The 287,192-nt window shown below is 41.1% G+C and overlaps 6 protein-coding genes, 2 long non-coding RNA genes and 1 other non-coding gene across 27 annotated transcripts; 4 read left to right on the forward strand and 5 right to left on the reverse strand.

Annotated features, from left to right (window-relative positions):
* Positions 1-311: 311 nt before the first annotated feature.
* On the reverse strand, positions 312-12,709 carry PGK1 (phosphoglycerate kinase 1). The gene is made up of 11 exons (XM_005015196.5): positions 12,541-12,709; positions 10,358-10,408; positions 9,119-9,274; positions 8,854-8,998; positions 7,006-7,109; positions 6,153-6,272; positions 4,167-4,281; positions 3,713-3,892; positions 2,832-3,009; positions 2,479-2,577; positions 312-798 (listed from the first exon to the last, which is right to left on the reverse strand). Exons 1-11 carry the CDS (start codon positions 12,603-12,605, stop codon positions 758-760), a joined length of 1,254 nt encoding a protein of 417 aa, XP_005015253.2. The 5' UTR covers positions 12,606-12,709; the 3' UTR covers positions 312-757.
* A 5,224-nt stretch (positions 12,710-17,933) lies between these two features.
* On the reverse strand, positions 17,934-48,980 carry ATP7A (ATPase copper transporting alpha). Of its 3 annotated transcripts, none has more exons than XM_027465056.3 (23): positions 48,856-48,980; positions 41,905-42,041; positions 38,384-38,873; positions 36,902-37,639; positions 35,516-35,722; positions 34,325-34,488; positions 30,656-30,817; positions 29,953-30,029; positions 29,531-29,756; positions 28,870-29,103; positions 28,313-28,404; positions 27,803-27,930; positions 27,463-27,617; positions 27,023-27,157; positions 26,009-26,203; positions 25,657-25,839; positions 25,280-25,493; positions 24,464-24,610; positions 24,094-24,236; positions 23,559-23,762; positions 22,874-22,991; positions 22,237-22,339; positions 17,934-21,414 (listed from the first exon to the last, which is right to left on the reverse strand). In XM_027465056.3, exons 2-23 carry the CDS (start codon positions 42,010-42,012, stop codon positions 21,138-21,140), a joined length of 4,500 nt encoding a protein of 1,499 aa, XP_027320857.1. In that variant the 5' UTR covers positions 42,013-42,041; positions 48,856-48,980; the 3' UTR covers positions 17,934-21,137. The 3 variants fall into 3 exon arrangements, with proteins under 3 accessions (XP_027320857.1, XP_005015252.1, XP_071899094.1); XM_005015195.6 differs by lacking the exon at positions 48,856-48,980 and adding an exon at positions 48,610-48,732; XM_072042993.1 differs by lacking the exon at positions 48,856-48,980 and adding an exon at positions 43,592-43,610.
* Positions 48,981-49,109: 129 nt separating this feature from the next.
* Positions 49,110-51,417, reverse strand: COX7B (cytochrome c oxidase subunit 7B). Its single transcript, XM_027465058.3, has 3 exons — positions 51,257-51,417; positions 49,910-50,034; positions 49,110-49,294 (listed from the first exon to the last, which is right to left on the reverse strand). The coding sequence occupies exons 1-3, from the start codon at positions 51,291-51,293 to the stop codon at positions 49,220-49,222; spliced, it is 237 nt and encodes a 78-aa protein (XP_027320859.1). The 5' UTR covers positions 51,294-51,417; the 3' UTR covers positions 49,110-49,219.
* Positions 51,418-51,648: 231 nt separating this feature from the next.
* TRNAL-CAA (transfer RNA leucine (anticodon CAA)) lies at positions 51,649-51,760 on the forward strand. The gene is made up of 2 exons: positions 51,649-51,686; positions 51,715-51,760. It is a non-coding gene; the product is annotated as a tRNA-Leu (tRNA).
* A 1,003-nt stretch (positions 51,761-52,763) lies between these two features.
* On the forward strand, positions 52,764-66,397 carry MAGT1 (magnesium transporter 1). 3 transcript variants are annotated; one of them, XR_005268251.2, is made up of 11 exons: positions 52,764-52,913; positions 53,709-53,878; positions 54,727-54,844; positions 56,174-56,314; positions 56,944-57,084; positions 57,394-57,483; positions 59,894-59,980; positions 61,311-61,329; positions 61,424-61,517; positions 62,930-63,020; positions 64,701-66,397. XR_005268251.2 is itself a non-coding variant. In XM_027465161.3 (10 exons), exons 1-10 carry the CDS (start codon positions 52,782-52,784, stop codon positions 64,714-64,716), a joined length of 1,038 nt encoding a protein of 345 aa, XP_027320962.2. In that variant the 5' UTR covers positions 52,764-52,781; the 3' UTR covers positions 64,717-66,397. The 3 variants fall into 3 exon arrangements, 2 of the variants coding, with proteins under 2 accessions (XP_027320962.2, XP_027320963.2); XM_027465161.3 differs by lacking the exon at positions 61,311-61,329 and having other exon boundaries at positions 59,894-59,957; positions 61,443-61,517; XM_027465162.3 differs by lacking the exons at positions 61,311-61,329; positions 62,930-63,020; positions 64,701-66,397 and having other exon boundaries at positions 61,424-61,444.
* Positions 66,398-70,683: 4,286 nt separating this feature from the next.
* ATRX (ATRX chromatin remodeler) lies at positions 70,684-162,486 on the forward strand. Of its 14 annotated transcripts, none has more exons than XM_027464961.3 (37): positions 70,723-70,931; positions 75,734-75,907; positions 80,897-81,009; positions 82,718-82,849; positions 84,088-84,143; positions 85,485-85,537; positions 87,181-87,305; positions 88,573-88,692; positions 92,192-92,301; positions 94,375-94,442; positions 95,927-98,844; positions 102,134-102,212; positions 108,632-108,762; positions 109,300-109,482; positions 110,470-110,563; positions 111,114-111,222; positions 111,874-112,053; positions 112,441-112,582; positions 113,714-113,823; positions 125,081-125,227; positions 125,429-125,606; positions 132,929-133,066; positions 134,013-134,188; positions 136,229-136,346; positions 139,786-139,916; positions 140,213-140,301; positions 140,503-140,675; positions 142,899-143,052; positions 143,338-143,441; positions 145,479-145,587; positions 146,612-146,789; positions 148,287-148,481; positions 155,523-155,672; positions 156,888-157,013; positions 157,962-158,057; positions 158,574-158,702; positions 159,539-162,486. In XM_027464961.3, exons 4-37 carry the CDS (start codon positions 82,831-82,833, stop codon positions 159,815-159,817), a joined length of 7,167 nt encoding a protein of 2,388 aa, XP_027320762.1. In that variant the 5' UTR covers positions 70,723-70,931; positions 75,734-75,907; positions 80,897-81,009; positions 82,718-82,830; the 3' UTR covers positions 159,818-162,486. The 14 variants fall into 14 exon arrangements, with proteins under 14 accessions (XP_027320760.1, XP_027320761.1, XP_027320762.1 ...); XM_027464962.3 differs by having other exon boundaries at positions 82,721-82,849; XM_027464967.3 differs by lacking the exon at positions 82,718-82,849 and having other exon boundaries at positions 70,724-70,931.
* A 5,009-nt stretch (positions 162,487-167,495) lies between these two features.
* On the reverse strand, positions 167,496-178,734 carry FGF16 (fibroblast growth factor 16). Its single transcript, XM_027464974.3, has 3 exons — positions 178,345-178,734; positions 172,237-172,340; positions 167,496-168,533 (listed from the first exon to the last, which is right to left on the reverse strand). The coding sequence occupies exons 1-3, from the start codon at positions 178,616-178,618 to the stop codon at positions 168,288-168,290; spliced, it is 624 nt and encodes a 207-aa protein (XP_027320775.1). The 5' UTR covers positions 178,619-178,734; the 3' UTR covers positions 167,496-168,287.
* On the reverse strand, positions 173,192-178,119 carry LOC119717840 (uncharacterized). Its single transcript, XR_011811674.1, has 2 exons — positions 177,623-178,119; positions 173,192-176,755 (listed from the first exon to the last, which is right to left on the reverse strand). It is a non-coding gene; the product is annotated as an uncharacterized lncRNA (long non-coding RNA).
* Positions 178,313-205,116, forward strand: LOC119717839 (uncharacterized). 2 transcript variants are annotated; one of them, XR_011811673.1, is made up of 4 exons: positions 178,313-178,453; positions 180,473-180,554; positions 202,635-202,784; positions 204,453-205,116. It is a non-coding gene; the product is annotated as an uncharacterized lncRNA (long non-coding RNA). The 2 variants fall into 2 exon arrangements; XR_005268171.2 differs by lacking the exons at positions 202,635-202,784; positions 204,453-205,116 and adding exons at positions 186,043-186,114; positions 186,436-190,007.
* The last annotated feature ends 82,076 nt before the right edge of the window (positions 205,117-287,192 follow it).

Here is a 287,192-nt window from a genome sequence, read left to right on the forward strand (position 1 = left end):
GTTCTCTGGAGAGAACCACGCTTAAAAAAAAAAGTGCAAATTTAACTATTATTGCACATTCAAAAATTCATCTTTCTTACTTGATGGTATGAAAGTTTTGACGTAACAGTGTATCTGCAACAACCTCCTTACTAACAAAGTTCACTTTGTTGATGACTGGATGATTACAAATCCATAGATAAAAACAAAAGGATATTTACAAATACTGCAATTAACACAAAAAGAAAAGAGATCTGACTCCTGACGCTTAGGACAAAAGGTATTGTAACATAACCTGTTCCAAAAAATGTGAAAGAAGGACCACATACAAGTTGTTGGCATTTTAAATATCTTTATTCAGCAGCTATTACAATCAGCCTCCAAAAAACTGGAGTCCCCTCTTGTTTCTGAACTGTGGCAAGTGATGAAAATGCCTGCTAGGAACATTGAAGAAGCTACACAGTGCACTCCTTTCTGAGAAACAGACATGGCTACTAGGGTTTAATCTCTTTGAAAAGGCAAAATATAAATATATACACTCTAAATCCACAACAATGGTTTAAACGCACTACATTAATTCAAGTGGGATAAGAGTGGACAAATCCACATCATGTAAACTGCAGTCACATCGTCTCTCTCCTGTCTTCTCCTCCAACCCTGCCCAGTTTCGGTTTACATTCTGTGATCTGCCTATCGCAGAGATGAAATACAGAAGCGCTGAAGTGTTGAATCTCAGGGGCTGTGCACGGGACCAGGAGCTGGGGTGATACACCGTTCTCTACACGTTGCTCAAGGCATCCACGCCAGGAAGAACTTTACCTGTTAGGGGAAAAAAAATCCCAATAAAGTTAAGGACCCTCCAACTGTACTTTGCTTTAAGCTTACAACTGCAACATTTACACAGATAAAAAAACAAACTAGAGGTTAAAGATGGCTCTACGTGCATTCCCGTTGATATCTGTGGCTATGAAGGCATATGGGTTACATTTAAACTGCTCCATGCAGCAAATACATTTTGGGGCTGTGGTGAGTATCCAGAGCACAGCTGCACTCGTGTGTCAGCAGCAGATTAACGGCCCACAGTTGTCAATGCTCAATTAACAATAATGCTGAGTTTCTATCCAAGTTCCTGCTAGGGGCAGATCCAAACACCTAAGATATTTTTCCATGCAGCTTGATGGCAAACAGATTTTTTGATCGGACCTAGGGAGTTGCTGCATACTTTCTTCAATCCCTAATGGCATGTAAAGAGTATTTTGGAGCGTGTTGTGGAAATTTTAAGAATGAATTAAGAAAAAGGAACAGAGCCTGCTATAAGACTTGAGTCTTTTCTTGGGATTGAAACACCCAGGTCCAGATATCTGCACACCTCATTCCAACGGAGGGGAGTAAGGAACACGCTCCTTTTTGGGTACAGGGGCCCCACATTTTTTTTTATATATATATATATATATTTTTTTTTTTTTTTTTTTTTAAGTGCAACGCTTTTGAAAGCATCTTCTTAGCTTATTGTCCTACTTTAATAATGAAGGCAGAGCTTTCTGCTCCCCCCCAACCTACCTTCAACTGCACAAGCTGTGTGGCAGCACTGAATTTTAACACTGTTCACAACCAACCAACTATTTTTTCTTTTTTAAATAATCTTCAGAGGCTTTTCTAATTAGCTAGACTTCCGTTACATTTAAAAGATCACACACACAAACCCACATTTTGGGCCAAAACTTAGACAACTTTGTCCTTCCGAATAAATCAGTTGCACAGTTTCATTCTAGCCATCTGCATTCTTTCCCTTTCCCATCACTCCCTAGGCAACAGAAACAAAAGCTCTGTCTCACACAGAACTGCTGGAAACCAACAGCTGCAATGCAGTTTATTGCAGTTTCTCTTCTACAGAGAAGCTGACAGCATTAGATAATTTACACATATTGGGAAACAGCTAATTACCAGAGGAAATAAAAACTCATTTAGAGTACAAAGCGACTCATTAGAAGAATCCTGTAAATTCTCACCATTTTGGATTCCGAGTATTCTTGTGCAGATTTGTGAAGTGATCACTAGAGGGCTCCCCAAAACCAGGAGATTTTAAACAATGCTCCCAAAAGGAAGCTTGTAAACCATAATTCCGGACTATTCTGATGAGATTTCCCCAACAGAAACTGGAAACTATGAACAGCCTGGTTAACGTGTCTCAGGGAATCATCTATAAATAAAGAGCCCACTCTCGAGGCTGTTTTACTTTCTATTCCAGCATTTTTGCTGCCTGGGAGTGGCAGTCTATGCTATTTGCAGGAATACTCCATTTTCTTTCCTCTTCCTCTAGGAGGAAGACAAAAAGAGCTATAAGGATCTCATTGCTCTCATTGTTCAAAAGCTACCTGCAACTCCACTTGGTGAAACAGAGAAGACATGCACCCTGTTGTTGTGCTTTTTTGACTATCAAAGCAAGGCAGAGCACCCAGAACTGCCCGATTTGATCAAACAAGAGAAAAGAACAATTACCCTCCAGCAGTTCCAGGCTGGCGCCACCTCCAGTGCTGACATGGCTAACTTTATCCTCAGTATTCCACTTGGCGCAGCAAGTAGCTGTATCCCCACCACCTGTAGCACAAGAAAATGCAATGAGACAGAAGAAATTAAGATTTTCTTCAGCTTAAGGCACAAAAGCCTTGCTGCAGGCTGGTTCTGTTCCCAGATCCTCAGTACATACAGCAATTTTTAAAGTCACATCTGCACACTGAAGGAAAACTGAAAGCATTATGAAGAGAAACAATTTGACCACATTTTTAATGTGGTGCTAGGAGACAAACCTCCTTGTCACATTTAGAAAAGCAAGAACGCGTGCAACTCCTTACCAATAATGGTGATGCAGCCCTTGCCAGTGACTTCCACCACTTTGTCCATCAGAGCTTTGGTTCCTTTGGAAAACTTGTCCCACTCGAAGACACCCACGGGACCGTTCCACACTATTTGCTTGGCCCTTCCCACAACTTCAACAAACTTCTTCACGCTTTCAGGGCCACAGTCCAAGCCCTAAAACAAACAAGAGAATTCAGATATACCTCCTGCCAAGCCTCAGCTTAAATCACCAATGCCTTTTTGGTGGGATCCTCAAAAGCTCCCCCCCTTTTCATTAAGGGTCCAAGCTAACAACCCTGCTATTCACACCACATGTCAAACACCTGACAAGTCCAAAGCCTATAGCCACAGGCCTTGTAGGGCTTGATGGTGCTGTTTTCATGGCATCAAACTTGCCACTGACTTAGATATAGCAGACCAGACATGAAGCGAGAGTTTCTCTGTATGGACTGAATGCTAAGGAACAAAGCGACTTGCCAGCAGCTGCTGCTGCAGGATGGAGCCTGGAGTGGTATTTGTATTCCTAGTATGAAGAACTCATTTTTAAAATCAATGTCAGAAGCATAAAGTCTTAGTTAGAAGCTTTTGCCAACTAATTAAATTCGAGTCAAATAAAAGGGACTCCTCCTGCATTCAGATCTGAAGGTTTTAGAGGATTTTTGCTGTTTTAATCCAAATCTCTACAAAAGCTATTTTACACTTAAAAAAATCAGGACAAGCCACAGGGCTTTCTTTTTATTAAGCCCAAGAACTCCACGCAGCTAGGCTGCCTTCAGAAACAATAGCAATGGATCTCAATTACTCTTTTTATTCCTTTAAGGCATGCCTTTCCCACCCCAGTGCTCCCTGTTATTCTCCCTAGCCCATCGAAACCTACCATCCAGCCAGCAGGAATGCCCGAAGCCACCGTGGCTTCCCCAGTCTGTGCATGCTCATCGAATTTGTCTGCAGTGATGAAGTCAACAGGTAGAGTAATCTTCACACCGTTCTTCTCTGCCTTGGCCATCAGGTCCTTGACAATTTTTGATCCCTCTTCATCAAACAAAGAGTTGCCAATCTGCAGAAGTTATTTGGAAAAAATGAAAGGCATTTGTTTAGCTGCTGGTTGGGACAGCAAAGCACAGCAGCAGTCAGGCCACACCATTCAGCAGTTCTGGGAAGTTTTCTTAGAGCACTAAGACACATTCTGCAATCCAATTTTTGCAAGCTGATTGTCAAGCAACTTCTGAGTGCTCCCTGCTCTTGCGGGGAGCTGACATACCTCGTTTCCAATCCCACCATATATACTGACCATATTTTTTTTCCTAGGAGCAGACTTGTTCTTTTCATACCTGCATGTTGTTGAGCACTTTAAGGAAGGTGAATGCCATTCCACCACCGATGATCATCTCATTGACCTTATCCAACATGTTATTGATCAGCTGGATCTTATCCTGAACTTTCGCTCTGGTGAAGGAGAGAAGGAAAGAGAATGAACAGTGCAGTCACTGCCCAGAATTCTCAGACAGACTTCACTCTATCTTGAACTAAGCAGGAAGCCTCACCAAAGACTTCTTGGATAAGAGTTTGAAGCAGAACTATCCAACTGCTAGTCAGTACTGGCAATTCTCTGATACCTCAAGGTTTTTCTGAGAGAATGGTTTAACAGAAAAGTTATGGGGAACGGGCAGAAATGGAATTTGGGAAATCAGCAGGTCAGTATTAAACAGCAACTTACAAGAACATTATTAGCCCTCTGTTTTTCACCTACTGAAATATAAAATTAATTAGGCACTTTAAAGGCTGGTTCCCCTGACTGCCCATCCAAGCAGAGCAGAGATCAGATCTCAGACCTCCACCACTCACAACCATGGCCTGACCCCAGATCCACTGCACCAGCTTCCATACGCCCAGCTCCTGTAACCAGCCCGGGCCCAGCACCCCATCACGCTCGTAGCCCCAGCATCCCACCATCTGGGATAACAATGCCAAAATTACTTCATATGGGAATGGCAGGAAGTAACAGTAAATAGACAAATCTTTCACCCTCCCCCTCTACGCCCCGTGTGGTTGTTACTTAAAGAGCTTCATAAAGACCCTAGAAAATTACCTAGGCTGACACTCCAGAGACTTGCATTGGTATCTGTATGGCTATGCCCTGCTTCAAGACGTTAGATAAGACCCTTTCCTTTTCTTCCTTCAGTTACCTTATCTCTAAAACAGTGATAATGATACAGATCTCATTAATGAAATGCTTTCAGACCTCATCTGAATAAATAGGCAGTGCCTCTACAATTCCAGCCTCAGTGATTGCAGAGAGCTCTGGTGCAAACCAGCCACCAGCCTCGAGGTAAATTAAGATTTTTGTTTCTTTCTTCTATGCACATCCTACTCCTGGCACTGAAATTACTTTCCTGCACGTGGTCTTTCTTTGCCAACACATTTTATTTCCACCTCCTTAGTACAGTTGTTCTCAGTACAGATTCCTGGTCCAGTTTCGTTACAGATAAGCAATAGCCAGCCTGCAGCTGAACCACACAGCCTGCAAGTGTGGGTCACCTGCAGCTCTAAATCTTGGAAGGGTGCTAATAAAAAGAAAGCACTGCTCATTATAATCAAGATCACAGAAAAAGTATAAAATGAGAACTGAGTACTACTTCTTGCAGAGAATGTTTTTGGGTTCAAAGAACAGGAATAAGCCACATAATTTTATCAGCACGGGGACGTTGCCATGTCCAAGCTCTGTGTCACTGTATTTTATGACGTATTTTAATTCACCTGACAAACTGAAACACTTCCATAGAAGTGTGCATGTGACAAAAACTGGCAGCAATGAGAATTTATTTCTACACACAAGCAGTCATTTGCTTTTGCACCTTTGATTCTCTTTGCACGCTAGCTGCTGGTGGAGAACGGAGACCCAGGCAACTACAGTAGGCCACGGTTGCATAATGACCGACCGTGTCAACTTACACAGCGCTGAGCTTGCAGGATGCTTGTACTCTGAACCACAGAGGAAAGGTCACTGACAACATTTCAGGGCCAGCACGTGTGTCAGTTCTGGGTCAGCCGCCCAGCGAGCTGCCCTGGGCTGTCTCAGGGGGATGCGAGAGGCCACGAGGTATGAGCAGAACCCAACAGTATCACCACAGGCCTGGACGGGGTAAGGTAGCTCCCACTTAACCCACATCTTACAGAGATCTCAAGAATTATCTGCAAATCTGAACTGCAGGTACAGCTCAAAGGAAAGCACTTGTTTGAAGCAAGCCAAAACAACCCTTCAGTTATGATAGAGGTGGTGAAGAGGAATAATAAGTTGGTATGCTCTTGAGTCTTACCCTCCCAGAATTGCTAAGAAGGGTCTCTCTGGGCTCTCAAGGGCCTTCGCAAAATAATCCAGTTCTTTCTTCATCAGGAATCCTGCAGCCTTCTGAGGAAGATTGACACCTACCATAGAACTGTAGAATGAAGATAAGAGTGAGGAAAGGAAAAATGTTCTATCAGTGAAGGTCCAAACATCCATGTGTCTCACAGCACTAAAATTCTTTAGTCAGCTACAGCAAGGAACGCAGCTCCTACCTGCATGGAAACAAACATGGGGATTTTCTTTTCCTGGTTTGATAAGCCAGCTGTAAAGTTGACTTTCCAGCATTGCTTTTGCACAGCCTTTTTGCTATGTGATATGTTTATAGCATCAATTAGTAACCCAAAGCGATGAGGGACAAAAGCGTAGGAGGAACAGACACGTCTTCCTCCAGTAACGCTGATTAGGAAATCGAGCTCCGAGATGAGCACTGCAGAGTCTCAAACACATATATCTAACCATGCTCCATGAGAATAACCCATCTGGAGCTATTCATCTTCAGGAAAATAAGTCTGCTGGAATTGCAGGACAATTAATAAGAGTCCTAAGCAAGTAATTTTGTATCTTCAAAGCCTAAAATGTTAATTCAAGTCCTAAGAGCTTCAGCTGTTGCCTGTTCTCAGAGGTAAGCATTAGATAGCATATGCTATAGAGAACTGTCTTCACTAAATATGTCACTCAGGAATAAACACAGCAGAACAATAATGGGATAAGCTCCAAAATAAGTTAGTTTTAACTAAGGGCTTTTAACTGTGTGTATTTTTAACTGGGAGCAAACCTCGGCATCATTCTGCAGTTCTGCCTGTGGACAGAAAAGGGATACATACCTGTGAGCGCGATGGGCAGTTCCAAAAGCATCGTTAACATAAACATCTCCCAGTTTAGAAAGAGAGGCTCTGAAAGCATCCACTTTCGCAGAATCAGCCTTGATCTAAAGGGAAAAAATGACAAGCTTGTGCTATTCAAGTCACAGAGTAGATACTGAAGCTGAAGTCAAATTCAGCAATTAATAAGCAATTGATTCATAACCCCAAAGCAAAGAAAAATCAGCTGGAGAAATTCATCTGTTTATCCTGGGGGTCACTGCATTTCATATGCTCTTTTCCAGTCCAGCAGAAGCCACAAAAACGTTTAAATGGTTTAAACTCCACTTTAATCCCTCCGAGCCTGCTCCTACATCCCTGAGAACTGTTCCCATTGCAGGATCTTGGTACACCAACAAGGTAGGAACGAGCTGCACCACAACCAACCTCTTGGTCTGCTAACAGATCTCCGTTTGTGGGGCGATCCCAGGTAACACAGGAAGGGTGTGCAGAGACAAGGTGCTAATGAGATAAAAGCAAACTTGCTCATGCCCAACTACTGACCAGAGAAAGCATGGTATCTAAGCTCCTGAGGGATTCATTTAGTGTCTGCTCTGAGGATTAACTTATAAATAGCCCGCACACCACTACAGGCCACAGCCGTAACAGCCAGCAAAGGAAAGCTGGGGACAGGTTGAGCGGGCAGTGGGCAAAACCAGAAGCGTTTCTGCTGAGAGACTTTCTCCACCCTCCAAGTCCTCACGGGATGGCTCAAGTTGTTCCATTTTCCTTCCCACCTTGAGAAAAACAGCAGAGCTCTCTAACAGCGACTGCTCAGAGCAAGTTCACTGCCACTTGCTGTTAAAGAACCTCCTGGACTGGCAGTTGGGCGATCCCTGACTGACTGCCTTACTGCTTTATCAGCTCCCCCCCGAGCGAGGGCTCTGCTGCTGCCTCTGCTAGCACACAGCTCTAATCCTAATTCAGGGACGATGGCAGCAAGGCACTCTAAGACAGGCCAGACGGGTTCAGCACAGCTTTGGGGGCCCTTTTATTCACACAGCCTAGCCAAAGGGACTACACAGACTCTAAAATAATGCTGTCAACTCCTCCTTCACTTGCTAAATGTCCTGGCTTTACACGAAGACATGAAGTGCTCCGATCAAATCCCGGAACATCTGGAAGCTGAACGCAGAGGCTCTGAATGAAGGAATCCCCTACCACCTGATCTGCCTTGGAAAGACCCCTCTCAAGCACCAGCTAACAACCCACGTCTTGCACTGCATCTCCATTCCCACAGCACTGACTTTCACCTGGTAAGATGAGAAGCTGGTCTGCCAGCTGCAGCTCTCCTGTCGTGCCCAACTGCTTTGCATGCTTCTGTACACATACAAGCGCATAAAATCAGTTCCCAAAGCCAATTTAATTCTCATCCCACTCTTCCCCCAGCCACCACATTGGCTTTCAGTGGCACGAGGCTGTGGTAATTCCAGACCAGCTCAATTTCTCATTGTCACCTGGAGCTGCAAAGGCTCACTGGTTCTCTGGGCCATTTTCCTAAGCGCCAGGAGTCCTGTGTCAGCCCCTAAAGGGCAGCGCACGATGTCAGCATTCCCCTCCACGCACCAAATCTGTGAGGAGCCAAGGCCTGCAGAAAGTCACCGGGTCACCATGGCTAAGAAAAGCAGCTGTCTGGAGCAAGCCTTCTTCATGACCTTCAAGAAAATGTCAGAGGTGCAAGGCAGCCTGGCTCTCGACGGCTGCTCTGAGAGCAGGCAGGCTTCTAACGGGTTTGACAATCTCAGCACTGCAGAACACGTAAGCATCAGTTTAAAGCATTAGGCACACACAAAACTAGACTTGATGCTTCACCTTGTTCCCAGAAGCATCCTTCCCCTTCCCTTCTTCTTCTACGTGGAAGCGGAGGTTCTCCAGCAGGATGATGGAGCCAGTTGCAGGATTAGCACAGGCCTTCTCCACATCAGGACCAACACAGTCCTTCAGGAAAGTCACCTCTCTGCAAACAGAAGACACACACCCCGTCACCCTACAAGCGACTCTTCCTTTCTGAAAGGAGAGCACCCAGGTCCACGCACAGGGCGGGCCTGACGTGCACTGAGCTGCTCTTCTACTTCACCTGCCCATGAGCGCTTTAAGCTCCACAGCGACCGGGGCCAAGGAGAACTTGTCGGGCATGGGGACACCGTCGGGGCGACCCAGGTGACTCATCAAGACCACGGACTTGGCTCCATGGTCCAGGCAGTGCTTGATGGTAGGAACGGCCGCCTTGATTCTGTAGGGACAAGGAAAAAGCTAGTGAAAAAGGATTCAAGGAGTGTTTGCTATAGAAGCAGGCTGTCCGAGCACTTACACAAGAGCCCCTCAAGGGGAGGGAAGTTGTCCCTCAAAAAGGGACAGAGAAAGCACAAGAGCTTGGCAGAATGATTGTTTAACTGTCATTAATGGTTCCACACTGCTCAGCCTCCCCCTCACAGACAGCAGGGCACTGCCACCAGGACCCCCTAAAAGGGACACTGGGCTTCAAAACTTAAGTCTAGGATAAACACCTCGAAGCCTAATCACACCCCACAGAGGGCATCTTTCCCTGCAGAGCTAACTCAGCCTATTTCTTTCCCAAGGACTGTGACAATCCCCAAAGCACAGCCATCACACACCATGCATCAGCTAAGTTCTCTGTCCCGGCATGTTTTCACGTGTTCTACTGTTATCTTCTGCAAGATGTAGGAGAGAAAAGTACAATTTATCTTGTCATCCAAATTCTGCTGATTGTTTGTAGCTATGAAATGCCAGGAAACATCTGAACATAACCAGGCTTCCTTATTTAGCGATCCTGAGCCAAAAAAAGGGATGACCAGTGGTGAACAAAACTGGCACCCGCCCACAAACGCTGGAGAAGCTAAATGAGACATCTGGTATCGTTGCTCCTAAACCCTGTGTCTCTGCACGCTGCTTGAGTGTGTTAATGTTAGACAAGTGAACACAGCCCCAGGGTAAGGAGCCAGGACATCTTCTGGTGCTACCATCAAGAACAGCAAACACAGCTGAACAAACGCGTGGTTGTGACACAGCCATAATGCTGCAACCGTGTTTAAGGAATGAAGTTTCAGGATCTGTACAGTTCAGTCTTGTTTTCTACATGCTTTCCACAGCAGCTACAGTGAGAGTAAGCTAGTAGCAACTCTCGTAGTAACTACAGTTTGCAAATAGCTGCAGGAGTTTTAACTATCAGCTGTCAGACCTTCTCTGAGACACCTAATACTCAGCGATTAGGCAGGGACAGCTTAACCACAGCAGCACTGCAGGTACTGCTAAGAGAACCAGGCCTCAAATCAAAAAACAGAAATCAAAGGCTCACCTTTGGTTGTTGGTTATTTTGTGATCCTTCATTGGAACATTGAAGTCAACCCTAAAAAAAAGCAGAAAAAGTTTAAATACTTAAAAGTTGTTTTTACAAAAAGCAAGGTAACCTGCAGGAAGGGAGCTGCCTAGAAAAGCAATGTTGCAGTTAAGGTTAGGGTAAGATTTTTAGCTGTCTTGTGCATTTCAAATCGGTATCTTCTCAGCCGTTTGTGCTTGTGATGAATACAACTGGAGAAAAACATCAGGTTGTGTGACTTTATGAAGCTACACTGTCAATCCAACCCAACTCTCGTGGCCGTAGGAGTGATGATGCTGAAACAGAAAACAAAGCTGGGATTGAACAAGCTCCTGCTTGATTTTTCCATTTTTAAAGCCATGCTCCCAGATCACTGCCTAGCAGGTTCCAAGGGAAAGGAAGCAAATAATGAAAGGCAACACCGTGCTCTCCAAAGAGGCTTCTGAAATACCCAGCTGGACTACTATGGCAGGGAAGCAAGCTCACAGAAGCTGCCCAATTACTGCTTACAGCTCTGAGCTTCTGCTCTCAGCAGCTCTGATCTCTCCAGAGCCGAATACTGCAGCTACCACATGCCCGTGGGAAGACCTGACTAGATCCAAGGGTCGCTTCCCTCACACACCAGAGGAAGGGATGGCAGGGAGGAATTTTATCAGTTTCTCTAGCACACCTTGTGCCCACGTGGTGACCAGCTGCAGCAGGAGGCTGTTTCGTAACAGCCACGGGCAGAAATTACTCACCCAGCCGCCTTCCTCCTCCCTGTCTCGCTCAGAGAAAGCGTGGCCACGGCGTGACCATGGATGAGCAAGATCTTTTTCTTCCGGGGAGGAAGGGAGCGTCTAACTGACTGTAACAGCGCATCAGAATGAGGAATGTGAAGTGCTCTGTTCACCTTTATCCTCCATCACTCCACGTCTATACACACAACACTGAAATTCTGGAAGTTGCTCGAGTTTCCTTGTAGCCTGCTCAGCACTAGAACCATATGGGAAGGCTGGCAAAAGCTGCCAGCAAAGCAGGAGTAACTGAGCGGAAAAAATTGAACTGGCAGCCCATGGTACAGTGGACTAATTCCATAAAGGCGACAGGAAAGCATCATCATCGTGCTGCTTTTCTGAAACTGGGGGAATAAGAGAACAGTTTGCTTTACAGAGCCATCAGAGCTACAAAAGACCAGGCTCACCCTTTCTCCCCACCACAGATATGGCCAGTGAAGTCTGAGCTCTCCCTGAACCTTTTCTCTTCCCCAGTCCTAACATCTACCTTGTTCTGCCTTGGGCACTAGGCCTGGAAGGTAACGTCATAAACATACCAAAAGTACGATGAACATGAAGAGAAAGAAGAAGGGTATCGATTTTAGTAGCACTGAGAGCACGTGGCGACTTTAGGGGGAGATGAGGTGCAGGCAGGAAACTCACGAATTAGCACCAACTGCTGCTTCACTCTGCCTTTGCAGCCAGGCACGGGCCTGCAGGCGGGTTATGCCCATTATCTGCGCCCCCACAAGCTGGCTAACCCATCCCCTGATTAAAAAAAAAAAAAAAGTATGTTGTTATAGAGATAAAGGTCTTTTTTTTTGTACCAGATTTAGGAAACACGTGCAAATCCCAAGCTAGCTTCTCGCTATGGGAGCTGATTTTTAGCCACCTAACTTTGAGGGAACTACATCAAAATAAGACAAGAGAGATAAAATAACGAGACGGGGGATGCAAGCTGCAGCCTCCTCACCACACAGGGCGGCTGATACAAACGGGTGGCAGTAAGGTGACCTTGGAGAAAGAAACCCAGGGTTAGAGGAACTCCATACCTCACCTGCCAGCACCTGGCTGCCGTTCCGCCCAGGCTTTGAGCACAGCCGCAGTTTTACAGCCAATTCCTGCCTCAGGAAGCAGGGGATGCCTGCAGCCCGGCCCCCGGCCCGAGGAGCAGAGCCATTCCCGGCTGTGCTCTCACCTTACCCTCACTCATTTCATCTCTGCGCTAAAGGAAGGGGAGCTGAGGGAGAGATTCTTCTGGAAGGGCCTTTTCTGGAGCCCTCTCCCACAAGGAGCCCACAGCAGCGGGTGCACCCCCCCCCACACACACACACACAGCCCCCTGACGGCGCTGAGAGCCACGGGCAGGGCCTGGGGAGAGCCGCTCCCCCCCGCCCAGCTCCTCACCTCATAACAACCCTCTTCCCCTTCACGTCCACCTTATCCAGGGTGAGTTTGTTGGAAAGAGACATGGCTGCAGCCGCTGCGATCCGCACCCTCCGCCTGCCACCCGCCTTCTGAGGCGCTGCCCGGCCCGCCCCGCCGGCCTCACGCTCGGCCCGCCCCTGCCCGCGCCCCATTGGGCCGCGCCGCCCGCCGCGCGCTCCCATTGGACGAGCCGCCCGCCCGTCAGCCGAGCCGTTCAGCCCCGCCGTCAGGCCTGGCTGCGGCAGGGCCTGGTCACGTCCCGCACGGAGCCGGCGGGGGCGGGGCCGCCTGGGGGCAGCCCAGGCCGCCGCTATGGGGCCGCTATGGGGCCGCTATGGGGCCGCTATGGGGCCGTTGGGGTGTGGGGCCGCTCTGCCCCCGCTCCCCTCAGCCTCACAGCTCCCGCTGCCATCCGTGAGGCTGTAAAAAGCTCGATCCTGAAATCCCCCCTTAGGATGGAGAAGGGCAGGCACGCACATCGCCTCAGTTTGTCCATACGTGGCTGCAAATCCTATGGTCAGGGTTTATATTAAATACAGCTGGTGCTGGTCTTGATATTTGCTAAAAGTTAAGCTGGAATCACGGAATCATTAGGGCTGGAAAAGCCCTCCAAGATCACCTGGTCCAACCATCCCCTACCACCAGTGTCACCCACTAAGCCATGTCCCCGAGCACCAACCTCTCCTTGAACACCCCCAGGGACGCTGGCGCCACCACCTCCCTGGGCAACCCGTCCCTACACCGAACCACACTTTCTAACAGAAATTTCTCCTCATTTCCAACCTGAACCTCTCCTGGCACAACTTGAGGCCATTCCCTCCAGTCCTATCACTAGCTGCTGATCCTATCACTATTCCTGACACAAACCGGGATGCCGCTGGCCTTCTCCCACTGCCCAAATAAAAAAATATCAGCATCAAATCCTAAACTGGTGGTGAACACAGCCTTCTCAGAGCCTGGAGTTGCTTTCCCCTGTAAATGGAGTCATTCAGTAGTACAAGAGTTTCTTTTAAAAAGCTTGCGTGCCATCTCCTCGAGGTAAAAAAGGCTGGAGGAGAAATGTCACGGAGCACGGCAGGCAGCCGGTAACCCGAGCACCCAGAGTAACACAAGATGCCCGGCACTCACACACCAGGGCTGCTCGAGGAGAGGGGACAGGGGGACACGCACTAATCCGCAGTCAGTAGAAGGTGCTCAGGACTACACAAGTCATTCTGAATTAATTCATAAATAATCAAATTGTAAAAATACCTGAGATACAGGAACTTGCGGGGTACTGCCCATGCACTTCCAGTCCTACGAGGTCGGGCATAATCAAACCCCCAAAGGGTTTATATTTAAAAATAACCAGCAACATGCCACTCAATAGGAATAACTCCACAGAAGAATATATGCATATAACAGGCTAGTACTGTGATATGTCTTTAATAATTCAAAATTGGAAGCTTAGTACAGCTTTAGGGATCTATAATTTGGGGCATAACAGCAGCCTTAGTTTGTAAGGTGTACTCAGGTTTTATGTTTGCTTGTTTTTTCTCTGGTTTTTAAGAAGAAGGTAGGAGAAGAGAGAGAAAGTCACACAAGAATGTGGGAGTGACAGAATATAATTTAAAATATAAAGAAAGGAAAAGTACTGCAGACACGTGTTGGAGACTCAAAGCTCATTTCCACGTTTGAGTCACCTTTCTGTCCTTCCTGCCTGTTGTGAAATATCTCGAATATACTGCAAATATTTAAAGAAAAAAAGCCCATGCAAACAGTTCAAAACCTGCACTTTTACATTAACCAATACAACAAAGACAGGAGGGCAAAGGACTGATAAATGAAGAAAAAAACCCTGGTATTAGACTGTGACCACCTAGGAACTAATTTCTAGAAATACAAAACAGAGGCTGTACTTTAGACTGACACAGCCATCATCTGCATGATCCTGCCTGTTCTGCCTGGCAAAAAGGAATAAGACTGTGGCAAGTTTAGACAGATCACAGATCACGGGCTTTGGTACACTGGCCTACATATTTATATTAAATAAACTGAAGGGTTGTGGCTTGGAGACCAATAATCTGCATCTTCATCTGGATCACATGATCCAGTCTTCAAAAACTTCCTGCTTTTATAACTGCTGTCTGCATTCTAAGTTTCTACTTAAAAACAAGCTTTGGCACAGTCTACAAAGTGTTTTGTTCTTTTTTTTTGATTTTTTTTTTGTTCCCCCCCGCTTGCAGTAGTGCAATATTCAAAAGCATATATATTTTTAAAGAATGTGATGATGGTATTTTTGTTTTTCTCTATCTCTCTGTCCTTGAAATGGAAGATGAAAGGAGACAGAAAAAAAAAAAAACAGAAAATCCTTCCTTTCTAAATAATACTGGCTTTCAAACATTAAGCTTGGTTTCAGCCTAGGTTTTAGACATGAAGCATCACAGAAGAAATGTGAAGAAAGATCACTTATACTGAAAGGCTTTTACACGTGTAGCGTGTAGCTTGCTTTGTGGTTTTAACCTTCAATACCAGTTTAATAACATTATTTATTTATTTAAGTTTTGAAACCTCTTTAATTGATTTAAAGCAGAATTTCTTGGATTCTCAATGCTGATGGTGTCTGGGCATGTATTTTTATGTACAACCTAAATAACAGACATACTGCCCTCATCAATCTTAACTACACGTTTATCTATTTTAATTCAACCAGCTGCTATCTTTTGCTCTAGACCATTACTACTAAACAAAACAACAACAGCAACAAAAAAAACACAACAACAAAAAGTGTGTGTGTGTAACAAATGAGTTTAACTTAGCAGTCACTAAATAAAAAGACAAATCCCCAGTTACATCCTTCCCCATAGGCTTGTCACTGACCACAGTGGACGAACATAACCAAACCCAGTGACCCAGCAGCCAGAATAAAGCAGCAGCAGCAGGAGCCTCCCAGGCTCTTGCCCAAGCCCAGGAAGTGATCCGAGCACCCATGCTTTTTCCGAAGCAGATGCAGTTTCCCGACTTTTTAAGAAACAGGGCCCTCTAGGGGAAGGTGGGCGAGAGCTCACTGGGAAATGATCTGCCAATACCTCGCCGGGCTTTCCGCATTCCTGCATGGGACAATGACGAGCTCTTTGTGGCACTCAGCGAGGAACGCTTCCTAAACACATTAATTAAAAAAAAAGGGGTGGTGGGAAGAACATATTTAAAGAATATTTATCCATATTGAAAGTACCTAAGCAGGGGTTAATAAAAAAATCTATGCAGGAACTGTGTGCTGGTAAAATGGACCATCAAACCTGAAAATATGATGTTTCAGGCAGCAGCTGCATAGGATCCGGAATTTACCAGTGGACTCCCCGACGATGGCAGACTGCCAAAGTACAGTATTTCTGCACATCTCTGTAATGCCAAACAACAAAGCTTTAGAAGAATATTACTCCTAGTGTTATTTACTATATATTTTTTCCCATCAGAGCTCTACAAACCGATATTTGTTCCACTGATTTCATACAGGGTAAAACAAAACAACATTTGATCCAAATAAATTGCCTGTTTTCCATAAAGCAGTAATCCTGAATATCGGGATTTTCCTTACCACTCGCTCCCCATGGTGGCAGCAAGCACCTGCAGGTGTGAGGCAGGTAAGAAGCTGCTGTAGCAAACTGCTGTAGGAGCTAATTTAAAACTTAATTGTCCAAGATATTTAGTGCTTACAGAGACATGGGGCAATGTGGATATATGGTTGTAGGTGAGTTCAAATTTTGCAGCAGGTGTAAAGGGTGATTTTACTGATGTGATCCTCTTATGGTGATACTGTAGCTAGGGTGGTCTGTACAGTGAAGCTGGACTGGCTCATGAGAATGAGATTGTTTCTGTGGGATTGGAAAGATTAAGATTTTCCAGACTTCAAGACACAATTTCACCAATATAGTTTATGTTATTCCCTTTTGGCTTTGTCTGTAAAACCTCCTGAATGACAAAAAGTGGTAGAAAAATGTTTGATCTTACCCTACATGCAGTTGAGATATGTTTTATACCTTGGGAGACTGGCTGTGGCTTTAGTCAAACTCTCCCACACTAGTGATGTGGTGTTGTATCCATCCTGGGCACAGGGACAGAAGCCTGAGGATGCGGACTGAGGTGCTTTTGATCCACTTCACTAGACAATTTGCTGCAAAACGGCAGCTGGACATAAGTGCCAAAGAAAGTGGCCTGGTTAATCTTTTCTTAAAATGCATAAATAAATTCAGCCATAGCTAAAAAAAAAAGGTTGTTCAAATTGAAACAGGAAAATTCACATACTCTCTTACCCAAAATAACTGAAGATGTAAATAAAACAGACCTAAATGTTTTGGTTGCTATTTCTGTGCAACAAGCATGTATTTTCAAAACCACAGGGGTGAAAAACCTGGAGGCTTCCACACCTGCCGGAGCGTATTAGGCCAACAAGAGCCAGTCCAAGGTGACTAAATTACAGTGTTGGATCTTAACTGAAAGCAAAATTTTCAGTCATGGAAAGACTTGGATTCAAACTCAGCTTTCTACATGACAACAGACCCAGCAGAGACAAAGACTGATTATGCCTAAATTTAGTGGTCAATGGACGTGTCTGTACAGCACAAGGGATCTCTTACATCTTGCTCCTTTAGGCTAGAAGTACCATCTTACGGCCCCTTCCCACTCTGTTCCCCAGTGCTGCAGGATCTGCCCACCAAACCTCCTGTCTCCATGTGAGACCAGCTCAATGCGAGGCAAAGATGAATTGGGGTCCCATGAAGAGTGGCATTTATGGGACTCTGGCCCGAGTGATCCAGAAAACCAAAACAGAACTCCCCTTCCAGCAATACAATAAAAACAGCACCACAAAACTCGAAAACTTCATGACCTCCAGCAATCTTCTAAACTCATCCACTCTGATTCTGTAGTAAGGCGACACTCTTTATGAGAGGATTATTCCACAGTTTCCCAACTTTCACTAATACCACTTGCCAACAGCCCTACTCTTTCATGTAGGCTGGGCATGTTGCTCAAGGTCATGCAGTTTAGTAGAGCTGTAAAATATATATAGAAAACACCAATCCTTACCTTTTTGCCAAATAAGCAAAAAAAGACATTGTTTCACCTTTCCAGTTTCAGAGGGAGCTCTTACTGGGTGAAGATTAAATGCATGCAACATGCAAAGGCTGCTTTTGAAATCCTGATGCTGTACATGCCCATTTCAACCTGCTTAAGGGCAATCCAGCAGCATCATGCCCCAGAGGTGCCATGTGTTGCCTTTTAAATTGGACAGGGTGTAAGGAATGGGAAGAAATTCTGCACAGCTAGCAGTAGAATCTATAAAGTCAGCACAAAAAATATTTTGAAGAGATCACAGAACATGATTTAAAAAGTCTTTGGATGCTACATTTTTATTACATAGTTTATAATTGTCATTATGATGATAGAGGCACAGTTAATAGAAAGTGCAAGACTACATTTTTTTTTCCAGATACAAAGAAATGTAACAGCACTAAATTAACATTCTATAACAACGTTCATTTCTCCATTTCTCATACCAAAAAAAGGAATTAAAAATCTTAAGTTTAAAGCATTTGGATGGAACTTCTGTTTTAAACAATATTTGTAATAAATAAAATTGTTTACTTGGTTCATTGTGTTTTGTCAGCTTCACATTCTTCATTTAAAATTTCAAGTGTCTACACTTTTAAAAGTCTATTGGCAAGATTCAAAGAGCAATTTTTAAAGCCTTGAGCATATGTACTGTTTCTCCCTTTTTAAATAAAGTACAGGTTTTATAAATAGCTAGTTATAGAAAACAATAACATAGACAAGTAATACATAATTTCATTTGTAACTATGCTTCCAAGTGATATTTTCAATTCTCGAATCCAAACAGTCTCCAACAGGAATAAGATACTTACATATTAAAACATTTATATTTAGGAAAACATTTACCTTTCACATGATTTCACTTGTACTGTACAAACTGAAAAATACTTTGGTTTTTCACTGTAAAGCACCTTATAAAATATTTTAATCACCTGACAAACATTCCATAAGTCAATACTACACATTTGGGGGAAGAGGGGCAGGGCTGGACAGAACCTATTTTCAAAACCTAGACTCTGAATTCCTTAATCAGCTATACAGCACTCAAATGCACTGTGTACTAAACTCAGGTTCAGAAGACATTTCCAGACAGATTTTCCTAAAGGGAAAAACTGGACTGAAAGGGACTTTCTGGGCCAGTAAGTCCTGACCAGTGCTGCTGCAGGTATGACTTCATATGAGCCTTTCAGAAACTCCAGAGCAATTTGGTTTCCACTCATACTATCTCTAAAAATTAATTTGGAAAGAATTTAGTAAACCTTCATGCTGCTTTATCTATCAAGCAGGAATATAACGTTGTATTACTACTCTGTTTCCTGCAATAAGAACATGATGTCTGTCACTTATATTCCACATGTACCATAGCCAGGGGCTAGCCCAGCTCCTGCAGTAGCGAAACTCCCATCTGAGAGCATGTCAAGATCTGCCTTGTGTCTCCACTGCATGGTTAAGATGACCAATTATCAGCAAAACCCAGACAAAAAGAAATGCAAATCACTTCTTTTGTTTCATCTAGAGAATCTTGCCAAGAACAACACTGAGAGTGAGCAAGGATTAACAACAAAAACAAAATCTTTGGAAACAGTTTACATGGTCTTGAAGCACTAAAAGCTGTTTGACAGCATTCTGCTGGTTTTCAGGTAATTATCCACTTCGTAAGAAACAGCTTTGTGAGAAACTGCCTTCTTGCTGAAAACTGAGAAAAACATCTCATGGAATGGCTTTGCAGTAACGCATCTCAGCATTTCTTAACATAACATACACATTGAATCTAATTAAAATTAAAACATATTCACTTAGAGATACTAAGAACCTTATTCTGCAACAGAAATACTTTGTTTCTTACACCAGTGGCAGCAACAATTGCAAATTATGTTGTTCTCACTGCAATTTAAGAAGTATACGGATTCACTAACAACATAATCCACAGTACAACTTTGCTGCTTTCATACACTGGTACTTTTCCTGGTAGTTAAAAAATAGTAAAAAAAAAACCACCCTACTTATGACTTCCTACATGCACGATCTATGCACTGACAACAGACTTCAAGTTAAAAACGAGACTATTACAGAGATCTGTCATTCTGCATTGGGCATTTCTGCTCTAAAAGCACTATTGGGAATTACATGTTTACACCATTAATTGCATTTTATTGTTTTGTTAAACGTTATGGAACCTAGTAATTGTTTTAGATTGCTGTCTCAGCACAGGATTTAAAGAACAAGATTTATTAAGTAACAAACAGGTAGCTAGCTACTGGGTGACGAACACCAACTCTATTTCTCATTGAGAATTTTTTAATATTCAAGATTTAATGATCAAAACCTGCATTTTGAGATTTCAGTTCTGTAACAAATGAAGTTGGTCTTAATTCACAAAGCCTGAATCTGAATATCCCAAACTAAGGAGGTTTGGATCCATGAGTGGGCTGGGGAGCACTCCTGGCCCACTATCTCTACAGGCAACTGGTATCAGTGCAGTATGTGACAGATAACGAACTCTTTGATGATGGTAGATATCCAGAGATTGAATTGTAAGTATTTTAAGGGTAGTCTGTGTGACACCAAACTATTCTGGCTCATTTGGGGAGTGCTAGTTGATACTGGAAGCAAGCACTAACTACATTGCTGCCTTTGTAAAAGCTAAATATTTCAGCTAATAGCACATCACGTTCATATACTTTGATGATGATAGAGTTTTGGGCTTAGAGGTTGAGAAAGAGCAAGCATCAACCCATTCAGCCTTCAAGCACACAATCTTAGGAGGAGTGTACTGGAACAGGGATGTATAGGAGTTAAACATGGGTACAATGTTAAGATTGAAACCCCAAATCTCAGTCATCTGTCTAACAGAAATCCAGATCATGGACAGTGAGATGTTACGATGCTAGGAGTGTGAAAAGCTGGAACCAGACGTTTACAAGAAGACTGGCATTGAGAGGAACCATTCCCAGTACAAGGCGGGCTACAGATACAAGAGCAATCCTTGAAGTTTTTAAGGCACATCTATCTGCAAACACAACTTTCAGTATTTCACAGATGTGGGAGTTTATAATTTTTTTAAACACAGTACTAAACTTGGCTATGCATAAAGAAGCCTGTTACAAGGCTGGGAAATGCATTTCTGGTTCCTTAGTCTCCTTAATTGTATCTTGACATTCCGCCAAAAAAAGCAAACTTCATGGAATGATAACACAGCTCTGTTCACAAGCATTAACAGCTTCTACTCCTTTTTTTTTTTTTTTTTTGTTAAGTCTAACTAAAAAAAATAAAAAGGATACTGGAAGGTCACTAACAAACCCATTTTCTACATTAAGGAAGAAATACCTGTATAGATCAAACCCCATAAACCTAGAAAATAATTGGTAACGACCTCCAGAAGTGATCACTGCTTGCACAGACTTGTAGACAGTTGCTAAGGTTGTTTTGGTTATTCTTCCATTTTGTTTCTTCTGCCTTTTTTTGAGGGCATGTGTGCAATTCTTTCATAACGTTGTGTCATCATCTTCTCCAAAATCTCCCACCAACAATGAATGCTTATCTGGTTCATTAAGAACTATGCTGTTCACTGAACGCTTGTCTGAAAAGAGAGAATTTATGGAGGCTCTGCTGTAATTGATGATGCGATCCATTAAGCTCAGTTTACGAGAGTTTGTGCCGGTCTCATCAATTCCGATATGGACACTGATTTCTGATGGGCTCTTGTGCTTCATTTGGCCACGGGCCCGGAACTCGAGTTTCTCAGAACTTGGTTTCTGGTACCTACAGGAAGGGGGGGAAAAAAAAAAAGAAAAGCTGACAATGTGTCTCAGGATGAAGTCAAGTACGCTAAAATATGGAAAGAGGCGAGCCTTTAAGTGCTATAATCACGCACAAGCCAGAGACATTTGTAATATGAGCCACTATACAGTGATTGAAGTCTCAGGCTTTGTGAGTCTCCCATACAACCAGAAGCTGATTCTGTGCTTTTGAGCCAGGATGCAGAAGAACAGGTAAAGCAGACAGGTATCACTCAGCATCTAACTGCTTTAGTGGCACTGAACATCTGCAAAACATGTAACAGCAAAGTGTATCTGCTAACATTTACCAGGTATTCTGCTCCGCTTCCTCTGAAACCAAGTGTGTTAAGTGGACAGCAAAAGCTACCATTCCTACCTCATTGCTACACTGCTCCTATCTGTGAAGTAAGGAAACAAATTCTTCACTGAGAAATGCAGCTTGGTTTATCACCAGTCCTCAGCGCTTGTGCAGTGTACAGCTGCATTGTCTCAGAAGCCTCACTTTTCAGCATGTTCAGACAAGATTTCTCAGAAATATACAAAGGGCACTAAGGAATTTGAAATTCTGAACACACTTTTGAGTTCTATGTTTCTCTTAATTTTTAAATACTACCTTCTGAAATATTATGGGCTGACTACTCTTCCCAAGCAAGAATCAACCACTGCCAAGCACAGACTTGCCCAAATTGTTTTCCAAAAAGTTTCAATATCTGTCACAGCCTCACACTCAATTTCTGCCACTTAAAGGGAAAGACCTGAGCTTCAAATCCAAGTTACAAATAACAAATAAGTTTTTCATACTCACATCTTCAACAGCAAAGAAGAAAGCACAACAGAGACAGAAGACGCAGCCATTGCTGCAGATCCCATCCAAGGTTGCAAAACCAGACCAATGGGCAGGAACACACCTAGAAAAAGAAAATAATGAGTTTAGAGCAGGAACACAGCATTCTTCATATATGAATCCAACGCCTTATGTAAAAACACAAAACTTCATGAGGGCTTTCTAATTTAGTTCTATTTCTATTACGTTAGTAAATGATTTTAGTCTAGTATTAAATAACAAACATTCAATGCAAATATTTATGTCCTATCTCACACAGAACCCACATGTGAATGCAGCTGACCATGTCACTTACACATCTGAAATTCAGAGGCAGGCATGTCTTGCCAGCCTTGCAGTAAACTGCTTGTTTGTGGGATCAAGTTCATTTAATAAACAGTTTATCTTACAGTCATTTTGATGTGCTGAGCATATCCACAGCAGCTGTAATGTGGGAGATGAGAGTGCACAAATTGCCTGCAGAGGTTACAGTGGTATAAGAGCTCTGCTCTTAACATCCATCAGAAATAAAGAAAATGGTGCTCTTCCATACAACAGTAAATCCACGTGATCTACCAGCTAAGCACAGTTTTATTACCACAGGAAAATGTTCACATACCAGCAGCTATGGGAACTCCAATGAGATTATAAATTAGAGCAAAGACAAAGTTGATCCGAATCCTTTTGACAGTCTTCCTTGATAAATCTATACTCGCTACCACATCCATTAAGTCATCCTGGAAGTTAATGTTTATAGGAGAAGTCAGAGATAGAAAACATACACATAATGTCACCATACCCCCATTTTAAAGCTAACTACCAGACACTGGACATAACAGACTACATGCAATAAGTATTCTGTAAGTTGCTCTATTTCATCTGCATAGAGCTCATACAATGAGCACCAGCCTCGTTTCAGATGCCACCACAACCCAAACAATGTATACAGCGCTATCTGTAGGGTACAGTCTAGACAACACAGCTTCTGTCGAGGTATTGTTGATACACAGGAAGAAGTGACTGTAACCTTACAGATACTCTGATATGTTCCTTAAATATGATTTATGTTTGCCATAGGTCATCTCATTTTTTCTTCCTTTGCCAACTCTCGAATTTGGATTACCCCTGAATTTGTAGGAGCAAGAACATGGGGAAAGCTTCCTTTACAGGTCAAGTACCACTACTAAACAAGCAAGACAAAGACAATCTCCAGTTGTTCTGGCTTATGAAGGTACTACACCTCAGCAATAGTCTGAATCACTCAAGACATCACCTCATTTTCATGAAACATTCTTCTTTCTTACCTTAATTAGAACCACATCAGCTGCCTCGATGGCTACATCAGTACCCGTGCCAATAGCAATTCCCACATTAGCCATAGCAAGTGCAGGAGAGTCATTGATACCATCTCCAACCATGGCCACCCGTTTTCCTTCATCTTGTAGCTGTTTCACTTTGGCTACTTTGTGGGAGGGAAGAACCTCTGCAAACACTTTGGAGATGCCAACCTATGGGGAGGGGTAGAGAGAGAGAACACAGGAGTAGCTTTCCTACTAGCTATCGAAGTTTCTGCTTCTAATAATGCAATTATGAAAGCCAAAACCCATGTTATGCTTGAGTCAAAAGACCAAACCCTAATATGAAAACAGCTCTGATTTCAACGTTGACACTGCACCTATTCAAAAAGGCTTTAGTTACCCTCTAATTCTGAGTTTTATGTCAGCATTTTTCATCATAGACCAGTTCTAGACTAGCCACAAACATTATCAACATGACAACATCCTTTCTGTAATTGGGTTGTGGCAAGCTTCAAACCCAAACACACGCAGAACAGCTTACCTGAGAGGCAATAGATCGTGCTGTCTTGCTGTTGTCACCAGTCATTAGAACAACTTCTAATCCCATACTTTTCAAAGTGTAGACTGCCAGCTCAGCTTCTGGTTTCACAGTATCAGCAATAGCTATCAAGCCACAAAGCACTCCTAAAAACACAAAGCAGGAGTTAGTAGTAAATACTCTGTTCATTTCTTTTGGGGGAAGGAGAAGGTGACATTTTCTCCTGTAAGACAGTGTAACAAAGCTTTAGCACTTCATCTCTCTCCATTCCATTAGTCTACTTCAGGCGTAACTGCTAAGGCATTGGTACTTACCAGTTTCTATTTAAGTGGTGACAAGTCACCTCTGAATGAAGAGACAGCAATGAACTTACCATCGACAGCTGTAAGAACTGCCGTGCGACCTTTCCTCTCATGCTCTATCATGGCTTTATCAACTTCGTTTTTAACAAGAAGTCCATTTCTATTCATCCATTCCCGGTTCCCAATAAGAACAGAGTATTTTTGAGAAGTCACTGTAGCTGAAGGAAGAACAAGTCTTATCATCATATAGATAACTAGCAAGTTAATTATCCAGCTAATCCCATCCTGCTCTCTCGGTATGCACTGAAATATCATTAAAGAGCCTAATCAATATTGAGAGAGATTTTCTTTTTTGCCAAGCCAATCTTTTCATGTGTTCATGAACAGAACTGTACTGACATTTCTTCAGTAACAGGTAGTTACCACTTCAGTAGACCAAGAATCACAGGTCAAGGGACAGTAAAAGACAAAGTCCCTTTATCAGTGCCTTTAATCTAACATCCTAATATAGTTGAAAGATCTAATAGTGAACTACTCTTGACTGAAAACCAGTCAAATGTGTAAACATACATAATTTTGGCTAGCAAATAGTGACTTGGGATGAAGCAAAATAGAGAGCTAAGAGAAAGCTCCTATACAGTTTTTCAGCTCCACATTTAACAATTTCCAATTGTATTTATACCAACTGAATGTTTTTAACCAAATGTTCCAAGTGATGCGTGAGCATGAAATAAATAAATGACCGCCTCTATTTCATATGTGCCTTGATGCAAGCCCAGTTCTACAGGGCTGAAAAAAATGCTCTCATTTTTAAGGATCCTGATTAAAACCAAAAGCCTAAGTCCATCTTGCTATCCATTTTATTCTGTAAAGTGGAGTTAGCTTACTTGGTAAATCAGCATCGATAATCAAAGCAGGCTGCATTGATTCCTCCACATTTTCCTCAAGTTTCACAAGTGTCACATTTTTAGCATTGTTTTCTTCAACCATTTTATTTTTCCTGTAGAGCAGTGCTTCAATATTGGTGACTTTACAGCTAATGCCACAGCCTGGAACTACCTGAAAATCTGTACATGTCCCAAGGGTTTCTGAGTCCAGTTCCTAAAAAAAGCGATAGCAAAAAGAAGAGTGAAGTGGCCTCAAAATTTTCCAGCTTTCCATTTGAATACATCGATTACTTTCTAAACGATGCCAGTCTATTCAGACATATTAAATAATGCAGAAGTTCTTCTGTAATACAAATGTCTTTTCCTACACAATTTACCTTTTTGCAGTACTTTGTTATTGCTACTCCAAGAGGATGTTCGCTGTTACTCTCTGCAGTTCCCACGATGGCCAGCATTTTATTATGTGGCATCCGGTTACTCTCTACTAGGTATTTCACACGCATCACTTCTGGAGTCCCATGAGTAATTGTACCGGTTTTGTCAAATACAACCACCTTTACCTGCAGGAAACCAGGAAGATTTCATTCAACGAACAAAGCTTTAATGTAGATTTTCCTCAGAGTACCCCACTTTTAACCCAGCTTACGAACATGCCACTCACAAACATGCAATGATCTGCTCAGACAGGAATTAGCAAGGGTTCTTGTAAAATTAACCCACATTTCTTACCTTATGGGCCATCTCTAACGGTTCTCCTCCTTTGATCAGTATGCCATTCTGGGCTCCTACACCAGTACCAACCATCACAGCTGTTGGCGTGGCTAACCCCAGGGAACAGGGGCACGCAATACACAGGACTGTGATAGAGGCTTGGAAAGCAAAGCGGATTATCACTTCTGCTGCAGAAATGCTCTTATTGTAACCCTAGTGACAGAAATTCATGTTAGTGATGAAATAAAACAAGGAGAACAAGGAATTCAACTACACGTTGCCTTTGATGTAAAAAAAAGAAATGCAAACATGCAAATTAAAGAATTAGAATTAAAAAGTAAAGCATAGGAAAAATATGCCAAAGCTAAGATTAATGACAAAATTAACAACCAGTGACTAAATTGTGCTCTATACTGCATATACCCATGGTTTGTTTTATTATAGGACTTCTCCTTATATAGGGTACTACACTCTATGTCATATGCAAAAGCAAAGATATGAAGATTGCTCTCCTGCAACTAGTAAATTCTAACCAGAAATACTAGTCCACCAAGAAACCTGAGATCTAAGCAACCACAAAGTACAAATTAAGATTTTGATCCTCCTCTGGCATCTGTAAAATATATGAATTTCACTGATTTCAAAGATGAATTTACACAAAATTATACTAAGAAAAATAGAACAAGAATTGGAATTTGTGACAGCATTTGTGAAAGCATTTCTTTTCTCAACAGAGAAGGAATGGAAATCGGGAAATTTCAAGGGTTAGTTTTTTTTTCTTTTCTGTTTTTCTTTTTTAAAACTAACTTTCACGAGTCAATTAATTACTGCAAACTCTCTTTAAATAGAAATGTCAGAATGGTTCTGTAGTGTAATATATAGCTGAAAAATATAATAATTTCATATGGGTTATTCTCCCCCCAGGCAACTGCCTGCAAGAATAATCCAAAAATGGAGCTGTTGCAACCTAATACATTTGCAGACTAATTATTTCTGAAATATTTCAGAAGGTGTTTAACGAGATTTACTTACCATAAAGTATTTTTCTACTATTTCGAAATCCACAAATCCAATTATAATCCAGGCAAAAAGGGTAACCACAGAAACAGCCACAATAAAAGGCACAAAGTAGCCACTAAGTTTGTCTGCAAATTGCTGAATAGGAGCCTACGAAGAAGAAACAAGTGTCAGCTTCAGCAACGTCACACTTACTCTCTTCTACGCCTTCAGACATAGATATAATCACACCTTCTGTTTTCAGCACATTTGGCATACCACACTTTATAATTACATTTTACTCAGTAAGATGAAGAGATTTGGAACAGTGGACCATATCAAAGTCCTTGTTCAGCAAAAGAACTTCATTATGTTGAGATCTGGATTGCAGCTGCAATCTTAACCACTTTGCAAATTATTTGGTACACTGATGCCAGTAAGACGAGACTCAAATGCTTAAGTTCATAGTACTCTACCTTTGAGGTCTGGGCCTCCTCCACGAGTTTAACAATCTGTGAAAGAGTTGTATCAGCTCCAACATGGGTTGCCGAAATCAGCAGTGATCCATTCTGATTAATAGAACCTGCAATAACTGTATTGCCAGGTTTTTTAGTCACAGGCATCGCTTCACCTAAGGAAAAGTCAACAACAGATGCTGAAGGAGCTTTTTTGCTGATGTTTTTTATTATAACAACTACCAACTCCTAACATACAGGTAAAAAAAAAATAAAAGAACATCAGTTTCAACTTCTCTTCAGATTTATTTAAAAGAAAAGAAGAACATGTTTATACTTGCAAAAAAAAACGCAGGCTTACCTGTGATAAGAGATTCATCTACCATTGAGTGTCCTTCAATAACACGACCATCCACTGGGAATTTGCCTCCTGGCACCACTTTGACAATGTCACCTCGCTGAACCAGTTCAACATCAACTTGCTCTTCACTAGAGTTTTAAACAAGAGATTGTTAACCAACCTTACCCAGGCAAAAACAGTTGTCACTATACGCAAAGCATAATCCCATCAGTTAACATTGTTAACTTATGCAAAGGCCATTTCAAAGAGCATGGAGCTTATATTTTTATTTACTTCCCAGATGAGAAAATCTACTTCGTTCCTTATCTTAGCAAAAATTAGCACGATTCCAATAAAACAAATTGGAATAGGATTAATTTTTTCCAATTTTAACATTTACATCTTACGTATCTGCCAGCAAAATCTGAAGTTATTTTCTTCATTGTTCTACAGACTGATAACATTTGTATGTGAACTACTAATATTAACAGAAAAGGAACATCAGAAAAAGCAAATGACAAAGTAAGATACCTTAAGAGAACGTTATCAGGGCCCAAGGTAACAATAGTTGCTTCAGTAGCTTGTAATGAAATTAGTCTAGCCAGTGCTTCTGATGTTTTACCCTAGAATAAGAAATTCCTTATTTTTCTGACTATGGTATTGGAAAAAAAATCACAGGGTATATGACAACCAGATACGTTGTGATTTACTTTGTTAAGAAAATACTTCCTGCAAACAGATTTATATTAAGTCATTTCATATTTTTACTACTTCAGTTATTGTAGATGATTTTATAATAAATAAGGTCAGAAGAATCTAAGAAAACTTTTTCATCTGATTTTTAAAATATAAAACATTCAGAAACAATACTGAATTGTTTAGTATACTAGTATACTAATTTAGTATACTAGTTTAGTATACTTATAGCTTGCAAATATGATGCTTTCAATTCAGTGAAGATGTCAAGAAGATACCTAGTTTACTAAACCTATTTTACTATATTTTACCAGCGCAACCTATCTGAAATAAAATTTCCACCGCTACACTCATTTTGACCAACACATTACAGGTATTTTTATTTTCCTTACCTTTGCAACATGCTCTAGCCACCGGCCCAATGAGATGAACGCAAGCAGCATGGGAGGTGTGTCAAAGAAAGTCACGGGGTTTACTTTTGCTTTTTCAGCCATTGCAACTAGAAGAATAACAAATGAGTAGACGAACGCAATGGAGGTTGCCAGAACAATGAGCACATCCATGTTTGCGGTTTTGTGCTTCAGTGCTTTGTATGCCTGTATATAGAAGTGCCAGCCTCCAAATATCTGTAACAGCAACAGTACCAGTTATACATTATGTGCGCTCTTAACAGACAGCAGCAGTTTTTCCCTGAGAGGAAGACATCCCTTTTTTTTTTTTGTCATTTGCATTCTCCATCACCTAGTGAAGTCCTAGCTGTAGGCAAGAGCTGTATCTTTACCTCAGTATTCTTAGGTCACCTCACCATGCTCACCAGCTAGAGCTAGGCAAGCTGCCTCCGATGCTCTGACTGCACAGCACCTACACATTGACTGACCTGCCCAAAGCAGTACCTAGCACCGCATGTTTTCAGCGGCAGTGTCAGCGTCTAACAGCCTCAAAAACAATTTGAAGCAGCAGATTTACAGTCACTTGCCAAATTTAATTTCTTTGTTGTCTTCCACTTTGATTGTCTAACCCCACCAAACTGAGAGCTGCCATGTTCTCGCTTACCTGTACAGGGACACAGAGTATAAATGACAGAAAATTCATAACAGACAATCCTGGCAGAAGCTGGCGTTCCAGGAACATAGAGGAGTGAATGGCCTCCATTTCCTCATCACTCATGTTGTGGTGTGCGCGAGCCTCCGAGAGTTGACTGTCCTTGACCATCATGTAAATCATCATCACCATGACAGGAATACAGAAAGCCAGGCTCACAAAAAAAGCCCTTCTCCACCTCAGGTTTTAAAAAAAAAATATTACTTGTTTTGCAGGTAAGTGCTGAGTAATATTTTAGCTAGCAAGTCTGCACAAACTAACAAAAAAAACCGGATAAGTTTTACTATTGATTAAAAGACAAAACATTAAAAAGAGTAACCAAAAAAGTTTACAAGATGCTTATATAGAAACTAAATATGTTCAGGAATACTTACTGCCTTATTTCCCGTTTATGATCTAGGTGACTAGCAGATCTATCTTTTTTGACTAAAGTAGTCGCGAAACCTAAATCCTACAGGAGGAAAAAGAAAAAAAGAAAAAAAGAACAAAAATTAAAAGAGAACAGTCACTTTGTAAAGACAACTTGCACTCCTATAAATTTATGGACAGATTACTGATTTTGCCAGCCTTGCAATTGATTTGTTTTATTACCATTCCTGATACAATTGCTTTTCTCTCTGCACAAGTTAACGCACAAAGTAATAGTCTGATGTAGAAGTCAACTTTTCTAGAACATTCAAAAGGTGCTCAAAAATGCAGCTTTCCAAAATGGTTAATCCTGAAGCACAGAAGTATAAAAATTGAGGGAGAATGCCAAGAAAGTTCTGTCATCTTTCCTTTGCTACAGTACTCAAGGATGGGCTTTACTTTTTGGCAACCTGTAGATTTATCTTCAATTCTACCATAGCCTAGCTTTCCCAGTCTCTCTTTAAACACTTGGACAAAGTCACTACAGATCCTTGCTTCTCAGCCAGAACACACACATTATCTGCAGAACCCTGCACTGAGAGCAAGATAATGATGGATGAGACAATTTTTTTTTCCCTGTAATAGTCTTCTTCCCTTCTGCTGTGGGGTATGTAACGGTTCAAAGGACACTGCATATTTTATTTGACTTGTTGCCTTCATGAAACTTACCTTTATCACTTGTATCACGTCTCGAGGACCTATAATCTCAGGATCGTATTTGATGTGTGCTTTGTTGGTTGCAAGAGCTACTGAGCAGTATAAAACACCATTAGTCTTCATGAGGGTAGATTCTATTTTGTGCACACAAGAAGCAGATGCCATTCCTCCCACCTGTAAAATAAAGATTCCCTGTCGTTATCGAAACCAAAGATTAATATATCATATTAATCTATCATTGGGTTCTTTGACCACGGGAAGGTCTATGCTACGCCGGGCCTGATGGCACCGAATGGGATGGGCCTCTCTCAGAGAGGGGTAAGGATCTTTGGTCAGGAGTTGGCAGGGCTGATAGATAGGGCTTTAAACTAGAGTCGAAGGGGGAAGGGGCTAAAACCAGGCACGCCAGTGAAGACCTAAGTACGCTAGAATCAGAGGGGTTGTGTGCCAGTGAGGTCCTTCGGTTAGATCCACAAGGTGCTGAGTGTAAGGAGATGCACCTGAAATGCTTCTACACGAACGCACGCAGTATGAGGAATAAAATGGATGAGCTAGAAGTCCTGGCCCAGTCCCGCAACTACGACATCATCGGCATAAGCGAAACCTGGTGGGATGAGTCCTGTGACTGGGGTGTTGCGATAGATGGTTACAGGCTCTTCACGAGGGACAGGCAGGGTAGGCGAGGTGGTGGGGTGGCGATGTATGTGAAGCAGGGGCTGGACTGTGTGGAACTCCAGGTCGGCGATGGCAAAGTTGAGAGCCTCTGGGTAAGGATCAAGGGACGAACGAATAAAGGGGATCTCGTTGTGGGAGTCTATTACAGACCGCCTGGCCAGGACGATAGCGCCGATAAATTATTCTTTACAGAACTAAGAGAGGCCTCGAGATTAACTCCCCTTGTCCTTATGGGGGACTTCAACTTGCCAGACGTTAACTGGGAGTGCCACACAGCTGACACGAGCAAGTCCAGGAGGTTCATGAAGCACCTAGATGATAACTTCTTGGTGCAGGTGCTAACGGAGCCAACTAGGAAAGGAGCCCTCCTTGACCTGTTGCTGGAAAACAGAGAGGGTCTGGTGGGAGATGTGGTGATTGGTGGCCGCCTCGGTCATAGCGACCATGAAGTGGTTGAGTTCAAAATTTACGGTGACAGAAGGAAAAGTGCCACCAAAACCTCATCCCTAGATATGGGGAAGGCGGACTTCAGGCTGCTCGGGGAACTAGTCAGCAAGGTCCCCTGGGAAGCTGCTCTTGAAGGCCTTGATGTCCACCAGTGCTGGTCATTCTTTAAGTGATGCCTCCTAGAAGCACAAGAACAGGCAATTCCTAAATACCGCAAGTCAGGCAGGCGCGGCAGGAGGCCGGCGTGGCTGAACAGGAACATTCTTACGGAGATTAGGCGGAAACAGAGAGTGTTTCACTACTGGAAGGAGGGCCGGGTGACATGGAAAGAATACAGGGATGCTGTTCGTGTTTGTAGGAAGAAAATTCGTGTGGCTAAAGCACACCTAGAGTTGAAGCTGGCTGTGTCTGTGAGAGAAAATAAAAAGGTTTTTTTTAGATATGTGAATGGAAAAAGGAGAACTAAAGAATACATAGGGCCGCTCCTTGATAGGGAAGGTCTTCTCACAGACGATGATATAGGCAAAGCAGAGACGCTTAACGCCTTCTTTGCCTCTGTCTTCAATGCCGATGATGGGCTTTGGGACCCAGGGTGCCCTGAGCTGGAGGACCGGGACGGTGAGGAGGACAAACTCCCAACCGACCCTGAACGTGTGTGGGATTTGCTACTCCACCTGGATCCCTACAAGTCCATGGGTCCGGATGGGATTCATCCCCAGGTGCTGAAAGAGCTGGCAGACATCATCGCGGAACCTCTCTCAATTATTTTTCAACGATCCTGGGATTCTGGAGAGGTCCCGGTAGACTGGAAGCTGGCAAATGTTGTGCCGATTTTCAAGAAGGGTCAGAAAGAAGACCCTAGCAATTACAGGCCTGTCAGTCTCACGTCAGTGCCTGGTAAAATCATGGAGAAGATGGTTCTCGAACTTATTGAGGTGCACCTGGGGGACAAAGCAGTCATTGGTCCCAGCCAGCATGGGTTTGTGAAGGGCAGGTCCTGCCTAACTAACCTGATTTCCTTTTATGATAAGATCATCCGTATGGTGGACCAAGGGAAACCAGCGGATGTGATTTTTTTGGACTTCAGCAAGGCTTTTGACACGGTTTCCCATAGGATCCTACTGGACAAAATGTCCAGCATACAGCTAAATAAAAACATCATACGATGGGTGAGCAATTGGCTAACAGGCAGGGCCCAAAGGGTTATGGTGAATGGCGCTGTGTCAGGCTGGCGAGCGGTCACTAGTGGGGTCCCTCAAGGCTCCATTTTAGGGCCGGTACTTTTCAATATTTTTATAAACGATCTGGATGTAGGAATAGAAGGTATTTTGAGCAAGTTTGCCGATGACACCAAACTTGGAGGAGTTGTGGACTCGAATGAGGGTGGAAAGGCCTTGCAGAGGGATCTGGATAGGTTGGAGAGCTGGGCGATCGCCAACCGCATGAAGTTCAATAAGAGCAAGTGCCGGGTCCTGCACCTGGGACGGGGAAACCCTGGCTGCACGTACAGACTGGGCGATGAGACGCTGGAGATCGGCCTAGAAGAGAGGGATCTGGGGGTCGTGGTAACGACATATTCAGCAAGTTGAATATGAGCCAGCAGTGTGCCCTGGCAGCCAGGAGGGCCAACCATGTCCTGGGGTGCATCAAGCACGGCATCGCTAGTAGGTCGAGGGAGGTGATTGTCCCGCTCTACTCTGCGCTGGTGCGGCCCCACCTCGAGTACTGTGTGCAGTTCTGGGCACCACAGTATAAAAAGGACATGAAACTGTTGGAGAGTGTCCAGAGGAGGGCTACGAAGATGGTGAAAGGCCTGGAGGGGAAGACGTACGAGGAACAGCTGAGGGCACTGGGCCTGTTCAGCCTGGAGAAGAGGAGGCTGAGGGGAGACCTCATCGCAGTCTACAACTTCCTCGTAAGGGGGTGTCGAGAGGCAGGAGACCTTTTCTCCATTAACACTAGCGACAGGACCCGCGGGAACGGGGTTAAGCTGAAGCAGGGGAAGTTTAGGCTTGACATCAGGAGGAAGTTCTTCACAGAGAGAGTGGTTGCACACTGGAACAGGCTCCCCAGGGAAGTGGTCACTGCACCGAGCCTGTCTGAATTTAAGAAGAGATTGGACTGTGCACTTAGTCACATGGTCTGAACTTTTGGGTAGACCTGTGCGGTGTCAAGAGTTGGACTTGATGATCCTTAAGGGTCCCTTCCAACTCAGGATATTCTATGATTCTATGATTCTATATGAAATGGGAAAAGAAAGCGTGCTTATGACCATCCCGAGCTACTTATTGCCTATGGTTAGGGTCTGAAGCAGTGGGACGGAGCTCACTTGTGAAGGATCAAAGCCCTACAGCGGAAGCATGGCGCAGAACACAACGTTTTAAGCTCTGCTGAACCTCTGCTGTCTCTTCATGCTGAGAGCTGGAACACTAAGCTAGAGTCTGCTCCAAAAAAAAAAATAAAGAAAAAATCACAGAAAATCCTGCCATATGCAGAATAATCCCCCGAAAGCAAGTCCAATAGATAAAGACAGGTGGTTGTTTTTAATTACTAGCTTACAACAAGATCCAGAATTCCATCTCCTTCACCAGAGTTTTCCATCACAGTAGCTCCAAATCCCAGTTCTCGTATGAGCTCTGCGATAGCCGAAGGCTGTATGACAGCAGGATTATACCTCACTTCTGCCTTTCCTGCCATTAGCGCAACAAGTATTGAATGTATTCCTAGAAAACAAAATGCACAAATAGCAGTTGATGTTTAAGAAAAACACTTAATGACAATGTGACAGCACAATAGCAGTGCAATGATACTGAGAAACCTACCACATTATAGGCACATACAAACAAAAACAAGCATTTTTGGGAGATGTATAAGCAGTGTAACAAAGGCTTGGGAGCACAAGCATGAAGAATTAATATATTACTCCAGGAGAAAAACATGCAATTCACGTTTACCCTTCTGTCTAATTACAAACATTCAATTTACTTTGTATGAAAAGATGACCATTTTGACTTTAAAAAACACTTCTAAAATACACTCTGGCATACTATTTTGATTTAATTCTAGAATTTCTAAAAACCCTTTAAGAACTTGAGTGAACGTGTTTCAGAAAGGGCAGATCTAACAATATGCAATCCTACTGTACACTGAGTTAAAAGGAAAGTACAAAAAGCTTTTAGAATGAAGAAATAAAACTCCAGGTTAACTTGGAATATGTTCATCTTCATTATAATAATTAAACACAGTCTATAATTATAACTCTTCATTATAGTTATGCAATTATTTGTTCCTGCAAATAAAATCATCCCTCTGACAGAAATATAGACATCATTGTCCTGACCTGTGGAGCTGAAGTTACCTTACATCTCTTTAATCCATACTAATACTGTCATTCTCCAATAGCTGTTTCTGATACAGACGTACACTTCTGCAGAGCTGGAAACCTGGGCAAATCACTCCAGTTGAAGAGATTTAGTTTAGTTTCATGAGGATACCTATTTGATCTCTATATGTTCTCTTCAGAGAACCTCAACTCCTGCTTTTGCAAGGGCAGTCTCCAACAAAGCAGCAAGAATTATTCTCTTTTCATCCTGCAAACCAACTACAAGTCAACTATGTTCTCCCTCGTGAAGTACCAGCAATGGCACTTCTCTTAACAACCCACTAATTAAAAACAGTGCACATAAGCTAGATGGATTCTCTAAAAGAAAAGCTCAGAAATTTAACAGGTTACACTGACATATATCTTACCATCTTCTCTTCTCAAATTCCTCTCAATGTTGGCTACACACGAAGCACACGTCATTCCTGTGACTTGGACATAGCACTTGGATATGCTCTTTGCCTCTTGTTTAGCAGCATGGTTTGGTGACGGTTTGGAGGTAGGCTCAGTTCTGAGAGATGCCAACTGCTCTTCGGGTGAGGGTTGAGTTACCCCCACAGGGAGTTCCGTCTTCGCTGAAGAAGAGATTGAAATTCATGACACCACGAATAGACACTGCAATGAGCTATGACCTGGCATTAATACACGTTGCTGTAAATTTGCAGACCAAGAAGCAGTAACTGTACGTGCCTTATTAAGGCTCTCGAGCACAGGAGTAAGTCTGCTTTCTTTTGCTTATTGAAGCAACAATGGTTAGGCCTCTGATGAACTTCCTATCTATTGTTACGATTTTTCTTTTCCTCATTATATTCATCTGTCCTACTGTACATCCTCTGTCCTCTTTGGCAGGTCACAAGCTAAGCCTCTGCCTTGCAACCTTAGTTTTACATGCAAATTTATTGACTTTACCTGGGGTACAAAATAAATGAATGTTTTGCAAGCAAATTCAATGTTTTTGACCTTTGAGAAGGGACCTCAAGCCCCAGAGAGCTGCTTCTTCCAGCAATTCAGGACAAGCTATGTGTAGGCAGGAACAGTATGAAAGGGATTAAATACAAGCACCTGACTTCACTGCTTCAGTTATTGACATAAAATATTTCACCTGCTGTATTAAATTTAATCTTAGCAAATAAGAAATGGAGCCTCTGCAATCCCTTGAGAAGCCTCTTTACATTAACGTCCATCTGCATTTTCTCTGTAAATATTCTGGACATCACAATCTAGCCATCTGTTCCCATTGCACAATTACTTTCAGTGTACCAGACATCATGTAAGCATAATTTTAACCTCCTCAGTGATATCCACACTCTACAGATTCTTGTCACTCCTCAGCCATGCCCAAGTCTGGCTAAACAACCCCTCAGTTACTTCACACAAGTTAAATCTCTAGTAGATTGCTGCCCTGAAGTTTCTTTAGCAGCGAATTATCATTCTTAGCAACTATCAAAGCTCCGTTTACTTTCTACATTCATTCCATAAACATTAAACAGTGGCAAATTGAAGCACCGTTTGAATATCAATACTTACTGGATGTATTTGCATTTCCAGATATCTCAGCACTTTTCAATTAACCTAACATCTTAAAGGAAGTGCTACAGCTTTACTTAACTATCTCCTTGACAGTGAAAATATAAAGCTTCTCTTGACATGCAGGAAGCATAATGTGTAAACTGATAAATCTCATCTTGGGTGGTACCAAATCTCAAACAGAATTGCATAATCTTTTTAAGCTTAAAAGTTTAATACGTCATTACCTGATAAAGATGCATCAAATCCCATATCCTCTATTGAGGATCGCAAGTCTTCTGGGCTTGTTTGCAGAGGGTCATATTCTATAGTCCCGTTACTATTTGCCAGAGAGACATTAATGGATTTTACACCTGCCTTTTGGGATATGACTCCCTCAATAGACTGCACGCAAGAATTACAAGTCATTCCCTCAATATTTATCACAACAACTTGAGTAAGCGGCTGCGTAGCATCCTTCAAAGCTGTATGAGACTTCAGTGGAGATGCCAGTGCAGAGAGAAGCGCTGCATGTTCATATTGGTCAGGAAGGCTGACTTTAAACGTCTCTGGAGACACCGCCTCTATGGCTTTTCTCAGCTCCTCTACGCTAATTAAGTTTGGGTTATAGTTTACAATGGCAGATTTCTTCTCTAATGAAACAACTATATTTGTTACCGACGGGAGTGCTGATATGGTACTCTGAATATTGAAGACACACGAGCTGCAGTGCATGCCATCAATTTTGAAGACAACGGTCTTCGTATCATTCACATTCTTGGAGTTTTCTTTCAGTGATGTTGTCTCAGAGCCTTTGGTCTGAGTATTCTTCAACCTTTCCAGGTCAATAGCACTGAGTTTGAGGGGCCTAGGCTGCTTTTTGAAAGATGCTGTGAAGCCCACAGCTTCAATTTGACATTTTATCTCTTCTGCTGTAATTAGATGAGGCTGATACACAACAACAGCTTCCTGATTGTCCAAGGACACTGAAAATTAAAAGCAAAAATAAGTGTGCATTGCTGCCCTAGGTATAACAAGGATGTTGCCCTAAGAACAACAGATCTTGTCACAGACTTCCAAGAATGCTTCAAACACTCAGAAACTTAACTGTAGTGGAAGAGAGGTTTAAGTGGCTTGGGAAAATCTCAGTGCAATTTAGTGCAACCATTTATTGTCTAGACAATACAGCAGTTCTCAAATACTTTTTTTCTCAATTTTTGCTCTTTTCCCAGGACTTTCACAAACAACATTACTGTTTCTTACTAAATACATCCTTTTATCCAGGGCCTATTGCATTATGTTCATGTTAAAGCTATTTACATAGATAATTTTGTAATTCATTTTGGATACAATCATATATATAGCAATATTAATTTTTAATTGAAAAGAAAATATGAACTAACATTGATTACAATACAAAGAGACACCTGGTATTAGAGACTTCTAAAACTGAAAAGTGAAGTTATGGAACTCTACTACTCCAACCTCCCTACAAAAATACAAAAAAAAAACCAAAAACACACACACAAAAAAAAACAAAGCAATCGCTGAATGCTGTCACACATGTAACAGCAAGAACCTCACCACAGGTTGAGCCTCCTTCTTTACTGCTAGCCCAAATTAAACATTTAACTTCATATCAGGTACCACAAAGAGTAACTGTTGTATTAAACTAATACAAATCCGAAGCATCTCCAGATTTCCAGGAGAGGAAATATGTAAGTTTTTACCTTTAATCCGCTGAACTCCTTGCAATTTGCCAACCTTCCCTTCAATAGTGCTGGTGCAGGAATGACAAGTCATCCCCTCCACTTTCAGGCGCAACAAAACGCTACTTGCTTGAGACCAGCTGGAATCTTCACATGTTCCTGTAGTCAGTTCTGGTGCTGAAATATTTAAGTCTACTCCTGGGACCATCTGGATAATCTGCTTGCCATTTATAACGGAAGAAAGGAAAGTCACCACTGCAGATTTTTGATCAGAGGACATTTTAACATCCAGGATACCTTTGTTCTTCAGTAGTGTACTACGAATCTCTTTAGATGTTAGAGCTGACTGAGCAGGAATAGTAAGAAAAATAGTGTCAGGTAAAACAGGTTGTGGGTCTGAACCAGCTGATGTAGCATCAAACCCCATGTCATATATTGCTTCCTGTAGTGTTGCTGGAGTCTGTAGCTTTGAGTCATAAATAATGACGGCATTTTTATCCTCTAGAGATACCTTGCAAGGAAAAAAAAAAAAAGAACAAACCAATTGAGCAAACTGCAATATTAAGACACAGGAAGTAAAACCCTGTATGGGATTATGAATAGCTTTTATTTGCAGACGTTCACAATACTTTTCCAGTATTGTTTGTAGCATTTTACATGACAACCTACTTTGAAGAGTAAGGCCATACCAATGGCCACCATACAGTAACTTCTCATCTGTGGAACAACACGGCTAGACAAAACACAGAATTGTTTTTCCCAAAAAAAAGTTTCAGAATCCTTTACAAAGAGTCTGTCTGGTCTTTTTTTTTTTTTTTTTTTTTTTTTAGACTTATGATATCCAGACAGCATTAATGCATTTTATGGGAAAGAAGAAAACAAAATAAGAACCTTCCAGAGCCAAACTCTCTTGAATTGAGTTAGTCAGTGTAATTCAATCAAAAGCAAAAGAGCCCACAGAAAAAAAATTCTAATCACTTGTACAATTTTGCAGTTAGAAGTAATCACCCTCAGGCTACAAGGATGGAAGAAAATACTCTTTGAAAAATCCCACATACTTAAGTAGCAGTGAAAGGAGTCCAATAATTCTTGGCATCCTAGGCACAGGCTATTACCTTGCTATGAGGAATAAAGCGCAGCAGACTGAACAGAGCTAGATTCAGTTTTGAAATTAGATGCATGACAAACATCAATGGAAGCTGTTTTTCCTCTCTGTATGTTTTCATGACCCAGAGACTTCCTGACTTAGTACTAACCTTTCACATTTGACGGTACAAATATCCTCAATTTAATTTGCTCCCAACTGATGCTACATCAAACACAATTACTGCAGTTTCCAAAAGCGAAAGCCAATGCCTGCCAGAGGCCCTACACATTATCATTCAATTTTATCTTTACTTTGGGCGAAGCTACAACCTAAAGACCACAGCTGTGATTAAATTACACCAGTTAAATGTTTTTAAGAACCACCTTTCTTCATTTCTGTCCCAATTATTAGCCTCAGCAGAATTAGGAACATGGACATTTACTGGTTTCATTACCGTTGGCAGCAAAATAACCTAAATGCAGATCTGTTTGTCCGTATTGGCCATCCAACATTCATCTCTCCTGCTGACCTAACTCATAAGAGCTAAACAAAACCCTAAGCTGAAGTTCTGATGCTGCAACATGGATAATTACTAATATAATCTCTTGAAATGTATTACTGTGCTATTTTACTCAGACTAAGGTTTTCTAACGTATTTTCTTGTCAAGAGTAGTTTTAGAAATGTCATTCAGATTTGGGATGTTATTTACCTTAGAATACAGAAAGAAACTATTGAGGGTTTTATATTTACAAAACTGTTTAATTCTTTATGTAAAAAGCACATGTTCTACATGTTAAATTAAGAATCTCTCCTCTTACTGTCTCAAGTCATCTGCATATCTTCAGAAATCAGATGAAACAAAAATGCAAGATTGTAGAAATTACATCTTTTGCTAGAATAATTTGGGGAAGTAAGGGAAGAAGACTTCTGAAGCCAAGGTTATTTGAGGGCATTGCTTTATAAGCCAATTTTAATCTTTGTTTCACCTTGTGTTTGCCAATACCTAGAGATTTGTGTGACATTCCCACAGGACAGAAGTCGTTAGAGTGGAATCCCTGTTTTAAGAGCCCATTCAGTGACCCAAGGGTCTGGTGTCAGAGAACAGCCCCATTATTAAAGCCCCATTAAACTTGAAGATGAAAAACAACATGTCAATACTGCTGTTGTTCACCAAAGTTTCTGTGAGCATACACGAACTCCTGCTTCACGCAAAGGAAAGCGTACTAAGTGGTGTACCTCTGTCTTTGTGCAGAATGGTTAACCACAACAAACCCTCTGAAGTAAGCTCCAGGCAACAATCACATGCCCCCCAAATAAGATACTGTTCCTGATTCTGGGAAGGACAGATTTCATCTCTGGCATATCTACTAAAATGGAAACAACTTTTGAAGAGACCAGGAAAATATTTTCTGTAGAGTAAAACTCAACTACTACAGAATGATACAGCAAGATTTCACAATCTATATACCCAGTAATTAAGCATGGCAATTTTCTGCAGCCATGATTGTTAGGACTACTCCTTCTTACACAAATTAGGTCATAAGACTAAAAGCAATCTCCCAGATTATAAATTGTTTTCATTATGAAAACTGCCACAGACTGATGTATTTTTTAGAACCAGTTGGCTCACCCTGGAATATTCTAAAATCCACCATTTTGCTCATGATAGAAAAAAAGATTAATGACATTGATACCTCCTCTACATCAAGAAAGCACTAAAAAAAAAAAGGCTAACATCAATGCAAATTAAGGACAAAACAAGTAGCTCTGTCAAAAGTTCAAGACTATGGCTCTGCTGCTCTCTCATTCCTTCAATAGGCAGCACAAAAGGAAGGGAACTTCTCATGCCTGAAGGGGATAGCCCTGGCCTACCTGCTACCTTTATTCCATTACTACCGCAAAACAGCAGCACTCTTCATGGTGGCCAACCAACTCACCATTAATTGGACACCTCAGGCCCACAAATGCTTTTGAAGCTGTGCAATGACTTGTGTATACTGTCAGCGTAAAAGAAAAAGCCTGGAGGTTTGAGAGCAAAATACTGATACTTATTGAATTTAAGGGAGAAGTACAAACTGTTTTTTAAAATGAGTATAAATTCTAGGGTGTTTTCTTCATTGTATTTAAGATAATCCTGCCCTGATTATTATTATTTTATTTTTACTTTTCTCATTACTTCATAACACTGAATTAAGCATGGAAATTCACAGTATTGAACTGAGGCAGAAATTGACTTAAGGAGTAACAGGTGACAACTCAGCTCCCACTGCAGTGCAATAAGCACTTGTTTTTCTCTTGCTTGTACTAGAAATACAGTAGAACATCTCAAAGATCACTTTCCCATTAAATGTACAGGTTACAGTATTCCCACATACTTTCCCCCATTGGTACACACTTTACCATGGTTTCTCACACAAGAACAATACTTTAAAACAAGCGGGTAGTGCTACTTACTTTAATGTTGTGGACACCATTCCTCTTCCCGACGTGCTGCTCAATGGCCTGAACGCAGGAATGGCACGTCATGCCCTCCACGCCGATGACTATGGATCTTGCCTCCATTGTGAAATCCTACTCAAGTCTTCTCATTTCTGTTGGCCAAAAAAGAATTAGAGCTTTTTTTTCCCCTTCAAATAACTTCAAAGATAAAAATCAAAACAATATGCAGCACTTTAACAGATGATGTACGCTAGTAGATACCAAAACCTGATCAAAATCTGATGCTGAGCACAACTGAACAGGAAGGAGACACTTCGCTACTTGCTCCCGTGTATCCTCAAAGAGAAAATTATTCAGACATTCATAATTCGCTTTGTATTACAATCAAGATCCTTTAATCACACGCAGCAAGCTGTGACTCAGTGGTGTGTGACCCAACTGCTGGGAGAAGCAAGCAAGGAGGAGACACCAGCCCTTGGAACGTCAGAATGATCGAGGAGGGCACGGAAAGCTTGGTGACAGATGCCTGCCGTGTTTGTCCACGTCTGTATCTCTTTGTCATCACCCTGTGCTAGTGAGAACAAGGAATGCTGGAACTGGTCCTACGGAGTGAATCCAGCTTTTCCCAAATCTCATTCAGTAAAGTCTAATTTCTGCTCCTCTGCAGATTATCATGCTTATTCTGACTTGTAAAAACAAGAACAGAAAAATGACTAAATCTAAATGAAATTAATCTGCAGAAATAATGGTTGCTGCAAATGAGTTCGTTTGTCCAATGCATAAAGTAAGTAACAGAGAAGGAAAGAGGGCAAAGAAGAGATTAAGACTTTTTTCATCTTTGAAAATTTGCATTATTTTTTCCATTGTACGGGAGGTTTATGGCTGGGAAAATAATCAGTCAGCTGCTTAGTGTTTGGCTGCAGTGAAAGCAACACCAAATTCTGATGACTAACTCAACAGCCAGAGTTAAACACGTGCTTAACTGGTTTATTCCCCTGCGGACTTGTCTGGGAAACTAGATTACACTAAGTACGAGCAGCATTTAATAAAATTAATTTGCTCTCTCTCTGGTGGCATTTCATGACTGCTCACTGCTATAGAAGGTCTGAAAGTTTTTGGTTTTGCTCTAAGACACTAGAAAACCATACATGAATAGTGCAATGGTTCATTATAGAAGCAGGTTGACCTCACTGATGTTTAAAACCTCACAAACTAAATGCTGAAGCTTTACCAAGAAGACAGCACAACCCTTTGAATTACAGCGAATTTTCTGACAGGTAAAGTATGTTTGTTTGTTTATTTGTTTTTTCTTTACATGCACATTCTATGCAAAATGCCAGGAACACATTGCAAAATTGTCAGCCACCACGTGGGAAAACTTAACCATAATTACTAGGTCAAAACAAAATTAATTATGCAAACATCGTAAAAGATAGCACTTAATTTTTCCCCCCTAATGCATCCCATAAAACTCTCAAACGACCAAGTAAGGAACCGGAACTCCAGTATGACCCCTCACGTCCTGTTGGGCAACAGGAGCCTTGCTCAAGAACTACACAGTAAAGCACAAGAAAATAGGAATTAGCGTACATTAATCAGAGAATCATTAAGGTTGGAAAAGCCCTCCACGATCATGCGGTCCAACCATGCCCCTACCACCACTGTCACCCACTAGACCATGTCCCTGAGCACCACGTCCAACCTGGTAAGAGCAGCTGGCAGGCAGGAACGTTTGGCAAGCACGGAGAAAACCTCGCAGTCACAGGACTCCGCACACCTTGGCGAGCTGCTTTGTAGGTGAAGTCCCTGCTCCGGACACATCCTACAACAGCAAGGCTCCACCCTTCCAGCCACAGCACGGGGAAGCTGGGAAGCAGAAGGGCTGCATGCGGAACTGGAGACCGGGGGCAGCTGGGGACGAGCATCCCAAAGCTGCTTCCCACGGCAGCTTGCTGCGTTAGAGGCATCCCATCACATCACAGCAGGACGCAGCAACTCGTGCTACGAGAGGCACTGCAGGGATATCCCTACCCGAGGAGGTGGTACAGATCTCACGGCTTGCCTAACTTGGCAGAGCTGGGATCTTAGCAGCACAGGAATGTTTATCCATAATTATTTACACACCTACAGAAACGCAGCAGGGTCACGGAGCAAACAAGGAGCTGGGAATCGGGGGAGCAGTGTGGGTTAAGGGCTTCATGTGGCCAGCCCTTTCCCAGGCTCATCTGCATACTCTGAGGCACAAGATCTTTTTTAAGAAGACTGTAAAGCTCACTAAAAGACGTGCTTTCATTTCATCACATGGCCCTCACTGACACTTCAGCTCTTCCACAAGGAAGGCTCAGTCCACTGAGCAAACAAGGGCGTAATTGTAATTCCAGGCAGCAATGAATCTTCCCAAAAGGCTAAAGTACAGGTGGAGTGTCCAGAAAGTACTTGACTTGCAGAGTGTTTTGTGAGCACAGCAACCAGAGAGCTGAGACGCCCTGTCCTGTCATCTGGCACAGATGGGACAGGTTCCACACGGTCAGTGCCACCAGTTCCTGCACAGCCTCATGTTTTCCCATCGAAAAGACAGCACGTGGAAAGGGAAATAAAGAGTCCTGCTGCCTCCCTGGCCTCATCTAACTGACTAACGTTTGAAACACGACTTCAGATATGATGGATGGTATTTACGGAAGTAAAAGAAAATAATTTGATTGCGGTAATTCAGGACCTGAATAAGCATGTTAGGCCCATAAAGCATGTTAAAACCCTATTATGTCAATAAAATTTCATATGCATGTTTTGTATAGACACAATCTTTCCTTTAAAATAAAGCACAATCTGCTTGCGTTTGAATTTAAATAATAAATCAAAACCAACCGAGCTTCATTCCCTTCACTGCCCCAGGGAGGGTTTTTGGCGTGTTTGGTTGGGCTTTTTCAAGTCTGCTCTCCCAGGACCAACGACCAGGGCCCCATGGCATTAAGCACCGCACAAAAGTGGCAGAGAAAATCCTCTCCTGGAGGGAACCGCGACTCAAACACGCACAAGGCTTAAAGGCTTAAGAGGAAAATCACTTTCCCCTCTTCAAGACCCCGTAGTGCCAGGACTGAATCCAAAACTTCTGTCACAGAATTTATCTGTTGGATCAAACTCCCTCTCTTCCTTTTGTTCTCCAGCTTATCATTAGGAAACACTGCTGGAGCTACAAGATATATGCGTAAGCTCTCTACTGGGGGGGGGGGGGGGGGGGAAGGCCTATCAGACAAACAGGGATTTTGATTTGCTTTGTTGCAATACAAAAATCCCCAGGACAACAGCAAGTTAAACTGACAAGCTAACACATTCTTCCACGTGCCGGTATTCCATTTGGTTCCATTCATTTCTAATATCCTATCTCCCCTTTGAGTGCTTCCTGTAGAAATACTTTGGCTGAAACTTAAAGGAAATAGTTTTGTCAAAATTCCCTCCTTCCGACACCATTAACTCAAGATAAATTCACGACTAACCAGCCTGAAAACTTCACTACACCAGTAAGTTATGGCTATCTGCAGACAAGCAACATAAATATTGACAATACAAACCTCCTTCTCCTTAAATGCATTAATATTTACCAAGTCAACAAGAAAATGGATGCAGAAGTCAAACGATCTCGTGACAGCGTGTAGCACTCTTTGTGAGCTACAGCAGTACTGTGAACACAACTTCCCATTTCCTTACCCTTGCTACAGTGTGTGTGTGTGTGTGTGTGTGTGAGTATATATGTGTGTATATGTATATATACACACACATTCACTCAAAAGAAATTCAAGGTAGAAGGGACAATTATGGTTTGGTAGCGCGTGGCTGAAACAACCAACAAACCAAATGCTTTCTAAAAAGCCTTCTAGTTGCCTATATCTATCTTATATGCTGATAGAAGATCCTCATCACTACCCAACAGCAAGGCAGATGGCGTCCCCAATGAACCATTGATAAGGGCAAAACCAAAAAGAGGTTAGCAGCATCTACTGGCTGCTCTAGGAGGTGGCCTATGACCTCCTACGTCCCTGCAATGTAAAAATGACTTGTTTTCTACCCAAAACAGAGCCTCTCTCTCCCCGAGACCTCTCCATACTGCACAAACTTGTCTCTCCTAGAGGACGTCCTGTATAACTTGCACCTTCGCTGGGGACCAAGCCAATCTGCATTTGTAGGTATTATATGGCTGAACTTTTACTACCCCTAATTGACTTTCTACTAGCTCTAATTGCTGCTGCTATTAATTAGTGTTATAGTCTTAATATCTACTACACATCTATTTGCATCCTTGTAATATCTGTAATTGCTTATTACCTGTCTGTATATTCACCTTACTGATCATTGTATTTGCTAGTGCTGGCTGGTGCTAATCTGTAATAAGCAGAAACCTTGAGAAAATAAACCTTCTGTGCCTTTGTGCATCACAGAATCCTGTAAGCCCACTCCTGAGATCCCTGCAGACCCACAGGCCAGGTAACCCTTTGGGTCATGACAGTCACAGACACATTTTTGGGGTGAGATGCATAGATCACCCCTGGTTTATAGAGAAGTGACGGCTACATTCTCGACCAGGGCATTGCTCCACCTGTAGAGCATCTCGATCACCACTTAGGGATCTGGCAGTGCAGCCAAGCAGCAGGAAGACCCCTGTGCACACACCCAGTCTAACAGCTCCATATTCAGAACACAAGGAAACAAGGCTTCAGCTACTGCTCTTCTGGAATACCATCTGAAGTTCATCTCAGCCTTGGCTTTCACCACGCTTTGTGAAAGCAGCTGTCAGCTTACTGTATTCTCCAGTGCACTATTTACAGCTCAACACCTTTAGAAACTCCCCTTTTAGCTGTTTTAATCCTTTCAGTACTCTTTCACCTGTGTTTTGCAGCACACAAACCAGCAGTACTTCCTTGCAGCTGTATTAACACCCTCAATGAAGCACCAGAGCCCTAGAAATACTGGGGCTCTGCAGTAGCAAAGAACCAAGCACTGTACGTTACCCAGCGCGGCAGCACCCAGCGACAGCACAGGCAGTGCGCAAGGATAGCTAAAACCTAAAGGATCTTTGGAAAGGAAGCCAAGTGCTTGCAGGGACAATTTGAGGCTTAACGCTGGGGTTGCCTGTGTTAAAATAACAACTTCTTCCAAGGGAAAGGAAAATTAAACAGTGATTAGACTCAGGGCAACTGAGAAACTCGGATTCACATCAACAGGTCATTTGCTTGGACGTGCTAACAGCAGTCTTGAAGCATAATAAGTCTAGGTAAAGTCAAAGTTGTCAGTCATAACATCATGCTACCAAAAAAAAGGTAAGTGGTACAGCTACTGCAATGCTAGAACCCCAGACTCTCATCTTATACCCCAAAAATGTTTAAGAGCTTCTAGTATCTGAGCTAACCCAGGCACCTCAGTGTAACAACGCACTCACCATGCACCACAAACATGCTTCATGTCTCTTCTAGGATCAGTACGGATACATAACAGAAATACTGTGTGCTTCTCCAAGTGCACAGCCTTAGTTTTCATCAAAGTTTTCCATACATATTTTGAATTTAGAGCTGCTGCTGAAAGATGTCAGCAAAAGCTAGTTTACCAAACAAATGGAATTTGCCTCTCGCCTCCAAACAAACAGAATCTGTCAAATCTAACTCAGGACTGTACTAAATTTCCAAATGGCTAAGTCCTACTTTATAGCTTTCTTTTTGACAGCAAAAAGAAAGATTCCTAATTACATTTAGCAGAAGACAGGTACCCATCCCTAAGGGTCTCCAAAAACATGAAAAAAAATAACAAAGGACAGCAGAAAGAGGCCAAAGTTTACAACCCCGCTGAGCTTATGAAAATACTGGTTACAGGTGGTCTGGTCTGCTAGACAAGAATGGGGTTCTGCTACTTTCACAGGCAAATAGTCACTTTTGAGAGTACGGCCCCATACGTGAGGCTTTATCAGAGGAGAAACTGTCCGCCTGTAATAAACATCCCGCACAGACTCCGAGGCTCTGAGCAGGCTGCAATTTGTGCTGCTCAAGACTTTAGCAACTCCTGCTGGCTCAGCAGACTCTGGAAATTGCCCCGAGGAACTTTATTTCTATATGCGACAGATGAAAAAAAAAAAAAAGACAAACAGAGCATGAATTAAAAAACCCTTCCATTAGGTTCTAACGAGAATTTTATAATACTTGAGACAAACTCTTCACAAATCCTTTCACTTCTTCCTGTCCTTCCACTCGCTCTTCAGAGCAGCTTTCCGGAGGACCCGGGAGTTCCCGGGAAGGGCTGCAACAAGCGTCAGGAGGAAAACCTCATCACCTCACCCCCGGGTGTACGAGGGCAGCTGAGGCTCCTGGCTCCTGCCTCAGAAGGCGGAACCCGCCGTGCAAGCGAAAATCAGAATAAAAGCAGCGGGTGGCACGGCGTGCCGGCTCCTAGCGCCCTGCCCAGCACCGGGGGGGGGCAGCAAGGGCCGGGCCGCCCCTCCTGAGGGGAACACAGCGCGGCTCCGGGCTGGGGGTGCCCACAGCGCATCTCCCTGCGCCCGCCTGCCTTGTAGGGTATCTCCTGGTCTGTTCACACCCCCAGCCGCAGCCTGGCAGCTGTAGGAAGCGTTTTGGGGCGTTATTTGGGGCGTTACAGCCCCGCACTGACGGGACCTGAAGGCAGCGCAGGGGGCAGGGGGGCTGTGGGGAAGCCGCGCTCGCCGCGCCTCAGCGGTGTTACCTCGCTCCGAAACCCCACAGGCGACGCTCTGCCCTCCCCGGGGCTGTTCACACCGCGTTTTTACTGGCAAAAAACGGGGAAAACAGCGGAAAAACCGCCCGCGGGCACAGAGCGCCGGCGCGGCAAGGCGCAACGCCTCCACTTAAACACCGCGGGGGGGAAGGGGAGGGGAAAAACTATAGACAAGAGGAAAAAAAGGAGCGGGGAAGAGACCCTGGGGGCTGCAGGGGCTCGGCGGTTACTCACGGTTCCTCCCGGTTCGCCGCCCGCCGCCTCAGCGCCCTGACGGGGAGCAGCGCCGCAGCCCCTCCCCCTCCCTCCCTCCCCGCCTGAGGCGCGGGCGCGCCCCGCCCCTTGCCCCCCGCGTCACGTGGCGGGGGAGGCGCCGCTGTCACGTGGCCGCGGCTCAATGCGGAAGTGGGGGGGGAACGGGACCGGGATGGCGGCGGAGAACGGGAGGGGAAGGCAGAGAGAGGCAGGAGGCGAGGCAGGAGACAGGAGGGTTTCCAGGGATGTTTATTAGGGCAGGAACGCCGCCACACCGGCGGGACTCGGGGAATAAACGCCGGCAGGACCGCAGGGAGAGCTCGGAGCGGCTGGTTGCCAGTTGTCACTCCCTCCATTCCTTCGGAGTGATCCTGCCCACAGGGGACAGGCCCCACTCGATGCCCGCCTGCGTGAACACCTGCGGGAGGATAAACCCAAATGTGAACGCTGAAAGCGGGGAGACGTGCCACTACAGCGCTATTTCTGGTGTTTTCCATTTAGATTTCCTGTATCAGAACACCTCACTCACCTTTCAATAAAGCGGAATGTATTTATATTGAGCATGACTTAAATAGTTCAGTTTTCTCTTTCAAAGTATCTAACTATAGATAGATATTTCTATATAAAAATATCCACGTATATAAAACATACAAAATACCTAGATATAAATAGATTAATCTGGGATGTCAAGCCACATCACTAAAATGGATTTCTTACACATCACCCATACCGTTACTTGCACCATAACCTACACGTTCTGCCAAGACCCCTGCCTGAATAGCTCAGACAATGACATAACAAACACTCGCTTCTGCTCTGTTTGAAACATCATTGAATAGCCTGATATTGAAACTTGTGTAAGAATTCAAAATAAAAACAATGAAATAATAAAACTTTCATATCACATTACTACTCACTCAAAAAAACCTCCAAAATTCTGATCACTTGCAGTATTTGTAACAAGTAAGCCCTTCTGAGAATAGCTTGGAAGTTTACAGCTATATCACAACAAAATGGTGAAAAAAAGACTTACATAACCCCAGACAGTAGCAAAAACTGCAGCTCCACCGAGCAGTACCAGGTTTCCATACTTGTCATGGAAGTTTGGCTCATGTTTGTGATGAGCCTGCCTTACTGCAGTATGCTGGACACGGCGAGCTAAGGGAAGTTAAATTAAAAATACACAAGTCAACTAAAACGTAGGTACAAACCATTCACAATCATTGTCTCCCATCAACAGAAAGGCAAAAAAGTAAGGAAATAGAATAATCTTCAGAGCTTTGCAACGATTGTAATGTCTGCATATACAGGAAGTCTTGCATTTCGTTTCAGCTCTCCCAGTTTGTCTCTAGAAATATATCTCTGAAGTCTGCTTCTGGTAATAAATCCTTTAAGTTAGTTTTTTCATTTACATTTTCTCTAGACCCTCGAGGTATAAGTTCAACTACAGTTTTGACTATTTCTTTAAGAATGTAATTTTAGTACATAAATGTTTATTTTCAGTATATACATTTGAGATTTATGTTTATATTTCCAGTACATGTACTTCATATAAGCATTTTCAGGATGAATCCTACCATCAAATGAAGCATCAGAGATGGTTAACACCTCTCATTCTCTTTAAGATTCTTGAAGGGAGGTGAAGAAGGAAGTGGAAATACCTGGAGGACTTTGCATGATGTAAATAATAGAGGATTAAATAAAGAGAATCTCTCCATATGACAGATTGGATGATGGATGTAAGCGTACAATATAAATGGTACTCTTATTTAAGAGAAGACAGACTCAAGTATCAAACCACCAGCTTAAAAGAAGTGAGCCCACACAAGCACAAGTTTTGTGTTGTTTTTTTTTTTAAACTGACAAAAGAATCCCAAACATCGACTGAGAGAAACACACCTAAGCACGTTTGTTTGGACTGAGCACATCATAGTGCTGATGCACCAGGCCTGCAGCTGAGGGGACTGGCTGTAACGCTAGCGATTCCAGCACTGCAGAGGTTATTTAGCCCTTGAGTTTAAGCATTTAGCACTGACAGTGCTCTGCAACCTCACTACACGGATTACAAGACCTTTATGCGCCTTTAGTTATTATTAAGGAGGAAAAAACACTGAGAAAGGGAACCCAAGGTCAGCTCCAGTAAACAACTACGAGGTAGAAAACAGAGGAAGAAGCAAAAAAAATAAAAGCAGCAGAGGACAAAGGGCTGAGAGCTGCCCGCAGCCCCTCACCGGCCCTCAGGGACCCTCCCTCATGGGAAAGCAAGCCCGGGGACAGCTCAGGACCACCCCTGCCAGGGGCAGCAGGAAACCACAGAGCCCCACCGAGGAACCGGCCGCCCCCAGGCGCTGCCACAGCCCCACCGCCGCCCCCCGCTTACCGGCGAGGCTCAGAGCGGCCCTGGCCACGGGGAACATGGTGCGGGACAGCGGCCGGCGGGACGCCGCTACCCTTGGGGAGCCCTGAAAAACAAAATGGCCGCGCCGGAAGTTCCGCCCTCGCGCCGCGCCGCCGAGCGGAGCACGCTGGGTAATGTAGTTCTCCCGGGGGAGGCGGGGGGGAGGCGGAGGGGAGGCTCCTCCCGGCTGCCGGCGCTCGGAGCGCTGTAGCCGCGGCGGAGGTTTCTCTGGAGGATCTTCTCGGGGTTCTGCTCCGCTGTACGGGTTCAGAAGCGCTGTTTCAAGAAGAAACGGAAGGAACAGAACGGGCAGGGAGCAGGCGCAGCCGTGACGGAGGCGCTAAGAGGCCCCGCGCGGCCGCTGTTGCCGCAGTGTCAGGATGGCCGAGTGGTCTAAGGCGCCAGACTCAAGGCTCCCGCCTTCCCGCCGCGGCTGGGTATTCTGGTCTCCGTATGGAGGCGTGGGTTCGAATCCCACTTCTGACACCACTTTTTTTTTTTTTTTTTCTTTCTGTCCAACTCCACGAATTTTAATCCCTGAAAGACCTAAAAAGCTAAGGGGGAAGGTTTTTAGCGTAAAAAAAAAAAGCATTTGACTCGCTGCGCCAGGGCGGCGTTCTGTGTTACTGACCCCCCCCCGGGCACACACACAGAGCGTGAATACGGGAGGCGTTGGAGACCCCGTTTCTCCAAGTGCCTACTTACTAATTTCACCCCCCATTTTTCACACACACTGGCCAGCGACGTGCGTGCGGTTATAAAATTAAAGAAAACCTGCGGAAGCCCTAAAGCTCCTCTTAGTTTCATTCAGCCTGGAGCAAAGGAGGCTCAGGGGCGACCTTATCGCTCTCTACAGGTACCTTAAAGGAGGCTGTAGTGAGGTGGGGGTTGGCCTGTTCTCCCATGTGCCTGGTGACAGGACGAGGGGGAATGGGCTAAAGTTGCACCAGGGGAGGTTTAGGTTGGATCTTAGGAAGAATTTCTTTACTGAAAGGGTTGTGAGGCGCTGGAACAGGCTGCCCAGGGAGGTGGTGGAGTCACCATCCCTCGAAGTCTTCAAAAGATGTTTAGATGTAGAGCTTAGGGATATGGTTTAGTGGAGACTGTTAGTGTTAGGTTAGAGGTTGGACTCGGTGATCTTGAGGTCTCTTCCAACCTAGAAATTCTGTGATTCTGTGATTCTGCATTTCTTTTGTGGGTTTTTTGAGGGAGAGGGGGACAGCTACGGGTGGAACACCAACCGCACGCTGTGGCAGGGAGACGCTTTGTGGCGTTTAACGAGGGAGACGCGGGGGCTGTCGGCAGCCTCACGACAGGGCACGGCGATACCCTCAGGGGGCGCCGCCGCCATGTCGCGACACGCCCCGCCCCTCAGCGCTCCGCGCCCGCCCGCCCGCCAATCACACTCCTCCAGCTTGCTCCCTTCCTATTGGCCCACCGCGGCCGTACTGACAGCGGCGCCAGCGAATCGAAACCCGGCGGCTGACAAGGGCAGGCGCTGCAGCCAATGGGAAGCGGCTGGGCGGGGCTGAGCCGGCGGTGGCAGCGAGGGGCAGCCATGGCGGCACTGGCCGTGCTGGCGCTGCTGCTGCTGGCGGCCTGCGGCGGGCAGCGCGCGGCGGGGCAGAAGCGGAAGGAGGTGAGGGGGGGGGGGGAGCCCCTGAGGGGAGCCCCTGAGGGGTTGAGGGCTCACTTAGGGCTTATTTAGGGTTTAGTTAACAGTTTCTGGTTGTAGTCGCGAAGATACTGCTTATTTCTCTATGCTTCTTAGGGTTTCCTGTATGTCTGTGCTTTAAGGCAGCGAAGGGTAGTCGGTTATTTACCAAAGCGTGTTTATTCCTGAGAGGGCTCGCAAGGAGTGCAGATATAGCTACTGGGAAATGCTTGGTTTCTGTTAATTATGCTTCTCGTATGATATTATAACGCTCTTTGCCTTTTTTTAAAGGAGAATGTGCTGTGCACTCATGAGTTCTGCAAGCGTGTACAGAATCATTTTTTTTCCTTTTATCTACCCTGGAAATCAATCGTTGAGCTCCCGTCCATAGTCCTTACAGCACTAGCGCTTGCTCCACTTCATGAGTTTTGAAATCTTCCCCGGGTGTGATGCTTTGTATCAAATAAATACCAACAGGGCTGGGTTTGGGGCGCTTTGTGTGGCTGAAATAAATCTTATCGTTAGTGTGAGAAAGTCCCAAGCTGACAGCCACATCGGTGCGTGAAGTAAATGAACATCATTAGCGTGAGGCTCAGGAGGCTCTGTGAAAGCCTTTGAGTCTCTTTATGAAGCATCCTGTCACGCAGTCAGTATTCGTAATGAAAAATGTGCAGCAGTTTGTTACAGCGAAAATACGAACCTTCAGGTCTGTGATGTGAGAGATTGGAGGAAATAAAACACACAAAACCCTCAACAATATTTCTCTGGCTTTGTTTTCAGATGGTATTATCAGAAAAAGTGAACCAGCTGATGGAGTGGGCTAGTAAGAGATCTGTAATCCGAATGAACGGAGACAAGTTTCGACGCTTTGTGAAGGCGCCACCCAGAAATTACTCTGTGATCGTGATGTTCACTGCTCTTCAGCCTCACAGACAATGTGTCGTGTGCAAGTATGGGCTTAACTCATAATCTTGAACTTGAAAGTCATCATATGCTTTGTAGGACATTAAATTTAACAAGAGGGTAAAACTTTCAGGTACACAGGAGGAAGATACTAACGCCCATTATAGGAGGGTTATCTTTGAAGTTGTTGCTGGGAATATGTGTGTTATGAGTGTGGGAAAACAGTATAGTCCTTAATGATTTATTCTCCTCTTAAAATAATTGATGTTATGCAGAGAAAATACTCTCATTGGTAGGCTTCTGGAGAGAGGGTGGAAACTCAACTTTCCTGGTGTGAGCTGCTGAGGACATGTTTTCAGGATTACTGCTGGCCTTGCAGTCTAAAAGTTGCTGTTAATTAACATTGATTGATGTTTTTTTGTTTACACTAATAATATTCCAGATCCTTAAATATATAAAGGCCTTCTTATATTAAGCTGAGGATGGCAAGGTTCAAATAGATATCAGAAGATAACTTTTTTACCATACTAATTAGTTTGCCATTCTCTGGCACAGAAAAGTGGGTGTGCTTGTGTTGTTTCAGTGCTCCAAGGTTTAGCAAACTGTGATCTACTGGGTTACATTTCTGTTTTCCATGGTTAGCACTGCTTCTTGTTATGAACACAATGACACTTGCACTTTATCTTTACATTAAAAAAAAACACAAGTGCATATGCTTTGAATGTTAGATGAATGACCTCAATTTTTCTTTTGTTAAACATAAGAAAACAAATGTGGAGGAATGGGTGGGATGGTTCTATTAAGGGGATGGATGGCTACAGGCCTTAAAACTGTTCTGTAACTTGTGTTTTGAGCTAACACATGATACAGCCTCTCACTTTGTGTGTTTTTACAGGCAGGCTGATGAGGAATACCAGATTCTGGCAAATTCCTGGCGATACTCCAGTGCATTTACCAATAAGATTTTTTTTGCTATGGTCGATTTTGATGAAGGCTCAGATGTGTTTCAGATGGTAAAGTTATTTCTTTTTTATCTCTTAATGTTATTTTTAGCTCATGCGTTGGAGAATGAGAGTAAAATCATACAAAATGTATTAGAATGACTAAAGCTGTGTAATATTACAGTGACTACACTGAAAAGTTAAAAGCCACCTCTCTGATACAGAAGAAAATTGAAGAGCAGAGGGCAGTAGTATTTTTGGCAGTAGTATTAACAGCGTTGACAAATGTGGAATAGGTGTAAGGAGTGTATTAGCTTATGTGACTCTTCTCTGGGTCTGTCTCCTGTAATAACTTGCAGTGTCATTTTTAATGGAATTTCTCAGAATACAGCAAGAAGTAAGATAGAAAACACTGAATTACTTAGGACTGGATATAAAAATTTGGATAACTAGGGGGTGATTGATCAGGCTTTCAGAACTGACTTCTTTTGCTCTTCTACTGAGATTATATAACAAGATTTAAAAAGAAAATAAAACAACAATTGCAAACATGCATGGAATGATAGAATTAATAACTAATCAGTTTTGCAAATTGTAACTTTTTTTTTTAAGGAGATGCTTGCCTCAGTATTTAAAAGTTACCTAATTTAGGTGATGGTACTTTGTAACGTGGAAGTTTTAGAAAGTAGACATGGAATTTTTTAACATTCTTGTTAGATTTTTTTCCCCAGAGTGAATTAGTTTTTGATGAAACACTAAGCTATGGCCTTCACATATTATTGGATGTATTCTTATTTTGTAGTTTCCTCACTGAATAGTAGTATTTATAGAAGAAACATTAAAATAAAAACTGAAATGCTATGGTCAAAACAGTGTTGGGGAAGGGTCTTCATTAGGAAAAGATGATGGAACATCATTTTAAAAACAACTATTTCTGTTTTTTTACTGTAGTCTCCTACTAACTGGATTGGATCTTTTGAGATGCTAGCTAAAGATTGGAGTACTAATGAAGAAATGTCGATCATTTGAGAAAGTATGCTCAATTTAAAAAAAAAAAAAAAGTAAACCCTTGTTTTCCCCAAAGGCATCCAGGACACCTAGTGGTAGAGATCAAAAAAGTTGCTTCTAATGCTTAAGAGAGGAAATGGCATGGAACCTATGGAAACTTACAGGAGCTTATTGATTACTGTCTTAGATCAAATTCTTGCCTGTTCTGTTTTTATGAGGTCTAGAAGTGTGAGTTGCTGTGTGCTGTATACTTTCTTAAAGTCACTGTGAAATACGTTTATTGAATAGTTGTTCTTTCTGATTGACTTGGTGACTGTCTGCAGTTGAAATGGAAGCGTGTTGTGAAGTAGACCTTTCATGGTGCTGTGTCTTCTGTGAATTTTCTAAATACAGCTAAACATGAATTCTGCTCCAACCTTCATTAATTTTCCTGCTAAAGGGAAGCCTAAACGAGGTGACACGTACGAACTTCAGGTGCGCGGCTTTGCAGCTGAGCAGCTTGCTCGTTGGGTGGCTGACAGGACTGATGTCAATGTAAGTGCGTGTGTTACACATGTATACTAAGCCTTTACCCACCAACAGCTCTGCAGCACTCACTTATTACATGTTCTGGGTACAAAATACCCAGAATATGAAGTAATTGTGTTTGGTTGATAACTCTACTCTTAGATACTCCAAATGGCTCTTGTCTATATAATCTTCTATCCCTGTAAGTGTGCAAGGCCAGGTTGGACGGGGCTTTGGGCAGCTTGGTCTAGTGGAACTTGTCACTGCCTGTGGCAAGGGTATTGGAACTGGGTGGTCTTTAAGGTCCCTTCCAATCTCTGTGATTCTGTGATGCTACATCTTAAAGCTTCCTTACCCCATTCCGATATTTTGTGTAATCCTCTGTTTAATAACACGGTAAAACTCAGCTCCTTCCTTCCTCCCTTTTCTGCTCCTGTTAAAGGAAAACAGTCTTTCAAGTAGTAGGTAAGGTAACGGTGCATAAACCAGTAAAAGGAGAAGAAGCTTTACCTACTTCTTTAGTCAGAATTATTATACACAAAGTTGTGGGGATGTTCTTTGTGTTCATATTTTTTTCCCACTCTGATGTGTTTTTTGTTAGGAGTAAGGATATAATATGTTATGCAGTTGAGGTAAAATAACGGATCTTTGTGTAGATTCGTGTGATAAGGCCACCAAACTATGCTGGACCGTTGATGTTAGGACTGCTGCTGGCTGTCATTGGAGGCCTTGTGTATTTGCGTGGAAGCAATCTGGATTTTCTGTACAACAAAACTGGCTGGGCATTTGCTGCTTTGGTGAGTAATTCTAGCTCTTCTCTGCCTGTTGTTATGAGTTTCATAGCAATTCAAATCTTTCAAAGCTATTGTATTTAAAGAAGCTTAAACATGCTAGAAGAAATCGAGGTGCATTTAGCTTCTCTTTTTAGTAGTCTGATACTATAATTTGATCTCATTCTTTTCAGCTCAGTTAATGCTTGATTACCTGCTTTTAATACTAGTAAGAGATAGGATGATGCTTAGCTTAAGTACTACTTACTATGAAAGGAAAAGGAAATTGGGTGAAAAAAAAACCTTACAGATGATTGTTTCTTTTTTCCTTTTCAGTGTTTTGTGTTAGCAATGACGTCAGGCCAGATGTGGAACCACATTAGGGGGCCACCCTATGCTCATAAGAACCCCCATACAGGACAAGTGGTAAGTCTCTTTTCTTTTTCTACTTTTCTGCATTTTTATTATATTTCTACTGATTAAATTCGATACTAAAAGAGGCAAGTCAGAAAGAAGCCAAGAATAGAATCTGCATTCTTACTAAGTCAATGAGGCTAACCTGTCCTGCCGTAAGGCAACTTAGCTTCAGATTTGCTTCAGAGAAGATCTGCCTTCTCTTAAAATATACCCATGAGAGAGGGGTTTTGTAAGCAATTTGCAGCTCAAGTTACTTTGCAGATAAGCAATCACAAAATACCAATCTTCATCCAAAATCAAATAATCTGTTGTGTCATTGCCATATGATAATGGTTATCTCCAATTCCATCTTGAGAGGAAGGTGATTACTACAATTTTTAGTTCAGTGACTGATTAATTATATAAGACTGGTGTTATCAGTTCTGTGATGTTTGAAGGATAAGGACAAACACTGTCTAGGTTTTTTTTAGCTATATTGCTTTCTGTGTTCAGCAATAAGCTGTTTGGGAGCTAGATAAAGAATAAGCAATTCTTAATTGGGCTGGAAGTATGGTGATTAATTTACTGTCTAACAATACACTCCACTTCATGTTGGAAACAGGTTTAAGTGCTTTCCATGCAGTAAAGCATTAGTCATTATATGGATGGTGGTCTGCAGAAAACAGGACATCCTGGTTCACAAGTGTTGCCTTGGAGTATATTTTTGTTGTTTTAATACCCAGAGATTTTGGGGACTTTCTGTGGAGACTTTGATTATTCTAGTGACTGCAGGAAGCTAAGAAGATACTTAAATAATGCTCTAGGGTAAAGAGGATAGCATACAGAGTCACCAAAACTGTTTGCTAACAAGATGTTTGGGATAGGTGTTTTCCACCTGCTTCAGAACCTAAGATAAGCATTTATTTCATCTTTCCTGTTTTTCTCTATCTTCCCCCAATGTATAAAGGTGTATATATATTTAACAAAAAAGCAGTAAGTCTTGGAAGCAGGATGATGAGAATGCTTTTTCTTAGTTTCTGAAGGTAGGTTATTTTAAATGACTTGATCTCTTCCATCTCTTACCATTCCTGTTTGTTTCCGTTTTCTTTGCAGCATTTATTTACCTGTGATATTGCTCTCTCCTGTCTTGAATATAATATACATACATACATATATATACACAAGAAGAAGAGAAATCATTCTAAATCACTAAATGCAAAATAAAAGTGTCTGTTAGGTCTTACATGCTCAGCAGTGCTATTGTTGAACTTGGAGATTTCATGTATTTTATGGTCTTCTCTAGCTCATACACCTGTGTAACGACTTCATATAAAACATCTTGCTTTGAGATTCTCAAGGTAAATTAATGTCTACTGATCTTAGACTCATGAAATCTTGTTATTGGGGAAAAATCAGTTTTAGCATGTTTTGATATGCACTGCCCTGCACATAATACAGAAGGAGATGCACTGTAAGAGTAGTCTGTATGTACCAAGAGCATTGTCTCTCAGGGCACATATAATGTATTGGCTCTTCTTGTGCAGTTTACTGGGAATTAATTTAGTGAGATGTCCTTTCATGCCTGCTTAGGTAGGTCAGGCCCTCTGTATTCTTCCACTAAAAGTCAATCTGCTTATGAAATGTGTTTTTCTACTTGGATATTACATCGCAATCATAGTGAAGCAGAGCTTCCCGTAAGGGATTGAACATCAGCAGTCTTTAACTTCCACAAATTTTGAACTTTCTGTTCAGTTGGCAGACTTGTAACGAAGAAAAAACAAACCTGTCTGAGACAGCTTAGAGTAGAAGTTCTCATCTTTGAAATGTTTTCTTGGAAGCATTTCTCCTTTTTGTTTTGTATTACTACTTCTGTTTACCTTATTCCTAACCATTTTTAATCTTAATACAAAAGCTGAAGAGTAAAGCTTCAAGGATGTTGGTAGTGATGTTCCTTTTGCTGTGACGCCATGAAAAAATTTCAAATGTTGGGCACCAGAGCCAAGTGAGTAGGGTTCATGTGCAAATTGAAGAGACTGTCCCAAAACTGAGAAGCAGTGTATGTATGTAGAATAAGGATCCAAGTCAGGGTATGGCTCAGACTTGGAAGGCAGCGGATGCTTTGGGCATTACTGTGCTGTTTTGCCCTGTCAAACAGGCAATCTGGATCGTGAAGGGTGTAGCTGCACTTCTGGTGTTATAATCTGTACGGTACTTTGGGCCGTTGACACGCAATAGTAGAAGGATTTCTGATGCTGCTGCAAAATAAGTTGGTGAACAGCTAATAACGTAAATTGGTATACAACAGATTCACACTACAACTTCTTTCCTGTCTCTTGACAGAGACACTGCAAAACCCAGTTCCCAGCTTTATAGCTGTTGTTAATTGTTTCAAAGTTGACTCCAGCCTTTCTAAAATTCAATTGCTCTTTGTCTCTTGCAGAGCTATATCCATGGAAGCAGCCAAGCCCAATTTGTTGCAGAAACGCACATTGTTCTTCTGTTTAGTATCCTTCTTCCTGAGATGCAAGTTGGTGGTGACAATTTTTCTGTTAGCTTATGCTGCTGCCTCTTTTATGAGAGCATTTTGTCAAGGCTCGTATCTGTCACCTAATGCTGAGCAGAAGCTTGTAGAGCCTTTCTGTGTTGACAGCTACGCCTTTCTAATGACAGTGATCTTTAAGCTGAATAGAAAAACATTTACTGCTTTCTCTCTAACTTCTGCCTTGCTCAGTGACCAAACTGGATAACATTAAAAATGTGGATCCTAGTGGCATTATACATGTAGGGTTCTTCAGGCTAGTCCCTGTTCTTTTCTGCATGTCTTGTCTCTTCAGTCTCACTTACTTCTTGCTTTGGTGTTGAATTCTTTCCTTTGTTACTGGTGTTTCTTCTTTAATTTCTTCGCTTACCTTCTCTGTTTTTAATTTTAGCTCTTTTTAATGCTAACAAGTCAGGATTTTTCCATGCTGGTATTAAGCCATCAGAGAGGCAAGCAGAATCTTGCTGGCTGGGTTTTTTCATTTCTCGCTTGTATAAAAATGTTTCTTTTGAGTGTCAGTAGTACTCTGAAATCCAGCGTTCTTCTGCTTGCACATGCATGTCTTTGATCCATCATCTGTACCTAGAATCATCTCTGAATCAAACCCTTCTTCCTTCTCTTGTCACCTGCATCAGCCTGTGCCTTATTTTATCTTTTGTTTAATACTGTTCTTTGGCCTTGCAGCTCCGAATTGTCTACATCTCATGGTACACAAGCATACATATGTGCAGACTTACTACAGACACATCAACTGGCTTCTCACTTAAACTGTCTCGTTTCAAAACTTCTTTCAAAGTACCTGTCCTCTTCAGTGCTCTGCTGTGGTTAACAAGTTCCTTCTGTTGCAAGAGCAAGGTTCTTTAACTGAGTGACTTCAGTTGCTTTCTTCCTTTTCTCTTAAATCTTAATATCCAAATTTCAGCAAGAGATGCATTTTTCCTCTCTAATTCATCAATATAAAGTAAGCAATTGATGTTTAAGTACGCTGGTGCTTATGCTGGGGGAAGTTTTCAACTCTGTATGCTTTATCAAAGATTTTTTTTATTATTACTACTGAAAAACTCCGTTTAGAAGGGGTCTTAAGTTTCTTCTAATTGAAGAATTAGAAAAGACTGAAATGTTTCTACTTGAAAGTCACCACATTGGATCAAACATTGCATGCATTTTATTTATTCTATTAGCTGAGTAAAGATAGCAGAAGATATATCCCTGTATCTTCCAGTTTGTACTTGAAGCTTTCTGTATATTTTCTCTTAAATGTTGTCAATTATTGAGTAACTTTCAACTTGCTTCCTCCCCCCGACCTGTTGTTGTCCAGAAAGCCTTCAATTTTTCCAGTGAGTGTTAATTTCCCAGGTATGGGGTGGGAGTTAACACAGGAAACGAGGAGTGAGTGTGTTGTATTAAGTCTAGCGTATTTTGTTGATTTAGCCTTAAACAGTGTCCGTAGATGGTGGTGTTACTTTAGGAATGGTTCTCCTCCATGAAGCTGCTACTTCTGACCTGGATGTGGGGAAAAGAAAAAGTGAGTACAACTACTTGTCTTTCTATCGAGAATTGTTAGATGCCATAAAGATTTCTGATACGATATTTAATAAAAGTGCATTTACACTGTGGGGTTTTTATTGTGAATATCAGCTCATTTTTTGATTTTTTTTAAAGAATATTTTCCTGTCAGTTTCCGGCAAACAATGTTGTTTGGGGTCTTCAACCTTGCAGTTATCACAACAAGAATTATTTCTAGTTTAGATTCCATGGATCTATCTTTTTCCTTTTCCACTGCTATTAATTAGATGTATTTAATTTGAAAGTGCAGGCAGGTCCCATACAAGTCGTATATCTGAGGCCCAAGACCTTTTTTTTTTTTTTTTTCTTTTGCTGCTGTTTGCAGCAGAAGCAGCAGCAGTAGTTTGAGTTCTTCCCAGATTTCATTGGTACGCTTGGACTTCTGGTGGGAGAGAAGTTGAACACCTCTGCTTTACTCCAAGAATGCGTACCATAGCATGCATGTGTGCATATACATTCCACCTTTAAGTACAAGTGAGTCCTTGGTTATTTCACCAGCATTTGGAGCTGTTCAGCAAAATTCAAAGCAATCTGGGGAGAAAGGAAGATGTAAAGATGCCTCTCGCCATTTTGTTAGTAAGGGAGGGAAGAAGGGACTGATTTTTTTTTCTCTTAAACTGCTGGTATAAAATTGACTTAGAGTAGGAATTTGAAAGAAAATTAATGCTGATATATTTCATAGAAGTGTTCAGGTTGGGAAAGACCTCTAAGATCATCTAGTTCAACTTTTTAACCTGGTATTGAAAGCCACCACTAAATCATGCCAAGTTCTACATCTACACGTTTCTTGAAAACCTCCAGGGATGGTGACTCAACCTCTTCCCTGTTCTATTCGAATGCCCTATAAGCCTTTCAGTAAAGAAATTCCTCCTAATATCCAACATAAACCTCCCCTGGTGCAACTCGAGGCCATTTCCCTGTGTCTTTATCACTTGGTGCTCGGGAAAAGAGCCCAATCCCCACCTCGCTCCAACCTCCTTTAAGGTAATTGTAAAGTACAGTAATTGTAAAGTACAGTCTCCTCATAAGACTCTCTTTTCTAAACCCTTCACCAGCTTCGTTGTGCTTTGGATATGCTCCAGCACTTGATGTCCTTCTTGTAGTGAGGAACTCCAAACAGAACACAGTATTTGAGGTGCAGCCTCACCAGAGCCCAGTACAGAGGGAAAATCGCTTCCCTACTCCTGGTGGCCACTCTATTTCTGGTACAAGCCAGGACTGTTGGCCTTCTGCCTCCTCCTAAGGGATTATAATAAAGGCCTCATCTAACCAAACTTGTAAATATTGCAGAAAGCTTTTAAAAACCCCAGTCACTATGGTGTTTTTGGAGAGAGCTGTCACTGCCATAATCTTACTTTGTGTCTCTTGCAGTCATGTGTATAGCTGGGATTGGCTTGGTGGTGCTGTTCTTCAGTTGGCTGCTCTCTGTCTTCAGGTCGAAATACCACGGATACCCGTACAGGTACAGCTTTGCTGCTGCTTCGGTTGTTCTTCTCGTGTGCATTGCAGTGCAGCTACACATCACTGCAGTCTGCTTTGTAGAGAATGGAGAAAATAAAAATACTGGCATAAAGATTAAGAAAAAATAATAGAAGTTTTTACCTGGATTTATGAATGAATCTGTTCCTGTGGGCTGGTATTTCCTTGTCTGGTAATGTTAATGTAAGTCAGAAGGGAGAAGGAAGCAAAGCACTTTTTTTTTTTTCTGACATCCAGTTTGGTGGGAAATACTCTTTAAAAAGTGCTCCACTTGCTTCTCAAACAGTAGCAATATTGGCTGATACAATGACCAGCAACACAATATTTGGTGGATAACAGTTTTCAGTCTGGCCAGAGCCAGGATTGCAGTACTTTCCTTTTCATGCCACTATGGTTTACAAAGTATTTCTATTCTCATAGTGATATTTAAAGCTGCCAGTATTCCAGGACTGCTTCTATGAGGAGTCTAGCACTCTTCATTGAGTGGTTTATTTATTTATTGATAGATACAGGTGTATTGGGTGTTTTTACCAGTTTTTTTTTTTTTTTTTTTTTTTTTTTTTTTTTTTTGTAGGAATCTGTACATTTCAGGGGCCAGCTTCTAACCGTCTCGGCTTCTGCCAAGAGTTTAATGTTTCTGCAAAGCTAATCCTAGTTTCCATAGGCAAACATGGTCCTGTTTCTCTGAGAAGTTGTCATGGCAGGTTACCTTGTGGGTATATGCAGAGAGCATTGGTGGGTTCATAGGAGTCTGTAATACACAAGGACATGGAAAATGTATTTTCACAAGATTTTTACTTATTACAGATTAACACCAATCACCATGAGCAATCTCATCTGGATTAGATTCAAGCAGTGAGGTTCAGGCAGTTGCTAAAATCAAAATCATTTTCCTCATTATTTATTTTCAGTTTCAGTATTTCTTCAGTGATCTTGCTGTCTGAGACTGGGAGTGTACGTTTTGGCTGTAGCCGTGGTGAAGCCAGAGGTCTGAAGTTAGTTTATTAATTCCTGAAATTATTGGCTGTTATCATAACTGTGAGGTTCAAGGGCAGCTGCTCTAACTCACTGTGAAACATCTCGTGCTCTTGTCTAACAGCCCTTAGCCAAGTGCATACGGTTGCAGTGTGTGTTGCCAGCCCAATATTTTCATGCCGATACTGAAATTCTCCTCAAAAAGCCTTTTGTACTTCTCGATCTTCTTCTGTTGACTCCTCAGAAGCATCCATGATGTGTATTAAGGAATCCTCTGAATCCACTGTTGCAATCTCTTTATATCCACAGGCTGGGTAACTGCTTAGGCAGAAGTCAGATCATTTGCTTTTGTTAATATCTCATTAATAAAATGTGTTAGTCACTTCTGTAAGACCAGAAGAAAGCTGAGTTTCTTCCTTGTTGAATAACTGATTGGCCTTTATTCTGTTCTGTGCTGTGGTCTTACGTACTACTTCTAAGTCTGTGGAAGGCACAGTGTGGTTGCTCTGGCTTTAGAGGTACTAGAAGGCTTGCTTTTAAGTGGTTTTCTCCACAGCCATTTATATCTTAGCTGCAGCAGGCCCAGTTCCTTGTTCTGATTTTCTAGGTATGTGTGAAAGCTAAATAGAATGTTGTATAGCTTTGGTTCTTATAGAATTAATAAGCATTCTTTTTTTTCCCCCTGCAGTTTCCTAATGAGTTAAAGGATTCCAGAATGTAACATCAGAAAGGCGGTGGCTCTGAAATTGTGTGGGATGGAAGGGAAGAGCTCAATATGTATGGTTCATGCTACCTCTCTTTACACTGAATGAGATAGTTAAACACTGAACCAAAGACAACGTGTAGTGCCTTAAATAAAACAAGCAATGTGCTCTGAAGGACAGAGTATTAAGATGCAATCTCTCTCATAAGCTTTACATCTTCTGAAACAACTTTGAATCTAACGAAGTTCTGAACTTTGTGTTTAGAACTACCGTGTTTCCTTAGACTAACCAGAAACAGTACTTTACATTCAGTTGGATAATCTGTTTTCCATGGTTTTCTTCCCCTCAAATACTGACTTCTTATTCACATGTAACAGGTGATGGTAGCTTTTCTGTCATGCCTTTTCATGGTTGATGAGACCTCCTCATGTACCTGCATCTCTCTTCCTTCTGTCTGTGTTCAACTCTCGGAGCATACTGCAGGTTCTGTTATGGTATGTGCGTGTCCTGGAGCTGGATCTGAATGCTGAGAAGAGCACGGAACTGCTGTATGACACAAGAGATCGTTTCACAGATGAAGGAAGAATTCTTCATGTAGAAATGACTCATTAAAACTTAAATTAACATTTCACAGGGTGATCTACTAATGAGTTTTATAGTTGATATTCAGGACTGGAAAAACAAAACAAACAAACAAAAAAAAATAGGTGTATTTATTTGTTTTCCCCCCACTAAATTACGAAAATATGATAAACTCTGCCGTTCTTGATTTGATTGAAGTCTCTACTTGTTATATAGAAACTTGTTTAATTATTAATTAAAAACTTTCTTTGCCAAATACTGAAACTACATCAGTTAGCTTGTAAGCACTGGCTTAGAGCTGAAAAAATGTTCCCATAGCAATCCATGCTTCCCTGCCCCACCACCCCCCTCAAAAAAAGAAAAAAGAAAAAAAAGCTGATTACAAAGTTAACTGATTATCTGTCACGTGAATTACAGGTTGCTAACTGGCTTTAAAGTTACTGCTCAAACCACCTGGTGTCAGATTTTGGTCACTATTTAAGCTCTTGCATTCTCTGTTTCCTCCAAGTTTTGTTTCAGCCTTATGTACTAGGGAGGATGTGGGAGTGGGCAGAGCTATCTAATTCCAGGATAAATATTGTTACTCCAGGGAAGATTTGTTAGCCTTACAGTTGAAGGGATGTGCTTTTTGCTCTCTCATCTCACAAAGGTGCTTTGTCTTGAGGATTCTCGAATAGAAGACCTTGTGCCTCAGCTCCTGCTGTTGTGTAATTCAGCATCTGTACTACAGGAAATCTGTGGCCTATTTCAGTAATACTTCCTCTTGTAGACTATGGTGGCCTTGGAGGTTTCTTGTCAGAGGAAAATGTTTTCTGCTTCTGCCTCTCTGCTGTCTCAAGGGGTTACAGGATTTGGCCACTTTAGATTTAAGCTCAAAAAGGACGATATTGTTCAAAGTAGAATGTTTTTCTTATGCAATTTTGCTAAATTAACACAGAGCTCAAGTGCCTTAACTTTGCTAATTTAGTTGTTTGACATTTCAACTCGTTGGTGAGATGCATTTTTTTGATGCCATACAGAATGCAAAGGCTTAGTGGAATGGATAAAATGTGTGCTTGGCTGGATTTTGGACAACTTTCAATAAATTTTTTTAATCTAATTGATGCTTCTCCGTCTCTTTAATTTCATCATAGAACAAAAAACAGCATCCATTTTCTTCTGTTGTTTCAATGTGTTAATAAGTGTTTGTATATAGTAAATAACCTGAATATGGCTGGGTAGACTGGGTTAACAGTGCGCTGTATTATATTATGGTGTTTATGCAGGAAACTGCAGCCCAAAGCGACATTACTAGAGGTCTTTGCGTGTAGTCAACTAACGCCAGAAAGGTTGCGTGTTTTTTCACTTGGCTTTGAGAGCTGTCCTGAGGTAAGTCTTGGCTTCCTGGAGTCCTAGGCAGATAATGTTTGCAGAGGTGGAATCTAATGAGCACTGTGGATTTGCCTGGAACGATTCTGGGATGCTGTAGCTGTTGTTTGCTTTGCTGTCCTTTTGGTATTTCGAGGGTGCTTCCAAGAAACCTTTAGGTTGGCTGGTCCTACTTCAGTTATTAGCTGTGCGGACAAAAGTGATTTACAACCTCATTGTAAAGAAGCAATGTTATTTTCTTAGACTTTCAGATTTTTATTTTTTTTTTTGATGTGATGTGTCTTGTATTCTATTTCTCTAAAAAACATTCAATCATATATGGAACAACTTTAAACAGTTGTGCATCACGTTGCTGGATGGTGCGGACATGTAGGACTTCATGTAAGGTGGTATACCTGTTCAGAGTTTTATGGATTTTCTTCTATTCCCATGTTGATGTATGAAATTAAAACAATGCTTACTTTGTCCCAACATTTTTTCTGCTCTCTAAGCTGAAGATGAAGCTCAAGGAGAAGGGGACAGGTGTGATAGGTGAGCAGAGGATGATTGAGTGCTTCCACAAACCTGTAGCAGATGTAGAGAGCGTTCAGTCCTAGAAATAAACTATTTGGCTTGCACAGCAGCTGAGGCAAAAGCTATATTTGGGACACGGTGATTATTTTGGCCCATCAGCACATGCATCTCTCCTGACTGGCTGGTGTAACACATTTCTAGACCAGTAGAACAAAGGTGGAAGAAGCAATGCATTAGAAAACAGAAATGCAAAACTGGGTGTTTGAGGCCATCTCCTCTACCAAGTGAGGCATTAAACAGCTCAGAAATAACCAAGAGCTCACATTTTAGAGAACATTTATTATAATAAAAGCAGAAAATGGTATAGTCTGTATTTTCAAATGGACTGTGCAGTTTTGTTAATGCGGCTGGCCATGAAGATTGCTTTTTCTGCTTTTGAGAAGATGCTGTGGTGTATTTTGTAGCATTTTGGGACCAGCTAAAATTAAAGCAGTTTTCTGACAAAGTAAGCCCAAAGCAAGTGAGTAAATCAAATTGGATTAATCTAGATAATGTATTTTGTTAATCCATGGATTACTGGAAGCTCCTGTTTTAAAACCACACTAGTGTTCAGAGATCATCTTGGTAGTGGTGCCTGATAACCATTCCTCCAACCTGGCCTTTTACAAAGGAGCTTCCGAAGCGTGTGCCCTTCAGGGGCATGACTGTCTACGGTCCTACAATAAGAAGGAAAATACGCTGAGCTTTGTGTGCTGTGCATGGTGTGGTGCTCATCATCCCACGGCTGATGCTGTCTGCATGGCTGGATGGATATAAGCAATCACATGATTGCGGCATGCATTGAAACACGAGTGTAAGAATGCGTTAAACCTTCTGGCAGGTAACGGGATAGCCGTCCGTGTTTGGGGATTACGAGATGATGGCTGCCTGGAGGCTTTAGAAGTTTCCTAGCCACAACTATTGGACTTCTTCCCAATTCTGAGCTTAGTTAAAAGGTGTAAAAGTAAGTGTGACAGGACACTTTTATCGGTGGTCTCTATTCCTGACAAATCAAAGTAGGGTTTTTTAGAAGTACTGAAGAAGGTCAATTCTTCTACCTCCCAAATGCTTAGGAACATCCAGAGAAAACTGGGTGTCTGAATTTCACAGGCTTGTTTGGATATGCTGCTCTATCATATTATGCTAGATCATCTTGTATACGAACTGTGGGAAGAGAAGAATAATTTGTGGTTCTACATGGTTTATTAGCTATGGTTTCTGATAGTGCATTTTAAAAACTAACAGGTCTTTACCCCAAAATCATGTGCTGAATGTGTGCATGTGGTTTTTAAGAGGTTAGAATTTAATCTGCTGTGAGAAATTAATTCCCACAAATGATTTGGAAAAGTACTGGCACTTGGTTTCTCCATTGTACCCTGATATTTACTGCTTTCTCATGTTGAAAAGCTTCAACTATTGAATACAAACTACTACTGAATTGGTTGCACACCATCACTTTGAACTTTATTAATGGGAAAAGAATAACAGCAAAAGAAAGAACAAACTCAGGCTCTTGAGTAAGCAGTCATTTGTTTTCATTTCTTATCATGCTTATTCTCTAATGAATAGAGAATGAGTTTTATTGCACGTTATCTGTATTATTCAAAAGCTCAGATCTTGAGCATTCCTATAAAACAAATTCAAACAGTGTCACGCTGTTCTCCATGAATTGTGCTACTTTTATCATGGAGAAGAATCTGAAAAAAGTGTATACGTAGTTCCTATTTCTAGGTCAAGAGCACATACGGTTAAAATATTCTCTTGTCAGTTGGTAAGTATACACATCTTTCAGCCGTTTCTCCGTAAAAGTAGGCTAATATCTACTTAAGAAAACTAATTACTACTATTGTGACAGAAATCGGCGATGAGGCTCAACAGCGGTGCTTGGTTTCTCTTGCTAGCTAAGCTCTGAATCTTTATTCCTCCAAGTACATGGGAGCAGCAGTGCCTATTAGAGCCTCTGGGGAAGTGGTCCTCTGTGCGAGGCAGTCTTCAATGTAGGCATGCTAGCTGTGCAGAATGGTTTTTAGAGATGCACACAATATTTATCCACATCTGCATTTTGTTGTTTTCCTGCAACCTGTTTTTTGACAACTTGATAGCATCAGAATTTATCTTTTGGGGTAGTTGTTGGGAGATTCGTACTTTATCTGGCCCTTGTTTCACACTACGGTTTCCTTGCAATGTGCATGTTTTGGTACAAGTTAGGAATTCAAGGCAAATTTATTTTTAACCTGCTTCTTAAATACCTCCTGCCATCTCCCAAGGATATAGATGTATTTACCACTCTAGTGTTGTTTCTGTGTAGTTGTAAATCAATAGCCTGCCATAAAGAAGGCTGAATCCCTTGAAAGTAAGCGTTTTGTCTTATTTTAATCACACAATTGAGATATTGATGCAGAGCTAAGAATAGGTAATGCTTCCAGTTTAATCTGCTGGGTGGCTAAAAATTACGATGGCTTTTGGCATTTTTCTTGAGTGAATTTGTAGGAGTCAGAGTTAACGCTGACTTGTTTTTCCTTCTGAGACTTGGATTAAAAGGCAAGCGATGCTTTGGTCTTTTAGAATGGCAGTATTGACTGCGAGATAGCTTTTGGTACCAAAAGCTATTATTAAGTCTGCTGTTTGGCATTAATAAAAATCAGCAAATACGGGGTGCAGTTCTTGGGTAAAAAGCGAAGTTTTAAAGCAAATTCTAGACCAGTTTGTAGAATTTCACTGGGATTTACAGGCTTGTATGTCTGAGAGGTCTGCGAATGCTATTTATTCTATTGCCATTGCCTTTTAGAATAAAATACGTACTAAAGAGAAGTTATGCTTCAGGTGACAAGGCTTCCCTTAAGATTTTTCCCTCACTTTGCACATTGCAATATGAAACGAGGCGAAACTTTTCATTATTTCTGGAGGGGGAAAAGAAAAAAAGCTCTGGGAGCTGGTTATCTCTGTAAGAGCTGACTGATTGCCACACGTCTGTACTTCTGAGCCCTACAGGACGTGGTAGGGGTGCGCCCTTCTGTTTTGGGCAGGCGGGGAGATGAATTCACGTGGAAGCTGCAGCCAGGGGACAACTCAGGGCTGACACGAGGCAGCAGCGGGCTCCCTTGGGTGCTGTTTGACACCTCCAGCCTGGATCCCCTCAGCATGGCGCCCGCTGCCCATAGCGTGCTGCCTTCGTGCTGTGCTTGGAGAACAAGATGGGCGCCCCCAGCTGCTGCTGGCCCCGTGTGAGGGCCGGGGGGGTCCTTGGGGTGCTCGGTCCCCGCTGCTGCCCCCCCTGCGGCCGCGGGCAGGGCCCCAGCCCCGGGCCGCCCCCGCCGCCCCCTGCCGGCCGCCCTCGTCAGTGCACCCTGTTTGCAAATGACGTCACGCCCCTCCCCGCATGACGTCAGCCCCCCCCCTCCGGTGATGTCAGCCTCCCCTCCGCCAATCAGCGCGGGGAAGCCGGGAGCGTGACGTGAGCGACCCTAGCAACAGCCCCCTCCGCCGCCGCCCAATTGGAAAATCGCTGGGGGCGGCAAGGAGCCAATGGGAGGCGGCGAAAGGGGAAGGCGGCAGGAGGCAGGTCTCCCTCAGCCTCCCTCCGACAAGATGGCGGCGGGGCTGGCGATGGCGGCCCTAACGGCTTTGTCTGCTTCCAGCGCCTGAGCCCGGGCCCGGCCCGGCCCGGCCGCCCCGAGCAGCGGCGGCGGAGACATGACCGCGGAGCCCATGAGGTACGGCCGCCGCCCGCCCGCCGCCGCCGCGGCGACAAAACGGCCGCGAGGGGATCGAGGAGGACGCGGGGAGGGGGGGGGAGGAGGGAGGGAACCCGCGCCTCGCTCCCGCCTCACGCGCGGCCCTCGGCGGCGGCGCCACCGCCCGGCCCGGCCCGGGGCTCGGCGGCTCCTCGGCCCGCCTGGGGCGGGGCTGCGCTCGGCACGGCCCGGCCCGGGGCTGGCGGAGGCCGGGCAGGGGGAGGGGATGGCGGCGGGGGGCCGGGGGAGGGGGCGGCGGCGGCGGCGGCGGGGAGCGGCCCCTCAGGCGGCGGGGCGCTGCCTCAGGCGGCTCGCCCCCCTCCCCCCGGCCGCTGGGGCTGCCCCCTCACGGCGCCTCAGCCTCTCCCGGGCTCCTCACGCCGCGCACAGCCCCCAGGCCGCCGTTGGCGAGGGGCTGCGCGAAGTCCGGCGGCCGCCCGAGCCCCTGTGGGAGGGAGGCGCCATGTTACAGCGGGACGGAGCGCGCTTTGTGTGCCTCAGGGGGCTCCGCGCCTCGCTGACAGCCGCACGCGTGTGCGGGGCGGCCGGGGAGGCACAGGTTTGTACACAGGTTTGTACACAGGGGGTGTTGCGCCGTGTGTGGCTGCCGTGTGGTAGCGGTAGGGCGAGCATCACGCAGCCCGGGTACGGAAACTCGGGTAAACTTTCCCCTCCCTGTGTATTTGTGCATCCTCGCCCGTCTCGGACCTGAGCAGCTCACAACCACCGTTTAGTTTCAGCCAAAACTTAGGGGCCAAAACAGTAGTGCTTTGCTCTTGGGTACAACTTGGTTTTACAGCCTTACAACTTCAGAGGACATTACATATGTGGACTTAACAGAAAACGTTTACAAGGCGATCATCATCGTTGCTGGTGTTGATCACGTGCTAGGTGCGATTCATAAGCATTACAAATACGCGTTATGTGGTGCACGACTCCCCAACAGCTAAGTTTGCTCAGCATGTTGTCTTCATTTTGTAAGACAGGGATTGCCCATCTCTCCCTCTCCTTATTACTCCTCTTCCTACCCTGTGTTCTTAAAGTACTTTGACAGCTTAAACCAGTTTTGTGTTGGATCAATTATTTTATGTGTAGACTGAAATACTGGTTGACGGATTTTGCTTCTTTCATCTCCAAGTCTTGAAGAATCAAGGGTAGAGCTTGATTTCTCCGTAGCAAAAAGAACTTGCCTAATTACTGACATCTTTACAGTCATAATTAGTGTTGCATGTTCTGAAAAACACTCTTCCATTTGGACCTCTCTGCTTTTTCCTTTATCATAGCTGTTGTATTTTTTCCCCGTTTTCCCATATTCTGTTTTGTCTTCCTTCTTTATCAACTTCTTGTTCCTGGTCTACATCATGAATGTGTTATACTTAACTCTTTCCGTGTTCTTAGACTGTCATTAGCACAAGAACTGGCATGAATGCTAAGAGGCTGCTTTATTTTATGCTTCAGTGGAATTAAGAGGATACAGAAGCTCGTACCTTTTCCACTCAATTTTTCAGATGACCTGCAGACAGAAAGGTAAATGGGATCGTTGCAGTGTTTCATTTGTAACCTCAAAGATCAAAAAGTACGTATGAGGTCAATTTGAGATTGAATCTGTCCCACACAGTAAGTGGGCCCTGACAAACTACTCAGTAGTAGTCTGGCATTGTATTTTTTGGTGCTCCAGAGGTTTTTTTTGGTGCTCCAGAGTTTTTTTTTTTTTTTTTTTCTGTTCATGAACTCAGTTCTCAGTCCAAATGTTTTTGGTAATCCTTATCCCACATGGAGCTCATCTTGAAGAGTGTAAAAACAGTTCTGTGTTAGAAAGTAGGGAAGATGTTGTTGGGTGCCATAGGGTTTGTGAGCTGATGAACACATTGCAAGGGCTTTTTCTTATTTATGTCAATTCAAGTTCTAATAATACTGGAATTGGAGAGAATGAGAGGGAAAAGAAAAGCACCATGAAGGAGTCCTTGATATGGTAATGTCTTGATGGAGAAGCAAAGGTGTTCTTCTGCCTTTTGTTCACACGCAGACATACACGGGTGCACAGACATACTTCTTTGCTCCCATTTTTAGCAAGGCCTTGCACACGCGCACATACTTTGCTCCCATTTCCAGCGAGACCTGTTGGCCTGGCAGCTGCTGCGTCGCTGTCAACCTGCACAGTATCCCTGTGTGTTCGTTTCAGCTTCTGCTATCTGCTTGTTTAAGATGTGTGCAGAAACACAGCTAGGGGATTGTTGGTGGAATTGTGTAGAGGATGCGCAGGCAGTAGAGTTTTTGAAAATCTCCCATTACTTCTGGAAGACTTTTCCTGTTTAAAAGTAAAGTAATTGTTCTCTACTAGTTCACTGATTCTGGAGCATCAAGTTACAACATAGGAAATAACCTTACTTAATTATAAGAACCTAGGAATCTTCTGCATCCAAATGAGAAGTTTGGAATGCTGAAAAACATGACGAGAATTGGAGTAACTGACTAAGAAACATAAAAATTCCTGCTTCTGTAAACGTTGATGAAGATATTTGGACCACAGTTGTATATGAAACTTGATTTTATTTTATTTTTTTTAAGAGTGGAGGAATTTTTGTCATAGTGACCTGACCTGTTCCTACCATTTCGGAGATCATACCGTATAAGCACAACAATAGAAAAAGAAGAAATTTTGGATCTTACTCTCGCTTGGACTGTTGAGGAGGAAGCGTAGTGATACCAAGTAATAAGCTGGTAAAATAAACTTCATGTCAACTTTTTTTTATGCATCGGGCTTTCCAACTTGCAGCTTTTAAGTTTTTGGGTCGCTTGAATGTCTTTGTCCCAAGTGCCTGTCACTACAGGTTGTATGAGGGGTCCTACTGAATGCCACAGTAATCTAACAGGAAGGAAGTCCGGAGTAATCATCCTCCTTCTCTGAAGGTGCATAGAAGCTAGCAGTCTTCCACACAGCCCTGTGAAATGGGCGTAAGCAGATCCGTTGCTCTTCAAGAATCAAAACGTTAGGCTGGCTGTCATCTTCTCTCCAAGATGCCCAGAGCCAATGTGTTCACACTGCTGAAATGAAATTGAAATCCCTCTGAAGGAGATTCCTCCTGCAGGGGCCGTGTTGTTTCTGTTTCAGCATAGCTCCATCTCCTAGGGTTTTGTGAACTTTATCTTGTGGTCTGTGTAGGGGTTGACTGAAGGTACCTTCATTCTTTGTGGAATAATTTGCCGTGGTACAGGGATACCTTGACACTGTTGTAACATGAAATTCCCGTTTTCATTACAGACGAGGATAAGATTCCACGTGCACTCGCGGCCTCTGCCGGAAGGGAGGAAGAGCTGGTGCTTTTGGCTTGCATGTAACTCGCCAAAAAGAAAATGTCAAAACATAAAATAATACAAATGTGTTGTGTTCTCCAGAAAAAAAAAAATGCCTGCGACAAATGCTGGGATCACTAGATATGCCTCGTATAAACAGGGAAGCCTAGGGATAGTGCTGAACCTCAGGAAGTCATGTTTCGTATCACTGGAGTTGGTGCCCGTAGGTGGTGTGGAAGTACGAGTTGGTTCATGGATAGGTCACTGCACCTTGTTCTGGTGGTGAGTCAGGAGGGAAAAGATGAAATTGACAAAAAGTCAGTGGCGAATACCATGGAAGGTTTTATATTGACTTCCAGAGATGGTAGGTAAAGCTCTCTAATTTAGTAAAGAGAGAGTACTAAGCTGTCATAATTAGTTATAACAACTAGCCCCAGGCAGTTGTCGTGCAAGACGGATGACGGATTGATGGATGTTGTTTTTTAATTATTATTTTTAAAGAAAAGGAGTGAAACTGAAAATCAAGACCTTGATTTCCCAGGTTGTTGCCAAGTGTCAACTTCAGTGCAGTTTAGGCAGTTTATTTGTCTGAAAGCTGCACAATTGTAGGAATTCGTCTCAACACATCCAACAGTAGAAGTCTTGTTGGGTGGAAGCGAAACAAAAACTTTGGCAATAAATTCAGCATTGTTAGTGGGGCAAACTGAGATGACTGTTACCTTGGAAAATAAAAAGCTTGCATTTCAGGAAGATGATAACCCTTAAAACCTGATAACAAACCCAATGGGGAGTATCTGGAAGACTTTAAGGAACACACTTTATTTCTTATAGTTTGTAATGAATAAGGTCTCGTTGAGAGTCTTTGACAAATTCCAGAAAATGGAAGACAACTGAAACAAAGGAGAAGGCAATTCTAGAATTAGAGGGAAGTGATGTCATGGGATGGAGCCCTTCTTCTCCTTTAAATGAAACGTACTAACACTTTTTTAGCAGTACTTTGTCTTGTAGGTTAAGTATATGCTAGCTTCAGCTTTCTTTCCTGAATTAATGTATGAAGGTACTCAGTTTGCCATGATTTTTGTCTCATAAAGATGAAAACACAGTATTTAGGTTTTCAAAGGGTGGACTTCAGTCAGTGGTTTTAAGTTGGCAGACTGTTTTGCCATGGAAGTTACAGACTTCCATATAGCAGTCAAGCCCACTAACAAAGGAGGTGTGTGTGTGTGTATTTAAAAAAAACAAACTTCACTTTTCACTGAAGCGTGGTAACTCAGCCAAATCATGTTAAGGTTGTTTGGGTACCGTCTAAAGAAAAAGAAATTGTGTAATTTTCCTTGAATGTGATAAAGGGTCTCTTAGTGACTTCGAACCATTCCCCTTGTGTGTCTGGAGAGAACTAATTCTGTTTACTTGTCTGAGCCTGTTGTGTTGTGCTGACACTCCAGAGTTATTTCATCCACATCATCAAGTGTCTTGAACTCTGCTAGGTATCACTTGATTAAGCCCCTGTGGATCAGAGTCAGTTCTAACCCAAATAAGAGGGAACCTGCGTTAATGAAGCCTTCAGAACAGAAGCTGTGCGTTCAGTGACGTGCTGGTGGCCGCCTCTCCTCTCAGTCAGAGCTGCAGTGTTCAGCTATCTCCGGGCTGTGTTCGATCCAGTAAGTGCAGCGTGGCACGGTTCTGTCTGACCGCAGGGGAACTCGTTTGCTGTGAGAAAGGCCAAACGCTGGAATTGGTTATCAAGAGGTTGTGCAGTTTCCACCTGGAGGTGTCCAGAGCCCGGCTGGACGTGGGCAGCCTGCTGGTGGGGCGTGGGGCTAGCAGATCTCCAGAGCTCCCTCCCAGCCTAGAGGTTGCTGTGCTCCTTTGTCTCCCTTACCTGAGCAGCTCTAGCCTAGCACGGCAGCTCAAGTTCATGTACTGCTGCCACTGAAGTTCATAAATCTCAGTTGCCTGCGCTTGCAGAGACGTTTGTACAATGAGCGGTGATTAGGGAAATGAATTCAGCAGAAGGAACAGCTACTTCTAATCTGGGTTGGTTTCAGCATGTGGATCACCCCGATTGTTGTGCTGCAGTGGAGGAGGAAGGAGAGAAGTGAGCGTGGCACCACGCATTTGTGGGCAGGCGTTGAGGGTTTGTGTCCTTGGGCGGTGGGGCCGGGTCATGTCAGCCTGAACACACGGCGAGAACCCTGGCTGTGAAGCTGCACTCGTTTTGGTGTGGCTGGTGTATCGAAATGAGTATTTTGCAAAATAGTCATCTGATTTAAGCTATGCTGTATCATTTTGCTTTGCTCTTGGAAAACCATTGCTGAGTTTAAAAACAACACCACAAAACCCAATAAAAGCTAATAGTGCTTTATGGCCCTGCCCTTGTAAAACACATGCTTGTGTTCAAGTGACACAATAGGCTGTTTTATTTTCTGGTTATGTATTTTCTCTGAGAGAAGTAGGCTTTTTTATGGCACTTCAGGTGTGTTCACTCCTTTTCTGATTAGGGAGCAGCTTCTTTTGTAGATTTTTGTCATCTTTCTCCTTCTCCAGCAGTTTTGAGCCATTTCATTCCTGTGTGTTCAGCCACAATGGTGATGTGCTTTTGTTTGAAACTGCTGTACAGCCTCTGCCCTTGTAACTGAAATCACGGTGTTGGGGCAAGTCTAACACCTCTCCTTTCCTTCAGGAAAATCTTTTATGAAGGTCTGCAGGTGACAGAATGGTGGCCTGATTACATTCAGACTTAGGCAGTAGGACAGCAAATGACACTTTTTAGGGCGGGAAAGGGATACCTCCTAACAGTTTAGGATCTGGATGTTTAATGAAATGCATTGATTTCAGCTTTCTTTATGGTAAAGCAGATATTTTTAAAGGTGACCCTGTCAGTAATGCTTTAGGATTAGGAAAGGTTAGGAAAAATGGGTTCTGGTCTCCGTGAGAGCCTTAGATGCATCTCTACTAGCATTTGACATCAGAAGTGCTTTCAGTTGCGTTGGGACAGCAGCACCAAACCTTACTGTGTCCTAACACGCAGTCTGTTTTGCCTTTTCTCTTGCTGTTGTCTTAATTAAAACATGCAGACTTCTGCTGTGGGTTGTGTAGTTGTCCTTCACAGACCGTACTGTTTGAAGGAGAGGATGCTAGTCTGCAGTTCAGGGGTTTGAAAGAACATCTGGTTTTAATTTTCTGTATTTTTTAAGGATTGTTTAGTTTTGTCCGCTTAATAGTTGTTGCTCTGCAGCATTTCCTTTCAGCTTCCAAAGTGAAAAGTAATTGGGATTTCACTTGAAGCAACTGTAAAGATGGATTAAAAAACTTGTGCCCTTGAACTACTTTTAGGGTGTAAACAAAGATTTCAGATGAGTGCTGAGTTTAAGGCAGTTGAGAACTCTCAAAGGAAAAAATCTGCAAGACGTATTTGTAAACAAACTGAGATAGATACGAAGCTGGGAAGGCTCCTGGACTGCTGACTGCCAGAGCCATTTGAAATTCAGATGAGCAGCACTTAGGCTAAAAGTTGGTGGGATGCTGTGGAAGAATGGGGAATTCATTTGCTGAAAGGAAAATATTTTTAAAACGTTCTTCTGGATCTTGACAGTAGATGGGGCATTTCCCACCTCTGCTTTCAGGGTGCCTGAGGAGAGCAGACAGAAAATGAATGCACTAACAAGTTGTGTGATGGGGTAAGCGTAGGGGGACGGCGGGTGACAGCCACATGGAATGGGGTGTGTGTCTTGGTTAGCTTGACGAGGATACCACGCTTCCACCTCTTCCCCATGCCCCCACCTCTTTTTTCTTCTCTGCTCTTCTGCTCATTTGGAGCATCATTCAGCCTCCTGACGCAGACTTTGTTCTCCCACTGAGGGCCAGGCCTGTGCTGGTTAAGCATACAGCACCCGCTCGGAGCTTAGGTAAGAAAGTGTGCTCTTGCACGGTAACTTCTCAAGGTCACAAATCCAGTTCATGGCCAAACCAATAATAGTAGGACACCTCTCCTTTCGTTCCTGTTCTAATTAGGCTGAGCAGTGTTGAAATAGCTCTAGAGTGGTGGTGAAGCTGTTTCTTTATGTGTGAGCCTGGAAGCTCGAGGAAAAAGCGTAGGCACAGTTGATTCACGGTAGAGGGAGACTGCTCCCCTTAGTGCTCCTGAGGTGCTTTGAAGTTTTTAGGCTCCTGTGTATTTTTTTAGTACCCATTTTAACTGTTGGGATGAATCTATTGTGTCAATTTATGATAATACATTACAAGGAATAAGGATTTTGTGCGAAAGCATTGCCCTAAATCACAATTTCTTTGTGTTGAAGTATATTAAGTGTAAGGCCTTTACTTAAATTTGACCTATTACTGCTAATACAGGCTTATGGTACAAAATGCTGAATAATCTAGAGGAAAAGCAAGCTGAGGAGGCTTCTTAGTATTAGTTCGTAGATTTTTTGGTGTGTCAGCACGAATGTTTTTGCTCGGAAAACAATACTTGTAGGCTAGTTAGGATAAGAGACAATAGCTGGCTGCTGATCATGTTCCAAGTTGTTGGTCATGAAGATGCATGCACAGTGTTCCGAGTGTTTTATGTTGAGAAAAATAGTATAACTTGGCTATAGTTCTCATTTTCTAAGATGTTATTACCAAAACAAGTTATTTATAAACTAAAAGAGCACATGCTTTATAAACTGTATTCCACGTTTTTTTTGTTTTTTTTTTTTATTAGTGCCAAGGACTAACTTTGTTTTGCCTTTCTTTATATGCATTAATTCTTCACCTAGAAAGACAATAAAATTTCTTTACGTGCTTCTATTGTCAAGTAATCCTGAGCAACTCTTCCATTTTTTAAAACTTCCTGTGGACAAATCACCATTTAAGCTCCTTTCTGAAGAGCATGCAGTCTCTGAAAGCTGAAGCGTGCGTACCACTGTCATCTTCTGCAGTGTTTTCCAGGTGTGCCCTCCATCTGTGACAAGAAGGGAAGCACAGGTCCCAGGGCTGGCAGTTGTGTAGCAGTGTCAATCTGGTAGTAAGAGCCAAAGACTTTTAGACAGACGGAGAGACCAATTTTAAGATGCACTTAAGAATAACCCAGGCTTTGGTACTGTCTTTCAGAGTTGCATGAGCGATTGATGGCACATAGTCCAAAATTACAGTCTCAAAAGAAAACTGTCCTCATTCACAAAAATCTTCTCATGACAAAATGCAATTTTGTTTTGAGTCCTTCAGAAAATCATTTTAAACGATTCTTTTTTTTAAGATGGATGCCTAATGCTGTTGTACAGACAGTTACTTTTCACTGTTTTAAGTAGTTACTTGAATTAATATGATGATGCCCTCTACATGTTGCTCAAGGGATCTCTCACCTGCATGCTTATTTTTTATGAAATGGGTGATTTTCCTTAGCAGTAGGAGTTAATTTGAGAGTCAGGAGTTAATAAATTTATTGATGGGTTCAGAAAAACAGTAGAGATGCTAAAGGTGAGAGGATTGAGTTTCTGATAAATATTCAAAAGATCCCACAAACTGTAGAACGGCGACAGAAAATCTTATTTCCTCGTACTATCAGAAGACTGTTTTGGAAATAATGAGGAGATTAGAAAACAGTGAAGAGAAGCCTCTGTCCTTTAACTGGGTTAACTTATGAAGCAGATAGTGCAGCTCAGCAGTTTGGGAAGCCGTATCTAATAGCAGATAAGGGATGATGACTCAGACATATCGGCTGGCAGATTTCGGAGAATTGATAGCGGTTGGGAGGGAAGCAGAGCCAAGCAGCCGAGAGTGGTGACTTCTGATAGCGGTGGTCTGGGGGCTGGCTGCCCTTGGCCCTGCTCTGGTACTTGCTGTTAGAAAAACAGACTTGTCTCGGGAGGTTGTAGAAGCTGTGGGTGGAAAAAAATAAGCACCATGAAATGTGAGGGAATAAAGTGCTCTTCATGAGGAAACATAGGGGAAAAGTGGGGCCTTTTTACTACAAATAATTTACTACAAATACTACTTTTACTCTCTACTGAGTAGAGATACATGGCTACTGGTTCCTGGTATCTGAAACTGCCTCGCGAGCATTCCCAGGGTAGTACACTGTATAAATTAATTACGAATACTGGTACACAAAGATCATGGCATGATCTGATCGTACCTGGTTGCTTTTAAGCAGAACTAATACAGGATACAGTGTGTGTGTGTAAATGTGTGAGGTTGATTTATTATAAGGTTAGTGTAAGCATGTAGATTCGTGACACTTAGTGTACCTGTTATTTACATTGTAGATTAAAAAAAAAAAAAAAAGCTGTTATTTGTAGAGTTTTATATCCCCGGAGGTTATTACTTTTTAAATAATGAAGTCAACATTTTATTTTTTTTACCTGTTCAGCTTCATACCACCTCAGATTCTCCTTTAAAATATATTTCTTGTTTCTGTGAACATGTCCTTAGTACTTTGTCAAAAAGGCTGCACCTATGTGTTGTTGGTTTTTTTAAACACAATGTTCAATAAAACTACGTCTTTTTTTAATTTTCTTTGATATTCCCCTTGTGGAACCAAATGTTTGGGTGATAATTGTGTTTCTCCTGTAGGTATGTATTAATTGGGACTCCCCTTTTCTTCTTTCAGGCTTGCTGACTAGCGTAAGATCTGTAGCTAACTTCAAGTTCTACTTGTGTTTTGACAGTGAAAGCAAGTTGAATACATTGGTGCAGAAACTCCATGACTTCTTGGCTCACTCATCGGAAGAATCTGAGGACGCAAATTCTCCTCCAGCGTTATCTAAAAACAAAACCATAGGTAAAAAGACACTTTTGTTTTCAGTTTGAACATACACATGATTCTGAAGTCAAAGAGCTTTGTGTTGTGATTTCATTATATCACACTTTGCTGGGGCAATTATGCCAAGTCCTAATGTGATTTAATCAAGTGGCGACATCTTGATAAATACATCTAGCCTTTGATGCAATATTTCTTTCAGTTATGAATGTTTTCTCACTGTGAATAGAGCTGATACTGGTGGTGTATTCTGCCTTCTGTGAAACCTGAGAAAGCAAACATGCATGTGTTTGCTGTGGTAGGGATTCCATGGTCAGTTTTCCTCAAGGTTTAAGGGCAGTATTTTATTTCTTCTGCTGAAGTAAAGCTTTTGTCATCCATCTAGTTGAGGAAGAAGTTCTTAAGGTTATGCTTCTGTAATTACTTAAAAACTACTTCTACATTTAATCTGGAAGCATTAGAAAACAAACAAAAAAAACCAACAGAGTGCTGTAGTATGTCAGATTTGGTGTTAGAAATTTTTACTTCCTAGTTGGAAATCAGTAACAAATTGTAAACATTTTATTTTGGTTACAGTCATTAAAAAAGTGAAACTATTTCATAACAGTACCAAGTACAGTTTGTTTCCAAATTTAACTGGGACTGGGTACAGGTATACAACTTTTCAGACTCTGCTGTTCCATGAGCTAAAAATTGTGCTGAAATGATAGGGTACAGGAGAATGCGAGTGTGTTGGCTGTGCTGTGGAGTTTATTTTCAAACTGTTGTCACAAGTAATAAACCCGTGTGTGCGGCTTTTCATTCAGTGTTTCATCTTGAGAGTCTACTGCCATGTGGTGCTATCTGCCTTGTGTCAACGTCCGATTAAATGTTAACACTGGAGAAAGTATCCCATGAATAACTTCTTAAACAGAATAATAAATTAAACTGGTGGAGATGTACATATTTCCAAGTGAGATTTAGCTGTGGAGCATATTGTTTTGAAAGAAATCTGCCTTTATCCGCTGTGGTTATGAAGTAAAATTTGGATACTTGCCTCAAAATACAAATTTACTTTGAGACAGAGGTACGCTGACTAATTAAAAGCAGACATGCCTCAGTGTTGTTTTTGAGATTTTATTCTTTAAAAAGAGAACATATTAAAGTTGAAAAGTCAAGAATTAAATATTAGGAAATGCCAGAATTAACTGTGCAAAGTTACTTCCCCTCCCAGCTTTCTGTGCATAATTTTAATATCTCTAGGAACTACACTTTTTATATATAAATATATATGTTTTACCACAGAATGCCTATTCAGCGTAAATACTGGACAAGATTGGGGCCAAATCAGTTGTTTATAGTCAGGGATCTCATAGTGTTCCAGAATTTGGAGGATATATGACTTATTAACTGGGGTGTTGTAAGGAGGGAAGTGATGATGAAGATGAAGATGGTTAGCTGTGGCTCGAGGAAGCTGGAGCATGTCCTTGCCACGCACACAGGTCAATTGAACACAGCTCAATTGAAATATGAAACGGTTGCTCGTTGAGCACTTGATCTTGTGCACTGCTGTGGAGTTAACTGTACCGTGATGCTTAGGTTGTAGGAGTGATAAGTGAAATTACATTGATAAGACCCTGATTCTGGCTTTTCTTAATTTTTGAGCACTTGATTTTACAGCCTTAATAATGTTTCTTTATCCTCTCTGCATTCGAATCGGATGTCTCCCTCTACATTGCGTGGGTGCCAGCAGGAGGATCACTGAGAGCGTAGGAGAGACTGAGTTCCTGCTCTTGTTTCAAGTGACCGGCCCTGGAGCAGCAGTCACAGGGGAAATCCTGTGCTCCCCTAGCCCTGGAGTGGATGGAGCATGTGCAGTTTGGTCAGCGCTAGGAGCTGGGAGGGGATGCAGCATGCTCGGTCATAATGCGGGGATGGCGCATGTAGAAGCTGAGATGAGGGAGCATGTTCAGTTGCTTTCGGGAACAGCGCATGGGCAGCCAGAAGGCAGAATCCGCAGGCTTTATCTACCAGAATGGAAGAAACCTGTACTAAGCATATACAAACTGTGTTATCTTCAATAGATTCAGTACTTGGGCAAAACTGGTCAAAAGTAGAAGTGAGGCAGGGTCCCATCTCCAAAGGAAATGGAACCCTTCTGCCAGATTTCAGGTTCTTCCCTCAAAATGGGGGAAAGCCATTACTATTCCATACAGGAGATTTTATGTATTGAAAGGGGGTGGGGGCAGAAGCTTTTTTTGTCTGTTTTGATTCCCCTCTCCAGCTTTGCATGCAGAAATGGCCGGATAATTTAGGATAAATTGTTTGGGTACATTTTAGCCAAAGTCAAATACTCAGCATGAAATTTTCCATTTATTTATTTAATATAAAATACTATAGTTTTATTTTTCCCCCAAGAGTAAAGGATCAGGAAATAGTAAGTTGCAATACCAGCAGTCTCATTCTATTATCACAAAAGGTAACGATACTCATCCTGTAATTACACTATCACTATACTTGCATGTTTTTTAGTAGTGCATCTATTAAAATAGTGCTATTGCTATGTTTTTGAGCAACTGTGTATGAGTATCGTTAAACCACTGAACTAGAAACTCCCCTCCATCACTAGGACAGGTGGATGGAACAGGTAGTCATAAGTTACCTGTCTTTAGGCTTTATATTCCAAAGGTACTAAGATCAAGAAATGAGAATTCTCTATCATACAGATTTTTTTGTGCAGTTCCATGATCCTAGACTTAAGATGGTGTTTTTAATGTCAAAACATGTAAGAAAAATACTTAACTTCTTAGAGTTAAAAAAAAAATAAATACACTGACTCTATTATCCTTGCGTATACAGCTGCACTCTCATTTCTTCAGCAATGGGAAGGCTCTCTTTCAGCACAGCAGCAACTTAAAAAACTGAAAGTAATTCCTGTATGGTTTCTGTGAGATTTATGCCATGCAGTCAGCTGTGTTTTGCTGTTGTGCAAAGTTCTGTGAAAGTTACACAGTCATCTGTACTTACACCGATGAAATATAAACAATGCTATGAGATGCAATGTGAAGAACTGCTAATATTTCTTGCATTTCAGTGGATTTCTTTCCTTTATCTCTGTAGGTAAAAGTAGAGAACCTGAGAGTAGTCCAACATCAATGGAGAACAACAGAGAAGAGGTAGGAATAAAAATGCTTTTGAATTTTAGTTGTATGACTAGTACAGAATGAATGGTGTGGGTGTGTAGGGAACAGAGTTCACTTGGTTGCTGTTTACAATAAACGCTTAAAGAACGTTGTCAGAATCATATGCAGAAAACATTCTGTCTGCTGAATAGAAACTTTAGTTGTAAAATATTATAGAACGGATTTAAAAGTAAATTTAAAATTCTGAATGATGATGTGATTTAGGCATATGCAAGCCATCTTGCTTCTCCCTCATCCCCTTCTTTAAATTATTGAAATACACAGGTTTACTTGGATGATTTCTCTGTTTTTTTCTGATGTACAATAATTCCTGGGTAAAATGTCTCTAATGCACTTCAGAGAGTTAACTTATGCTTACCTAAAGCGTGCAACTGCGTTTTTGCTAGGAAACAGTGTTGTTAATTTATTCAGACTGAGTGTATTGCAAAGTGACTTCTTTTTAAAGAAATTCAGTTATTATTTTTCTCCTTAATTCTGGTCTTTGATTTGCTTGTAAAGTCTCCTATTTAATTTTTGCTTAAAGAATTGGTCTCCCTTGTTTACACTCACACCGTATTACCGAGATAACAATAGATGCTCACAGAGCTGTGTAAGCTACTGCAGCACTGAGGTGCTGTGAGGAATCCCAGTGACTTGTATAAAAAGTGAAAGTGTGCAGCAGTACGGAGACAGAGGTGTGTGTGCTCAGTGTTGTTTTACACTGTGAGGTGAGTTAGACCATTCTGTGTACTAATCGCGGAAGAGTTACCGTTGTGGTGAAGATGCACAGACTCAGAGGCCCCAGACCTGTTTGTGATTCCGAATGGTCATTGATCTGACCTGTTCTTTTCCCTGCTCCAGAAAGCTGAGAACTTACAGCACATTGGTGGGAGCTGACAATTGAAAGGGCAAAATTTCATCAGTTTCATGGAGAGAGTGCTTGAGATGTGCAGTTTCTTTCTGTGAATGTCTCAATTTAATTTACAGCAGCACTCTCTCTTAATTTCTCTCAAGATAGATGGTTAGTGAGGTTTGTGAGCATTAGATTAGTGACTTAGGGTTTGGTGACATCTATTTTAAAACATGTTTGTAAAGGAATTACGACTCCTTGGAGTCTTAAGTCTGCTTAAACTAAATCTGTGGGTTTTGGTTAACTGAACTGGCTTGACTATTGAAATTGTGTCACTTTTTATTATTGCTTCTGTTGATTCATTTTATTTTGTAAGAGCCGGAGACTTCTGAGATATTTCGGTGGTGTTTGAGTTAATGTAGGAAGCTCGTTTTGTTGACAGGTGTCATGGTCACAATGCAGTGACTTTTTTTTCTTGTTTTTAGGGCAGCAGCTCTTCAGAAAGAATGAAGTCCTCAGGATCATCACGTTCAAAAAGGTTGGTTTGGAAAAGAAAAGGAAATAAATTACTTTTAGTCATATGGAAGTATTGCCAAGTCTTTGTACTATATCAGATGCTTTTGGTGTATACCAGTATAGGTCCACTAAGTTAACAGAGTTCTGGTAAAACAAATGCCTTATAGCATATTTACAATTCCAATAGTCTTTCAAGGTCAAGAAGCTAAGATCATAAAGCTATTTTTTTATTTATTTATAATGAGACGACAAGATTATCCTGCAGCTTCGGGCTCTTCGGGACAAAGGTGCTTATACAATTACTTTACTCTTGCTCTTTCAACACATGGGATTCTCCCAAAAACATAAGCTAGGCCATACAGAAAAAAAGCTTCATGTACCTTATTAAGAGACTGTAGAATCAAAATGTGCTAATAAGTTGTCCTGTGCAGCAGTTGCCATTTGCTGCATTTCTGCATAATCCGTTTTTGCTCTTTGTTGTAAAAAAAAGTATGGAGTTAACTGTTTGCAGTTTGAGGAAGACAAACTATATGTGACCTAAATAACAGCAGGCTTATTCTAATAGAACTCCTCATTTTTACTCTCAGCTGATGCTCATTCAGGTTATGTCCTTCATGATTTGTTTTATTATTCTACTATGCTGTGTAGATAGGTGAGCTCTTCTAAGTGCACAATTTGAGCATCTTCCTTCTTACTGCTCTTAAGCAGTATATATCTCTTTTCAGTCTCATATTTATCAAAGTTTGTTTATTGTATCATATCTGCTGGAATTAAATAACACTCTTCATTCTTCCTTTTTGTATTTGGCTTGATTCTGTATTTGCAAATGTGGTTTCATATTTGATTTTAATTTCTCCCTCATCTTCTGAATGCAGTCTCCTGACAAACTTTTTTGTTTATATAATTTTGGCAGTTTTGTTTTTGCTTCCTGTCTATCGTTAAATGTAGTGTCCCTCATGCACTTACCACGCTGTGCCTGATATTGAAAAAAACAGCATCCTGCACTGACCTAAGTAGTCTTTGTTACTTTCAGTAATATCTAGGTATTACTGACAATTATTGAAATTACGCTATTTTTTTTCCCTGCCGTGACATAGTGTATTTCTTCACGTTAAGGTGTTAGTTCTGAGTTACTTTTGTGTGAAATTCTGGAGACTGATCTCTATATTCAACAGTCAGCTTTTTAATTTATTTCTGCATTTCCTATATTTCATTGCTAGTGTCTCTTCTGCCAAGCTGCTTTTTGTTCATTTGCTAATATCCGTGTGTTCTCTTCGGGCTGCCTCTTAAACTTGGAACCATGTATAACATTTCTGAGTAGACATCCACTTGGGTTTCATTCTGGCTTTTTTTTTTTTATTTATAAAAATGTGACTTCCTGTATACCTTTTTAAAAGCATGTGAAACCTTGATATGACCACAAAACCATACAGCAAATAATGTGAAACAAAAATCCTTTATTAGTGTATCTTTTGATTTTTGCATAGGAGGGAAGAGTTCCTTGTCCTAATAAGAAAATTACTGTAAAGCTTACTTACTGTAATAACTCAGAGTATCCCCCCTTGTGTTTTAAATGAATTAAAATAGAGGTTTCCCCAATTAGGTTTACCTGTATCACAGGATGTACTGTTTGTCACAGCATGTTTTTTTTTTCTGTCTGTACAGGAAACCTACAGTCGTAACAAAATATGTTGGATCAGATGATGAACAAATCTTAGATGAGACTGTAAATGAAGATAATTCAAATGAAAACTCAGAAAATGATGTTGATATGAAAAGCTTGCCTAAAGGTAGTTCATGTCTTTCTTTGTATCTGAAATCAGCAAATTAGTGAAGATTATGATGCAGCGTAAATATTTAATTAGAACGCACAAGTATTAGTAAAATACCTCTTCTAGGTCCTGTTGGCTTTTATGTATAGACATTCACATTCACGTACACGTGCACACCTCCCTGCCCCCCTGCCCGACCCCTGCACAAACACTTAGAAGAGGAAGTCCTGTTTCCAAGCACCTTTAATTTTGAACACAGCATCCTGTAATATGTGGATATACCAGGATGTGCTGATGGCTTAATTTCAGATGTCTATGGCCATGTGTACGAAACCACCATATAGCAGAGAAAATATTTCTGTTCTTGGGTAGAAGTCTCAAACTCTCACTTGCAAGTCTGACTTATTTTACTGTTCCGTCTTTGGAGGAGAAATAGATCAAAAGAAGTAAAAGTGAATGTGGGGGGAAAAATTTAATTATTAGATCTATTTTTAAGCAACCTTTTAAATAGTTGTTACTATAAGCTTTACATCCTGTTCTTAACTATAGTGTGATTTTGATTAATCTCCATTTCTTACCTCTGAAAGTTACAGGAAACATTGGAGGGACTGCTACTGTTTTACTCCATGAGTAGCAGTCATTAAAACAGTCACTTGAAAATAACTTTTTTTCAGAATGTTGGATTATTTCTAGTGTCCTCACACCAAAAGTATTAAAACTGAGCTCTAAGTAGGAAAGATGTTTTTTAATTCACATAATTTTGATTATTACTGGTCTTTGCTTAAATAAAAAGTGATTTTCTAAATTTTACTAGGATGAAAAAAGGTTTTATTCTATTGTTCTTTTATTTATTTCATGCTGAAATAAATTAAGATGAGGGAAACCGGATAGAAGGGGGAAGAGAGAGAGAAGAGTAGTTACTTTTAGGCTTCTACTAGATTTAAGTGACCCAACCCAAGCTCTTTAGTTGCAGCATTGCACTGCAAATTCCTGTACTGAAAAATTCCCAGCAGTTTGATAATCCACTTCTGCACATATCCCACCAGGACAGAGAGCATACAACTTGCTCCTCATAGCCTTTGGCTTTTGTCCTACAGTTACAAAATGGACATAGTTTGCAGTGTGTGGTGTTTAATTTTTTTGTGCTGTGAACACCTGTGCATTTGAAACTGTCAACAAATTGCACTTTTTTTTAAAGATACTATGTTGGCATTTATTTAAACAAGACTCTTGCACTTCATTTGGATGTGTAATGGTTTCCAATTTCTAAATGGAATTATTCTAGGTACAGTGGTTGTACAGCCTGAGCCAGTGCTGAATGAAGACAAAGATGATTTTAAAGGGCCTGAATTTAGAAGCAGAAATACCGTTAAAATGAAACCCGAAGCTCCCAAAAAGCGTGGAGGTAAATACAATTTAAAACATTTATTAAAACGGGTTTAAATTGCTGCTTATGACCACATTTGGTACATCTAAAAATTGTTCATATTTCTAATAAATTATCCTAAAAATACCTCCACTCTTCTGGCTTTTTGTTCATTAAGGATTCTAGCTGGCTGAAATTAGCCTCCATTGCTGCCCCTGCAATGCAGCAGTGAAAGCTAAGATTAGTTCTCATTACACTTCTTATTTTCAGTAGCTATAGGATGCATCATTAGGTACTCCATATGGACCCTTCTTGCTTTGTATTGAGAACAGTTGCTTGCTTGCAAGCAGGTGTTAATGGTTCCTTTTTTAAGGAATTATATTGGAACAGCATTGGTAAGGGAATGCTCACTGACTCACCAAGAAAATGATTGTGTTTGAGCAGGGGCACGTATAGACATAGCTACCAATCAGCGAGCTAACAAGAAAGCTGTGAAGCCTCTGAGAGAATTCAAAGGCTTTCTCTTGTCTATTTTTTTACCTTGGGGAGATTCCCCATTGGTGTGTCCTTCTAAAGATTATTTTGGAGAAGCTGCTTTGCTAGCTTAGTTTTTCATAACCTCTACTAAAACTCAGGAGAAGTTAGGTAGCTTCGAAGGATAACAAATTCCTCTCTCTCATATTTTTCCAAAACTTAAGGGGGTGAGGAGTGAGTTATTTACAAACTAGCCAATAAGAAATCAGGTATTTTCTTTTTCTTTAATACTCTTAGCAGTACCTTAGTTCACACACCAGCAGCAGTACCCAGGACCCTAACTTTTCCCATTGTGTCATTTGAGATACTCTCTTTTAAAGTCATTGTAATTTTATAAGTGTTATTTCTATCATATGTGGTTGACGAGAAGTAAAACACAACTGCGAGGAACTTTGCTTGTGCATACACAAGCATGTGTTTGATCACATTTTGAGCACTAATGCTTTCTCTAAGTTATTTGTCTTTGAAAGTTTGGTGGTATTAATGGAAGACATCCTACTTAGCATGTAGGGAAATAATTTTTACATTTGTGTTTATAACAGATGACAACAGGTCCAACTGAAATCTTCAGGGCTATAATATCAGAAAGCTAGGACTTCTGCTTGAGCTTTGTGGACTGTGTGCGCGTCCTCAGGACAATTCATAACTTGCCCTTCCAGCTTTATTTTTCTGACCCTAGAGAATTTGAGGGCCCTCATTTGTGTATGTGGACTGGTTACTCATGTGTTGGTGCATTGCAGAAGACAATTATTTTGGAAGGAATAGTAAGAGTTATAGACCATGCCTTTACCCAGGGCAAACTCAGCTGTATTTGTGTCACTGCTGGTAATCTTTGTATGATTTATTTTGAAAGCTCTCCCATATATGTGTTAAGCTCCTGTTGACTTTGAATGAAATGGAATAGGTAGCGCCTTCTCCTTTGTTGTCCCCATTTCCAGAACAGGAAGAGTAACCAGGAGAGAGTTGTGGCTACAGCCTACCTCAAGAACAGCTGGATTAGGAATGTGTCTAAAAAGTTGTGCAGAAAAGATAGTGTCGATCCATTTATTTTGCACCTGCTGCATGCAGCAGTCCTAGTTAAAGGACGTGGCCCTCTGCCTCTCTCTTGCTGCCACAGTGAGGTGCCTGGCCTGTGCACATGCAAGATCAATCATTTACGGATTTAAGCAGGCAAGCATGTAGTCCCACCTGCTTGACATCCTGAATTCTATGCACAGCATGAGTAAATAAACAAGAACAAAAAAAATTAAAAAGAAAAAAAGCCAGTGCATCTTGTTTTTTTGCAGACTGCATCTACACATTTTCATTAGGAGTTACGTGTCTTTTTTATGTTAGAAATGTCAGTAGTAACGGAACTCTCTTGCCTTTGTAGCATCCAAATGGTCTTACCCAGCACTCTTAAAAGGCATTGTGTCAGTCCTTATTTGCAACTTCTGTGTCTGCAGCATGGTTATGGTTGTGTTTTTACTAACAAACTCATAGTTAGGAATGTTTTTTTAAAAGTAGTTTCTCAGTATTAATGAATAGTTACTTCATTTCTTCGGACCTCTATCATTTGTAGTAGTAATATGGTTTACAAAGGTTTGCCTCAAAAATATCTTTTTTTTTTTTTTTTCCTAGTGCTAACTTGCAGATTTTAGGAAGAAGGCAGTATTTTATCCCCTCAAATTTGTAGAGAAGGTGGAAGTGGCTTGGGACTTGATAGTGAATAGCTTGTTCTCCCTCCATTGCTTACACCCAGTAAGGACAGTGCAGCATTTGGAACAGGCACTTGAGCTTTTGAGGTCATATGGGATGTTTTGAAAATCTACAAGCTCTGCAGTACATGTGTGATTGCATGCATTGAAGTTAAAATCAACACATTTTGCATTCATAATTTCAGACCTGGTATTTTCACTGAATTGTAAGGATGTATTAGCTGTTCTCACTGAACTGCAATCTATTTGAGATTGTGCTTCAGGAGCTAATAGTTAGTAGCTTGTATTGTGTATATGTCCACTCAGTTCCTTAACATTGTTCTGTTGGTGCTTGGTTCTTAATTCTGTGTAGTAGTTATTTTTTTATTGATAGTCTGTACTCAGACTATAACCATGAAGTTAAATATTTGAGGCAATTTCCTTGTACTACTTACTGAACGTGACAGCAAATGGCAAGTCACAGTTAAGCCTGTATCAAACCTCTGTCTACTTGATCCCAAATTAAGTTTTTGACAGCATATTAATTTAATGTATAAGCATTCTCAAATGATTTTCCTCCTTGGAAACATCATTGCTGCTGAAAAGAAAAGAGTCTCATATCTCACAGTATTAATTAGTTGGTTTAATAGCCTGGCAGAGAGCAAGCCTTCCAACCGTAAGTTCACTGCCTTTAGAAGTAGATTAACATAGATTAACATAGAGATGGTTTCTTGACCAAATGTATACGTGGCACCAGAGTGGTACAGAACTAAGAGAACAGTCAGCAAGATGTTGAGAACGTACGTATTGCAGCAAAACCGTACTTTAAAAACAAGAAGTCAAGAAGGGAACAAAACTGAAAGAGGATTTTTCAGACATTATTTAAAAGCATTACATATACCTTCTGTAATGGTTTCCAGTCTTTTTCACTGAGAAACTAAAGCTGTGTGTGAAAGAACCATCATAATACAAACCGTGTTCATAAAATTCCATTTAAAGAGTAAAAGAGGAAGGTTATACTGGATATCAGGGCTTTGAAAGATTTTTAGTGATGACTTGCATATTTAGGTGTGATCTCAGGAGATGACCAGTTAATTCAAATTGGGTCTCCCAAAGGAAAAATGTATTTTGATCCCAAGTGGAGTATAATAATTAGAGGAAAATTATTCCAATCTTTAACTGGTGAGCAGTGCAGAAACATCTCTCTGACACTGGGTGGTAAAGAACGTAACAGGCCAACATACTGTAAGAAAATGAAATAGATATACAGATTTCTTTTAAAAAATTAATAAAAAGAATTAATGTGTGGTTTATAATCCTCTCTATAGAGGAAGGACTACATGGAATTGTAAGCTGTACAGCTTGTGGGCAACAGGTGAACCATTTTCAAAAGGATTCAATCTATAGACATCCTACACTGAAAGTTCTTATTTGTAAGGTATGTGGTAAACAGTTCTACAGTTTGTACTGTTTGTTTTTGTTTGAAATGTCATATAAGTTGATTTGGGTGGGATTTTTGTGGGAGTAGTTCTTGGTTTTTAGCATAAAAACCTTTCAGTCATCAGCTGTTATAATTAAGGAAACTAAAGCAGAAAGCAACAAAAAATATTTTTGTATACCTCAGTTAAACTCATTGTGATTTCTTTGTAAGTTATTTTTACAGTTTTAAGACTAGAGTATTAGTGATGTTAAATAGTCTGTCTGAAATTTCTGCTACTTGTATTACAAGAACAAATTCGATTCTGGATCTCCTGGTAAAGCACACTGTATGTAAAACGCCATCAGAGCAACACGTAGAAAGCTAGCTTCAAAGCCATCTCAGTTTCACTGACATACAGACTCAGGACTGTCATAATTTATGGCAACCTCTGTAACGATTATCTATTCTCTAGCCCTAAGCTAACATCTGGGTCTTCAGCTACATAGCTGATGGTGGCTTCAGTTGGGTTGTAAGTTGCCAGCAATGCAAGAGATGAGGAGCAGGGGAGGAAGGAACTGGCTTTGCCTCCTGTTGCAGAGACCCACCTTTGGATTTTCAAGGAGACAGAGATCTCTCTGTTACATATCTCTGTATCTGTAGAGATTCTGTATTTATACAGATAACTCTGAAGATACAGAGATACAGATTTGTGCATATTTAGCGTTCCCCTTCTCTCCTGCTTCTTCTCCCCCAGATCCCAAATAATGTTAGGCATTCGGCTGACTTACTGTCTCAGACGTGTCCATATAGTCATATCTATAATAATATTCTGGCTCATTTCTTCTACTTATTCTGGCTTGTTTCTTTTATAAAGCGTGCTTCAGGCAAATTAGCTTTCAGGATGACTGTTTTCAATCTCCATTAGAGTCCGAACTCTTTCCAAGGCTTGAGAATCATTGATATGTAACTGTACATGTTTGTGTGATACATGCAAGTATCCAGTTCAGTTTCGAAACTTGTTTAGGTTGTTGGGTTCCCTAACAGCTCCTGACTGCGTTCTGCTAATTAATGATGTCATTTGTTGTTTCCCACAAATTTTCTGTATCTTTTCTTAATTGAACATGGCCATACGTTAATGTGTGAGAGGGGAATGGAAGTCCCTGACCTGCATATTCTGTCTTCCATGTATTCTTTCCTCCTGCTTCGGTAAAAAGCCCTAGACTTTTCAGTTTTATTTCAGAGACTGTTTTCCTTTGACTTTAAGTATACTGCCAAGAGTCTAAACATCAGCTTATATTGTTGGCTTTTCTTGGTGTTTGGGTGGTGTATAACTCTGTATTCCAGATCACTTCAGGTGGAAGTCTCTTCTGGATTCTGAATTCACTGGGTGTAAGGGCAGAATTTAGCTGATAGCTTGTATTAATCCCAGAAGTATAAGTAGACCTTCACGTTAAGGAGAACTTCCTTTAGCAATGATTGGAAAATGATTTGAAAATTTGGTTTAAAAACTTCAGCACCTGAAGCCACTGCTACTGCTAGCTGAGTGTATTATTTTCCTCTTGTTACCAGTTTTTTAATTAAAATGCTATCTGCACCTGGAAAGTGAAGCCTTCAATGTTAACATCGGGATGAATACTGAAGACCTTTTTATTTAAAATCTTACGGGATTGATGAATAAATAACATAGAGCTGAAAACTAATTTATGTAGGATTAAGTGTATCAGGGAGACATGGTTTTCTTTACTGTGTTGTTGATGTCCCTAGAATGTAGGCAGAAAATCTTTCCTAAATTTGAAGACAAACATTCAGTTCATGTTCTAGAATATGCAAATATGCAGTCATCAAACAAAAGCCTGTTACATAACTTTCAAATAAACTTGGAGCTATCTAAATAAGTGATGATTTAGGACCTGTTGTACCTATGATTCTTTTTTATTTTTAGATTAATAATAAACATTAAGGGGTAGAATGCTGAATACCTTTCAGTTGGTGCTTTTAATGGTCTGCTCCTAGTGCATGTTGAAATCATATGGCTTACTGGAGTGCATTTGAGATTGAATGAAAAATTCCTTGTTCTGTCTTTCGTTGTAGACTTGCTACAAGTATTACATGAGTGATGACATAAGCCGTGATTCAGATGGAATGGATGAACAGTGTAGGTAGGTATATAGAAACTGAATAAACACCCCCAGTTCGTGTTTTCTTTCTCTTGCATTAATGAAATTATTGAATAAAGACTAGTACAAAAGAGCTTTAATTAACAGTTGTTTCTTAACAAGAGGGTTTTTGTAAATATTTCACTGTTTCTTTTAATAACGAACAAGTGTCCTGGTTTCAGTTAGCACAGAATTAATTTTCTTCCTAGTAGCTGGTGGAATGCTGTGTTTTGGCTTAGGATGAGAAGAGTGCTGATAACACCCCGATGCTTTAATTGTTGCAGAGCAGTGCTTATACTAAGCCAAGGACATCTCAGCCTTTTGCTCTGTCCTGCCAACGGGCAGGCTGGGGGTGCAGTAAGAGCTGGGAGGGGACAGACCCAGGACAGGTGACCCAAAGTAGCCAAAGGGGTATTCCATACCATCTGACGTCATGCTAAACAATATATAGGGGTGGCTAGCTGGGGGGAGGGGGCCGGACTGCTCGGGGTTAGGCTGGGCATCGGTCAGCGGGTGGTGAGCAATTGCATTGTGCATCACTTGTTTGTACATACTATTACTTTCGTATTATCACCATTGTATCATTATTATTATTATTGTTATTATTATTTTGTTATTATTATTTTCCTGTCTTATTAAACTGTCTTTATCTCAACTCACGGGCTTCACTCTCCATTTCTCTCCCCCGTCCCAGAGAGGGAGGGGGGAGGGTGAGCGAACGGCTGCGTGGTGTTTAGCTGCCAGCCGGGTTAAACCACGACAACAAGAAAACATTTTATAAAGAAATATAGTAGTAAACACTTGCAAGACAACACATTTTTAACTAAATAGCATCTAACATACAAATACGTCAGTTCAAAGCTGGGGATAAAATATGACATTTTAAGCCTTGTGAGACACAGTAACTTTATTTTTCCAGATGCATCTCCCACTTTTGATATCAAGTATTTTTATTGTCTACCTGCTAAACATTTAAATGAGTAATCCAGTGAAAATTGTGCAGTTTGTGATGCTCGTGAGCTTTCGTATCAGTCACTTCTCAGGTCTTCGTTGAAGACCATGCAATCTATATGTAGGTGATTTTTTTTTTTTTGCTGTGTATGTGCACTAGTAATATACCAGCTAAGCCTAGAAAAAGATTTAAGCTTATTATTTTGCTCTAAAACAGAAGAGAAAGACTTTCTTAATTCTTGTAAGAAACATGTAAAATCAAATTTAATTAGTTTTGGTTTTGCGATTAAGATGGGTGCTGAAAGTGTTTGGATATTTCTGTCCCTTTCAGCTTTTTGAACTGTTGGTTGAACACTTCAATATTCTGACTTTCTAATTCAGTTAAATGCTTTCAGTCATGCTTTTCTTAATGTTTATCACCTGAATTTTTAAAGTGTAGATTCATTATCAAATAGTGAAAAATATGCAAACTTCTCAAATACATGACCTTGATTATGTGGAGATAAGACTTTCATATTTCTAATGTCTTGTTTCAGGTGGTGTGCTGAAGGTGGAAACTTGATTTGCTGTGACTTTTGCCATAACGCCTTCTGTAAAAAGTGCATTTTGCGCAACCTGGGTCGAAAGGAGCTATCAACCATACTGGATGAAAATAATCAGTGGCACTGCTATATTTGCCATCCAGAGCCTCTATTGGACTTGGTCACTGCTTGTGACAGTGTCTTTGAAAACTTGGAACAGTTACTGCAGCAAAACAAAAAAAAGATCAAGGTGGAAAGTGAAAAAAGCAAAATATACGACCACACAGTCAAATTTTCTCCAAAGAGAAATAATTCAAATTGCAACGGTGAAGAAAAAAAACTAGATGATTCATATTCAGGTTCACTGACTTACTCTTATAAAGCACTAATGGTGCCAAAAGACATGCTTAAAAAAACAAAAAAACTGGTTGAGACTACAGCAAATATGAATTCTAGCTTTGTAAGCTTTTTGAAAAAGGCTGCAGAAAATATAGAAATAAGCCCAGCTGTGCAGCTTCGTCAGCTAAAAGCTTTTAAATCAGTGCTGGGTGACATCAAAAAATGTCACCTGGCACTAGAAGAAGGTCTGAACCTGGAGATTCAAGCATTGGATATTAAAATCAAAGAGAAAAATACCAAAGAGAAAAAAACTGATGTTAGATCAGAAAAAAATGAGGTGAAGAAAGATGAAGGAAAGGAACATGTGGCATTAGAAGAGGATGACACTGTAAAGAAGAAGGAAAAAGTTGCATCAGAACAGCCCGACAATGAGCCAATGGATCAAAGTGTTCCAACAATGGAACAAACAGATAACAAACGTGCAACTGGTGAAGAGAAAAAGTCTGGCAGAAATGAAGAACCTCAGTATGAACCTAATAGTACAGAGGCTTTAGACATGGATATAGTGTCTGTTCCCTCATCCGTTCCTGAAGATATTTTTGAGACTCTAGAATCTGCCATGGAAATTCAGACTACAGCAGATGAGCAAGGCAGTGGAAATGCAGGAACAGATCATGAGACTCTAAACTCAAATACGAAATCGAACGCTCCTTTGAAAGATACCAAAAGTGGATCTAAGTTAAAAGCTTCGGCTAAGGGATCAAAGGAACTGATTGTAAAACTGACTCCAGTTTCCCTTTCGGAGTCTCAAGTTAAAGATGAAAACAGCAGTCTCGAGAAGGGAAGTAAGGATGTTGATGCAGTACCTGCAAAAGAAAACTGTGACTCTGTAAAACAAAATCATAATGCTGACAGTGAACGTTCCACAGAGAATGAAACCGTTTCACTTGCAGAGGAGTCTGATCTCAGGAGATCACCCCGTGTGAAGACCACGCCTCTGAGGCGCCAAACAGACATGAATCCTTTAACGTCAAATTCGGAAGAAGATAGCAATGACACGTGTAATGAAAAACGTAAGAGAAAATCATCAAAACAACCCAGGAGGAAAAAAGATAAAAGAAACTCTTCTGACAGTACTGTTGATGGTCCTAAGCCTAATAAGCTTTCTAAATCAAAAAAGCCAAATATAATAGATAATAGCTCAGATTCTGATGAGATGCCAGCTGTTCTTAAAGAAGTAGCTATGATGAGTCGCAGTTCTTCGGATATTGATAGCAATAGCGAAGCACTAGCAAATGATCAGAAGCCTTCAAATGTTCTGAAGAAAGAACCAGTAAAGGATGAAAATGGAAAGCGAAAAAGAAAAAGTTCCAGTTCTGGTTCAGATTTAGATGCTAAAAGGGGCAAATCTGCCAAAAATTCTGCTGCTGCAAAAAAGAAACGACAGAACTATTCAGATTCTTCAAACTATGATTCTGAGTTAGAAAAAGAGATAAAAAGCTTGAGTAAAATTGAGTCTGCAAAAAAAGCTAAGAAAAAATACTCCAGAAAAGACGACAGTTATGATTCCTCTGAGGAAGAGCAGAGGAAGAAAGTTAGCAAAAGAAAGACAAATCTGAAGAAACAGAGAGGTAAATCTGAAGGTGATGCTGCTGAAAAGTCATCCCCAGAGAAGGAGGTTAATCATTCTTCTGAAGATAAAAAAATTAGTGTGAGGTCGGATGCTAAGGAAGAGGTAAACACAGACTTAGAAGAAAAAGCTGTAAAGGGAAAACAAGATGAGTCTTCTGATGTTGAAAAGTCTTTACTGGAGAAAGAGGAGAGCTCTCCTAAAGGTGTAAAGCCAAGTGAAGTTAAGAAAAATAAGGATTTGAAGAAAAAAAAGGCACAGGAAGATTCCTCTTCAGAGAGTGCTGAGAAACATGCAAAGAAAGAACAGAATTTGGATTCTCCAAAAGAGAAATTCAAGAGCAAAAAAAGATTAGAAAGGAAAGAGAAGAAATCTGAAAATTTGAAGAAGAAAAGCTTCAAGAAAGAACATGATGATTCCTCTTCTGATGTTGAAAAGTCGTCCCCAGAGAAAGGCAGTTGCAATTCTTCTGAAAATGACAAAACTAAAAATGAAACAATGGCTAAAGAAAAGAAAAGGAGGAATTTAAGAGAGAGAGGGTCGAAAAGAGAAGTGATTGATTTGTCTTCTGATGCTGAGAAATCTCCTCTGAAAGAGGAGAGTTCTTCTGAAGATGCTGTGCGGAATAAAAAACAAAGTGAAACTAAAGAAAAGAAAAAAATAAGTCACAAAAAGAAAATCACCAAGAAAGAACAGAATGACTCATCCTCTTCTGATGAGGAGTCTTATGAAGGCAATAAGAAAAAGGTTAAAAGAGGGTCAGTGAAAGAAAGTAAAAAGAATAACTTAAAAGAGAAAAAGAAAGTGTCAAAAAAGGTTGTTGTCACTTCTTCATCCTCATCTGATAAGGAAGAAAATGATGAGCAGAATTCCACAGGTGATGGAAGCAGTGATGAGCAGAAAATTATGCCAGTGACTGAAAATTTAATGCTGTCTGCTGGCACAGGATTTTGTCAGTCATCAGGTGTGCAAAGATTTTCATTTACGCCTATTATTAGCATATGAATGGAGGAAATTGTAAGAGTTGGGTAACGTTTTGCTCATCTAGCAGTGAAAATATTCATAAGCAAGCAAACATTGAAAAGTTTGTAGCCAGTAAGGTTTTCTGATGCTGATTTTAGAAGCACCATTACAATTTATTGTGTTTGTCGCTTCTGGAGTAAAGGACATCAGGGGATATCTTTAGGAAATGGAGAGACTTGAGAAGCTATAGTCATAGTCTAATCCCAGCAGGTATTTCCTTGCCGCATGGCTTTCAAAAGCCTGTCTATTCTCTGTGGTTGCCTCCGTACAGTTCAGCAGAAGCTAGTTTTAAGCAAGTAGGTATCTGTTGAGCTGCAGTGACATTTGGTTATGCAGTAGAGATGACTCAAACTTGCGGTAATAGAGTGTACGTCTTAAAATCATGTCGATTGTTCCTGATGAGACCCATGGGGCATTAGAGCACCTGTTCACAGAAGTGTCACCAATTAATGTTTTCATAGCAGATTGAATAGTAAGAATTGTTTTTGTCCTGCCAAGATAAACTGCTTCTTCACCAATGTCTAATGTCTTTCGGAAATTAATGGAAATACAGAACTGCTGGGTTTGAGTGCTTGGCTTTACGGACCATCAAAAGGAAGGGAGTTTTCACATTGCTGGACACCACAGGTGTTTTTAGGAAATTAATTTGCAACCAAAAAAAAAAAATCTTTTTGTTGATTACAGTGACAGGGAAGATGTTTTCCACTTGCTTCTGATGATGTTTCATAGAACTTTCTATGCGTGACTTTACTGTAACTGTTGGCTCAGATACTTCCAGTCATTGGTGAAACTGCAACTAAACAACCAATAAAACTGCGATATATTTGTACAGATAGCAGAAGGGACATTGTAGAGTTTTGGCTTTCCTGGAAAACCTCTGTAGACAGACACTTCTAAGTGTTACTGCTGAGTGCAAAGGGAGTTTATTTTTGTGAGGATATTTTCTAGGGAGAGACAAATTAAAATTTCATCTGTAAGACATCATGTTCTTCTTTTCCTACCAACTTGACACCCACCCATGTCTTCATGGGGTTATGTTGCAATTTAGTTTCTGGGAAGCTGTTAATTTTTAAAGATGCAACGGTTGCATTTCATATGCTTCTTTGGATTTATGATCCTGTAAGAAAGCAAAGCTTGATTAATAGTATTTTGTGTCATTGTAGAATAATAGATGGAAAATAACTTTCTTAATCTGCACATTATACTGCCCTGTACTGAGCTTGTTTTTCAAGGTCTTCTGATGGAGTACGTTCAGTTGAATCTCTGCATATAGTACTGGGATTTTCAGGGATTTTCCTTGGCAGCTGCCAAAATGGTAATTCCCCAATGACACCACTGCTGAGGAAGATTGCAAATAATGCGAACTCTTTGCATAGTAATGGACTAACACTCCTATAGATACACAACTGGTTGTACTCTGACAGTAACCCATATGCAGCAGTTCTCAGCATCGCTGGCTCAGCAAGTAGGCTGAGGGTTAACAGCTTACAAATGAGAAGAATGAGGCGGTTATGTGGGATGACTGATGGGAGAGGCAGTCTGAGAGGGAACTGAGTGGTTTAGCCTGGAGAGTCAGTGCTAAAGCTGGGGAATCTTCACTGCTGCCTTCTGACTTCCCCAGGGGTGGTATAGAGAAGGCTGAGCCAGATGCACAGCGACAGGATGGGAGGCTAGATACAAGTGGCATGTAGCAAGGAAAATTCCGATCAGACACTCAGAAAAAGTTCTTCACGTGAAGGATGGGCAAAGCCTGAAAGCGGTTGCCTTGGCAAATTTTGGACTCCCCAACCTTGTAGGTACTCAAGGCTTGAAAAGGTCCAGAAAAGTTGGTCTTTCTTTGCAGTTAGCTCTGCTTTGAGGAGGGAGTTGGAGGGGATGATGTTCAGAGGTCTCCTCCAGCCTCGTTTGTTGTATTGTTCTATGAGAAGCCAACTTGATTATATTGCTTCATGAGGAGGCAAGCTTGCACTTATCTCAGTTGACTTCAGGTTTACTTCTGTGTTTGAACAAGCTCAAGGTGTTGAGTGAATGAGACCTAGAATGCATTTTAACCAGCAGGATATTTCTGTTTATTCAAGCCTGAGATTGAGGGACTTCTCTGATCACCTCTTAACCAGATGTCTGACAGGACCGTGTAGCACTAATTCCAGGACAAGGGTGTCTTGAAACAACTCAGAGCAAGCCTCGCTCAGCCTAGTTTTGGTCTGCTCCCGACAGGTAGAAATGCACTGTAGAAATGAACAAGGGGATCTCAGTTGATTAGGATGTTAAGGTCTCTTTTTTTTTTTTTCTGAATGCTTAATATTACTGTCCTGAAGATTTGACTGGTGTGCAGGTCAGAAAAAAGAAAGTGGGAGGGCCTGGGAGTATGCTAAAAATCGTGTGCTATCTGAATTTCTTTCATCTCAGCTAGGAAAGTGTGGAGGAATGAGGAGGTGTCATGTTGTGCTAGTCTTTCCCAGTTTGTGTTGCATTCAGTGTTGTTTGACATGCTTTCCATCTGAGATAACCATGTTGTACAACTGAGTTTTGATATTTACTGTAAGGGTAACGTGTATTTTTCAAAATAGGTCTTCACAAATACACAGCAAATGTATGTGCATTGTCTTTGAGAGAAAGGAAAAACAGGGAAGGATTATTGTTCTCAGATAATTCTTAGTAGCAGCAAGGCAGATGAGAAGTTTAGTAACTGATTCTGCATTATAGTATATATTCTATATAGATATATATATTCTTTTTAGCTTCTGTAAATTCAGTGGCAGAGCTCCTGAAATGGAGCTAGTAACTTCTTACAGTTCAGAAATGAAGTTCTGTAACTGGAGTATTCAATATTTATATGTTTTAGTGTAAAAACAATAAATAATTTCATAGTATACAATAAGGAAACAATTGCATGTTGTGTGTAGTAGCAAAAACATCGTGGACAAAGAGGCTACGTGAAAAGCTAGGTACTTGTCCTAATAAAAGTACTTATTTGTATTGTCCAGATAGCTTTTTGGTTATATAGTGAAAATGTTGTGGTGTTAACAAGCTATTTTTATATGGGAATTCTTCATCGTAGAATTATAGAATGGTTTGGGTTGAAAGGGACCATACAGATGCTCTAGTTCCAGCCTGGCTACCGTGGGATACCTTGATGGAGATAATAGTTCATGTGCTGTGTTGCTTATTGCTGCTTTCACGTGTATCAAGTGTTTTCTTATTTCTTTTGTTTCCCCTTCCTCCCCCAGGAGATGAGGGAGACCCTAAATCAAGGGCTGTTCCAATGGAGGAGGAGGAAGATGATGATGATGACGATCCTGAGAATAGGTATGATTCCATCCATAAGGACTTAAAAAAGATTATAACACACCCTAGGCGTGGGCGCAAACCGGCGCAACGGAAGAGCAAGCAGGTTGTAAAAACCAGGACTGCCTGCCTTGTAAAGACTCGCTCACAGGCTTCCCGCAAGTTTGAACAAGGGGCCAGAAAACAGAGGCCAAAATCCAGAAATGCAAAGAAAGTATTTAGAAGTGTTAGCTAACACACCTTGCATAGGGTGTGTTATAAATGCACTGCAGCACTGTCCATTTTATGTTCCCATTGAAAAACGTGGGTTTTGTGACAAGTGTTTTCATTCAGGCACGTCTAAAACCTACTTCTGACAAATGTGAATTTCAGCTAGTGAGTAGATCTGTGCAATATGCAGTGCTGAGATCTTTACAGATTGCACTTGGTTATTGCTTTTGCCTAATTTAGCTTTTTTTTATTTGAAACGTCTTTTCTCAATAAAGAGAAAACTCTGGAGAAAGCAGTATTACAAATACTTTCAGCTGTTAATTAAAATGAGTTTTTAATCCATTAAAGAAAAACTGAAGTCACTAATGTGTTAGCTAAGGACCTGATTCTACAAGCACTTGTGCGTAGGGTATCAAAGAGACTAAGTATGCATATAAATTTTTAGTCTTGCATAAGTGTTCTCAGATTTGTGGCTTATGTATCGCTTCAGTTTGAGTTCAATAAAAACAAATCTATGTAAGATATAGTTAGTTTATTAAGACATGTCATATTTTATTATTGTAGTTATCAAAATTAGCCTGGCTAGAAAATGTAAAAGCTTCATTTCCTAACGAGTGAATGCACAACATAAAGTATTGATCAGTTATGAGCTAGAGTTTGGTTTTTGATCTTATTGTAGTTAGACTAAAGAGCTGTTCAACAAATTTTTATACAGTATTTCAGAAACTGATTTTTTTTGCCATATAGCATGTATGGGACCAGCTTTGTAGCTTTGCACAATTGCTGATGGAGTCTTTTTCTGCTTCTGAGCCTTACTAGTTTAGAACACAGTATCTGTTTCACGGAGTTGTATCTTTTGGTATATGGCTGAAGTAAATTTTAAAAACACTGGTTTATATCCTTTACGGACCTCAGTTTGGCATCAAAATGGTGCTGATGATGTAGTTTCAGTCATCAAATTTAATCAATTTAACTTTTAAAGAAAGATGCTCTTTAGGGTCTTGACAGCACAGGGTCATAAGCAGAACGTGTAAGCAATGGTAATACAAGTTTTTTTTAAACGATGCTTTAATTTCAGTCCTTTTTGATTTTTTTTTTCTTTTTTTGCTTGTTTCTGAAGTGTTTCTGGTGGATAACTAAGCCAATACACTTTGTCAAAGTTCAGTGTTCACAGTACAAATGTTACTGACAGACCTTCACCATTAGTTTAAGAGTTAACCCAACTGATAATGAACAAATCAGTAATACCAAAATAGGTTCTAAAAATCAGTTTCTGTAATTTCTTTTAAAGCTGAATATTTGTTTAAGTTTATATTTAGGGAATGTTTTGACTATATATTTATGATACGGGGAGGTATTTTGTCAATAAACAGTTTTGTCAACCTTCAGACATGTTAACTGGTAACTGCAGTCTAATTTTACATTCAGCATGCGATGTACTTAGCACCAAAATCAGAGAGATAAAATGTAAAAAGATGGAACAAATTTCCAGAAGTTAAAAGTTTGTTTTTCTGTTTACTCAACACAAAGTGTTTAAATAGTTTACCTACTATTCAGATAAGTTGCCTATTTTCTTCCAGGCCAAAGAGGGTATGTAGTACCTACTGGGTATTTGTAGCGTGGGAGCTTTCATGTTTGCAAGTCTCTAGTTTAGATGTTCTGTTATTTGCATACCTTTGGATGTGCATGACATGAATATTAATAGTCTTGAAATCATTTTTGCCAAAATGCAATATCCAAGTGGGTCATAATATGACAGACAGTGCTGTATGCTTTCATCTTATGTTGTGTAATGATCTATTACTGGTCCTTCTGATCTTTTAAATGGTACTGTTTAATATGTTTGCAGTAGTTTTGTTTATTAAGAAGTAAATAGTGTATTTAATGCAGAATGCCTTTAAGTATTTGATGGATGCAATAAATTTTTGTAAAACATTTTTCTTGTCCAAGCATTTAATTTAATACAACTCTGACAGCTTGAAAATCAGACTGTTTCAACAAAGACAGTACAGTGTTTAGAAGAAGGTGTTTGGCAGTTTTGACTTTTTTAAAACATGTATGACATTCCATCCAAACATTCATCTCCCAAAATATGTTTTAAATGGATCTAAATTTTCAGTAATGTACCAGCAGCCCATTTAATGCAGGAATGCTCTAGTTGAAAGAAAGGTGGCTTTTATTAGCCACGTGATGGGGCTTTTTTTTTTTTTTTGTCCTCAAAGGCTTATTTTGGGCAACTTTATTTCTACATATAATTAGTAGGTATTTATGAACACTACGTGTGAGTTGATATCTAATTGGTAATAATAATACATCACATTCAAATAATATTTTAAACTTTTAAAAAGAAAATTACAGTGTAGCATTGTCTCATCAAGGTTCTTGACAAGCTACGAGTCCATCGTATTGGCACTCTAAAATTCATAAACAAGAATGGTGCAAATTATCCTGTGGACTTAAACTCCACGTCACGAGAGGCTGCACCTACTATTTCATTTTTGCTGAAATGTCTGAAGGGTAATTTAAGGTAGTCATGTGCTGTGAATAAGCAACTCCTAGGTAACTTCCTATTTGCCTCTTGTTTTCAAATGGTATTTTCCTTTAGTGTAAGTTAGAAAATACATGGTAACCAATTCATTTATAAACTTGTGTTTTCAGTATCGTTCTTACAAAAGTGTAGTTTATTTAAATAATTACTTATATAAAATTGAACACACATACTTTTATTCTAGAGATGGTTTATATGTCCTGGTGGGATTATAGCCCCCTTTATGGCACTGCATAAAATGTCCTTCTTACAAATCTTACATTATGTTTAGGTAAAAACAGAGTGGGTCTAGGCAACAGGATGGCAGTAGCACTGTGGCAGAAATGAATACAAAGCAGGGGTTGCTGGAGGTCGCACAGCTCTGTGCTTTTTCTTATTTAATGTTCTTTGTCGTGTTCAAATCTGGTTGGCCAAAAATATGTTCTAAATCCTTGACACGAGTAAATATTACAATATCTTTTGTTTTCTATGGGTGTCTCTGGGAGAATGGGAAGGGAGGAGTTTTCACACTACCATGACTTTATTTTTCTTGGTACTTGCAGTTTGATGTTCCTGCAAATGTTACATCAAGAACATTCCGTTTCCTTGCTTGGAAACCCGGTCACTTTAAATGGTTTTACATCTTAAAATAGAAATGTGCTATATTGTTCTGAGTGACATATTTTAACTTGAAAACAAATTCCAAGAGTTCAGTACTCAATTTCCTCTGTATCATTTAGGCCATGTGTTACATCAGTCATTTTTTCAGATGCATTTACAAGGGTTAATCTCTTTGGTTCTAATATTGCTTACGCGTTTAATTCTAATCACTTTTGTGGTTACATTAAAAGTAGGAATCTTTTAAATTCTGAACATGTCTGAACAATGTGTTACAATTTTTGCCCAACATCATACCAGCATTGAAGAGAATGCAGGTGTTTTTGCTAAGCAAACAGTTCCATTTCCATTTGGTTCAAAGGGGTTGAATCTTTATCCTAGCTAAAATTATGCATCTCAGAGTATAAAAGCATTAACTTTTTAATCAAGATTATGATAATTAATTAGAAACTAATAAACCTGCCCAGTTGGAAGAGGTCAAGATGATTGGTGGTTATGAGGATGATCAGTAGGTAAAGAGCAGCATCTTTTGTTTATGGACACTCTATTTTATGCATGTTTTTTTTTGGTGGATGATGCATTTGCAGTTAATTTTTTTCTTAAACATTTCACGGAAGTAAAGAGCAAATAAAAATGCCAATCTTCTCTTGTTAAGAACCAAAGTCGATCTTTTTTTAAAAATAAATGATTTTTTAAAGGTGACTTATATGAAAGGTAAGTATCATTATCCACATTCAAAGTTCGTTAATTTTGCTAATACAATTGAGCATGACATGAAGTTAGTCAGAGGCAGTGTTACTAGGCAGTACTTTCAGGATTTCATCTGAAAATTTTGCAATTCTTTTTAGCTTTGCTGCTTTTTATCTTCTAACCAAAAAAAAAAAAAAAAAAAAGCTTTGGTGATATTCTTGTTGGTTTTTAAATGAGAAAATTGATCAAACTGCTTCTGTCTCCATTTCCTGGAGTAGGATTCGGTGTTGATAGTTTATGTGAAAAGCTTTCTAAAAAAAGCCAACCGGTGGCATTTCAAGCAATTTCAACAGAAAGTTCTTCAAACCATTAAAAGATGGAAGAAACGTAGTCTTAATTTCTTATATACACACGTTGTGATGATTATTTTAAAAATAAAAAGGCAGTCCCTTTTCCAAATCCTCTGGAAGGACCTAATGCAAAAACTTTCAGAAGCGGATGTTACTTATCTATGGACTTCAGTAAGTGTTCATAGGGTTTACAGTGTGATCTGTTGATATATTGTAGAATTACAAGCTTACCAAGAATGTTGCATTGTAAAGTTTTAATCAACTATTTCAATTACTTCTTTGCAAGCCATTCCTACAAAAAGGAGGGGGAGGCAGAGAGGGGTGTTTTGGATGCTGGATAGTTTGTGACTCATTAAGCAATCTCAAATGGCTTTGTGCTGTTTACTAAACCATTTTACTTCCATCTTTTAATAACAACTAAGTATACATGAGCCGTAAAATCATTCCAGAGAATATTCTACTAAGCTAAAAACAGAAAATACTGTTAGAAGTGTATTTAAGGATGCCTTGGGAAAACTCCCTTTGAAGATTTTTGTTCTAGGGATGTGCTACATGTTGCAAAATGAAATACAAAATTCTTTAAAACTGATTTTATTGTCCTCCCGTAACAGTAACAACTTTAATTTTCTAATGCCTAAGAAGCTGTATTTAAGAGATTGTTGTTCCTCCAGCAGCTCCAAGTGAAGCCTTGATGGTGGCTGAGTTTCATGGGTTTGAAATGGTTGTTTGGACTGGCACAAACTTTCCCGTTGTGAACATTGTGCATGCAGTATACATTAATTCTCCTGAAAGGCAAGACAGACCAGTTCTAACTTAGGGAAAAAAAAATTATTTAACATTGATAACCACAGAATGAAAATTATAATATTTCACATGTTAATACGGGGAAGTCCTGCTTTCATTCTTTCAGGACTTTTCCCTGTGGAAGGAAGTGTTCTCAGATAAGTCCACTATTTTCCTGTGTGTTTGATACATCATTTCATATTTTCCCTTGGATGTATATTCACACAGATTTTTTTTGGTTTGGTTTTTGTTTTTTAATGTTGCAAGAGCACATAAAGAAACCATTTTTCCATAGTAACTTCTTGCATATTAGCAGAAAACATTCTTGTGCTGAGATGAATGAAACTGTGGGGAGCTGAGCAGTTTGTGGAACAGGAAATAAGATTATTATATTCCTTGAAATTCAGGTCCCCTAATGTTTGATAAATCTCTTTTGTGTCATGTATAATTAATTTTTTGCTATATTTACTGTAAGGCAAGTGCTTGTAGTTACATGAGGGATTCAGTGTGTTTTTCCCCCCCCAGGCACTTATTAGATGTTCATCTTCAGACATCATGAGTTGCATCCATTACTACAGCATCTCTTTTGCAATAGAGTTGTCCTACACGTAGTATTGTAACCCAACTGAAGGGTAATTATGTAGATGTAGGGTAATACATATGTTTTAAAACCTGTGAATTAATGCATATTGCAGCAATCCTTTGTGCTTAAAACATGCATTCCATGCTGCATTGTTTTTAAAACTAGTGCTGTTTAATGGTGTAAATTCAGTGCCCTGGGAAATGAAGGCATTTGAATCCCATTGATGTGAATCAATCAAGAACGATAACTTGACAGGGGGAAATGATTTGAGTACTAAGATTTGATCTTCACCTTCTTGTTACGATTAGAATTCACATAGGTGCCTGTCCCAGCAGAGATAACAAGAGATGAGAATGGAAAAAATAGAGCAAATAGACCATGAATACAATGAAATGTTTGTTTCTACGCTTTATAACTATCTGCAGCCTTACTGTGAAGTACTTAACTTTTAACAAGCATGATACAGATCTGCTTTCTAAAAGCAAGTTAACGCAATGTATTTATTTAACCTGAGTTTTTGCTTCTATATCCTGTCTTATCACAGTGACTTTTCATCATATGTTTTTTTGTTCAGCTTTCAAACCTTTTTGTGAAGTTCTGAATGGTATAGGATTACATTTATCGTTCATAGATTTGCTTGAACAATGGAATACATAGTTTTTTCTGTTTTACTTCAAAGAATTGCCAAGAAAATGCTTTTAGAAGAAATCAAAGCCAATCTTTCCTCTGATGAGGATGCATCTTCAGATGAAGAGTCGGATGAAGGAAAAAAGAAAACTGGAAAACAAAATGAAAACACAGCAGATGATGGTGAGCACCAAACGCATCTGGAAAAAAGTGGTGCTGTAGTGCCTGTCATAATTTCAAAGGTCACTTGAGAAATTATTAAAATGTTTTCAATTTTCAACAACAAAAACCTGATGTCGCTTTCTGGTAGACAAATAAATAAAAGACAGTGCACATGATCGTGAGGATTATCATCCCTTTTATGGTTCTGAAAGTGGTTTTTTTTGTTTGTTTGTTTTTGTTTTTGAGGGTTGTTTTTTTTAATAGTCTTATTTTATAGCCAATTAAGAAATTCTGTGGGTTTGTGAGGAATATTCTGTGAAGAACAGTAAGATATGCAAATATACAGGAGTGATTTGGCTAACAGATGTAGTCATTGCAACAGACACTTCAGTGCTCAGGCAGTGTAAAATATGGTTTGAGGGAACAACTCTATGTTGTTGTCTGTATCTTCCTGGAAAAGCAGAGAAATTAACCTAAATTAATTCTGATGTGAATTCTTGGCAAATTTAAGAAAAAAATGACCACTGTGCGTGTTGTACTGACTCTTATCTCCGACAGAAGAGAATGAAAAGGAGGAGGATAATTCCGAATCAGATTCAGAGGAAGAAGACTCAAAGAAGCCCAGATACAGACACAGACTGCTGAGGCACAAGCTGACAGTGAGTGATGGAGAATCTGGTGAAGAAAAAAAGGGGAAACCTAAAGACACAAAAGAGGGGAAACGCAGAAATAGAAGGAAAGGTACACAATCCAAATGTTTCTGTCAAAAAAGTATTTCTATAAAATAACCCCAAAGCATGTCAAAATGTAGATCTGAAAGTCTTAATTTTTAATCTCTGTATAAGCTTCCTTGTGCATTAAATCTGAATTAATTTTTCTGTTTGATAAACAGTTTTATTTAAAACGTTAAATGTGCATGCAGCAGGTTACAGCTCTTTACTACTGTATCCTTGGAATTGGATTAATCGTGTTGAGTCTTATGATATTAATCTTTAATAACAGAGTGAAACCCAGTAGGCCTCACTTGTGAAAATCAATCTTGCCTTGTATGTGATTTCTCCTTTCCTTGGATTGTTAATAGGCCCTTGTGTCACCTGCTTTAAATGTTGTGATCTTTAGCTGACACCAGATGGCACTGTGTAGGGATGCCTGCCTTAGCTTTCTCATTTTCCTTCTTGCATGCGAGAGCAAAGAATTTGTCAACCCCTAACATTTTGAGTCAGTTCTAAACTTGCTATGCCTGAAGAAACTTCAAGCCATAAACACAGTAATATAATTGCCCACCTTGTTAGTAAACTATTCGTCTGCATTATGTGTGAAGTGTGATTATAAAGTGACATCTGAAACATTTGAAAGGAAAGCTTCTATTTAACTAAAAATCATCTTTTTTTCCTAAGTTCAATGCTGTTCCCCATTATGTTCTGTCCTCTTCACTCACTGTCTCTGAAGCTTTCCAATACAATTCTGTTTGCTTATAAATCATGCTTAGATATTTTCATGCAAAAAAAACTTAGTCTTGTTGGCCTAATAGGCTATCAGGACTCAGCTTTTCTGCTCTGTACCCCTTATATTGCTGATACTGCTTCTTGGTATATTGAATGGGTCCAGTACTGTCTGAAGTGAACTTCTACAGTGCTTGTTAACCTCAAATACTTTGTATGATTAGAAAATATCATGTTGCTTCCTTTGCAATAATATTCAACATGAAATCATACTTCATTTTTAAAGTGAGCAGCGATGATTCAAATGAATCAGAGTTTCACGAATCAGCTGTTAGTGAAGAAGTCAGCGAGTCTGAAGATGAACAGCGTCCAAGAACAAGGTATAAATAAAACTTCGCTCTTCTTACCTCGTGTTCGGGTTTTGGCTTTATTTTTCAGCCCTGCTGTCTAGGCAGCGAGACAGTAAAACGTAAAGACTTGTGGTAACTTTGGAGACATTGGATCAGTCCTTAAAACCTTTAATTCTTCTTGTATATGATTTTGTTATCTGCTAATTAAATTTGCAGCAAATGTGAGAATTTTGCATTTGCACCACAGCATGTGGTACATGGCAGTTTGATAAGCCAGTAGGAAAAATGTAGCAAAACAAATAGCATTTTTGTGCCAATTATGTCATTTGGGGAATGGTGGGTTGCAGTAGCAAACTGATACTTAATGAATCTGACCTTCTTCAGAGTTGTCTGGAATAGTCTGTTATTGTGTGTGTCTGGTGAGATGAGGGGGAGGAGAGGATTTGGAAGTAAAACCCCGACTGCACAAAAGGACTATATGTTCTGTTGATTAGCAGTGTAGTTCATGTAATTTTTTTTATCATTGTTTGTCAATGAGGCAATCTATTATTATTTGTCAGTAAGACTGCCTTTATTACAGATCTGCCAAGAAAGCTGAGGCAGAAGAAAATCAGCGCAGTTACAAACAGAAAAAGAAACGGAGGCGTATAAAGGTTCAAGAGGATTCTTCAAGTGAAAACAACAACAAGGTACTGTATTGTGTTTCAAATTAATAAATGGGAAAAGCAGTTCCTGTTTTGTATGCTAATTGTTCAGGGATGTAGGTATCTCAAACAGCCCTGTACAAAGCACAGTAAAAAGTTAAAACTTTTCTCAATGTTAACTGTTAAAATTTGTAAAGTAGCACTGCTATGGGCAAAAACAACATCACATTTCTTGTTTCCTTGTTTAGCTGTTAATTTGGAAACAAAAAGCAAAACAACTTCTAAGTAAATGGAATTTTAAGAAATTAAATATAGAAGATGACACAAAGTAGGTTAAGATTTTTCTAGTAATAAGGTTTCTTTTCCTGTGTAGGGTAGGTGCTGGCTTATCTAGCGGCACTAAATCAGAAGAACAGTTCTTTACTAAGTCATTATTTGATACTATATGATAACAGTACCTTCAGTACTGCTTTTGCACAGCTGCGTTTATCTTTAATATTGCAGAATAGTTAAGGTGCCACTTCCGTTGTCATGCTGACTACCCATTTTAAAAAACAAACAAACAAAAACCAGTATCTTTTTTCCTATGAACTAAACTCTACCAGTGTGTATTGAAATTACTGAGAGCTTATCTGAAAATCAAGGATTTCATGGTCTGTGTCGTAATTCTCTTGTTAATACTTTAATTTGTAATAGAGTAATTCTGAGGATGAAGAAAACGACGATTCAAAATCTCCTGGAAAAGGCAGAAAGAAAATAAGGAAGATTATTAAAGATGATAAGCTTAGAACAGAAACACAAAATGCACTTAAAGAGGAAGAAGAAAGAAGAAAACGGATAGCAGAAAGAGAACGGGAGAGAGAGAAGTTGAGAGAGGTATGTTCTGTTTTCATTGCAACATGGTAGGAAGTTGAATTGCTGATGACATATAAGATGTCATATTTCTACCTCAGTTTAATTTGGTAAGTAATTTTTAAAGTACTTATATGTAGTCTTGTAAGCCATAAGTTTAGTTTGTAGTTTGCAGGTAACATTTTATTTAAGCCTACTGAGATATTTAAAAAGCTGTTCCAGTTGCGTATTTCTTTGCTTTTCCATGGGAAAAAGCAATCCCCCAAAGCAAGCTGATGATGCATGGTAAAGGATTAAAGGTTTCTGTTTACTTAAGTAATGACATCAGTTTTTGCTAAAGCTAGTGTTTGTCAAATGCTTGACATTATTCACTTGTAAAGTATTCCTATGATGTACTGTTTCTGCTTATAGGTGATAGAGATAGAAGATGCTTCACCTCTGAAATGTCCCATTACAACTAAGCTGGTTTTAGATGAAGATGAAGAAACAAAAGAACCATTAGTGCAGGTTCACAGGAGTATAGTTACCAGACTGAAACCACACCAAGTAGATGGTAAGAAGAGATTTAAAACTTTTTTTTTTTCTAATTTTATTTTTCTTTACACTGGCACAGTGTTATGTATGAGCTGAATTAGAATCATAAGAAAAACTCCTTGGCAGGCAAATAACTAAGCATTGTGTTTAATGTTCTATTTTGGAAGATCTGAACAAATGAGATCACGAATAAATACATAGTTCTGTTTTGCAAGCAAAGAGTCCTAGATACTTGAAGTTGGAAGAGTCTTTAGGATCATACAGCTCTCTACACTGAGGCAGAATCAAATATAAGTTAACTATCCTGCTCAGGAGAATCTGTTTGATTTTCATAGTTTTCAGTGAGAATTTAAAAATCTCACAGTATTTTCCTGGCTTTCTCATCCAGAATCTTTTTTCTGATACTTGATATGACTTGAGTGCAGCTTAATCCAACTTCTTTACGTTTTCTACTTCTAGTGCAGAAGGAGAAGAGAATGACCATTCATAGTTTTCTTCATAGCTCGTTCTGTTCTTCTAAATTCTAGAAAGTTCATAAAATATCTTTCCATTTTAGTAAGAATCTTCTGGGCTTATTTCAGCTCTTAACGGGAGGTGCCCTGAACCAGACACAGTAGTTGAATTGAAGCTTCATCTGTACTGAGTATAGCATTGTAGAATACAATTCCCCAGTAAATACATGGCTTAGAAGAAATCACCCAGCAGACCTTCATATTAACGCATGTTGTTATTAGGATTATATTTTCTCTTCCTTTTCAGCTGTCATAGTTCTTAGTTGAATTTTCTTTCTTTAAGCATAGGGATTTACATCTGATCTGTCTTGACAGAATTTCTTCTTGCAGATTACCAAGATCATTTGCCACTGCTGTTCTGTTTCCTCTATTCTGCCTGCCCCCAAGGTTGAAGCCATCTGCAGGCTGCACAGTAATACTCTTTAATCCAGTTGCCACATCTTTAGTGAAAACTGTGAATATAATTGATTTCAAGACAAAGCTCATCTCTCATGCTATCCATCTGACAGAAATTAATAAACAGTTACCCTGAGCACTGCTTTTGTAAGATTTATCATGATCTTACAGTGACCGCTCTTATCAGGTGAACTTTAATAAAATGGATGATTAATAAGTAATTTTTCAACATTTTTTTTCAGGTGTTCAGTTCATGTGGGATTGCTGTTGTGAATCTGTTAAAAAGACAAAGACATCTCCTGGTTCAGGATGCATTCTTGCTCACTGTATGGGTCTGGGGAAAACATTACAGGTAAGGAACAAAAGTCTTAGTGTTTTCTGGTCTGTAGCTTGCTCTCAAATCTGATCCAGCAAAAGGCAATTTTAATGACTTTCAGAACATAGTAAAATTTACTAGGCTGTGACTTGATGAGGGTTACTGGAGAAAAGGATTTGTAAAAAGATTTTCATAAAGAAGTTGTGTTTGGTAGTATGTAGGTGTGCAAGTTCTGATAAGCACTTGTGCTTCCTTCATTTAAAAAAATAACAATTACCTTATTTAATTTCAGATTTGATAGTCACTTAAAAACTCATATGTAATTATAAATGATGTGTAGCTCGCTCACAACCCAGAATAACAAAATGCAGCTGGTAGGAAACAGTTTCAGAAACCTCTGTTTCTAAGCCAATTTAATAACCTTAAGTAGGTTTTGTTCTTTACTGTCTTCTTCATTCTTCTTCATTCATGTGTTGCCCTATAAATTTTTTCTTTTCCTCAGTGGTTTTTGGATTTTGGATTTTTTGCATTGATAAAATAGATGTTTATCTGTTCATTGGGTTCTGTTTTTTTGTTTTATGACAGGATTTTCCTGTCTAAATTCAGATGCTTTGTGCTGTAACATAAATGGTGTTTTGTTATAATATAGACTCTTCTGGATTGGAGGAGGGGAATGCTGGTTTGTTCTCTGTTTTTTTTTTTTTTTTTTGCATTTTTTTTCCAGTAATCTGTTGTGTTTTTGTTTTTTTTTTCAGTAATCTTTTGTATTTACATTCTTATTTCTGGGTTGTTGTGCATCACAAACATATAAGACCAGGAGCTTTTATTGCCATAGCAGTAAAAAGATATGATACACTTTAAATCCTTTTTTTGCTTCTTTATTTGTTTTCTTTGGCTTTAGAGTTCTTTGCTTTCTCAGATCTTCAGGGTCAAGCCTTCAATGTCATTTCAGTGTGTCCTTTATACCACTGAAGACTGCTTCTTAAAACTCTTTAAAACAGAATACTGTCACATTTCTTTAAAAAGATTTCCGTTTTGTTACAATTGGCTTTTCTGCCTTATTGAAAGTTGCACAGTGAACAGCTTCCCATTTCTATTAAGTCTTTAAAACCTGAAGCTCAATCCTCATCTTAAAAATGTTTCTTTTGAAACTGATCACCCAAGCAGCTGTTGTAAAACAGCACTCGTAGCTCTTATTCTTGAGTCTCTTAGAAGATGCTTATGCCCTCTGTCAGCTTATTTTGACCTTCAAAAGAAAGAAAAGATACAGAACAGTTTTCTAGAATACCCCGCATCTCGGTATTCATGCTGCTACTTTTTCAGGGGAACTGGGAGTGTTGAATTCCTTTTCTTTTTGCTTGTTCCCAAGTATCTGTCTTCATGAATTTTGGCTTTGCGTTTAGCCATGTTTAGCATCACTGTGAGCAGAGAACTGGGGCAAGTTGCTTGTCTTGCTGCTGTGTTGCCCAGTCTGTTCCCAAGAATTCCTTTAGCAGAAGTCACTTGACAGAAGAACTTCTCTCTTTTATTTTGGGGAGGAGAAATGGAAAATCTAGAGAGCTCTCAAAAATAAAGGAGGATAACAGTCTTATCAGTGCTTAAAAAGGCTGAAATCTTACACCGAAAGGTGGAAAAGATGGTGCCTTTAGGTGGTGTCATCACTTGCCTTCAAAAAGGAAACTGTTTAATGCCTCTTGACCTGCAGGAAGCTGACCATTAGTGTGTATTTCCAAAAAAAAGTCTGCCATATACTCTTCGTCTAAGATCACTGCTGATAAAAAGCAGGGCTGCTGTGGACTTGTTGTCATTGGCTTCATTGATGCTGTTTCCTCACTTACGGAGAAGGGACTTACTCCCAGATCTACCAGGACAATTGGCTGGGGAAACAAGTCGTTGTGAACATTTTTGATCTTTAGCTTGAGGTGAATCATTAGAAATCTAATTTGCTACTTCTGCGGACACAGGAGATGATCAGAATTGACTTCAGCTTGGGTTCAATCAGGGCCTTCCTCCACCAGGAGCAGTCCTTAGCTGTAAAGTCGCTTGACAGGAGATCTGCCAGGTGCCTCTGGTGAGTTTGAGTCTAGCCAATGTAGCAGCCGGCACGTGTACAGCACTTCATTCCGAATTCCCTCTTCAAATGCTCCGAGTCTGGATGCACTTCAGTCGTTCCTTGGAGTGCAGTCTCTTTGGCGTGGTGATGATGGTTCTCAAAGAGGTTGTTTTCTTCCTACAGTGAGGATGGGATCCTCAAAGCGTCTGTGAGGAAATGCCATATCACTGGCCTCTTCTGTCTTGGTCAGTTGTGGTGAAAGCTTCCCCCATTGGATTGGGAAGCCCTCTCACCTGATCTGAAGGCTCCAGATCTGTTCATTCCTAGAGAGGTCAGTATACCCACGGCCTGGAATTCTGTGCTCTATGAAAGATGTCTCCACGTTTTTGTGCCACAGCTGGATTCATCCGCAGGTGACAACAGCCAGCGTTACAACCTTGGTAGTAACTTAGCAAACCAGATGCTGTATGGTGCTGTTGACAGCTGGTCTTGGACACCTTTATGTTTGGCTTATGAGGCTTGTCAGTAGTTTTTATTGGCCTTACTTGGTGATACTTGGTGTAGTCAGCACATGTGGACGCTGCTAGACCATAGGCTTGGCTTGACTTGATGTCCTCCTTTATTAGAGTCTGGAGATGTGTTCCAAAACAAAATATTTGGAGAGGTATCCCCAAATCTAGCAGGGGGTATCTGTCGTTTTTTGCTGGCGTTAGCTGTGCCTTACTGGGTCAGATGCTTCCTGCTGCTTGTGTCTTCCCTCTAATCCAGTCTTCAGGGTGGATTCTTCCATTTCTGCGTCTGCAGTTGAGCCTTCACGATTCTTCAATTCAGCAAGTGGAGTGGCATAGGAAATACCTAATCCTGCCCTCCTCTGATCTAGTTGAGATAAATTTATTTCAGACTTGCTGATCCTGAAAATCTTCTTTCATGATCAAAGAATTGCAGGATACAGTCACGGGAGCGCTTAGTTGGCTCCCTCAGATTCTTTAAATTCCTGGGATTCCTTTGTAAAGAAGTGAATCAGAGAAAGTTTAACTTTGTTTTTCTTTAGCGTTGTTTGTTTGTCTGGTTTGTTTTTTTGAGTAATACAAAGCTGTAGATGAATAAAGAAACTGCAGTCATTCCCTGGATGCCTCTACGTTCTGCTTAGGTAAAACCAGCTGCAGTCTTGATTGTGAAGCACAGCACATGGGCAGTACAGTGTGTGTGGTTTGGTTTCTTGGTTTTGTTTTTTTAGAACTCCAGCTGCAGCATGCCTCTTTGCTTTGTTGGTGGAAGCTGAGGCAGGAGACCTCACCTCTTAAAACAATCCAGAATCCCACAGAAGAGAATTTTCATACGTACCTTGAAGAGTGTATTTTTACATGCTTAATTCTGATTTACACGTTACGGTTCCTCAGGAGTTAGATCCCAGCTTTTCCTGGAGATTTGCAAAGTAGTGCAGAAGTGTAGAGCTTTTCATTGTGGCAATGGAACCCGGATTACTTTGTACATTTGTACTTGATATACTTTAAGCTTCAGTTAATAGCTTGAAATGTTTAATCCTGGAAGATATTTTTATATGTGATTGCAATCATGACACAGTGGCTGCATTGTGGCTTTTTGATAATCAAATGTTTTTCTGGATCCTGTTTGTAGCTAAATAATCTTTTCTATTTTCCCTTACATGGTTATTTGCCAATCCTCCCACTGTACTCAATAATGCCATTTGTTGTTGTCCTGGTTTCAGTTAGCACAGAATTAATTTTCTTCCTAGTAGCTGGTGGAATGCTGTGTTTTGGCTTAGGATGAGAAGAGTGCTGATAACACCCCGATGCTTTAATTGTTGCAGAGCAGTGCTTATACCAAGCCAAGGACATCTCAGCCTTTTGCTCTGTCCTGCCAACGGGCAGGCTGGGGGTGCAGTAAGAGCTGGGAGGGGACAGACCCAGGACAGGTGACCCAAACCAGCCAAAGGGGTATTCCATACCATCTGACGTCATGCTAAACAATATATAGGGGTGGCTAGCTGGGGGGAGGGGGCCGGACTGCTCGGGGTTAGGCTGGGCATTGGTCAGCGGGTGGTGAGCAATTGCATTGTGCATCACTTGTTTGTACATATTATTATTATTTTCCTATTATCACCATTGTATTATTATTGTTATTATTGTTATTATTATTTTGTTATTATTATTTTCCTGTCTTATTAAACTGTCTTTATCTCAACTCACGGGCTTCACTTTCCATTTCTCTCCCCCGTCCCAGAGAGGGAGGGGGGAGGGTGAGCGAACGGCTGCGTGGTGTTTAGCTGCTGGCCTGGTTAAACCACGACAGTCTTTTTGGCGCCCAACGTGGGGCCCGAAAGGTTGAGATAACGGCAGATCTGACCAGAGTGTGTTAAACTAAAATTGGTGTAAGGATTAGACCTGCTTAATAGTCACTTGTCATAATGCTGATTGCTTTAATCTCAACTCTGCTGCGCCTGTTTTCCAAATTGAGTATTATAGTACATTATTTTCCGTATTTGCTCTCTGTCGTGTTGTTTATCCTCTCCGGGCCCTGGTTTCAGATCATTATGGTACTGTGTGTTGTAGCAATGGCTTATGAGACGATGAAATATCTGGTCATGACTCTAACTTGTTATTTGTATTCAGTAACATCGTCGACTCTGTACTTTGGAAACTGTATCTTGGAAACTATTAGCAATTATACCTATTGTTTTTTTCCATTAGGGAGTCAATCTGTGGAGGGGAAAGGGGAGGATATTTTTTCTTACTTGCTTACTCTCCCTTTCTCCTTCACCACCCCTGTATCCTCCTGGATCACTCTGCCTTCCTCCTTCACCACCCTCTTATCCCCTGAGCTTGTCACAATAGCTCTCCAAGATATTGAATATTCTTGGGATACTCAGACCACCATAGTCTTGTTGTTCTGCCTCCTGAATGCACTTCAGATTCTGCTTAAAGTTAAACAACTACTTGGGAAGCTCATCCGGAGATCTGCCCGGAGGCAGGATAGTTGTGGGTGGCAGGGAGTATGGGTGGATATGGGCAGGCATCTAGAGCAGTTGGCACCCCCAGTGTGTTGGAAATTCACCCCTGAACAATGGCAAAATCCTCAAAAACTGGCAGAATGCTTGAAAAAAAGGTGTCATGATGCTGGCAGTTCCAAAGTAACACAAATCATTGTAACGTGCTGGGGCCTGGCTCATGCCTATCGAGCTGCCATTGATACTGCTATCAACTTAGTGACAGACCCTGCGGCCACTCCAAGCCCTGTGACAGATCCAACGGCCACTGTGACCCCTACGGTGGACTCTGCAGCCGCTCCAGTCCCAGCTCCCGCAGCCGCTCCAGTCCCAGCTCCTACCGCTGCTCCAGTCCCAGCTCCTGCAACTGCTCCAGCTCCAGCTCCTATAGCCGCTACAGCTCCGGTTCCTGCAACTGCTCCAGCTCCTGCAGCCGCTCCAGCTCCTGTGGCCGTGTCAGAGAAACGAGCTGTAGCAGTGCAAGTTGACCCTGCAGAGGGTATTCCAACCTCTGTGGCAGACCCTGTAACAAAGTCAGAGAAACGAGCAGTAGCAGTGCAAGCTGCCCCTGTAGAGAAGGTGAAAAAATGGTATAGAGATTCAGGTCGTTTAGAACGCAGAGAGTCTTCTGCCAATCCAGGTAAGGCTTCTGCCAAAACTAGGTATAGAGATGACGAAGATGACGACGACGCTGGGCCATCAAGGATTCAGGAGGAGGAAGATGAGGATGCCGAAAAATCAACAGTAACTACCCGAAGCCTAAACGAACGCGAGCTACGAGATGTGCGAAAAGATTTTGGTCGCTGTATAGGTGAGCAGCTTGTCACCTGGCTGCTCCGGTGCTGGGACTCTGGAGCCAATTGTGTGGAATTAGACGGCAGGGAAGCCAAGCGGCTGGGATCCCTTGCTCGAGACGCCGGCATTGACAAAGCAATTGCAGATGGAGCACAATCCACCAGCCTCTGGAGGCGTCTCCTCTCAGCTGTGAGGGAAAGGTATCCCTTCAAGGAAGAACTTTTATGTCTACCAGGCAAGTGGACCACTATGGAGAAGGGAATCCAGTACCTGAGGGAATTAGCTGTACGGGAAGTGATTTATGAGGATCCAGACCTCAGACAAACATCCAAAGATCCAGATGAAGTCAAGTGTACACGACCCATGTGGCGGAAGTTTGTACGGAGTGCACCATCATCATATGCCAGCTCATTGGCAATAATGGCCTGGAAAGAGGATGAGGAACCCACAGTGGATGAAGCGGCTGAACAACTCCGGCAGTACGAAGAAAGTCTCTCCTCTTCCTTACAGGCCTGCGTCTCAGCTGTAGAGAAACTTTCTGAAAAGGTTCACCAACTTGAAGAGAATCTATCTTCCTCCCCACTTGAACCAACCAGTGTCCAACGACCAAAAGAGAACACCTGGGAGAAAACACTTTCTGAAAAGTTTCACCAACTTGAAGAGAGATTATTCTCCTCTGTACCTGTACAGAGCAGTGTCTCAGCTATCAGGGGTAGGCGTTCATCTACACAAGGAAGACGATATGGTGGGTATTCACCCCGTGCCACCCTGTGGTTTTACTTACGAGACCATGGAGAGGACATGAGAAAATGGGATGGAAAATCTACCGCGACCCTAGAGGCACGGGTACGTGAGTTGCAAAAGAAAACAATCAGGAAAAAAGGATTCTCTGAAAAGTTTGCTGCTCCAACTTCCAGCAGACAGTCCTTCAAACACAGAAACGAAGAAGATTCTGACCAGGATTAGGGGGGCCCTGCCTCCAGCCAGGAGGAGGAAAGGGACAATCGAGTTTATTGGACTGTGTGGATTCGATGGCCTGGCACATCACACGCACAGAAGTATAAGGCTTTAGTAGACACCGGTGCACAATGTACTATAATGCCATCAAGCTATAAAGGACCAGAGCCCATCTATATTTGTGGAGTAACAGGGGGATCTCAGCAGTTGACTGTATTGGAGGCTGAAGTAAGTCTGACTGGGAATGAGTGGGAAAAGCACCACATTGTGACTGGCCCGGATGCTCCATGTATCCTTGGCATAGACTATCTTAGAAGAGGATATTGCAAGGACCCAAAAGGGTTCCGGTGGGCTTTTGGTATAGCTGCCTTAGAGACAGAGGGCATTAAACAATTATCTACCTTGCCTGGTCTCTCAGAGGACCCTTCTGTTGTGGGGTTGCTGAGGGTCGAAGAACAGCAAGTGCCAATCGCTACCACAACTGTGCACCGGCGGCAATATCGCACTAACCGAGACTCCCTGATCCCCATCCATAAGCTAATTCGTCAATTGGAGAGCCAAGGAGTGATCAGCAAGACTCATTCACCTTTCAATAGTCCCATATGGCCAGTGCGAAAGTCTAATGGCGAGTGGAGACTAACAGTGGACTATCGTGGCCTGAACGAAGTGACACCACCACTGAGTGCTGCAGTGCCGGACATGCTGGAACTTCAGTACGAACTTGAATCAAAGGCAGCCAAGTGGTACGCCACAATTGATATCGCTAATGCATTTTTCTCCATCCCTCTAGCAGCAGAGTGCAGGCCACAATTTGCCTTCACTTGGAGGGGAGTCCAATATACGTGGAATCGGCTGCCCCAGGGGTGGAAACACAGCCCTACCATTTGCCATGGGCTGATCCAGTCTGCGCTAGAGCAGGGGGAAGCTCCTGAACACCTGCAGTACATCGATGACATTATTGTGTGGGGTGACACAGCAGAGGAAGTTTTCGAGAAAGGGAAGAAAATAGTCCAAATCCTTCTGAAAGCCGGTTTTGCCATAAAACAAAATAAAGTCAAAGGACCTGCACGAGAGATCCGGTTTTTAGGAATAAAATGGCAAGATGGACGTCGTCAAATCCCAATGGATGTGATCAACAAAATAACAGCTATGTCTCCACCAACTAACAAAAAAGAAACACAGACTTTCCTAGGTGTTGTGGGGTTTTGGAGAATGCACATCCCAAATTACAGTCTGATTGTAAACCCGCTCTACCAAGTAACCCGTAAGAAGAATGAGTTTGAATGGGGCCCTGAACAACGACAAGCCTTTGAACAAATCAAGCAGGAAATAGTCCATGCAGTAGCCCTTGGGCCAGTTCGAACAGGACCAGATGTAAAGAATGTGCTCTACACTGCAGCCGGGGAGAATGGCCCCACCTGGAGCCTCTGGCAGAAAGAACCTGAGGAAATTCGAGGTCGGCCTCTGGGGTTTTGGAGTCGGGGATACAGAGGATCTGAGGCCCGCTATACTCCAACTGAAAAGGAGATATTGGAACATATGAAGGAGTTCGATCTGCTTCGGAGGTGGTCGGTACTGAAGCGCAGCTCCTCCTAGCACCCCGATTGCCAGTACTAGGCTGGATGTTCAAGGGAAGGGTCCCCTCTATGCATCATGCAACTGATGCTACATGGAGCAAGTGGGTTGCACTGATTACTCAGCGGGCTCGAATAGGAAACCCCAGTCGCCCAGGAATATTGGAAGTGATCATGGACTGGCCAGAAGGCAAATACTTTGGGATATCATCAGAGGAGGAGGTGGGTCGTGCTGAAGAAGCCCCGCTGTACAACCAGTTACCAGAGAATGAAAAGAAATATGCCCTGTTCACTGATGGGTCCTGTCGTATTGTGGGGAAGCATCGGAGATGGAAGGCTGCTGTATGGAGTCCTACGCGACGAGTTGCAGAAGCTGCTGAGGGAGAAGGTGAATCGAGTCAGTTTGCAGAAGTGAAAGCCATTCAGCTGGCTTTAGACATTGCTGAACGAGAAAAATGGCCAGTTCTCTATCTCTACACCGATTCATGGATGGTAGCAAATGCCCTGTGGGGATGGTTACAGCAATGGAAGCAAAACAACTGGCAGCGTAGGGGCAAACCCATCTGGGCTGCTGCATTGTGGCAAGATATTGCTGCTCGGGTAGAGAACCTGGCTGTGAAAGTACGCCACGTAGATGCTCATGTGCCCAAGAATCGGGCTACTGAAGAACATCAAAACAACCAGCAGGTAGATCAGGCTGCTAAGATTGAAGTAGCTCAGGTGGACCTGGATTGGCAGCATAAAGGTGAATTATTTATAGCCCGATGGGCCCATGACACCTCAGGCCATCAAGGTAGAGATGCAACATACAGATGGGCTCGTGATCGAGGGGTGGACTTGACCATGGACGCTATAGCACAGGTTATTCATGACTGTGAAACATGTGCTGCAATCAAGCAAGCCAAACGGTCAAAGCCTCTTTGGTATGGAGGACGGTGGCTGAAATATAAATATGGAGAGGCCTGGCAGATTGATTACATCACACTCCCTCAAACTCGCAATGGCAAGCGCCACGTACTTACAATGGTGGAAGCAACCACCGGATGGCTGGAAACATATCCGGTGCCTCATGCCACCGCCTGGAACACCATCCTGGGCCTTGAAAAGCAAGTCCTATGGCGACATGGCACCCCAGAAAGAATAGAGTCAGACAATGGGACTCACTTCCGAAACAACCTTATAGACACTTGGGCCAAAGAACATGGTATTGAATGGGTGTATCACATCCCCTATCATGCACCAGCCTCCGGGAAAGTTGAACGATACAGTGGCCTGTTAAAGACTACCTTGAAAGCAATGGGCGCTGGGACGTTCAAAAACTGGGATACGCATTTGGCAAAGGCCACCTGGTTAGTCAATACTAGGGGATCTACCAACCGAGCTGGACCTGCCCAATCAAACCTGTTACGTACTGTAGATGCGGATAAAGTTCCTGTAGTGCATGTAAAAAATATGCTGGGTAAAACAGTCTGGGCTACTCCTGCCTCAGGAAAAGGCAAACCTATTCGTGGAATTGTTTTCGCTCAGGGACCTGGATACACTTGGTGGGTGATGCAAAAGAACGGAGAGGTCCGGTGTGTACCTCAAGGAGATTTAATACTGGGTGAGAATAGCCCATGAACTGAATTGTACCATGTTAATTAGTATATTATACTGTATGTTATCACTACCATGATTACTATAGGTGACTAATTAGAATGTATGGAAAAGAGTGTAACCTGAGCATGACATAAATGGTATGGAATAAGCTCTTAATAGGACTTTCCTGATGAGTCTTCATGAGGAGTTTCTTTCTGCATCTGAACATAAGATGCTTTTGTGTTGATAGCAAAACCACTAGCAATTATTCTGGTATTGGAGCATCTAAAAACAGTTCGGTGCCCAGTGCTCAAATCTTAGTCATGCAGTTTAAAATTACTTTGATGCAGTGTATTGAATCAGGCTTGTGAGATAAAAGGTTCTGATCCAGAAAGAAATTCCTGGGAGTTGTATGGCTGTGGGTTACAGGGCAGCCTTCACCATTAAATGGCAGCATGAGAGCTGGGGCTGTTCTGGGATCTCTGGCTGCTTTGCTCCTGACTCTTTACGTATTACCTCCAGTCCTGGTTTTATTTGCTATTGCTCAAAAACAGGCAGCCCAACAGAAATACTCTTGAATGGCAGGAAAAGTTAGTTGTTTTTTTTTTCCAAGCCTCAAGAAGATATTATCACACATAGGATATACCCAGGCTGGCTTTAGGGTGATTATCAGGAAGCATTGCAATAACCTGCTTCAGAGCTCATTTGCAAGAGCAAAACCTGGGTTTGAATCCTGAAAAAAAAATAAATCCCATGCAGAATTTGCCAGTATGTTGGAAAAAAACAAACAAAAAACATCATGGAAAACATAATTTAAGACTGAAGTTCACTTTCAAGACCTTTGACACAGTTATTAAGTCCATAGAGGTGAATTTATTTAAGGTTTGGGGTTACTATTGGGGAAGGCTTACAAATTACTTTACAAATTACTTAATAGAAATTCTTAGTTTATGAAAATGGTTGATTGTAAATGTACAAAGGAGGTTTACAGTTCAACTATTCAATTAGTTCAGCTATGCAATTTTAAACTATATCACTATATGAAGGATTTAAGCAGCTGTGCAACCCAAATTAATAATCAAATGAATCATATAAAATGAAATGAATCATATAAAATGAAATAAATCAAATGAATAATCATATGAAATCAAAATACACAAGTATTGAATTTTAAGCATCAAGTTATTTAACAAACAGAAAAAGTATGTGTGATTAAGATTGCGGTTGGTAAGTTTTATATGTGAACGAATATGTACCTGTGTGTTTCTTTCCTGTCCTTCAGTGCTCGGCATTTAGTTTGGCATTTTGTTTGTTTTGTTCCTCTTGCAGGTAGTAAGTTTTCTTCACACGGTCTTGCTTTGTGACAAGCTGGATTTCCGGACGGCTCTGGTAGTGTGTCCGCTGAACACTGCCTTGAACTGGTTGAATGAGTTTGAAAAATGGCAAGAAGGTTTAGAAGATGATGAGAAATTAGAGGTATTGTAAAGCTTAAAAAGATTTCTTAAAAATGAAATAACTGAATGATTTGCATAATTGGGAAGCTCCACTACTCAAAATACAGGCTAAGGAATGCACTTTGAAAAATCGCTAGCATTAATATGCCTTAAGGTATTTAAGTTACACCACTACTTTGGAATTTTAAGAGGAACTGAAGCATGTTTTTTTCCTATTTGAAAGGTCTGTGAACTAGCAACTGTGAAACGCCCCCAAGAGAGAAGCTATATGCTCCAGCGTTGGCAAGATGAGGGAGGTGTGATGATCATAGGCTACGAGATGTATCGCAATCTTGCACAGGGCAGGAATGTGAAGAGTAGAAAACTTAAAGAAATATTTAATAAAGCTTTAGTTGATCCAGGTAAGTGGGAAATTAATGAAGGTATGCATTATAAGTAATGAATTTTTATGTTTGAGAATATGAGCTAAGTAATCACGGAAATGACAGTCTGTTGGGCAGATGATTTTAAACAGTAAGATTGGCAAGATTTATCCCAATTTTTTTTTTCCCTTTGCTGAATTACAGAGGTGGTTTTTCAGAAGCTGCACAGTGCTTTTGTAAATAGCCTGTCTGTAAGGGTGTTTTGTCCAATATGGAAATGGCCACAGGAACACATGCTGGAAACTTTTTCTCATGGGTGTTTTTTTTTGCAAGCATTGCTTTCTTTGCATGGGAATTTCAAGTGTGAATTGATGGTTACTGTAATCTGCAATTTTATTACAGCCACAAACTACTTGATCTTCGCTAGAATTCTACAGGTACAGGAGCAACTACACACAAAGAATAGTTGAAAACACATACTTCAGAAGTGTGAAGAAATGAGCATTAATTAAGTGCTAATTAGTTGATAGCAGATAAAGCACTTTTTCGTATTTTTTTCCAGTCTGTGAAATTGATGTTTGGTTTTAAGTTCAGCTGAATGGGGCAAATTTAAATAAAATGTGTATATAAGCACTTGAAAATACTGTTGATAAAAACCAATTTTATCAGGTGATCATCAAAAACAATTAAAAACTTCAGGATTAGCAAGTTTCACCAAAATGGCAAAATTTTCTTCCAAATCCTGACCTAGTAACTGATATGAGAACTACGTAAGATTATTCACAGCACAGTATGTTTTAAATACCCTATTTAAAAGATCTTTGCCATAACTTTGATATTGTACTTACAGTTGATTAAATTTGGGAATGCTGATGTGGTAGGTAAGGGAAACGATTTATCTGATTCTTGAGGTAGATGTTCTTGGGGTTTAGTTATCTGATTGGACTTTAAGTTGTGTGACTGTTAGCGTAGGGTTGATTTTATTTTATTTAAACATTCTGATTTATGTGAAATACAGCATTGGTCTGGCTTGTACCTGGTCTTGCTGACTGATTTTTGCAAACAAATGGGGAAAAAACACTTTGTGATTATTGTTACAAACTTTAAAAATTACATCAAATTCTGTGATTCTGTGATTTTCATAATGATAAGGTAAAATAGAAGTTGACTTGAGAGAAGGTGTAATTGCCTAGGGTCCTGATTGTACGCTGTAGTCATAAAAGACACTGAAAATCAAACAGCTCTGTGCGCAACCTGCCCAGGAAAGGTTGTTTCCTAGCTCTCTGTATACATATATTTCAGCAACACAGCTGAGCAAATTCAGACTCGATGATTCTTAAATAAAATAATTGCTCATTCTTGTGTTTTGTAAGCTATTGCTTAGCTTATGATGGATTGGTTTCCTTCTTAGTCTGGAAGTTTGTCAGTTCACTATTAGTATGTCTCATCTGCTGTTATTACCTCATTAATTATTACTGTGTTACCACCTCCCTGCTATTTCTGCAGGTTCCTGCTTCTTCCATTGCAGTGAAAGTGGCGTTTCCCTGATCCTGTTACAAATTGGTTCAGGAACATAAAATAAGCCAAAAGTAAACTTTCAAAAATGATTAGTTTGTATACATTTTAGTTCTCTGAATTGGCTCAGATTGAGCAGACACATAACCTGGTTGACAGAGATGGTGAAAAGAAGGAAGGTGATGCTGGTTCTTTCGGAAAGGATCTGAGCAGCAGCAACTCTAGATCTGCTTCGTCTCTCATAGAGCCGCTCCCTGACCCAAACAATTGTTCAGAGCCCTGTTCGTTTGCATACTACTGATGTGATCTCTGAGTTTATAGCCAATAATTTATTGTTGTAAAAGTCCTCTCTGTCCCCTTTCCCCTATAGTGTTGCTTTTTGAGCTTCAAAAGGGGTTAGTGTTAGCTGTTAGTGCTAACATTTAGCATATTTGTAAATGGTAACACATTTGCTGAAGACTTAAAACGCTCTTCTGATTAAGTTCCAAAACAGAATGGCGGTTTTCATTCACATTAAAAATAGCGTAGTTAACTAGAAATAAGTTGAGCCTTTTTAAAACTGTAAGTGGTTAGAGCTGAGCTTAAGTGTGGCTCATGAGTTGAATGGGCAGAAAGCACTTCTGACACTTTGCAGCTCTTGTCGAGGTTGTTTAAAATACAGCAATGAAAACCTATTTTTCATGTCAATAACTCGGAATTCTGGAATAATTTTTCTGAAAGACATGTATGTCTTGAGATTAAGATGAAAAAGGAAACAAAAAAAAAAGTTGGAGTAGTAGTTCCAAAGGAAGAATTTAGGAATTTCCAAGAAAGCATTGAAAATTGTTTCGTACTGGCCTGCTGACGGCTGATACAAGCCAAAGCTGACGAGGTGTGATAAATCCACACCTACTCCTTTTGTGGACAAATCATCGCTTTTGTAGTCTTCCGTCTTCGGGCAGGATTACAAGGTCAGTTCTCTGGTTTCTAAAATCTTTCAAGGCTGCTGATAATACTGAATTTGGTTTAAAAAAAAAGAAATGAAGAAAAATGGAAGTGAATCAAGTTATGAAGCTTGAAGCGAAGTGAAAACGTCATTTAAAAATATTGATAAAATTTGAGCAGATCAACAATGAAATTAATTTACTACATAAACTGATCTTCTTCTGAGTTGGGAAACCTCAGAATAATGACGACTAGTCAGAGATAGGAAGTAAGTAGTTTAAAGAAATACTTTGAGATAATTGAAAGCATTGCTGGGTGCTGCCATCTAGGTCAGAGAGCTGTGGCCAGACAGGTAGTAACGAAGGTGATTTTCCCTTATAAGCTGTTTGAGAGATAAAATGGATAAAATGCTACAAAATACTTTGTCTCTAGAGGCCGTGAAAGCTACCTCTGACAGTGAATAGTGCAGTTGTTTTAAAAATCAGAAATTGACTTTTCAATAAGTCTTACAATCTGGTTGTTTTGGGCTTCATATTGCAAGCTGATAGTAGCAATTCTCAGATTTCCATTCCTTTATTTTAAATTGTCTCTCTAAAATCTCATCAGAAGGTACTTCCTTTCTTCTTGTTTTCGTTGGGTTATCTTCTCAAAAATTGTCTGATAAGCATGTGATGGTTTCCAAAAGGTGAAGCATCTGGCTCTGTTACCAGGTTTTTACTGACACATGTTGATGATGTGCTTTGGTAGCTCTTAGTTGGCCTTTCTCTGTACTGAGCTTTTGTCCCTTCAGAGATGAAAATCCCCACTGCTGCTTATGTTCCTGCTGAGCCTTCCTGAGGTGGGGTGGTGCTGGAGCTGAGATGATCCAACAGCTAAGCTGAGCTATTAAGGGGTTGGTTCTTTCCTCTACCCACACTGGGCACGTTTCCATCCCCTGCCTTCCTAGCAGCACTGGCATTTCCAGCTTCAGTTTGCGAAGCTGCCAGTTTGACTCAGGAAAGCTGCTGCATAATAGCTGATTAACTGTTTTTGTGATCACGTTGAAGCCACAAGCATTATTTAAGCAAGAAGGAAAATTACTTAGGGTTGAGAATGTTGCCAGGAAGCTCACAGCTGTAGAAGAAAAGGTATGAGCTAGCGTCTAGCAGTGGTAACAGTAGCCTGATGATGGCTTTGTACTTGGTTGGTTGTGTTCAGATGTATTTATATTCAATTAAAATTTTGTTTGTAACGATGAAAGAAAAAAAAACACAACTCACATCTCCATCTAATTTCACCCCCAAATCATGGAAGAATTGAAGGATCTCTTGTCCTGCTGTATTTCTGTTGGCTTTAGCAAAGAATAGAGGAGTTGAGATACTTTTACAGTAACTGACTTTTGTAGGTTATTTTTCTTGTGGAAAGTGTCAGGGAGCCATGGTGTAAGGTTTCTTACTTACCTGTCTTAACAGTAATGCTTCATGGGTTCGTACTTACGTAGCTTTAAAACCATCAGACTGTAGAGGGAGGTGGCATGCTCACCGTGGAAATTTATACAGAGGAGACCTTGTGCCCTGTGTGACGTGCCCTGTCCCATCTCTTCCGAGTCGTTTTTGGGTTTTACATCCTGCTCGTGGGGGCGGTTCTCTTCTGCTTCCAAGCCTATTTAGATACCTTAGGACAACACAGTAGAGCAACATCTGTGATTGGGTTAACTTCTAATGGTTTAATTGTAATCCACAAATTGCAGCACATTGGGTCTTGTAGGTTTTGACTAATTTTATATGAACACAGAAACCTTGGTTTGGTTGGATTCTTCTTGGGTTACTTGGTTGGTGGTGTGGAGTCAGGCCATCGGGAGCACCAACACTGCAATAACCCAGTAGTTACTTTTATGTTGCCTCGTACCCTTCTCCATTTAAACTAAATACAAACAGACAGCAATGTTCTGGTGTTGTTATCCATTACTTTTTTGAATTTGGATTGCCTAAACTGATGAGAGGAATCTTGCAACAGCCATTACTTGTCTCTTGCTATCTGTGAATCACGGCCCTGGCAGTGAGCAGACTGCCAGTGAAAGTTATAAACCTGCGACTGCAGATAGGACAAGCTTGGTCTCTGGGAGCACTTTTAAAATTAAAAGGTGCAAATGTGGTATGTGAGTGATAATTTAATGGTTTGTGTCTGGTTAAAACGAACACCGCTAGGGTAGATGTGTTCTGTGGTAGAAGCTTTCGGAGTGCTGCATGCTGCAGGAGAAGGGACCGCAAAGGGAAGGTTTAGCCAAAGTTTATGGGTGGGGAAATAGTGTGAGAAGTGATTTCATTAATTAACCAGCTCTGCCACGTGAAATAATGATTGTGTATTCCTGCACAGCAAGGCATTATTTCCCATAATGCTTCGTACCACACAGCATTTTATCACTTGCTTACTAATAGCTGCTGTGCTGTGCTTGCAGCATTTCAGTAATTGTGTTGGTTTTTTCTTGTTACTGCTAATAAAAATCCCATTACTGTTAAACTTGGGAAATTCTTTCATTGATATAAAGCAGGCTTAAGTTCTTGTAGATCTCAGACTAGAAGGAGAACTGTGTGTGTATCTATATACTTATCACCGAGTGTGTTCTATTTGTATCAGCGTATTAATGTGTCCCAGCACATCAAGAAGGTTAAGAAGTTGAAGACTAGGATCTCTGAAGAAAGATTGAAAGAGTAAGGCTTTCTACCCTAGAAAATAAGATTACTAACAGGACAAACTTTCCACTGTGTAAAAGCTGGTTAGTGAGAGACTTTGAGTGAGATTTTACACAAGTTGGAGAAAGGAAAAGGCAGAATTTATCTGGAGTTGCATCAGAGATCATTTAGATTATGCTTCACACACAGTATTTTAGGAGAAGAGAGAGGTCATGGAGTTTTACTTCTTTTGGGGAGGATACATCCTACTCTTATATCGATTATCTCAGATGAAGAAAATGGGCTAAACAATCCCTTGAGGTCTCTGTTTTACATTCCCTTAAGATATTTTGATAAATGCTCTGTCTGTAATGATTTTTAAGAACAAGAAAAGAACACAAATGTATGAAAATCCATGTCACTGAATTGTAGCCAAGATGTGAGTTCAATATCAGTGCTACACAACTGCCAAACAAACCACAAAAATTATACTAAGACAGTTTTTTCATATTTCTGCTATCATTCGCTTAGTCTAAGCAACATCGATCTTTTTTAAAATAACTGCCTTGTTCATGTTAAAATCATAGTCTTCGAAATGGATTTCTGGATTTATTGGCACAATTTTGCTTGCCTAACCATCATTAAAATTTCATTATCCTCTTTTCTAATGTGCTTTGATTGTAAATGCAGTGTTCCAGACCAAATCCATTTCTGAGAATGCTGTATTAATGTGCAAGCTGTCAGATCTGGTGGGGAGATGCTGCAAGTCTTTACAAATGCTTCAGTTCTGGCAAGCTCCTTACTCTTCAGGAAACACTACCCCTGAGGTGGTTCAGAATGAGGACTACAGAAAGGGTCCGTCAGTACGAGGTGCTTGCCTAAAACTGAAGAACGTCTTCGTGTGTAGCTTCTCAGTGCTGCCCTTGTTGGGGAAGGTACAAAAGTTGTGAAGTAGTATGGGGAAATGTTTCTGGGGGAGGTGTGAGAATTCACAAATCACTAGACTTCGGCAAGTCGAATGTGTTGGGAATTCATGTAGGTACTGGGTTTTCGTGATTGCCTTCTAGATTTGGTTAAAAGACTTATTCTTTCTGCTTAGAAAAAAATACCTTCTTCATTCGTTTCCTATTTAATGTGTAAGATTGAAATCAGCTTGACATTTTAAATGGCACAGTTGAGATGGTTGGTGTTAAATCATATGGTTGGTCAAAGGCCTGATCGGACTGTTGGTTTGTGTTGATTACAAGAACTGATTTTCTTTACTGAAGAAAACATCAGTAAGTTACAAGAGATTAAATTGATAATGCTGATAACTTCTCCTTTGCCATCTCAAATGCCAGCTTTCTTAGAGCTGAATAGATAACCCAGCTGATGGCTTTGGTTAGTATTTTTCAGAGGTGTGTAAACTTGACTTCAGCTGATGTCATGGTTCAGGAATTGAGGTCAGTTTTAGATCTGGTAAGACATTCATTCAGTCACTAGTAGGATCCTAGAACATCTTCCATATGTCCTTCCAAGGAAATAGTTTCCAGAATTTGACCCAATTCTGGTAAATGTTAGGATGTGTAAGCGTATTCTGCCAAATTTGGTATTTTCTGTGAGCCCCAAATTCGGACTCCTAATAATTCTGCCAGAGTTGCTTCACATACAGTGCAAACATCTTTTGTCATTCGTTGTGCAACCCCTCTTAAGTTTGTAGTCTGGAATCCCTGGTTTTATCTTTGGTAAAAGGTGAGGAAATTTCTGCAGTGACTTTTAGCTACAGGGTGGCATTTCAGTTGTATCTAATTCAAACCAGATTTGATGGTGTTCATACATCTTAGATAAGACTCTCAGTCGCACCGTTTACCTGTGTTGATACAGATCTGTTGCCTTGCACAAAAATTGCTGTCTTCCTGATCTTTTGGGTTTTAATTGCTTGAGCACCAGTAGATGGCAGCATAAGCTGAATTTAGGAACAGTTTTAAGTTTTGACAGGGTGAATGAAAATACAGACAAGGATGCACTAGGTCTGTGGATAGACAATTTTTATAGGCATATGTTTGAAAGTTGTATATAACCCTGCCTTGAAAATTTTACAAGTAATGGTCTGCAGTTTACCAGAATGTCTACTGTAAATGCTTGTGTAAAAACTGAAAAAGAACCTTAATGGTGCTAAGTAAATAAAGCCCATAATAAACATTAGTAGCACAAATTTCAGTTTCTGTAGGCTGCTGGTTTCTCCGTGGTTATAAAAGATGGGAGAGATCTAATGTTCTTATTTCTTTCTAGGCCCTGACTTTGTTGTTTGTGACGAGGGGCACATATTAAAAAATGAAGCATCTGCTGTTTCTAAGGCAATGAATTCTATTCGATCCAGGAGAAGAATAATCCTTACAGGAACACCACTGCAAAATAATCTTATAGAATGTGAGTAGCTTTCTTGTTTAAAGACAGCTTTATTTCTTTGAATGTACTCCTGCCTTTCAGCAATATACATGTATTAGTAGAGAGAGTTTGATTGCCATTTGACATGCTGAAGCTGTTTGCTATGTTTCTACAACAACAGAAAAATAACAAGATTTTTGTTTTGTTTTTCATTTTGCATACTTAATTAATGTCTTGAGATGCATTTGTATGATAGCTTAAACCAAAGTAAGCTGAAGCTGTTGGGAGCCTGGCCTTTCCTCCGTCTCTTTCCTTGGCATGGCCTTGCATACATCTGATTCCATGGGGAGCCAGTGTGAGGAGTATCAGACCATGAATGCTGAATAGCTTTCTGACAGTTCAGTTCCTTGGTGTGGCTCACCAAAGGATCAGATGAGTCTCAACATGTCCAAAGGGAAAGGGAGGGAGTATTTAGAGGGGAAATGGGTGGACCAGGTCTAGCAGGAGCATAAGTTTAAATTGTTTTAAACTATTATAGAGCAGTGTTCTTAGAAAACTAGTTAAAATAGTAATTTATTTTACTGCCTCAGGAATTTCGTTCTATATTAGCTTGTAATATTTGCTCCTGTTTGTTAATAATGTAGTAATATTTATTTCTTTTGAGTAATACTTTTGGATCTGTTTCCAAATATTTACAAATATGATTTGTCATTTAATTGCTTTGGTGTACAGAAGCTCTCAAACTTTGTTTAGCATCTAAGATAAGGTAGTGTTAAATCTGACATTATTTTAGAAGTTACCTTTTTGCCTACAGTGCGTATCAATTTAAGATGCCTTTTTCTGAAAATGCTGTGTTGTTTTGTTTTTGTTTTTTTTTGCCTAAGAGAAAGCTCTTGCTTTAAATATGACACATTCATTTTGTGTTAGAAATAATCCTAGTGCTATACTTTAACTTTTCAACAACTGTAGCTTGATCTTTTTGTTCCAGATCACTGCATGGTTAACTTTATTAAGGAGAATTTGCTTGGTTCCATTAAAGAATTCCGAAATCGATTCATAAATCCAATTCAGAACGGTCAGTGCGCGGACTCCACTCTGGTAGATGTCAGAGTAATGAAGAAGCGTGCACATATTCTCTATGAGATGTTAGCTGGATGCGTTCAGGTGAGAACAGTTTTACTGTAACTAATTACTTGAATTAGCTGAAGGGATGGGGGTGAGTTATTTCATCTTGTTCTGATAAAAGTGCATGTTACTTTCTACTTAAATACTTCCACAGATTACTAGATTTCTGCGTTATTCACTGCAGCTAGAAAACCTTTTTTAAAAAAATCATAGTTTTTATCCTGATACCAGTATCTCCTAAGCAGGATATATACAGATATTAGAGAACACATTTTTGTTAGGAGAGTAAAAAAAAAAAAACAAAACATGATAGAGTAGGATGCCAGTTACTTGGAAACACTCTTTTAATTTCATGTATACATTTAAAGAATACATGCTTGAAAATTCATCTGCTTAAAAACTGCAGAGAAAGTTTGATCCATAAAGAAAGATCCATAAATAATGTTTGATCCATAGTTTGATCCGTAGTTTGTCACTTGATTCTGGATTCCTATTTTTTGATTTGGGAGAATCAGAACAATTGGGAGAGGAGAGAAGGCAGTTTAATCAGGTCTAAAAGGGTGAAGAACTTAACCTTAAATGAGAAGAAAAACAAAACAACAAAAAAACCCTAACCTCCCTAAATTTCTGGAATGATAGCTGGCCTCCATCTCTTGAGTTTACCTGCTGTAGTACTGCACCTCATGTGCCACCAGCACAGCGTTACTGCTGTTCCCCTCTATAAACCTGGGCACCAGGTGAGGTGTGATGCTGTGTAGGCTCCCAGGGCCTCTTCTGGCTGTGCTTCTGCAGACCTGCCTGTCCCTGTCCTGGCACAGCCTTGCTTTGGGCAAGGGCAGGGACACAGCACCCTCTGTTCGTGTCAGAGCGGAGTCTGCCCCCTTCACATAGAATCACCTTGTATTTTTTTCCATGTGCTGTTGATCGTTGGTTAAGTAGTCCCGGTGGATTTGAGTTAGGTCAGATGGTCGTAGTGGGATAGTCCCATGACTAGATAGCTCTCCTTGAAAGGAATAAAAAGGTTTATGGCAGTGTGTAGGGCTGGGAAAGGACTTCTTGTCATAGGATGAGTATCTTGGAAGTATGAGTAGTAGCAAGAGGATAACACACAACCCTACACCTCTGTGCAGCAGTACAGGAACACAAACTATTCCCCGTTACAGTCTGCTCATGTCATAAAAGAGGTCGCATGAAAACTCTGATTGTTGTAAATACACATATGAAAACATTTAATTTCCTCAAGCACTTTCTGGAATCAATACTTACGAGCTGTTATGGATAAATCAGTCCTGCAACAAAATCAGTCCTGTTAGCTGAGGACCATACCATTGTTCTGCGCTGATGGATTATCCCACAGCCTGATGGATCATCCCACAGCATACTGCACAAAGCAGGTCCTGTCCACGGAGAGAAACTCTCATTTCATCTATTGTGTAATTCTCCACAAGAAAACAACTCTGTTCCTAAGGAATGTTCGCATGGGAGCTTCTCGCTACCCTTCCAGATAAAAGCAAGGCCGTGCAGGTGGTGTAATTGCTGGTGCCAGGTGGGAGCTGCCCGCAGGCTCTGCTGTTCGCAGCAAGCTGGCTGGGGTTATCCTGCAGCCCAGGGGTTTGTGCTGCACGGCACAAGCCCAAAAGCCACGCTGGGCGAGTGGCGCAGCACAGGCTCGAGGCCCCCGGGGCTGCCCATGGGTCCCCAGCTCCTGAGCAGTGTCTCGGTCAGGATCAATGCACCCTGTGCCATTTGAATGAAAGTGCAGACGGAGAGATATGGAGTCTAGTGTAATAGTAGAAAAGATGAAAACAAGTAAATTTTGTTTTGCAGTCAACTTTGCAAGGACTTGGAAACGGGACATGGGGGGTTACAGCATTTACTGTGTAAGGTGGGCCTTACAGCGCCTGTACAGGGATTTCTCTATTTATTTATTTATTTTTTATTCTTCTTTGTGGTAGGAGTGAACGCGAATCATTGTAAGTTGTGCATGGTGCCTTGCCACTGGAGATGCCTGAAGTTCTTAAGCTCTCAATCGTCATTTTCATGTTTATAATGACTAAAATCTCGCTTTTAAAATTACAGAGGAAAGATTACACAGCGTTAACAAAGTTCCTCCCACCAAAATATGAGTATGTTCTAGAAGTTAGAATGACACCTATTCAGTGCAAACTCTACCAGTACTACTTGGATCATTTGACAGGTACGTGCCTACAGTTGGCTCAGGTAACAAGATTAATGGTTATTTACTATGGGGCTTTTGCTGTGGTTGGAAGAGTTGTTAGATATCTAAAATCAGCCCTGTAGGCATATTTTTCTGCTTCCCGTAAGGTTGACCTTAGCTCCGAAGCTTGAATTTTAGCAAAATGTTTGGTGATGCGTAAATATTCTTGGAGGAATAGTAATATATGCATCTCAACAGCAGTCCTCCCTCAGGTTGTGGTTCATCTCTTCTTTCTTTTTTTTCCTTTCCTAGACATAAAATGTAGTTTATTTAATATTTTGTTCATCTAAGAAACGAAATATTTGCATTAAGATTGGAGGGAGATAAATTAAAATTGAACTGCACTGCTGTAAGCACACTGCCAAGCCTTGCAATTTCTTTTTTAATTGTTATAGCTGAAACTGTTACTTGTCAAATGTGGCTCCTCTGTGGAACTCTCTTCTGTTGTTCTCTAAACCCCTCAAGTCTGGCTTTCACAATGACCATTCTCACCTCTTTGCACTTAATGTAAACTTGGTTAACTGTAAAAGTAAGGTGTATGAGGGGGGAAAAAGAAATGTACCACTGTGGGCTGCTCTACTGTTCACTTATATGAGAGAGAAAACTCTGCAGCTTGTAATTTTAGTGTATCAAGGTGTCAAAATGTCAACACTTCTGTATGGTGGTGCCACACAGGACTACTAGAGTGGGAATCTCAAGGAACTCTTCAGTGAGCTTTTCTGTACCGCTGGGCATTGTGCAGCCAGATTCCTCAGCAGCAGCTTTTGGGTTCTGGAACAATTTGGTTTGTTTATATACCACATAGAATAATTGTCTTAATGATTGTGCACTGAATTACATTGTCATGTTTAAGGTGCTCTGATGGGCTGTTGTTAAACCTTGAAACACACATTCCCTTTCTGCAGTTGCTACAAAATGTATTGCGTAGTCTGTTGTGCCAGTTCAGTAGTATTGGTATCCTTTTTTCTCTAGTTTTTTTTTGCACCTGTTAAGCCACCTGCCTTAATGCCCGCCTGTTGCTGCTGCAGGAATTTTTAAACTATATTTTTCTATTCTGGTTACTCTGCCAAATTTAATTACAGAGATTAATTGCATCTCAAATCAAGCGGTGATTTACAGCAGTATGAAGTTCACTGTGTTGTCTTAATTACTTTAGGTTCTGGTTAGTGCAGTTTCTATCACCTAGCCAAACTGCCAGCTAGATTTCCTTTCTACACCTCTGTCGTGTGATGCCTTCATTTGATGTAAGTTATGAAAGTAGAGTTTTAAAGGACCTGTGAAAGCAATTTCACTTCCAGTGATAATCTCCAGTAATAATTGCACATCTACATGCAGATTGCTCCTTTTAGCCTTTCATTCGAAGGGAATAAAAACTTCTTATGTATTTTTTTTAAAAGGAAGCAAAAGCTTCTTAGATTAATAGTACTTCAGAACAGTACACAAGCAAGCCCAAGCTTTGATGCAGTGCTCACACCTAATGAGCTCTATATTGCAGTCTGTCCTGTATTGCTGCATGGACTCCTCTTTCTAGAAGTGTGCTAAAACGCCGCTTATTTGCATTCCATGGCCTTCATCATTCTAAATGCCTTCCAAAAGCAAGTAGCCTAAAATGATAAGCATTAGTCATTTACTCTACAAGCATGCATCCAAATGGTTTAGGTTAAATCATCCTAGTTCTTCATGGTGTCTTGTAACTTTCAAGAGTTACAGTAGTTCTGTAGGTTTCCTTTGGCCTATTTCTAATACAAAGCAGGACTGATTTTGCAGTTTCAGACTCTACAACCCTGACTTTGTTGGTCTGGCATGCTTTTAGATGGTGAAGTAAATCTTTTATGGATTGTGGATTAGCATAAGAGCTAGTGCTGTGTGTTCACAACTGCTTTACGTGGTGCAGAAGTCTTTGCAGACGCTGGCTTTCAGTGCTTCCTTTTTTAATAAAGCAGGCAGCCGATAAGAGGAAGTAACCTCTCATCTGGTGTCCCTTAAAGCTAAGGGAAATAATTCCTCAGGCATAAAGCCTAATATAATGAGCTTCACGTTTGTTCAGTTGTTGGAACAATTAATTTATTACTGGGTTGTGTGTGTAACTAACTGAGAAAACACACTCCCTCACAGGTAGTTTAATCTGTCCAAACTTCGAGGGCTCAACGCGGTTATTTGAGCTGAAATCTGCAGCTGTCACAACGGGTTGCACGGTTTCATGAGTTACTAGCCCTTGGTGAGCTGCTTCAACACCCTGAGCTAGTGGAAAGCATCATTCACTTTCTCTCTCTTCTTCTGGGGTTAGTGTCCTGCCACTGTGGTGAGCTCAGAGGCATATACCAAAATACACGTTTTAGATGCAATATTCTAAGGTTGTCATTTTTTGATTCATTTAATGAATGTTTGTATATGAACACTTCCGTAATAGTGTGTGAACACACATCACATCTGAACGCTTCTGTAATACAGAAAATCAAGAAGTCTGTAGTGTAGGAGTTGTTGACTGAGGATGTTTCTCTGTCATATTAGCTCAAGCTTAGCCAAGTTGAACCAAAGAATTTGTCTTCCTTGTAATTCAGTTTCCCAGCATCCTAGGGGAGTACAAGTTAGCTCTAAAGCTGTGTTTTATGATTAAAACGTAGCAAAAAGTTGCTTTGTTGATTAATTGTGCTCTGTATACATCTATTTGATTGTTTTAACCTGTTGAGCAAATGCATTGCACAAGCTTTATGCCTGCCTCACCATAACATTTCATAAACATTTTATAATTTTGATGCAGCAAATACTATTTTCTGCTAGGTATGCATGCCTTAAATTATGGATACAATGCATATGAAAGCCAATCAATTTCAAGAACCTAAAATTATTTTACTGTTTAATGAGTCACTGAGGCTACAACAAATGTTCAACTCTGCACAGTTTATCAATTTGCTCTAAATTGTGCTTGAACAATGCAAACAGGCTGGGCATTTTTGCATTTTTTTATTGTAGCAAATTAATGCAGAGTTGCAAGTAAAAAAAAAAAAAAGGAGCTTAAAATAATAAGTCAAACTCATTGAAAATTTAGTGCAAATTTTATTTTGTTTTGTAGCTTGGGCTGCTCTTTAAGAGCTGATTTCACAATTAAATGCATAGACATGACTCCTTTAGAGAGGATTTGGATTCTTTCCTATACTGGGAAGAAATGTGCTTTTATGTAAAAATGAAATCATGTTTCTTACTGTCAAGAAAAAGGGGAAAATCTAATTTTGACAACTTTAACTAGGAGAAAAATGCCTGTGACTGAGTAATTTGATCTCTTTTACAACATTCGTTACAATATGATGTGCATCTGGAAAGAACACTCAGTACTTCACCACCAGATTGTTCAAAGGGGGAATGTTATATGGCTAACTTACTGCAAGGTTTCATTCTCATACCTGAACTTTATTGTCAGGTGTAGGTAGTGGCAATGAAGGTGGACGAGGCAAAGCTGGAGCTAAACTATTCCAGGATTTCCAGATGTTGAGCAGAATCTGGACTCACCCCTGGTGTTTGCAGCTGGACTATATTAGCAAAGAAAATAAGGTAAATTAGATGGATCAAAATACTCTCTATTGAGAAATTTTTCAAACAAGCTATGCTAAATGCTAGGTAAAATTTCATCAAATTAATGGAAACCTTTATTGCTGTGGGGTAATCGTGCTGCTGGTTTTGTCATATTTTTAGTTTCTGGATATGTTGTCACTCTTAAAACATTTTGAAAGGCCATGCTGTTGTAGAACTTAACATTCTTCAAATGAAGAATAAGCAGATGGCTAGAGGTTTAAAAGAGCTTCTGGATGAGCATAATTAATAAAATTTCTGTTTTTTTCTCTTTTGAGGGCTATTTTGATGAAGACAGTCTGGATGACTTCATAGCTTCAGATTCTGATGAAACTTCAATGAGTTTAAGCTCTGATGATTATGCAAAGTAATTGAGCTTTTATTTGTTGTTTGTTGTTGGATTTGTTTCCCTAATAGAACTTAAGTGATTTCTATAAAGTAAATGTTTTTTATATATATATGTGTATATATATATATACACACATATGTATATGTATCCGTTAGAATATATCCTCTAGCAATATGATCTTAAAAAATAATAATACGATGTATGATGTTATCTTCATAGGAAAAAAAAATCCAAGGGGAAAAAAATGAAGAAAGAGTGTAGCTCAAGTGGGAGTGGCAGTGATAATGATGTAGAAGTCATAAAAGTTTGGAATTCAAGATCTCGTGGAGGTGGAGAAGGAAATGCAGAAGAACTTGTAAACAATCCTCCGTCGGTTACAAAATCAGATGAAGGTGAGTATAGTATACCAGTAAATCAAATATGATGCAGCTTGAAATTTGGAAAATGTGTTTTGAGAGTGCTGCTGTCAAGAGTTCTGCTTTGTTGCAAAATGACAAATTTCTTAAATCCGTGAAGTGCTTCTGTGCTCACAGCTCCTGCTGTTCCTAATAATCTCCTACAGGAGAAATAAAGGGCATCGATTTAGAAGTGAAGGGTCTTGTGACAGAGAAGCTGAACAGATATATATTTTTTTAATTCGTCAGTACAAAATGGTGTAAGGTTAACAGATAACTAGGATGCTTTTCATCTTTATTTTAGTATGTTGGTGAAAGATGAATGGAACGATTAATAGATATGTATGCCCTTTTTTGTTGCACCTGGAATTTGAAATAAGTAACTAAGCAAGCAGGTATAATGCAGAGGCATAAGAAACCTTTTTAAAGACTTGGTATTCAAGCAATGTATATCTATACATTTCATTTTCTTTTATTTTTCCTTCAATAATCTTCTTCTAAAATTGTATCTAATATAAAGCTATTTTTTCTGGCACTATCATTTTTCATGTGCCTAATCACCTTTCCTAAATAAGTGTTTTTTTGGGGAGAGAATTTATTTTTTGTCCCCTGTTCCTACAGCAAAGATATCAAAAATGTGTGAGGGGGAGAGAATGAGTGTGTGTGCATAAAATATGTATGCATACAGATTAAGTGTATTAAATTCATTACTAGCATTATAGGAAGCATGAGTTTCTGTCTGTGGAGCAGTGAAATTTTTACATCTCTCTCATGCAACCTTGTTCAGTTTAATGTTTCTAAACAGACATTTGATGCTGTACCAGATGAGGTCTGGGGGCAAACTTGGTATTTCATTTCAGCTGTTGAAGGCCTTTCTACAAAGCGTAGGGGTGAGGATAGAAATAGGAAAACCTTATGCACACTCCCTATGTCACGTCACACTAAATCTCTTAACTTGTTCATTGTTCGGTCTGGTATTGAAAAATACATTCCTTAAAAGCTTGTGTAAAAGAGGGCTCGACTGCGAATTTTGTCAAGATCGGTTCTATCTTGCACCTGAAATTTCTTGGTGTGTCACAATTGATTTGCTGTGCATGGTCTTCAAATGTAAGCATTTTGAATTATTCATTAGATAGAACAGTTTTCTCCTATGTAAGTAAATATTTCAGTAAGATACGAGTTTTTATGTGAAAAAAAAACACAGCATTAATAAATCTAATCAATTTTTATCGCTCTAATGCAAAGAAGGTTAAACTGCAATGTCATAAAAAGAAATTAAGTAATGCAAATAAAGATAATTCATGGTTCTTGTCTGCCATTCTGGTTCTGATTACAGTGCTGAATATAAGCTTTTTCTGGTTGAATTCAGCTCTGTCTCAGAGTAGACATAATGCGGATATCATTAAAGATCAGCATGGCTGGTGTCTGACACTCTCGAGTGGTGATTTAAACCCAGAAGGACTTAGTTTTGCTGGTTATTTTGGTGTAGTTTTCAGTGAGAAACTGTATTTTATAGTTCTAGTATTTTTATATTTCTAGGAGTCAAATTAACAACAATTAAAAAAAAGTTAATTTAATTTCTAAGATGGTGACATGTTAAAAATGGGATTGTTTCCATGTATGTGTTCTGCAGCTGTTGTTATTGTAGTGGTGTGTTAGCAGATGAGCAGGCAAGAAACTTTCTTCAAGAACTTCGCAAAAAGGCAGAATATGCCTTTTTTCTTCAATTCTTCTTTTTTCTTCAATTGTAAATTAATAGAAAGGGTGGAAAAAGTTACTGTTTTTCCCCTGTATATACTAATGTTGTCTTCTAAATTAGATTAGGAAAAAGATCCTAAATCTGAGCATAACGAAAGAGGAGATGGTTTATATTTTGTCTTGAAAACCAATATTATGTAGCATTTGAAAGCTTTCTTCTGAGAGTTCATCTTGATAGACGACCTAGGTGTAACCCAAAAGACCATTCTTTTTCTATGAATTTCAGATGTTTGTTTCAGGTTCAAAATCACTTTGTGAAAAGCTTCTTTTTAGTTGCTGGAACATGAATGAGTTTTCAAAGATACCTATTTGTTGGAAACAAAGCTGTTGATAAATACTCATGGGGAAAAGCTGCAGATTGTAGAACTATTTGTCTAAATGTTCTGCAACATAAAGACATTTCAAAGCATTTAAATGGACACAATGCCTTTATCTCTGAATTTTTGTTTTTGTTTTTTATAGGTAAACCTACATCATCTTCAAATCCTGGTAGCCCAGCTCCAGACTGGTACAAAGATTTCGTCACTGATGCAGATGCTGAAGTGTTGGAACATTCTGGGAAAATGGTGCTTCTCTTTGAAATTCTTCGCATGGCAGAGGAGCTTGGGGACAAAGTGTAAGTCAGTTTTTGAAACATTTAGCAATCTAACAAATACATCAATCTGTTAGTGTTCTTCATTCAGTCTTCCTAATGCTGTAGCTCAGGTTTTTGAAGCAAATGTGTGTGCTCTTTTTATCGGAGTTTTCCCATACACGTACACCACCTAAGCCCCTTGCTGTATCTAGGTGGGTTGTTCATTTCAAAGGTTTTATCAGAGTGAACAGGGGAGAAAAGTAAAGCAGTACAATATTTAAAATAACCTCAGAGGTTAATGTTGTGGTTTTGTGTTTCTGTTTTCAGCCTAGTGTTTAGCCAATCCCTAATATCACTGGATTTGATAGAAGATTTTCTGGAGCTGGCCAACAGGGAGAAAACTGACAAAGATAAGGCTCCTATTTATAAAGGTGAGTGTCAGGTTGGACAGTTACAAAGCTAAGAACTCTCTTACAAGTCTCTATTTGGTCCAAAGGGAATGGAGTTAAAATAATTGTTTGCATGAGAAGCATTGTGTGCTCTCTGCCATTCCCGAAGCTGGCATGTCTTCTGTTCTACTCTGCAGGAGGTCTGTGCTATCCCATTATGGACTCTTGCTTCTGATTTCATTCTGTATCATCTGTGCTTAATGTAGCCTAAGCAGATTAAATGTTCATCATCCAAAATCGAGAGAAGGCATTTTATTAAATTCTGTACAGAAGTGATGTTGTATGCTCATGCATGGCGAATTCTGATGCTTCCTACTGGGAGAGAGATAATGAAGGAAAATTACGCTATTTTAAAGTGGTGTGTCTTGATGTTGAATGCGAAATGTGAATTTGGGCTTTATGTATACTGCAGCAGATTGTTTTATGGACTCTGTAAAGAGAGCAATGTATTGAATTAATTATTATCCTAGTGATGCTTGAATGGCGAGGAATTTCTCACCAGCCAGACATGTTGTCTGTTCAGGATGTTTCTTTTGTTTCCTCTGTGTGATCCTCCCAGAGCTCTTGATGATGCAGTTAATTTTTATGTGAAGTTTCAGTGTTCAGTGTCTGTGGATTGAAGAATTGCTTTGAATCTGTCATTCCTTTCAAATATCTTATTTCTAAGTATAAACATGTTGAACAGTTGTGTAAGAGAAAAGTGGCTTAGTGGTATCAACATGGTAGTTAGATGAAGATCTCCAGTATCTTTCTGATTTATTGTTCTCACGTGATGCTTTCCTTAGCTTCTGAGTATTTATCTCCAAATATTATAAGCTGTCTTTTTTTTTCAAGTTTCTGCCTTTAGTCTGAGATAATTTATGGTCTTTTTTTCTGGTTTTAATAGTTCTTTCAGTAAGCAATTAGACTGTATTTTATATATGTGTATACATTTATATATATATATTCCAGGCACAACTCAAAAATCTGTTTCTCATAATTAAGCAGTGTTGTCTCCTAAAAATGCTATTTTCTTTATAATTGATGGCACATTAGGGTTCATTTTGTGGATATGTACCTTGGTAGTCAAGAAAATGAAAGGCTACTTCTGAATTCAGGAGAGAAGAATCTTCTATATAATTTTTTTTCATCTGGCAAGGAATAGCCATAAGTCACAGTATATTTAGGCTCCAACAGCTGTTCTAAATTCAGTTCCAAAATGATTAGACCTTGACTTCTGAAATCTCCTTTGAGTATTTACTTATGGATGCTATTTGTATGGGAGAGACTGTTGTTTATGTTAATTAAAAATACAAAATTATGGAGATCAAAACCAGTAGTATAATACTTGAGGATTAGATGTAGTTACTTTTTAAAAGTAACCTTATCTCCAAGTTAAGGCATCTTGATACAAATGTGGATATAGAAATAGAATTGATGAGAAATCAGAGGAACCATCCAAAAAAGCTAAGGTCTTCGCAAATACTTCATCTAAATCTTAACCTTGAAACATAGCTTGATTATAACTTCACATCTTGAAATTCCACTCTTTACAAAGCTGCTTTAATGTGTTTCATTTAATAACAATTGTTAATTTTTACAAGATGAAACTCCTAAGAAGAAAAGGATAGTGATAGGCGTTGGATGCTTTTGTCAAGTTAAAATGCTATTGACATTTAGTCTACTTTTTGAATTGTTTTAGACAGAATTGGTTTAAGGTTGTAGAACATTATTCTTACAAATGCAGTTGGCATTATATTCTCTCATGGTACGTTTTATATTTTATTATGCAATCCTCGCTATGTAATCTGAAGGCATGCCTGTGAAAAGCCCCTGAATTCTCCATAAATGTCTTCTATCCTGGATTTTCTGTCTTGAATAACCCGTAGTCTTCTCCCACTGTTCTAAATTGTCAAGAGTAGCATATTTTATGTTCCATGTTTGCTTTTGTGCTATTCTGAGAGTTGTTTATATCCAGCATTATCAGTCTGGTTACTTATATAATAGGCATTTTAATAATTTGACTCTTAACATTTTTAGGTGAAGGAAAATGGTTCAGAAACATTGATTACTATCGCTTAGACGGCTCAACTACAGCTCAGTCAAGAAAGAAATGGGCTGAAGAATTTAATGATGAAACTAATGTGAGGTGAGATCTCTTGTGTGTTTGATTTGACGTGTTTGATTTTTTCTGTCTCTTTTGTTCCATGTCTCTTTGTTTCTCGTATTAGTTTATTGACCTGTTAACATTGTGTAAATAAGGCATCACAATGCTAGCAAGTACAGAACTGCTTCATATAGTAGTTATAAGCAAGTTAGTGTTGTTAGTCCCCACTCTTCAGTGTGCATATTTTATTTCGATGCTTGTGGCTCAATTGCATATTACTATTTGAGGCTGGAGTTTCTTTGTCTGCTGAGATGAGCCGTGTCTTTTGTTCTATCCTTGCAGTTCAGTTTGTTTTTTAATTTCAACGGAAATGGTTCTTCCATGTTAGATAAGGAACAAAGAATAAATAGACTTGGGATTTCTATCCCTTTTGCCTTTGGAATGCTCTAGTTGTTTCCCTGCATTGGGTCAGAGAGGTTTGGCAGGTTATCTAGCAATGCTGCTACAACAGGCAGATGCTGTTTGGTAGCAAAGCTGGCTTTTAACCTGGCATGGGGGTACTTTAAAAGACGTTTAGATGTAGAGCTTAGGGGTATGGTTTAGTGGGGACTGTTAGTGTTAGGTCAAAGGTTGGACTCGATGATCTTGAGGTCTCTTCCAACCTAGAAATTCTGTGATTCTGTACTTTGCTAGTCTTTCCAAGTCCGTTCAAACATGAAGATGAAAAGTGATAGAATATGCTTCTAGTATTGTAAATACGCTTTCTGCGTATTTTTCATTTCTGTGTATTTTTCATTTATGTCTGCTAGATGCAGTTTATAAAAGTGTAATACCTACATTTTGGTACTGTTCTGATTGTTTTCCAAATAATTATTCTAGTACCACAACAGTAAATAGATCATTTTGTAGTAGAAGAAAAAAGCGTTTCTGTATAAACAGACATTTCAGTAATTCTAATAATACACTAACCATGCCAGTCTTTCAGTTGACATTGTTTCAATATATAAAAATACATATTTAATATATTTCCAAAATAGTAAAAAATTGCAACTTTTCTCTGTTCCAGAGGCCGCTTGTTTATTATCTCCACTAAAGCAGGCTCCCTTGGAATTAATCTTGTGGCTGCTAATAGAGTAATCATCTTTGATGCTTCGTGGAACCCATCATATGATATCCAGAGTATTTTCAGGGTTTACCGCTTTGGGCAGAACAAACCTGTGTTTGTGTACAGGTTTTTGGCTCAGGTAGGTTTCTGTGTGATTTTTATTTTTGTGTGTGATATTCTGGTTCTGCAGTCAAATTTGTAAACTGCAACTATTTGGACTTCTGCTGAGGTCTGTAGTGGTCCACGCTGATCCAGTCATCTTCCAGTCTTAATCTGATAGCAGTATTTGTCCCAAAATCACTGAAAAAACTCTTGAAGGAAATGGTTGTAAATGGTTGTAAAACCATAAATAAATACACTGCAAAATAATAATTAAAAACAAAACAAAACAAAAAAAAAAAACAACACTGAAATGATTTGCTGTTAAGCCCACTTCATCTGGCACTTTGTATTTCACAAATCCTGGAATTCTAGCAGGGATTCACATGTTCAGACTTGGAATAGTGTTTACTGCTTTCATTTGTACATTACGAAAAATTCTTAATTGTGTAGACCACATAGAGGATGGCTGTCATTTGTCAGTAGCCTTGCTGAATGTGGCTGACTTCTACAGACCCCTTAAAACTGGTCTCTGGATCCATGAAAATCCAAATGGAACGAAGATGCTGGTAGCTAAAGATATTTTTTTTCTAGAAAAAGGCATGCAATCATGATTCGAAAACCTGTATCACAGCCTAAAGACCTGTAATGATTCCGATGGTCACCGATCTATCGTCTTTATAAGTAATAATGCCATTGCTTCTGACAGGTAGTGTCTTGCTTCATCTCTTAATTCTGAGGCTTTCACAGGATGAACTGAAGACTTTTTTTTCCCCAGTAACAGTAATTAACTTATGATCAAATCATTATGCACTCGCCAACTTAAATAGATCACTTTTTGTAACATGTTACTGTCAGACGTGATTTTTTTTTCTTCAGGCTTCAGTCTGTTTTTCTCTACGTGCACTTTTGAACTGTTGGTATCCTTTTTAAGTTGCAGTGTTTAGAAGAAGCTGTGCTGTTCTCATACTTTTCGTAGTTGTCATCTTTTTTTTTTGATACGTAATTTCCCTTTTTTCATCAAAGATCTAGTTTGTTTGTACCCAGCCATGATGAATTAGACTTGACTGCTTCCCTTGCCCTGTCTTTTCCACCCCAGTGACTTGGTATCTGTTTTCCTTTTTAATGGGCTGCCCAAAGCAGCAAAATGTACAAAAAAGGTACATGCTGTGGAAATCCACATTTTTGTCATAATTATACTTTGGGAAATAGAGCAAAACCTGATCGCTTCAGGCCACTACTGATAACACACGTTTCTTACACTTAGTCAACAGCTAGATGACATCTGTTGCTTACACAATGCACACCACGTTTTATTCATTTCCAGGAGGATTTTGTTCTTTTTTTTTTTCTGTAAGGAAACAGTGAAGTATTTTCAGTTTACTTCATTGTTTCCAGATTACTTTGTGGATAAGGAGCAAAGAAAAAAGGGAAATAGAGCACTGTTTTGTTGTTCTTGCTCTTCTATATCTGTTAGTTATTTCCTATGTAACAGAAGGTCGGTGTTTGTATAAAAGTGAATAACTGTGTTTTCTAGGGAACAATGGAAGATAAGATCTATGATCGACAGGTAACAAAGCAGTCGCTGTCTTTCCGGGTTGTTGACCAACAGCAAGTTGAACGTCATTTCACTATGAACGAGCTCACAGAGCTGTATACTTTTGAGCCAGATTTGCTGGATGACCCTAATTCAGAAAAGAAAAAGAAGAGAGATACACCGATGCTGCCTAAAGTAAGTTGATGCGGATCACTGGGAATTATATTCTATTAAAAACAAAAAAGTCTTTTGAAGGATGTGGGGTATTCAGTCTTGCAAGAAGTGCTGTATTTTCACATCAGTATTTTTTACTTTGAAATGTGGTAGATTGCAGATAACAGAATAAAATGTGTGATCACTATCGTGGTTGCTCTAATGCCCTTCAATCTATTTGACAGTATAACAAAAAGATCTTCAGTTAAAAGACAGTTTTTAAATTAGAACAAACAGAACCTGGGAAGCCAAGATGAATGCGTAAGTGGGTGCTGGTGACACCTTGCATTACCTCAATTAGTGATAACAAAACTATCAGGAGATGCTGTGCTTCGGGGTCTGTTTTTTTTTTATCTCCCTAGGTAAGACTTTGAGTCAAATTAATCCATGATCTCTTTTGCCAAACCTTTTTGTGTTTGTTTTTGTTTTTTAGTTCTTTATTTGTCTCTTCTTGTAGGCACCATTAATAGAAATACAGTAGAGATAGGGAAAGAGATATTTATTGTTTAAATGAAGAAAAATTGGACAAGCTAAGAGTTTTAATGTGTTTTTAGTGTTGTCCGTACTAGCAGAGACCAGTGACATTTTTGTTCCTTTTGCAGACGGTCATTTACTGTACATGGTGAGAGCACTGACTTTCTGTGCTCTGGGGTAATATGAAGGAGTGACTCTTAAGATCACAGTAGTTTGTTTTCACTGCCTTAATCTATTTGTAGTGGCTGCGACACGCAGTAGTGGTTCATTGTCGCTACTTAGTAATGTCTCAGTATCCTGTGCACTTCTTGGGGAACCAAAAAACTTATGAACTTAATTTGGAAGTATAAACTGTAACTCTTATTCCTGCCTGACTGTTCAGGGGACAGAATGATCAGATTATTTATTTTACTTTCTTTTTCCAAGTCAGTTTATATTTAAGGTTAGTCTAAGGTTTGTACTTGATCTATTTTATATTCTTTGTGTTAGGTGCTGTTCACGTACACTGAGGTAATGTGGCCTGCCAAAGGCTAATCGATGTATAACTTGTGCAGTTGTCTTTAGCTTACCGGGTGGATAGCTAGTAAATAGTAACAAGTAAACTTAAGGCTCGCAGCTGATGACCTGATTACATCTCTGAGCTGTTATCTTTAGGTCATTACACGCTGGGTGTGGAGAAGGAGGTTTCCTAGTTTGTACACCTATTAATTTTCAAGGAAAAGTGGTATGCTGTTCATTCAAAACTGTCTGTAGACCACTGTAATATAATAAATGGTGGTTAAGCATCCCATTGGCATTCTTAATATTTAGGCCTTTCTCTGAAATGGAGTTTATTCGACCACCTACAGTGTCCATGCAGCTGTCAGGGGGATTTAGGAAGCAGTAGCCCTATAAAGCGTTAGTCGCTGTTACACATGCATTTAAAACCCTTGAAAACAATCTTTAATGACTGTATCGAAGCTCTTTTTCTTACCATATTTCACAGTGTAAGCAGTAAAATGTAGGTAGCAGATTCAATTTTTACTATTTTGTAAATTTACAAATTCATTTTTTTACCTCCTAAAACGCGTTCCTTTAGTTTAATTAACAGTACATACTTAATTCCATTTAGCCATCAATATGTGGTTCATATAAGTGAAGTTGAATACAAAGGTTTAACCACGGCCCTGGCTAGAAGTAAAGCAGATCTGTGTATAGGAACTCTGCCTGGCTCTTTCCCATAGCTTTAGCAAATGGTATTGAACAGGATTATTGCTGCTATTATTGAGATGTGCATCTTTGGGCACACTTCTCATCTGTTTTGTTTTCATTTGATGGTTGAAAGGGCTCTAAGTCATCAGGTAGATTCATCTTATTTTAGCAGTTTCTGTATGTATTTGCTGGAAGCAGGGTTTTGTATTCCTGATTCTGATTCCACAGAACGTGGAAGGCTGGCAGCTAGCCCCTAAATAATCTTCTCCCTTTCTTTTTGTCCCTGAATCAGGCTTGGGTCTGCGATAGTGAGGAAGAATCCTGCGGGATGCTGAGCTCCCTCAGCTCCTGCTGAATTGGGGAACTGGGAGGCGAGGTGTGAAGGTGCCATAGGAAGTAACGTGACTGCTGCTAGCTGGGAGCAGCGCTGCCTGTAGCATGCCTGGTAGCCAGTGCTTTCACGTGTCTTTGGGCTGCTTGTGGTGAAATGATGTTGAATTGTTAGTTGGGAAAGATGTGTCTCAGGAGAGTTAGTGACATCGCTAGCTGTCATTGCACAAAGTATTACTTGTGGTTTGGGATTGGACCAGGCGGTCTGAGGCCAGGAGTGCAATCTGTCCTGCAAGGGCATCATATATGCACGAGCAGCAACTTTGTCTAATTAATGATTCCTGGATAATTCATCCAAGAAGAGATGAAATAGGAACATTTAGGGTGTCTGGGTGACTAGTGCCAAGGTAGTAAACTGTTGCAAAGTAATTTATGTCACAGAACTTTTTGTTTGTTTCTTGTATTTTTTAAATATATTTTTTATATTTGTAAAGACAAAACTCTTTCCCCTTAACTATTTTGGTTATCCCAATTTTTATTATTATTATTTTGGCTGCGTTTGTGTTCTCAGCTGATCAGGATCTGTTATTTTCGTTTTATCCACAGTCAGGTTCTTGCTTTGCACACAGGTGAGCCAGTGCAGCAGTTGCAGTGCTTTGTTCCTTGATTCCTGTGTTCCATTTAACTGACCGGTGGCTCATACCTTATTTACAGTATCATTTGTTTAACTTTTGTTTCATGTACCTATTTCTTTTGCACTATCCAATTCTCTAGAAATTCTACATAAACAACAAAAAGCAAATACCAGCTGTAGAAAACATCGCAGTGGATGGTATAAATACCAAAACCATATAATCTTACTCATCCAGAAAGCTCGCTATTCCGTATTTCAGTGGAATTAGAGCAGAGATGCATGACTGACCTTTATAATAACATTTTTTTTTAATGATTTGATGAATTTAACGCTGCATTTGTTGCATTTTTTGGAGAGAAAAGATTGGATTATAAAGACTGATACGCTTTCAGAAGCATGTTATTGTAACAGCCCTTAATTGCACAGCAATTGGAACTTAAGACTTTATTTAAGACGCTTTGTTTGTGGTAAGTTCAGCATGCCCTGCCTAAAAACCCTAGAGAAATAAGTTTTCTTATTCTGGAAAACCCTAGAGAAATAAGTTTTCTGCAGGTTGTCTGCTGAGTCACCTTACTTCTTGACTTGAGTGAAGCCACGTTTTAGAAGGTCAGCAGTCAGGAATCGTGTGCTGAGGAGGAGTGGTTCAGAGCTGAGCACTAGGGTTGCTCTTGGAACCTGCAGATTGGACACACTTTGCAGCTGCTTTGATGTAAGAAAAAATATTTTTAATCAATTTCTTACGAAAAAATTAGGAGAATTCATTGTGGATTGTTTTAAAATAAAGAAGTGAAGCCTTTATGTGAGTGAAGAAACGAATGCTATTTGATTTTCAAAATACATCCTTGAGAATTCCTTTATGCAATAATCCAAGGTTCAGTCAAAGAAGGGTTTTCTTAGAAAATGTTGTTAATAGGTGGGGGTGGAGGGGAAGATGCTGAATGTTGCTATTCTATATGAAAAGCCACACGGCAAACGTGGAATATGTAGGTTTTCCTGGAAGCTTATCAAAGTTTCATGTCAAGTTTTAATTTTAGCAGCAGTTTTCCACACATCGCAGTCTGAGCAAGACCTGCAGGTTGCCCGGGAGCACTAAGAGCCAGTGTACGCCCCTCTCGGGGGAAAAGGCGTGCTGCACTACAACAGTAACTTCACAGTGCCATTTCTCTGCCCCTGCCCCTCTGAAAGTCCTGCTACGTCTTGAAGAATGTAAATACTTGGGTTTCAACACAGTATTTTTAGCGTGAATGTTATTCACCTGAATTATTAAATTAGTCTTAAGTTCCACTGCTTGAAAACACATTTCATTCATCCGCTGTCCCTGCGGGTTTGAAAATGACTGCCTTAGAAGTGCTGTCTGAAGGGCGTAACAGGTGTCTTAAGACTGAGTAATCATCGATTCAAATTCATTGTATTCAAGTATAGAAATAATTAGAACTAATTACTGTATATAGCCCATGAGCTTTATGCAAATGTAGTGACTCATTGCCTAATACAGACTAGAGGCTAAAAAACTTTCTCTAAATTGCTACTCTACAGAAATAGTAAAAGGAGAAGATAGTGTGAAGTGAGAAAGTTCTCCTCGGGGCATTGCGACTGTTTTTTGGGTGCTACGTTTCACTTTGCCCTGAATTTAACATTAGATTTGGAGTCCTTTTTCAAATCAGTGTGATTTCTGATGACTAGGCTGCTTTGGTTTTTTAAAAGCAGGTTCTCAGACCCTTAACGCTCAGCTCCCAAAGGATTACCCTGGGGTATCCAGGAGACCTGGCTGGTATCACGTAGCTGCCGCCGAAGTTCTTTACCACAGACACTGATAACTGGGTGCCGTGATCACTGCAGTGTTTCAGAGCAGTGCAGGTGAGGTGGGAGCTGGACAAGGACAAAATAGGCTTGAGGGGCCCTCGTGACCCTCGCAGCTGGCACTGTGGCACCTTGTTCCTTGTCCGTTCTTCCTAGGACGTGATTTTTATTGTATTTTTGTACTAAGGGACAGTTCTGTGAATTCTGGGAAGGCTTTTCATTTCAGAACCCAAAGAATTTGCTGGCTTTTATTTTTCATTTATTTTTATTTTTAACCTTGGGATTGAATTTTAAATTAGTGGAGGAAAAAAAAAAAACACCTTTATGAACTACAGCATAACTTAGATTCCTTTGTGGAAGATTTCCTTCCTAATACATTTACCTCTGCATAGCATTTAATTTCTGTCTAAATGACAAATTAATCCTTTTTAAAAATTAAAAAACTCGAAAATCTCTCTTCAAGTTTTTAAGTCATCACCAGGATATCACCTAAAAGCTTATAAACAATAATCATTGTCTTATCAACAAGCTAAACAAATGAAGGGAATGTTCATCTGCTGCATTTTTTCGTATATAAGGGGAATTTATTATTTTTCTTCCCTGTGAAATAAATCACACGGCGATACCTTCCATATACCAGTTTTCAAGCTCCATCATATTTGATGCAAAATAAAGTTTAGACAAAGAAAAGCAAACACGCAGTTGGATGTAATTTAAACCACATTTTGAAGACTCTGTTGGCCAAGTGAGTGTGGATTATATTCCAGTATTATTTTCAATAGTAGTGTTACCATGGAAATTAATGCATATGCATGGCCTGGAACCCTCCACGCGCTGATGTACAGCTACAGCGTGTTGAGAGTGCTTTTTAATCGTGTTAACTTAATTTTGTAATATCTCCTTGACTTCTTCACCCCCTTCCTCTAGATGTTTTCTGCACATCCCATTAATGCATCCTTTTTTTCTCTCCCTCTTGTCCTTCTCTCCCACCACCCCAAAATCCCGTTACGTGTTTCTTGTGCCCTTGAGTCGTGCAGGTCCTACACTGAATGCTTTCTCGAAGAGCTGGAGAAGAAAGCATGGGTCAAAATGTAGTAAGACTAGTTGATAACAGAAGGATAAAACAAAGCCTGACTTATGTAGTTCCTTATGTTACTTACATTTACCTTTTGCGTACTACACTGAGCTTTAAACATGCACGGGAACAACTTTCTGTAGCTGTCATGGCAAAGCCACTGGTCAGGACTCTCAAGTGCAAGGTTCCCAAAGTACAGAGCTCTGGCAAAGAAGGGCTTGGCATCAATTGGGTCAGTAGGTATTTGTGTAATTTTGCTGCAAAAAGATGTCTCGTTCACTGCATTAATTTCGGGAGTGGATCAGAAAGTTCAATGGGACGAGGGCTTTGTGTTATTAATCCTAGGTGGAATGCTGGGGGCTCCTGGAGCTTCTCAGTTAGGCGGGCTTATCAGTGCTGCAGGTGCATTAAAAAAGAAAAAAAAAAAAAAGCATTCAGTCATTCCTTCTGAAATGGTGACTCCTGTGGTACAGGGAGGGGCAGGTTGTAATCGTCTTTGTAGAGAGCCTCCTTGATCCTCTGCAGCGTTACCTGGATTTACTGCAAAGAGGCATCATCTTTGAACAGCTGCGGAGAGAGGAATGTTGAGTTGGTGACAATGGGGACTGCAAACCCGTTATTAACACGCTGCCTTGAAACCCCAGCTTTTCCCATTCATGTTCTGTTTTTATTTCCCTTCTGAACTGAGATAACAATCTACCAAAATGTGGCATCTGGGGTCCAGTGGAGAGCAGCAGCCGCTAGGCAGTTTGGGGAGCAGCCAGCTTCTTTTTGCTTCACCCAGGAGCCATTCGACGTTCTGGTAGTGCTGCCTACTGGGAAACAGCAGGAGGGTTTTTTGGTGTTAATGCAGCTACCAATTGCAGTATGTCTGCAAACAAAACCTTCACAATAGACTGTAGGTGTAAAGGGCACTGTAAACATTTCCCTTAACCTTAGAAGCAGTTAAACGTAAGGGTGTTGTGAAATACAGAAAGCTAACTTGCTGCCTGCTGATCAAATCCTGCTCACAGCAGAGATTTGAACTTTTTTAGCCCAAATGGATGGGGGACTATTTATCGGTTTGAAGGAAGCAGCCTTTTTTGCAGAGTACTGACAGGCAGCTGATGAACCAAAATACGACTCGGTGCTCTGCAACCAGCAGCGGTGCTCTCTGTAGATCACAGATGCGGATTATTGATAGGTCCTCTCAGGTGTCCGGTCCTAGTAAAGGAAAAATCATTTAGCACATTTCCTTTCTTTTTAGGTTGTTAAAGTGCATTTATTGTTGGGGAATCTGAGAGCATTCCTGTGGTTCATTAAGAGATCTGACTGTCATCTCTGCAGCAGGTTGTTAATCCATTACCCGCCCTTTGAGGAAAATTCTACTTTTAAATTATTTTTTAATATTGTTTCTCTGAAGTGCTCGGAGCTGCTGTTTGTGAAAATTGGGTCAAGGCAGTAAGGCCTGCACAGAGAGTAAATATAATAGAGCTACCAAGTGACTTCTTATTCTCTCATCCCTTTTTCATTTGAACAGGATACAATTCTGGCAGAATTGCTTCAGATCAATAAAGAGTATATAGTCGGATATCATGAACATGATTCACTCCTGGACCATAAGGAGGAAGAGGAGCTCACTGAAGAAGAAAGGAAGGCAGCATGGGCAGAATATGAAGCAGAAAAGAAGGTAAAACTATCTGTACCAGTTTTCTGCATATGAAAATAACCTTTCTATATAAAGTACCATTCACCTTTTCAGTTTGTTTTGGGGTAAATCATCTTCTCATAAGCCAAGAAATGGCTATGTAGAGTAAACTCATGAAAAACGAGGATACCATGTCTTCCTTACTCTTCTGATGCTTTTCTTTTGTGTGTATCTTCTTTGTTACTTCCATTTAAAAGTAACATTTTACTTATGCACACAGAAATGTTCCATTTCATAATTACACTGAACTGGTGTCCTGTTTAATAGCTCACTTTTACAACTTGAGGAAATCTCTAGTTCCATGAAAGGTGTAGAATTGATTTCAGAACTTTTTGCCACGATCTTACAAACATGCATGCATCTGCTAGAAAGGGCTTAAAGTCTTGTTGTTTTTTCCCCCCCCTTATTTCCTGTATCTTGTTTATTTCATATTTAAGCAGGTGGTAGCCAGAAAGCTAAATTGAATAGAGTGGTGGGTTCTGTGGGGGTTGGTTTGGTTTTGTTGTCGTTTTAAACTGTGTTGGTAACTTGGTGTAACTGGAATTTAACATCAAAAAAAATCTGGAAAGGCTAAGTGTGGTATTCATACCTGATCAGTAATCTGAAACGACAAAACTTGGGTATATAACATGCCACTGACAGTCCTTAATGAACAAATGACAAATAAAATGGAGTATTGGGAAAAGGCTTTGTGAAGGAGAAGAAATAGGAGGATACAAGAAATTGCAGTGAGCACTTCCGTGGCTTTCTACAAGGCAATTTGGGAGAAGAGCTTTATATTCCTTTTAGTAAATTATCCTTTTTACTTCTGTAGGTTTTTATTACAATCCAGTCAAAATCAGCGTTAAGTAATGGGTTTGCAATTAAAAGATGCATCTTAAATAACTTCAGATATAACAATAAACCTTGGCTATTCTTGTCTTAGTAATGACCTTAATAAATAATTAATGAGCTTAGTAATGAGCTTAATAAATAATTAAGCTCAACACCCATATTAACCGAAGACTAGAATTGGGGTTCCCCTGTGATTAAGATGCCCTTTTGAACTGGGGTTTGGAAAGGCTCCTTGGTGCGGTGGGATAGCTCAGCCTCCCTGTGCCATGTACGGGCTGACTTGTCCATGCGTGCTGCTTCAAGGGTTGTTAGAGAACGTGAATTATTCCAGTTGTTCAGACAAGTGCATTTTGTGTTTTCAAGGGCTTGACCATGCGTTTCAACATGCCGACCGGGACCAACATGCTTCCCACAAATTTCAACTCTCAGACCCCGTATATTCCTTTCAATTTGGGTGCTCTGTCAGCGATGAGCAACCAGCAGCTGGAGGTAAGCAGCGATCTTTTGGAACATCTGCGTTGCTGTAAGCATGCGTGTATTACTCTGTCACGCATAGGTGGTTCGTGTCATTCTTTAATATTCTGATATTTTTGTAACGGTCTCTTATTTTTAATAGCTAACTCTTTTGCTTAGTTATGTATCTGTGAATTGAAGTCTAACTTGTATGCATGTAACCTGCAAGACCTCTATCTGGGTAGTATCTCAGGGTTCAGGGAGATTAACTGCATTCCTTGCCGACGTTAATTACCACATCTAGCTTTGTGCCTCCATCTGCCTTCTGTCTGAGAAGGAGTGGGAGGGAGGAACGTGTGCTCTGCTCCCAGTTACCTCAGGTCTTAGCTGAAGCAGCTGCTGACGTTTCTTCCTAATGTGCCACCCTGTAAACTGCAGTAGTGGAAGGGCATTTGGTTGTCTTATGATGCCTGCTAGTGTCTGGTGAGGAGCTTGTGTGAAAGAATTGAAAATCTCTAGCCAAGTGTGCAAATCAGGGGGACCCATATTGAATACAGCTGTGGAGTAATACCTGTGACATGCCAGTATTATGCTAAAATAGGGCACAGTAGTTTGAGCACAGAACGAGTTGAGGTTTTGACATCATCAAACTCAGTATTGCGGAAAACTTGCCTGAGTAGAAAAGCATCGCTCCTGTGATGGTCTGAAAACCTTTAGGTACAAAAATAGTTGTATTTCTTTATAAATACCATCTCCTGTAGGTTGCCAGTTTTGTATGTGCTGTTCAGTTATTCTGAACTGAAGTTCAGTTGTGTGGAAGTCCGAATCTGTCTTGTTAGTCACAAATTGACTTGTGCAAATGAGGAGAAAAATGTAACTTTTCTAGGTACATAAGCCAAAGATGAGGAAAACTTAGAAACAGTTGGCAAAGAAATTTGTTCTTTGCATCTGTGCATTATAGTTAATTTATTGGTGTTTTCTCAGGACCTCATTAATCAAGGAAGAGAGAAAGTTGTGGAAGCAACCAACAATGTAACTGCAGCAAGAATTCAGCCCCTTGAAGACATCATTTCAACAATAGTGAGTAAAAGAGTTCATTATAGGTTTAGACCTGCAGCTGAACATTATCAGGCGAAGAAATGATCATTATATATGTCATTCAGCCAATTAGTTGTTATTAATTAATGTCATTTCCAATGTGTGTTAACTTGTCTCACTGCCGCTTGCAGTAACCCTTTATGGCATATAGATGTGATAGAGCCTTTCGGGACTGGCACTTCAGATCCACAACTACTTGCTATGCACTGGAAATTATGGCTTTCTACAAATAAGTATCATAATCATACACAAATATAATACTGCCTATTCCTTGTGCCTATATATCTATCTAAGACTGCATTTCTCACTTGTTACCAATAATCTAAAGAACTGATAACTCTTAGTTCCAATTCTGGGCAAGTGTAATTTTGTGTTTTCCAGAAACTGGGCTATTTTTTTAACTCATGATGCAACTTGGAATATAACACAAGACCTCAGTCACCATTATGCTTTTGTCAAAATGACTAATGCCAAGATATTTTTTTTTTTCCTTTTCAGTGGAAAGAGAATGTAACACTCACAGAGAGCCAAGTACAGGCCCTGGCCCTAAGCAGGCAGGCAAGCCAGGAGCTTGATGTTAAGCGCCGAGAAGCCATCTATAACGACGTCCTTACTAAACAACAGATGGTAAAATATCTAACAATTATTTGATCAGCTGTCCAAGTTTGAACTGGGATATTGAGTATGAACTTCGCATGTGTATGTTTATAAAATAGAGGTGTATGTTTAGATATGTATAAAAATGTACTCGCAGAGTATGAGTTTCCATGGGTCAAGTATTTGCTGGCATTGAGTAGCGGTGTATATGATGTAACATCAGGAATTGACTTCTGCAGTATGCTGGGTTGGATCGCTCAGCCTCATCGGCAGAGACTCCATGAGATGTTCATTTCAAAAGATACTCACCAGATTTTTCTGTTCAAGTCGTTTGCCTGAAGGTCATGAGGCTTAAAGAGAAATCTAACTCGAGCGCTAAGAAAGCAATTTACGAAACACAAATCATAGAAAGTATTGCTAATGGTTTTTAGCTTAGAATTATTTTTACAAAATCTGAAAGCTGCCCAGTTTATGTCAAGTGGTAGAGCTTTCTCTTAAGCAAACATTTAGTGATAATCTGCATGCAGGACTTTCAAAGGGATGATAAATGGTACCTGACAAAAAAATGCTGTAATTTATACCTGGGAGTAATTTCACAGCATAGCACATTTTGCTGTAGGAACTTACCCAAATGTTGCATGCAATACAATAGGCAAGTCATTAAGAGAACTCGGCCCTAAATGGTGTTACTAAATGGTTTCTGCAGTAATGAGCTTGTGAATACCATCACATTAGTGATGGTGATAACAATAGTGCTTTTTCCTTCAGCCATGCTATCCCGAACAAATTGATTTTAACTCTGAACTTGATACTGGCAGCATTGAGACGGGTCGTGCACTTCTAACAGCTCTGCTTTCCCTTCACAGTTAATCGGTTGTGTTCAGAGGATACTTATGAACAGAAGACTACAGCATCAGTACAATCAGCAGCAACAGCAGCAGATGTCGTACCAGCAAGCAGCAATGAGTCATCTCATGATGCCAAAGCCTCCAAATTTAATCATGAATCCTTCCAACTACCAACAGATAGATATGAGAGGAATGTATCAGTCAGTGTCTGGTGGTATGCAACCACCACCTTTACAACGAGCACCACCCCCAATGAGAGGCAAAAATCCAGGGCCTTCCCAAGGGAAATCAATGTGATTTTGCACTAAAAGCCTAAAGGATTGTTAAAATCAGAGAAAGAACTTTTATTTTTTTAGGAATCAATGGCTTAACAGAACTCAACTGTAAAAAAAAAAAAAAAAAATTAAAAAAAAAGTTTGGTTGGTCCCCTTAAATGCCATGTTCCATGTTAGTGTTTCAGCTTTGTTTAAATAGGACATACGTTTTCCCTTGTTGTCAGTGATGTTGCCTAGAATCTTCTTACATATGTTGAGTACAGGAGATATCAAGTTGTTTTCAGTGAAAACAAGTCCTCCCGTAACAGTAGCATCTCCACAGGTTTCCTGTCTAAACTCCTATGCTTACTTTTAGTAGCTGTGAAGCTGTCATCCAATTTGAGAAGCTTAGGAAGGACTGCAGGTCTGTATGTTTCAGTATACCATATGTGAGTTGTACACAGCTGAGTTCTTGATTAGAGTTGATTCCTCAAATTATGGAATACTTTTCTGCTTACCCATTTCTTGAAATTAGTGGGAATATTGTAACAGAAATCGTTCAGTTTCCTTTTGGCTGAGGTCTGGACTCGTACTATCGCATCTATGCTGAACGAAACATAGGAACTGAAAATACTCTTTGAAACAGAATCGAGTGCAATATTCTTAAGTACTACTGCTCTGATACTTTTGAGTCATGCAGTTACATGGAAACTGTGTCTACAGCCTTAAATAGTGACTCGGGGAAGAAAATTACTCTTCCTTAGTCTTCTGCCATTTTTTATTTTCACTTTTATGTGACGGAAAAACAGCTGGTGATCTGGGAGTAGGAGATGTTTCTCCTTCACCTGAATTCGCTCTACGCGGAGTCCAATGCAAAGCACATTTCTGTTAACTCCTTACTGCTGGTGCTACTGTCTTTGCCCGTTGCCAGCAATGGGAGACAGGCCAAGAATACCTAAATTCCTGGTATTCTGGGGGTTAGGATGCCGATGGTGGGCAGGGTCAAACCCTGTTACATTATCAACCTTAAAATGGCAGAACCATTGCGAATTTAAAATTGATACCAAAAAAGTGCTCTAATAACTTCCTGAGCTACCAGAACAGTGAAGTAACTTTTCCTCCATTAGATAAGAGTTTTGTTTATGCACTCCTCCCCATCCCCTTTCATTTGTGTGAAAACATCATTTAGTATGCAAAGAGCTTGATTTTGTTGTTGTTTTTTATGTAGACCAGAGAGAAATTTCTCATTTATTATTATATCAATAGCACTCTCTCTACCCACACTTCTTGTGCTTGTGGAGATCTAACTAAACACAAATAGGGCTCTTGAATATAGCTTGGTGGACTCTTCCCTGAAAAAATGCTTATAAACTGGGGCTAAAATAAACGACAGGAGCATTTGAGGCAACGGTGTGTCGAGTATAGGAAAGAGCGAGAGAATTCTCGACAAACAAGCGGATGAAGGCATTTGCTGTAGATATTGCTGGACTCTTCTGGCTTGCTGACATGAACTGAAATTGTTTTGGTTTCTGGAACTGTTCTTGCAGGAGTTTGAGATCTTGCCCTGAATGGACAAATGTTTTGTTCTGTTTTGTTTGTTTGCATCTAAATATGCAAATACTATGTGATATTTCATTTTGTGATAAAAACTTGGTTTGTGATCTGAACAGAGTTTCTTTGATCTGTTGCAAAACCAGCTAACAAATTGCCATCTTGGACTCTTTATTACGAGATTCCACAAATGAACCTCAGTATGTTCTAGTGCTTTGCCAGCTCTACAATTACATTTAATTTGGGGGGAAGGGAGCAAAAAGAGACGTATTCACACTCGAATTAATGAAAATATGAGACTTTGAAACCAACAATCGAAGGCAAATGTACTCTGGGCAACTCTCACTGATGTTCCTACGTGTCATGAGTAAGAGAAGTATCTTCTACCAAACCTGGGAATGTTCAATGGAGTTTTACAGTAACTCAAAGACTTAAATGTGGAAGTTTTAGGCAACATTTAAAGGCACATTTTTTTCATTCTGGACAAAACTATGGATAACAGAAGACTAATGCATAAGAAGAAATTGGAGATGAGCATTGAAATAAAACTTGGACCACTTTGCATACATGTTTCTCACTTGACATTTTAGCTGCATAACAATGTGCTTTGAGTATAACATCAAGCTTTAACAAATATTTAAAGACAACGTACATCAATAAGATAATAAAAGGCTCATTTTTATATTTGTTTTAGATGTTTTAACTAGATGAGATGGCTTAAGATGACAAATAAAATTGTTGCTTGTAATACAATTTTGCCTGCTAAATTCTCCACATTTTGTAACCTGTTTATTCCTTTGGATGTAAAGCGTTTTTGCTTAGTATTGTGATATTGTATATGTTTTGTCCCAGTTGTATAGTAATGTTTCAGTCCATCAACCAGCTTTGGCTGCTGAAATCATACAGCTGTGAAGACTTGCCTTTGTTTCTATTAGATGGCTTTTCAGTTCTGTATTAAATATCTTAATTACTATAGAAAAGGTGTCACCTCTTCCTATAAGGCTGTTTTGTAATATATATAAGGACTGGAAATGTGTTTTTAAAGAAAAGAAGCATTCAAGTATGACGATATACTATCTGTGTTTTCACCATTCAAAGTGCTGTTTAGTAGTTGAAACTTAAACTATTTAATATCTCATTTAATAAAGTGACCAAAATACATCAATGTGCCTTGTGCTACATTTGCAGTACAGCATGAACTCCACGGGGACGTGGTGAGAGAAGTTGTCTGGTGAGAGCTGTGAACTTGCACTGCGCTGGAGTTAAGCTCTTCCTTTTTGCCACAGTGAGGTACCCGTCACTCAGTTTGGTCATTATTTTTAGGGAGGGTAGCTGTGGGACAGGTTTTCAAATGATAAACTCTTGACAGTGGCTTCTGCAACCAATCTCTCTGATAAAAATGATGAACAGGGAGGAGTTGCCCAACAGGAATAAATTGTTCAGAGCGAGGTGAAGTTCTGCTTGGTCAACTCGGAACAATGTACCTGGATAGTTCAGCCTCGAAATTGTACTTTTTTTTTTTTTTTTTTTTTTTTTTACTGTTGCAGTTAATAAATTCCTCCTGTTGGGCAAAAAATTAAAAAATAAAAAGCCTTTACTACAACCACAAAAAAAAAAAAAAAACAAGTGGCAATTACTTTTAAAGCTGCCCCTACGTTTGTTCCCCGTGCTTAAAGCTTTCTCTTTAGCCGGTGCTGCAGCCGCGTCGCTGCCCCACGAGGTGCGGCTGGTCCTGCAGCTGGCTGACAAGGGGCTGATGCTGTGGAAGCTGCTTAATGTGAATATCATCACGGTTCTGAATCAGGTGCTGCCATAAAGGACGGTGCGGGTCAAGTTTTTAAACGTCCTTGGAAATTACAGTGGGAACTGGGAAAAGCTCCCAGCACGGTCAGCAGGAGGCTCAGGCGGGCGCTGGGGCTGGAGGCTGCTGGAGGTGAGGCCAGCACCGTGCGCCCGTGGGCGGTGGTGGCATTTCGAGGCGTCAGGTGCTGAATGCTTTCCTTTTCTGCTTTATTTTTGGTCTGTAGAAGACTCACATTTGATCCTTAAATCCTGAACCAGTCTGAGTGGAGTAAATAGAAGTCATGTTATCAGTTTAAGCAAAGAGAGATTTGAGTTTGGGTAAATTATCAGTGTTTATGGAAAAGACAAATGTCCAAAATGCTCCTAGCTGGAGGCACTTGGAAAAATCAGCGTTGTGGCAGTGGCTACAGCGGGACACAGCGGCTGTGGGTGAGTGCTGAACTCGGTGCTCCCTGCCCAAACCCCTGCGGCTGTTGCGATAACACCGTGCCCCGTCTACGCTGTGGGGTAGCGTAAGGCACCAGCTCCCTGCCCAGCCCTGTCCTCAGGGGGTCTGAGAGCAAAACCTGGAGGGGGTTTGGGTCTCAAGGGCCTGCAGAACCCCTCCGGTGGCTGCAGCTCATGGGAGCGCTCACACTTCTGTGCCTGACCCCAGCCCCTCTCCACGAGGGCCATTGCCGTGCAGCAGTGTCCAAGAAAATGCTTTTTGAGCACGTTGGGGCTCCCCTCCTGCTGCACACGGTGAGAAGGGGACACGAGGGGTGTCGAGGGAGTGGCAGTGATGGCAGAAGGGGCACAGGGGAGTTTTGGCAAGGGGTCGAGGCAGAAAATGGGGACGCAGCTGGAGAAGGGCAGGGGGGAGGCAAGAAGGGAGGCCCCCTCCTTCTGTGCTCAGCCTCTCGCAGAGGCTTCCCTGGTGCTGTGCTGGGTGAGGGGCACAGCCGAGCCCTTGAGATGCTGCATGAGAAACAGTGACGGGGGCTTTAAAGCTTCGTCGGGGGATGTGGCTGCTTTTCTAATCAAATTGCACAAAATGCTGTCCCCAGGGATTCTTCTTGGCACCAGCAGGTGCTCTCAGGGTGATCAGCCACACCTGGTTACGTGTGGACACAAATTTTTGGTAACAAATACTTTGGTGTGGTTCAGGAACGACCTGAGGTGCCTCGGTGGAGTTGGCTTTGCAGATGTTTTCTCAAACCTACCCTGCACAGGTTGGAAACCACTGCCCTTGGGTTTTTTATGATGAGGATTGAACACCTCCACAGCAGTTACTTGCTTTGAGAGAAAACAAGTCTTATGTGGTACCGTGCACAACGTGGTCTGCTGGGTTCACATCCCTCTCTCTGACTTTTTAAGTTCATTTAAGTTCTCACGTTACCCAGCCCGGTAGCACGGTGCCTGCACGGATTGCGGGCTATTGAGCTGATTTGTGCTGTTTGCTCTCCCCACCTGACTGCAGATGTTTTTTTATCTCAAAATCAGGACCAGGGCCTGCCTCCCTCCAACAAACCGAGCTCGGTGCCTGCCTTCCTGACCATGTCTCTCCTGGGTGGCTGCCCCAGGTGCCTGCAGCAGCTGGAGGAGCAGCGCATCACACCACGCTCTGGGTTTGCCTCGAAAGTCAGAATTATTTTCAGCACAGGTCCCCACCACCTTGTCTTCTGTCCAAACGCTTTTCCAGCAAGGTCGTGGCAAGCATTTTGTTCACCAAAGTGTGGAGAAATGATTTGCCCGCATCTGCTGGCTAATAACGACCCTGAGCTATCAGGTAACCCAGTTATTACCCTTGCTGTATTGTATGTCCTGTGGCTTAGGGCGAGCGCTTGGTAACCTCCCTTTATTTCCTCGCAGTGCCTTTGTCTTTACGAAGCTTTCTGGATTGAGTTGGAGACAGACTTTGCCCTCCAGACAGCTCCTGTTGCCGAGCCTGTTACGCTTCAGCAAAGCCTCAAGGCTGGGAGTCAGCTCCAAGTGCTGGGACGCAGAGGAGGACATCGCCCTTCGGCTCGGGTCCCCAGGATTGTCTTCTCCTGAGGGATGTGCCACCACCAAGAATTTCGGTCCTTCTCCTTCGGGGACGTCTCGGCCACAGCCAGCAGCTGACACCCCTCTGGCAGCCCAGCGGGGCAGCTCCTGCCCTGGAGGGCACCTTCCTCACCTGTCCACACGGACTTTAACCACTTGCCTTGGTGTTTTGGGCTCCACTGCGTTCTCCGGAGGCGGCTCTGGGCAGCCCTGAGCCACCTCTCCTGCCCAGGAGAGCTCCCCGTGCCTCCAAGCTGGGGGCACGACTGCTTTTGCCAGGTTTATGCTGTGATGCGCCGGGTGCTGCTTCAGCCTCATGCCGAAGGCTTTCCTCCATCTCCACACCCCGCTGCAGCCACACTTGGTAAATTGTCCATCTCTGCTGCCGGCCTCCTTCCTCCTGCTTTATGCAGGTCTCAGTTATTACGTGCCCAGCTCTCTCCAGCTGAGAGCTGTTAAAAACAATTCCTTTTGTTGCATTTATTGTTGTGTTTTAAGATACGCAGCTTTTTGCGTGTAAAACAGCCCAGGGGGAAGGGGCACAAGTAGGCTTAAGGCTCCTACTGGAGGAAAAAATACTTCAGGTTTTGTTGTTGTTAGTTTTTATTGGTTCTTGTTGTGTTTTCTTTTTTGGTAGTGGTGGTACCAACCCTTAGCGAGTCCTTGGTGCATTTTACTGCTGGTATTGTGTTCTCAAACCCCGAGCCTGCAGAGTTTTCCACTCTCACGCCCTTTGCAGGAGGCGCCTCCGTCCATGTCAGCCCTTGGGTGCTGCTGTCTGAGGACCGAGCCCGCTGCGTGGCACCCATGGGCCTGATCAGCTCCCTGTCAGGGTGGTGAAAAACACGTACTGTGCACTGCTGAGATGCGTTTTTGCCCTGCGTTTTGGAGATGAGAAGTGGCATCTTCTGCTTTACAACTGCCTTCACGTGTAAAAAGAAGCAGTATTTGGAGAGAGGGCTGAGCCAGCAGGTAGGACCCCTCACCCCACTCCTGCGGAGGCAGCTGGGCTCTCTGGGGTGGCCTTGGCAGCAGCGGCGCCCCGGGGCCCCCTGGATGGCCACAAGCACCCATGGGATGAGGCTGTGAGAAGGCTGCAGAGCGAAGCTGAAGGTCTGAGAGTTTCCCTTTGCTAAGGTAAAAAAGTACATTTTAGGATGCTTTTCAGGAATGATCGTGCTTCTGACATGGCCGCTGAGGATTAGATGTTTCAGCGATGACTCAGAGGAAAAAGGTAAATAAACGTTTTTTATTTAAAACACAGGATTAAATTCCTCCGTGTCTAGATCATTCAAGGTAAAGCTCCTTTAATCTTTTCACTGCCGTCTGCAGACTGTTGTCTGGGACAGCTGCGGCACCGGCTGGGGCGTTTGGGCAGCAGAGGCTGCAGCAGGGACCTGGGAGGTGGCGGAGAGGACCGGGGATGGCGCACGAACAAGCTGGTGTGGGGCGCTCCCACTTCAGTGCGATCGTCCTGGGAATTCAAGGATTAAAGCTGAAGGGGCTGAGATCTCCCTTAGCCTGCTTTGTGAAGCGGAGCCTACGAAACTACACTGTGAAAAATGAAGCTGTGGTAAGGAAAACCCCAACGCAAAGCCACAACATCTGCATTTGTACATATTTTTGCATGCTCCAGAGGACTACACTTCCTACCAGGTGCTTGTCCGTGGGGCCGTAGCAGCGACACGTTCCTGCTCCCACCCTGCACTACAAACCCTGCCTGCGAACCTCAGGCTGAGCCCCCTGGGAGGCAGGGGGAAGCTGCCGGGGACTGCGTGCCCGGGCACTTTCTGCAGCCGTGACCGTCCAAGCGCTGCCTGCAGGGATAATCTTCATCCGTGGCAATTACTTACAAACGAGTGGGTTTTAATTGCTTGTGTTGCTTTCCGCTTTTTCTTCGCTGATTTTTCCACAGTGCTGCAGGTTCAGGTGTGAGGCCGGGCGGCTTTAACAGGTGTGAACGGGGAGGTTCCTCCCTGCACTGCCGCCGGGATGTGTATTCCTGGGAAACCCCACACGAGGTCTTCAGCAGCGGTGGGTGCCTGGCTCCTGGCATGGCCTGGGGGCTGGTTTTGTCCCTGGCAGCACACAGGGGAGGGCTGGATCTGCCGTCCTCAGCTCCCACGCTTCGTTTCATGTCCAGCTGCTCATTTCAGGGGGGCCACGCTTCCCAGAGCCGTTCCAGCTACAATTTGATGCTGCCCTTCTGTAAGAGTTTGGAGTTTAGGAAATTTATCTAAAGTCCAAAGCCTTTTTATAGGTGGTCTTAATCTTCACATTGATCAGAAAATACTCGGTTAATTGTTAAGGAGCACCAAAAAAAAAAGGGCTAGCAAGAAATCTACAATATAAAGACAATTTTATTGCCGATAAGCTCTTAAAACTCATTTTTTTTCCTGTTTCAGTAGGACCTTATTCTTCCTGATGAAAATCCGGTCATAGCATCTCTCATTAAAAATAAAATTATTTTGAAATAAATAAATATATAAAATAAATATCATATACATTTTATAAATAGTTTTGTCCCTATGCACAGTATCCATGCTTACATCGGAATAATGTTCCTCACCCCCTTCCCACCCCAACAGCAGGAAACACCCCACACATCAGGACCAGTCCTTGTAGCATCATCCACGTAGCAAACTCCTGGGCCGCTGAAGCAGGGCACCATCTGAAAGGCTTTTTCTTTGCCGGTAACTATCCCAAGCTTATCAGCAGCATCTGTAGCAGTTCTGTGGTCTTTTGTTTTCTTCCTTTCTCTCTCTCTCTTTTTTTTTTTTTTAGTTGTTTTTATTTTTTCTCCCCCTGGTGATCAAGTTTGCTCGCCTGTTTGCTCCTTTAAGCAACCATAACATTGAATATTCGGCCTCTCCGACAGCCACCGAGTAAAGAAAGTGAACGAAAATGAAAGATTATACGCAGGGTTCCCTCCCTTCCCCTACCCCCACCCCCATAAATAACCCACGTTCGATATACGCTTGAAACAAGGAGGAACAGCAGTGTCTGAATTCAATGTAAGTGCTTTCCTATGTCATCTACATTTACAGGAATGATGGAATGACTATTAATATAGTGCTCTGGGAAAAAGCTCGGGAGCCCAAGTATGTACACTGACGGGGCAGCTGCAGGAAACATCACCTGTAGTGGAAGAGGTCTCTGTACATTGCAGGTATTTTGGCAGGGTCCACAGGCCTCGGTAAAAAGTGAGTGAATTTCTGATGTCTCTTAGTCCTGTATCCCTCGCGGGGGGAGCCGTCCTTGTTCAGCGCCACGTAGTAATGCCTCTCCGAGTCGGGATGCTTGTAGAGGGTCGAGGCGTACGTGTTGTACCAGTTCTCCTCAAACTGCTCTCGGAAAACGCACTCCCTTGTGAGCTTCTTCTGCGTTGGGGCAGGGATGTGAGAAGAAAAAGACGGGTGTCAAAAAATAAAAATAAAAAAAAATGTATTTTCCTATTTCCTTCAATTTTTTTCCTATAATTTTCCTAGCTACCTGCTTCTGGCTCCCCTGAGGAGGGGACTGTGCTGCTGGGGATGATGATCGTGGGTGAAAGCTGGAAACGGGCACGAGCCCGGCCCCAGAGACCTCTGAAGCTGGAGGAGGAAGGAGATGGAAGGAGAAGGTGGGTGTGCGCTTTGCAAGGCCCTCCATTGAACATAACTCACGGCTGCAGCAAAACTCCAAGCCTGGCAGCCACGTGGCTGCGGTCGGGGTGTGAACGTGGAGCTCATGGCCTGGGCTGTGGGACCGGCACCTGTCCCACAGGGGGCAGGGGGTGCCCCCCCGGGGCCGTGCCCCCCCGGCAGCCCCACGCGCAGGGAACGCACACGAGGCACCTCCTGGAGCGGGTGAGAGTTCAAGGCACGTAACAACACAGGCTGCAATGGGAATGAAAGCATTCCTCGGGCCTTTCATCTTCTGAAGCGCCAGGGAGCTGTGATGTGAGGCCATAACAAGACGTGGGGAGGTCTGCACGGGGAGCAGCGCCCCGGGGACGCCTAACCCCGGGGGAGATTTAGGTGAGGCGATGAGTGCGTGCCAGCACGAGGCCGGGGCATCACACGTCGGGTTTGGGGGATGGATGCCACCCGTGTCATGCAGCCACAGCCCCTTGATCCCTTGCCCTGGTGGCTTTTTAGGCAGTGGCCGTCACCCCGTGGGCTCTGATCTCTCCTTTCTTTGCCAGCTGTGGGGCTGGGCAGGGTCACAGCGAGGAGCGGGGCTGTCCCCGGACCCTCCAGGACCTGGGGGCTGTGGGGTGGCTGCACTGAGTGGCAGGGGACCCGCAGACCCCGTGGGGATCGCCCAGGAGGGGTCAGGCCTTTCAGATGAAAGGCAGGCTGCAGACGTAGGATGTTAGAGCATTACAAAGTCTGTACCCACACGGTGAATTATTTGGGCAGGGAATGTGTCTTATCTGTGCTGCACGGAGTGCTCAGTAAATGTTACTGCCTGCAGTAGATGTTTTGTAACAAGATACAGGAGCTCACCTGCACTCAGAACCTGTTTTGAGTGTTTTGCTGCTAATTAAATGAACCCTGAGGAAACTCATGAGTCCTCCAAAAGCCTCCGCCACAGCTCTTGTCACCTGAGAGCAGGGGAGCTGCGGGTTTCCCTTCCCAGATCTGTCAGTGAACATGCACTTCTTCCCCTCCCTCCTAGGGTGGCACCTACTCAAAACACCCTGGAAGCTCCTGCCCAACTGCAGAGCAGCGCTGCTGCGTTGCCCCCAGCTGCATGCCTTTCACCGGGCTGTTTGGAGGCTCCGTGTTGCTCTAGAACATCTTGACTCTGCAGGACATCATTTATCTTCCTGCCAGCCCTGGGACATCCCCACTGAGCCTGAGGCGATGCAGGGCACTGCCCGGGACTCACTGCTCCAGGTACTGGCTTCTAGTTCTGAAATTGGTGGAAAATGTAGCACAGGTGCCTTGGTGGCAGTGGCTGGCTCTGGTGCTTGATGCTGCTCCATCAATGCGTGCAGCACGCGAAGCTGGCACTGAGGGGAACACGACACTTGCAGAAATTTTAAAAACACCCCTCTGCTGCAAGCTCCTCAAACACCATGGTAATGCTAATGCTGTTGTTACACGCTGCTCTATGGACCTTTAAGTAGCAATACTGCAGTGCCTTTCCCTTCTGAAAAGCCATCGGTGCACAGCCCGCATATTACAGATCTTAAAACTTCAGGGTTATTTGGGGAGCTGGCTTGTGACTTTTGCACGATTCAGATTGGGGTCACTGTCATCCCTGCAGTGTCCAGTGTGTTTCCTAGCGTGCAGGGTGCAACAACAGAGAAAACTCCCATGATGATGTCTTAAGGTCAATTCAGTTTCCAGGTAAAGCCTTGTAAAATTGTATCTTTGTTATTTCTGGGAGGTAGCATTAAGGCAGGCCCTGGAACTTAATTAACTCTGTTTGTTGATTCATGATCAGAGCTGCAGGGCTTGAAAGCAAAGGAGATACGCAGGTTTGTGCCCTTGTTTTCAGCATGAATGAGTAAAAGCTGCAATTCCAGGAGCTGTTGAACAGCCTTGGAGTTTAACAGGAGGGGTCCTGCTGTGTCGTTTTAGGCTTGAGCCGATTTCTGAAGTTTAAAATTTCTGTGTTTTATGGATTCCTGGTGACTTCACCTTTTATCTGTCTTGCATGCTTGTAATGTAATCACGGTCTCTGCTCTTTTGTTTTGGGTAGATGTTATTAAGGAAGTGAAGTGGAAAAAGAAAAGTTATCAATCAATGTTAGCACTAATCATCTCATATAAGCGTTGGTACCTGAACCTCAAAAGTAGTGAAAGTGGCTGTAGCAATCTCAGTAGATGGGAATGGGAGAAGGAAAGATGATGGAAACTCATGTTTTAGCATTACTGTTCTCTAAGAAAAAGTTTTCTGAAGGCTTCTCTATGTGCATTGAACACAAGGTTACAAGTTCTGCACTAAGAGGTTGATCTGGCTTGGGTAGAGAAAGTTTGTGCCTTCCACTTTGGTTTAAAGCCGATTTATTTTATGTCATTTTAAAATTATTGTGATCCACCCTCAAAAAAACAGTGTCCTCACATAGGGTGCTGGTCTAGAAAGACACATTTAAAAAAAACCACACCCTGGTGATGAGTTGAGTTCAAGGCAAGGGGGCATCTGATGAAAAAGCACTGATGCAGCACAGCAACTACAGAAATGTAACCTTAAAAAAAAAAAAGCTATCTAGAATGCAATTAATTTTCAGAATAGAAGCAATTCTTGTAGCTAACTAGAACTAATTGTTTTATATTGCATTCAATAATTAGAAATTGAGTCCTGTAGGAAGGACTCTGCCCAGCTACTGAGACCTGGCATTTTGCCTACAAGCCTAAACACTCGAGTAGAAGCGAGCAGAGGACAGCTTGGCTCTCTTCGGGTCAGTGGGGACCTAACCCATGATGGCAAAGCTCTTACTGGGTGCACCCGCGGGGGATCTGCACCATTTCAGCCCCGTCTGCTGAATGAGGCGTTAAGGAGTTCGTGCTGAGAGCAAAGCCAGCAAGAAGGTTACATGGGGCTTTTGGCAAAACAGGAAAAACTTCAGTCTGAAAGGGCATTTTTAGGAAATTATGAGAAACTTCCCTAAACTCCTAAAAGGAGCTGTAGAGAATGCTATAATAAAAATAACACACCGCACTTCCAGCTTCCATGAGAGAACTGTAACACACCTGTAAGACCTGCAGATCCATGCAGATCCCGAGCATGTGGGCAATAAATGTGACGTTACTCATGAAAACATTCAAACCCCACCCGTTTTGATGCTAATTTTCCCTCCTGTGCATTTAGCTGACCATTCCTGCCCTGTTTCCAAGAGGCTAAGCCCAGTAACCCCCCACAGCACCCCAGGTGCTGCACCCTGCGCTGGCCATCACTGGGGGAGCGCATCCCCCTCCCTGTGACCCCGTTTTGTGTCTGCCACTGGTGCTCTGCCTCCAGTGGGGATGGTGGAGGGATGTGGCACCACATGGACTTTGGAGGCCTGTGACGGGCACAACTGGTGGCACCGACGAGGCCCCACAGCCCGGGTTGCTGTGTATTTCGTATCCTCCCGAGATCTGGAACTTACCGACCCATACAGCTCGCCTCTCTCGTTCATGCCGAGGTAGAGTCCCGAATCCACCCCACGGATACTGACCAGCCCCACCGCCAGGCTGATGAACTCCAAAATCCCTAGAAGAGAAAAGGAACGCAAATCATACAGGTGGCAGAACTGACGCCAGGCTCAAGTGACAACCATGAAACGGCATTTCCCAAACAGAGCTGCTCACAGACCTTGCTCACTTTATTTATAACTGCACAGTTCTGAAGTCTGCAGTCCTACACGCATGCAATCCTTCAATTTCCACCCCAGACTTCTCCCCAGCGTTATGAACTTGACTTGTCCGAGGGAAATTCCCTTTCCTAATGAGAAAAGGAGTACTAGGCGTAGCTGTTGCTTTTATTTTTTTTTTAAATCACCAAAAAGTGAGATGCAGAAACGCGTGCCTGGCCCACGGGCAGTTTTACAAGGCTGTTGCCACCCTGGGTCTTCCCTCTTCACCAAAAGCCGAGGGAGTTTTGTCCCCACAGAGCTTCTGGCATGAGAAGACAGCCCCACACAATTATAAAGTGATGATTTCAATAGAAATAAATGAAAAGCACTAGAAAATGTGTTTGTGAGGCTTGTCCTGTTCCCGCTGCTGCAGTGAGGTGCTTGCCACCCCGAAATGCACAGAGTCTTCAGGGATAAAGCCAACCTCTGGTGTGCGCAGGTAGAAACGTGCCCGCCACCTGCCCCCTCCAAGCTCCGGGGAAAAGCCTCCTAGAGGGGCTGGGTGAGACTGAAGATCTCACATGCTCCCAATCCAGAGGGCACGGGCAGCTCATGCCCACGTCCAGCGCTGAACGAGTCAGCCAGGAGGCTGCGGCGGAGGCAGGAGCAGGGTTTGCACCATCCCCGATCTGTGATGAACGGGCAGGGTGTGTCCGCTGCCGGGAGGGCAGAGTTGCTCTAACCTTTCGCCGGGCTCCAGGTGCCTTAATATAGCTCCCACGATGTCCAGTCCCGAGCGATTGCCCCACCGATCGGGTTACCTCCCGCAGCTCCTCTGCAGAGCGTGCCCCGGGTCTAAAAGCGCCGCGTGACGTTCGGCCACCGGAGCCGGCTGACTCTGGTGGCAGGCAAAGAGATCTTCTGCGCGGTCAGGTGTGGCTGTGCTGACTTTCTGAGGGTGTCACCGCCTAAATATAGGGCAGATATGTGGCCCCAGACCCCTCAGCTGGGCGCAGACGGGTTGGTCAGGTGCAAGACTCAGGCTTTCTGCCTCGTGTCAGACTTTTTGTCGGCGCTACGGCTCGCCTGTCTGCAGCCAGCAGGTGCTGCGGGGCGGAGACAAAATATGGACCCAGGAGCTGGAATTCCTTGAGACACACAGGGAAGCAAACAGGCAGCTTGAATTTTAGACCAGTGCAGAAATTTGCCAGGCTGAAATACGCCCAGCTACACTCAGAGCGGGGTAACTTGTTCTCCGTGGGGCTTTGGGCTGCTGGTGAGCAGCACAATGCGTCAGGGCATTCGTTTTCCATTAGGTCCTACAAAGCACAAAGAAAGCACAGCCTTTCCAGATGGCCCACGTTTTCTTCAAGGGACTCCAGAGCTATGGATTTTCCCAGAGAGTCGGTTCTTTCCTCTCCCTTGCGTGCCCAGGTTGGGCACACGTTGCCCTCAGAGCAGGCAGTGGGCACAGGCAGCCCTCCAGGAGCTGGCTCTGCTCTTCGTGCACCGAGCTTCGGGGTTTCTTATCTGAACAGAGGGATGAGCAGGGAGGGAAGAGGTGCAGGATGAAGGGTTTGCTTCTGCCTCCACTCCCCACAGGTCCTGAAACGTGGAGCAAGTTACAGACCTGCTGCGCACTTCCCTTTCCCCACCTGCAGGACAAAAATGAGGACAGCCGCTACTTCTGAGTAATGGGAACGCACTCACCCCTCTGAACAGAGGCACGGTTATTCAGAAAAGTAAAGAAAAAAGTCATACAGGGGGAAAGGAGTACAGGGATCCCTAGAAATGGGGATCCAGGCTGATGACAAGTGGACATTCAAGTGAAAAGTGTCTGCGAACTGGAGAGCCGTAGATCGACCCTACAGGTACCAGTTGGGTTGCTTGGTTTGCTTTTGGTTCTTAAATTTACCTTCTGTTGTCCCTGGGAAACAGGAGAATGCTCCCAGGCCTGTTTAGGAACCAAGGGATGTTGGAGAAAGGGAAGCAGAGAGCTCTTCTTGAGGTTACCCACCAGCAGGCTCTGTCTGTGGCATTCGAAGCCATCTCCAAAGCCCTGGTGAGGGCATCCCAGAGCAGCGTGGCCCTCCCCAGGAGGCCTGACACCGCTCCTCTGGTGCCCGTTAGCTGTGCACTTGCTGCTCTTGCAACCGAGATTTCTGCAAGGTGGACCTGTGACAACCTCTTCTGCCAGTGTGACTTGCAGCACTCCCCTCTCCTGATCTCTGATGGCACTCGGAGACGTGCACCGAAGACAGCTCTGTTCGAATAGCACTCAGAACGTAACTTAAACCCACAAAAGTCAGGAGACAGAGTGAAGGCTGAAAAAATGTGGGCAAATATCCATCCTGTCCTTAGCTCACTCCAGTCGCTAGACAAAATTGCAGCTTCGTACATCTGATCTCCAGCAGCACAGGGAGCGGCCACTGGGGCCAGATCAAGAATTTTCTTTCACGTTGTGGCGGTGTTTTTGTGGTAGACCCTGGCTTGCTGTTTTTTTTTTTCCTTTCTCTTTTTTTCTTTTCCCTCAGGACTTGCCTCACTTTTCATGCTTCGATTGTTCATTCTGTTTGTTCGCCGAGTCTTTTTAGATAATATTAGGAGAGATTTGATTGAGGCTCCAACTGGATCCCTTTAACACCAGAGCCCTGGATGATCTGAGCGCTGTGGCGGCCAGCCCCGCGCGCTCTCGCATTACCCCAAACTATCCCTCAAAGAACAATTCAGCTCGCTGCACCTGTCTCTTCCTGCATGACTGTATTGACGAGCCGGGCTACAGAAACAACCTCAGATGTTGTATCAATGTCCACAAACCTAAAGCTTCAGCTAAAAACCTCAACAACTGTTTGGGAACAGGTGCACTGCAGTCTGAATGTCAAAATCTACTGCAAAACTTGCTCTGGAGGTTTCACCAGCTTCTCTAAGAGGCTCTGTTACAGATCCATTACCAGATTTGTACCCCAGAAGAGCTTTGTTTCCTCCCTTTAGTAGTCTCCAGCACTAACTCGAGGCCTTTTCCTCTCCTCCCTTGCAGCGAAGCGCTGTTGGAGCTGCTTGTTGAGTGCTGGTGTAAAACAGACTCGAGGCAGAAGGGGAGCAATTCCTCCTGGCAAGGATTTTCCTGGCAGACTGATCTCACTTCCCTCCGCAGAAGGATTCTTCTTGTAGGGGTGGTAACGTCAGTCCAAACCCTCTCCAGCCTTTGACCATCCTTTATGTCTCTGTACAGGAAGGCTCCTAGCAGATGCAGTGAGAAGATGGATACATTTTTAAAAACACTTCATTTTATTTATTTTTTTTTTTCCTGGGATGGCTCAGGTGGAGCTGCCAGTTCAGAGAGAGCATTTGGGCACTCCTGTTGTCTAAGCTTTCTTCTGAGGATCCTGGAGAGCTTCACCAAACTTTGCGTTAAGCCTCCTCTAGGAAAAATAAGCTGCGCGCTGTCATTCTTGTGCGAATCTGTGTTTTTACAAGTATAAAATGTCACATTCCAGGGGACAGGTGTGATTTCAGAAAGCTCCAGTCCTCGACAGATGAGAGGCAATAGTTGCTGCGACCGCTCAGGCGTTGTGGGTAGATGCTTCTGCTGCTTTCCCTGTTTCCTGCTGGCACATCCCTTGACTTCTGTGGTACAAATTAATCTCTCCCTTAATCCTTCCTGTTAGGACCTCGACTGCCATCGCCAGGCTCCTTATTTTTCTCCGTGAAAGACTTGGACGACATACACATCTGCTAACTTCTGGGATGGTGCAGATACTGTCTGTCTTTTCCTGAACCCCTTCCAGTAATCAGAGATAGGGATACAAAGCCCAGTCCCAACCTCCATCCCCTCTGCAGCTGGATACGTGCCTGTGCTGGGGCGTCCCTGCGAGCCATCCCTGGAGCAAGCACATTAATAATCTGCTCGGGAGATCAGGGAGCACCTTCCAGCCATGTGGGCTCGATCTGCCAAACCATCATACAGGGTTTCTAAGTATTTCCCCAGGTGCCCCTAGATTTAAGGCGGCTTCAAACTGCTACCCTGAAACCCTCTCTAGCTCCGGATCCCTCGGTGTAGTTTTGTAGCTCCCCAGCACTGTACAGCCTGCCTGTTTCTGTAATAAGTTCCTGCTTTCTGCCTGCTGCATGCAAAATTTAGGAATGCATCGATACATGACATCCTAATACGAACCATACCAGTAACATTGGAATTTAAATATTCATGGCTACTGAATGCAGATGGTGAATGCTGTGTGCCAATACGTTATTGCTTTGAGTCTCTGCTGCAGCAAGATTCAGTCCAACTTTATCTGAACATGAGGATTCCAGTCTAATCCTGTGGGGCTTTGTCCTGCAATTACAACAAATAACTATTTATTTTACACTGCCTCTGGGAAAACCCTGAAGCAGAAAACTATAATATTTTATATCTGAAGTCTGGTCTAGTTTACGTAGCTGGATGCTGACTGCTAAAACACTTAGGGAATGCCAATGCTTCGATTTATTGAACACACTGTGTGACTTAAGCTTAAGTGTGCAAAATTCATGAAAAGTTTTAGGCTGTTTAATGCATTCTTCCAAAGTTTGTTTGGAAATACGTTTATTTTACTCAATCTTTTAAAAAGTGGGACTGAGATAGACATAGCCATCTGAAATGGTTTACCCGTATAAAGATAGGTTAAAAAAAAAAAAAAAAAAAGAACTGGCAGATTAAACTAAAAAGCAAACAGATGCAGTGGGTTCGCTTTCAGTTTCTTTTTAAAGGTTAAAAGATATGTGTCTTTCGGGAGGTAATTAAAGAACACTTGCTCCACGAGCCCATTAGTACCTTACTCTGACCTGCAGGTTATGACTTTCTTGTTGATTTAGGCAGGGACATGTTACACACACACCTGGTGTTTATGGAAAGCACAGTTCACAGATAAGCTTTTCCAATTGTTCCAAAAACCTGCCTTAAACTAACAACAACAATAGCAGCGGCGGCGGCGTTCCTGAAGTCTCAGAAAGCACCGGTTGCAAACAATTAAAGGCAAAAAAAGAATTCCCTTCACCGAGGAGTTAAATCACTTGAAAACTGTAAAAAGTCTTGCGAACACTTCTCGCAACCTGTTGACAACATAGCTGAGATCACTGGCATGGGACTTGTTGATAGCTTACCCAGACACCTGCACTAGATGCTGAAGTAGCGGGAATTTTTCTTAGCTGTGCTCAAACTTACTGTACTCCTTCGCCTGTGGCTTGGGATGCATTTTTTGAAGATTACATAGAGTCTCATTAGAGATCCCTGCTCTCGTGTGACACAGATACAGGCTCTGAAGTCTTCCAGCTTTATTCCAGACAGCAAGGTAAATCCACAGCGCTCTGCCTATTGTTCCGTCTGCTCCTTTCGGAGGTCCCCTAAGCATTTTCCCCCCTTCAGCTTCCCCTTTCCTTTCCAACCACCTCCCGAAACCGAGCTGCAGCCGCCCGTCCGGCCAACTGAGCCCTGCCTGCTCGGGGGAGACTCCCAACGAAATTCACGCAAGGAGAAGAAATCACATTAGCTCACGGATATCTGCCGAGGCCAAAAGAAGGAGAAAGAAAGAAAAAAAACACACGAGAAAGCCAGGAATTTCTTTTTCCGACGTGCTCCCTGCTTCCCTTTGCCTGCCTCGGGGTTAAGTCCAGGGGCACGGGCAGAGCTGAAGCGGCCACCCCGCGGTCCCCCCATCCGCTTTTACTCGGTTTTTTTGCCTCTTTTCTTCCCCAGGGCTCGTCCCTGTGCACCTGCAGGGCTGCCGGGAGGGGAGGAAAGGGGGAAGCACGACCCGCCCGCCCCGCCGGGCAGCGCTCGCCGAGCAGCCTAATTGCATCCGGCCGCTGCCGGGCTAATTAATGAGCGGGGCCGGGGGAGGCACCTGCCGCCGGGCCGGGCCGCCACCTGCCGCCGGGAGCCCTTACCGAAGCGGCTGTGGTCCTGCCGGGTGCCGTGCACCGTGCCGTTGGGGAAGATCTCCAGGTGGAAGCCGGTGCGGCAGTAGAGCTGGCGCCGCCGCAGGATGCCCTTGAGGTGAGCGAAGTCGGTGGGCGAGCCGCGCTGCAGCCGCCCCTCGATCTGCCCCAGGCGCTCGTTGAGGAAGCCGGCCGGGTCGGCCAGGGGCAGCCCGGCCAGGGCCGGGGGCAAGCCGTGCAGCTCGGGGTCCAGCGCCCCCAGGAAGCCGCCCACCTCGGCCATGGGGCCGCGGGCGAGCAGCGGCCCCCTCAGGGCCCCCTCAGAGCCCGGCCGGCCCCGCGCGGCCCGCCCCGGCTCCCCGCGCCTCCCATGGCTGGCTGGGGCCCGCTCGCGGATGCGAACGGCACTTTATATACGTACACACTCCCCTTACATTGACATATTGGATATTTAAATGCAAGCCACACCTCACTGGCATCCCCTTTGGCTATCGCTTTTTTTTTTCCTTTCTCTGATCCTTTTTTTTTTTTTTTTTTTAAAAAAAGCTTCCCTCCCTCTTTTATTATGAAAAAAAAAAACCGGCAGGGAAAAGCTCCACGCGAGGCTCCGGGCAGGTCCCGGCTGGGAGCACGGAGCCCCCGCACGCAGCCGGGGATGCGGCCCCGGCCCGGCTCCCCCTCGGGGGCTGCCCGGAGCCCCCCCAGGGTCTGTCAGTGCCCCGCAGCCCCGGCCGTGTCCTTTCCCCCCCCCGTCTCACACCGACCGCTGTGGAAAAACTAACACGTAGGGGAGCGTGTTTTATTTTTTTATTTTATATATATATATATATATATTTTTTTTTTTCTCCAGCGTCCGAGCTGCAAAGCGATCTCTTTGAAAAGTGATCCCGCGGCGTTTTTACGGCCGGGTTTACAAGCGGCGGGCGCTGAGGGGCCGGGGCCGGCGCTGGGCAGCCCGGGCTCGCTCGCCACCTTCCTCCCGTTGCAGACAGGTGTTTCCGCGCCCTCCGACACCGTATCCGTGGCAGCAGCTGCCGGCAGCGCCGCAGACGGACGGAGGCAGGCACGGGGAGACGTGCGGGACGCCAGGGGAGGGGAAAACGCCAGCCCGGCCGGGCAGCGCCCGAGCCTCGCTGAGGAGCCGCAGCCGCAGCCGGAGCCGCCCCGCCTCAGCCCGGCCCCGCCAGGCGGCGCTGCCGCTGCTCGCCGCGAGCCCGCTGAGGGCAGCGGGCGATCCGCATCGCCCCGTGCCCCGCCAGGGGAGGGGAAGGACCAGGGGAGAGCCCCCCACAAAAAAAAACAGCTCCCCAAAACCCCCCCGCAAAAGCAGTCCGCAAAAACAACCCGCTCCGCCGCTGGGGACACCTCGGGCTGCAGCCTCCGACCCCTCCTCAGAGGGTCTCGGCAGCCGTAAGGGGCCTCACAGCTCAGGGGTCTGCCCCTTCGGCAGGTAGCTCCCCTCAGGGCTCGCTCCTCTGCGGGTTTGTTCTGCCTCAGCGGGTCCTGCCCCTCATGGGTGCCCCCTCAGTGGGTCACGCGTTTTGGCGGGCAGCTCCCCTCAGGAGGGGACACCCCTCAGTGGGGTCCCCTCAGTAGGTCTGTCACCTCAGCGGGTCCTTCCCTCATGGATCTCCCCTCACTGGTCTCCTGTTTTGGTGGGCAGCTTCCCTCAGGGTGACTAACCCCTCCTCGGGGAGCTCCTCTCAGCCTGGCTGTCCCCTCACGGGTCTCCCCTACAGTGGGTGTCCCCTCAGCAAGTCTTCCACCTCTCAGAGGCTCTGCAAGCAGCTCCCCTCCAGAGGAGCAGGGTTCCCCTCAGCAGGTCTGTCCCCTCATGGATCTCCCCTCAGCAGGCCTCACGTTTTGGCAGGTAGCTCCCCTCAGGAAGACTCACCCCTCCCTGCTTTTTCCCCCTCAGCAGGTCTGTCCCCTCATGGGTCTCCCCTCACCAAGTCTCTTCCCTCGGCAGGTTTCCCCTCAGTGGGATCTGTGCCCTCATGGGCTTCCTCTCATCGAGGCTCTCCTGTCAAGGGTTTTCACCCCTAAGCCCCCCTGCAGTGGGACGCTTCTCCCCACATCTATCCCAAGGCAGAGGGATATGGAATGACCATAACATGCATCCCCCTTTCCCCCACAGGCCCGGGCAATGCTCTGTTGTGAGGACGTGAAGAAAGTTGTGATATTACGACATGGAGTATCCACACGTGCATCTGCAGCGGGTGAGGGATCTGGTTTTTAAATGTGAGATGGGGGTGTTTGTTCCTGTCAGAGCTGCGGCTGTAAAAGGGGTGTAGTTGATGCAGAACTTGACACGTGAAGCCTAAAACCATGGGTGTTTTTAAAACGTAGTCTGTTCCTGAGGTAGTAAAATCTGCACAAGTGTGTTTGCTGGCTATTTGTCATGTATGGTTACATGGGGATACCACTGTCTGTGGAGTTCAGGCGTCCCACAGCAAAGATGGTGTTTTTATGTCTGTGTTATTTATATGAAGATTCAGGTGTGGTTGGGTAACTGAAGGAAACAAACTTTGCCGGCCGAAAATGAGAGAAGCCTGAGGAGGAACACCCCAAATCTGAGTAACTGCTAAGGTCAAAATCCTGTTAATGCTGTGAATTTAATGCATGCAATTTGTATAATGTGAATGATCCCAGTACAATCAAATAGGCTCTTCTGTAAAACGTGGGCTTGCTGAATTAAGGGAGTGAGTTTTGCCTCTGGATTCATAGAGACCAGAATTTCACCTCATTCCTAAATATGTCTGAAGGTAGATCATAGGAGTATTAAGAAGAGAGAGGAAAAGACAGTTTCTTATTAAAGGACTAAGTAAACCCTGGCTTCTGCCACTGACTTCAACAGGCTCTGGATCTGTTACAGTATCCTTAAGCCCAAATCCATACAATCACTTATAGGAATACTTAGGAAACTGGAAAAAAAAAAAAAGTAAGATTTCAACTACATTACAGTAAAATCCAAGATAAAATAAAAAGAAACAAAAACCACAAATCTCCACACTTAAATAATGTATAACAAAAGCAGAGAAATCCCTCATCCAAGCTGACATTCCTCACTTAACTCTCCATGATTATGGCCAGCTTTTTAAGTGTCCGCAATACGTTTTATTGAGAAGTTGTATGGGCTGGTACAAAATGTTCTATTTAGGCACAACAGGATGCAGAAAAGGTAGCTTTCTCTTTTCTTTTTTGTCTTTAATTTCCTGGTTTGTTTACATTTTTACTAAGCTGAGGAAAGAGCAGAGAGAGTTGTGCCCTGTATTGTTTGAAGAAAAAAAGGTATGTATTTTGAATACGCAAAGCTAGAATAAATTCTTTGGAAAAAGAATTTCTATTAGTTAGAAAACAGGTATGCACTCAGCAATTTCTTGAACGAGGATAGACACTTTTACACAATTTGCGACACAAAGTGTGATGTGTTACAGAATTAATTTTCTGCTCTGCTGTGTTATAGTTTATGCAGTTCACCTGGCTTACTCATTGATTCAAGCTTGTATTGTCTACCTTGGTAATTGAAATGGTTATTGCCAAACTATCTTGTATTTCAATTCATGGAAGAACTACCAATGATATTTATTCTCAGCTGGCACACATGAATGTTGTAGGCCCTTTCCCATACACTGTGATTGATGTGTAGCAAGGTAGTAAAAATACTGATGGCATTTATTTGCAAAATAATTACTATTTGCAGAGAGCAGCTGCATTTGATATCTTGCTATAAAATGATAGGAAGAGCAGGACTGGGGGCAAAGCAGTAAATTAATTAGAAAAGAGTAAGACAAACAAATGCAATGAGCAAACCTAGATACTGCACATCCTCTGCCTGGGGCAATTCCATTTGGTCAAGAAAAGGTCAGGATAGCTAAAAATAAATTGAAGTAACAATGGCCATAAGTCAAAAATCAGACATGAAGAATATCTGAGGATAAAGGAAAAAAGCAGAGCCTTGTACTTTAGAATAATTATTCTGCTTCCCTAGCACATCCCACCGCAGGATCTCAAAACAATTCATGCACACTAATGAATTAAGACTCACAACCAAGGTCACTGTGCATCTATGCTTTCCCAGACAGTCTCATTTTCCACTAAGAGATGTTTTCAAAGGATATTGATGATTTTCTGTATTTTCTGAAGATTTTGAGTGCACAGCAGCCCTGCTGGAGCAGTAGCTCCAGCCAGGCATCTGTCTATCCAGAAACCAGACGTGTCCACTCTGTGTGTGCAGGGAGCCCTTCTGCCTTTTGTTGTGTGGCGACCATCTGCGCTGCACATGGAAGGAATGTCTGAAGTTCCCCCGCAGATAAACAGGGCAACCACCTTTGTGAGGGGGTGAATAAACAAATTTTCTTAAGGGGGGTGAAGGATGGTTTATTGGTCTTTGTCTTTGGTTGTTTTTACTTAAGCTCGTGTTATTGTTATCTTTTGTAGTAGCACTTCCAGGCCCTAAACCCAGCGTAGGCCTGGTTTGTGCCAGATACTGCATTAAGAAGTGTGTTACAAACATCACTGCTTTCTCTTTTGGAAAGGTTTGTAATGGAAGGCAGCATGAATGAAACAGCTGGATTTCAGTCAATATATAGAAGTATGTATATATTTTTGCAGCAAGTCTAGAATTGGTGGCAGGTTAAAGTGCGGGTCTGGAGATAAAGCTCCAGACTTGCCTGGCTTGGTCTTGGGATCAGGTGCCTAGATGAATGATGTGTTTTTCAAAGGGGGAAATCCCACCTTCTCCAGTTACTGTTTATTTCAGTGTCAGACGTGGATCTGCTGCTTTTAGTAATCCCAATATGAATCAGTAAGTAGGAAGCAGAGTTTTTCTGGCTCACTGCTGACTCACAAGAACCCACTTAGCATGAATTCCTGTGTCTAAGTCAGCTCTCTATAGTCCTGTATAGGGTAGCAAGTTATGTACAGGGATGTGTAAAGAAACGTCAGTGCTTTGTTGATACTCAGTTATGCAATTCTGCCTTGGTTCTTTCCCATTTTGAAAACTGAGGGGGTTTATTCACCCTGAAAAATTATACCTTTCCTCGTCACAGGTTTGGTTCCTGACTTGAATTATTCATACTGATACATTTCCCAGTACTAGAGGCTGTGTCAGGAACAGAGGGGGAATCTTAAGTGGGGGAAAGTGGTGCATATTACAGTAGTTTCTATTTGGAACTTTTTCTTGGGATTAGTGCTGGAATTACAGGACTGCTGAGTTGTTAGGCTTCTGCTTTTGGCCAAGTGTACCAGAAGAAACTTACCTGTGTAGTTGTGCCACTCCGTGCATTACAATGCCAGTGCAGCTTGCCACGTAGCCACTGACTGATGCACAAGTTTTCTGTCCACGGTGCTCGTATCTTGCACGTACCTTTTACATTGTAGTCTGTACTGTAATTTCATGCCAAGACAGCAGCACGTCCTTCCCAGACCAGTTGAACCAAGGAACATGACAGAAGTTAGAAGAAGGGTATCTTGGTAAAATCCTTTTGTTATCATCCATTTTTTTAAAAGCATGGTTTAGGAAACAATTAAGGGTGGTAAATAATCTGTTACAGCATGTTTGTCGTGGCTGCTAAGGGGTGGGGGGCGCCCAGTTAGCAGTGAGTCACTTCCTTTTCTGTTTTCACTGCTGGAGAAGCAGAAGATAAGGAGGCCATTCAAGTTGCAAAGTGTGTTCAGGATGCTGAAGTCTGTAAGGAACAACATCTTAAAGGACTGCTTCACTCTGTTGTGTTGGAGCCTTACCGTGACTTCAAATTATATCCTAGACCTAGAGTGGGACTTAAAGCTGTAATCTGTGTTTTGAAGCACCAGTGCAGCACAGTTGTGATCAACAGACTTGATAGGCACTTCAGTACCTCAGTACTTCTCTGTTTTAGGCTGAGAAGCTCTCAGTCAGCAGGATGTAAATTGTTTTGTGGCTTACAGGTGAAATACGGAGCTAGTTCTTTCTACTGGATCCGTCTCTTGCTATAGTTAGGTAATAAAAAGGATAATGTCATAACTCCTCTCTGGAAAGCATAGACTCAGAACATACCTATGGAAACACAAAAGCCAGTTCTAGTCCTACTCCAGTGAAAAATGTCACTTATTATGTTATTCTTACATGTGTGTCTGTTAACTATATCAAATTTTTACAGAATTGTCCATGACCATGGGGGCATGTATGTCTCTATCTGTATCAGTCGGTATTGGTCAAATATAAAAGAGTCACAGCAAAAGTCTGTCTAGCCCCGTATCCTGCTTCTTGATAATGGCTAATAACTTGTGTATGGAAAACAGGATGAGGATGGAGTGATACTTCCTTTGGCAAAGCCTCCCAGCTTCCAGCGCTTTCTGGTGTAGGCACCTTCCTGAGCTGGAGTCTGTAGCTGTATCATTGTTTTTGATTCTCCTTGATGGACCTTTTTCCATAAAATTGTCTAATCAGTTTTTTGAAACCCACTTGTGATTTTGGCTGCCATGACATCCCGTGGCAGTGAGTTCCACAACATCATTAGGTATTGTGTGAAAATGAATTTCCTTTTGTTTGCTTTTGAACCTGCTTGCTGCCTGCCAGCTTGAGTTGATGCCCTGTTTTTTTTTCTGTTAAGACTGTTTTTAAATAATCATTGTTGTTTACCTTTTCCATGCTGTAACAGCTTGTCTAGAACTTCATTGTTATTCTTGTTTTCCAAGCTGAAAGGCTCCGGCTTGCTTAAGTTTTCCCTACACTAAGGCTTCCCAACATCACCTGCAGCTTTGGAGCACCATTATTCTTGTCCATTCTGTAGCTATGTATTTCCACAATTACTGAAACTCTGCTCAGTGTTGAAGAGGTGGGCGTACCATGGGTATATTCAGAGGAATAATGACATTTTCTGCTTTGTTCTCCAAAAAATTCCTAATGAGATGTCTTTTTCCTAGATTCTAACACCCTGCCAATCTCTTCAGAGAACTATCCACTTCTCCAGGATCTCTTTCAGAAGTGGCAATAACTGATCTAAAGAACAGTGAGGCTGGCTCTTTCCTCATACGTTATTTTTCGTTTATGAACTTTGAAATAAATTTACTATTTTAACACCCACTCACTGAATACATTTTAGGTTTCATTTTTGGGAATGACTTTGTATCATCAGCAACCTGCCTGCAGCATTTCCACATAGTTTATGGAATATGAAACAGCAACAGGCACATCACAGACGCTGTTCTGAGCCCTCTGGGGAGCTCCCTACATCTCTGATGCTGAACGTCTTTTTCTCTTGGCTACGATGTTTTCACCAGCCATGATGTCGCCTTTTCTCTCTTTCTCTCTTCTTACAGTGAGGTTCATTTATGAGCTTGAGTTCATGCCATAGCTAATAGTCTGGTCATTTCCCTTGTGGTACCTGTAGGGATTATCAGTTAATTCCTCATATCAGTTTGTTATTTTTATCTGTGCTGCTGCCTCAAGTTCATTTTCCTTGCTGAAGGGCTGTAGCTTTGTGTATTTAACATAGATACAAAGATTCATTGAGCTTTCTTGCCTTATCGCCTGGAAGTGTTTTCTAAATACCTCCACAAGCTCTTGTTTCTGTGAACTTTGTCCTGCGACTGCAGTGCAGATTTACAAATTGGAACAGAGTTCTGTATTTGTCTGTGGTCAAATTGCTTTGGGATCTTTGGTCCTGTAGCTGAACTTTTCTGTGTGTGTCTTTGAGGACAGTGACACTTGTTCTCTCCCTGCAGAACTAAAACTGGAATGCATTAGTATGTGAGGTGGGGTCAGGAAGTCTGTGCTGGAAGTTATTCTAGAACTGGGTGAGTATTTTTTTATGGGATAGCCTGAAGTGAACAGAGGGACAGAAAAGGGCAAAAATAAATAAATACCTAAATATGCTAATAGGCCATGGTTATGGCACTTGTGATGACTGCAACTTCTCAGCCTCACTGCTGATGGTTCACATGAGGAACATTACTCAAGTTGATTTTTATAGTAGTGGGCTGTATGCTTATGAGACACACAGAAACTTAAAAAAAAAAAAAAAAGTGTAATAGTGTAATTACTCTTTTGTAATTTTGTAATTACTCTTTTCTGTATATAAGTCCTCTATACTTTAATTGGTTTGTTCTCTTCTTCAGTGAATCAGTTAACTAAATACAGCATAACACACCTGCTGTCAGGAAAAGAGCCAGGTACTTCACAAAGTTGACTCGAGTAACGTTGCATTGTATGAGACTTCCGAGATCCAGCAGCCAGCTGCCCTGCAAGTCACAGTGCTTCCTCGCTATGTGTCTGTGAAGAATGGAATTAACTGGCTATGAAAACCACTGTAAAGACACATTTTTGATAAATTCTGCTAGTGGCCAATGGATAGGAAGAAGCTATCTAAGGGAGCCCAGACTTGCTTGCATCTGATGGACACCCTTTGAAATGTGCATTAACTTTCTTCAGGATGAGAAGTGTTTCTTTTCAGGACAGCCACTTGAGTTTTGTAATGTGAGTTTCATTCAAATGTCATGTGAAATCAGGAGTTAATAGGATCCAGTTTTTATAGCATTGTCCTTACACAACTGCACTATATAGTAATCGCAGATTGAGTTTCATGCAGGATCCCAAAATGTTTATTTTACAGCATCCTTCGCTGTTTGTATAGCATTGCTGTGGCCTTTCTCCAGATGGGAACATGTGGGAAAGCAAAAAGCAGGTGGCTCGCTCAAGGACGTGAGAATCTATCTTTAGTGGAGTTAACTGGTGCCTTGCTAGCACTTGTGTTAGCTTTGCTTTGGTCTGAGCAGTCACCTGGGCTGTGTTGCATTCCCTTTGCGAGCTGCTAGCACTCCTTAAGACCGTATTTTGCAGGAAAGCTGTCCTAAGAACGTGTTGGGCCCTGAGGAACAAGCACAGGCAACTCTCTCATGTCTCTTATTTGTGCTGAGGAAAGATAAGCCTTGCTTATGCTTTCTTTCTCGGTTGATTATGATAAGATTTATCTGCCTCAAGTATGGGAGGTGGGGAAGGCACGGTCTAAACCCTTCCTGAGAACTGGTTCCAACACCAGCCAAAATCAAAGCTTCCTTTTGGTGTAGGGAGCTGGTATTTCTGCTCCCGGGTTGGTATAGCTCTGTCTGAAGCATCGTGAGCCTCAGAGTTTTGCTTCTGGATGTGCAGCAGAATTCAGGTTGACACCAAGAGACCATGTTGACTGTAGTGAGGACAGAAACACAGAGCTGGGCAGAACTGAGCATAGACCCAGAAGTCTGGCTTCTCTGGCCTCTGCTTTAATAGCATGGGTAGTTACGGCCTTGGTAAAATGAGGGAAGGAAGACGAGGAGTATCTTCTCATGCAATAGTCTAAAAATATTGAGATATACCATTGCTGAGGTTTTCTAAAAGATTAGAAACTTTTCAGATAACTCCTTCGGCAATAAACATGTCAAAATTTGGAAAATTAAAATAATCTGCTTCTCAGGCACAATGCAAAAATAAATAAATGAAAAATTACAGCTTCTTTTGTAAACAAACCAGAAACCTTAAGGCCAGTTTTTTTTTGTTGCTGGATAAGAACACAGCAGCTACTAACTTCAATAGTTCAGCTTAGGCTTGGTAGAAGGAAATGATAGGTCTCAAGTATAAGCTACCTCACAGGAAGATTGTAATGAAATCCAGCCAGCTTCAAGAGAAAAACAAAAAATATTGATTTTATTCTGAGGAAAGAATGAGAAAAAGAACAGATGTATGGAGTCTTCTGTCCACTTACTGCAGTCTGCAGTGCTGACTTAGAAACAGGCAATGGGTTAGACTTTTCTTCTTGTGCTTCCTCCTGTAGAAATGCCCTGGGTTAGACACTGAAACGATTTGCTTTGGGATAGTACAGGGGAGGGAGAACAAGGACCTCACGCAAGAACTGACCTAAGCTCTGGGAAGGTCTGTATAATCTAATTTACAATAAAATGGTATTTACAACGTTATCAGACAAAGCTGAGCAGTGTTAAGTTAAACAGCATATAATGTGATTAGTGGGGGAGCCGTGCCCATGATGTCATACACATTCTCTGAACTCTTGGAATGGGCAGATAATGTCTCAGGCATTTATTCTCTGGTGACACATTAAAACAAAACAAAAAGTCCCACCTCCATGCAGCTCTGAGGATGGGAGGGAAATGTGTTTGTACACATGCACGCAGCCAGCTCCAGGGGAGCTGACGGCACTGCAGCCAGCTGCTCCCTTTGGAGCAGAGCTCGACCTGTGGTTGCACCCTACCTGCGTGGTGCTGTGTGGTGGTTAAAACAGGCCCTTGGGAGCTGCTTAGGAGCTCCAAGTTCTATTCCTGACTCTGCCACAGAAGTGGGTTTTGACCGCTAAAGCTTTCTTTGCCTCTGGTTACTCCGTTTGTAGCAGGCAAAGGTAGTCAGCCGTGTCTGTAAAGTGCCCTGAGTGAAGAGCTGCATGTAGATGGAAACCACTGGCATTCTGTTCATTATGCAGAACAAATACAGCTAGACCACAAAGAGCTTTGCTGCAGATAACAGCAAGCAATTTCATAGTTTGTAATGGCCCATTCAGAAAAAATTAAATCTTTATCTTTCTGTCTCTCTGAGGCAAGCAAAATGGTATTAAAAATTTTGGCTAGACTAATTAATCTGGTAAGCAATACAAATCCCAGCTATAGGTTCACATCAAAGATAATCCAGCCTGTATTTATTTTAAAGCATGCTTGAACTCCGGTGTAGAGATTGACTAGATAGTATTCCTCATTTCAGTGGTGCATGGAATGAACAGAGGCTAGACTTGAGTTCAGACGGGAGCTACAGATGTAGGGAACGAGACGGGGCCACAGGCAGAGCTGGAAAAGCCTGAAGAAAAGTGGCGGGTGGGAAGGAACAAGTGGGCTTGGAAACCACGGCTCACACATCAGCTCTATTATATGCCAAAATCTACCACAACACTGGTGCGATCTGCAGCTTTTGTCACAACAAACAGTCACCGGCTTGGCTGCAGCGCTGCTGTGTGCTGATGGCAGCGGTGTGGATTTGTTGAGAACTGGCGTGCGTCACTGTCGGTTGACCGCAGAGAAGTCTTTGTTGCTCAGAAAGTGGGAGCCAAACTTTTATCTACGGCTGATGAACCAGGAGCAGGGGCCGAATGTAGAATGAGCAACGTGGATTGTTGGGCAGTCCGATCAGACCCGTGGGATGTGCTGATACCAGCAGTTAGTGAAAGTGAAGCCTCCAGGTCATCAGCTTTTAAATAATCAAGACCAACAGCTTTACTGCAGTAGCGTGATTTAACTCTGTGTAGGTATGTGCTACATCATAGGTGCTGCTTGTATTAAAGAGTCTTTGGGTTAAATAGCATTGCACAGCTTATTTTGAGGGGAATTTTTATTTCAGGCATTTTTACATTAATGTTTTTTCCAGTCCTATTACAAATGAAGTATCTGATCGTTGCAGATGTACCACCAATGGATGATTCTGCATGATGGTACCAGAAAGATGTTTAAAATGACTTAGAATAAACTCTCTAAGAACTGGGCATCCCAGAAACATTCCCAGACACGGAACATTTCCAGGAATGAGTATTTCTGACACTCCCATTTAGAGCCACGTACAAATAGTTACCTGAAACCCAGGCCAGCAGAGAAGCTGCGTGGAGGCAGATTGCACACCGTGCCTGGAGAGCTGGGGTGGGATGTCCTGTCCTGGGCCTCTGGTTACCCATCTGTAAAAAGTGGGGTGTGATGCTTTGTCTGGCCTAGGAAAAGTGTTTGGAATGGCTAGTGACAATTGCCAATTAGGGACATAAACAGTCCTTAGAGTAAAAAAAAAAACACTTCACCAACTGTAGAGTCTGAATATCTTCATGAACAAAATGCTTTCCTCCCAGCTCTCACAGGAAGCGAGTTAATTGGTAGGCCAATAACCATAATGAGGCAGAACCTGGGGTTTTGCATGTGTATAGCGAGATCCTCCCCTTGGGGCCAAACTCCTGTTCCATATTATGAAAGCAGTAAAAGGTCTCCTCAGCAGGTGCTACATAAAGGCATTTCAGCTTTGCCTTTGCAGCGCTGGAATTGCCAAGCTATTGCTTTCCTGAGTCTCCACGTGAATTCCCCAACCCAATGTGCAACAGCTGTGTGAGAGATACAGCCTTGAGAAAAGGGGTGGCAAAAGAACACCACAAATGGGGATTTAATCAAATAGCACAGAGCTGCAAAACAACATCAGCGTGTTTCTACTCAGCTTTCCTTTGGGTAAGGGAGACCCTCTCCGTTTCAGAGTTCAGAGAAGAGAGGTAATGTGCGATTATATGCTATCCAGGGCCACACTGTGTAGCTTAGAGTTAGTGAATAACACTGGATGTGTTAATGCAGTGACATGGCATGGTTTACTTAGAATGATGCCTACAACCCTGAAGGAAGATCTTTCTTTTAACTGCCTGCCTGTCGCTACTGCCTATGTTAGATTTAATGAAGGAATGGTTTACCACAGCACCTAGATTTTAGCCATTCAAGCCAGGAAGTGAATTAGAAGCTGCAGTGAGATGGGGCAAGTCTGAGAGGGTGGAAGTAATTCTTGCAGTATAACTTAATTAGAGCAGAGTAGCATTTCCCTTCCTTCAGACGTGGTTGTGGAAGTAGTTGCTTTCTTCCTTACTGAAGCCTTCTGAAACATAGTTTACACACACACACAAAAAAAAGTTTACACAAAAAAAAAAAAAAAAGGGCAAGAAATAGGGAGAGTTATTGTTTTGGACTTGTCCTCAAAAAGGATACATTTAGCAATGCTTTTTGTTTAATCCTTTTCGAAAGGAAAAATTTGTTGCACGTCAAGTCTACCTGTATGAGTTTCCATGGTGTTTCTTAAGAGCTTTTAGGAAGGCTGTCTTCCTTGTCAAATACTGACTGTGCCTGTTTGATCCGAGTGATTGCTTAGTTATGATTGATGTATGAAACGGTGGAGGAGGTTGCATCAAGGAGAATATAGCTAGCTAACTACTGTGGTAGGATAACGTGTTAGAAGAATCAACACCATTACAAAACTGACTTTTTTTTTCTTAAGTCATAAAAAATTCCTTTTTTTTTTTTTTTTTTTTTTGGTGTATGCACTTTACAGAGTGATCAGAAGCTGAACAGCAGCATCTGTCAGAGAAGATAAATGACTTACCAGCAAATCATTGTACTTAAAAGGAAGACAAAAACCTGTGGAGTAAGGGAATGAGTTTTAAATTAGCCATTTCGCTAAACTTTGCCCTAATGAAGGGCTAATCTTTGGGCCCCTGCAAAACAAATGAGAGCATCTAGTTAGACACAACGGAAACCAGCTATTGAAAAGGCCTTTTCCTTATGAACCTAATTGGCAGCAAAATAGTTCCTTTGGTAGCTGTCTTCATTTAACAATATCTTTCCCTTTTCCTGATTTATATACAGTAAAGTAAGGACTCGCTTAATTACAAACACATTTGCCTTTTTGCAGATTGAAAACTAAATATGCTTGAGTGAGTTTAGCTAGAGCACTCAAAAATAAGGTGCATAAATTCTGCAGCATAAATTCTTCAGAGGTTGCCTGAGAAGAGCTTTATCTGGAGGAATTTAAGGTAGTGTGCACTCCGAAAGCCCTTTCTGTACGTTGAGGCAGCCCTGTGTGCAGGGTTAACTGGAGTGTGGGCCGGCGTGGAGATCAGCTAACTTTACACAAGTTAAAATCTGACCAGGGATTTCAAGGATATTTTATTCATTAAATTAGCTTGTTCTCCTATTCTTATATATAAGGGTAAACCGAATATTTCTTTTTCTAAAATCTGAAGATAGATTTTGTCAGTTGTTTCAGAATCCTAAAGCATCAGGCACTTGATTGCTAGAGGAGCAGGATTGTGCCTTTAAGGCAGAAGGAAGGAATGTGTCAGTCATGGTCCCTCTAAAGCAAGGACTTATCTTGATTATAGAATTAGCGTGGTGGTAGAATATGATCTCATCGCTGTGAAAGATTACGTGAAATATCAACTTGGCTGGCCTTAAAGCAGTTCTTTTCTCAGCTGCATTTGCAGTGCAACAGTGGCCACAGGGTTCTGTAATTTGAAGAGATGGCCATAAAGATATTTTGGAAAATTTGGCTAATTGTACGAATTCCAGTAAACAAATTCAGGGACGGATAAAAGCATGACTGTTTGATGTTTTCTTTGACTTTTTAAATCTTTTTCTAAGACTCTTAGAGCAAGCAAAACTCGAACGCTCTTAACTTTGTAGGACTTATAATTTCTGTCAAAACCTGTGAAAATAGATACTGTTAGATGAAAAGTCCTGGAAGTCAATGTAGGCTGTAATGTAACTTGGTGTTTAGCTGTGCAGAACCTGTCCGTTGGAGGTAAGAATCTACCTGGAAAGCAGGCTTCATCTGAGTAATGAGCTGCCCAATCTGAGGTGTCTGAGGAAAATTCACCAGGTTTATTCATTTGCTTTTTGTTTTACGTCAGCATCTGAAGTGTTTCCTAGAACAAGGAAAAGTACAAAAAGTATTTCTCTACTAAATCACGTGGATGCCTGGCATGTGCACGATGTGTTTGTTTGTTTTTCCAAGGTGCAATTCAAAGACCATACCAATGCCCTGGGCCAAAAGGAAAAATGGGAAGAGATACTCAGACAGCAATGGCCAGGCTGCTCTCATGCACTGATTCCAGCTGTGATCTCCTCAGAACCTATCTCAATGGGAGAATGGCACTGACACCCTTCAGCTCATATGGAAAGAGGATAGGGGAGATCCTGAATACTCCATGTGCAATGTTTGTCCTAAATCCAGTTGCCTTCCCCTGATCCACTTTGTTATTCAGTGCATTAATGTCCTCTCTGTCATCCTGTGACATTTGCAGACATAATCCTGCTCTCATAAATAGTTCGTGCTCCTGCAGCGTTTTCTGTCATACTCAGGAAAAAATAATTAAAAAATAAAAAGCCCTCCACAGAGGAAAGTTCTCACAAACACCGTCTTCCCCCCCAGCACTGTCTCCTTTCAGATTTCTGCCACAGCTTGGACTTGCACCCCTGCTGGGTACAGGGCAGGTTCAGGAGCTACTGCACATTGCTTTGAACTGCACAGCCCATTTGAGAACTTTGGGGCTAGAAAGCCTTTCAGCCTCCCACTTTGTACGTATGTAATGTAATCCATTCGGGTCATGAATATTAGACTTTATGCTCCAATGCAGAGCCAAACCTTTTTTTTTTTTTTTTTTTTTTTTTTTTTTTTTTAATTCTGTACTCAGTTCCGCTTCCCCAGCGGGGCGATAGGTGCCACGCACCATCTGCAGTCAGTGTCAAGTGGCGGAGGCTATGTGGGCATGATCGGAGCCTTGGCTTGATCCCCCACGTCTGTGCAAATAAAACTTGGGTAGATGCTGCCAAGCCGAAGAAAATTATTTCTAGGGGTCCCAGGAGCATTCAAATGACCCCTATGTTTGGAACATAGGCCTTATTCTGAGAGGCCCTATTTTAGGTCATTCTGTGTCTGTTTGCAAAAGCCTGGAAGAATTGTGTTTAGCAGAAAGGGGTTCCCAGCCTTAGCATAGCAGAAGTGTTTTGGTTTTTTGTTTGTTTGTTTCTTTTTTTGTTTGTTTGTTTGTTTTCCCCCCTCTCTGATTCTTTACCAGAAAACTCAGCAGCAGATCTGATTTAAGATGATGTCTGAAGACTGAATTGGGAAGACAGTTGACTTTCTCTGCTGCAAAAAGTGAAACTTCAGTGAAAAGGGATGAGTCATGGGCTTTCTATTTTATGGGCAGTTCATTGAGCTAAAAGAGGAGAACAGAACCTTTTCTAAACTACTCTTTCTTGTAAAATATGCCTAAGCAGAAAACTTTAGTTAATATAATTGAAGTTCTGTTAAAAAGAAATGGTGAAACATAAGGTAGGACTTAGTCCCGTATCTGCGGTTTTCTAGGTAATCCTGTAAAGAGTGGAAAAAAGATGAACCACGAAGAAAAGAAAATTAATGCAGTGCTTTCCAATAGACTGCAGTGGGCGTTGGCTGAGAGTCACGGTTCATTTGACTTGTCTTTTAAAATGTCCTGAAATTTCTGTCTATGTCATTCGCAGTGAAGATGCTTATTCTTACTGGGAGCCTGAGACTGAGAGACGATTTCCGTGCTCCAGAGCTGCAGTGGCCATCGGGAGGTACAGGGACAGGTGTGTGACTGTGATGAAGCACTCGCTGCCCTGCAGCTCTGTGAAGACTGACAGCTTTTTGGGATGAAATAGAGCTGTGCATTAAGGACCTCAAATTCTTTCCAAGGAATCTCACAGATAGTTGAGAGTGAAGACATTGAGTCATTTCTTGGGAGAGGATTTTGTTTTTATATCCTCAATACAGGGTGTTGCCGTAATATTAATCATTATTATGGATAGAAACAAATGCATTCAGGCTGAAGTTTTGACCCAATCTGTTTTTCTGCTTTTCTGCATTGGTATTTGCTGGTGTGAATTGCGTGTTTTTTCTTTTTCTCTCAGTAACAGTATTTCTAATTATGCCAAATGGGAACAGCAGGAAATGGCATGACCCGACTCTACAAGCAAGTCAATTTTTTAAGTTTTGAAGCTATAAAGGACTTTTTTTTTTCCCCCAAAAAATATTCAGATGTTAATGTAACTGTGAGGTCATTTGTTCTTTCTCTACTGTACTGTTCATTAAGTTGTGGTCTTTGAGAGTTCAGTCTAGGGGAAAACACACATTTGCTTGTGTTGCTTCTTTTAGGATTTAAATTCTGTTAAGCTACACAAAGAATAGTTGGTCCTTGAGAGACTGGGCACAAAACTACATTTTGTGTGGTTAACGTGCTTTAAGCTCTTGATTTTTCTGCTTGTGCTATCTCCTGTCAGGTCTCTTCTACATTCTCCTCTGAACTGGTTTCTGTATTACAGGCTGTGGTTCTCCCACTTGTGCCTCAATGCCAATCCCATTTTTCATTCTGCTTTCCTAAACCATCACTTCTCGGGTTCAGAAACCTTCTTTAAATTCACATTGTCAGCCATATTCAGAGTTAGTAAGCTGCAATATATTAAAATAACATCAGCTTCTCTGCCTTCTCTTCCTTGTCTGTTGTCTGTCTTCTCTATCTTGGCTTGCACGCTGCCAGCATTTCAGAGCAAGCATCAGCTCCCTGTTGTGCATTACACAGTACCTCGTTACTTGGCATGTGGTAACTTCTGTCTGAGTCCTGGCATATTCTTAGCAAGTTCTTCTTCCTGTTCGTCAGGCTGGATGCGCTGAAGAAGCAGTGTCTAGATCTGGATTGAATCTAGGATGAAGTTGTGAAGTTCAGGACTGAAATTGCAGAGGTGCGCTCTCACCAACAAGGTTCTGGGCCTGAAATGGGAGGCCTACGTTTGGTCACCTGCTCCATCACTGGAGAGGAATGGAGCTGTTCCAGGCTGTTACCAGCTTAACAGAGCTTTTAGTCTCTTTACAATGTTGTGTGTGTGTGTGTGTGGGGGGGGGGGGGGGGGGGTGAGGCTTTTTAATTCTGGATTTGAAGCAATTGAGTTTCAGAAATTTTGGAAACGATGAGAGACAAGAATGCACTTCCTGCAGTGCATCTCTCCCAGCTCTGAAATTCCCGCCTGTGTTGCCACAGAATGGCTTAAAGGCTTCAACCTCTGGCTTTGAGCACCGGATACTTCATGTGCCTTTCACTATCCCCACCTTTGTTAAGGAAAATGTTATGACGTGCTCCTATCATGTTCACAACTTTCTTTCTTTCTTCTACTGATTATTTCCTCCTAGCACCAAAACAAAATTAGACCTGCAAAGAAGATGTTAAATCAGAAACATCTCTACGCTGCTGGCAAATCTCTGCAGTCAGGCTGAGGAGCCCCTAGACCTTATTTTAACTTATTCTGCTTTACACTGATGTCATTTAATTGATTTCAATGGGTTACTTTGGTCAGCTTAGTGTCAGGCTCAGAGGCTATGGCAAATACTTGCGTGTTGCTTCACATCAAAGCTTCACCTCTCGGTACAGCTGCCCTCCCTCATCCTTGGCAGTGAGAAAGTGTAACGCCCTCATAATCTCTCTTCTTCCCTAAACCTAAAAGTGCAAAAGGATTTTGATCAGAAACTGTCAAAGGATTGGGCTTGTCTCAAAAAAAAAAAAAAGTTGAGGCTAGAAACATTTGTCTAACATTTTCTTTACGGTCCTAGGGAGGGGTCTGGGCTTTTCTTTTTTGACCCTGTGCTCTTGCATTGCCAGTTCTGCTGTGCATCTTTTGTGGGCTAAAGGGGAATTGCTTTGAATCATCTCCATCTGCTTGCCAAGAGCTGCTGCTGCTGTCTCAGCCCTGGGACAAGGAGCAGATCTTCTGTCCATGCTGACTAAGAAGGGGAAGAGAAGAGACAGGAGTTTCCAGGATTGGTGGATTGATAAGTATAGCCTAAGAGTGGAACTGAGAGATATCTTGATGTTTTGGGGATGATGCTTTGGGGTGATCAAAACTGTGTGAGGATTACAGAATTCATCACAAAGACTTTAGAAGCAGTAAGTTACTTGAAAACCATGTCTACTTCTGTCTCTTGGTGTATCAGCCAGTGTGGTGATGTACAGGGGCAGCAGGGAATAAAATGTGTGTAGCAAAAGCTAGGAGGATTGAGGTTTAGGCTCCCCTTTACTGGAATGCAAGTACAGCTTTGTAGGAGTCAGGGTTTGTCTGCATTGCTTGTTTGAGGATTGTAGGTACAAATTTTATATTAAGGATGTCTTAGCCACCCTCCTTAGTTCTCTGATCCAAGCACATCCACACTGCAGCAGAAGTGTAGACCAAGTTTTCTTTGCATTGGAAACTTTTTGTGTGTGTCATTTACACAGACCCCCCAAACTACTCGGCGGTCTCAATGCCTGCTTCCTGTAGTGCAAACCTATAGCTAATTCCGTTGTTGTTGTTGTTTCTTTAAGGGGGTTTGAATCTTGTTTAAATAAATTTTGAAATGTCTTGTTCTTCAGTCTTTGGATAGAAACGTCCAGCAAGTGTTACACCAGTTTAAGGGAATGTGCTTTTCTTGAGCTGCTGAGACTGTCTATGTTTTTCATTAGGTTCTCTTCTTTTTTTTTTTTTTCTAGCTTTCTTTTTCTTGGTCTTCACTAATCAAATTGAACTTAATACTTGAATCAAATTCTAAACTCTGATGTTCAAAGAGGATTTGTGATCAGGCTGAAATAATTAATCCTGTCCCTGCTGAACCCACCTAATCTACCTGCGACTTGTTTTCTTGCCCTTTTTAGTGCAACGTTTCTGTCACCCAAGCAAGAAAAATAGATCTTCACATGCTTGGCCGATCCATGTAAGCCACTGTTTAGTGAATGGGCCCTTTGGTCTGTCATTTTTTTTTCTGCTTGTTTGATAAACTTGAGACATAGTTACTTTGAAGACTGGGCATTATCTACCTGCTCTGGGAACAGTTCCATGAAAACTGAGATTGGATCTCTGGGCTGCTGACAAGCTAATTTTGGACATTATTGCAAGCCTCAAGGTCAGTGTGCCTTTCAACAGCAGAATAGAATTTCTGGTGCATTCATCTCATTTTAAATAGGTCTCTCTAAACCCGAGTTACACTTTCTTAGTGGTGCGAGAGCTCAAGCACATGTACATTGCAGAGGAGTTTAAAAAATATTGAGGTAGGAAAGGAAGAAGACCTTGTTTCAAACTTTGGAGAGGGAATTAAGTAACAGCAGGAGTCTTCGCCCCTGTGAGCCTCCATCCAAACTCTGGGTTAAGAAAAATACTCACTGTGTTGTAACGAAGCTGAAAAGAACTGGTGAGCGTGTTTTCTGGGAAACAACTAGATGGGTTTCTGGAGTGATTTTTGTTCTGTAGTTTACAGGCAGTACCACAATAAGCCCGTTTAAGGCAGTTTTAGTGAGGAGGGGAGACTGCAAGAATGGGGATGCTGAGCTCTGTTTCTCCAGGGCAACCTGGGGGTGTTGAGCTGAGACGAGATGTGAGGCTGGTGGGACTGGTGTGGTCATGGGTCCCACTCCTCTCCGACTGCCCCGAGAGCCTTCACCCCTAGAATTCTGGCCTGGCAGTCAGGGAACAGTGCAACTATCTGAAAGGACTGCTAGGTGGCTTCTGCTGTACTGTCAGAACACACCGACCTCTTTCTTAATTGCCAATTAGTCCTGGTCAAGCATCTAGGCAGAGTACTACCGAGGTGTGTGGTGAGAATGTACAGAAATTTCATCTTGCATGCAGACAAGCTGGCAAAGATGCCATCTTGCTACAAATAATAAATGATAATACAATTTAGCTGTGCTTGACAATGGTAGTTAATGTTACCTACAAGCTGCCCTCCTTTGTTCAGACTTGCTGCTTTTTTTTTTTTTTTAGTGCTAAGTCTGGAAAGCAGAAGTAGCTGTTGGGCTTGCTGGAGCTTTCACCAGCAAAGGTCTAAATACATACACAGCTGGTTGGAGCTGAGCAGAGCTGGGACTGAGAGGACCAGCAGCTGGAACTGCCTGGGTTTTCAAGCAATAGGGTGACAAGCATAAACAAGGGGAGTTACAAGAGTAGTCTCCAGTGCATTCATTTTTAAGCACTGCAGGTTAGGAAACAGAGAGGGTGTGTCCTGCAGACCAAGAGATATGTGTCCTGATACACTTGCTGTGCATGAATGTGTGCAAACTGTTATCTCCGTGCTTTGGTTTCTCCAGGAAATGGGGGAAAATTGTAGTTAGATGAAATATGCCATGTCAATTATTTTTCTTTCTTATGAAAGATCCTTCCTCTTTCTCCACGCCCTGCAATGTGTGCCGTGTTTTGCATGCTGTTTCTCTACCCTCTGACTTGCTGACCTTCTTTGGGCAAATAAAGGCCTGATGTAACTTCCCCTGAGTCCCATCTGACACCGCTGCCTTTTGATCCCATCAGAGCAGTTTTATGATGACTGGAGGGAGCGCTGCAGAGCTCTCGAAGTTCAGTTCTTTGTCTGCCCACGGTTGACCCCCACTGTCTGGAAAATCAAAACTGTGTCTGGAGAGAGTCTCCTTGGCTGTTGGAAAGTGGCAGAGAACGGCAGCTATATTTAATCTTTAATAAATGACCAATATTAGGTGTTTATGGAATGTCTGCAATAGTACATAGTAGTAACAACGTTAACCTGCACTTTAATACTATTTTCAAGCAAGGGGAAGGTACTGTTACTTTTAATGAAGTGCTTATGGCTTTGTTGATTGCAGGAGCGTCCAGCTCCCCGTGCTGTAGGACTACAGAGAGCCTGAAGAGATGATGTTCAGCTCAGGTTTGTGTGTTCAGGCCTACCTGGTGAGACAGGGATTAATGACTGCTGAAATCTCGCCTCCAGATCCTGCATGATTAGACTGGAAGGTGGCAGGTCTCTTGCAGGAGCAACTTTCTCCTCCACAAACGGTTCTGTCATTTTGGGATGAGACTTGTTAAGGCCGAGGTCTCTGGTTTGGCCATGTTGGGGTCAGATCTGTTTGTGTTGAGTCAAGATCTGGATAAATTAAAAACAAAGAAGCTCAAGACTGGTCTTTGACGATTTATATCCAGACTGTTTATCCGTGAGTTTTGAAGAAATTTGTATCCGAGGGTTGGATTTCAGGAAACTCTCATTTGGGGAGTGACTGCTAAAAGTGTTGCAAGAACCCTAGAAACCAGAATTCTTTGTTCATGAGCCATACACAGTGCAGACAACAGCAACAGCAGCACTCTGTTTCCCCAGGAATTGCAAATAAGCTTAACCCTGAGTTGGAAAGACCATACTCTGGAGAGGCAAAAGGAAATTCAGTATCTGAGCTAAGTGTGTTCTGACTTCCTTGGGAGAAAGTCTGCCAACTGCACAAAGTTATGATGATGATGTGACGAGGACCCACTGTCCACTGAGGCCTCCACGAGCCAATGACGTTCATGGAGGACTCCAAAATATGCAGTCCCACAGGGTGGGAGGCATGGAGGTAGGCAGTAGGCCTTTATTATTCTTACCCCGCTATACTTGGATGCCTTGGAGAGCTTCAAGGTAAAACTTTTGATGTCCCTTTTACAATGATCTGTTTCTTTACGTATTTTGAAATATCTGGTTCCAATGGTACTAAAAATTTGCTGTGACTGAGAACTTTTCCAATGCAAAGTACTTGTTAAAATACAACACGTGTCCAGGCCAGACTAGACCAGGCTTGAATAAAGATTGTACTATTCTCCAAAATATATTGAAAGTTTGGCAATTTTCTTGAGCTTACAAAGTAACTTTCCATTGAAGTCTAATTATAGGCTTAAGAGTAGAAAGGCTTTCCTGTTATATAAAAAATAATAGTGACCTTTACGAGGTCCGGTCTGTAGTTTTGAAGGCTGATGCTCAGGGATGTGTTGCTATTTGTCTCTCTTTTTTTCCCCTTCTCTTTTCAGCAAGTAATTCTAAAAGTGTCATTTTTTCCAACCCCTTTTCTGAGCAACGCCATTTGTGTTTGTCAGCCCAAGCTTCATCCCGGTGTGATAAATGTTCACACTGCTCTATTTGTTACCTTTCTATGTGCTGCATTTTTGTCTCCCTTAGCGTGGGTCTGTTTTCATTCTTACGGTATGCTGTTTGGCCCTAGCTTATGTTTGTCTTCCCCAGCTGGAGGTGGATGCCACATGCTACTACTTCTTAATCTGTTCTGTTTGAGGGAATTTTGCTACAGTACCAAGCAGGTGGCATTTTCTGATAAAAGCAAAGGTACTCTCTCTCTTTTTTTTTTTTTTGCTATCAGCATAGTCCTCACAGTCAGGCATTTGGAGTCTGAGAGTCAAAAGTTGCTTTTTATTTATTTGCCTATTTCCGATAGCCTTAATGCAGCTACCTGGGCTGCCAATCTGTTAAATTAAGCTCTGGATCCCCAGTGCTGCCGGAATGTAGGTTCCTACCCCAAAGCTGTGTTTGAAGTCATTTATGTCAACTGTTTTGCACCTCAGTTATGAAACTGGACGTAATGCTATCTGAACAACAGTGTCATCGGACAGAAGAACATGCATTTGCAATGTATTCATAGTATTTGTGAGTCTTCTGTCAAAAGATTAAATGGGGAAAAGTTATGGGGGAAATGGTGTGCGTTGCTGCTTTTAGTCATTACTCTCACATATTTTCCTAATGGCTGTTTTTTGCTCAGGAGCTGACGGATTTAATTTGTTCTGTAGTTTGTGGAACACAGGTGCAGCCCTGAGAAGTGATAAATGCCTTTCTTGAGCACTTCCATTAGCTTCAGCTTCTCACAGGACTGGGCCTACAGTTTATTATTGATAACCCAGATACTTTGTTGATCTCCTACTTGTAGGAGATGTTCTGTGAAAAACTATCTTCTTTGATTCCAGCAGGCTTCACAAAATTCTTTCTGTTGAAGTTTAGTTTATTATTTTAGGGTTTTCCACTACAAGTGAGATTTATGCTGCACAGTGGTGCCAAATCAGGGCAAGAGCTCAAAGCCTTTAGTACAAAATATTTTCTGCAAGTGCTTGATACACCAGATAAATTCAATCGAAAACAGCTATTCAAATCTTCCTAGAGCAAATACCAGGCAGATTTTTCAAGGAAGGCTTGTGTATGTGCTTTATTTTTACTTTTATCCATGGTTTCCTCATCCTTCTTTCCTTAGCTTAAATTTGAAAGGCCTAAAATTGTACTTTTGTTGATCTTATAGGCTTTTCTGTTTGGATCCATATATTCCTTATAGCTCCTGGGGAAATAATCAAAAGCAAAATTCTTCTTATTAATTATAGGAACTCAGTAATTAGACTAGCTCTTTCTGACATACATGTAATAAGGCTAGGAATATACTTCTTTATTTGGAACCTTAGATTCAGATCTTGAATTCATTATACTGGCAAATAAACTACTTTCTTGTAGTGCCATGAAGCTTTTCCACTACTGAAAGGGAATAAAACAGGGCCAAAAAGGCAGGTGAGAGGGACAGAAGAAGACGACTCATATTTTCTTCCTAAAGAATGCATAAATGCTGGTGTAAGTCTTATCCAACATGAGGTATGTAAAATATTAGAGATGTTCCTTCTCTATCAAGTTTCATTTTTGCTTCAATAAATAGTCCAGATATGTTTTAGGAATTCTCTATCCTAAAGGTAGCTGTGACTTGGAACAACTCAATCTCAGGAATCTCTGTAGAGCTGCTGCTTTCAAGAGAAATACACGGTCTGATTTTCCAAACAAAGGGTGTGAGATCATTATTAAAGTCATTCCTTTTCTCCTATCTTTGTATGCTTGTGTGTGATTTTGTAAAAATGAGCTAGCACCATTAGAGGTTAGTGTCTTCCCCTTATTTATGGGCTGTTAGGATGATTTACTGTTCGTATTGCAGCAGCACCGAGAGCTCAAGCTTCCCATACGCTGGGCACCGTGCAGACAGCGAGTGAAGTTGGCTCCTGCAGGGAGGACTTGCTGTTCGTTGGCTTCAGCCCTGCCTGGGGAGGAGTTGGCCTTGCTCCTGAAGCTCTCCAAAGGGATGGAGGTTTGTCTTGTCACTGTTCTTGAAGCAGTCTGGTTTCTTTGTATTCCCCACTTGCCTGTAATCTGTCAGGTTAACCTAACTCCATGGGTTAGCCCAGGGGGGTGTTTGTGTGCGTTAATCCTAAAACCATGCTGAGAAAAAGAGGGTTGAAGAGTACACATTATTTTGTGTCCTTCCAGTGGTGGTACTCCTGTCTGATTTTGATTTGAGCAGGTGAATGACTCGATAGCCCATTAGCAAGAATTTGACCTACTATGTTCCCCGTTTCCCTTTCCAGCTCAGTATAATTTATGTGGCAATTATATTTCAGTTGTAACTCAATTCCTGGTTTTGTTCTTATTACAGAAGTTAGTACTGAAAGGCATCGCGCTGACAGAGGGCTTGGAATAACCACCAAGCTATTTGTCTGTTTAACATACAATTTTTCAAAGACAGCATTTTAATGAGTGGGAGAACACAACTGGGCTAACTGTACTTTAGAAGCTCAGCTCTGGTTTTCAGACTCTTTGAATTTCAAGCTGTAACATCAATGCTGAGTGATACCACTAAAGAACTGTGAAATGGAGAGCTACCCCCGTTCCCCCCTCCTCATCCCCCCTGCAAAATAAAAAGCAGGGGAGAAAAACAATGCTACTCTGACTTATTTATCTTTATCCAGTTCCTCTGTCAGTAAGGGGATAAAGCGAAAAATTCAGAACAAAGTAACTTAAAAAATCAAAGGATTAAACCCCTATGTATGTGATCCTGATGAATTGGATGATTCAGAAGATGTTAACCAGAGCAACAGCTGTAATGGAAGGAGAGCCTGTAACAAACAGGTTTTCTGATTTATCGGGGTAATCAAGCATAGAAGTGGGCAGGCACTGGGTGGTACAGAATACCAACATTTTTTTGTGCTGCCTGGGAGATATATTTGAACCTTTAGGGAAGAATTGCCCCCCCCCCCCCCCTCACCCCCCCCTTAATTCCACTGCATATTTTTTTTCTTCTTTTCCTGAAAGTGTAAGTAGGGCACAAGCATTGCTTTGAATCTCATTTTTAAACTTGTTTTAAATCTTCCTCAACTTAAAATGGTTATTGCTTGTTTATTGCTGTTAGTAATGGAGCGACCTCACAGGAGACTAATCCTGCTTCTGGAGAACTGCGTTCCCTAACATAAGGGAGGAGGCAATATGTGCAATATGTGAGGGGAAGTGGGCAAATAGAAATCTGGATGTGCTGGGCTGCTTAGAGAAATGCAACAAGTACCCTCTGCTGTTTTCAGTGTGGTTTGGTTTGGTAGCAATTAACGACCTTTGAATTGAAAACTTTTTAAAAGAAATCCCTAAGATAACTCTTAAAAATCACCTTTGATGGCATTTTCCTTTCCTGCTAGTGCAACGTCCCAGCCTCTCTTTTATGTGTGAAATCAGCAGGAGCATGATGCAGGCCAAGTTAACATCACTTGACTGTGCCCATGTGCTTAACAATCTATGTTCAGTGTGGTGGGACCGAGGTTTTCACCAAATTTTGTCTCTTATAATGCACGTTACATTTTAAGATGCTTTGCATTCAGGGAGTGTTCCCTGCAGTAGAGGCTTGATGCTCCCTGAAATCCCTCAAGCAGTATAGCTGCTGAAAAATGCCACATCTTGGTATTTATTGGACTGGGATTTTTTTTTCATGTAGAGATGTTTCCTTCTTGAGATCAAATTCCTGAAGAGAAGCCCTACCTTGGCTGGACAAGACCAGTGATTCCAGTGATTTTGAGCTCACAGAGGTCTGGTTGCGTCATCTATTTCTTCCTCTTCATTGTTGCTGGGTATTTTCCCAACAGCACAAAGTGCTCATTTCAGTTTCCCATGTGGTGATGGCAGCCTCTTTCACATGGCCACAGCACCTTCTGAAGCTCCCTCTGTGCAACACCAGCCATAAGTAATCAGCATATATAAATTCCAGCCACTTGGGACTGGAAGGAAGAAAACACTGAATCACCTCTCCCCAGCGTTTGTTTTCATCAGTATTGCTGTATTTTCTTAGTCTTAAGATCTTTTTCAGTAGCACGTTTGTCTGTTGTATGTTTGTTAAGAAAATAATTTTTATTTGCTTGTTGCAAGGAGGAAAGTTCACTGCATGCATGTGATATTTGTTTGGTTTCCTGATGTGGTTCCTGAAGCCAGAGTGCAAAAATATTGATACAGCCTCTCGAGATGATTATTGTAGGGAAGTAGTCTTTTCGATTGTGTGTGCATGCAGTTGCCCAGACTTACTTTTTTATTATTATTATGCGTCCCTTAGAGCAGGGGGTTTAGTGATAATATTCTTTGTTGCGTTTTTTTTTTTTTTTTTTTTTTTTTTTTAAACAAGATGCATGGTGTTGTGGTAAATAATTTTTCTGCAAGCGTTTGAGTGAAGCTGTTCCCTAGTTGTGAGTTTAGTACTGTTTCTGTTCCTGAACTGGATGCGAGTTCAAAACCTTTGTCTGTTCTCAGCTTTCACTACTTGCTAGTTCTGCTGCTGGGTTTGCTGCAGTTCCTGTGTGAGATGAATTTTTTGTGCCTGGGAGCCCAGTCACAGGCTGAGAATCCATTCCACGAGGCAGAATCCAGTATCTGCCTAAATGAGAGACCTCTTAAAAATAATGTTGGAATAGTATCACAGGGCATCCAAACAAGAAAAAGAAATTAAAAACAAATGAAGAAAGCAGACTGCCTTTTGTGCCTTCAGGTGGAGTAAATCTGGGCTTTCATAAATATTTTCCCTGAGTTTGTGATTTCATAGCTGAGTGCCTCCCAAAAGAACCACCTCTTTGCCAGTTTTTTACCAGCCCCAAGCTACTGCTTTCTCCCCTCAGCCTACCTAAAATTCTCTGCTTCCAGCACCCCCAAGTCAAAGCCCCTGCCGCTCGTGTGGTTCCCTGCCTGGCTACAGCTGCTGCCTCCCCTCTTCCCTCTTGGTAGCTCCGGCTCTTGCCCTCTCCTTGGCCATCCTGGTCAACCGAGCCCACCTGTTTGTTCTCCTCTCGCTGCAGAAAGCAGTTCCCCATCTTCTGGGGCATTGCTCTGGTAGCAATTTAGCAATTAGCTCTGGTAGCGATTTAAGAAAACCTGGACGCCAGCTGGGACTTCCAAGGAAGAAAAATAAGATGTGTCTGAGAGAAAACAGGTGCACCCCAGCTCTGGGTTCGGTGAGCTCTAACAATACATCTGATGAGGCAGCAAAAATATTTTGGGTAACCTTAAGAAAAGCTGTCTCCTGCACTACATTATCATTACTAATGGCACATTCCTGGTTTCAGTAACTATATCAAGGGTGTTTATTTTAGGGAGAAAGGGCACAGTTTATTTTGCACAGAAGGTGTTTGGGAATGTTTGTCATGATGTGTCAGTGACAATTCAAAAGACCTGGCGTTGCCCTCTTTGCAAATCACCGTTTGACTCCCCTGGCTCCCGTTGCTTTAAGATCTTGGTATTGAAGACGTCTCCCCCAGTGCAATGTTGATAATATTTTTAACAAAAAGAGCTTTCGTGTAATTGATATCTCCAATAAACTGAGCTCCAAAAGCATGTTTTAACCTGTGTATTTTGTAAACACGACATGAAAAATTCACAGAGAATTTCTGTTACGTCCTGAGGCAACTGGGAGCCTTTTCCAAAGTAAAGGCAGGGGAGCTACATGGTGTATGAGGAAGAGAGCCTGAACAAAGAGCAGCCCAGATGGGAACGTACAAGCAATTGCACTGGCAATTAGTAGGTCTCGTGCACCCGGCAAAAGCTATTTATTCTACTGTGGCCTCAAGACAGGCTGCCTGGTGGAGGCACAGGGTATGCTGCCAGAAAGTTCTGTGCAGGTTCAGGGACTTCACCTTCCTAAGCAGCACCAGGTTTTGCTGGTGTTGACTCTTGCTAGCACAGCCTCACCACCAGCAGCGGTGGGACCAGGAGTCCCAGCAGTGTAACAGTGTCAGCTGTAGGATGTGCATTTTCCATGCCCTGAGCTGACCTTGGGTGTGCAAAACTCTGGCAACGCTTTACAGTGTAGACATGGCCCGAGGCAGATGGAATTTGCCAAACGTGGTGTTTAATGAGACAGCCAAGTGAGCATAATACACAGCGAGTTCAGTAATGCCCCTCAGGGCTGGGGTCCTCGGAATGTGCTGTGCTGGAGCAAAAGGAGCGGCGGTGGAGCCGTGCAGGCCCAGCACAGAGCCAGGCAAGGGGCACACTGTGCTTCAGAAGAGAGCTGTTGGAGCTCTCATACGATCCCGTATGTGGTATTTGTTATAAACAGGGCTATTCTGAAAAGTGTATTCACAGGTTTGAACAGGTTTCATCTCAGGTCCTTGAGGTACAGGTTTCAAAGTAGTTACACATTGTGTTCCCCTGAAATGTTGGGGTACCATTGTCACAAATTCTGTACCTCGCTGTGTCAGTTCACCTGCCTGCCTGTGCACAAGTGAATGTGTCATGTCATACGGACACACGGTTCAGACATGCCTATTGCCCTGTGATCCTCAACATATTTGCAATTGGAAACATGAAGAAAATATTAACAAGAGGATTTCTAAAGGGTTCTGAAGGACAAGAGGGGTTCTTGTGAGAGGGCTTTTTCTTACTCTTTTTTTTTAAAGGCAAATCCTTTTATGTTATCTCCTAGAAAAGCTGCTCACCAACCTCACCATTTGTGCATGAGGGCCACAACCCATCCATCTGTGCATGAGGGGAGGCATGGGGTAAGGAATTCCTGGGTTTTGCACCTGCTGGCAGATACAGCACCTTTTAAATGCTTTAGAAAATGAGACTACATTACTTTTTCTCTCTTTTTGAGATGAAGTTTTCTCTTTTCACAGAGCATTTTGCTCTTTTAGACTGATTTAATCACAGATTAAAAACCATTAGAAACATGTTTTGAGAGACCTGGTCGGGCATTAGACCACACCCAGCAGGTTATGTCTTTTGCTGGCATAAGTTTAAATTGCAAGGAGAACCTAATGAGAGTGCTAAGTGTTGCAATTCTAAAAATGGAACTCTGTGAGCAAAATCTCCTTGAGCTCAAGGGAAATTAGTTCTACTTTATTGAGGAGCTAAGAAAATAAACATTATTATTGCTTGGTTTTGAAGTGCTTTTAATTCAGCACAGTGATCTCTGTTAGAAAGGCATTTAGAGCTCAGCTGCTTGACAGTGGCTTGCTTTTGGACACTTGTCTTTAGACTGTAAGGAATAATAAACTACTGCTACTTGTTTTGTAGAATTTGGATCTGTTTGTGAGATGACACTCACAATGTTGAGATGACACCATGACACAAAAGTAAGCTCAAGTCAGATGGAAGCTCTGGAGGAGCACTGCAATAGGTTAAGGTATACGCTAAGAGGGGAAAAAGAGTGAAGTTTGAAGTGTGCTGTGTTTGGTTCTCCCTTCTCCCATTTCTGCTCTGTGAGCACAACCTAAAACAGATCCCCTGCTGGGATCCCCTCCTGTATGGAGGTCACACAGTTTATTTCTGTCATGCTCACGTGGTCTTGTCAATAACGGGAGCTTTTTTAAAAACCAAAATACACGGTGTCGCTTTGTGTTATGATAGCATCCAAGGACCAGTTAGGATCAGGACTTCATCTGTTGCAAGCTGAATCTATTATGAGATGAACGTGTTGCACTGATCCACTGAAAAAAATCCAACCCAAGATGCTACAGAGGAATGCAACAAGCCGTAGGAGGGGAAGCGAGGGTAAAGGAGCTGAAGTGATGGGTGGTCTGCACAATGCTAGAAAGGAGACAAAAGGCTATATGCTAAAAACTGTCACTTAGAACTATCCAGGCAAGTAACTGAAAGATAAGACTTGGAACAGGGGAAAAGACCTTTGTTTAACTAAACACTAAAGACATCTGAAAGATCTTGAGTTGATGTGGGGCTGGGGTGGGAGGAGGCAGGACAGGCAGGTGAGCAGATTAATGGCATTGTTGCAGCTTGCCCATATAATGTTTGGGATTTTTATTTCCTCAATTGCATTTATTTGGTGGGGTATTGTTGATACAAGCTTGGTCTAGAAACATAGAACCAAGTCATTTGAAAAGGTCTGGCTTTAGGAGAAATGTATTCCTGTGTGCTCCCACTGTTTTTCAAGGCTGGTGACTGATGTGTGAAAGTTTGACTGACAAGGGAGGCAAGTGCAAAACAAATTGGAGAGGAAATGAAGAAACTCCTCATGCTGAGGATGTAAGATGGGGAGCGGAGTAAATGAAGCTAGATTATTACATAGTCAAAAATTATTCCTCTGTCACATCTACTTATTGAAGGCAATAGTATGTTCTCCAGGCTATTAAATGAAAAATCAGAGATAAAATGTCAGAAAGGCAATTAAGTTATCTGTGGATGGATGCTACTGCCATCTCCTGAAGAAAAAACGGATGCTTAATGAGAATTATAAAAATTATAAGATTCTGGCTAACCACAGTCTCCTTTAACCTGAGTACTTCTGCTGGAACGAGAGCATGACATTCAAAATCTTCCTGTCTCCTGGCAAATCTGGAGTCGGAGGCAGTATCTTGGAAACCTTGGTTAGGTATGTAGTATTCAGCAATTTCACAGATGAGCTTCCAGGAAACCTTTACAGATTTTGCAATAAAAATAGCATTCATATATGACTTTGTTTATGGTGGGGCCCTACTGAGAATTGTTTGGGTTTTGTCTGTAAAATTTCTAGCCAGTTGGTCTTGCTAAGAACAAGTGTAAGTTGGAGCACTATGGCATTTAAACCCTATGAGAAGAAAGTAATATTTGAAGGGAAATCATATTTTGGGCCCAGCAAGTTTGACATTGACTGCTGCCAGAGTTTTAAATATTATTGAGCTCAACAAAGTTTTCCATCAAATTCCAGAATCATCTGGAACGTTCCCTTTTACGTGAAATAAATGCTTGTGAGCTGCCAGGTGATTAACAATGTTTGCTGAGATGTGAACAACGCAGGGTGCCTCAGGAGACTCTGCTTTGTTTTGCTACTGTAATTTCCAGTAAAGATTTGGTCAAGACTTGAAACTCTCAGATGATGCATTTTGCAGCTTTAAGTTAAAATTCAGACCTGCCAAAAGGTTCTTGATTGCTGGCTTCTCAGGCTGAAACCACCTAATTTTTCCATTGTGGTTTGTATATCTAGTTATGGATGACCATTTTATCTCTCTGGCTTCAGAAAAGACAAACACTGTATCACTTCCTAAGTGAGAGGAAAAAAAGAACACCACCTAGTAAAATATTAGTAAGATTTTTCAAAGAATTACAAATTAATCAGATATTGTACAAATAAACACTGAGAGTCTAGGCTGTAGTGAAAAGATTTACACCCTAACAGAGATGAGCCATTGGTTACATTTCAAGGAAAGGGTCGGTGTGGAGAAATTAATGGTTTTGAGGAGGAATCTAAATTGAGAGGGCATTTGGCAGGCAAAATGAAAAACTAATCAAGCGTAAAGAGCAGCAAAAGCTTGGACACAAAATAAACCAAAGAAGCAGCAAACTTAAGGAGGAAGAAATAGAAAGAGCATAGAAATTAGAAGTGCGAATTAAAACAAGAATATCTTGAAACCTCTAAGGGATATAAGAAAGATTGGTAGTTAATAGGGTGATGTTGTTAGCAATTTATTGCAGATGTAAGATACTGTGAAGAGACTAAGTATTATTTTCGAACTGTGAGCCGTGTGTAATGCCAATGCAGCACCTGCTAATTTTGTTAATGCAAGGGGATGCTTAAATGGCATTGGGTCTTCAGCATTTTAAACTATGCCTCCCTCACTGTTCCTGTTTGTTCAGTTCAGCAGAAATTGCAGTGGTCCTGTGGGCACAATCAACAAATGTGCCTGCAGTGGATTAGCTGGCAGTGTATTGGGGCCACCATGCATCTGAGATGTTGCAGTGGAACCTGTTCTGTATCAATATTGATTATACCATGCTCTCAAAATCACTTGGAAATGCTTCTGAATGTAGGCATGTTCTACTTTCATGGAATAAATGCGCATGGGAGGCAGTGGGAAACCTAGTCATAAACATGACAGGAGGGTGATCTGCAACAGTCTTTGTTTTGCTGACCCAGGACCATGATAACCCTGATAAATAGATATGTGTGTGTGAGAGTGCACTTGCATGTACATATACATTGATATATTTATAGCGAAGCTATAATGGAAACAACACAAATGTGGGAACTAATGGCTGGCGTACTCTGCAGTCTTTTTCCAGGTAAGAAACCCCAATTAATGCATCTCCATTGTGCAAATGGGTATATTCCTTATATTTGTGTAGTACCCAGAACAGATTTTTTCATGGTTGTGTGCCATGGTTTTTTAGGTCCTTAAATGCATTAGACATTAGAAGTGGGAGTTTTAAAAGTTTTAAACCATAAATAGTAAGTGGGAGTTTTGTTTTCTTGGGAGGAAACTTTTATAATTTTATTTTTCCAGTATGTTTCTTTTGTTTTGTACGTTACAAAAAAACCACCCACACAAATGGTCTTGCAAAGTGTGAGTAGGGATGACTCTGTTGGTTTCTGTAAGAAAAAGAATGTGAACAAACAAAAACCTCTGTTGAACAGAAAACTTATTAAAAGTTTTAGCTATTTTAGCTATGATTTTTGAAAAAAATAGGCCAATACTTGGATTTTCAAAATCAAGCTAGTACTAGTATTAGTACTAGTACTAGTTATTAGTACTAGTATTAGTACTAGTATTAGTGAAATCTTTTGGTCACTTTTACCTTTTCAGAGCTGAAATCCAATTAAACATATTTAAGCATTATTTGCGGAAAAGATGCGTTTGGAGTGGAAAAGCATCAGATGCACTTTAACATTGCTGCTTTCTAAGCTGTATAAATGCAGGCTGAGGAAGTAAATGATGACTGCTACTAGCAATTTCAGGTAGCCTTCCTTCTTTGTGTTGCCCTTCAGCTGGAGACTTATTTTTCATTAACTATGAGGAGTACATGTATGAATTACCTTTCCCTAACTGAAATGTGTGTATGTGACACAGCATGGGCACAGTAAATGCACATTTGCTTGTCAATTGTGCACCAAATAAGAGTAATTCTTCCGAGGGATGTTAAGATATGACCTCATTCTGACACTGCACCCAGATCATTTGTGTCATAGTATTTAGCAACCTGTGAAGAAAGGTGAGAAGGCAGCAAAAAGTCTGACAGTCTCTCTTCTCACACTAGTGTGGAGGTTCCCCATATAAAGCAGGTCACATCTGCAGAAAACTTTCTGGGATGAAGGACCTCAGGTAGAACGTACTTTTTATTATTTCTTTATTGGACTTACATGTTCAAGAAGATAGTTACTGTAAGGAGACCTTAAAAAAATGGCTTTGGAAAGAAAACTAAGTTTGCTTAAAAAATAATGATAGCATGAATTAGGAAAGGACAAAATCCTAAAATGATGCTGAAGTGCTGCAATGCCAAATAACCTCGCAGAACAAGTCGTGGAGAGCAGCCAAAGGGACGTGAAAGTCAGATAAATCAGGGAAGCATCTCAGATGGATCATCCATGAGAAAAGCCAGTTCGGTTTTGCGAGTCAGCAAGCCGCGTAACGCTTGGGGTAGCTTTCATTACAGAACCTGTGCAACTGACACTGCAGACCCTTGGGCAGGAGCCAGCACGAGGGGAGCTATGTCATAATCTTGCACCAGCAGGAGGAGATGCACCAGTTGACCTAGGAGGCATTTCCCCTACGTGTCAGAAAGCACTAAGCGAGAACGAGCCACGGGGAGCACTAGGCCACCAAGTAGCCTCCTGCCCCGTTAGTGGCTCGCCTTCAGTTTTTAAGTGTCTCCTGGAAGTGCTGAGGAAAAGCGAATGTAAATGTTATGGCTTAGGGATATCAGCCCCTGTCCGAGTATAAGAAACTGCTTTTCAGTGACAGCTCTGAGGGGCTCCTAGTTCAAAGGGTTTCAGAGACGTGGAGAGGGAGCCATGCACATGGCCTTCTTCCTCTCTATCCGTCACCCCTTATTGATGGCAAATAAATAAGGAAAACCATCCCTCCCGAGCAGTTCTTAGAGGACAGAATATTTGCGTGGGAGGGCACAGCTGCAAGGTGACAGATACTTCTTCAAATGACAGAAAAAAAAAATTCTGTGGAGGCTGAAAGTGTCGATGTAGAGAGAGTTTTGCTCGTGTCTCAGACCTTGTGATGCAAGTGGCTATTTCAGTGCTTGATAAAACACTCAGGAAGAAAATCACAGTTTTAAGGCTTCAGTTTAGAGGGTTTTTTGCTCTGTGTAAGTGTAGTGATCTTATTGTGGTTTTATCTTTCGTGATTAAAGGACTACTAGCAGATATCTTGGGACTAAACTGTGGGGTAGACTTTGCTTTTTGTTTTGCTTTTTACAGAGTCTGGAATGAGTGGGAATATTTGTGTGTTGGAAAATATATCCACGAGACCACTGGCAACTGCAGGTTTTGATTTAAACATGACCTTGCTGTGTTTAGTGTCAGAGCTAAAAAACGAACCTGGTGCAAACAGAAGGTGATGCAGAAAACTACGATTTAGCTTCCCCAAATCAGCAAATGCCAAAAATAAGCAAGATCCTAAATGCAAAAAGCGAGTGCTTAAAATAGCTTAATCACAATTTTTATTGTTAAGGACCTAGCTCTGAAACTACACTGCTTGCTGCAGTGGCGTCCTACATACCTGCACACTAGAAAGCAGCTCTATAAAATTAATTCCTTGCTAAAGCAACATAAGCTCCAAGATTTTGGTATTTTTCTGATTTATTTCTCTCACCTGGATTTGCATAAGCTCTCTGTTGACAACATTGAAATGTTTTCTAATCTGTTACTGGTGCGTGGTAGTGAGGGGAAGGACGAGGAAAAGAGTTGGCATAAAGAGCTCTTAACAAGTTGGTATGTATTTCTTTTTTATATCTCAGCCAGGGCTTAGTCAGAGTGGAGGAGCTGAGATGGGTTAATACTCAGGCTGCTGAAGTTCCAGTCTGGTTTTCTAATTCAGAAGAGCAACTGGATGACATAAATGGTAGGAATAAATGTAAATTCTATGTGAAGAAAGAAAGAAAGAAAGAAAGAAAGAAAGAAAAAGAAAGAAAGAAAGAAAGAAAGAAAGAAAGAAAGAAAGAAAGAAAGAAAGAAAGAAAGAAAGAAAGAAAGAAAGAAAGAAAGAAAGAAAGAAAGAAAGAAAGAAAGAAAGAAAGAAAGAAAGAAAGAAAGAAAGAAAAAGAAAATGGAAGGGAATCCTTGAAACTGTAAGAAAAGGTCTAAAGGAGTCCTTTAAAAAGAAAAACAGCTTCAAAAAATATTATAGTCCCAATGTGAGTGTTTTGCTTATATTTCAATAAATATTTTTCTCACTGATGTGGCATCTAAACTCATGTTATGGTATTTACTTGCCATCTAGTTCCAGTCAAGCAAATCAAAAAGGCTGAAGGGTAATCAGTGAGCTGCCCTTGAAAAAGTATAATCATGCTTTCTACAAGCAGACTGGACAAAGCCAACAAGAAAAGACTGATTCTTTATTTAATTTCAGAATTTGTGTTGTTGTGAGGTTTTGAGATCGTAAGAAAACAAAATATTATTATTATTATTTGTATTTAAAACTACAAGTATGACAGGCTACCTAGGTCCTGTCCTGTGACTGTGTTGTGTGAGCTGCTGGGTGTCTTCATCTGCAGAGCAGCCCTACGCACGTTTGGCCCTGGAAGCATTAGCCTGAGGAGGACTGTCCTGCTCTGCAACACAGTGCTGTTGCCCCTTTGTTCCCCATGGCGCGTGAAATGCATATTTGACTGGGTTAGGGGCAAAGTCTGCTGTGTTCATCTACTTTAGTTCCTTTCCATTCTGATCAACAGTTAGAAGGGTGCATACTTGATCTGTAGCAAAGGAATGTTTAGTCTTTTCAGAGCCCTTCTCATCTCTGGGAAACCTTTATGGGAAAAAGTAACAGATGCGGGAAGATGATGACGATACTGGTTTGGGGAAAATATTGGTCCTAACATGTTTCTTTCGTTTTCTTTCTCTTCTTAATTTACTTATTTTATTTTTATTTTATTTTTCCATGTGCAGTTTGAATGGAGAGGAACACAGGAGACTTAAAAAGAAATCTGTAGCCAGAGTGTCTGCGCCCTCACCATAGACTCTTAGGAGAACGTTCTCTTCCCTCATCCCTAACAGTAAAGGTGATCTTTATCTAGCTTCTCAGCTAACAGAAAGCCATCTCAATATTTGAAAAGCACCAAGTTTGTTTGAAAAACATGAGTCTTGCAAAGGATTACATTGGAAGAGGGGCTAAATGGGCTGGGAATGGGAGAGAATTCTGAGGACTCTTAACTGGCAGAAGGAAAAGATAGGTAGGGAAGCAAGAAGCTTCCCTGCCTCCTGAAATGTCACATACCTAGAACTGGTCCTGTGTAAACTATCAGAGCTCCCAAGTACTGGCATTTATACTGTGCTTAAAGTGAGACCAAAGGATGGAAAACTGGTCATCTGAGTTATTTTGGGGTTTTTATTATGTTCAGGGATTAATTTGGATGACAACAATGGTGTTTTTAGTGCAACAAGTAGAATTTAAAAAAGCAGTCTGGCAGAAGATCTGAGAAGCAGAAGGTGAAAATAAATAAAATGGAGCAGTGAAGAATGCAGAAAGAAACAGAAAGCGTTCAAAGGCATGTAAACGCGATGAAGGCTGGAGCCAAATTCATGTGCAAACATCTAAGGTAGAAATCCTCTTCCCTCCTTTTTCCCTTCCCCTAACAATGTGCATATACAGCCCCTGCCCCTCCTGCGTTTACTTTCGTGACAAAATTTAAGTGATGGACCAGAGGAAAAAGGAGGCAGATGTGACTACGTGGGAAGTTGCTTTGCCACTCACTTGTGGATGGGAACCACATCATCTTGTGTAGTTTGTGGGAGGGGGATTTATTCTTTCAGCATTTTGAGAAAGACTTATGATTCCACCTGGATTTATGTACAATAGCTTTCCTGTCTGTACTCTTTATCTTTCTTTGAGAGCTCTCTGACTAAGTTATTTTCCTCCTGGGATGTATAAAGTATACTCTCACCTTCACTGGGATAAGAAACTCTTGAACACAAAGGCCTCTGCTGAAGAGCGCTTGCAAATATTGTCCATTCCCATCAAATTTCACCTGGAGCTCATCTGTAGGGCCTGGTTGGGTCATATGATAGGGCATTAGAAACTCAAACTGGTATTGCTGTATGCTGAGATCCTTGTTATAGGAAGTTTGCACCAAAGCTATTTAAGTTTATGTTTAATTGTAATGATTTTTCAGTCATCTCAGTGAAGTCAGCGGTGCAACACCAGAGCTTAAAGCTGAAATCATGCTGAAGTGCTTTGCTGGCTTAATGCCCAAGCTGGCTTTCAGTGTATTATAGGCAGCCTTTCCTGGGATGATGGTGAATTAGAATTGTGCTAAAGTGTTTCTAGCAAGATGAAAAATCACCTCCCATCTAAGGATTTTATTGCTTTTTCCGCTTTCTATGAACTCAAAAATGAGGCCATTTGTATGAAAAATGGCACTTGAGAATATGAAGTTTCCAGAAGAAATGGGGATTCCTTTTCTCACAGGAGCTGAATGGATGGTGCACAGTCTGTTTTGAAGAAAAACACGATACTGTCTCTGGAAATGGTGCTCCTATGTGAAGCTTTGGACCTTCTAAATTGACTAAATAATGTGAACTAATTCCAAATTAAATTTACCTTAGTGCCCTGATCCTATACCGATGTCTGCCCAGAGCCACTGTGATAGGGCTTCAGAGATGCTTGTGGGTCTGCATGTCTGGGACTATTTGCTGATGGGTGTCTGTGTACACTGGGGTGATGCTGTATGTTTTGTTCTCAGTGCCTGTTAACAGTTGCCTTTGAAATTTCAGAAGAACTGCTTGGTGAGTCCATCCAAAATCCTGCTCCCGATGAACAGAGGGCTGGTGTTTGCAGAACAAGAAAGTAAGTCGTGGTCAACGGTTAAACTGATTCTACTCCTCTTTATTCCTGCAGACACATTTGCCCTGCGATAGGCAGGGTGCTCCTGAACAGCCATATTCTTCTGTAGTTTGTCATTGCATAGTGAGTAATTCGAAACCCTATAATTTGTTTAACGGCATTTCACTACTTAGCTTGCAGAATCTCTGTGAGAAATACTCCAGGTCCCTTGACCTTATTTTTTCAGATTTTTTTTTTTTTTTTTTTTTTTTAAACAGCATGTGTGGAATGTGTTTCATGTATTATATTTCCTCTGTGGATTCATCTTTGACATCCAATGTGTGAGCTTTCCTTTATAATTAGTTCTGATCAGTACAGCTAGTTCTGGTACTGCTGTAGGTAGTTTAACTCAGTTTTCTAATTGGCAGTTGTGAAACACTTTCAGGGTGCAGTGTTGTTGCTGAGTGGGAAGGAGCAGAGTTCTGCCCCTGGCTGATTTTGTGTTGGAAGTCAGAGGATACCCATGCTCGCTTTTCTGTGCTCATAGCAGGACCACGAAATCTGTGATCAAATGTTTAGTGTATGCATTCAACACACAAATTTCCCCAGTTTGTACATTAGCTGGATAAATTTATGGCTCAGCTGGATGAGGTTTTATTCCTTGATTTGACATGCACTCTCTTTACAAACATCTGTAAATTCAGTAATGCCAGTTGGATTTGATTGTTTCAAGTGGCAACTGAAGAGGAAAACAAAAGGAGCATTACAGCAATTAAATGTTAATGAGCGGACTCATTGAAATTGTAAATATTCATGGATTTTGTGCATTATTTGCTTCTTTTTTTTTGGGAGGGAGGGTTGTGGCGGGGACATTGATTAGTCATGGAAAAAAATATAAAGCTGCAGAAGAAAAAAAACAGCTCTGGAAATGGTGTGAGGTCTTTTCTTTACCTTTGGTTGTGCATTTTGCCTCTTTTTTTTTTTTTTTTTTTTTTTTTTGCCAACATTTGCAGAAGTCTTGCCTGTTTTCAGGGAGGGGTATAAGGGCACTCGAGAAATGTTGACTATTTTATTTATGATTATCACAGTGGCATTAAATATCGCACAGTACTGTCCGTGCTGGTACCTGACTTTCGTGGCATTGATGCCAAGGGCAGAAGCATCAGCAAGGGCAGAGAACGCAGGCTGCATTTTGGAAGCCTCTTTGGCCAGGCAACCTGTTGCACGTGGGCTCAGAGCCTCTTCCCTGCGCACCCCAGCTCCTGGTGCTGCCCTCGCGCCGGGCACACCCTCTGTGTACATTCTGCACATTCCACAAGTGACTTTGCTTATATAATCCTCACTGCGCTACCTTCCTCTCCCCACATAGGTGAACTGCAGGCTGCCCTTGCTTAAAACAGCACTGCCGTCCTCACCCACCATCCAGGCTTACTATACACAAGTCAGTCTTAATTTCTGCTTCTATTTGGCTTGTTTCTAATAGCTAAACCAAGAGTCTCAGCCTTGGGGGATTTCTTTTCAGAGCAGAGCTAAGACAGTTGTCTAGCAGCTGCAGAAGCCAAAGTGACTTCGTATGTTCCTGTGCTTTCTTGCATTGAAATCTTAAAAACTGGTCTCCCAGAAGAATGGGGCAGCAGCCTCAGTCAGCAGTATTGATGATGGAAGGTTACAGGCTGAAGCCTGGCACATTTAAAGTAGTGCTATTAAAATGGATTTATCCAGGCCATTAGTTTAGTTTTCAGCTTTTCTTGTGATGTTCTGGTGATTTCATAAGAATGAGCATTTTTGTATTTGGATTGCTTTACCAATGCTGTCAATAATTTGTCGGGAATAACTGTCAATAAGTGATTTGCTGAAAACGTAATGACAATTTCAGTGTTAATAACATCAATAAATATGGAATCTTCTATTCAGCAGCAGGTTGCATAAGCAAAGGAAGTTTTGTGTTCTAAAATAAGCTATTGTGCTTTACTAATTTAGGATTTTTAAATTTAAAGTAAAGTTTCCGAATATTTTAAGTGTCACCTTTAAAACATCACCAGATTGAGCTGTAGACATCCCTGCTGGAACACACAGGACAGCTTTCATTTTCAGAGCTGCAGAGCATTTCTGGCTCCTCCTGCACTCAGTTGGAATTGTGGGCATGCAGGAACTTTAGGAATGAATTGTTAGTTGTTGTTATTAATTTCTTTGGGAAACACAAACAGTATGACTCATTACTAACTCAGGTCTTGAAAAATGCTGTACTCTTTGTTCACAATAAGCATAGTACTGGGAAGCGCTGCCTTCCAACATTGACTTTAAGTAGAATTTGAGCAGCAGAATTGTGAATGGGGACTTCACTAATCTGCACAACCCTGGAAAGCTGTTAGCATACACCAAAGAAAAAAACACAGGCGTTCAAAATCGTGTGATTTGTGTATTTAATGAAACCACCAGAATATGTCTGAGTGACATAGGACATACATAAGTATGGTGTCACCGGCTTAAAAGCAAGTCTTCCTGAGTTTCTTTGCATTAGTTCACGATCTGGGGTTTTAATTTGATGTCATATATTTGATCATTATATCCTGTTTCTTTTAAAATTCTTGGCTAATTTACTTTCTTTTGCTGTAATTTCCATTTTCAAATTCTTTGATAAGTTTCAGCCAGTGCCTTTTCAGACATTTCCTCTGTATATAACCCAGAGAGCTGCTTAATCATAAGTCATATGTGCGGCAATATGGTTTTATTATTATTCATGTCGTTCTAAAAGCCAAATCTTAATTTGAGAGCACAATAGCTGAGTCTTTGAAAAAAGAGCAAGTGCAGTAAGTCACTGTGGACCCAACAATTTCCTTAGCAACCTGTCCTAATAAAGGGCTCTGTACAGTATTTTTGCACTCCCAGATTCTGTCACCTGTGTGTCTTTGGATCTGTCCTTTTGCTCTTTTGACAGTCTTTGCTGAGGCAAGCTCTGCATAGGGAATCTTCTTTGCTGGGTTTCTTCTTGGAAAGAGCAGTCTTCCTTTGGGAGAGACCCGTGTGCGACCGAGTCCCTCCTTTACAGTGTCTTCTTTGGAGGTGGCAGCATTCCCAGTACCTATCAGCACTGAGTGCCATAAGCACCGAATTTCACATCTATCTGCTTAGTGAGGAATATAAATAGAAATCAAAACCAGTTGTGCGAATGTGTTCTGTAAGAAAGCTGAAAAGAAATGCCTCCTGCCTATATGTACTGCAACTCCTCTGTCTAGATACTTCCATTGATACATTCTGTTTGCTCGTTGTAAATCTAAATTGCTGTGTCTGAAGATATTTGCAACTAGATCATCTAGGATAAAGCTACTGAGAGAGAAAAAGAGAGAGAGAACATCTAACACAGGAAATATTTTCTTGGAATGCAGAAAAAAAAATGGAGAAATGAACTGAAAAGGCATTACATTGTGCACTGTTAAACATTCTAAAAATAAACTCGGAACATAAAAGTATCTGATACATAGTCTTTTTTTCTTTTCCTCTCTTCTTCTCAGACATGTGTACTCATAAAATTTAATGGAGTAGAATTGCCTGAAAGAACTGGACCATTTTTAATATACCTTTCCGTGGCTCCTTGGTACATATGTGAACAATTTTAATGAAAAAAAAAAAAAAAAGAGAGAGAGAAAGGTTGGTTCGTAGTGATTCTTAGACGTCTCGTGGTTGATCATCTGTACTGGACAGATGGATTCGGTCACTGTAAGCCAAATAAATAAATTAGCACTATCTTTGAAATGTATAGCCACACTTGGCATCTGCAGTTACCATACTCCCTCCCCTCGGTTCAGATGCCTTCACCTATACTGCTGAACTGGCCTAACTTTATATTCTGTTTGGCCTTGAGTTAGAACAGAGGACCACCTGCATGAAAGAGATGTGAAATGTTATGCGTGCCTTTGTAATGGGATAGAGTACCAGAGTACCAAGTCTGCAAATATTTTACTGAGCAGGTCATGTATTAAGTAAAGCACTGAAAGGTAAAATGATAAATGATGAGGTCATCGTTTCAGAGCTGGTGTCCAGGTGGTGAAAAGCCAGAGGGCTGAGATTTAGAAAAAAGCGACTTCCTTTAAGCCTCGCTGACTCGGTGTGTTGCCTTCGTTGCGCAGGACTGAGCGGCACTGTCTCGGCTACATTTCACTCTGTTTGTATATGAATCTGGCTGTTAAGCAAGAAGCTTGTAGAGGAAGGATATGGATGTGCTTTTGATTGTCACAATTCATCTTTTCAAGTGTCTTGTGGGCTCCAAAACTGCATAGTGTATAATGCTAGAATTTTACCTAGTCTAAGGTAAATATTTGTGAAATGCTTTAATTAGTTCTGCCCTCCAAGGAGAACCATGGAGGCTGTATTTAGACATTCGCCATCTCTTCTCTTCCTTCCCCCCAGATTTTAACCCACAGGCTGAGTATCAGCTGGCATCTGTGATCTCCACAGCAACCCACGAGTTCCAGACTCATTGGGAGGAAATCCGGGAGAAAACTTTCTCTCCCGTCCCGTCTTTCTGGGTTAGCTTTCCACCAGATCACTGATTGCAGAAGGATCTACTAACTGCAGGAGGAGATGAGGTGTAGGGTGCCCAGTGGATCAGGGCGTTCAGTGCAGCTTTGCTGTCACTTTGTTTGTAACATGTTGTTAGCGTAACTCAGAAGGAAATTCTGTTGGATTTGAAATGGCCTCTCTCAGCTGTGACTGTTCCTGTAGCTCAGCGTGTGATCTAGGTGCCCGGGTGTGAACACATGCATTTAGACTGATGTGGGTAGCACAAAGGTATGGGGTGGAGGGCCTATCAGTCATTTTTCAAAGCACTCAAGCTTTGTGAACTATGCAGCGAGCTGCTTTATTCTCTTTCTTCTGCCTACGGCAGTGGAACATCAGTCAAGTATTTCCAGAGTGAAAGTCGGTTGTTTCCTGGTGGTCTAGAGGGCTGCAAGCGCTCACTAAAGGGTCAGCTCGAAGCCAGAACTGGTGCAAAGGGAGAAATGAGATGAGGAGGGCAAGCCAGGGGAGAAAGCCGATCCTTTTGTGGTAGCAAGCTGCGAGCAGGTAGAAAAGACAGTCTTGCAAACTGGCATTATGTAAAGAGAGAGTTTCAAGGAAAGAATTCAGGTTTGAATAATATGCATATGTAATTGCTGCCCCTAGGCTCCAGTCTTAGAAAAGAAATTGCACAGATCTTCAAGAACAGTAGCTTCCTTATTTCTCAGGGGCTGTTTCTGAGGGACAGAACTCACCTCCTTGTATTATCCATCAGTTCCCCAATGGGATTCCCATTTCAGCAATGTCATTGCCTCCTTTCCCAAGTGGAAAGCTCATCACAAATTATGAGGCACGAGTAGTGACCTGTTGCCATCTTACTGGCTGTGCGTATGACCTGGAAGCCACGAACGTGTTGCATAAAAGGCCTTGTAATGGAAATAAATTCTTCGGTGCCCCTGGCTAGGGCATGGCAGTGGGGAAGAGGTGAGAGGGTTCTGTGTCCAGCTCGGCTGTGCACTTGCTTGGTGCCAAGTCCTGAACCCTGTGTCCCTTCATTCTGTTTTGTGAGAGCAGAAAGTGAGTGTATACCTTGTAGGGGCTAATTAGCCTTTGAGCAAGAGAATCACACGATTACCCAAGTGAATTTTTCCCTCTCTCTCTGTTTGTAGGCACATAATAACACTTGGAAAGCACACAAGCACTCATGGCCCAGCTCCGAGTGAGGCGACGTTGAAGCACAAAGTAGGCAAATCTGAAATTGTTTGGAGACTTTTCAGAGCTTCTTGTTATCTCGTTTGTGCATTTAATGATTATTGTGAGTACACGCATCAAGGGTTTTTGAGGTTTGGATGCTGGCAGCGGTTGGAGGGACAGGCCTACCTGCAGCGCAGCGCAGGCACTCAGCTGCCAGATGCCTTGGTGTGCCAGGGAGGGAGCTCTGCTAAATGGGGGACAAAGCGGGTGCATGAGCAGTGCAGAGGCCAGCAGCGTGTCTGCCCCCAGCCACTTAATGCAAAGCAAAACGCGCTGGTGGATGAAGACATCCAGAGAAGGCAGAGTGCTCCCTGCCTGCGAGGGAGTCCTTATGGCAGCAATCCTTTTCTGGAGAGGGAAGCCATCTGTCAGAACAGCATCTTGAGCTCTCTGCTGAGCGAGACAGGGGAAGGAGGATCTGAATCTATCAGTGGTAGGCGTTAAGTGTTGATGGCCTGGGTCATCGTGTGTGACCAGAACAGGCATTCATATGTGGAATAGACGATATGCTCACTTAACGTGGTACAGCAGGAGTTTGAAAAGAGCTCAAGTACATCAAGGGTAGAAATATCACAGAAAAACAGGGAGACTTTATGATTTTAGTCACATAGGAGCTTTTGAAAATGATGTTGTCTCTGAATCTTTCGGCTAGTAAAACTGTTCAAAACAGAAAATTGCTCTCATAGAGATGGTGGAAGCAGTGGGGTCCTGGGTGCATGATGGGGGTTACTTAGCAGTGTGGGCTTCTCTCTTCTATTGCGCTTAGAGAAGCTGAGCAGCTGACAGGGTTAGCTCTGTTGTGACTGTTTGCCTGAAAGATCATGAAATCAGCATAGGATTCTCATACCTGTGTCATTGAGCCCGGTTGTAGCTAGAAAGAGAGACTGAATAATAAGGTTTGGAGTTATTTGTCATTTGCTTTTATCACAACCAAATATCTAAGTATAAAACCAAGGGCTGCTTATCTCCTGTCCAAGGCACTGCTTTCTTCTGATTAATAAGGCTAAAACAGTGAAGCAACAGGATGCAGCATGGTGAAGAAATGAAACCACAATAACTGTGCAAAATTTTTGATGAATTAAAAAAGAAAAAAGAAAACCTTATGTAAAAAATATAAAGAGAAATCAATCCTTTCTTTCTGTCTTTCTCTTTCTGTCTTTCTTGGAATCCACCCTGAACCAGATGTTGGGAGTCTGTAGTTTAGTGTTTTTGGATCACTGCCCAGACTTTTACCTATCTTTTCAGCTATTTACACGGAGTTTATTTCTCCAGCTGTGCTTTCACTGATACTGTACAGTCACAGACCTGCTAAGTTGGGAGTCACTAATAGCGGGAGTTACTGTATTTTCATTGAGATGAACGGTGATCCAAAACATTAAATAGAAATCATTTTGTCTTTGCTCAAAGAGCAAGAGGATCAGGCTTAATGAAGGGTGTGAAGAAATCTGCTGTGGACAATGATAACACAGAAGAAGGGAAGGGAGTGGCATAGGAATTTTCTTTCCAAGACCATCACAGAGAAGGAGCAGACAGCTGCTTCTGTGTATGGGAAAAGGTGCAGGGGAATGTTTTTTGTCTAAAACAGACTAAATTTCCTTTGTGTTGCTTGGCTTTAAGTCTGTCTTAGTTTTGATGGTTTCTGCCCTTACTACCTTTAATTTCCATTATATTTTCTTTCTATTTGTTTATTCATTATTATGACTTTTGCAGTTGGAATTTCAATCCATAAAGATTCAGTATGGAAGAAATAGGATATTGTTGGCATAATTGTATGTATTCTTTGTGCTGCGAGCATAGAGAAGTTCTGTCATTTATCTCCTCTTTAAAGCACATGCTGATAGCAAAATCACGAGTCTACACTTCAGTCCTCTGAAAAGCCATTAAATCTAGTCCATAGGCTTGCTCATACAGTTGCACTAAAAAATTTTGTGTTGGCATAACATTTTGCACACTTCTAAATTACAGCTTTCCAATTTGTAGTGGTCTCAGCTGTAAGGTTCAGACTGTAAGGAAGAGAAAATTCTCAGCAGAAAGCTGGTAATCGCTCTCCTGAGTGAAGGGGTATAATTTTTAAAGGTGTCATGTGGCAGCCTGCCTAAGAGACTGATGCTTCAAGTTTGGTCCTGACTCTGAATTTAAGCCAGTACCCTAGAGGTTAAATATTCCATAGCCTGTTACCAATCCCTTGAGCTATCTAGTGTCTCCAGGTGCTTGTCTTTTACACAGATTCTTAGCAAAAGCAATTTCATTGGCACTAAGAATCGACTAGTTCAGTTCAAGTGGGATTTTTTAATGAAGTTTCTCATACCAGTTGGGCCAAGGATCATCTGTTGGAAGGAGAGGCAAATGAAGAAAGGCAAGGGGAAATGGAAGGCTGTTTTACAACACTGTGTCTAGGAAGAGGTGGCAGAGAGGTGTGCCTCAGAATATGGGTATGAGTCAGTGTGTCTGAGCTAGCTAAGAACAAGCGTTTTGTTACTAAGCTTGCTGAGTGACATGAGGTACTTGTTATTTCATAAACAGCATTAGCTATAAGCCTAACCATTTGAAACAATCCCTCCTGAACAAAGTTTTTCAATACAGCTGGCAGTGGTGGCTCTGTTCTCTTAGTGGAATGTACAGAATTGCCATTTTTGTCCCCAGAAGTGGAGACAATAAAAATATGCAAAATCGAAGGCAAGCTAAGGATATCAAATATGACAGACTTCACAAAAATATAACTGTTCACTTCAGCATCTAGAGCCAGAAAGAGGTGACCAAAAGGTCAAGAACATATATGTTGTAACCCAGATTCATTTGTATTCCTAAGTCACTGGTGTTTGTTTTATCTTTAGAACTAAATTTTGATCCCAGAATTCCTTTTCTTCCATGCCATTGTCTACCAAAGACATTCTCTACAAGCACATCATGAACATTATGTTAGTGCTTTTTTAACACGTGAATTTTGATTCCTTTTATGATCCTTATCCTCACAATTTATAAACTTTGTCAAGCTATCGTATTTGAACGTTAACACATTACCTGTTCCTTTTCTTAATTGTTGATTTCAGCTACATTATAGGGAATTCGGAAGTTTTTAAAGCTGAGGAATTGCACAGTTTATGTAAGAGATACACACTTTTATGGCCTGAGTATTCAAATTTACACATCTTAAGTACAGAAAGATAGGCTTGTGCTAATGTGTTTGGCTACATCAGCCAAAGTGACTGCTCAGAGAACACTCTTTATATATGTAATTTATGCAATTTGTTAATGCTCTGGTGCATTTAGAGGGCCTCTTGAAGCCCTTGGGCTTACCAGTTGGGTAGCTGCTATGCTGCTAACATGGCTCCTGTTAAAATGCAAAGGCTCTGGTTCTCCACTTACATTTTGATTGTGATTCAATCCTTATTTCTACAACTCGTATTTCACTGTTTTCTTCTCTCCAGTTTTTTTTCCCATCCCAGCAGCCATCTGGTACTTTTTTCTGTCAGCCAAGTTTCTGTTCTTTACCTGGAGCCTTTCAAACAGAGACTCTAGAAGAGAGTGGATTAACAGTTGTCACTGGAAAATGAGTTTATTTCCAGCTGGAAAAGCTGTGAAATATATTCACACTATTCATTGATACGTTATACATTTCTTCTTGGACACTCTTATTTCTATTTGAAGGCAAATACCTAGGAATAGTTTTCCTTAGAGTTAAAAATCTGTGAGAAGAGTCTCAGTATCTTTAAAGTGAGTTGTCTGACTTTAGTTGGTTGTATTATGCATGGGGTCTTAACATGACAAATGTGTTGCTTTGCAGACAGGTATTTGTTATTAGCCAAAGGTGAGAGTCTCGTGAAAGGGAGACTGTACTGTGGGTCAGATTTAGTCCAACCGAGAGAGATTTGTGGGTATCCTACTATGCTTACCTTTTTTTCTCTCTTTTCTGATATAGAAAAGAAAGCTTAAAGCTCATAAGGTTGTCTTTGCCCTGCATTATCTTTGTCCCTTCTATAATAAAAGCAGAAGCACGTAAATCATTTGAGAAGTAACCTATTCTCTTTTCTGTCCATGGTTTATTGTAAGTGTCCAAAGAATTGAATTTGCTTGTGTACTTTTAATTATTTCAAGAACTGAAATGTCTAGGCTAGTAGTAAAAGTGTCACGAAATTACTGTAAGGTTGCATGAGTTTTGGCTGTAAATCTTACTCACCTTGACTAGATCTCATACTTTAATTCACTGGGGTATAAAATACCATTTACACTAGTTCTTAGTTCACTTAATCATAATTAAATGACTTCAGAGGGCAATAATTCCTAGAGACTCTTTCTTTGATGTGACACAAATAACAAACTGTGTTTGTAATGTGAAGGTGTTCTACTTCACTTTTACATTTGCCCTAGCCTTATGCAGCATATAATGTTCTCTCTAGGTATAGGCATATGCTCTTGTTACATGCACCATATGGGTCACAGATGTGGCTGACATGGCTACATGACATCTTTTTTAATTTCATTGCACTAAACCAAGGCTGTGCTTAGACCTTTTCATGATGCTTAGAAAGGGATTTCAGCTCAAGATCCTCATGTGGTGTTTTTTTGTTGTTTTTTTTTTTTTTTCCACCTGAATGATGACCCAGGGGGACTTCTTTTTCTGCTATCAGGTTATATTGTGTTAATAAAAACCCTTATGAAAGTAATATTTTGCGGCTGCTGAATTCATTGTCACTGTACTTGTAGTTCCTTTTTTAATTTCTGTGTATACTTAATATTTTGCTTGGCCTTGCTTTTCCTCTTCTGATACCAGCCAAGAGGTATTTTTTGGAAGGATAAGTGCCATCTGTAGATTCTCCATGAACTTAGAGTTTGAAATGCAGTTTTAAGGTTTGCAACTACATTTTGATTGAAACGTAACTTAAGAAATACTTTTACTTGAAAAAATGTATTTGGAAATAGGGCTTTGTTGATATTCTATTTTGTCATAGTATATGATGAACTGACTGGATTAACTGATCTAAACTGCTAACACTTACATACTAGCATGCACCAGCTCACTTTGGCCATGAGTTCTGAACAGAATGATGATAAATTGCTCTCATGTAGCATCTTCTGTGATTCTGTAACTTCTTTACCGAAAGGATTGTTAGGCATTGGAATGGGCTGCCCGGGGAAGTGGTGGAGTCACCATCCCTGGAGGTCTTCAGAAGACGTTTAGATGTAGAGCTTAGGGATATGGTTTAGTAGAGGACTTATTAGTGTTAGGTCAGAGGTTGGACTTGATGATTTTGAGGTCTCTTCCAACCTAGAAATTCTGTGATTCTGTGATTCTACCCAAGCACAGTAGCCTTTGAATACTGTTACCATGATAACCACTGTGGACCAAACTCAGGACTTTCATGTTAGGAGCACAGGCCTCTAGCTGTGAATGGGACAATTGGGGATCATCTTAATCAAAATATCTGTCTGTTTATCTAGCTAACTTAAAGCTCAGTGAACTGCCAGTTCTGTTGTGTCAGGTTGGAGGAACAGAAGTTATCTGAACACTCATTAGGAAGTGAATAAATATAATTTCCAGGGCGATGCATATATAACGTGTTAAAGTCTCTCATAACTCATTAATGGCTTTGTTTGTGTTGCCTGCAGTGGAAGCTGGATCAGTTCCAAGAGGAAACGTAGAGTTTATCATTTCCAAGTTGAACAGGAGGCCAGTTGTGTTCTTCCGGTAGCAGTAAATACGCCCATGGAAGCTAAGTGCCCAAGTTAGGTTAGTTGTAAAGATTGGGAGTTACTTGCTTGCGTCTAATAATCAGCTGTGGAAAATGAAGAGCCACAAAATGGCATATTTGTGTTAAGCAATTGGTCCAGTGCTGTCCCTCTTCACTGAATGAAACCCATGCTTGGTAAGGCTGATGGAAAATTATATACTCCGATCACCTAGGCTGTTTCTCTCTATTTATTGTGAGTACGTTGTGTGGCCTACTATAACGTTATGGGAACTGAGCTAGCAGAAAGCCACAAAAGATGGGCACAGGAGGAGCCATGGTAGAGGTACGTGGATCAAACTTTAAAACTGTCGTTACTGCACGTTGAAGTTCTTCTGTTGACCTGTGAACATCCTAATGCCTTGCAAGTTTGCATTTCTTGGGGTAGGAAGAATTTCAGTGAAGCCAGGAGTTAGTCACTGAAGTATTTTATACGTGGCAAAAAAATATTTATTTCTTCTTTTCCAAAATGTGAAAGAACCCGTGGGATGTGCAAACAGGGCATTTCTTGTTCACTAAGTGACCACTTCTGAAACCAAAGACTGAAAAGAAGTAAGCTAACATAGAATGGTTTTAAAAACTCTGACAACCCAAATAATAAGACTTGTTCCTTTCTCTGAGATAGGGGATCAGGAATGAGGGATGCTTTGGGATTTTCAGTGCAATTTCAGTCATTATACTGAAATTTCTTAATTCTGCCTACAACATGAGACAATAAATGAGAAACACACCTAAAATAAGGCTTTTATTTCACTTAATATCTGTCCTTTTTATGTCATTGAAATGTTGCTACTTCTAAAATACGAAATGTACTCCAGAACTTATTAGTCAGGTGGTTTAAGTGAAACAAATGTAATAGCCTATCGTACCTTTTGTACCATGTATTGTTAGCAATATCCAATTGTCTGCTAACAATATCCCATCCTTTGTCTCAAGACACTAGAAACACAGAATCAGAACTCTAGAGGAATAATTGGGAATTCTGTATGAATTTCTGTTACCTACTTTTTCAATGGACGTATAGAAGCTACTTTCAGGTATTAAAAAATTGTGCTAAATTATATAAATTTTCTAATGTAAGTGTTTATAGCTAGGCATATACATGTATAATGAGAATGCATTTTTCTTTGGGTAAATTTGCTGCACATAATTAATGTGCTTTCCCACTCTTACTGAAAGCCACTCCAGTTTTCTGAATGCATTTGGTGATCTTTTAACATTGTTGTCAGTCCCACTTAACTTCACATGTATCCTTACATAACACATCTAGCACAGCACTGTGCTCTCTCTTCCCATGTACCTGCAGCCCCTCCTGGGTTCAGGGGAATTCATCTGTCTGAGCCTCAGTGTACAATGAGTTCCCAAGGCCCAGGGGTGGCTTCCTGTCCCTAACAATGTCTGTGAGATAAGAGCAATTCATTTTATTAAGCTTGGAAAGTTTCTGTTTCAAGTTTGATCTATTATTTGAATACATGTTCATTTAAATATGAAAAACAGAAGTAGAATGCAATTCAAGGAAACTCATTTGTTCAAAATGCTAGAAAGGACATTTGGACAGTTTCAAAAGGTTTTAGCTTTGTTTTAATGGGAAATTTACCCAAATTAATTTGTTCCCAGGGCTTCTGTTTTTCTAACCCCTCCCCACCAAAATTAGCTCTTCTTGATAAACCTCCTTCTGAATCGCACTGATATTGATGGAAATTAGATGAATGACATTGATGTGGAAAGAGGTAACTCACCAAATAGTTTGAACTACCATTTTCCAGTGTTGGCAGACAGAACCGGCGTAATGGTATGGACCACAGTGCCCTCTTTATGTTGCAATCCAGAGAGACTGGGCACTGTGACTAGAACCATCTCTGGCCTAAACCTCTTGATCATAGTTTCTCCATCAATGCATATAACATGTTCATCTTCAGCGTCCTCCTTAATTCTTTACAGCTCAAGGAATTGCTTTAGATTACTGCATTGGACCTTTCATCAAGCTTCTTTTGTAAAAGATTATGCAAAAGTGAGTATTCTGCAGAATAATCTTTATTAAAGGTCACGGCCTTTCTTCCTCCTTCTGAAACCTTAGAAGAGCCATAAGCTTTGTATCCCCTCCAGACATTAAGGGGTCCATTTCAAAGCAGTGAATGTGGGAGGCGTACACACAAATCTTTCTAACAAATAACGGGATTTACTTCTTGACTTGACCCTTTTGAGCATGGCTTTGAAAACTTACCCGAGAACATCTATCTGAAAAGTCTTCAGTCACCACTCTCTAGGATAGAGAATTTATGGGCACTCATGGTTTGGGCTTTGCTTAACCTTATCTGTATGGCTAAAAGGAAAGCAGAAGGTAATTAATTGTCTCATGGCTATTTAGCTTCCTTGAGGCAACTGTTGTCTAAGTTGACCATAGCAGGGCACTGTTATTATGGAGCCCACTTAAATCTATATAAGAAGGGGTGCACCTAGCCTTGCTGCTATGTGAGGGCCTCCTCTCATTTCCCAGCCATGCTGCGAGCCTATAACAGCTTGACACACCATGCTGATAAACTGACGTTTCATCCTGCCTGCTGCTTCTGCATCAGCTTCTTGCAGCAATCTGGAATATATTTGCTGGAAAGATTATTTCACTGCACCACTGTAAGGTTCAGCCAGCTGAATTCCAGCTTTAAACCATAGGTGTTCTGAGTTGGAGGGGTTTCCAGCACGAAGAAGGAAGGGTCAGTGGAGGAGACTGATGACTGCAGTAGAGCTCTGAGGGAGGGAGTGTATTTGTTACAGAGAGGGGTATGTGAGGCAGCTGGGACCAAGCTGGGACCTAGCGTGACCATTTCCTGAAGAGCTAGCAGACCGACTGTGCCCCCAGAGGTTCTGAAGAGGACAGAACTGAGTCAGAAACAAGCCAAGGAATTAAAAATGAGTCAGATGGAGTAAGTCATAGAATTATGTGACTGGATACATTTAGAGATAATTCTAGCAGGTCAGTTTTTGACTGTGAACCAGACATCAAATCTCCAATATCACAGCATAATTCTGTAGTCTAAATACCACTTATCAATTCAGAATAAACCAGGTTAAAAAAGTGTTATAATCTGTTAAGGAAAGATAGTCTTAATTTTTTACTATGTAGGGATGAAAAATCACATCCAATCCTGGATGTAGCTGTAGGTGAGGTGTTTCTTTAATAGAACATTGCTCCTGATACCTGATCTCCAGCAGGTATATTCCACCTGGCTGCATGATTCATTCAGATAAATTACTTATCCAATGCTGGGATCTATAGTAGAAAAGCAAACAATTAATTAACCTTTTCTTGTAAGAAAAGCCAGAGGTAGGTCTTGAAGAAGTTAAAATGAAGCATGTACCTGGTGCTTAGTTTCCAGAGCTAGTTTTAACACCAGCAGATGGTGCTAAAATGATCATTAAATGGAAAAACAAAACAAACAAGCAAACAAAACCCCAACCCAAACACCTGAAATTTCCTTAAATTCATAAATTGTTACTTCCCAATAATTTGCAATACTTTAGTTAGTTGTTGTGGAAGGCTAAATCAAGGGCGATGTTGGACATCTTTTTACTTAGACTAGCATAACACAAGAAGATGTGTGTAGCCCCCTTATTTTCCAGTTTGCTTTCAAGATGGATCAGTTTTCCTAGAGTCAGGTCTTTAAAGCAACTCAAGTATTTCAGGAATTTTCATTCATATTCAAACTGAGGATTAACAACATTGTTGTAGAGTTTTACTGATAATTAAAGGGAAGATTTAAGATTTTTCGATTCATTTTCACTCTGAATACATGCTTGTAACAACTGGCAATTGTTTTTCTAAGGATATTGCTGTAAGAATTTGTTAGTCTCTAAAGGGAAGCTATGTTCTTTTTAATGTAGAAAAGCCCCTGATCACATGAAGAATAATTTTGAAATGTTTTGTAGATGAGTTGCATGGGTAACTTGGGAAGTTTGATACAGGAATGTGTACTTTTTTAGTTTTAGTTCAGCTGGTCACATTGGCCCAAAGCTGATAACCACTGAAGGCTGCTAGGAAGCATCTTGGAGGGCTTTCATAAGACAAGTTGCAGCCACCCCAGGCAGTCTGCATCCGGAACAGCAAAGGAAAACTCTCTTGATAACCTCTGCAAAGGAAGCAACTAAAATGGAGGAGGACTTTCCCTTTTGGCTTAAATCTAAGCAAGGTACATTTGTGTGTGCGTGGAAGCAAACAGAAAAATGGTGGTGTTGGAGGGGGGATCCTACGGAGAGCATAAGTGATCTTAGAACTCGACAGATTTCTTTTTTTCTAAATATCCAGTGGTTTAGATAGTACCCACCTTTATTTGGTTCTCCAGAGTCTCATCCCCTGCAGGTATAACTGTGCGATTTATGTCATTGTTTGAAATGGTTTCATGATAATGATGGTGGTTTACAATCAATGAGCTGGGCACATTTCTTTAAGCAGCATACAGAAATTGTGCTGAAATTTTTGTGCATTAACGTTAAGATGGAGCTCTAAAGCAGCAGACAGGCATTTAAAATGCTATATTCAATCTTAAACATACAACCCTGGAAGATTTGGGGACTAAGGACACTGTTGCAAATTTGGCTTAGATTAAAAAGCCCCTGGCTTCATAAACTATTTTATATCACATCTGAGGATGAAGCAACTCATCAATACTGTGATTCTAGAGAATCTGTGAAACTGGTCCTACAGAATTAGACCTAAAAGTTATTCCCAGCAAGACAGTTAATATAAAATTACCTCCAGTAGAATAATTTTATTCAATTTATCCAAGAGTGGTGAGCCATGTTCTGATGTCTACTACATGTACTAATGACAGTTTGCCTAAAATAAGGACTGAGAAATGTCTTCAAAGTTTATCCCAGCCAAAATAATTTAATACATCTTCCAAATATGAATGAATTGTGGGACACCTTGGGACTGCACATATATAGTTCCCTGCTGCTCTTTTTACGAATATTCCTCTGCAAGAATCATCCAGGTGACAGCGTAATGCAAGGCATAGGTGTCTATAATGACTTATAGTATCCTATTTAATTATTTTTTGGCAGTGATGGTATGTAATTATTTACTGACCTATCGAATTGGTCACTGAATTACCGTGAAATTCAGATTCTAAGCGGCACTGTCATTTCGATAATTAGAGGTTCTGTCTTACGAGAATGTGTGCTTGTTAAGTTGTAATTTGCTTAAAAAATAATTAAAGACAGAGGTTATTTAGGAAGGAAGGCTTAAGAGCAAGATTATATTCAAAGGAAATTAAAGACAGGAAGCCCCAGGGTATTACAGGCCTGCCATGCAGCTCCTATTAAAGAAAATGAAGTCTTACAAGCAGCACAAATAGTGATGTCTGGCATAAGGCTGCCCAGCAATTTCTATTATAAGATCCTGTTTTCTATTGTTTATAGCTTTGCCAAACTTAAACCATTTGGGCCAAAATTTTCCATGCTGTCTGCCTTGGGCAAGTATTTTGGAGAGTTTAATCTAAAATGCTTCAGAAATTTCTCCAACTGGGAATTGGAAAAAAAAAAAAAAAAAAGACATTTTGTCCATGTTTAGGGGCGCATGTAGCTATGTGTGAATAGGTGTCTGTCTGTCTGTATAAATAAGAAGCTGTCTTTTTGGTCTGTAGCAAGGACTTACAGTACTTTGGTCTGTAGTGAGGACTTGAAATCTGGCCAATTATTTTTAAAATCTGGAAAACAACAATTTTAACTTTCTCAGGGGAGAGTCTTTTGAATTTGCCAACTGTGTTTTGGGAAATGCCGCCAGAGAGCTCCAGTGTAGAAACAGCACACACGCGGTCTGCTGGGCAGAGAAACTGAGCAGGGGCTGAAGGACTCATCGAGCAATTGCAGTGCTTATTTGCACTGCAGCCGTGTAGTTCTGGACAGAAGACAGGGAGTGCCCAACTCTCCTGGGCTCTCTGTGCTCCTCTTTACCTGGGCTGAGGCAGTGGAGAAGAGAACGGGTCTTCCTTCCTCTACTGCAAAATGTAAAGGTCAGTGGATGAGTGGAAGAACGAGGGCAATAGGATGGAGGTAAGAGGAAAGAAAAAGAATTTGGGAAGATAAGGAAACAGAAACCAGTTTAAAAAATATATTAAAAAAAAAAAAAAAAGAAAGAAAAAAAAAAGGAAAAAAAAATAGAAAAATTGGAAAGGGGTTCTTTATAACCTCTGTACTTGAAACTATCAGTCCTGAGTTTTGTTTTTTCTTCTTATTAACAAGCATCTTTGAAACCCAACAACATGACTTGTGTCTCCATCTCTTTCTACTGTCAAAGAGTAACTCAGGTGATAAAAACCTTCCATCAGTACTCCTAAGGCAAGCAGAGAATACTGCATATCTCAGGTAGGCTGACCACCTGGGGTGGTGGAGTTGGTGACATTTGATTTTCAGTGTAAACGTTTTAAAGAATTTAATCAAGTAAATAAATATCCATGTTCCCTCCACAAGCTATTAAAATAATGTTTACATTTTGAAGTCAAAGGTCTTGTGGGGGTCTATGAAGAACCTAAACATTATTTTAACATCCTGTGTGGTGCGATTGTTAGCTTAGTCCATTTTGTTGTCCATTCACCATTCTCTTACATCTTTCACCATGTGCTTCTAGATGTTCCTCTCTTAGCTGCTCATTACTGCCCTCTTCAGCGAATTTCTCTACTATTCTCTTCCCTTCACATGCCCATATTCTGTGTTTCTTTTTCTTTTCTCTTTCTCGATCATCTCCCTCACATCCCAGTCCCTATGTTTGCGCTTTCTTTTGCCTTCTCTTTTCCTTTCACTGCTGTGAACAGACAGAGCATTCTCCCATTGCAAAAGGCTGTGTCTTTAGCTTCTTTTTTGGCCTGGTCTTGTCATCTCCAGTCTCTCACATGCTGTCTGGGCAGATCTTTTTGCTTCTTCCAACATGACATGCAGAGAACCTGCACTTCCTGTAAACACGTACACTCACATGCAAAGGCTTTCCTGAGCTCCTTTCAGTTCATGTTTCACTAGCTCAGTGTCCTCCTCTCTGGTCGTGCTTTCTACAGTCTTGCCCTTGTGGAATTCCTTCACAACTCTGCTACTGAGATCATTTTCCTGTCTCTTCATCCAAACTATTTACATATTCTGCCATTGTGTTCGTCTCTCTTCCACTTTAACATTGTTCTGTGTTTCAGGTAGCATTGCATTGTTATTTACACCTGTCTTAACTTCTCCCAAAGCCAAGTTTTGCCACCTGAGAATGTACTCTTGCAATCAGTTTGATGATTTCTTTCATGTTGTTCTTCATGTGTGGTGTCTAAAAAGCCTACAAATCTCAAAGTTTACTTTTTAAAACTTTTTTTTTTTTTTTTTTTTTTTTTTTTTTTTTTTTTTAACTAGCTTTTATCACTACGTTTACTGAGCAATGCTGGCTGGTAGAGGTATGCCAGACTACAGGAGCCATCCGTACTCAGATTACTGCCACCTCATTTTTCCATTCATACTATCCCAACTAACCCTTCTTTTTTATCCCTCGATTTCCAGAAATTAACCCAGATTATAATGTATGACCTGCCTTTTACAGCTCGTGCACAGTACCTTGCAAGATAGGTCTTTCTCCAGTCCTTAACCAGCTTCAGGCAGCAGTGTGATATAAATAATGGTAAAAATAATTGATGCAACTGTGAAAAAAAGAAATAATTCAGAAATTTTCATTCTGAAAGATGAGTCTTTAAGGAGCCAGTTTGTTTCATTGTAGTGGGACTATGAAAGCAGTAGCGCACACTCATCTTTATGTAATTAGGAGAAAAGACCCTACATTATTACTGAGTGTTGGAAATATTTTGGGGGATTTTTTCTCTAATCTTACATTGTGTGTGTTGTCTTTGCAACAATACTTTTTGCTATGGTAACAACTTTTTTATTGGAATCCAGAGCATAAATGTGTAATGCTGCATCAACCCTATTACTCTCAGGAGAATTTAGGAAGATTTTTTTTGGCCAAACTTTCAAGGAGTGTAAAAATCTGCATTAACTGAAAAAAAGGTTCGCTCTTAAGCAATATTCCCCACTATTATATGCCATTGTCCTTTTGTTATAGCCTTAGGTTTGAAGACATTAAACTTTTTTTTTTTTTCATTCTTTCTTTCTTTATTTATTTTTCCTTTTTGAAATGGGGAATGGATAGGGAATGTTACTTTGCTCACATAACTTTACTCTCATCATTCTTCACATCAGAAAGTAAATGGTTTCTTTCTTGAGTCAAACGAGCAAAAGCTGGATCTTTCTTTACTCCTTTCCATTCTTCTAGCTGAGGTTCAACATCAGTTGTGGCTTCGTGCAGAGGCACAATGTGGGATCAAAACCGTAATTTAGCATTTCACTCAGCTAATATGAATATGTAATTATAATTAGGAGCTCTGGGGTCCGTCAGCACATGTAAGAGCCTGGAATTTAAGTTGTATTTGGACATATTAAAAGTCTAAACTCTCTGGTGGGTAATAAACCTGCAAGCCAAAAAAAGCCAGAGGTGAGAACTTTGTCTGGAGGTGCTGTAGGACTTCCCTGGAGGTTCTTCAAACAGTGAATCATCAATGTTGAAATGCTCACAGATGAATTCCAAGTGCAGGCTCAACTGCAGAAAGAGAAAGAAGGAAGCTCCATGCAAATTTGGCCATCTGCTCAGGGTGCGTGGTACTTAATAGACTTTTTCTAATATCAGGATAATCAGTAACGAGTGCAGCAGTGTCTAAGTGATCCTAATTCTGCCGGATGCTAAGAATTTCTTAAGATGTTCCAAGAATTGTCTTTTTCATCTGAAATCAATGGGATAACCTGTTCGGGGATCAAGAAAAGACAAAGTGTCTAGGGTTGTCAGTGTGGCACTAGTCTAACAAACTGTTCTTTCCAGCAGCAGAATCTTGCAGTTCCTAAGTGGATACAGTTTCAGTGTGTGTGAGATCTCTGAAAATTTGCAACAGAAAGGAGTATTAGATATTGTTACAATTAAAGCTTTTTTTTTTTTTTTTCTTTTTTCTTTTTGTGGCTTCCTAACTGTTGTGTCCTTAAAATACAGGTAAGGATTTATTTGAAAGTCGATGGTTTTATAAACCACATTCTGCATATTCTTTACCCCCTCTTTGAACTAGTACTCACTAGAGCTTTTGTATCAGTTACGCCTTTCAGATATAATTGGTTTTCACTACCTTTTAACACAAATAATACAGAAAGAGGCTAAGCCTGTTGTTTCTCTTGGGCAAAACTCCACAGATGTCAGTGGGTTCAGATCTCATTCACAAAACTACAGCTACGATAAATTATTTTTTTAACTTATGCCTTGACTTTTAGCTGGTTGTTAGAGGTGTATGAACAGGTGTTTGCTGCTCTAAAAGGAGATGGAACTAGGTTCTGTTGTGTCTGCTCTGCCCCAAGTAAAAATGTAAGAAAGCTTTTTCTGTGTCAGATGGAGATTCAAAAGTTAGAAAATCTGTAAAGACCTTAGCAGTCCTTCAGGATGAAAGTGTCATGTAAGTGTAATATATAGTTTTAATATAAAGGGTGAGGCAAAAGTAATTTCATTGTGATTAAAAAATACCTCTTGGATTTTTTGAATCACGAAATTTTCCAAACTCGGGATTTGAAAGAGAAACCGCACAAGATCATCTGAGTCAAACAATGTTATTTTAAACTTATTTTCAACTTGCTTCTCAGTAGTTTTTTTTTTTTTTTTTTTTTTTTTTTTTTTTTTTTTTTTAAGTCAGTTAGTTGGACAGCTGTGTTCTGGACTGAATCTAAAACTCTGCAAGAGGCTATAATTGAACATAAGTCCTGTATATTCCTCTGCTCTTTGGAATCTTTCTAATGGTAAAAATATAGAAAATTGAAGACTGATATAGAATTGATTTCTACATGTAATGGTGTGGACTTCTTTAATTTTTAATTTTATTGATTTTTAATTTTGCAAAATCATTGCAAAACCAGTAGCCAAAATTTCCAAGACTTAAATAAAATCTTCCACACTGAACATGTTGCCTCTCTCAACAGCCAGAAGTTTCACCTGGGACCTCCTAATCATTTTTATTTCTATGTGGCTAGATATTGACATTTTGGACCTGCTCATGTTTTTTTCAGTCTGCCTGTCACCTGGGGGCATAAGCACTTTCTAGTCATAGGTGTCAACCTTGCCTTCTGAGATTCCTTGTCTGGACTTTTTCCTATAGCAGCAGGGCCCAGCTCAGGCAACTTTCCTTGAGGCACAGCTTTTTTTATTTGTAAAAAAATGCAGAACATTAGATTGATAGTTTCATAATCGTGTTCAAATCCCAGGCATATTCCTGAGCAACATCTTAAACATGGAGAAAATGACAGACAGGAAGGAACACCCTGGCTCATCATTCATTATGGATGCTGTAGTTGTTCTGTTTCCATCTTGTTAATCTAGCAGGTTCAAAGTCAAACCTTAGCATGCTACAATTTTTACAAATTTTACAGTAAAAATTTACTAAAATTACAAAGTCAGTTAGAGACTCTGTGATCGCAGAGCAGCATTGTTACATTATTGCTTATTGCTAATGCTTGGTGAACCTTACATAAATATTTATTTGTCATCACATTATAAGATCACATAAACAAACTTGAAGTGTTATCTAGTGCCATCAGTACTTCCGTACCTTCATACACGTCCTTCACGTACCTTCTTATACTATATGAAGGGCTAGTAGGGTCCCACTGAGCCTGATAAGTTGAGTTTTTGTGAAGCTAAAATAAGAAAAGTGTGTTGAAGAGCTTTTCCTCAGAAAGGAGATCAATGTTAAAAAGCAGGATCTGATCCATGCCATGAATATATTTGGGGCTTGAAAACAGATGCTAAGGCCACACAGTGTCACCAAAGATGGCAATTTATACTTGGGCCTGACAGCCCTCTTGAAGTTAGTAGGTTATATGGTGAGCAAAAGCAGTCCATTATAAGTAGAAAATATCTGTTTGAAAGCCGTAATCCATTTAGATAGTGGATCTGCTCAGAACCATATGCAGGCTTTCCATCTAATTTTGTCTGCAGTGATGTTCTGAACACAGTCTAACTTCAGCCTGGGAGAAAAAGGAAACCTGTCATGTGGATGGAGAGAGGATACTGGAGATGAGCTGTGGAATTACACAAAGATTTCAGAACAACTCTGTCTTCCCACTTTCATGACTTCCTATGAGACTCACAGCGGTTTAAATTGAGTACTTTGATGGGATATTTCTTCCCATAGAAGTAAGCAACTAGAACTTCCCTTCTGACAAAGACTATGTACGCTTCAGTTGCCACAACTACTCCTACAACTCAGCCTTTCAAGGAAGGGTCTGGCCTCAGTTAATTGTCAGCATTCAGCCTTCAGAAGGATCAGAAGTCACTCTCCTCTTCAGAGATATGCTGGTTGGCCATACAGCAAGCTGTGGGTGAATGTGTAGCTGATTTTCTCACCATAGCTGTGGTGGCTGGTAAGGATCTTCCTTGTGTTTGAGTGGCAGAAGAGGAAGGAAGAGCTGTGGATCAGATACATCTTGCATTATTTTATGAAGAAGCTTTAATATGTAAGCTGACCTCAGGCAGCACTACTGACAATGCCATTCTTCCAGCCATACTGTAGTGCTAAAACAGGTGGGATGGAATTGGAACTTCATTTGCTCTGAATGCCAACCAGGGCTCAGAGGACAAGTGACCCTTCGCAGATTCAGAGATAGTCTTTCTGCTGGAGCCCCTTTGATCTAGCGGCCATGGTGAGCGACAGCTTCCCCAAACGGGACTTATCTACCTGTGAGGACTATTAAAGGAATAATCTTTCATATCCAATTGAAGAAAGGAATTTCACAAATGCAAAAAAGTATGTGTAAATGAGTGTGTGCTAATGGGAACTGTCATCAAGGGAATCTGGTGCAAGCAATTCCCGAACGGATGCAAGATATTGTGGGTAACCGTGGCTGTCATCCCCTGGAAGTAAAACAAAGCACACAGAATGGAAAACGTATCTTTAACAGAATAGCAAGAAAAATCCTCAGCACTCAGCATCATATATGAACAAATTAATATGTTTCTTTCTTCTGAGATACATGGGTAATCTGTAGGGTAGAAGACTTTGCATCTCTTTGAAATGATCTCCAGATGCCATAATAAAATGTGCCAAAACATAGAATGGTACAACTTTAAGCTGGTGCTGGATGATAACAATACCACTTACTTCATATTTAAAGAAAAAAAGGAGAAATCTGGTAGTTCATTGAGATTTACACTCACTTTTCACCTCTGATAGGCTTAGTTTCCTTTCACTATTTTATTTAGATTAAAAGCCACATCAGATATTTGTGTGAATACTTCAGACACCTCCAGTAGTTATTTTAAGTACGTTAAAGCATAAGAGAACCATGGCCAGATGATACACAACGGAGGGACCAGGTGGGACAAAGACCTTTGGAAAGGTTCTGAAGGATGCGAGTTCAGTAGTTTCTTTCCTTTGTTCTTATTCATCTGAGTAATAAAAAGAGTGGCCCTTTTAAATGAGGTTAGAAGTTTCAGTGGATGCTGTGGGTCTACTTGCAGTGTGCTGGAGGACCACCCATGACTGAAATAGCATGCAGGTACTGAAGGTCAGGAGAGGAATGTGTTTGGAGAAGGCTGAGTGCTCAGAACTGTGCAGTGTTACTTGCCCAGCCTATCAAGGGGAGTTGTGAGATTAGCTAAAATCTGTGCAGGTCTTTGAGGATGCACTTCAGCCTGAGGATGGCTCGTGAGCACAGCTATCTGCCAGAAGGATGCATGACACAGACAGCTCTGTCATGGGCCACTGATGTCAGCAGAGCTGTGGGGCTGACTTTGATGGATGCTGCATGAAGCCTTAGGTCAAACTCCGCTTAGTGTAAGTGGCTCACGTGCTTCCCTTCGCAATGAATAGATCCAGCCTGCAGTAACAACAATTTTTGTAAGGCAAAACATCACTTTTCACAACAGTGGCTAGACCTAGGGATCGAGACAGTGTGCTGCTTTAAGTTGGAAGACTGGGGTGGGGATGTCTCTAACGAGGAAAAGTTTCTGCTCCTGACTACAGAAATATGAATCTTGCAGGTTTGGCTCCTGGGTGCGGTAGCTCTGATTATTTATGACATTAACAAAGCAGAAGTACTTTTTAATTTTAAAGACTCTTCTGTGTGAGCACAAATTGCCCATTTCTTACAGTTGTGGTATTTACATGTTGCAGTTATTTGAGAAAATGAGACCAATTACTCATATTGGGCAACCCCAATTCATAAGTTTCCTTGCTTCTCTATTTTTTCTGTCTTGATTTCATTTAATTATAAGATTTTTATTTACTTATTTTTTAATTGTACTGTAACTACCTAGTTCTATACATTATGTTCAGGGATGTTGAGAGATGTAATTATAAAATCCAGATCGCTGTGTGCTTTCTCTCTCAGCACTAGCATGAAAGATGCTAAATTTTCTCAAGCTAAAATGTAGCTGGAAGGTTTCTGGTAAAAAGTAATTTGCATTTTTGGATAACAAACAGAAAAAAGGGCAGATACAATTTTCCAACACCTGCTCCGTTGTTTTTTTTTTTTTAACTTCTTCCATTGAGTCTCTGTCTGGTTTAGAATTGATTTTGTGCCTTTCACTGAAAAGCCTGAAATTGGCTTCTGACAGAGCTAAAATATTAGAATAATTGGATTCTGTCCTTTCTCATTATATCACTTTCTGTTTCCTTCAAAGTAATTTTCGTAGAAAAGATGTTTCTAACATTTCCTGAAAAACGTCTTTCAGCATAAGCTTTTTCCATCTGCTTTTAGAAAATCAGAGTATTTTATAATTATACAATCAGCTCACTCAGGTTACTCATTTTCTATTAAACCATTTTGTACTGCTAGCGGTGTCATCCAAGAAAGATGGAGGAAAACTAGAAATTAAAGGTCACCTTTCTGCCTCGAAGTTACTGCTTGAAAAAGGTAGCTAGACTTTGTTTTTTGAGAATAATGACAGCTTCCCTTCATTTTTATTAACTTATGATGGAATTACATCATTCATCTTAAATATTGAGTAATAGAAGCCTTTGATAACTGTTTTATAACTCTGGTTTGTGAAATGAAGTCTCCAGTGGTTTGCCAGAACTAGTATTCCAGCTGATACACTTTGGAGCATTATGTGAGAGGTTTGCTTGAGTAAGGGTTGGGTTAAAATAAAATGAAAATTAACTAATATTTTAACTGCTTATCTTTTAAGATATTTCAGGCTGATTAACTCAATCTAGAAGTGGAACAAGAATTTAACTTACATAATGTATTGAGATGAAATCAATAAGAAGTGAATAAACCCAAAGCAAAAAAAAAAAAAAAAATCCGAACTGAGAAAAAATAATGTAGCTTATATGAGACTTGTCAGAAATAATTCTCATGTTACTGTGGTCAGCTCCCTTTATATTCTTACAGGTATCTGTTTAGCTTCATGATAAACACATTAAAATTGTGAGCACGGTAGGACAGTGAAAGGACAAGCTCTGCTCTCAGCAGGGAGATATACTGGGTAAGCTTTTAGGATGGGGAATTTATTCCCCAGGCAAATCATGGTCCCGAGTGCGACAGGCAGCGTGCAGGAGTCTCTGTGCAGTCCAGCAGGGTGCACTGCACTAACATTGCTAAAATCCCAGTAGTGAAACTCCTCAGTAACTTCGTTTTTTTTTCCCAAGGGGCTTTGACTAAGAGTGCAGCTGCATGATGAACGTGCTTACAGTAGGGCACTGGCAGGTTAAGAAAACACTGACTTATGTCTGAAAATGGTTCTAGGGTCAACTGCTACCAAGACATGAAAAACTTGATCTGGAGAAGAAGTGGCTGTGTCTGAAGGAAAATCCTGTGGTATGATGCCAGGGATTCTGTGAATTATTAGGTTTGCAGTATGTAAACAATATATTTTAACTTAGATTATGTGTGTACGGCTCACTCCTGGAAGAAGCCATGACTCCCACTGGCTTCAGTAAATGCTACAAGTGTACAGAGCTGCTGTGGATATGGTTCCTAAATGCTGTGTTAAAAGAATAGTGAAGTTCTGGATTAACCCTTCCAAAACCAGAATTTCTGCAAAAATACTCTTGGATCTCTTTTTTTTTTTTTTTTTTAATATATATATATATATATATATATATATATACAGGCATGTACTTAGGTATAACCATTCCCTGTATCACTTCAGAAGAGTTTTCATGTACAGAGAAGCCTTTACTTGTGCGCCTTGCATGCATGTGCAAGGTACAGTCCTGTGTTGCATTTGGTTACGTGTACATATGCAAATGCTCTGCTTCTCCAAGAATTTGTATCAATGAAGAACAAATTTGTAGATTGCATGCAGAAAATTTGTGTAATGGAAACAAAAACACACATATTCGATAATTAGATAGGCTTAGATCCCTGTGCTCTAATGTCGGGAACATACATTAAAGAAAATGAGTGGGCTTTGGGTTTAAGACAAGACAAGTAACCTTTTCATGGTGTCTGTGAAATCAGCTGGTAGTGACTGACAATTGTCTTGGCATGAAAGATGAGTTCAAGGGAAATGGGCACGCTCCGGCTTCCACATCCTAGCCTGGAAAGAGATGAATAGACTGGTCCACCTGGTGACACCTGGCATGTGTGGTAACCTTAGGTTTTAGCAGATCCGTTTTTTTCTACACCTTCTTTTATTGTTGAACATTCTGAGGAACTATGGTGGTGTTTTGTTATGAAGAGGAACGCAGTGGTTGACAATGAATTGACAAAAGAGATGGTAAGGGGAAAAGATGGTGGGAAAAAAGATAGAGAGTAATATAAGGCTGCCTTACAATACTCTGTTCTTACACATTTTGCTCACTATAATGCCACTCTAGTGCTGAAGTCACAAAGCAGGCTTTTTGCTTCGCTATGCAAGCTCTACTGACACAGGCTAGGGACTGAAGCCATTTCTTGACTCCACTAAAAATTCAGGGGCATAAACGCTCACTTGTTTCTAGGCAGACACAGAGACAAAACTTCACAATTAAAGTGTTTCATGCACTTCTGAGGATAACTGTTGATTCTTTCTCTTTTGTAGCATCCGCTGAGCAGCTGAACTTACTCTCTCTCATTTGGCCATTGGATCAGTGTCTGAAGTCTCTTCCTTTCTTAGGAACTTTGAAGCTACTCTAGCTACATTCTTTACGTTCTGAGCCAAAGCAGAATCTTTCTGGAAATTGTAAATTCTTGGCTGATTATCAGTGCTGTTACTTTTCTTCTAATTTTTTGCTTAAAATTTAGTTAATCAAGAACCCTGATATTATCATTGTAAACTTGCCCAAACTACTTATACAAAATGTTGATTTGCCTGCATTATGCACAAGCTATAGAAAGGCTCTTTTTAGGAAAGTCTGCTCACGAACATACTTATTTACATAAGTGTAATAAGTGTAAATTATTGCACTTATTACACTTATGTAAATTACACTTATTACATAAGTGTAATAAGTGTAAATAACTACATACTTATTTACATAAGTGTAAGCAAGCATACTTATTTGCGTAGTTTACTTATTTTTTTCTCAAATATCTAGGGTTCTAATCAATACAATATACACAAGAATATAACTGAAGATGGAGAAGGACAACTCTGTGGCTATATTTCAAAGCAGATAATACTGTTTTTAATATTTGATGTCCTGACCTGACTACTGCTGCTTGCTGTCTTTCCTCCTGATCTGTATTTGTAAAGGCAGCAGAGAAATTGATGATCCTGAGGGCAGTGTCTAAAATTTGCTGACTGTGGTGAGATATTTCATTGCTTCACTAACACTGGTGGATGATCCACATGTCTGAAACAATGGGAGAGTAAAAAGAAAAAGAAACATTCAAAAGCTTTTCTAGGCTGTAGTTTTGCTACCCTTAGAGTAAGCTGGATAGATTAGAGATTATTCTGTATTTGCTTTATTTGGATGCTGAGTGAGATTTGAAGCTCATGTTCAGTTTTGGTAGAAAACATCTCCAGATTTCAAGATCTTGGGTTCTGGTGGCCTGCCGGCTTACCTAACAGGCGTGACATGGAGGAGGAAGCTGTAGTTCAGTCCACGGGACCGTATCAGGTTGTTTAACAGGACTGGTTCCAGCCACCACTTGCGTTGGTGCACAAGGCTGTGCACCACATAGGTGCTCTTCTCCACAGGATCAGATGGGCAACCCAGCATAGCACTGATGGTAAAGGTAAGTTCATCCTGGGTTCCTAAGTGAGGTTTAAAGGTAGGGAAAGTAGAGGATGCCAGATAGTAATGATAGGACATAACAGTTTCAGCTATTCAGAGTGGAAGGACGAGGAAAGAGAGTAGAAAACAAGCATCGAAAATGGCAAGTGTGAATTCAGGCACAGGTACTGAAGAATTTCTCATATGGAAAAAAAAAAAAAAGAAAAGAAAAAAGAAAAAAAGAAAGGCAATTCTGGTTTATATCTGAAAGATGATTACAAAACCAGAGATGCTGATGGGCCATGGGTAGTGTATGTACTGTGGCCATATTTCCTGGAACAATATAGAGGAATGCTACTAATTAGGTTTGATATTCTGGACTATTTGAATATTTTTAGAACAGGAATTGGAGAAAAGTTAATAAGGAGATTCTTTTGTAGAAGTGACATGGGTTGTGTTTATAGGGAGTGAATAAAAATAAATAAAAGCAGCAGAGATGGAAAAATTTTCTAATGCTCTTTCACCTCAACTGAATCCATACTTGTCAGGGAACATAAGGCTTAAAAAGGAAACCCTCTGGAAAACTTTGAGAGCTGCTACTTTCATCTTCACCTTCTGAGAAGTTTCAAATATCAAGAGCAGAGAAAGAGAGACACACAGAGAGAGACTGAGTCTCTAATTAGTGAAGGAGGCAGGTAGGATATTAATTGATTTGTTCTGCTACTACTTTGACCGGTGCTGTGTCTGAGAACAATAGAAGAGCTGTAATGTTCTTCAACAACGGAACAGAGTTTTTATTGCATACCAAGTTAGAAACCTTGGATCACAAACTGTTTCTGAAAAAAAATAATTTTTATAATACTGCATTTTGCTGCATGTATTTTAATTTCATTGATTTATTCTTTGTTTAGGAATTGGTTTCACAGAGCTTGGGCTTCTTTCACTTTTTGAGGGTGTTTGGAAAATCCTGACATTAGTCTCTGTCTTCTAGTAGTGGCAGAGTGCAAATCTAGCAACATTTATGAAGTGGAATAGTATGGTTTTATATGTGATGCAGGTCATTATAAACTTGAAAAATAAGTAAATGCAGGAAAGAAGTTGAAAAAGGGTAAAGGAAGGATTTATTTTTATCTGTCCTGGACTGCAATTTAGGGTCAAACTTACTGTGTAACAGTGTCTGTCATGGCTCCACAGTCCCAGGTTTCCCAGTGAAACATTATCCTGCCACTGCATAGTCCTTTGAAAGTTGCCTTTGGTAAAGGTGTTCAATAGGGCTAAGAGCTTAATTAATGATTTAGATCCAAAGAGACTTTTAATTGCAAGATAAGACAAAAATAATGCTATAAAAGCAGTGCATGTATTATGACAATTAAAAACTAATGGCTTACAAAAATATATGGGCTTGGGTATAATTTGAGCACTTAAAGTATGTGAAGGAGAACAAAAGAACAAAAAGGGAGATTCAACAATAACTTCTGTATAGCCCTAGAAGCAGAATATAAGTTGACTAAGAATTTAATGAAACTCTGCAACACAAATTGTGTATGTATGGGAGGTCTCAAAAAAAAAAAAAAAAAAAAAAAAAAAAAAGAGCTTTTAGTTACAAAAAAGGCTCCAAAGTTACAAAAGGTTCTTCCTGATGATCATTCTAAACCTTTTTTCATAGCAGGACTGCTTTCCCTAGATGCTGCAACTAGTTTAAAATGTGATTAGGCACATGAGTTTTATACAAAAAATAAAAAAAATCTGTTTGTCTAGGTTCCCTGTGTAGCCAAAAAGGAAAGACAGGGATGATCACACCATGAGAAAGGTGGCTGAGATCATTGAAATAGTGTCCTGGTAAGACGAAATGTCCTTTACAAGTGTCTGTCTGACATCATAATCCAGTGGCAGCATAACGGTCTTGAATCTCACTTTGTCTTAACTAGGCTGGGAATGTAAAACAGCATAATTGGTAAAAATATTCAAATAAATACTGGTCTCTGGGCATATCGCTTTGGAGGGGATTTCACCTGAGACAAAGAAAACCTTTTTGGATTTGGCAGGAGAATGCCCAGATAGGGAAATGGGCTTGTTTATTTGTAGTGATTTAGCTCAACATCTGTGTAATGAATAAAATGTTCCTGTGGGACAGGTCTATATATCAGAGCAAAGCGTTGCTTTTCCTAAAGGCAGTGCCTCTCATCTTTGGCCAGATGACTCAGGGTGCGTACTTTTTATAAGGGGTGGTGGCTTTTTTTATTTTTATTACCTGTTTATTCCACCCAAACCTGAGCCATGCTCGTGCCTGTCACTATGCAAGGTGTGTAATTATGTCAAGGAGTAGTTTATGTAGACTGAGAGCTGCATACGTTATGTATAGGATTAGAGAATTTCTGACGTGATTTTGATACATGAAGGTACAATGAAAGAGAGACATTCCCATTTTCAAGAGAACTCATTTGTCTATTTGTTTATTAAGCATCATTCTCTGACATTTCATGGCCCTTTGTGCCATAGAATAGAAAATAATACGTGAGGGAGGAAAGAATAAACAGTTCTCCTCCTCCGGGGAAAAAAAAAATCCTCCACCCAAAGTAAGTATTTGACTGTTTTGCAAGATAATGTCTATCATGAGTCTATCATGATGTAATATCAGGCACCTGGTGCAGTCACATCATCATTGGTTTCAGCTTTTCTTCATGACTAACAAAAGTTAGGCAACATATACCAAAGGGGGAAAAAAAAAAAAAAAAAAGGAAAAAAAGAACTGCAGGCCAGATGGTTTTTGAGAACGGAATAAAGTGAGAGGTGAAGTAAGCGTTTGACAAGAATGCACAGGGAGAAGATTAATCATCACTTCATGTTCTGTGTCCAAAACAATTGTGTCTTTGCTTGTCTGAGATGTCTGATTTTTAATTAGACAAGAGGCATTCCCTTTAAGATGCTGTTCCTCTGGACGCTAGTATTGTACAGATGTAAACAGCCCACAGTCCTCAACAGAAAAAGTGATTAAAAGAAGGATTTACACAGTTTGATCTCAAACTACCGTGATGGTATGCAAAAGTTAACTGATGAACTGCCTGAAGTGCAGTACAGCACGTGTTTAAATAGCTGAGAATATCGGTCATCTCATTTTAAAGGTCACCTTGGTTATTTGTATTTGTTTATTTTCAATAGGATTAACAGGAACATCCTGGACACACACAGGAAATTGGCAGAATTCATCAAGGTTGGGCCATCCGGGTAGCAGGCAGCATCTTGATGCTGCAGCTGGTTGTTCTGAGGTTTTAGCTGTACGAGTGAAATGACTTGGGGGTGATGTGTACGGCTGTAACCATCACTGTATATGTTTTCACATATACATATATCAAATACATGCAGCAGTTTGTATGCGTGTGCTGTACACACGGAGCGCTGTATTTGTAAGAGTTCTCGTACTGTTTTGAAAGTGACTTAAACATTTGTTGATCGAGTTGTAAATACTGGAACAGAGGAATATACAAGGAAATATAGATATCGCAGAAAATTATAAATGTACAATGTTCGCTTTTTCTTTTGTATAAACACAATGTATGGTTAATATGTTGGGGTTTTTTTTCTGCATCTTAATGACAATAATGGTATAACAAATTGTTTTAGTGCAAATTAATTTTATAATCAAGTTTGAAAAGCAATGATCAAAGGCCTAGTGCCTGTCTAATAGTTCTTTGCATAACTGGAACCTGATAGAGGTTAATGCCTGCATGATAAAATATTTTTATTAAACAGTATCCTTCTGTGGTAATTTCTTATAAGGACCTGACAGCAGGTTGCTTTTGTGCACAGTGGATGTTAAAGAAGCTCACGTTTGTGCAGGTGGATACAACTACCTCTTGATACATACACAAACAATATATATATATATAAGTACAACGTTTGACATAAATATAAATTTCTGATTTTTTATGTCCCTGATTTATATATTCTTGTAATATTCCATGACTATGTGAATACATTAAAAACCTGTCATGACATTTAGACTGTTAACACAATTACAAAAGCAAGATTTTTTAGTTTCAGGTCTGTCAGCCCTCATTTCACATCCTGTATTGTGGAAAGATGGGCCAGTTTCAACAGGCTTGGATTTCACATTTGGGAGAGACAAGAATTAGTCTTTCAGAGACTGTTAGAAAAGTCAGCCCTTAACCACCACAGTGATATGTCAGTTTCTGCTCACTGAAGGAGAAAAGAGAAAAGCAATATTGCCAAGTGCTTAAAAATCGTGAAGTTTACATTTTCTGCAGATGACATAAAAGAAATACCAATTTCTGTAGTTATGTATATTTAGCCTAAGTGACTTCACATCAGACGTGAAAAGTAAGAAAATTATTTTCTAACTATCAGGATTTTTTTTTTCCCTAGGACCTAAGGGTGACACAGTTCATTCCTCACATGCTGTTGCTACTAATCAAGCGGCAATCTCCAAGCAATGCTGATGGCTACCTGTGCAATCCCATTAAGCCATGACCATAGTCCCTGTTGAGGGGGAAGACTCCCCCATGTAAGTTTGCTTCTGACCCCTCCGGCTCCTGTTCCTCTCATGGCATTCATGGTTACACTGAATGACTCAGCCTTTGATTCAAAAGAACTTGGGTTTGCTCACTCTGCCTTTCTGGATTAAACAGGGTTTGCAATTGCTTAGTGACTACATTTCCTTTCTGCTGTTCAAATAACTTTGACATTTAGGAAATTAAAAATGATCTCTAGGTATAAGCATCTTACAGGTACGTATGAGTTTTGGCACTAGCACATGAATTTTCATTCTCTATCTAGGCTGTCATTCTGCCTTTAATGCTGGGAAAAAGGCACAAGAAACACAACAGTTGCTAGTTCAAGAAAAAAACTCCCCTGAAGGAAATGTTCTTCCTAATAACTGGTAATCAAAAATTCATGTCTGATGACTTATTTCCATGCTAAGTCTTGTCCCATGGTTTAAAAGTCTGGTTTTATTTCTTAGTAATGTAGTATTTGATGATGATGATGTTGTTGTTGATGAAATATTTGGTTCTTTTTGTATGCAGATATACTACTGGTCCTGATTATGTCATGGGGCCTTAGGTGGTCGTGGAAGAAACAGATTACGTTATTCAAGCCAGCAGCAGCAGCACATGCTCACCCCGCTATCCAGCCAACATTCCTCAACTCTGACCTGAGGACCACCTCTGGAGATAAGAGTCCCTTCTTATCAGTGAGTCCTCATTTTTTTTGCCAAGTCTGTTAGCAAAAACGACATTCAGAGCCAACAGTATAGATTTGGACAGCAGAGGCTTGTTCACCAGAAACTGTTCTGAGATCACTGGAATGATTTCATGTAGACCACCAGAAACTATGTATTGTAACAGACTCATTTCACCTAGGGCTTGAACCCTGAAGAACTGGCAGATTATCAATTCTGTAACTCATTTGTTTCCTCAAGACCTGGCACTTGTTTAACTGTTTCTATCAGAACAATATCATGAGTAGCATGCATACAAGGAACAGTGAAAATCAGTAGATGTTATTTCCACTTTAAAGATGGAAGCTGTCTCTACTGTACTCTTGACTGGGGTTGTCATGTTCTAAATTAAAAGTATTCTTCATGTGGCTAATTATTTGTCCAAATCACAAATACCTTTTAATACTCCTCCCTCTCCCCCCCAAATAGCTCATATTGATTTTCAGTTGTCAAAAACCACTACCATGTAATCAGAGGGGTGGCTGAGAGACAGATGTCTTAAAAACTTAGGTCCTGCAGACTTGCTCATATATTTTTCAGTAGCAACATACAACAGCAAATGACAAATTATCCTGACTAACTGCAGACAGCTCTTTCCGTAAAGTTCACAAAAGGATTAAAAATTAGTTGATAATTTCTCCATGAATCAGTTTGTACTTTCCAGTGATGTTTGCGACCATTTTCCCAGGATGACCTTAAAACATTTTATAATTTTATTTCATGTATCTGAGTATAAAACTGTGCTCATGCATCATTTAGCACTCTTCAGCTGAGAAGGTCGCTATTTTGGCAAGGCTGAGTGTTGATGTCTTTATGGATGGAAAATTTTGGTTTTACATTATATCAGTAACTCTACAAGATGTGATATTGGGATTTAGGGATCTAATCTGCAAAACAATGAATGGGATCCAACTCTGTTCTTGTTAAGCTTTGAAAGACTTTTTTTTTTTGACTTTTGTGGCACACATGCAAGTTTTGTTTAGTTATTTGCTTGAAACTGAAAGGCTGAAGAACAGGAAAATCAGTGTTTTTTTCCTTGCTCCAACATATGTATTTATAAAAAATACAGATTCCTTGCCTATTTTATTTTTAAAATAGGAATGAAATAAGACTGAAATATTTTGAAATCTCTTGGATAGGATGTTATGGAATACTTATTTTTCCTGTTATGGAATATTTGTTCTCTTAAAGCCTTTATCTACAGTCTCACAACATAGAGAAAATAAATTCTTCCAATGTTAAATGTCTGGAGCAAAACTGACAATTTAATTTTTGCTATGAAAACCTGACATGTTTTTTTTTTTTTTTTACTTTGATTTGATTTGATTTTTTTCTCCATATAGATGCTGGTTGTTATGCAGCTTGAAAGTCACGTGAGAGCTTCAGGTTTGTACTTTTCTAAATGTGGTCTATCTATGTATTTTATTGAAGACGATCATCCTGACTTGCTTTGTAAATTGTCTTTCTTTTCTTCTGCATTAATCTATAAGTTATTATACAATAACAAGAGATTAGATGATCAAAAAAGTGGCCACTTTTCACCATCTGTTGGCCAAAATGCTGTGAGACCTACTTCCTATTTTTTAGATAGTATTACCACTGGCTCAAGGCAGGAGCTGGGCTGTAATGCTGTTGTGCTGTGGGGACAGGGAATTCCACAAAGTCTGAGGTCAGGCAGCTAGGCATTGTTCCTCTTAATGCCCCATGACACTTTGGATCCAAAAGCAATAAATCCTAATTTTTCCCCTCCTGGGAATTACAAATGATGTCTTAATTTACCAGCACTAAGAAAACTCTTTTTGTTATCTCTTTGTTTATAACAGCTTTCTTATTTCATAGCAGAAAAATCCAAAAACAAGTCCTAGAAATTTCAATTTAAAATCTTAGAACAAAGTGAGCTGGCCTGATTCTGTCCACGGTAGGCATCATCAAGTCTTTCTATCTTGAATACTTTCTGTTTCAAAAATGTTTTTCTCACAATATCTATTTTTAAATGTTGCTTGGTCTTTTGAAAGTGATAGGTATCTGTTTTTGAATAAGTTGATATGAACAGGGAAAGTCTCTGCTGCTGACTACAGTGTTAGCACTTATGTTGCTTTCAGGATTTATTCTCCTAACATTGGAGGTAAATAAAGAAATTTTCTCCTTCTACCTTTGAGGGAAGGCCAGACATGGAAGAGCAAAGCAGAGCCAAGCTTTGAAGTCAGCAGATCACCATTTATTCTGTGCTCAGGCCACTACATCCCTTATGTTTGCAGATACTGGTTCATTCAGCCCTCCAGAAATCTAATCGTTTTAGGATTTCCAGTGTCTAGCTTCACAGTAGCATTACTTGCCATGCAGAAGCCTGGCTATTTCAAGACAATTAAGAGATATGAAGAGAATTGGTGGAAGAGTGAATCAGGGGTCATAGTCTAGTTCACCACCCAGCCAACCAGTGCTCAGTCTGATAAATGAAAACAAAATACAAAGTTTAAGAGGAGTGAAAAAAAAATCTTAATAAATATTAGAGCTTGAATATGTCGGAGAACCAGGTTTTCTTGGCAACACTGAGCAGTAGTCATTTCTGAACAAACAAGATTGAAATTCGTGTTCCAGTGAAGCAGTTTGGGAAGCCTGTTTGCCATGCTACACAAAGACCATTTCCAATGCTCTCTGCCAGATGAATTTCTTCAGTGTGCTGGAGGTGGGCAGAAACGTGATACATTCATAAGAAGATGTGCCACAGATGCAAGGTCAGTCTGTTCCCCAGAAGAGACAGGCCATGCTCTGAAGGCATCACTTGTATTGACATACCAGGGGACATTTGGTTTTTAACCGCTTAGGTGCTGGCTCCACTATTCAGAGGCACTGAACTTCTACACCCATTCATGTCAGCAGGGTTTGAGTACGTTCAGCAGTTGTAAAAAATCAGGCCTGCAGGTGTGTGCTTTCTGCAGGTATGTTTTACAGGTGTCTGTAGTGCATGTACAGCAGTTTGTTCCTGTGTGAGCTAGAGAGCGCAGGTTTGTACAAGAGGCTGACCTTGGGAAGTGCCTCCTTAACCAGAAATACAGAAAACTACAAGCCAGTTAGTGCTTACTGAAGCCCTTTGCCACAAGGAGGTATTGCTAGTGGTACCTGTGAAATGGGAAAACAAGGCACAGGAAGCTGAATGTTCCCTCTGTAACCCCACACATGGTCCAGGAGACTGCAGTGCCTCTCAACTCATTTATGCTGCTGTACGTGGCTGGGGAGGAGCCTAGGCTCCCTTTTTAAAGCAAGATAGGGGGATATTCCCCCCAGTCCACCCTACAGCATCAGGTAGGGCTTGGGAACAGCAACCAGAGTGGCCCTGGACAAAGGGGCAGTGAGAGGAGCTGTGTTAGCCCATTCTGCATTTGCCATCCCAGGCAAATACCCCTCTTGAGCCCTAAAACCCTCTTCCCCAGTGCCAGCTCATGGGGGTTCCCACTCCTTCTGCACCCTTCACCTCCATGCAGCTCTACCTGTCCCTCAGCTGCCAGGGAAAGAAAATAGTAGGTGTTAATTAATGCTTCTGTCCCTGCCTGTGTTCTTGCAACATCCATTCTCCTCGTGTGGCTTTTGGGTTTAAGATTGGGCACCTGGGCAAGAGCTGAGTGCTGTCTCCTTTTCACCTTTCAGGCCCTCTCACTGCACTCCCACGTTAAGAGGTTTGTTTGCTTTAAGAAAGCGTTTGCCGTCATTGAGAAGGAATGTATAAAATCTGGTGTCAATAAGCTTAATTGGTGTGAAGGCTTGATTGGGCTTGGGGGAGAGGTGTAGATATTGCCTCCTGCTGAACTCTCTAAAGAGTCCTGGTGGCTTGGCCTTGCTGGAGAGAGCTCTTGAGTAGGAGCTTAAGGTGTGTGAGTAAAATCCTCAGACGAAAGGAAAAATGCAATTAATGGTGGGTTTTTAACGTAGCTGGTGGTAGTCAGCTCTGATGCAAAGACTGGAAATAATGCTGAAGTGCACAGAGATGTCGAGGAAGTAGATCTGGTGGATTGGGGAGGAGAAGCTTGTATGGTGGAAGAGGGGAGGTTTTCTGAATCTGGGATAATCTGAGATTCCTAGGGAGAGGTTTTCTAGCTAAACCAGAGAGTCTTGGTTCCTGCTGGTGTGGTTCAACCTTCCTGGGAAGACACTTCAATGTGCATTTGATTAAGAAGAAAACAGGCAAAACAAGTGGAAAATAACAGTACATCTCCAAAGAAAATTCCAGTAGGCAGGATCTGTTATTTGGCATCAGCTGGGAAGTGTAGGCTAAGTAATCTGCCTTTTAGAGGTTAGCAAAGGGGGTACAAGTGTGCACTTCAGGGTAAAAGAAATTAAGGGGTAGCACAGCTGCTAAAAAATTAAAGATGATGTATTTGCCTCGATAAATGCAGCATGTTTGCCAGAACTCGGCAGTTGGATTAAACTCAAAGCATATGTTCTCTGACTTCAGGATTATCCCACACTGGGCTGCATCCATCAGTTCTGCTCTCTCCTTAGCAAAACAGCTGAAGCACCAGAATTGCCTATCTGCAGTCCAGCCATCCTTGCACCTCCTCCAGTTCAGTCCTTAAGCTTCCTTTTTCTTCTTTTATCCTGTACATTCCCTAAATAGGTTCTTCCCAGGTTTTAGGTTTTCTTTCTTTTTCTTTCTAATGTCTTTATTTTTAATGTATTTTCCTTATTATTTTCCCTCTGAGAAATGACTGTCATATGTTCAGTGTATTTTCAGATGAAGTACTTCTATGTTCTCTCCTTTACTTCCTTCATGTTTTGGAGAGGTTCATCAAAAGCACCCCAAAATAAATCGGATTTTCTGATTTTTCTTTTTTAACTTGCACAAAAATTGACAACAATAGGCTTCTGATTTCCTCGTATTACTTAGCTTTTATACTGATCAATAACTTATCAGTGTTTCCTTGCTTATTTCAATCTTGTTTACATTGTAAGCTCTTTATATCAGGCACAGTTGTTTTATTACAATCACTTAAACACTAGGACAGTTAAATCTTGGTTTGTATTCAAGGTGAATCCTGAACTATTGATAAGAGAATAATTTAGCACAGAGGCATTCATCTCCCCATATAGGGTATTTGTTACAATTGGTATTTTGGTCAGAGTTTGGATGAATTCCTAAAAATAAGTTGATGATTTTCTCATCCAACGTATAATGACTGACAGGTTGTCCACTGATTTCTTTAATTGGCATGAAAATCTGGGGTGGCTGGGAGTCCAGATCCTGTCTTTTTGGCTTTGTGTGTGCTGTCCTACTGATTAACTGTTTAACGAAGTAGGTGGGCAGAGCGTTCTGCTTGTGTCTTCCTGCATCCTCGTCCAGTTCTTTGCTAAATCTCTTCAAAAGTGAGTTGGAAATATTTGGGTGAAGGTTTTTTATTTTCAGTATGTTCGCTTTGTTATGAAAACGTAAGGACATTACAGAATTAGATGAGTTTGAGATATTTTACTAGATTTAAAATAGAGTGGAGAGAAAAAAATAAATAAAGCCCATGATCATTCTTGCTGTTTGCAAAATGAGACTCTTCTAGAAAGTAATACTAATTGAGCTAAGGCAATTCAAAAGGATGTTCTGTTTACATTTAAATATTTATGCCTTTTTTTTGTTTGAGTCCATTTCAATTATGAAAATTTGAGACTTTGAATTTTCATTTTGATTAGAAAAATGTCACTTTGTAATTTAGTAGAACCATGTCTTGGAAATTGTATTAAACAGAGCTGGGAACACAAGAGTTGCTGTGGTTATATGAATATACAATAAATACAGAAGTTTACTCCCTCCAGTGAAATAATCTGTGGCACTTTCTTCTCTGTTGTTGTCTTCTGTTTTAACATTCTCAGACTGATTTGTCTCATTTGTCTTGGCATTTCTTCTCAAAATCTGCTTTACCAAAACTGTCCCCCATTCCAAGCAGGCCTCTGTGTCTCTTCGCCTTGGAGAATGCTCTTTGCACAATGTACCTACTTTAAAAATTGCTGGTATTTTTGCTGTCAGTTTCAGTATAGTAGATTATTATTTCTCAGAGCCATCCTAAACAAAAATTTAAGGAAACTGCAGCGTAACTGGGAGCTGTTTCCACACTATCACCCTGAGGCTGCTGTGCCGGGCAGTGTCTGACTACAGCCCTAGCTGCATGTGGAAGGCACCGTGTTTGAAGCCGCCCTCCCTCCCGTCACATTTATCACTTCTGGTCCAGCAGAGGCCCCACATCCAAGGGTTGGGGGGATGAGGGATGGGGAATAAACGCACAACTAAGAATTAATAATTAATTGGATGGATCAAAAAATAATAAGAATTGTTCTTAAAGACTTCTCAAGTACAATTGCAGTGTTTAGGCTGCCCTTCTCTCTGAGTAACTGTCACACCGTTAGACTAATTAGTTGGGTAGATTAATGCCATCTGAGCCTCTCCTGAACACAGATACTTCGGGAAACAATCCTGGTATGTGTCTAGCATCTCCAGGAGGGTGGGCTGCCATGCTGAAGTTTCAGATTGCCTGCTGCTAACTCCAGACTTCAAAACCCAAATGATCCAGCTCCCTGTATTGCTTGGTAGGTGGGTTAGGGTGGGATCCAGAATCGAGCACTGAGTTTGACAGCAGTGTTAAGAACCGTGAAGTTAAACTGAAGGGGAAGTAGGAGGGGGATTAGAAACCCACAGACAAAATGGAAGAGCACTTCAGCAGCAAAACTGGAAGTATTGGCCAGGTGAAGAACTACCAGAAGACTTGTTGCCTAACTGCACCAGCAAGGTGGCCAAGCATTCAATCAGATGCATCCTGCAGCATACGTTTTTTTCGTGGGTATAAATTATAGCTAACTGGCCACAGGGTTTGGGAGCTGAGTTCCCCAGGGACTGATTGCCAGGGGAAGGGTGTGGACTGCTGGGATCTGTCTGCAGGAGGTGGAAAGAAACCAGAAAGCAGCAAAAAACTGGGAGGAGCAGTCATGAGCATAGTCCAGAAAGGGAATAGCAAAAGGGCTCCACGAGAAGCAGAGCAGAAAGCAGGACTGGAAATTGTGCATGATTAATCTACTTGCTGTTTTCTCATTGTGTTGTGGAAACTTGACTTTATAAACTGAATTGCACCAAAGGAATATCTGTTTTTTATTATCAATCTTGTTTCTACATGGAAACAAATCAGATCAAAGGTCATTTTTTTTATTATTACTCTTTTAAGTGCCATCATATTTTACTACCTCATTTGATATCTCTCATAACCATTTTCTTTTCTTCATTATAATGATTAATTCAGCCTCCTGGAATATTGCAGGGTTTTACATTACATATTTTGCCAAAAATTGTTACTGGATCAGAAAACCTTGACTGGCTAGTAAGAAGGAATACTAACTAGGAAGAATTCCCTTCTGGGTAAAGAGTGCCTCTAAACTAGAAAAAAAGGAAAATTTTGGGGGGATTTTGCTAAGTGTTTGTACTTAATGACTATTATAAGTCAGAATAATAAGAAGCACTTTGCAGTTCCTGCTTTGTGAATATGTTCTAAATGACAAAAAAAAAAAAAAAAAAAAAAAAAGAAATTATTCTAAAGGTTATTTATGGTTTTTTTTTTTTTTTTTTTTTTTTTTTTTTTTTTTTTTTTTTTTTTTTTGCTAGGATAGGAAGCTTACAATGCCCAGTGTTATGGAGAAATTCACACAGATACGGGTTCTCTATTATTGTTATAGCCTGATATACTTCTGAGGTTTGCTGGACTGTCATTTCTAAAATTGCCTAGAGAAAGGAAAAGGCTTTCTCACTTCTGTCAGTTTTACATCTGTGTAATTACATGTTTCTCAGGGGATTTGCTCCTGTTTTTTTCCAGTCAGGAGAGAAGTCGTCTCATAATACGCAACAAATAAATTCCGCTTCCTTCTTTCAGATCTCCCAGTCAGATAGATGAAGAAAGATAATAGAAAAAAGCACTCAGACAAAAGAGTGAAAGTCATGGTCCGCCTTTTGGGAGAAAAGGAGAGTGGAGCTGCCCTGATTGGGGATGTAATAAGAGTTGTTTTGGGGGTGGGGGGTGGTAGGAGGTGGGCTGCTTGCTCTGCCAGATTTTGATTTAAATGTGACCACAATGGTGAGGCACCTGTTGAGAGCTGAAAGCTTTTCTAGAGATTTTGGTGCTAATTGTCACCTCGCAGCTGGAGGATTATGTGTAACCTGAGCATTTAGCACTGAAGTTCTTATAGCAGCCTTGACAACTATTGAAGGGAAAAGTTCCTCTTTTTTTTTTTTTTCCCCTGCAGTTCAGACCACAAAGTGATGTTTTATAAAGTTTGTCTTTAACTTCACCTTGCTGTGATGCCCTTTCAAGAAAGAGGATTACAGCCTGCAAGTAAAGCCACCATAAACACAAGAATGTTGTTTTCACCTCAAAAGTAACTGTAATTCTACTGAATGTTGCATTGTGTGCAGAACTGAGTAAAATCTCCCACTCTCTTGCAGTTGGCCCATGTGGGTTTCTTCTGTATTCTTAAAATACCTTCCATTATGTGAACATAGTAAATCTAAATTGATCCTCTGTTGCTTGCAATTGGTGAGCTAATAACAGACAGTAGAACAGATAACAATTCATTCAATGCCTGCTTAAGACTCCATTCACTTCACAGAGCCATAGTAGGATCAAATTCACATTGAATTTGATGTGAATTCATGTATTTTTTTCTTGTTGCAAGAAAACAGAATGCTAGTTTCACGGAGGGCTATGGTACCAGTCTTTTATCACACATCCGCAGACAGGCAATAGAAAGCATTGTTACTCATCGTATTTGGGTGACATACAAGTAGCTGCAAATCATGAAACTGGACTCCTGAAACCTAGTTCTCCTTCATTTACTCCTAACCAGAATTACCTGTGGAAGTTCTTCAAGGTTTACATTAATTTTCATGTATGAACTTTTTGTAATTCAGTGTAAGCTTAGGTTTCTTAATATACATTCTTAAAAAGAATGTTAAAGAGATAGGATTTAGTTGCATATACAAATCTAAGTTGCACTCCTAGCTTGAACACCCTGTTATCTTTTCCAAAAATAAGGTGGGCCAGTTTTTAGAGCATTAGCTAATATTGAATTCTCTCTTACCTAGGTTCAGATGTAGTAAAGAAGATGGAGTTTTCATGGTGAAGAACCCAATGTTGACTTTACAAATGTACTGATGGAGAACGTAGTTAAACCTGAGAATAATGAGGACCGAAGGAAAATCTACATCCTTCAGCTGTGACTTCTGCAAAGGTAAGATTGAAAACCCTCATGAGAAATGAAAAAGCGAAGAGCTTATCTGGAATATTTCAGTTAAAGAGACATAACTTATACAATGTATTGTCATATTTGCTTTTTTGGTTTGCTATTCAAAAGAGTGGGATTAATTACATGTTATTGTCACCCAGTAAGCTTTAAACAATTTCTTTGAAAGTGTGACTGTCTTACCTTACAGTTTGCTCTGCAATTTCCAGTGGATTACCTGCAGCTTTCTAAACAGGTAGCCATACTCTCGCTGTTCACATCAAGCAGAGTGTTATTTGCTGGGACAGTGATGAATCAAAACAAAATAATCATTTCAGTACGGTAATTATATCAACTTTTATTATGTTAGTTCAGCACGGTTGCAAGTATAGATCTGCTAAAAAGGCCAGGAAAAAGATACATACACATGCAATGTTTTTAAAAGGCACAGTCGCTTGCTTATGTTAAAAGCTGCTAATCAATAGGACTGGAAATACTTAGAACTTTTGTCTTTTTGAACAACTGACTCACTTTGGAAAATTAAAAAAAAAAAAAAGCGTGGTGAAAGGAAATCTTCTTGTTGAAGAAATGTAAAAGTAACATTTTTGGCAGGCCACTTTGGGTGACGTCATTCTACAGAATGTGCTAAAGTCTGTTATTTTACAGCAGGAACTGATTTCTCAAGGCAGGCAGAGTCTATGGGCACTTAGTGTTGCTCTCAACTTCAGCCAGCCAAGATCTGTGCTTTTTTACACCTCGTTTGATGGTAATAAACCATGCACACTTCCAAATATGGGACCCAGAGGCTTTTTTCACATATAATACATACATGTGCGTGCATGTGTGTTTGAAATCTTTTGTACACTATTCATTGTGTGGGTTTATCTCTTGGCTGAAGATGTGCTCATTGCTAGTGTTCAGTACTTGTTGCCTTCTGGAATGGATTCTGGCAGATAAGAACACTAAAAGTAGCATTGCATTTGGGAAGGCAGAGAGTACCTTATTTTTCCCCCATATTGCCAATTTCTTGTGAGGCGACAATTTCTTGCTGTTCCTCCCCAGACACTTGCTAATACTCAGTCAGTAGGATTATCAGAGTGGCTACAGTTCGGTATACATTTGTTTCTTCATGAGTGAGAATAGGTCTTAGCTCTAAACTACGTTACCTTGAGTGCAAACCTTCAGTAAATTGCAAAAAGCTTTTCCTGTATTTAAAGCATTAAGTAGTAAAAGGATTAGGCTCTGCTGAAATTATCCAAGAGGGAGCATGAATTAAGCACTCTTTGGAGGGCTTAAGGATTGTCCAGTCTAAGAACCACTAAATGTAGCTTACTTGTGTGCTAATGTAAGGGAGTATTTGTATTTGTTAGGTTTTATGTAACTGCTTTTACGCAACATCTGTTCTGCCCTGGTTATTTGGACCACTGAGCCTACTTGTGTAGTACAGGTACTTGAAAATAAAAACATGCAGAATACAACTAGTAGCAGAGAATTCTCAGGGCCTGATCCAAAGCTGGCAATCTGTTAAACTGTAGAAATCCCGTGGACTGCTAATGGAATAACATGTCACTTGGCATAAATTAGACTGGCATTATGATTACTGCATCTGGAAATAAATACACTAAATATGTTTCATGTCCATTCTTTTCCCATTGCATTTTATTTCTGGTGAGAAATACCACTGCAATAATCTGAGTTGAATTGTTGTTTCTAGATGTTTATTAAAATAATGTTTTATTACTTGAGACCCCCAAGGTCTTTCATCTTCTTATTTCTTGTGTACTAGCATGGGAGTACTGCTTTGGGACTTAGTGTTGCAGAGAATTTGGTACACTCACTAAGAAAAATCTGTTTGAATAATGGCTAGAATGGAAATCCACGAGAGCTGTTAAAGGTTTGTGATGTCTTATCTCTGTTAGATCAAATATATGCATTTTGCTACGTTCAGTGAGCACTTCTAGCTTTACAAGTTACATTATATAATGTTCTCTGTTTTTAAGATAAATTGGCCCTAATACTGGAAACAATATTTTGAAAGACTTGTTTGTAGGGAAATTGTACCAACTCTTTGCATGTGGAATCATGGAAGAATAGCAATTTCACAATAGGCAGACCTGGCTCAGCTGCCTATTACAAAGTTTGGCATTAAGTGGATAAGGAAGCTGGGTTTGGAACCTGAAGAGAATTAGGATGGAAAGGACAAGGCTATGGATCTCATACATCGTCAGGTTTTGGGGAAGCAGTCAATACCAATTGGGCAAGATGCTGATGGAAGTGATGAGGAAGCCTGGGGATGGATAATGAATTATCCAGACTATCGTCTTTTGTCATATTGATGAGCCTGGTACAGGGAACTAGAGAGAGAAGAAATTGGAATAGTTTTGAGGATACAGGAAAGAAGAGGTTTATCTATATCAAAGGAAAGGGTAAATATGAAGGTTTTCTGGGACCTAGTAACAATTAGCAGCATTTCAGAGCCCAGAATGAAACTTGGGGTTCCCTGACTTGCTGTTCCTCTGCTACCAGCAAATCCCTGCCAAGTTGTTGGGGAAGTGCATGTTAGCCCTTTTTGGTGTGGTGTGTTTCAGGGATTGCTTTGTACTGTTACCAGACATTACTCTTAGCTCATAGCAGAGGTCTGTATGGTACATCTAACAGCTGTAGCAGACAAGGAATCACCTCAGCATGAGATGCATCAGTGTTAGCATGATGCCAGGTGGTGGAGGATTTTTTTTCTTAATCATAAAGTTGAAAGCTAGACCTCTTAGAAGATTTAAAGTGCTAAACAAAAGTGTTTTGTTTTGTTTTTTTTTCATTGCCTGTATATGTGCGTGTACTTTGTGGAGGCAGTCTAGTCTGCCATTTCTTTCTGTGCCTGGTGCTTGCTTAAGTGCCCACAGTGGATCTACTTTGAGGAGACTGCAGGTATTAAAGAGCTGTTTTCTGTAGGATTCTTACATCACTCCTTGCCCCAATTGGTGTTGATGGATAGGGCTGATGGGCTGCAGGAAGAGGGTCGTCTCTTGGTAGCATAAATTAATGCTGTCCTGGAGAAAAAGATGGTGTGCTGACACCTACCATCAGGTCGGTGTTGTTAGGCGAGGCCTTGGGCTGTCAGAATTTGTGCTGTGGGGGCTTTCTGGGTGTGTGGCTTGAGGCTGTCATGTCTTCTGTATGGGTGTGAATAAAGGTGTTCAGGTGCAAGTAGAGTCAAAAGGTGGAAGCTATGTTTAGGTAATCTGAAAAACAATGTTGGTAATCTGCAGGTAATCTGAAAAATATATGAGGAGAAAAATAAATGAGGAGAGTGGTTATGGAGATTAGTTAGTGTTTATGGAGCATGCAGCTTCTGTAATGGTAAAAAGCATATAGGGATATTGATTTTTGTCTTGACAAAAGACTTCAAGTGGATTATAGTGGAGGATATCAATGGCAAGATTTGAACAGAGATAAAACCATCTGAATGGTTGTTTATCAGATTCCCTCATGAGCCCTGGACAAAGAATGGTTCTTACACAATAAAATAAAATTTGGCAATAATAAAAGTTTCAGGACTCATAAAATACAATGCAAAACTTTACCTAATTCTGTTTCAAAGTAGTTATCAATGCTCTTTATTGGTACTATTAACCATTTCATATTTGAAATCCTTGTCAGTTGGAGAAGGTCTAATTTCTGAAGAGAAAAGTCACTGCCAGGTGGGTGAGTGTCCAGTGTCATTATGGTATTCCTTGGCTACTATAAATCAAGGAGAAGTTTGGGTCTCATTTGGCGTTGTCCAAATACATACACTTTTAGATGTAATTAATCTTAGCAAGCCTGAATTAACAGAATCCCATTGTATTGTTTACATTATGACTAGACTTTCCAAATTAAAAAATAATAATAAATCCGTGTATATTTGAAATATAAAAGGCTTAGTACCTAATTGCAAAGCATAAGCTACAGCAGTAAATATAATGGAGGCTTCTGTAATTATTTCATTTATTTCTTTTTTGTATGTGTATGGTCATGTATGTGTACAGCTGTGTTTAGATGTTTAAATGCCTTCTTGAAATACACTCTGCCTTCTGCAAATTATTGAAGTAGCAGCTGCTGTCTGCCGTGCAAGCCAGGCATCGTGGGGTAGAGTAAAATTCTTCGTCTTTCTCCATGAGGCATAATTTTATTAGGCTCTACTTTAAATCATAAGGATGCCTGCTGAGTATGCTCTGCTGTTATGATTTTTGGGTTATTGCAGCACAGAGGTAGGATTTTTAATTTTAAAAGCAAAAAAAAAAAAAAGCTTTCCAAGTTCAACTGCATTGAGTTACTTATACATGTATGTGAGCAACTGGTAGTCAGAAGAGGTGCTAGCACCAATTTGCTGGAAGAGCCCAGTGATTGTTCTCTAACAAAGACCCAGTTAAACTCAGGAGTGTCCTAAGATAACCTCATGGATTTAGTAGGTTATTGTACAAAAAGCAGGAAAGCAAACACCCCTTACTCTAGTGGAAAAACTGGAATCCACTGCCCAAGGAAATGGGAATAGCGTGGAGATGTCTGAGCAGGATTACAGGATAAGGTAACTCACATATACCATGGGAAGGAAACATGCACAGGGTCTATTACCCTAGTGCAACTGTGGCAATGTAACTTACTCTCATTTTCCCTTGCAGCGGTGTGTCTCTGCTTTGTCGTGTTGTGTAACCCATGTTCTCCCCTCCTGTTATAGGACTAACTTGGTTCCCCAGATCTTCTTCATTTCAAGGGTCTTTTTATAATATTACATTGCAAGGTATTTCAGGGGCAGAGACCATATCTTATTTATTGCTTTTATGAGTCATTTAGCCCATTTTTGGATGCTTGACAGATAATAATGTGTCTGATTGCATCATGTGGTATACCAGGTCTGTAGGAAAACAGACTTTCAACTCTGTAATGAAGTCTTAAGTTTGATTTAGTGTTTACTCATTTGACAGCAGATGCTAGCCAGAATACAGATCATTTAAATTCTATGAACTGACTAAGCCAAAGGCACTATAAAACCAAGTATCATCAGCGTGCATCTAATAGTTCACACAATGTAACGCTGTCTAGATTTTCATCGTTAATGTTCCAGGGATAAACATGGAGCAATGGATAGAAGAAAACCTGGACAGATTTCAGCTGGAAAATATTCGCAGTATCTAAATGTTCTATAGAATAAAATGTCAGTGGCTGTCATTTTGCAGTAGCTCTGCTACAATTGTTTCCCAGTTATTGAACCCTACTGTAAGTTGAAAAGCAAACCAAAACTTTATTTTTTCCCCACCCCATGCAATTTGTTCTTGTGTGGGCTTTGGAAAGCTGTAGTTGTGGAAAAACCAACAAATTAATTCCTAACAGAAATAATTGAGCTGACAGCTAAAGAGATGCTCACTTTCTCGGTCACTTAAAAAATGAATAATATTTCTTTTATTTCTGTTCTCCATTATTAATTATCCCATTGAGTGAGGCTGAGTCTGATGCAGAAAGCTGATGCACTGCTGGGATGGCATTGGCCAGGTCTGGGGACACAATGTTCAATCTAAGCAATAGAGGGAGGAGTACTGTATTCTTTTTCCTCCTGAGGGACCTGACAATTAATTTCAAGAAAGGCATCATTCTTCGGCAAGTATTAAGCCAAGTAAATTTGTTCAGTTATTGCCTGTCGTATGACAAATGAATCCAACAGTTTCCATGGATGTAGGGTGTTGGAAATCCAAGGTCTAAAACGCTTTTGGTTAAACGTGCGTGAAGGACGGATGAGTTAACATGTTTTGTCTTACTGTTTTAATGGGGCTGCCATGGCTTAATCAATTTGAGTAAGTGCTTTGGGACTGAAGCCCGGTCGTTAGTTTCAAACCCAGTCCTCTGCTTGGCTTGGTTCCAGCAGGCTAATGCTCCAGAGACAAAAGCCAGCCCTTGAGTTGGTGCTAACTGAGACCACTTTCTTCCAGAAGACAGCATGCAAAGGCTGTCATGCTCTAGGATCAAGAATATAACTCAGTTACTGTAGCTTACCAGCTCGCTGTCAGTTGGCTGAGCCACAGCAACTGAATGAGAACATGCTTGAAGGCTGTCACAAACGGACCCTAAAATGTATGGGGGCGGCTTTCAGAGCAGATCTTCCTTATGAAACTAAATGGGAGAAGCAGAGCTTTAGAAACCTCCCCTCCAAACACAGACCTGCAAAGCAAATGCATGTGGAATGTAAACATGGGTAGTGGGATGTCATTGTCTGAAGGCTTCTGAGACTGAAAGTAAGGCAGAAAGGATGGGAGTAGCGACAGAAGGGAGACAATAGATGTAAGAGGCGTAAGAGCTCTGGTAGTAAGGGAAAGCAGAGAAGGAAGGAATGCTACCTAGAAAGAGGCTGGAGCTGATGAACAGAAAACCACCATTTTGATCCCTGCAGCACAGAGGAGTATACAACTTGATATGATCTTTGCAAATGGGGAGGGGTGCAGTGAAAGTACTTGGCTCTACCAACTGTCTTGATTCATCCAAATGTCTAAGACCATGAAGTCTGCCATTCAGGTCTGAAGGAAGAAGTGAAAATCAGGAGATGCTTCAGGAGCTCAAAGATGTCCCAAAAGTAGTGTGGCTAAGCCTAGAGGTTTCATAAAAATAAATGTGTAAAGTTTTCCCAGAAAGTGCCAAGAAGTGCCTTTGTAATAGTGTGTGGGTAGACAAATCCCAACTTTAATGCAGCAGTGTGAAAAGTTGGGATGGATCTTCGGTTTCTCCTGTTAGGAAGAAGTTCAGGGGAACACAGGAGACGAGGAAGGCTCTGAGATTTCTCAGCAGAGTAGCAGAGATAACTATGTCCAAGTGTTAAGTAAGTAAAAGAACTTTTTTACTAGTTTATGTATAGTCATATGAATTATGTGAAAGTATAAGAGTGAGACATTTATTGACTTTTCCCCTTTGCAAATCCATGCATTACTTTCTTTTTGTTTGTTTTTTAAAAAGTTGAAAGTAGTGCAAAACAGACTTAGCACACTTGATACTATTCTACATCGTACCTCAGCTGAGTGGCTGCCAAGTCAAGCAACGCTGCAGAATCTATGAAAGGCTTGTGCCACTAAGATGGTCATGGGTTTGGGGGTCAGTCATCAATTTCAGCATGACTAAGTACCAGGAAGCGAAGTGGGGGATGGTTTGCTTGGGTCTGATCCTGTGTCTTGCAGCTTGAGAACTTCCATTTTTATCACCTATGTCTGTAGGGAACAGGTGCTCAAGTGTAGGTGCTTGGATTTGCAGAGCAAGATCAGCACAGGGAGACCAGAGATGCCCTTTGGAGACGTTAGAATTTGCCACAAATTTCAGCTGTTCTTTGGAGAAGACAAGAGATGGTCATGATGGAACCTAGAAATCTTTTTTTTATGGCTTTGACTTTAATACCTGATCCTAATGTAGCTTTGGTCACATATAAAGACACAAATAATACGTTCCTTATGAAAACAAGGAAGACTGGCAGTGATGGAAAAAAAAAATAGAGGGGGACGATTCAGTTAGATGATGACCTTTCAGAAAAAAATGGACTCTGAGGACTCCTTAAAATATAGCATGAAGGTAGAACAAATTGTCACAAATACAGCACTCTTCCAGCTCGATCAGCAGGCAGCAGTGTAGCTGAAAAAGCAAAGTTCTGTGATACCAATACCAACACCTTCACTTATGTGGCCAGTTGAGCAGCAATAATGAGGGTTATACTCTGTGTAATGAGATCTTTGGTCTATGTGGAGCGAGTTCAGCGAGGGTTATTAGGCTGGAGGTTATTAGGCTGGAGTATCTAATGCAACTAAAGGGAAGTTCCAAAACAGAGTTATCTAATTGGTTTCAGATGGAGGCACTGCATGGAAACGTATGCCCATCCAAAACTTGAGAACTGCTTTTCAAAATAGAATTCTGAAATCGAAAAAAAATAAAATAAATTTGGGTAGCTGTGAAAAGGGATGATTGAATCACCTGGTGTTTTATTATGGCTAATGTCTTCATAAAAATGCCAGACATGACTGACTTACAAATTTGGGCATTAAAAACTTGACTAATGTCACTCAGATGAAAGAGCTGGGAATCAGATGATTTTTATTTATTTATTGGTTTTGTGGTGCTGATATTTTTTTTCCAGCTGATAATTTGTTGCGCTTCAAAGGACACAGGGCATGATAGCACTTAAACTCCACTTCTGAGAAAAGATGAAGGGAATATCTGAAACTTATTTTGAAACCTGAAGTCATAGCTGTGGAAGTTCAAATACTTTCCATTCAAACTGAAAAAAAAAAAAAAGTCAGAAATTTCCAAGTTTCAGCTCAGTTCTTGGATCAATAGGAGGTAATAATACTCTGGTTGAGTTATCAGAAGACTTGTTCCAGAGGCTCTGTGTTTAGTCACATAAGACATAATACTGAGTTTACGAATGTAATCCTTCATTGCAGTAGGTACTGCTACTGTTATCCAAAATGTCATGGATGGTGAAGAAAAACATTTTTAGGGTAATCTAGGAAATTTCAGACAACTCTTATTCACTGTAGTTGTTTATATTCTATGTCTAAATTCCCTATACAGTCCTGGAAACTTTATTGATGTATCTGTGTATATGCTCAACCTGTTGTTCCCTTTTCCTTTCTAACTACATACGTGGTTTTGGCTGTTATAACAGCACTGGCCATACAGACCATAGGTTGTCATGAGCCGCCAGGATAACGCTCTCTGTATGCCAAGATGTTTGTAAAGAAAGCGTGAGTTAAAGCACTCTGGACTGGGCTTTTCTGCAAAGTCTTGCGTTGCAAGTGCTAGATGAATGGCTAACTCACTCCAAGCATTTTCAACACAAGGTTTCTCAGAAAGAAACCCAGAAGGCAAAGTTGTGTTTTCACTGCAGTCCATGATAGGGTTTACAGTGTTGTAAGCAGGGCTGGTATTCACTTCTTGCTAATGGGAGTATCTTGATTTGTAGTTCCTGCCAGGATTTGGTCTCATATAGTTTCTGACCACATCTGTTCAAAACCAGAGGACTAGCTGGCAAAGGAGCAGAAATTCTTTCAACAGCTCTTTGAATAAGGATCAGCTACTTCTAATTTACCATGGGGCAAAAACATTTACACGGCATTACCACAGCGCAGGTGATGTACCCTGAAGGTTCATAACCCAGTTTACCCTGCACTAACTTGTTCACATATCCGCGTCTTAATTTTATGGTAGCCACTTTATTGTGTGAATCAGTTGTAATTAGCAGGAACAATACATTCATATCATGTAAGGGAAACAAACCCTATTTTAAGAAAATTTTCATTAGATTAAGTAGTATTATGGTGAAACAATTTTGTGAGCTCCTCTGAATGCTTAGCAAACAGCATTTCTAATTAAACAAGTTTTGCTTGCCCTGTGTTGTTCTTTGTATTGCACAAATGGTTGGAGCAGAAAACGGTTATTAAAGCCAGGAGTGTGCCTAATAACTGGTGTGATAGAAAAGCAAATTGGTAGCTCAGTACCTTTTTAAAACAGCTGTAAAGTTTTTACTTGGTAGCAGAAGTCAATTGATTTTTTCCTTTCTTCCCTACTTTGCTTTTGGTCTGTGGTCCGAGAGGTTCCCCCCCTCACAGCTGGCTGCAAAGGAGCCAGGTTCGGCAGCTCACACCTGTGTAAGCATTTGAGGTAGAATGGTGTGAATTAGCCAAAAGCTGCTCAGCTACAACTGTTATGCGCTGAGGTGACTGAGGAGGGAGCTGCTACTGTGAAGGGTTTCTTCGCCACAGAAACTAAAAATATTTTTTTTTAATCCAAATCTTGGATTTTTCACTTTGTGACAGTGTTGTTTGCACCGGGCTTTTTCTAGAGAGGCATGTGGGGTTTTTATGATGTTGTCTGATTAGGTTATCAGCAGAACTCCTCTGCTTCTGCTCTTAGAGGCTTTGTGTCACTTTTATATATTAATTTACTGCATCAATATGAGATCATTAGCAAGTGTGTACTGAAAATAAAAACAACTTTCCAGAGTGGGGTTGTCCATTTATTATCATTGTAATTTTAACTTTCAAGTGAATTCAAAATAAGTGGAAACGGACATTTTAATTTTAAGTGGTCAAGCTATAATATGAAATTTTGTTCAAAACATATTTATCCTTTAACTCTGCCTCCTTGTTGTTTTGTGTCACTTTCACACAATTAAAATGATGTCCTGGCAGACTTTCCACTTGGAAACAGCTCTGAGAAACAGTGTTATCTGTTCTCATTTAGTTAGAACCATTTAAAAAATAAAAATAAAAAATAAAAAAAAAATACTGCCTGACTATGGACAGAAAGCATATTCTTATTTACAGATTTTCTGAGAGTATAACTTCAGGAAGAAAACGAAATAGGTGTAGAGTGAATGTATTACAAATACATGGCTTAAACATCTCAGTTCTACGGCCAGTTTCAGGTTCTATTTATTACTTATTCATTGTTTTTTTTTTTTTTGTTTGTTTGTTTGTTTTTCCTAGCTACAGAAATAGAACTGGTCTCCTTCTGTTTGACAGCCCTAGGCATCTATCTTAGGCTCTCCTGTACCTGAGAGGTAGCTTTCTGGAGGCATGGAGCCTATGAGACAGTACAACAGCCAGTGAAGTCCACCCCATTAATAAGGACTACTCAGTTTATTAATGTGCTGCTCCGAGGGAAATGCCTCCAGTAGGTGTCTGCTGGTGTTTGTTGAACACCTTTTCTGGGATCCTTGAAACCAAAGCAAACTCTAGTGGTGCAAAGACCAAGAAACTGCGAGGGAGAACTCAATGCCCAGTTGGAGAAGTGGTGCTGTTCGCCTAAAAATCAACAGATACTCTCCTATGTACAAGTTTCTTTCAAAATACAGTTCATATGAGGACCATAGTCTTCTTGGAATATGTCATTTGCAGATAAGGTAAACTGATCTACAAATCCAAAAATTTAACACTTAATCTGATAGTTTTGACTGCCCACTCTTGTGCCAGTAGTTATGTGTATGAACTCTATTGCATGAAAGGCAAAGCTGTCCTTCTGGGAGACTTACTCCTTCCTGTTCGAATGCACTTGAAGAGGCAGAGCTGAAGCAGGTAGCTTCTGAGCAAGGTGCTTGTTACTTACTATATTTGAGCACCACCTTGGCCTCAGAATGAGAATTGCTCTTGGGGAGAATGGCTGCTTTGCCAAAAGGAGAAAAACGGTTTCCTGGGATTAACAGCAACTACTGCTGCTACTGTTATCTGGCTTTTGTATTTTTGCTGGCAAAAGTTACTGTCCTGCTTTATTTAATTCCAGTCAGCTAGTCTTATTCAGTTCTGTGGTGCAGGGGAGTTGTGTTATTTATGGCTGGTGGATGTCAAACAGAACAATTCATTAAGCTCCTAGACCAGTTGATTCCTTGTTATTTTCTTTTAACTCATTCCTGTGTGTGCTTTTATTGCTGTCATAAAGATGTCGTAACCGCCCCAAACTGCTCATTTTTACTGTATCTTGTTTGTTACCAAAGACCTTACTTTTCACTGCCAATTTTGGCTGAAAACTTCATGATACATGGGAGAAATTTTGCTTGCAAAACCCCTGTCTCAATATTAAATGGTTTTAGAGGGATAAGGCATAGTTCAGGAGCTTTTCTTTTAGTTTCTAACTATTGGATAGGGCAGCCTGTAATAATACACGATGTTATGCAGTTTTTCACTGGATGTGATTTTTCCTTATTGACACGTGGCTCATTATCCTTGTTTTATGTAGCTGGAGTTTGTCCAGTGAACTGTCATGGGTAACTCTGAGTATCTTATGCAAAAAATTCAAGCACATTTCCAGGTTTGGCTGGCCGCTGAGGCCTATCCCAGTTTAGTTGACTTTGAGTGGGAAAATCTCCTGGTTTTGCAGTGCTTTGACGTAGTCTAGTTCAAAAGTTAGACCAGGTTTCCTGATGAGCACCACTATTATGGGACAAAAAGAGAAGCTGCGTGCTATGTCAAAAACAAAACAGAAAAACGCAACCCACAAAACGGGATTCTGTTGTAAACGTGTAAAACAAAACAAACAAAAAAACCTCTGTACAGGTTTGTATCTAATGTGATATCCCTGCCTTTGCAGATACACAGGGTAGGCATTGGAGCAGTGTTGGTTCCAGTGACTTTAATGATTCATTCTGTATTTCTTTTCCCTTCTCTCTCTTAACTTTTTTTTTTTTTTTTTTTTTTTTTTTTTTTTTTTTAGCATGAATGTGGCACTTGCAAAAGTCAAGGAGAAAAAACATTTGGCTTTGGCAAGCACAGAGTGGGCAGAGTATAAAATTCCACGCACAGCTGTGCCAGTGTGCTTCAGTCCTAGCTTAACAACATTTCCTGCTATTCCAGAACTGGGCCTGTCTTAGAGAGAGTGCCAGTCATGACACTTTTTATGGTGGTTTTGTGCTCCGCACAAATGGGGACTAGAATGAAAGCAGCAGACTAATTTTAGTTCATGATCTTAAGTTTTGAATCCAGGTCTGCCGAAGTAAAAGATTAGTGCATTAGCTCACTGAAAATTTGAGCCTGTTCTCCAGCTGGACTTTCTTGACCACCTGCTAACTTGTTGATATGGTGAGAGATTAGGTTCTTTAGGTCCAATTCTGACCTCATGTACCTTGGTGTAACTTCAGTGTTTTTTGTATAATCAGTTTCAATTGTCTAATTTAAATTTCAGCAAGGCCTAGATTTTCATGCATTTTACTGCTTTATGTATGGTGTTTTGTTTTTTTTTTTTTTTTGCTTGTGTAATTTTTTCCCTCCAGTTTCTATGCTTCCTACACCATTCTTTATTTATTAGTCTTGTTTTTCCATAGTACCACTATAAAATAGCCTACTGCGTTATTTGTCTGCATGGTCTTTTGCTCTTTCAGTGATCTAGAATGCACCTAAAATTCTGTTCCCTTCTTGATATTGCTCTTTCACTACTTAATAAAGTTTCTTGGCAATAATTTACAGGCAAGATAGCACATCCTGTTATGCCTCAGTCAAGGAGAATATTGGTTGTATGAGATTGTTCTGAAATCAGGGCCGTGATCCGCCCACAGGCCAGCTACCTTATTCAACTCCTTTGAAGCTCCGTGTGAGTCCTGGATGGAATTTGGCTGCTCCCAGGTGCTTGATGTGTGCTCTAAGCAAGTCCCAAGACTTGCTGGAAGCAAGAGGGAAAGGCTGCATCCTGGGTAAGTCACTGACCTGGAATGGCTTCATTTCCTTGCTCTGACAGATATTTCCTCTGCAGTTTTGACCCTATCGTTTAATTGCTCCAAGCCTCAGTTTTCTTATCTATGTGCTGTCTAGAGATAACAGTGCTTCCATGCATCCTAATAGCAGTGGAAATAGGTGTGCTTAGGCTTGTTTGGCGAAACAAGGACCTTGTTGTCTCAGGAGGGCTAATCTTTAGCATACCATCAGCTCTGTTGACTTGTCCAGCATTTTTGGAAGCATTAAGGTTGATTTTCAGAAGTTAATTTCAACTTTTTCTTGACCGTTTATTGGTAAGAAGAAAAAACATCTCAACTTAATGTTTTGCTTTAGACTAAAGTCTGCTTTTAAACTGACTGCAGTAATGGAATTGTTTCATATTTCTAAGACTTTTTTTTTTTCTTTAGAAGAAATATTTGCTTTTGTAAAACAGAATGATTTTTTTAGTTGTAATCTGGCATTAAAATAATAGATGATATTTCGTAAGGCAGATTCCCACATAAAGAATTAAAAATCTTCCTTCATGACCTGAATCAATTCAGGTACCTGTATTGTTTTCAAACCTGGGTGAGAAAAGGACTTAGGGGGAAAAAAAAGAAAAAACAAAACCCAACACACCTCAAAGAGCTGAATGTTAGAGTGCCATCTAGTGCTTCATTAATTAACTGATTTACTGCAACTTCTGTGTTTCTGCCACTCTCCCTTATGCCTGATCTCCGAGGGCTTACTTGGAAAAGCTTACTGCAAGTTCTGAAGGTAATCAGTTGATGGTGAATGAGCTGCCTTCAGCAGACTCGAAGTGCTGAGCAATGGCATGGAAAAGAAAACTGAAATCTTTTTCCCCATAAATTTTACATGATTTGGTAGAACGCACTGTGAAAACCCGGACTTCAGTTGCAATGACAATGCTATATATATATATATATATGAGAGAAGTCATTATGAAGGATCTGATTCTTTACCTTATAATGGTAACTGAAAGAGACTGTGATACGCAAACTGATATAAAAGCAGCGTGGGTAAAAGAATAAAACCATCATGCTTCAATTAAAATGAGCATTTAGGAGTTTGGGAGCTAATCCAAACTAGAGGAATCTCTTGAGTCTGTTTTGATGTGAAATAGCACTTAAGTTAGTATATGCTGATTAATTTTAATTTCTTTTGGGGGCAAAGTGGCTAAATATGATTTAGTAGTATGATATAAGTAGCTGGAGTTAGAACCAACAACTTCGTGGTTACCTGATCTTTTATCAGGATGTGATTTCAGTATGATAATACTGATTTCAATGAACTCAGAACTTTGTTAGTTAATGCTGTTGTAGGTGATGTTGCAACTGGGGGTGAAGCTGTATATCTAAAGCAGAATCTTGTAAACTTAATAAATATAGGCATGGCTGTTTCTTTACAGCTAAGTCAACTTTATTCCTTTTGAAATTAAATTAAAATGAAAGAAAAATCTGTAAGTACTTCTGATATCTCTTCAATTTCTTTTTTTAATTTCTTTTTCTTGAAAGCTCTGTTTTTAAAAAATACCATTCAAAACTGCTTTCCTCACATCTATTCGATAAGGGGTCTATGAAACCTAGACTGAAAATTTCACTCTGGTATAATATTACATGTTCCTGTGTTTGCTTTTTAACTGGGCTGCTCAACACAAAATTTTCTCCCCTTCTTTATCCCCAAGGAAAGGACTCTGAATAATGAAGAGCCCTTCCTTGAGAGAACTGGTCACCAGCCCAATTAAAGAGGAGCCTCCCCTACCTCATCCTGGCAAGCAGAATGTTTTTCTGGCATAGAAGTTCTCCAGTCATGCCAAATAACCACTGTGGGATTTCTCGGGTCCCTAATGGCTTTTGAAAAAATACAGTATGTAAGCCATTAAAGTACTGGCTCTGGGACTGTTTCCCAAGTAGGTCTGTGTAGAAGCAAATGGCAACTCTTGCATTTTGTCAGTCTTCAAGTTTTTACTTTAATCTTCTGTCCTTTTCAGAAATTTCCTATTACAGGATCTCAGTGTCATATAAGCACTAGTGAATAAAGGACTGTAGCTTGGCTATGTACTTGAGCCTCACTTTGCATTAACTTACTGAGTGATTACAAGCAAATGAGTTTTTTTCACAAATACAAAGTAGGAATTAAAGTACTTGGGTGATAATTTATTTGGCACAGATCTGTCTTTTGTTCTAGAGCTAGCACAGCAGGGGCACAACTAGAGAAAGTCCTGAAATGCTACCCTGATCCAGGTATTGCGCTGAAACTAGTGCTGCACTTATCAGGTGTGGAATGGGACTTCATGCTCAGATATCATAACAGATCATCAGAAGTAATTAGCACAGAATGAAATAATGCACGTGGAGTAGTTTTGCTTTAGGATCCTCCTGTAAAATGAATTACATACTTTAAGTTGAATGTTACCTACATTCTGTGGTGATGAATGTATGGTTTACCACCCCATCCCCAATTAACAGCCTGAGTTCCTCATCTGTTTGAATCGCTTGAGGATGTGTGTTTTTTTTTTTTTGGATAGCAGTTCTTTTGTTGAAAGTTATGAAAACCAAGGCTGACCCAAGGTGACTGAGACATTCCCATCATCATAAGAAGACAATGAAGGAAACACTCCTTATTGAATTACTGAGAGCTTTGGGCAACTGCTGAACCAATTTGGCCAGTAACTTGCACCAAAAGAGCTAAAGATTTTGATTTTTAACCATAAAACAATGGAATTATCTTCAACACTACACCCATTGCGTACGGCACTTACTGCATCACTAAGAAATAATAGTGTGGGTCTCATGGAGTGGAGTGCAAGTCTACAAATAAGGTTGTTTGTTTTTTTTTTGTTTTGTTTTGTGTTTTTTTTTTGTCAGTATGGCAGACCTTGGCACTTGAAGAAGGACTTACCAATACGAGTTTACTAAATGTAGTCTTTGAGCTGTATCATCAGACTATTACCACATTATTAGGGGGAATGAGAGTGCCGTGAAAGAGACGCACCAACTGAATGCCACGTGCATTGTGAATGCCTGCTGCTGAAGCCCCCATTTTCAGCTCAGGTCAGGCCAGAGATGATATGAAGCAGCCCTCTGTGACAGGGCTACATAACACGTTAGAAGTCATCTGCTTTGTTAGATGTGTGATTATTTGGGAGTAGGGGGACAAAACGTCATTAGAGCTAGATTAATGGTGTGTCAAAGCTCTTTTACTTCATAGTAGCCACCTCTGACAAAACCTTAATTCTAGCAGGCAGTTAGGTTGAGTACCATCCCAGCTCAGCACACCCAAGTACTTTCATGCTGACCCTGTTATGTTTGGCAGGACGTCTTTTTTCATTTGTCCTCCGGCGGCAGTTCTCAGTGGAGAATGGAAACCAAGGTTTTCATTGGGGTGACCTTGCTGAAACTGAAAAATCAGTCTGCCTCAGACACCCAAAAGCTCAGAGACTTTGCAAATAAAACTGTCTGGTTGAAGATAGCTTGCATGTCTGGTTTGGGATTTTAACCAGTCTTCTGATGTAGAGGGCCTAGAACACTGGGCCTGCTCTCCTTCTCTATAAAAGTCTAAGTATTTCTAATGCAGCATTCATTTCAAGATGGGATTGATGTTTGTAGGGAATGGAAACCCTGTCTGATTTTCTTGGAAGTTCATATGATGCATTCTTTCTGTCTTTCATAGAAAAGCTTACTTTTCTTTCTTACCTTCATCTGTGCCCAAACCCAACACTCCTGCTTTATCTAAACTTCATGATGAGAGATACCTGAGTTCTTCTTTTTTCTCTTCCTGAACTCAGTTGCTGTGCTGAAAGATTTTCATGTGAGATGAAATTGTGAACTCTGGATTACACAGATGCTCTCTGTTGAAAGTTAACATATGGATTGAAACTTGCTCCTGGTTATATATTTTTTTTCCGGAAGACAAACAATTGCTTCCCCCCTGGCTCTGGATAACAGTGTTGTCATGAAGAAGCTATTTGGGGCATACCTTTTGCTTTGCTCTTGCAGGTGACGCATTATCACTACCCACGAGAACGGAAGCGTCCATGGATTTTAAGGAGAGGGCATTTAAGTGTGACTAATATCTCAGAAAAGGATTTTGAGAGCAGCTAAACTTAGATGAGATATTGCATTGCTTCATTTGGATGGATTAATAGAGAGACGAGGGGTCTAGAAGGAAATTGTATCTCACACAGATTGTTTAATGCTGAAAAATCCCACAGCACTTCATGCCAGCTGTTGAACACTCACCAAATCTACACAGTTATTAACTACAAGAATACTGTAGCAGGGAAAATAGTTGCCTAACTTGAAAAGTCGCAAGGCTTTATGTTTGTAGTCCTACTCTTTGAGAAAATGATGGGGGTTTTGCTCAGCTTCTAAATTTTCCTATTTGAGAGCATGCTCCTTATTTCAAAATCTTACTAATGATAACAGAGGTGAAAAGACGGATGGGGCAAAGAATGCCACAGGGTCATAATAATGACCTGCAGATGGTTGAGGTTTATTTTTAATTCAGACGATAACGCCTTTAACAACATAGCATTCTTAGAACCATGCAAGGGCGTTCACTGAGCACTGAGTTGGAGCAGGAACTGCAGGGCATTGCATTCATAAAGAAGAGGAGGGAATAAGATGAGAGCTGGGGAAGGATTTAAGCTAAAATCACTGGCAGAAAGCCAGAGCTAGCTTCTGGCAAGCAGCCCTGGTCTAATAAGAATAAAATATGGGGGAGACCCCATTCTTTGACTGCTGAGCTCTAGAGAGAACTTCGAGGAACACATGTCCTTGCAAGAATGACCAAGGTGAGTGAATCAGCAGCAGTGTAGCACTACCATGCTATATACAAAATAAAAATCATTATTGATTTAGCTTGTCCTGCTCTACACATTGAGAGGTTCTTTTGTGAATTTCCATTTCTTTTAAAGCCATGTACACAGATTTCTTGTTTTCTTGAATTTAAAAGGAGGGTTAGATAAGGAAATAATTGGAGACACTGTCCCGAGAATACTCCCTAATTGCACTTGACTGTATGGTCCCTGCAGCTGCAAGTGTTAGCAAGGTCGGCATTGTCTAGTTGTTCAGAATGGTGTTTTTTCACTGCTAGTACAGTTTACTTTGGCTTGTTGATGAGTAGATATCTATGGAAAGCCACAGTGCCCAGCCAAAGGCCTATTTTTGTCCTGAATCAATATAGCTTTGCAAGCGCAGGTCCAGGATCAACAGAGATTCATGGAAACTTCTGCTATGCGCCTAGCAGAAGGGGCTTTGTACTCTCCAGAAAATGCTTTGTCTTTCTAATCTGTGTGCTCTGAATAAAGCACAAACCAGTTGAGGGGAAGCAGGAGGGAGTATTAAATCTTTGCAATATTTCTGGAAGGAATGAGACGTTCTGGCACCTACAGTATAATCCTTATTGAACTTTTCCCCACTTCAGCTCAAGCACAGGTGTGCAGTCAACACACAGCTGCTACCAGATGGCTTTAAGTTTGTAGAGCTGTTTAAAGAAGAGTCTAGAATAACACAGGGAGAAAAGACATCCATCCTTCTCCTTTCGTAACTACAGAAAAAAGATCAGGTGCTATGATTTGCAACTTTTTTCAACCTTTAATATGCAATTGCTTTAAAATGAATGTGAAAGCTTACCCTAGTGGGGAAAGTTAGACACAAAGAAATGAACTGGCTTATCCTATAGAGCATGTAGTTGTTGGGATAAAGTTGGGAAAACAACTTAGACATTCCTTGGTCTTTCCGTAATCACCAGCAGATAACTGTCCAGCCTGACTCTTGCTGGCTGATCAAGTGCATTGGTCCAACCAGCCAGCTGCAGGGCCAGGATCCCCGTTTGGAAAGCATCTTCCAGGCTGCCATGCCTGCTTGTGGGGTGGAAATGGCACAGGCTGGCACTGGAGTCTCTACGTTACTTGGTTGTCTTGCTGCTGACCCAGGAATTAATTACTCGAGTTTAGGCTTGAGGTCCTGTAGCACAAGATCTTGTTTAGGCAATTCCTTTTTGCTGGATAGAGAAAAATATTGCAATATAATTTTAGGGATACTTTCCCCCAAAGTTCCCAAGAATCTGCCCTTCAAGAACAGCTTCAGGCAGATGGTATCTATGCACTTTAAAACCCCCTCAGTTTCTCTTATATTAACTTGTCTGGTCTTCCCTCAAACATCTGTAAGCTTTTAACATTAACAGTCTTGCAGTGAAGTCCTCCACCACCTAGCCATAGGTTGCGTGCTGTGAAACCAAAGTGCTGTGTAAAATTCTGGGGCACCAATGTTTTAACAGGAGCCTAAATTCATGCTTCTAAGCATGCTGGAAGAACTTTTGGCAAGTTGAGAACCCCAATTCTCTTTTTGCACAAGCTGTCTTGGAAGCTGGTAACTGTGCTCTGAGATTTGTTGACCCACAGCCATGAGGAGAGACCTCCTAGAGCTGACTATGGACCAGCTGCTTTGTTAACCCTTGCGTCTTTCTTGTAAGTAAAAATGGAAAAACATCTATTCCCTCCTCCCCTTTTATACATGGAAGTTGGGAAAAGTGACAATGGGGCTCAATGTTACCTGCAAAGTGAATATCCCACGGATATTCTGGAGCAGAAGCACACTTGCCAGTGGTTGGAGCTGCTCCACGTTGCGTAAAAATGAATGGGTTGTCACTGGGCTGTGTGAAGGCAGGGTGACAGAGCTGCTAGGCTCTGCTTGCTTGTGTTGCAAGGCTTGTTGGGCTGTCCTGGAGGGACAACAGAGGGGCTCAAAACTTTCGGCTATGGTTTCTTCAACAGCCCAGCCATCTTAACACAGCTTGGGGGTGGGAGGTGGTGATATGTCTGCGTGCAGTGGGAAGGGGAATTGCAGCTGACTCTGTTTTGATGTAAAACAATGGATCTGAGAACTCTTGGAAATTCAGATCACATTTTTTCTAGTAGTAGGTAGAATTGAATATCCTCCTGTGATAATCTTTTAGTTTTTCCTTTCATTACTTGAAAGGGGCCTATAAGAAAGATGGAGAGTGACTTTTTACTCAGATAATGATGGGACAAAGGGGAATGGCTTTAAATTAAAAAGAGGGGAAATTTAGATTAGATGTTACGAGGAAATTCTTCACTGTGAAGGTGGCGAGGCACTGGCACAGGCTGCCCAGAGGAGCTGTGGGTGCCTGGAAGTGTTCAAGGCCAGGCTGGATGGGGCTTTGGGCAACTTGAGCTAGTTGGTGGGGTCCCTGCCCAGGGCAGGGGGTTGGGACTGGATGACATTAAGATTCCTTCCAACCCAAGCTGATTTGTGTTTTTTCTCTCTTTAGGATAATTGATGGTATTTTTTTCCTAAAAATACATTCCATCGCCTCAGATAAGCCTGGTCTATAAAATTGCAAGCCTATATTACAGTGTACAGGATTATTAATATGATATGAAAGAAATAACAGATGATTTAAAAGGAAAATAGATTGTGTCCTGTGTCCCTGGAGGTGGAGATACATATACTACAAAGAACCGATATATATATATATATATATATATATATATATATATATATATATATATATATATATATATATATATTCCAGACTCCTTTACTTCAGTGACAACTGAAGCTGGGTCTGACTCTGTCACTGAAAACCCACTAAACTTCTCATATACTCACTAAACTTCTCATATACTCTGTCAAGTTTTAAACGTTAAATTGCCATTTTATGTTAAAAACTAAATGGGTTTGCAGTTAGTAAGGTCAGTGAGAAGTGGAGACAGAACCAAAATTACTGCACATCATTTACGATGCACTTTCTTTTCACTTCTTGCTTGTTCTTGTTTGCTTCTATTGTTGTTGGCTGCTCGGTTTCCTTTGTTTAAATTGAATCACAGAATCACAGAATTTCTAGGTTGGAAGAGACCTCGAGATCATCGAGTCCAACCTCTGACCTAACGCTAACAGTCCCCACTAAACCATAGCCCTAAGCTCTACATCTAAACGTCTTTTGAAGACTTCCAGGGATGGAAAAAATGAAATTGACTTTAAATGGATGGACTTCCCAAAGTTCTTGTATTTGTTTTTGGAGAGGGGGGAAGATACTGTCTCTACTAGTATTCAGCTTGTAGTTCTTGCTCAGCTACTAGTAACTTTGTCTGAAGCTTGTCAAAGCTTGAAGCTTTGAACTCAAACTGACTACTTTCTGAAATCTGCCTTTATAACCCAATTAGCTTGATAAGCTTCCCATCAAACAAGGGAAAATGATACCCAATTAAAAAAAAATAAAGATGCTTCTGTCTTCTATTTATTGTGTTTCTGACAACCTTTCTGAACACTCTGTAAGTGGGGAGAAAAACACCTTGTCTTCAGCTTGACAATAAGGAACAAGAAATTAAATTTCTTATACAATGCAGTTATCTTGAAGGAAAGTCTGTACAATATCAAAGGGACTCGCTAATTTTTTTTTTTTCTCACAGTGGAATGCATCAAATTACTTCTCATAACTCTGAAATTGTTATTATTCATCTGTTACTGGAGATCAGTGGGAACATTATGTTTCGCGGTGCCCAGCACTCTGGATTTTCATGGAAAGAGGGCAAATGCTTTCATTTTTCCAATTTTTAAAGCTTTTTTGGACATAGAAGCTGGCAGAAATTCTTTTCTTTTCATATGAGTATTTGATTTGGCATGGAATGCTCTGGCTGGCTTCGCTTTGTATTAGAAGTATTCCTCCAAAGAGATATAAACATGTGATTTATTAATCATTGGTATTTTATTTAACAGATAAACGTCTGCCTTTCCTTCTTCTTGTTCAGCATGTGGACTATGTTTGCTTTTTGTCCCCGTTGAGGCTGGAATTAACATGATTAAATATGAAATTATCTGAAGCTTGGTTGGATTCTGAAGCAGGAAGGATCCAGATGTTAACAGTAACTGGTATCTTGACAGTAAATCCTCTTCAATTGTAATTCGACTTTAGCTAACTCCTGGAAGCAAGAACCAGCGAAAATTCAGTGCCTGTTTCGTTGATGCTCATTCATCACATCTTTTATCTGATGCACGTAGTTAACAGATCCGATCGCTGTCACACTTCATGAGGGGAGCTGGTGCCTGTGGTTTATTTCAAACATGGTGGTTTATTCTCCTGCCTGATTATATCAGCTTAATATTCAGTACATGGGAAAGAGATTCCCCTCTAAGATACTAAAGATTGGTATTGTTGGAGATTTCTCATATCTGGGTCAGGCTGTAAAAGTCAGTTTTGCTTCTCTCACTCCAATCTGTTCAAATGCTGTTATCCAAGTATCCAGCTGGTCTCAAAGTGTTCCCAAGGAGTTTTTCTACAGTGCTTCATTACATGTTAAAAGAAATACACGTATGGGAAAATTTTAGGTGTCCTTAGCTTTCTACTAGAGTTAATAACTGATTCTTGGCCCTGGGAGAAGCTGCTATAGGTCTTGCATATCTCTGGAAGAAGGTTTGGCTGTAGTTTAGCAATGAAAGCTTAAATTGTCTTTATGTTCTTAAAATGGAAAGTTTTAGCGTTGGCTTCATGTAGCCCGTAATCCTGATACCTTACTGATACCAAAGATTTGCTCTGCAGCACTCATCGTCCTTTTGCTGATGTGGGGACCGACAGCTTGGAAACCAGAAATAAGTTTCCTAGTGGCTGTTCTCAGCTCCTCATCTTTGGGAAGCAGAACCAGCTCTCCAAAAGCCCTCTTGCTACATGGGAGAAGACTGACTCTACAGTGGACCAGCATTTAGTTGAGTGTGTTTTACTTCAGTTGTTATATTTACGCTCTATTGTACTAATAACAAATAGGCTGCAAGATGCATTTTTACCGTTTGTTAAATGGTTCCAAATGCACACCGTGTACAGACAGTGATCTTCTGGCATCTGTGCTTAGTGCCCAAGTCTGGCACAGATCCAGTTTTGATTCAGACTTTCCCAAAGCTCACAAAGGAGGCATAACAGAGGTGGAAGGAAAAGCAAGATAGTTACATCTCAGTGGTCACTGATCTGGAAAACATTCCAGATTTTTCTGATGTGTTCAGCTTATTTTGGAGCCTCAGCTTCTTTATATTTACGCAATTTTAATTGTTTCCTTTCAGTCACTCACTCAACACTACACTGAGGTAGGAGCCTTTTTAACTGATAAAAAAAATGTAAATTAGAAAAATCAAAGAAGTTCTTTGCAAGGTCAGAACAGTAGTTATGATCAAAACCTCAGACTTCTCTGATTTCTATTATTGGATTCCTACATCGTACTTTTCTCTGCTGTGCTTTGATTTGCTTGTGCTGTTGAGGCAAAAGCAGGTGCTGGAAAAACCTTGTTCTTCACTAGGTTCCTCTGGGTGTCTTCTGTGGGGGCATCCTTCCGTGGCCTGAAACGATTCCCCAAGCTGGGATCTACTGACTGTGGAAACAATGCTTCTATAACACGTGTTGTTATTTAAAAAAACACTGCCTTGAGATAATGGAAGCGACTTGTGTGCGTAATGCTTCTATTTGCTGGCAGAGGAGCGCTGCGGACTTGGGCCTAAGAAAACTCTTGACCTGGACATTCGCTGACCAGCTTTTCTGAGGATTCAGTGCAGGGTCTTTCATGACACTTTGGGTGTACCTCAAATTCTTGCCAAGCCCTTTGGAACGGTTCAAAAGAGCGCTGATTGTGTGCAGTCCTCTGCAGTAGGAGGTGCCAAAAATATGAAGGTCTTTTTTAATATTTTCCACAGTGTCACAGAGCTATTAATGTAAATTACAAAAAGATTTTTTGATTATCAAGGCAAGCTACAAAAAAGGAAAATGTGGCGTAATCCGTATAAATCACTTGACTAAGCCACGTACAATAAATCCAGTGTTGGTGAAGCCGAGTTCCTCTATCTGGCACCAGAGTTTGCACTTCATGATAAACATTTACTTCCCTCATTTGACAGCTGGGGATCTTCATGGACCCTCTTCACCTTCGTTCACATCCTTTTGATCTGGAGCTACGCAATGCTGACTTTGCTGGCCTTATTAAAAATAATGATTAAAAACAATAGGGAAAGTTGCTGCAGAAACAGTAAAATATTTGACCCTGTTTACTGCCAGCTTAGATAAAAATGAGATTTATTTCCTTCTGAAGAAAAATTCTTCAACACGTTATATGTGCACTGACACTTGTAGGTTTATTGCAGCCCATTGGAGTAAGGGATTTCACATGTGTTGCAGTGGAGAGAACATTTTAACCATTTGCTTCTGTTTGCCATCTGTTTTCTTTACCCACTCGGCGCTTGTGTGAATTTCACAGCTGCGGATGGTATTTCCTAGGCCAAAAAGAACACAGGCGTCCCTGCCTCCTTCCATATGTCCAAATTAGTTACACGCAGAGCCGCAAGGTGTTTGCTCCCACCCTAGGTGCTCTCCATAATGAGCAAATAGGACTCGGCCACAGTCCCCCCTCAAAAGGGAGACTGGGCTGACTGGGATTGGGGCATCGCACGTGGTAGTGGGTTGGGTACGGCTTGCGGCATGGCAGCTGGTCAAATGTCTGCCTTTTGTACAAGCTGGCGAAAATCCTTTGTTGTTTTTTTTTCTTCTCTAAAATCTGTTGCTGTGAATGTGTGCTTGTATTTCGGTGCACCTCAGCAGCTGATTTTGGACCTTCTTAGTATAGAACCCTCTCTTATAGGGTAGCTGAGAGGAGAGCACATACGTTGTAGATGTGATAAAGCACTCTGTGCAAGGTCGGAGTTGCAAGAACTCCAGTGACTGCTGTGTTCCTGAGGCCTTGAATGTATGGTAAGTGACAAACTCAATACTTGCCAGTTGGAGACAGGTTCGTTTCACTTAAAAAGACCAGCCCCAGGACTGAAATGGGGACAGGTGACTTGTAAACAAGGACCTGTGCACTGCACTAGCTTCATTTTTATTGTTCTATTATTTTCATGATCAAGTTGAATGAACAGTCTTCAAATTAAAGGCATTTTTTTTTTATTGGATATTTTATCTTAGTATCTCAGGATAACAGGTGCTGTACTAATAGTATGTTTTGTGAATGCTTAGTGTGGGTTCGTTCATTCAGTCAAGATCTAAAATTTCTGGAATTACTATTCCTTGAAGCAGACACAAAAATGAACTTGATGCCACTTTGGGAGAAGTGCCACCTTGGAGAGACAGTGCACGTGAGAACGATGGGAAAAGAAGCAGCAGCCTCTGCTCTTGACATAACTACAGGTGAATCTGCTGGCTATGTTGGCATGTGCCTGCCTGCTGCTTTGCTGCTTATTCCAGTCCAAGTTTCTGAGTGGCGATGCTTAAAAGCATAGGAAGTCCTTAGCGTGTCCAGTTGCTTGACAGAAAAAAATGGAGGGTCAGTCTGTGTGTAGAAAGCTTAAGAGAGTTGCTTTAGTTTCCCTTGTTGCTAAATCCTGTCTCCCCATTCATAGTAAGCTAACTTCATAACTTCAGAAGTTACCTGCTGATGCCATACACGTTGTTTTCAGTTTTTCTCTCTCTTCCTTCACCCCGTCATCAAACCCAAGGGAGCTCTATAGCTGTGGTGTGTACCTAATAACTTTCAAAATGTGTTCTTTTATAATTGAGAAGAAAACAGAATTCCTATATTCACATCTGTGCAGGTATATTTTGTTCTGAGCTGTTCTTGCAAAATGTCATTAGGAAAGCTCAGAAGGAAATTAATTAAGCATTGGTATAGGATAGATGAGCTATCCTTTCAAGAGCTAGATATCTTTCCCATCTGTTTTCAGTTCTTTAATCTCTGCACATGATCCCATGCCATCGACTGAGGAACAGAGTAAGTTTAGTGTTAAAACTGTATCCTGCACAGTGCTGTTGCTTGACAAACGCCACTACCCCATGATACCAGTTGAAGGATCTTGGCAGTGAATCAATGCAGTGAAACCGATCCTAGTTTTCATGGAGGAAGTCCAGTGTATCAGATGTGATTGATTCATGACATTACAAAACATCAGTAGGTGAGCCACAGATGCTTCAGAGTCTTGTTTCAGAAAAGTGCTCACAAATCTAATGTAAGATGACAGTTCCAGGACTGTCCAGACCTCTTGCATGTACAGAACTGGGTTAAGAGGAGAACATTTTTCATCTGACTTCAGATTCCAAGTGCTGGGAGCCTTGCATGTGGTCCCGCGTAGATCTGGCCAGGCAAACCTCAGCCTGCCGGTCATGTTTACCAACAGCCCTGCCTGGGGAGCAGTGCGCCGTGTCCCTCATCTTGGCGTGGGGGAAGGACACTGCGGTCACAGCTATGTTTATGACTTGAACCTTCATTTAAGAAAATAAGATTACAGCAAGCCCTGATTAAAATTCTGACTATCTTGATTGAGATTGCAACCTTTGTGTAACACCTTGGTTGTTGTTTTACCTATACTATAGCATGTGAATTTGGGGTCAGGTATTACTACGTGCGATATGAATATACCATACTTCTGTTTTGGCTTGCATATACCCCAGCGCTGGTGCTAATTTCTGGTGATTGTTCTTGTTTATGGTTTAAGTACTACCCATTTGAATTGATCTCAAAATACTGTGAGTTTGCATGCTGTTTAACATTCGTGTATCTAGCCCAGCTATGAGGTATATGGCTTATATCCGCACTGCTCTGGTCAGAGCTGCTTTTTGCTCTCTGTGGTGTCAGTGAACTGCTGGATGCAGGTGCACATTGGTGTTGAATTTTCCAATTAATTGTCTAGTTCCACAGCCACCTCTCCATCTGGCTCAGCAGGCAGTCTCTGTTCAACGGGGGCCCACGGCATCAGTACTGGCGTTCGGCAGGTCAGAAGCGAGACGTGTTGGCAGAGCCGTGCTGGCCTCGAAGAGTATTTACACATGAGGACCGAGTGGATTGGCGTTACTGTGCACAGCAAAAATCACCCTTTCTCTGGCTTGGCTGGCTTTAACCAGTCCATCACCCGTGTGCTGAGGCTGGTAGAGGCTGGCTCTGTGGCGGTAGGAGGATGAGGGCTGGGACTGGCAGGCGGGAGCATTAATGATTGTAATCCTGTTGCACTGACTCATTCGGTGACCTCAGGTTAATCACTCGACCTTCTCTTGCAGTCAGCTGCAGCTGTGAAAATGGGCAAAAGCAATACTTCATCAGCCTCCAGATGCTGAATCTGAACTGTTTTCCTGGGGAAGCAGCTCCTACAGAGCGTTCGTTTCTATCATAAGT

The sequence above is a fragment of the Anas platyrhynchos genome, chromosome 10, assembly GCF_047663525.1.
Source record: "Anas platyrhynchos isolate ZD024472 breed Pekin duck chromosome 10, IASCAAS_PekinDuck_T2T, whole genome shotgun sequence".
In the NCBI taxonomy this organism is placed as follows: domain Eukaryota; kingdom Metazoa; phylum Chordata; class Aves; order Anseriformes; family Anatidae; genus Anas; species Anas platyrhynchos.

Excerpts from the sequence above, each read along its gene's own strand:
- COX7B (XM_027465058.3), bottom strand. The coding sequence starts at position 51,293 with ATGTTCCCCGTGGCCAGGGCCGCTCTGAGCCTCGCCG. Across the intron at positions 50,035-51,256 it reads GGCCGCTCTGAGCCTCGCCG|CTCGCCGTGTCCAGCATACT; the intron begins GTAAGCGGGGGG and ends AACTTCCCTTAG. Across the intron at positions 49,295-49,909 it reads TTGCTACTGTCTGGGGTTAT|GTGTTCACGCAGGCGGGCAT; the intron begins GTAAGTCTTTTT and ends ATCCTCCCGCAG.
- MAGT1 (XM_027465161.3), top strand. The coding sequence starts at position 52,782 with ATGGGAAGCGGCTGGGCGGGGCTGAGCCGGCGGTGGCAGCGAGGGGCA. Across the intron at positions 53,879-54,726 it reads AGACAATGTGTCGTGTGCAA|GCAGGCTGATGAGGAATACC; the intron begins GTATGGGCTTAA and ends GTGTTTTTACAG. Across the intron at positions 57,484-59,893 it reads ACCCCCATACAGGACAAGTG|AGCTATATCCATGGAAGCAG; the intron begins GTAAGTCTCTTT and ends TGTCTCTTGCAG.
- FGF16 (XM_027464974.3), bottom strand. The coding sequence starts at position 178,618 with ATGGCCGAGGTGGGCGGCTTCCTGGGGGCGCTGGACCCCGAGCTGCAC. Across the intron at positions 172,341-178,344 it reads GCAGGACCACAGCCGCTTCG|GGATTTTGGAGTTCATCAGC; the intron begins GTAAGGGCTCCC and ends TTTCTCTTCTAG. Across the intron at positions 168,534-172,236 it reads GAGGCGAGCTGTATGGGTCG|AAGAAGCTCACAAGGGAGTG; the intron begins GTAAGTTCCAGA and ends GCCCCAACGCAG.
- ATP7A (XM_027465056.3), bottom strand. The coding sequence starts at position 42,012 with ATGGAGGCAAGATCCATAGTCATCGGCGTGGAGGGCATGACGTGCCAT. Across the intron at positions 30,030-30,655 it reads ACGTGATACAAGTGATAAAG|GATTTAGGTTTCGCGACTAC; the intron begins GTAAGTTTCATG and ends TTCCTCCTGTAG. Across the intron at positions 29,104-29,530 it reads TACTCTGTGTCCCTGTACAG|ATATTTGGAGGCTGGCACTT; the intron begins GTAAGCGAGAAC and ends TTGCTGTTACAG.
- ATRX (XM_027464959.3), top strand. The coding sequence starts at position 70,912 with ATGACCGCGGAGCCCATGAG. Across the intron at positions 139,917-140,212 it reads ATATTAGCAAAGAAAATAAG|GGCTATTTTGATGAAGACAG; the intron begins GTAAATTAGATG and ends TTCTCTTTTGAG. Across the intron at positions 145,588-146,611 it reads AATGATGAAACTAATGTGAG|AGGCCGCTTGTTTATTATCT; the intron begins GTGAGATCTCTT and ends TCTCTGTTCCAG.
- PGK1 (XM_005015196.5), bottom strand. The coding sequence starts at position 12,605 with ATGTCTCTTTCCAACAAACTCACCCTGGATAAGGTGGACGTGAAGGGG. Across the intron at positions 9,275-10,357 it reads AAAATAACCAACAACCAAAG|AATCAAGGCGGCCGTTCCTA; the intron begins GTGAGCCTTTGA and ends TTGTCCCTACAG. Across the intron at positions 7,110-8,853 it reads AGGATGCTTCTGGGAACAAG|ATCAAGGCTGATTCTGCGAA; the intron begins GTGAAGCATCAA and ends TTTTCCCTTTAG.